At 40.0% G+C, this 245,893-nt stretch overlaps 13 protein-coding genes and 1 long non-coding RNA gene across 22 annotated transcripts in view; 5 read left to right on the top strand and 9 right to left on the bottom strand.

Moving 5' to 3' along the window:
- Positions 1–18,678: 18,678 nt before the first annotated feature.
- Positions 18,679–26,281, top strand: oxtra (oxytocin receptor a). The gene is made up of 2 exons (XM_086292342.1): positions 18,679–20,117; positions 25,052–26,281. The coding sequence occupies exons 1-2, from the start codon at positions 19,190–19,192 to the stop codon at positions 25,300–25,302; spliced, it is 1,179 nt and encodes a 392-aa protein (XP_086148468.1). The 5' UTR covers positions 18,679–19,189; the 3' UTR covers positions 25,303–26,281.
- Positions 26,282–28,434: 2,153 nt separating this feature from the next.
- On the bottom strand, positions 28,435–31,055 carry cav3 (caveolin 3). Its single transcript, XM_086292343.1, has 2 exons — positions 30,791–31,055; positions 28,435–29,457 (listed from the first exon to the last, which is right to left on the bottom strand). The coding sequence occupies exons 1-2, from the start codon at positions 30,905–30,907 to the stop codon at positions 29,116–29,118; spliced, it is 459 nt and encodes a 152-aa protein (XP_086148469.1). The 5' UTR covers positions 30,908–31,055; the 3' UTR covers positions 28,435–29,115.
- Positions 31,056–32,562: 1,507 nt separating this feature from the next.
- On the bottom strand, positions 32,563–34,972 carry LOC147330631 (caveolin-2-like). The gene is made up of 3 exons (XM_086294219.1): positions 34,723–34,972; positions 33,959–34,146; positions 32,563–33,752 (listed from the first exon to the last, which is right to left on the bottom strand). Exons 1-3 carry the CDS (start codon positions 34,873–34,875, stop codon positions 33,596–33,598), a joined length of 498 nt encoding a protein of 165 aa, XP_086150345.1. The 5' UTR covers positions 34,876–34,972; the 3' UTR covers positions 32,563–33,595.
- Positions 34,973–38,328: 3,356 nt separating this feature from the next.
- On the bottom strand, positions 38,329–41,660 carry gpr61l (G protein-coupled receptor 61-like). Its single transcript, XM_086294218.1, has 2 exons — positions 41,413–41,660; positions 38,329–40,523 (listed from the first exon to the last, which is right to left on the bottom strand). Exon 2 carries the CDS (start codon positions 40,469–40,471, stop codon positions 39,167–39,169), a length of 1,305 nt encoding a protein of 434 aa, XP_086150344.1. The 5' UTR covers positions 40,472–40,523; positions 41,413–41,660; the 3' UTR covers positions 38,329–39,166.
- A 779-nt stretch (positions 41,661–42,439) lies between these two features.
- On the bottom strand, positions 42,440–48,028 carry parp3 (poly (ADP-ribose) polymerase family, member 3). 2 transcript variants are annotated; one of them, XM_086292340.1, is made up of 11 exons: positions 47,597–48,028; positions 47,143–47,309; positions 46,902–47,027; positions 46,447–46,629; positions 46,097–46,235; positions 45,056–45,279; positions 44,805–44,960; positions 44,592–44,678; positions 44,333–44,510; positions 44,104–44,247; positions 42,440–43,613 (listed from the first exon to the last, which is right to left on the bottom strand). In XM_086292340.1, exons 2-11 carry the CDS (start codon positions 47,290–47,292, stop codon positions 43,438–43,440), a joined length of 1,563 nt encoding a protein of 520 aa, XP_086148466.1. In that variant the 5' UTR covers positions 47,293–47,309; positions 47,597–48,028; the 3' UTR covers positions 42,440–43,437. The 2 variants fall into 2 exon arrangements, with proteins under 2 accessions (XP_086148466.1, XP_086148465.1); XM_086292339.1 differs by having other exon boundaries at positions 47,107–47,309; positions 47,597–48,026.
- Positions 47,266–98,814, top strand: LOC147330627 (uncharacterized). Of its 4 annotated transcripts, none has more exons than XR_015129097.1 (3): positions 47,266–47,665; positions 50,685–50,913; positions 98,643–98,814. It is a non-coding gene; the product is annotated as an uncharacterized LOC147330627 (long non-coding RNA). The 4 variants fall into 4 exon arrangements; XR_015129096.1 differs by having other exon boundaries at positions 47,266–47,669; positions 50,808–50,913; XR_015129095.1 differs by having other exon boundaries at positions 47,266–47,669.
- grm2a (glutamate receptor, metabotropic 2a) lies at positions 49,661–84,083 on the bottom strand. Its single transcript, XM_086292338.1, has 6 exons — positions 83,323–84,083; positions 70,380–71,116; positions 56,872–57,709; positions 54,264–55,327; positions 50,717–50,894; positions 49,661–50,112 (listed from the first exon to the last, which is right to left on the bottom strand). Exons 2-6 carry the CDS (start codon positions 70,905–70,907, stop codon positions 50,039–50,041), a joined length of 2,682 nt encoding a protein of 893 aa, XP_086148464.1. The 5' UTR covers positions 70,908–71,116; positions 83,323–84,083; the 3' UTR covers positions 49,661–50,038.
- On the bottom strand, positions 87,050–166,012 carry tex264a (testis expressed 264, ER-phagy receptor a). The gene is made up of 4 exons (XM_086292341.1): positions 165,529–166,012; positions 153,136–153,357; positions 97,295–97,466; positions 87,050–88,417 (listed from the first exon to the last, which is right to left on the bottom strand). The coding sequence occupies exons 1-4, from the start codon at positions 165,784–165,786 to the stop codon at positions 88,053–88,055; spliced, it is 1,017 nt and encodes a 338-aa protein (XP_086148467.1). The 5' UTR covers positions 165,787–166,012; the 3' UTR covers positions 87,050–88,052.
- Positions 166,013–167,789: 1,777 nt separating this feature from the next.
- On the bottom strand, positions 167,790–182,319 carry fancd2 (FA complementation group D2). The gene is made up of 44 exons (XM_086292337.1): positions 182,231–182,319; positions 181,956–182,016; positions 181,654–181,788; positions 181,499–181,566; positions 181,301–181,407; positions 181,116–181,176; positions 180,934–180,986; positions 180,747–180,825; positions 180,505–180,629; positions 180,334–180,421; positions 180,149–180,253; positions 179,958–180,058; positions 179,730–179,841; positions 179,572–179,607; positions 178,862–179,008; positions 178,628–178,762; positions 178,410–178,541; positions 178,163–178,267; positions 177,926–178,035; positions 177,764–177,818; positions 177,367–177,486; positions 176,567–176,640; positions 176,326–176,469; positions 176,123–176,223; positions 175,911–176,026; positions 175,656–175,764; positions 175,461–175,559; positions 175,262–175,356; positions 175,025–175,180; positions 174,810–174,926; positions 174,428–174,556; positions 174,226–174,344; positions 173,992–174,102; positions 173,553–173,683; positions 173,363–173,462; positions 172,161–172,283; positions 171,949–172,042; positions 171,777–171,848; positions 170,509–170,547; positions 170,346–170,420; positions 169,884–169,958; positions 169,633–169,779; positions 169,440–169,550; positions 167,790–168,136 (listed from the first exon to the last, which is right to left on the bottom strand). The coding sequence occupies exons 2-44, from the start codon at positions 182,014–182,016 to the stop codon at positions 168,050–168,052; spliced, it is 4,359 nt and encodes a 1,452-aa protein (XP_086148463.1). The 5' UTR covers positions 182,231–182,319; the 3' UTR covers positions 167,790–168,049.
- Positions 182,320–183,207: 888 nt separating this feature from the next.
- On the top strand, positions 183,208–184,813 carry gpx1b (glutathione peroxidase 1b). The gene is made up of 2 exons (XM_086292336.1): positions 183,208–183,515; positions 184,135–184,813. Exons 1-2 carry the CDS (start codon positions 183,300–183,302, stop codon positions 184,483–184,485), a joined length of 567 nt encoding a protein of 188 aa, XP_086148462.1. The 5' UTR covers positions 183,208–183,299; the 3' UTR covers positions 184,486–184,813.
- Positions 184,814–185,257: 444 nt separating this feature from the next.
- usp4 (ubiquitin specific peptidase 4) lies at positions 185,258–196,742 on the bottom strand. Of its 2 annotated transcripts, XM_086292331.1 has the most exons (22): positions 196,437–196,740; positions 195,047–195,174; positions 194,753–194,883; positions 194,542–194,668; positions 194,302–194,447; positions 193,873–193,934; positions 193,617–193,751; positions 192,621–192,735; positions 192,334–192,507; positions 192,065–192,223; positions 191,572–191,796; positions 191,302–191,385; positions 191,084–191,178; positions 190,795–190,977; positions 190,390–190,616; positions 190,083–190,280; positions 189,915–189,985; positions 189,720–189,835; positions 189,492–189,641; positions 188,013–188,116; positions 187,571–187,659; positions 185,266–187,410 (listed from the first exon to the last, which is right to left on the bottom strand). In XM_086292331.1, exons 1-22 carry the CDS (start codon positions 196,586–196,588, stop codon positions 187,288–187,290), a joined length of 2,994 nt encoding a protein of 997 aa, XP_086148457.1. In that variant the 5' UTR covers positions 196,589–196,740; the 3' UTR covers positions 185,266–187,287. The 2 variants fall into 2 exon arrangements, 1 of the variants encoding a protein (XP_086148457.1); XR_015129093.1 differs by lacking the exon at positions 188,013–188,116 and having other exon boundaries at positions 185,258–187,410; positions 196,437–196,742.
- Positions 196,743–198,755: 2,013 nt separating this feature from the next.
- emc3 (ER membrane protein complex subunit 3) lies at positions 198,756–206,765 on the bottom strand. The gene is made up of 9 exons (XM_086292330.1): positions 206,537–206,765; positions 205,978–206,145; positions 205,829–205,886; positions 205,632–205,725; positions 200,590–200,694; positions 200,404–200,485; positions 200,209–200,288; positions 199,998–200,080; positions 198,756–199,898 (listed from the first exon to the last, which is right to left on the bottom strand). Exons 2-9 carry the CDS (start codon positions 206,130–206,132, stop codon positions 199,770–199,772), a joined length of 786 nt encoding a protein of 261 aa, XP_086148456.1. The 5' UTR covers positions 206,133–206,145; positions 206,537–206,765; the 3' UTR covers positions 198,756–199,769.
- Positions 206,766–207,857: 1,092 nt separating this feature from the next.
- Positions 207,858–216,845, top strand: LOC147330621 (RNA-binding protein 5-like). 3 transcript variants are annotated; one of them, XM_086292335.1, is made up of 24 exons: positions 207,858–207,986; positions 209,006–209,055; positions 209,137–209,305; positions 209,419–209,562; positions 210,619–210,688; positions 210,991–211,064; positions 211,754–211,837; positions 211,929–211,989; positions 212,088–212,153; positions 212,744–212,904; positions 213,007–213,104; positions 213,282–213,369; positions 213,668–213,785; positions 213,868–213,971; positions 214,090–214,210; positions 214,343–214,434; positions 214,543–214,737; positions 214,823–214,972; positions 215,192–215,260; positions 215,348–215,527; positions 215,714–215,788; positions 215,896–215,996; positions 216,122–216,251; positions 216,432–216,845. In XM_086292335.1, exons 2-24 carry the CDS (start codon positions 209,039–209,041, stop codon positions 216,555–216,557), a joined length of 2,493 nt encoding a protein of 830 aa, XP_086148461.1. In that variant the 5' UTR covers positions 207,858–207,986; positions 209,006–209,038; the 3' UTR covers positions 216,558–216,845. The 3 variants fall into 3 exon arrangements, with proteins under 3 accessions (XP_086148461.1, XP_086148458.1, XP_086148459.1); XM_086292332.1 differs by having other exon boundaries at positions 215,189–215,260; XM_086292333.1 differs by lacking the exon at positions 207,858–207,986 and adding an exon at positions 208,305–208,324 and having other exon boundaries at positions 215,189–215,260.
- Positions 216,846–229,970: 13,125 nt separating this feature from the next.
- LOC147330620 (sodium-coupled neutral amino acid transporter 3-like) overlaps positions 229,971–245,893 on the top strand; it is a 34,660-nt gene continuing 18,737 nt past the window's right edge. The window contains exons 1-3 of one of the 2 annotated variants that reach the window (XM_086292328.1): positions 229,971–230,440; positions 244,431–244,660; positions 245,761–245,793. In XM_086292328.1, the coding sequence (XP_086148454.1) occupies positions 244,524–244,660; positions 245,761–245,793 (170 nt within the window). In that variant the 5' untranslated portion in view covers positions 229,971–230,440; positions 244,431–244,523. The remainder of the gene's footprint in view (positions 230,441–244,430; positions 244,661–245,760; positions 245,794–245,893) is intronic. The other variant, XM_086292329.1, reaches the window with a different exon arrangement.

Here is a 245,893-nt window from a genome sequence, read left to right as displayed (position 1 = left end):
TGTTACTGCTGCCAGTCGACGGGGGTGCGAGAGTGATCCATTTCCAAGCTGCAGTATGAGGATGCCGCAAGACTTAGAAAACAGCAAACTCGCACAGAATGTTAACGTTACCTGATTTCGAAGGAGTTCAACAATAACGTGGAGTTTTCTTTACTCGGGTCAGTTTTGTGCTTTGAATGAGCAAATCTGATGTTAATAATGTAAGAAGTTGTCCAACAGGTGTAGAGAAGGCAGACAAAGAAAAGACTGAAGGGAAAAGAGTCAAACTAAATCACAGCTTCTTGCTTTTCTGGGCAGCTGACATTTTGACTAAGTTGATTTTATTAACTCGTTCCAAAAACCTCCAGTTGTCAGCCACCCACCCCCACCCGATGTGTCACTGAATGATCTATGTTGGAGCATGAAATGGATAGAGAATGAAATGTGTTTATTAGAGCCGCATCACACTTTCAGTTGTCAAGGGGATTGTAAACAGGATAATGCAATTGAAGGCAAGGAAAAACATCAGCTCTGCTTTAATATGTGCAGAAAATTGTGCGTGTAATCATTTCAATGGCTTGTAAATTAAATGGTTCCTTGGAGACAGCACACAGTGTTCATGTTGTCAAATCTATTATCAGCAAGAGGGTTGTCACAGGGGGGCAACTACATAATCCTGTGTGCTATGAGATTACAGCTGTCCACAGTTACCCCGCGTGTTATTGACTGTACTCTCTGTTCTGTCGACCTGCTTCATCATGCAGTAAGACCAAGGGAGATCCACACAAACATGATGCATTCAGTGCTGCCTGGACAGACAGATGCTTTGCAGGCACTGATGCCATTTAAACCCATAGGCTCCCACATATGACACTCTTGAAGCTGATGCATTAAAGTGAATGTGCTATTCTTCATGTGATGGTCTGTGTAGATTTAGTCACAGATTTATTACAGCTAACAAGGTATTCATTTAAGTCCTGTTGCCCTTCCTCTTGTCTGCTATATGCATCCCAGCTTGACTGTTGCAGGTCATCCATAGTGCAGCTAACGCAATATAAAATTTACAGTCGCATCGCCTTCCACTGCCCAGCAGACATCATTGAGTCTTTTTGAAAGATATCATTATTAATCTGAGGAATTTCTGGGACTGTGGAGATATTCTTATCCCTTCACTTTTCATATTTATTTAGAGCCTCATTTAGTTTTTGTTTATACAGGACTCTGACTGTTAAATGTGGTTTAGCTCATTTTGTGCTGTCCTGTCTAGAAATGAGAAAGTGCTTATAGCAAAGTAAAGTAATTTACTCTCTCATTTGGTGTCTCTTAGCATTAAATCCTTTTTTTTCAAATTAACTTCATTTGTCTTCAATAGAGTTTCTCTGTAATTCCCACAAAGAGCTAACGCAGCTGCCTCTGAGTATAAGATGATAGTAACATTTTAATTGTAGAGTAGTGAATGAGCTTACTGTGTGTTTTCTGGAATGACAATAAAGGCTATTTAATGTCTGACTTCTGTTCTGTAATATACCTTTGCCCCTAAGCTGAGACCTAAGGAGAGACGCCTGCAAGTAGAGATATTTTTTCTATTCTCAGTGCATTTCACTCTGTAAACTCTGCACATACTTCTCCATCGACCATCTACAAGCCGAGAAGGGTCACTTTTTATTCACATCCATTAAAGTTCAATTTATCTATTTAATGTGAGTTAAAATTTTCCGAAAGAACAGAGCAGAGTCCTCGAGGAGTATGTGACAGATGTTGTCAGTTGCCTTTATCTCGTCTGGTTAGTGTTATACTGTAGACAGCAGTTGTTCCTGAATATTGAATATATGTTTTAAGTAGTTCTGGGGAATAAATATGAATTAAGAATGTAAAAAGGCAAATTATTAATGCTAAAAATAGGCGTTTGCATTCAGAGCTGGACACACTTATGAAATCATGCCATCAGCTCTCCAAACTGTGTTGCATCTTAACCTCTGTGGAACTAATTAGGACCTCACATTACACTTGCCTGAAAGTATTTCCATTCCCAGGTGGGAACCCAATTCTGCAAGCCAGATTTATAAACAAAACAGCCAATACAGTCAGTCAGTCTGATTGCACCACTGACCACAATGAGACTCTGTAAAAGTGACACCGAGAGTTAATTGCTGCTGACATACGGGGCACATTTTAGTGCTGCAGTTGGCTTGATTTCCTATCTTCGAAACTATCATGAAAACACTTCAATCTTCCAATACATGTCGAAGTAATTATATTTTAAGGTAAGAAGATGTGCTTTTCCATCCAGGATTGTGTACAGAGACGTATATGCTGGAGTTATTAGTATGCGGACTTCCACCTAAGCACAGTCCAACAGGCTCAGCACTACTGAGTGTAATGGAATAGCTGAGCCCTCCACATCCATCTTAGCAAGATCGAGTGGAATGTCTCAGCCCTGCTATCCTCACAAAATGAATGACCAGTTATGGCCCTTGTCATACATATGAGGAAGCAATCTGTGTGCGTGTGTGTTTATTTAATTCTGGTCATGCCCTAAATATAGCAGTCACTCAGCTTCTATCTTTTCAATATTTATTTGGTTAACGATGAGTTGATAAGGAACTCACAAAGCACATCAGAATTTCTCACATTCGGTTTAATGTTGAGGTGAATAACAATGATGTGTCTAAGTTCTTTTACACAGTGTTGGTATTTCAGACTGATTGTGATGTTTTGATGAGTTGTGCAACATTAAATTAAAAATGTGGGCTAATTGTGTAATAACTATGTTAATTTAAATTAAATTAAACAGTTTAGCAACATGATTCAGTGTCCCACTTTGACTAATAACTCTAAATCTCTCAGTGGTCTAATTCCCCAATTATGCTGCTGTTTTTCTGTGTCAAAATCTTTTTGACCCTGCTTAGCCTGATAATCCATATCATGCATGCAGCTCAAAAAAATTAAAGAAACACTTTTTAATCAGAGTAAAGCGTTAAGTCAGAAAACGGGAAAAAACAGGAACGGTTTTACAGCTGGAGGTCATTTTTCTGTCCTCGTGTTTTCTGGGTCTTTTTTTTCCCACTGGTTTTGCATTTGGCTAGGGTCAGTGTCACTGCTGTTAACGAGAGGCGATGCGGTGACCCTACAGAGGTGACACGGGATGTCAAACTGCTCCAAGGTGGCACATCAATACATCCCATTGTCTAAAGGTTTGCTCTGTCTCTCAGCACAGTCTCAAGTGCATGGACGAGATTCCCAGAGACAGACTGTTCCTCTAGGAGAGCTGCCGTAGAAGGTCCTTAACCCAGCAGCATGACAAGTATTTGTTCCTTTGTGCACAGAGGAAAAGGATGGCCACTGCCAAAGCTACAATATGAACTCTGAACCTGAGGGCCCAGTGTCCTCTACAGGGCCCTCAGGGTCACTGCCCAGGAGTCTGATAAGCCTGAGTGACAGATGTGAAATGGTCTGCAGAAGCTGTGGAGAACATTGTGCTGCCTGTAATATGGTTCAGCTTGACTGGTTTGGTGGAGGGTTGGTTCTGAGGAGGCATATCCATGGAGGGACACACAGACCTCTACAGGGTCCTGGGTTTCTCTTGGTGCATGGCAATGCCTGGTCCCCTGGGTGAGAGTATGCAGGCAGTTCCCAGAGGATGAAGGAATTGATGAGTTAATGATTCCAATGCTGCCAGGTTGCATTTCAGAGCTTAGCAGATCCAGGAGCTCATTGATGCCCTGGTCCAGATCTGTATATCAGAGACATTCATTGTCACACAATAATAATAATATTAATGTGTAATCTTATTCAAGGCATAGTATGCTGCTTTACTGTGACTAATTTTAGCTTATTAGCCCCTAAATCAGATTCAAGATAAAGATGTTTTATGAAATCATTAGGAAGAAATCTATTTTCTACTTTCCCACAGGACATCCTCCATGATATAATTAGTTGAAAATATGAGGAAAGTTATCATAATAGAAGTGACACCTATGCATGAAACTGGGCCCCAAGTGCATCCAGGTTAAAATGGGAAAACACTGATCTAATGAAACACTGTCCCAAACACTGAGATGAATGCAGTAAGCTATTATAAATGAAATTGATTTAAAGCTCTGTCTCTTCCTCATTGCCATCTATAATTTCCTTATTTGAGCTTGTCTTGTTTCTAAATTAGTTGTATGTGTCTTATTGGCAATTATTTCAGTTGAAGCTCCATCATGCTAAGCATAGTTTGTAAATAGGTTTGGATAAGACAGGAAGTCAGCTAACAAATTAAATTGGATCCAGTTACTCTCTGTGTTCCATGCAAGCTGGAAGAATCGGTAAAGAAAAACAAGTATATCCATCGGGAGCTCATCAACAGGGGTAAGCATGTGGTGTAGCCTGCTTATACAGTCATGGTAAAAAGAGACACCACCATTTGTAAATTCGAAAGTGTTATGTATGAGGACATAATGAAACATAATCTGGTCCTTAGTGGGTTCTAAATTTCAGTAAATGCAATCTCACATAAACAAAAAATATGAAATATTACACTGTGTTGTTATTTAATTTATTTAGCTAGAAAAATAATGAGCCAAAAAGTAAAAGCAGCGTGTGAACGTCTAAGTGCACCGTTATGAAGAGGGCAAGGTTCAGCCAGGCGCTGCTAATCAAATGCACCTGATTAACTGACAATCATGTGTTAACATCATGCCAATGAGGAAAGAAAAGTTTCTAAACAGTCTGTGGTCATCATTCTATTCTGTGAACAATTTTTTATGAGTGGAAAACATTAACGGCAGCTGCCGATCTTCCCAGGACTGGACAGCCCAGTAAATCCATCCCAAGGACAGACTGTACAAAAACCTGCAAAAAAGTTCCTGAGTTATTGAACCATTGGGTGTACTTGGTTTTCCCACACACTGCTACTGTATTTTGGCTCAGTGTTTGTTAAATAAATAATGGCAAAGTGTAATAAGTCATGTGTTGTTTATCTGAGGTTTTATTTACCAGATTTTGAGACCTGATAAGAACTTCATTTTTTATCATGACCTGATCAAACCTTAGAATTAACAGTATTTCCTTTTTTACATTATTGGATGTGGGGTCATAGCACCAAAAGAGTAAAAAAAGATAATAAATTAATCTGTCAGTAGTATTTCCTTTTTGGTGTGGCTGTATCAGGGCCAAATTGTAACACTTGGTTATGCTGAAGTGCTTGGTACCCATAAAGAGGGTAAGCAGGTTTTTTGTTTGTTTTTTAATTGTTCATAATGTCATACCACTTAATGTTTACTCTAATAAGCAACTGTAATGTGTCAGAATTAGTCATTCATCTGTAAGTCACAAAATAGCTCAATAACTTTCACAATAACATTCCTGGTTAATTGTATGTACAGCTTTGAGGCAAGTCTTGAGAAGTCTAAAGCAGCTGTTCCCAACCCCCAGGCCTCGGACCGGTACCGGTCCGTGAGTCGTTTGGTAGCGGGCCGTGAGAGTTGAGGCTCAGGTGTGAAATGTATGGTTTTCAGGGTTTTTATCGGTTTTCAGCGTTATTTTGTTATCGTTTTTATCGTTAACTCGGTTTTCCTGGGTCTTTTCACATGTGTTATGAATAAATCTTTTTTTTTTTTGGTACCGGTACTAGTTTTATTTTGTTGTATTTATCCGCGACACCTTAAAGGCCAGTCCGTGAAAATATTGTCGGGCATAAACCAGTCCGTGGTGCAAAAAAGGTTGGGGACCGCTGGTCTAAAGTATCCACTCCCTATTCCCTAGTAGTCTCCTTTGTGCTCCTGATTATAAAGAACTGGAACAAATTAGTAAAGACATGTCCCTGTGTGGGCACAATAAGAGGGCATAATGGATTTAGAAATAAAAATGGTGGACTTCCTTGTTTGGTCTGAATTAATGCATAGTACCCAGTTCTGTCCTTCAACAAGAAGCACCTTAATTGCTAAAATGAAATGTCCAAAGTGGATGCATAGAACTGGAAAGCTCCACAGAGGAACGTGTTGTGTTTTTAGATGAAGCTCAAGGTAAAGCAAGCAGTGCTTGCTACTACACAGAAGGCTCTCAGAGTGGCTTGGAGCTTGCCAGTGTCAGCACTAAGATGGGCCCCAGGGGTCCAGGCCTGTCCATAAAGGTTGCTGTGTCCCCTCAGCTGAATTTTACTAACATACTTTTACAACCAAGTAAAACTAAATCCTAAAATTTGATAATGAAAAACTTGAACACCCAGTCCTATTCGAGTCATACTTTGGGAATTAATCCCCATATGTGTCTTTGGAACCAAAAAAGTCATTCTTCAGCTTGTGCAGCTAGTTTAAAAGCATGATCTTATTCAAAAAATGGCAGAACAAATGGAAATGTGTTGAGTTTATCTGCTCTTAGAGTCAGTTACCGCAACTGTCCTGGTGAGTGATGAATTCATTGATCTACTTCTGCATGTCGAGAAAATGTTTCTCCTGTTTTGCATACAATGTCATCCGTTACAGATAGCTTTGTAACTGTGGCTACATTCCTCTATGAGCATATTATGTGTGCGTGATTGTATGCACACACACATTGTATTGTATTACATCGTATTGTTACACATATCAGTTCATTATGCGATTTAAAATATGTTGTTTATGCTTAAATTAGTTGATTTGATTTGTGAATTTAGTGAACCAAATGCTTGTCAGGTTGGCTGCCTGTGCAATCCATGTGCTCGGGTGCTGTTCATAGAGCTAGCTAAGCTAGAATGAGAATAAAAAGCAATGATTGTCGGGTCATGCCATGGGGTTGTAACCACAAACTGTACCATGATGTCCTTTTCTTTCATTTAGCATCTGGCATTTGTCATCTGGCTAATTAGCTTATCACCTTCAACAGTGACTAAAAATGTCCTTCTGGGGCTAGGTACCACATGCTAATGATATTTTGTGGGGCTACACATTAAAGAAAAGCATCCAGAATGAAAACATTAAACCTGCCTCATCTATTAGCTGCTTAAGCCCTGTGCAAGAGCAGGAAGCTTGATAAACAACATTAATCTAGTAATTTAATGGGATAGGGGTTTGTTTTTGGCTAAAGGTCAATAGCCGCTGTGTGAAAAATACTGACAGTTAATTGAAAACATGATGAATTGCTATGTAAAGGGACAATAAGGACATCAACTTGCTAAGAGGCAGGTGTCCTACTGAGGCAGATGAACCAGGTATCATGTAAAGTATGGGACCCTGACATGCATCTATTTATAAAGCAATCAAAGATCCAAGTTGTCCTTGCTTTCTCGCCACCAAAAACAATTTCCAAACCACTTTGTTAAGACTGAGAAAAGCTATGAATTGTAATTCTTTACATTTTAGAGAAAAACACCAATCGCAGGTTTTTGTTACAAGGATACTCACTCTTGGTTCTTTAAAGTTAGGGAGTCTAATTGCATCTGAGGGTACACATTAAACAATGCAGACATATCAGTGTTTTAAAGCCTTATGAGTTAATTCCAGCAGTGCTGTTGATGTTTGAGTTGGCTTTTGCTCGACTCCATTCTGCTCTGGATTTTCTCTTTTCGAATAGAAGATAATGAAGGGAAAATGATCTGAAAATTATGGGCATAATAGACCCTCGGCTGCTCAAACTGAAGACAAAATCTGACACTAATGCAGGCTAAGCATGATCCTCAGTCTTGCTCTTAATGGGGTGATAGAGTACTTACTGATAAGCTAATAATAGCTTTCATTTGGTAAGAGGATTATGTTTTGTTTCAATTAAATGGGATTATTAACCTCTGATTCTATTCTCTTTGGTGTTGGGCAGGATGATGAGAAAAAGTTCACTTTCATGATTGCTTCCCACTGTCTAACAATAACTTTGTTACGCTCATATGACTGCTGAACCATGAAGCTTGGCTGGGTAGAGGGTGCACTAAGAAACTTGTGGCTCTTTGAGAAAGTTATATAACTCTCAGTGTAAATGTAATATCAGTAAAATTAACTTAGCTGTCTCTTCTTGGGAATATTTAAACACTTTGCTGTCAGATATTTATTTTGAAGTCTCGGGATGAGCATTGACACCATTGCCCTCTTGTTTCGGTGGCGCTTTCTGTCAAACTGCTCATTCGCTAATGACTGCTCATTAGTCAACCGCTTGTGGTTTCATAAAACCAATAAAGCTCCATTTTGGAATATAGTATGAGCAAGATTTCCAAAACAGACTTAATTTTCTTATTCAGTATGAGCCAAACTGAGTGACTGACACACACTTTGGTGGCTTTCAAAGAATGCAGGTTTAAGAAACTTGTGCATTGACTAAGTTTTTCAAACCAGGAAGCTTTGTCCCTGCTCTATACAATTTCAAGAGGTCAGTAAAACTTCTGTAACTACATTAACTCCCTTGTGCACACATTAACATTAGCCATTGGTGAGCTCAGACCCTTTTTGGGGGGGTGCTCAAGCACACCTAAATTTCATCTGAACCCCTCCTAAAAATAACATTGTCTTCTAATGGTTTTTTCCCCAGTTTCTATGCTGTAGATTCTGTTTCACCGTTGCATTTACCTTTTGGTGACTGTACAAGGACGATACAGAGGGTGAGAAGGTGAGAGCTGGGTGACCATAGCAAAAGGAGAGAAATAAGCATGAGTGGAAATGTAGTCTGAGGTAAATTAAAAATAGCAATAATACAATATTTAAACATTTGGCCTCTATACATAAAGGCCAAGATTCAAAAATATATATAAAAAACAAAAGCAGTCCTGATTGGGCTGCTGCAAATGTAAAACCACAACACACTTTAAATAAGCAAAACTGGATGCTCACTTAATGACTATGGAAAAAGAATTTTTAGACAACATATGTAACCTTCAAAAGATAATAAAAGCAAGCCTGTATGATTTATATCTCCTTTAAATTCTCAGAAGCTTCCTATTTTTTAGTTGCAAGCATATAAAGTCAAAAGAGACGACGCAACAATTTTTAAAAGTTTCTCAACCCGATCAGAAGATTCTGTGAAGTTCTTAGAACGTTGATAGTATCCCTCGAAGCTTTGCGGTTTATTATATCCACCTCAGTGTTTATTTTGATTGCATTAGATTATGGATTTGTTTACATTGTTGCTGTGTACATTTCGTGTTCGCTTAGTATTGCATTTCTGTATTGATATTGCTGTTCCCCATGACCCTAAATCAGATAAGCAGTTAAGAAAACGGCTCAGTGAATAGATTTTGTTGTTTGAACTATAATAAACTTGTTTTTCCCGACAGGTTGGTGTAATTTGTCGTTTAAGAAACCAATGAACTTGAACCTTCCGCTTTGCACTTAAAAGCGGAAGCAGCACAAACACCTAAAAGTTTAAAAATGCACAGACACGTTCACGAGACACGAGCACGTCAGCTCTACTGATGATTGCTGGCTGGTAGAAGGAGTAATCTTTCATTTATACTACATTTACATTAGAAATGAGAAGCTATTAGGTATTAAATCCAATGATGTAGTTTTTGTTTTCTATTTTTAGGGTATTTTTTTTGTCCCATGAAGCCATATTATAGACTCCAAAACCTCCAAGATACACCAATACACAAACACACAGAGGATAACAAACAGTCCAAAGGCCACCGGCCAACTGGTGTATTTGGAGGTAATGGTCCGAGAAAGGGGACTTACCAGTTGTTCAAAGAGCTGTAATTATCCTCCCTCACGTACGTCTCAGTGCCAGTAGTCTCAGCACAGTTTTCTTGCACAAGTCTGTGTCCGAGGTATTTTGAATAATTTAAAAGAAACACCGGCTTTACCCAATGCCACCAAATCCTGGTGTTTCATTTCTGAGGCTGTTTGAGGCAACGAACATAAAATATCAACCCAGTTATATCAAACAAAGAGGAAAAAGAAAAGAAGTAAATATTTTTTCAGTCCCATTTTCAGTCACGTTGCAAATATCAGTGGGAAGGATTTGTTTTTGGCTGCACATTATTAGAAGAGCACTACCTAAATATGGGCAAAGAAAGAATTACTGATCATTTATTCTGATGGCGCGGCAGGTGCATGTGTGGTGGTTAGTCTGTGATTGCCATAAACCCGACTCTGCCGTTCGCTCCATTCACTAATAACAGACTCTAAACACTCTGATGTATTGTCAGTGTGTCTAACACTCAAACAGTGACGCCCTTGGCTGCGTCTCAGTATTGCTGCTCCCGTCACAGCCTTGTTTTTCCTTTGCTTTGAGGTCACGGTGTAAATGGAATAATGTTATCTGTCGTGCCTTTCACAATTTTTCCTTGTTTCAATGCTTGTGAGTCAAATATTTGCATGTCTGAGGAACAGCTGCATGAAGTTAATATAAAAGTTTGTTAGAATATCTGAGGTTATCAGAATATGTGCCATACTTCAGCAAACCAGGCAAAATAACTGAACAAAAACAGTAGTTGTAGATTTCTGTCCTGTAATGTTATATACCATATTGCACCACTAGAGGGTGGTGTCATAAAAAAGTGGGAAAAAAGTAGCGTCGAAAAAATTAAGCTAGTTAAGATGGCGAACTGATAAACTTGTATGTAACACCATGCTGTTGGTCATTAATCAAAATGTCTGACAAATTAAAATCTTGACCCCATAAAAGGTGTTAATTTGACTAGTTTTAGATGTAAACGTTACAATGTACTTTTTTTATTAGAGGTGCAGTAATTAGCAGTGCTGGATTCATACACTACAAAGGTGGGTTGTAATGGTTGACACATCATCGTTCATCGTGGCCATGCCTTTGATTCATCTCACCAATAAAAGCAAGAGGAAAGAAAATACAGTTGACTGGTCATAAAGATAATAAGGCGAACGCCTCTGCTTTTATATACTAAGGCACTGCGCATGTGGAAAAAACAATTAAGTTTATCTGACATCATCCATCCATTCTTCACCCTTTCGTGACAAGAGCCATCTGTAGAGATTCCATAATCACAGTTTTCTTGGCAAACAGGCCAGATGTTATTTGTGGATTTTGTCGGTAGCCTGAATCGAACAATGTGTGTTTCGTCCAACAAACGCGAAGCTGGAATTGGGAAGAGTTATTGTTTAGTTGTTTGCTTTTTTTTTTTTAAATTCAAGATCCTGTAAATTCCCTTCAGAGCGGGCAAACCCACATGTAAGTAAGTTTTCCAGACGCACTACATGAGGTCTTATTGTTTTATTGTTCCATAAGAAGATGTCTTTTAAAATAGCCTGAACTCAGGAAGCTCCTGTAATGAAGTAGGGCATTTCCGCAAAGCTGAGGCCCACATCAAGAACTCTGCATGCAATATCGTACAACAAGTCTGTTATCCAACAAGTTCCAGCTATCGCAGCTCCATGTTTGAGTGAGAGATGCCTCGAGCTCGTGTGATGCATGACTTAGTTTGCTTGTTTAGACAATCTATGAAGCCACCAACACCCATGGCTGTAATCTCAGAAATCACTAACGTCCTCTGTGAAGGTAACGTTTCTCATGGTTTAAGTGACATTAGCATGCAGAATATATCTTACTCCCACTGAGCCAGGAGTGGCAGAATCCCGCAACACTTTAGAGTGCATTGTTATGCTTTTACATGCATCGAATGACACAAGATCACCCAGAGGAAAATGACTGAGAACATCATGATCTGAGTTATTACAAAAGTATTAGCGAGCAGATTCCTTGCATCCTACTTCAATAGAAGTTTGAGCCTGAACCTTGTCTCTAATTAGATCTGTCAACTGAAAGCCCAAGATGTGTGGGAACAGCACAGAGAAGTGCTGAGCAAGTGGAATCAGTCATGAGGATGGGATACATATGCTGAATAGGTTTTAGTGGGCAGAAAACGTGGAGACCAAACTTACTTGTTTTAATGAGGCTCGATGTGATCACAGCAAATTTATCAGCGCTTCGGAAAAAAAGCGTTGCCTGCGTTTACTATAGCTCCAATGTCCACAACTATCTGTAAACTTATACTGTTTTTACAACAGTTGTCTCAGTGCCAGATCAGCTGTATGTCTGTACAAACAGAAAACATCTGTCAGCTCACTCCGCCACATCTTTCTACTGTGACATGGGAAATTCACACCACAGTGGAACGAAGACAGGCTGAAAGGTAAGAAAACAAATGCATTACTATCCGAATAAAATCAATCAAAAAAGTAATATAATGTTTAAGGCACACACAAAAAATCTTAAACATGTATCCACCTTTGTAAAAGTTGGATATATTAATTATATTAAACACTTAGCACTATATGAGTGATTTTGTGCAAACATTTCTGCAAAAAGAGATCAGTACTTTAAGTTTTAAAGCCATGATTTGTGTGTAAACTTAAGATCCTGTAAATGTATAGTTCTAGTTATGTATAGTATAATACAATATACAGTACCGTGCAGTCTAGAGCTAACCCTCATGTCTTTATATTTTGCTTCCAAAGAGTGGCCATGAGCAGTAGTTTTCTCTTTAGGCAGCGGGTGCAGTCTTTACACCTGACCATTTTCAGAGGAATGTTTTTTTTGTTTATTAAGACACTAAAAATTGGCATATAAATTATCTAAGCATAAAAAAAGGCATCTGACTCAAGGAATGAACCGGTTTTAAAAATTACACAATTTGACATGAAAATAGAATTTTTGCACCAATAAGATGACTTGCACAGAATTATTAGCCAAAATCTTGGTATATCTCAGCATTGTGTGCAGTGTCTACTTAAAAAAAAAAAAAACATTGAGGAAGTTGGACAAGTGGAGGAGAAAAGAATAAGTGGCAAACCTAAAAAAAATCTAAGTAATCTAATCTAATCTAAATCATGTAAGAGGGAAATATCCAGCAAAGACCTGAGCTAGGACCTGAGACATGCATCTGGACCTGAAGCTGAAACATCTACTGTTCTCAGTGGTAGGGTGTTGACAACAGCTCTGATCAAATGATTAATGCAATTTTTTTTTAATTGAAATTGTCATAAATATGTACAGGAGGAGGTCAAAAGAGAGGTCCAGGAGCCAGAATTGGCCCACTGGATGTCTTTAGAGTCACACATACAACCTTTCATACTACACAAGAGTAATCAAGTAACAGATAATCAATTAAATGGGAGAAAAGTTCCTTTTCTGTTTGTTTGTTTTGATTTTACGATCTACTATAAAAATCTGACTTTTTTTACAATATGTACAAACATACAAACGTTCTGCTTTATAATAACAGGACAGTCTGGGTAATGAGCTGCCAGAACTTTTTCTGTAATTTACAATTTGCGATTTTTTAAAGTCCAAAGAGTTATGCCAACAGATCTCTGTCATTAACTAAGTAGCATTTCTTTGTCTTGTATAAAAACTGAGACATGCCGCTAAAAGCGCACTTCTTTTTTTCTTCTGTTGCTTTTCTCCATTCTGGCCCATTTGAAAACAAAGTGAGCTGTATGTGGCCCACGATGTAAAATGAGTTTGACATCCCTGGTCTACAGCCATCTGTAAACATGGTGGAGACTCGTGGTCATGGTTGAGAACTGCGTTTCAGCCAGTGGTGTTGGAGAGCTTGCCAAAACTGATGGAATTAGGAAACATCTGATTAGCAGTGGCTTAATTTTTTACCATGACAATGATCTCAAACAAACTGCCAGTGCAGTACAAGCATACCTGGGTAGAAAAACACACAGTGGAGTACTATCAGTCATGAATTGGCCTCCACAGAGTCCCAATTTCAACATTATTGAAGCAGTGTGGGATCATCTTGAAAGAGAACAGAACAAAAGGCAGCCAGCATCCAAAAAAAGAGCGTTGGATGCCGTTCAAGAAGCCTGCTGAACTATTCCTGAAGACTACTTAAAGAAATAACAAGAGAGTTCAGGTTCAAAGGTGTTAAAGAAAAAAAAAGTGGTCATAGCAAATATTGAGACTTTTGTAAAGCGCTGTACATTATTAGGAAAACCTGAGCAATATATTCAATACAATAGCACATTCACAAATGTTGTCTTAACACGGTTTATAATGTTCAGATTTTTAAACAATAGTGTGTATTAGTGAGGTCATAAATGGGGTGCTGTAGTGGGGAACATTATTTTATTTTACTCCTGCTTGTGATGCAATAAATGTCTGCAAATGAAATCACTGCAGTTAGACTATGTGAAGACCTTTTATTATACGGTATTCTCTGTAGACCAGTCAGCTGTAATTTGCCTCTGAGCTGAGTCTTTTTGAATTATAACATTGTACATATGCAGACTTAATTTGCCATCCTGTTCTCCTTCATCACCCAGACACGGGTAAGTCCTTATGCAAATCCCCTCCAATAGTTTCCAATGAATTTTCTCCTTTAACGTTGCTAATATCAGGAAATTCTAGACCATCATATTTTCCATCTGTAATCTTTCTTACTTTCCTAATGTTTCCATGACGGTCTGTCCTTACCACAAGGAACCTGGACTCTGAGCCTTGTCAATTTTTCTCTCTTCATGGGAGGAAAGATCCGTCTAACACTCTGCTCTCTGCTTTGTCACACAAGCCTCTAACTGTTGCAGCCTTCTTTCCTTTTCAAACAATCAATCAAGCACCAACTTCGAACCAGATTTCCTGCTGCTTAGCACTCGAAATGCATTCACAATTATCCACACCTAGTTCAACCCATAAGCACCACTTTGATGATTTGTTGCTTGAATTTTTTTCTATTTTTGACCAAAACTACACAAATTAAACGCTAAAACACAATCAACGAATAAACCGCACACAATACCAGTGTCACATTTCAGTGGCCTCGCCTTTAATAGATGCACAACATGAAGCTGTGTTCTTCAGGCAGCCTGCAGCTCAGACTGAATCTGTGCTTCTTCCTCACATCAAAAGGCTTCATGTCACCTGAGCATATAACAGAATTAACAGCATATTAGGCTGCCCTCGTGAAGCCAACTGTTTCCAAGTTTAGCACCAGGGGGTTTACCCGAATTGAAAACAAAGAGAAAATACCATTGAAACATTTTTTTTTTTGTATTTTAAGTTTAAGTTACAAGCATTACGGAGCTACAGACATTGACGCATAATAAGAAAATAATTTGTTATAACAGTTATTCTGCAAACACAAAGGTGTACAGTAAGGTTGGCTCGCTTTACGATTTGCAGGGTTTTATTATTTCATGCTACACCACAGTTGCTTCAATAGACACTAGCCAGAACATGTTTTTGTTAATATGTCCCGATGAGGACCAATCTGTTCTCAGAATGAGCACCTCTACCTGCAGACAGAAACATAACAGAAATGTATTTTATCTTATTTATTTTGCCCCAGTTTGTTGAAAATTGAGTGTTTATTGAATCTTCTGGTGTGTGTTTTTTAATAAATTAAATATCATTTTGTATATATGAGTTTTAATTTGCATATATTTCCTTTTTTGTGCCTTTTTTCCAATTTATTGGTTTCAAATGATATATTTTGCTAATTATTTAGGTTTTAAAGGTCCACACTGGTCATGTAGAAGACTCAAATACTCATGTATGAAATATGATACACTAGTTGTTAAGGGGTTAAAATCTGCATTTGTCATTGTTACTATGGCAATGGCTTTTAAATGGAATAACTTTTTGGGTGTACTGGATTTATTTAACACATCCCTGAAGCTAAGATTACTCCTCTACATACGTCTGTTTGCACAAATATCTTTTACATCGTCTGCCTTTTCCGCAACTCGCTTATAAGGCCCAGACTTGGCAGTGTGGCTTCAGCCTTTCTCTGTTGTCAGATAGCATCGAGACACAACCTCTGACAAACCATCCCCTTAAAGCTTCGCAGCCCTGATGGACTAGGGATGTGCTTTTCATTTTCAGAACCATTTTGCAAACATTTCTCACTTTATTCCACATCTTCTTCCATGAAACGTTTTAGCACTCATCAAACTTTCTGCAGAGCTGCAGATCGTGACGTACTGGATGTACTAAACTTTTCCATTTTCACTTCTGCTATATTGGGACAATTTCTCTTGCTATTCTGTTATTTTCAGACCTCCCCTCTTTCATTACTTGCTGACTCACTCTATGCGTCTCACCAGAGATCTAGTTAACAACCACATTAAATATTTTCACTGCAGATTGCACAGTAGATTCAATTCATCGTTACCCTTCTTTTCTTCTTTATCTTCTTAATTTACAGTCGCTGCTAAGCCATCTTCTTTTTTTTTTTACATAACTGCTTTCAAACTCCGGGGTGCCTCTGCCTTTTTCCAAACCAAAAACCACAAAAGTGGGAAGGACCCTGTGGCATAGATATATTTTCCCACAAGGCTTTCAAGGCTGTGTTGTTGGAAATGTAAACAGCGTGCAGTAGCAGACAAATCCTATTTTTCAATAAACTCTATCAAATAAATCACATAAGAGCATTTTCATATGTTTTTTTTTAATGTGGTCATGAAAAAAGCAAACCTCAGGACTCATTAAGTGTAATCATCTACACTCTGTCGGTTTCACATGGTTAATGGTGTATATTATTTCTCTATCACAGAGAGTGGCACACATTATTTAGTATTTCACATGATGTTTAGCACAAATCCTTCTGTGTTTTTTCTTTTTTTGTCCTTTCATTTCTGCACTAACTCTCCAAATTAATCTATAACAGTTTTCATGTTGATGTAGGACTTGCGCAACACCCTTCACGCTTAAGTAGTATTAATCACCATTGTCATTTGAATCCCTAAATCCCAGTGCAGTGCTGCTCTTGGCAGCACATGTAGGAAGAAAAAAAGAAGTACATGTACAGAGGAATCAGGCCAATGTAACACATGGATATGAACATTTTAAAGGCAAATGTCTTCTTGTGATGGCATCAGCCACACAGGGGTAAATCAGTCCATTTTTTCACCTTATTAGTTTGCTTTGCAGTTTTCTTCATTAATATAATTCATTAATCATTTGGTTAAACCTAACACTGATATTATGAGGCGCGCACATAGTAGCATTGTGTGGTTTTTCTAAAATGTTTTGTTATATTAATTATGTTTCTCTTTCTTTGAGTTACCTGGGTTTGGGCGGTGGCTGTTTCCTGTCTGGGCAAAAGGTGTGGCTGAGGACTCTGGGAACAAAATGCCTGCTCAGCAGGACCAACCATGGGCTTACCAGGAGCAGGGGTGTTTTAGGTTTAGTTAGGTTATTCTGTGCTTAGTTAATATTAGTGTGTGTTTTTGCTTTCCCCCCTATTGTGTGTAAATGGTTTGGCCAAATCATTATAAAAGCTACTCTCACGTGTCTTTGTAATTAGGTCAGTTTGTGAGTTAAGTTGTGTCTCACTTTGTTTTGTTTAAGTTTCTGGAAATTACTTTTTGTGGAGGTATATTTAGTTGACCTCTTTTATGGGCCTGCTAAGTATGTTTTTGAATGTTGTTAATTCTGGACTTTTTGATGGTTAAAATAAAGAAAACCCTTTTTGAAGATACTTTTTTTGCCTCTGTCCTCTTTGCTTTGGCTGCTTGGTCCCTCACACTTATCCCCATGTGTGCGGGGTCATCATTCTGTCTTCCTTTATTATATATACACACATACATATATATATACATGTATGATTATAGAAAGAAGAATAAAAGAAGAAGAATGCTGGTCACATAAGCAAAACCAGTGTTATTCTTGTCCTACTGGACAGTTTAAAGTGACCCTTAGAAAATCAGGAAGACATTTCCAAAACTTAAAGCAGCCGAGTCATGCATCTGGTCTAAGATGCCTTTTGATTCAGGCCAATAAAAAGCATATGCTGAGAGCACCAAGGTGCCTTTAAGAATAGCTCTTTGTCAGGTCTCAGTGCCTCTCCTAAACAGCTTGTGCTTCAGACATTTCATATGCCAGCCAGCATTTCCTCCCATTCATAGCCAGATCAGCTTCAAAGGGCGAAGATGATGTCACAAGACTGAAACTATTACCATTTATGGCGTGCCTTATAAAAATGAATTGCTTTCTTTTTCTTTTTTAAATGTCATTTCATACGTACAATCAACACGTTTCTGATTTTAAGTTATACAAATGTGTTTTATGGTACAATTTTTTTTAAAGTTATTCACCCGTATGTGCCTGCACTCACATTTAGCCTGTGAATGAGCTTGTGTTTATTAAACACATGTTTACTTTTCTAGCTGTTCCAAAATTTGACTCTGGGTGTCTTGACGTCAGGATCCCTTCAGGTCTCCAGCAGAATAAAAACATATTTCACTCTGACTTCCCAGGCGGTTTCAAAATATGAAAACAGCTTAATATATCTTCTATATCAGACTTCAGTTTGGAGCTAGTGTTTTCTTCATAGCTTTCTTGATATTAAATCTGACAACAAACAATCTTCATCAATGAGAAAATCACGTCTTAAAACCCACTTTTATTCCTTGGCTTTTAACCTCAGTGAGACTTAGTTTCTTTTTTAATGCAGTAGTTATTTAATTAATGATTTCACTCTTCTTTTATTTGTTTTTTATTTATATCTCATGTAATTTTATTTTACAGTTCCAATGTACAGCACTTTGTGTCAGCTGTGGTTGTTTTAAAGTGCTTTATAAATAAAGTTGATGATGATGATGATGAATGAGGCTGGTTGGTTATAAAATGAGCTCCGTGATTTATTGCAGATCTGGAGGAGAGTTGGTCCTCCGAGCTGCAAACACCATCGACGTTACTACTGAATAGTGCATATAGCCACCTAGTGGTAGTGTTGGTGATGAGTAAGGCTGTTGTCTGTTTTTACTGAACTGGGAATCTTATAATAGGGGCTTATGCTGTAGTGCCGGTCATTCGGATTCTTACCACAGATCATGGTGGAGCTTTCCATTTCTATAGCTTTTCGCCCCTCTCTGTAACATTTTAATTTGCAAGCCTTAATCTTAATTTTGAAAACAGATGAATGTATATTTTCAAGACCACAGCCTCTTAATTGAGAAAGAATGATTTTTGTTTTGGGATGTTACTTTGACCAGTGAGATCCTTATATTTTAGATCCTGTTGTTGGTCGCTACTATTCCCTTCTTCAGCTGACGTTTCTTTTTCAATGGACTTTTTGTGAACTGTTCTATATGATTTAGATAAGTGGAAACATTTGCTTCCCTCTCACACTCATATCCTGCTTTCAGAGGGGGAAATGTATGGGTGATTGAGATTCAAAGAACGAGTTCCTTTCTTTATTATTAAGGAAACATTTTTGAGCAGGGTTATGTCTTGCCACTGGTGAGGACTCACGGAAGACTTAAAGACCCTCCAGGTGACTCTTTCAGCTATTGCATGACTGCACAACCCTGACGCATCTGCGGAGGACGAGACTGCAGCAATGGAAAGTATTTCAAATGAAAGTGACATTTGGCAATTCAATGAATCTTGGAGGAACTCGAGTCTCATTAACGGAACCGGTGGTTTGAATCAGACAAACCCCTTGAAGCGGAATGAAGAAGTGGCGAGGGTGGAGGTGACTGTGCTCGCCTTGGTCCTCTTTCTGGCGCTCGCGGGTAACCTGTGCGTCCTGTTGGCTATCCACACAACCAAACACAGCCAGTCTCGTATGTATTATTTTATGAAACACCTGAGCATCGCCGATCTGGTTGTGGCGATATTTCAAGTTCTCCCTCAACTTATCTGGGACATTACATTTCGGTTCTATGGACCAGACATCTTGTGCCGGTTGGTGAAATACCTGCAGGTCGTTGGGATGTTCGCCTCCACTTATATGTTAGTTTTGATGTCTATAGACAGGTGTTTGGCAATTTGTCAGCCCCTCCGTTCTTTGCACAGGAGAAAAGACCGTTTATATGTCATATTTTCCTGGATCCTGAGTCTGCTCTTCAGTATCCCCCAGATGTTCATCTTTTCCCTGAGGGAGGTTGGCTCGGCCGGGTCAGGGGTGTATGACTGCTGGGGCGACTTCGTGAAACCTTGGGGAGCCAAAGCTTACATCACATGGATCAGCCTTACCATATACATAATTCCAGTGGCCATACTGAGCATTTGTTATGGGTTAATAAGCTTTAAAATATGGCAAAACTTTAAACTGAAAACCAGACGGGAGCAGTGCATAAACCTGACGCCTAAAACCACCAAAAGCAACACACTGGCCCGTGTAAGCAGCGTAAAGCTCATCTCCAAGGCGAAGATCACGACAGTGAAGATGACTTTTGTGATCGTGGTGGCTTACATCGTCTGCTGGACCCCCTTTTTCTCAGTTCAGATGTGGTCTGCGTGGGATCCAGCAGCCCCCCGTGAGGGTAGGATCAATGTTTAAGTTTAATAATATGCCAAGTGCGCGGCAGTGCGCAAAGGATATCGTGCTCCACGCGTCCTTACGCACTTACATTAATTTAAAACATGCTATTCCCATCACTCCTTTACGCACCATCCACACAGTATTTACAAATGACAATAAAATTTATTTATTTATTTATTTATTTTTAATCTGTTCCTCGTTAATTTGTGCACCAGAGCTCGAGTTAGTTGAAACAGACTGAGAAAGAAAACACAATTTAAGCCGTGCGTGCTCGGGTGCTTCGTGCCTTACGTTTTATAATGACTCAAAGAAAACCTGGTTCTGTTTTTACTAGAACGGCAAACTGTACAGGGTGGGGTAAAGACTGGGTAGAGGTCTTACGGTGAAACAAACGCAAAGAAAACAAAACGAGGAAAGATGTCTGTGAAGGTTCTCAGTCATCCAGGTCATCGTAGTCAAAAACGAGGAAAGAGTTTCACATAAACGTTTGGAAGCGCAAAGCCAATGTGAGATATTCACGTGATTTTAACAAAATTACCATTAATATCATTACCACTGATGCACCTGGGAGTACGTAATTAAAAGGTTTACATGTGTATTGCCATCCTGTGACTGGCACATTCTAGGCAGGAAACCAGTGAATTCATTCTACTGTTTTCAGTAATGTTTTCTCATCTCATAATACACGTTTTTGCGGTTAGAAACATCAGGGCAAAGCAGAGTTTTTCAAGTTTCTTTTGAGCCTCCCTGCACTGCAGAGACTGAGTGATTGCTAATCATTAACCAAATTAGTGTGCACCACCACGCGCTCAGCAGCTTTCATTTGCGCCGGTGGGGTACACTGACATTTAGCCACAATGGCCACTAAACAGCCATCTACTGTATTTGGTCTCAGTGTGTATGGATCTGCGGGACTGTGTCCACACCCACTCAACATCATAAGCTTTAACGAGTCACAATACATTTGCACATCTGAGCGACATTCTTTAAGCAGAAAAGATTAAAAGCACATATCTATCACCTTGGTGATTAAGGAAATTAAATTTCAGCCATTAACCCGAGAGAGTTGCAAAATAATGTGCTTGCATCTCATTGTGAGTAAAAATAAACAGCCAAAGGGCATTGCAAAATCTGTTTGTTTGTTTTTTGTCACTAAATCATGTGTTCTTTAGTGACCATGAAAAATGTGTCCTTTTCCACACAGCACAATAAGATAAAAGAAACTGTCATGATGCCCCCCTTAGTAAATGGGACACATTCTCTGGTGTTACGGTTCTTTCTGTTCTTCTGCTTCTGTGGGTTTGCATTAAAGGGTTCGGCTGACCGGAACTTCCTTAAGCTTCATTGTTCACACCAGATGTTTATACTTACACTTAAGTTTTAAAATAAGAGGCTTATTGCTCGATAGTTTGCTGAAAAGGCTCATTGGTGTAAGGGCACCGTAGTCAGCGTCAGAGAAGCGAGAAAAGAGTGCTTGATCCTGTGAATGGAAAATGAAGTGATTCATTTATTTTCTTTTGCAGAAGGCTCCATCAGTACAGGTTGATGATTGAAAGTGAACAGCACTCAGAAAGGGCAGAACTGGCAGTGACACACGCCAGTGTTCATGCACAAAAGGCAGACAGGAATGCCATCCATGTGTGCGTGTGCAGATACACTTTTCCTTTAAGTCATAATAAAAAATTTTTACGTTAACCCAGACCAGACTGCTTAAGAAACAACAGGAAGAGTCAGTTCATTTAATATATGTTTTAAAAAGAATCAGCAAATGGTTGTCAGTTTTCAAATGGTTTAATCATTAATTTCTTTAATCTAATATTTGGTTGGGATACAAGGAGATGACAGATTGTGCTTTGTATTACACTGGACGATTAGTAAGGATCATACAATGGATTAGACTTCCCTAAGTTTCTTGTAGATGTTTCACGTCTCATTTGAGAAGCTTCTTCAGTTCTAAGACCAAATTATGGAGAGTCCCAGGTATTTAAGCCCTAGTGGGAGTGTCCCTTAAGAGGGTCGTTGAATCATTTGCCTCATCACATGAGCCAACAACATTGTCATGCCTTATGAAGCAGGTTTATCAAGAGAAACTCAGGAGAATCTTCTCCAAACACAACATCCCAGTGCACTTCCGATCCAGCCACACACTCAGACAAAACTGGCTCATCCCAAGGACAAAACTCCCAAACAAGCTAAACAATGTAGTGGATTCTGTGCAGTGCAGCGTGGAGTGCTCAGACCTCTACATTAGAGAAACCAAACAGCCTCTCCATAAATGCATGGCACGACATAGAAGAGCCACCTCAACAGGACAAGACTCAGCTGTACATCTGTATCTAAAGGACAAAGGTCACTCTTTCAAGGATGCTATTTTTCACATTTTGGACAGAGATGGTTTGAAAGAGGAGTAAAAGAAGCCATTTATGTCCACTGTGAACGACTATCTTTGAACAGAGGGGATGTCTTATTAAGGAACAACTCCGACTAGGGCTTAAAATTTGGGACTCTCCACCATTTGGTCTTGTAACTGAAGAAGCTTCTCAGATGAGAGGTGAAACGTGTTCAAGAAACTTGACGAAATCCAGTCGCTTTTCTTTCCAAGCTCCTTAGACTACGTTCAGCAAAGCAGCTCCAGTGCAGACAGCACAGTGATATCCATCTTCTCTCGCTTAGCTTGCAAAGAAACCAAAGTATTCCCTTGCTGTTATTTGAACAAAGCATTTGTATGCTGTATATGGTTGTGCAGTATACACACATTTAGTGTATGAATATGTCCTCAAAGCTAGTCGGTCTTTTTCCAAATTCCTCCCAAACTACTGAGATGTCAGCGTTATTATTCATGTTAAGGAGACAGGACCTTTCACAGATGAGAATTTGACCATTTTTAGCACCTGGTTAGGCTTATCAAGGCTATTTCTGGAAATGTCATAGGATACTAAAATGTCCCATTCCTCTCAGGTTTGCTAGAAGGACATCAGCAGCATCTGTGATTTCACATTTAACAGCCAGACAGATTTCATTATGTAGAGGACAAAAACAGAAGAAGGTTAAAGCCTGAGTCAGACACTCACAGAATCACCCCACCCCCCCCAAAAAAACCAGAAAGAAAATTTAACACAAACATCTCCCCACTGAGCCTGCTGCCCTCAGACACCGGCTCACACTCTATATACTATTGATTAAGAGCTTGAGGAACACAAAGCCCCATTGTTCAATCTCCAAGTGTTACACTTTTTAAAGGACAAGATGTGAAGAGAAAAATGCAATTTACTCATAAATATCACATATTGTAATAATCAAAATGAGATTACTGCTGATGTTTGTTTGCCCACAGGAAAAAAGACTCAGCATTAGGTCATCTCAGTAATGAATTGCTGAGAAGGCTATTATCAGTTGTGGCAGCCAGACAGATGTACCACCCAGGAGATGATGCTTCTTATTCTTTTCATTTGCTGAGTGATTTATTATTTCCTTGTGAAAGACACCAGGAGCTAATTTATTAAAGCCTTTTTGGGAGTAGTTCCTGATATTATTCAGCATCAGTGCAGGCCGTGCTCTCACTGCTCTGATAATAAATGTCTGAAAACTGCTCCAGCTGATATTATGCTCTGGCTGTTTCACACACTATTGCTCAAATCGTAACATCCATGACCCTCTAAAAGGAGTTCTTTGAGTCATAAATCCAACCCTTAATGGCTACCTTTAATCATGCATGTGATTTTCACACCCTTCCAAAGAGCATTTACATTGATTTTTTTCTTTCTTTCAAGCTTAGAAATTGTCATTAAAGACAACATGAAAATGGGAGGAGCATAAACACACTGAAGAAAAGATCAGCAATCAGTGAGATGAGGTTAAATACAGGGTGTAAAGTAATTATATATATTCCATACATTTGTTAAATGTCATGTGAAAGGTGTAAACTTCATTTTGCACGCTTCTGCAGATTACTTAGTGTAAGGTATCATAATGACACTGCAGGGGAGCCATTTTCACTTCTCTTATTCTAACTGTTCCTCTTTGCAGGAATTCCCTTTGTTTCAGAAAGTCATCACTTTTCTTCTTTAAATAATTCACCATTTCAATTCTTTGTGTTGTATATTCCCCCTTCTCACTCTGCCAGCATCCTGAAACAGGAGCTGTTTTCAGCAGGAATGCATCTCCAGGAATATGTTAAATGTGTCGGCACAAGCAATTTTATTTTTATTTTTTAAAGGAAGCCAAGCAAAAATTACAGATGACTGCAGGTTGGTTTAGTCTGTGGCTGTCATCATATCAAATTTTTTACCCCATCATTAACTTTATTATAAAAAAAAAGTATCTTTCAGTTTGTAAGTTTGTTTGTTTGTTTTAGCAAATGAATTAAACTCATAATATGATGATATGAAGGAAAATGCACAAAAGATTTCAAGAAGAAAAACTGCAGATATTTCAATATTATCAACACATCCTCACCTCCAGCTGACTGTCCCCCCTGAGTCTTGTTCTGTTGATTTCTTCTTGTTGAAAGGGAGTTTTTCCTTCCCACTGTCGCCACGTACTTGCTCATAGTGTCTGATTGTTGTGCTTTTTTCTCTATTATTGCAGGGGCTTTACCTTACGATATAAAGTGCCTTGAAGTGATTGTTTTTGTGATTTGTCACACTATAAAAAGAATAGAATAGAATTGAACATGATATCAATATTTATTTTAAATATCACACAGTTATGGTCAATATCAGTGTAACACGGTACCTCATAGGCTTTTGTGAGACATGAAAATATCCACTGTGAAAAAACTCTACTGGGATAAAGACAGCTGTACCGCACTGTCAGCCAGTCAACAGCATCTTATTTGCTAGAATACAAAATTTCACAGAGTAAACAAGCTGCCTTTCAGTCCAGACTTGGCATAAATCTTTCATCTTTGTAACTTTTCTCTCTCCCCACACGCAGCCATGCCCTTCATTATCTCCATGCTGCTGGCCAGCCTCAACAGCTGCTGCAACCCCTGGATCTATATGTGCTTTGCCGGGCATCTGTTCCAGGATCTTAGGCAGAATCTTTGCTGTTCCACCCGCTACCTCAAGTCATCCCAGTGCCACTGTGAGCGTGACTTTAACTCCAGTCACAAGAGCAACTCTTCAACCTTTGCCATTAAGAGCACTAGCAGTCAGAGGAGCATCACACAGACTTCTACCACATAAGCCCCGGGCCCTCCATTCCCCTCCTTGCGCTGTGCCCTCAGCCTTTCACTACGTGCTGTCGACCATAAAATATCCAGCAGTTTGATTTCTTTAATGCCTCCTCACTGATGCTTGATGTTTAGAAGTGGGAAGACAACAAAAGTCTTAATTTTTTTTCTGTTTTATATCAGAGTGAAGTGGGAAAAGAATTGTGATAAAAGGAAATCTTCAGCTGAGTATTCCTAGGGGGTAAAGCGTTGCTCTTTAAAACTCACAGAGAGATAATCACAGACTAAGCTGTATCTTCAGCTGATTTTTTGTTGTATTTTCTTCTTACACTTTTCATTTTAGATGTACAGTATATGTTTGCAATGCAGAAAAAGTACAGTCTTTACAAAGCTTCTAAGCGCCGTCAGCCACAGCATGGGTTCAGTTAGTGTCACCAGCAGAGCTTCTGGATCCTACTTGTCATGTTGTGTTATGATGAAATTGTTCTTCTGTTGTAAATACTGCGCACCACATTGTTCATTTTGTCACATTTTCAGTGGACTGCATACCTGTAAAACATGTAAAATGTTGCTTGAGTTCTTGTTAGATGTGAGATGCCTGTCACTGGTAAATATTTTCAAAAAACATATTAAAAAAATAAAGAATGAAAGCAACCAAAAATACACTTATGATAAAATTATTTAAACACAGCTGGTTAGTTTTCCTTTCGCCTCCTGAAAGGAGTCTAAAAAGATTCTTGGCATAACATTCAAGTTGGGAACATCCTGTTTCAGCCCCAAAATTCAGTATAGGGTTGAGACCTGACCTGGTTGAGACTTTATACACTAATGAGTGACTCATGTTTCTGTCAGATACCTGAAGGCAACAGTTGCTGCATGACATGAAAATAAAACAAGCTGTGACTAAATAACTCTGACGTGTTGACAGTCTGGATTTGTTAATTGCAGCACAATGGTTATCAATACTGGTAGTCAGAAGGGACTTGAATGAAAAGCCAAAACTGTATGATACAATGAATATTATAATTAAATATGAATAAATAATACTGAAAGTACAGCAACATCCCTCAGATGTGTAAAAGGCGAGCTTCATTATTATTCAGCTGCCTTATACTGATCGAGCCAAGCTTTAGATTTAATCTTGAAGAGTCAAAATGATGGATTTGAGTAGGCTAATATTTACCTTGAACACTAATTGGCCACTTTTTCAGGTACAACTGTTCAAATGCTCATTAATGCAAATATTGAATCAATTAATCACATGGCAGCAATTCAATGTATTTAGGCATGTGGATTTGATCAAGACAACCTGCTGGAGTTGGAACCGAGCATCAGGATGAAGAAGAAGATCATACTACTGTAGATGCCACTCCTGTCATCCAAGAACAGGAAATCGAGGCTACAGTTTACACCGACCCACCAAAATTGCACAATGGAAGATTGGAAAAAACATTGTTTGCTCTGATGATTGTGACGGATTCAGATTCCAATCATTTTATTTATCCCCAACTTATTGGGAAATTAAGAGTGCCACGAGTGGCATATAGTGAAACAGAATAAGTGGCTGGTGGTCATTTTGTTGACACTCTCTCCCCCCCAAAAGTTACCCGAGTATTGCTGCCAACCGTATCACTTTATGACCACAGTTATCCATCTGCTGATGACTGCTTCCAGCAGGATAATGCACCATGGCACAAGTTCAACTCATCTCAAACTGGTTTCTTGACCATGACAATGAGTTCACTGTACTCAAATGGCCTCCACAGTCACCAAATCGCAGTGCAGTAGAGCACCTTAGAGATATGATAGAATGAGAGATTTTCATCATGAATGCGCAGCCAGCAAATCTGCAGCAGCTGTGTGATGCTATCATGTCAATGTGGAGCAAAATCTCCAAGGAATGATTCAGCACCTTGCTGAAACTGTGCCACAAACCATTACTGCAGTTCTGAAGGCAAAAAGCAATCTAACATGTACTAGCAAGGTGTACCTAATGCAAAGGCCAATCTTTCTATTAAACAGGTATACATATGTATGGATTCAGTCATTCGTAGCCTTGTTACTGTGCTAATGTTTAAAGCCACTAATGGAACCATTATTATTAAATGACTCATAAATGAGCGGTTATTGACCACATCAATAACTGCTCATTCACAAGTACTTTATGGGTACATTAATTAAAAATAAATATGGAGGCCAATCAGTGTGTGTGATTCTGCTTTTTTAATTTATGTTTCGCAAAAGGCAGAAAAAATATGTAAATGAAAAACTTAGAAAATGAGTATTTATATTTTATACTTTACTTGCTAACTGCCCTTTTTTCCAGTGATTCAGCAGCATTAATTTTGTGCTCATGAAACTGAAAATTTGTTTTTGAAAATAAAGCCCTGCATTTCCTTTTAATCTGCTTTCCAGTGGATTCAACCTGACAATTCAGTGTGAGAATTGTAAAAATCTGTGAAAAGGTTTAATCTTGCAGTAAACATATGTTTACTAAAGTCTGTGAGTTTAAAATGTGTGTCTTGGTTATTAAAATGTGTGATGAGAGCTTAACCTAATTAAGTCTTACAAATTAAGAGCATCATTCTAGTAAAATGAAAGTGATTAAAGCCTTTTTGTTTTAATAAAATGTGGTTGCATAACTACATAAGGCATTAAACAGTGTGATAATGTCTTGAAGAGTCTGCTATTTCTCAGTATTATAGTATGTGGACTATACAAAAGTGGTTTATAGCTAAGAAGAAATGAGTGTGGTGACAATGAATTATTGATCGTGGATCTCAGACACAAAAGAAAAGCACATGAAAGATACACAACAGCAACCTCTGGTGGGTCACAGGTCACAGGTCACCTCTTCCAGAAGGACAGTATCAGTGAAACAGATGTTAGGCTCAGATATTTTCTGACGCCTCTCAGAAGGTTTTGAAAAATGCACACAATACACTCAAACTCTGGTGCAACATAGTCAGCAAAACGATTTTCTGTCCAGTTTAAGGTATTTTTGTAATGTTTTTGCTTCTCAGACTGCAGGTCTAAAAAAAAAGAAAAGAAAAAACCAGAAAAGAAAAACACTGTGAAAAATTAACACAGATCTCACAAAGAAATTTTACTTCACTCCAACATATATGTTTAGAATTGACTAAAATACGCAAATAAGCATTTTTATTATTCACCTCATCACACTTTGAATAGAGGAAGTGTCTGTTCGACACATGTATGCATTTGTAAGTCTTCAAAACGACTACTATGTTTTGTACACTAATCAGAAATTAGGGGGAAATTACATCAGAATACACAAAGAAACCGGATCAGACAAAGATAAATTCTTTCACTCACGTTAAAGTATTAACAATAAGATACATTCATTTAATTCAAGTGAAACAATTCCAGATGCAGGATCATACAGCATCAATTTTAAGATGGCCAAATGCGATTCAATAAAGCAGCAGCATCCTCAGGTTACAGCAGTGTCGTGAAGTTCGTTTCATGTGCAGTGAACCAGTAGACATTGTCCGAGCATTTTGTGTAACAAATAATACATGAGGGCGATCGAATCTAGATAGGGCCTTTCTCCAGAAGTGCCAGAGCTGTCGGAGAACCACACTGCCTGCTTCAGCTGTCACAGAACTTCTGCTGGCACAACCCACAGTGGGCATGTCAGGATTCAGATCGATGAGTCAGACACTGGGAGGGTGGGGAACAACATGTCATGTCAAGGTGGAGGAAGAGTATTAGGCAGCAAGCAAGATGCCAAGTCTGGTCTTCTGGTGTATAAAAAGATACTACGCTTCATCCGATCACGCTACAAACACTACTGCAGGAGTTCTTAGACTTCTTTGCGCAGTGCCACGCGAACACTGCTGAAGATCTTGCCCAAGGCTTCAAAGAAGGGATCGCAGAAGGTCTGGATGCAAAGGGAGTAGATGCGGCTCACGCACTGCGACTCAATCAGGCAGCTCTTGATGCAGGGCACCACAGCCCAGATGTGGCAGAAGGAGATGCAGGCAAACAGGAAGCCCCAGAGCAGGGCCACGGGGATACCAAAGACAGCAGACAAAACGCGGTAGCACCAGTATTTGGAAACAGTGAAAGTGGTGTAGCTGAGCTTCCACACCCCATCCAGGCTGTGTGTACCATCAGGCTCTGCAATGACATCCTCAAACTCCACCTAATAAGACATTTTAAAAAGCCATTCATTAATACCGATACACAAGAGAACAACGCTTTCAGAGCAAGCGTCACGCACATGGCGATGACCTGCTTAATAATTAGTAATCATATGCCTCAGAAAGCTGCAGTGTTGGCGCATGCAGAGAAAATAACTGTTTGTAGCACTTTGTGCCTTTCAAACAGAGAAAAACTGAGGAGTGTGTTTAATGCAGCATCGTAATAATTCTAAAAGCTTTATTGCAGCACAAACCGAAGATAAACTCGTGTAAAATTCATGAGAGCTATTTTACATTGGTCTGATTTGGTTTTTAGTTTTCTAAAGTGCAGTCTTGGTAGGCTGCTTTTTCAGCTCAGGCTCAGTGATGAAATGTTATTCAAGCTAGAAAGTGATCGTGTCCACATCTAAAGCATTTTCTTTGCTTCCAGAACATTGGTTATGATCAATTTGGGAGTAAAAAGGCTGTTTCCCGCAGAGATAGCGGGGTGAGATTATACTTTGAATGAACAAATGAATGAATGAATGCACTGCTGTTCTATATTTTTCTGCATGGTCTGGGCCATTTCAGGCATTAGAGTACTATTAGAGGCATATGTAAAGCAAAAAGCAGTGTAATTTTAGAAAAACCTAACACGCACGTGGTTCATACATAAGCTGTCAAATCCTCTGAAGGATTCTGTGACTAATTGAAGGATAGCGTTTTCATGGATCATAAATCATTTTGGTTTAATGAAAAAGCAAAGAATATGAAGTGTTAGCAAAGAATTGGATTACATTATAAGTGCTAATTCATCAATAAAAGTACTATCTATGCAGGAGTAAATGGATCAGAGATAGCCCTTACAGTTTGATAAATATTTCAGTTATTATGAGTTACTGTTGTATAATTTTCTGAAAACTGACAAAAGCAAGCCTGTAAATCAGTCATGAGCTTACACACTACACACAATCACAATCCTCATTGTTTAAATGTTTACCTTAAGTCAAACAATATATAATCTAAAGTATGGTGGGTTCTGTCCTTACATAAAGGATTTTGTGGTGAACACATGGCAACAATCACAGTATAAACAGTAACTTAAATAACACATCGTGGCACAGTGTATCAGTTTCAGGCTGTCCTGCCCCTTTCCTAAAATAAACTTTGCGTTCTGCACAAGCAACAGGAATAGCTCTTGGTCTATTTTTTTTTTTGCCGTTACACTCATATGTTATCACTTCTTTTTTTTCCAGCAACCACTTAAAAAAAAATCCACATTTCCATACATGCAAAAGCAGGTGACAGATTCTTAAAGCTGTTAATGGCAGGGTGTCGTGTCCATGCTGCACAAACCTTCACCACGTCCTCGTTGATCTGCTTGGGATCTCTGTTAATTAGATCTATCTCTTTGGTGTGGCTGTCCTTCACAAACTTCTCCTCATTAGTGTTGTACTGGTACTGATCCGCCATGGTCGGGCTGCAGGTCCTGGATGAAGAAAGTGAAGATAAACCTTTAATCAACCTGCGCGCAGCAGCCTCAGTTCGCTTCTGACCTGGTATCACTACTGTGCCGCTCCCGCTGACATGCCAGGGGACAGCTGCTGCAGACGCCCTCGTAAAAATGGAGGCCTGACCCCCCCACCCCGCACGCACAGAGAAGGTTTACACTCACACACTTGCACACAATGTAATGCACACAGACATAAAAGGAATGTCTTAAAGGAGAACCCAGGGTTGTGTCACATTTCACACAGGGTTGTTGGGCTGACTGGGCCGGGTTTGCACAGAGGCCCCAACTTCCACTCGAAAGTGAGGCAGAAAGTCTCATCCTGTGGCTTTAGTTACTACACACAGTCTTAAGACTGGAGTTAAGTTTAGAGGATTGACTTTAACATGTTTGCACGTCAACAATCAATGATAACAGCACTCTGTTCCATTAATGTAATGGTAATGTAATTAATTAATGTTCACCTTAACACTCAGACTCATCCTCCATGTCCTATTTTTCTCAGCTTAGAATTTGTATTATAAATTATTTGAGGCACTGTATATTCTTTTAGAGGGCTTGTCGGGAAGGTTTTGACACACAACAGAGTGCTCAAATACTAAGGAAAATACTGCTCCATCATTGGAGGCTAAGGCAGAAAATAGATAACAAAAACAATTTAGCTTTTATATTCTAATCAATATGTTTACTTTCATAATGGTAATCATAACAACAATGTGACTCAGTCATTACTTTCCATACGCTGTGGTACAGAGCATGACGAGCCCACACAAATGCATGTCCTTAGCCTTCTCGTATACTTCTGATTTAGTCACAGCGAATACATAAAATTCAATAGTCCCCAAAATAAAACAGGCTTCAGTCTTAAGCTCTGCAGTTGTTGCTATCAGTCATAGCTTTCTATATCAGTATATTCCCTAAACAAACTCATACACTATTGCTGCAACAAAAAAAGGAGGTGGGGAATAGGAGGCAGCGCAGAGATTGCTGTGATGAAAATTGTTTCAAAGGCTCTTAGCACCACCAGCAGCACCGGCAGCTCTGTGTTGCTATGTATCTCAAACAGTTGCGTGTAAGAGAAGTACAGGAAGCTCGACTGTGGATGAAGGACTGGCATTCCTTGTCCCAGTTTCCTGTTGGTAGAGACGGAGATGAAGAGGGAGAGGTGGAATGAGATCAGAGTGCATGTGATTGGGTGCCAAGCCAATTAGGGGTGTATTCTTGGCACTGAGGCAGACGGACAGAAATAGCTCTGCAGAGAGTCACGGTGGGCATACCTCTGCCTCCATGGGTGTCGGCGCAGTTAGCTGAGACTGCACTGGCTCTTGTCTTCCACTTAATGTACACAGACACAAGCGGGTCTCATGCCTATATTTAGACTCATATAGAATGTAGTGGGTAGAGTAGGTATCACTAGCTCAGGTTATATTACGCACACAGGTGGTGCTCCCTTTGCAATGAGCACTGCTGGGTGTGTAACTTGAGACAAATACAAAATATGATTTATAATGAAATGAATTTCCAATAACAATAAATTCTTACACTTGTTTAATCAAATATTAGGTTTGATCCTACAAGCTGTACAAATGAGGTGAATCACAACATTTACAGATTTGTTTTAATTTCTCAAACACAAGGGGAAGCACGCTGGTTCAATAGTTAGTTTTGCATGTTCTGCATGTCTGCATGGGTAATTGGGCTTTCTTCTACAGTCCAAAAATTTGCTTGTCAGGTTAATTGGTGTATCTAAATTGGAATATGCAGATGTGATTGGGTGCCTAGGCAATCAGAGGTCTCTATTTGAATATGCAGATGATGGTCTGTATTTGACTATCATCCACAGATAATGGCAGACAGGTTCCAAGGTTGCACACCTTCTGGCTCTTAAACTTCCACTCCTTTCGATTTACACTACATTTAACACAGGAGGCTTTCTGTTATAAACGTGTTACTTCCAATCAAGCTAAAAGAAGATTCAGAGGAACCTTTTTCCATAGAAAAATAAATCAGAGTGAAATTAGTTGTTGGTCTCCACCTTCAGCTATCATCTTGTTTAGTAGAAACTACTGCATATAGCTGGATTCAAAACCTTAAACCAAAAGTTGTTAGCAGGTGTTGAAACTTTTTTTTTTTTACATATTGCATTCATATTGTCTTCATTAACCTCACATACACATCAGTCCATCCAGAGGACTGTCCAGTGCTCTGCTAGAGCTCTTAACCTCCTAATCTGTTTTTATAATCAGTTCAAATTTTATGGGTGGATTAAATTGGAAATTAATTGCAATATTTGTCATTCACTTTGCTTTCAGTGGATTATTCTTTTACATGTGTATTAAGGAGGTTTAAATATAATTTATTATTGAATTATTATTTATTAATTCCCCTCAGTGTATGCTTTTTGTGTTGCCCTTATCTAGACAGCCAAAAGGTTTTATGCATAATGCACTATAATATTTAGAAAACAGAAGACTAATTATATATTTCAGCATGACAAATTACACGATAAGTGAATAAAAACAGAATAATCACAGATGGTTAAAATACAGATGATCATTTCCCTCCCAGCAGAATTAGTATGCAGTCTGTCGCCGCTGTTCATGTGCCATAATTGCTGTTTTAACCAATCGTTTCCACACAGTGTGCTTCCATCAGTTTTCATCTTTTGCCAGAAGGATGGTGACTTGACCACAGCACTTTCCAATACTGGTAAAGAATGGACTGATAAAAATGTTCAGTATGCTGGCCCACACAGTCTGAACCCAGCGCATATTGATGAGAAGGAGCTGCACACATGGCACGATCAACCTGAAGGACACAAAGAAGAGGACAAAATATGAGCTCATTTAATAAAAAGGAAGTGAAAATCATTTTGGACTCCTGGATAGAGTCCCCTGAATGTATCAGAGAAAACGTGACAACCATTTCTGCCTAAAGATTCTTACTTAGCAGAAAACTAGTGCAGCTATTCAGTCTTGTCTGTAAGTCTGCTTGTCACAGTGTAAGCGTCCTACCAGATATGCAGGCAGCTGAGCACAGCAAAGAGGAGCCCTGCTGCCAGTGAGACTGGCACAGCCAGCAGGAGAGAGATGAATCGGTAGCACCATAGTCTGGATACCTCAAACAGGGCGTGACTCCATAGCCACACTTTATCAAAGCTCCGCACAGAGGGGGGTTCTGCAATCACATCCTCAAACATGACCTCCAGACACAAACAGGGAGACTGTAAGTGATTCCTATGCTGGCATGAATGCCGTTTGCATGTTACAAATATCAGAAAATGATCATGAGAGATGAGGTAAATGAATGTGTTACTGTATCAGAGAAACAAAACAATACTTTATAACAGTGGTCCAAAACTATTTCTGCCATGCTCTCCCTCAGATTCCAGTAAAATTTCAATACACTCACTCCACAATTTTTATTAATGACTAACAATAAAAAATCATTTACATGTCACTAATAGCACTATTAGAGTGTGTGCATATGTCCACTTGAGGTCAGTATTGGGAAACACATTATTATTATTAAACTGGTAATTCCTCTTTCATTGAGTGGAAATTAAGCATAAGGAAAGTTTTCAACAAGGACTGAATTTATCCAAACTGGATAACAATTTACTCTTACAAACTTTTTAATTGGATGAGTCACGTGTACAACAACAGCTTAATAACTAAATCTGAAACACAGATTTAGTTACTAAGATTTAGTGCTCCCTGTCTCGTGTCCTGTACTGTGTATTCTCTGCTCATGTTTCTGCTGGTTGCACATTGGTTACCTTAAGACTGCTGTTGACTTTTTTGGGATCCCTGTCATAAATCACAGGCCTCGTGTCACTGTGGATGAAGTCCAGAGCTTCAGAGTGAACATCCACCTTTACTTCCAGCAGTTCCCCCAATGGTCTCTTGTCTTTCAATCTTTCGTCCTCCATGTTCAATAAGCTGCGCTGTGTGTCTGAATGGTATCATCGAAAACAGGGAGGATGAGCAGGAGGACGGCTGGCTTGTTGCTAGCACCCAGGTGGAACATAGTATTCTGCTGACTGAACTGACTGCTGTTGAGGAATGCCTTTATTGGCTTTTACAGCCGTGCTTTGACATTTTGTGACACACTACATTATAAGTCTCATTTGTGCCTGCATGAGAAATATCCATCACTTGTGGAATCAAATCAGTCCTGACTTCCTGCTTAAATATTGCCAGGGTGATGATCAGGGGGAGTACTCTGGCACTCACATTACAGAGTTACTTCATCACAGCGACAGTGTTTGGCAGTGTTGGTCAATTAAATATAGACTCCTCACCAAATCACCAGCTCCTTGCTAGCAGTCCCTATCCCTCACAGCATAAAGTAAGCTGTCCCATTGATTTTTTTTGTATTCGTTTGTCTATTGTAAAACCGTGCCTGTGTAGTCACTTTTTTTTAACTTCAGCATGGCTCCTTGTATCAAGAAAAAAAAACCTCAAACCTTAGAGTCTTTAAATTGTCCTCACAAAATGAATCCTCATTCATTTCAAAGCATCAAATTACAGTGTGAGCTTTATGTATTGATTTCATATCATATTAAGTGTATTTCTATATTTTATTGTGACTTTTTCTCCCCTGACCTTTAAAAATGTATTGCTGAAGGTTTCTTTCACTTAAGTGTGTGGCGTAGGCGTGTTTTTAACATGTTCTTTGGTACTGCCCTCTGAATTAATCAAATGGATCTTTCAATTCAATATTCTGGGCACAACTGTGCTGTAAAGAGTGTCAGATTTGATCATAGACAGCTCTGTCGCATCTGTAAGACTTAATATTCTGTGAAAAAGAAGACAGCCGTCTATCCGGTTATGTGTTGAAAATTATTTCAAGTCTTGGTCTTGTTAGAGATGTCAAAATAAAAGGATGTGAGGAGGATTGACTGGTATGTAGCACACTCTGTTGGTCATGGTTCTTCATTGCATTTTTTTTAATACATCCCTGTTACATAAAGCAGCTATTCCACTCACACATGCTTAAATTGCTCTTTTTCCCCACATGCTTGGGATGCAGTACTGTGGTAGTGTTGGCAGGATCTGATTAGCTGATGATTAATAGTGTTTGGCAACCACTGTGATGAAAAGCTCCTGGAAGACTGTGTTATATGATTGTGTTCACAGTCAGTAGATTCACTTATTATTAAAAGTTGCTTACATAGTTTAATCTAGCTTATAAAATTATCATTTTAATCAAAGTCATATCATCAGTAAAAATTAAGAGGAAAATCACAGTAAAGCAGTGTATACTTACAGTTTGAAAAGATAGCATAAGCACTGCACAAGTACTTGGTTGGGTATACTGCTAAAACACCCAACCAGAATTAAAATATCAAGTGTACTTTACCCAGATTAGGTTCTGTGTGCATATGGAAAACAATAAATGAAAACATAATATTAAATAAAACTAATAGCAAAGCCCAGGCCATAGTGGTATGACTTATAGTATTGTGTGTTTCTATTATTATTTTCTGAAAATGTATTAAAACTGTACAAAATAAAACCTGAAAACAACAGTCTAGGTCATGATTTGTGTTGAGCTAGAATTCTTCACAGCATTCATCATAGCTGTATTTCACTATGTCCTCTGTCTGTAGCTCACAGGCCCAGATGAATTGCCTGAAGATCTGTTAAGGAGGCAGGCACACTGTGATTTGAAATACCTCAAATCTTCATGACTGGATTTTTTATTTTCACGCCAGCTGCAAAATAAAAACATCAAAGAGTGCATACGTCTGTGTTGTCTGTGATCAGTTTGTTCCAGATCAGGCCTTTGAAATGTGTGTGTCAAAGTGAGTGTTCTTTCCTTTGCCACTATTCAGCCGGATGAGATAACACTCAACAAATATCTTAAAACGAGCTTTTCTTCCCCCACCCCATCCTTCAATTTCCTCTATCTGCGCAGATATAAACTATTGACAGGTCTTGAACCTCTAGAATTACATTTTCAGATTCAAAGGGTGGTAGATCCACACATAATATGAACATCAGCAAACAGGCACAAAAGCACCCAACACCAATAACCCGCTGCTGTTTTATACTCCCCACAGCTCTGTCAGATTTGAAGAGAGAGGTCAGACTTCTGTCTGACCTTTTTTCCTGTTACTGTAAAAGAAATACTCGTACATTTCAAAGCTGTTTCCACACCAGCTGTGTGTGTATGTGTGTGTGTGGTCGTGAGAAATGATATGATGGTGATCCAGACTGTGCACGGTAAGAAAATTCCCCATTAAAGTATAAGACTGTATTATAGGATTGCTAGTATTAAGATCTTCAGAGTGTACATCCACGTTTACTTCCAGCAGCATTCTCGTTAATTTATGGTATGTTTACTGTAATTTACAAGTAAAATTTGTTACTGTAAAATTTATAACACAGTGCTGTGATGCTGTGATGTGATGAAGCTTTGCCTTTTTAAATTGGTGCTACTGTATTCTCAAAAGAGTTTATTAAGCTATGTAAACTATAAATGCACCTTCTATTCTTTTTTCTTTATTTATGAAAAAAAAATCCAATGCTTTCATTATGAAAAACTGGTGTAATCAAAATTTTACCAGCTGTCCTCAAGGCAAACACACACAAACACTGGAAACATTACAACAACAAAGGCTGAAAACAGCCTAACTGGGAAAAAAAAAGCAGAATAACAACAACTTATTAATTAATGATTCGAGCGTAAAGATTTTGTGCTTGTCATGAGAAAATACTGAGGTCACAGTAAAAATGTACAGTAATCGGTGGTTTACATTATCCCCAAAGACATCAGCATTTACACAATTTATTTTTGCATCAATGTTTTACTGTGTCCTACTATTAATCTCTTGATTGATGTGTGTGAGTCCTAAATTGTGCGTATTATTATTATAATCTCAAAACTGTACATTTGAATAATAGAGTCCTTTATGCTCCCTTGTGTGCTTCTGCATCATTAAAAATAAAATAAAAAAAGCTACCACGGCATTTACCCAGGGATTAAATATACAGCTACAGTAAGGTAAGAGTGGTGCATCGTGTATAGTACAGCAAGTGAAATGGTGTTAGCCGTTATTTGCTGTAACCACACTATTCTGTCTTTTTCCCTGTTTGTGAAAGACTAACACAAACAGCAGGGGTCATAAAATAGCACTTTGTCACCACTCTCAGAGCATAATCATTGCCCAGTAATGATTTCCATTGTAAATTCACTATCGTTTCCTCACCATACCTATGTCACTATTATAGTAGCCCTTATTTGCAGGGACTTCTGTGACCTACCTTCAGTCTTTCTTTGCATGTTAATGATCCGTATCTGAACTTCCAGACCTTTTAAATGTGAATTAGCAAACTCCAATCAGGATCTGATTCTTAAGTATACATCCAGCTGAAAGGTCGCTGGTGCTGTGCGAGTCACCTCCAGTCACTCAATTTCCACGACGACAGAGCCAGCTGATGCCCATGATCCATCAGCATATCTGTTGCACAGAAGAACTCAAAGGTATTAGCCCTCAGGTTCATTTGACCTCTGAACACAGAGAGCATTGGCACTTCTACGGGATTATTTGGTCATATATGATAACCACAAGCTCCTGAATATTAAATAGAAAGGCCCACAGCTTGGAAACATGTAGCACTTTAAAAATATCAACACAAAAATAGCATTTAAATATACATTATTATTGAGATATATAATATACTTGTTATTGAGAGGAAACCGGGAACCAACTCTCAAGACCTTATTATTGCAGTATTCCAGATTTACATTCATTCCAGATTTACATTTATAAACATATAGAAAATTACCACAAACACTGTTAAAATCTGAGAAATCAGAGAAAGGTTAAATTACGTTGGAGAATAGATCATCATTTCAATATTTCCGGTTACAGTACAACCACAGTCCCTTGACCTAAATAGGGAAACTTATCATAATTAAAAGATAAAATACCCTAAACATTATATTTGTACTTGAACAGATTTTTTCCAATACTATCTTAAAACAATACTGTCAATGTCCATATGTATGTTAAAAGCATTATTGTAACTGTTCCTTCTGTTTATAGAGGCCACTGGATTTTGTCCACCATCACTTATTCCTTCAAAAGTGGCCTGCTTTTCCCCAGCATGGACAGAAACATATTGATTAAGATCAAATGTCTTGCAAAAACAAAGAACAGCTACAGTGACTACATATTAGCTCTGCAGTACACAACTTCTGCTCATCATTGTTTAAGCATGCTCCTCTGGTATTTGTCCAGGTATCTTATTTACTTGATCCACAGTATGGGTAGTGGATGGTTGGGGACTGGAGTTGGCACAGTTGGATCGAGTTTCAGTTGTACTAGTGGTTCTTTGAATGAACTGCAGGAAGTTTTCCTGAAACGAACCCTCTTGGCTTGATGCCCCAAACTCCAAAGGCTGTGTAAGGCAGCAACGTCTAAACTTTACCAGCTCCTCTCTGATCTGTCTGTTCAACAGGCCGTAGAAGAATGGGTTGACAGCAAATGAGGAGTAGGCCAGCCAGGTGACAGCTTCCTCCAAGTCCCCAGGGCTCTGCATGGAACCAGTCAGAGACATCTGCAGGTGGAAGATGAAGTAGGGCAACCAACAAACCAGGAACTGGCCTACGATGAATACCAAAGTCAGTGCAGCTTTGCCTCCACTGAATGCCCTCTCTGGAGAAAGTCTTTGTGGCAGAGTACGGGTGGTAGTGATCATGGTAGTCTGGCTGTTGATGGAGTCAGAGCGATCCTTGGCAGGGCTTGCATTTGCCCATGTTGTTACTGCAGGGGCTTGCTGCAGGGCTGCAGAACGAGCCACCTTGTACACAGCACAGTAAACAGCAAAGATAACCACTGCTGGAGCCATGAAACAAACCACACTAAATAGCACTGCAAATACTCCTCTTAGGCGACTGTGGCTCGCGTGAAGAGAGCAGTGAGCCGCTGCAATCGAGCTCTGAGGTCCGTAAGCTGGCCATCCAAACAGTGTGACAATAGCCAAGAGGACTGACTTAACCCAGATCAGTAACATGACACCAATAGCAAGATTGATGGTCATCTTGACTTCATAACGCATTGGGTGTACAATATAGAAGTAACGTTCTACACTGATGGCTGTGATGGTGAGAATGGACAGACAAATGAGGAAAACATTAAGAAAGATGTAAACCTGACACTCCAGAACAGTGAACACAACAGTTCCAAAGAACGGCGAGCTGGATATGATCCCCAGAGGCATCAGGAGGATGGCACACAACAAGTCAACTGCACACAGGTGGCACACAAAGGCAAACCTCTTAAGGTGAGGCGCACGAGCAATCGCCACCATCACACCAGTGTTGGCCAACAAAGCAATGAGGTTGAGGGTAACCATGCAGAACAAACCGAAAAGATCTTTGATCTGTGACTGAGAGCTTGTGACAACACCCACATCAGCAGGAACGGTAGGATTGGGTTCCCACAGGGCAGTTGTAAGATTCAGAACAGAATGATTTGCCACAGAGGCTAACATGGACCTGGTCTTGTCAGCCATTATTAAATCGCAGCTTCCTCCATTTTTATCTCAGATTTCTTGATATGTGGATCTGTGTTGAAAGGAAATGGAAAAACTCTCATAAAACATCTATAAACATTTTAAAGTAGTTTAAAAGCAGACTTTACAAGCGTATTTATGTATCTATTAAAAAGGTATGCTTTTTATCTCTGTGTATGTGATCGCCTCTGTCCATAGAATGTCTTGCAATTTTATTTAATATGAATTAATTGAGAAATATATTGCAATTAAATTACCACAGTCATTTAATTCCTCACTGTGACTTGTTAAAAGGTCATAAGAATAATAGCAGCTGGTGTAAACATATTGATGGGTAAACTTTGAAACGTTTAGAGTAAAAACAATGGTTATACAACGTTCAGTCAGCTTACTAAACTGCTGTTAAATTAAAGAGTTGTGAGGAGAGTTGTTTCTCTTTAAAAAGTCTAATCCATTAACAGCCAGTACTCTAAGTGGTTTTACAGACTGATTTAGATCTAACTGCAATCTGATAAACCTTTGTTCACACGGCATTTTGTTTTCATCAGGAAGGAATTATTGACTCCTTTTGTTGTATTTGCAATGTCAGGATCAATTACGAGGAGATGATGTGATGTAGAAGTTATTATAATCACAACTGTGACTGAACAAATTTTGGTAGATTTTGGTAGACACACTAATAAAAGTAACTGAAATTATAAACCCATTGTTATGGTAAAATGTAGACAAGTACAAGTTATTACTTTAGACCTGCTGTAGGAACACACTAGTACCACTACTAGATACTGAAATAGATTGCAATGGTAAACTTTCAAAAATTTCTGTGCCTTCATACATTATTGTGGGGAAAATATATTTATTGACTCCCTTTTGTATTTTTGTTTGCTTAATAAAGAAACAAATAGAGCACTGAAAAATGAGATCAAACTGAAATAACTTACCCATGAACCACTCTGTTTCTACACCATAGTTAAATCTGAATAGGTTAACCAAGTGTCAGTGCTGACACCACTATAGCTTAAATCCCACATATTGTTTATGCAGTCCCAGCTTTTTTGTTGTTCTTGTTAATACCACATGAAAAGTTTAAGAGGAGAGTTTCAGAGCTGCTAGACAGGTATATTCCCAATTCCATGACGGCTTTCCATTTTTAAATGATGCTTCTTCTCTTCCTTCTCCCTTCCTCTAGTAACACCCCAATTGCTGTTTGATGCTGTGTATGGCGGTGACTGTCACACATTGTATTGTGTGATTGTGTGAGTGATGTGTTTTTTGTTTTTTCAAGCGGACACACACTCCTCTGTCTTCCTCCAGAGCCCAGTCTCTCCTGGGTCCTAACAGCCACCAGTTCAAAGATTTATTTCTGTTTTTAATGTAGCTTACGTTGGCACTGCAACGGTTTTCTTTTTACATCTATTTGACTTTAAATATTTTCAATTTACTGGATCTTAGGTCATCTACATCTTAAATTATATGTTTCATTGAGCTGGATTATAGTATACCTGTAGAGAACACCACTCACATAATACGAACTTTCCTAAACATTAATAAATAAATGATAAGCAGTGTTTGCAGCAAGCACAATGTGAGCTAGTATCTTGCAAAATGAGTCCTTTAAACCCTTTGCAATACAGTGCTTAAAAAAATCATTAAACCACCTGTTATTAACAAAAGAAACCACAAATACACACAAGAGAAAACATCTTAATTTTCACCAATATTCTATACTACATTTTCCACTTTTCTGTAAGATGATACATTTTTGGATAAATTCACAGATAATAACAATAACTTTACTTTAGCATTAAAAATATTACTCCGATTAAAGAGTCTGCACATGCTGGTGGATTAATCATTACATTGGGTGGTGGACTAATAAATGTGTTAAGCACTCTACATAACACATAAACACAGCATTATATGAGAAACATTATGAATTCGAAAGAGAAGATATCCAAACAACCAGTAAACATTTTAGATGATTTATTCTTTATTTATGGATTACTTGTTTACAATCACAGTCAGTGCATTACCATTATGGCATCATTTTAACTAATTGCCTTCATAATAAGAGATGTTGCAGGGGCACTTCAGTATATTCTATATTCACGTAATGTCATAGTGCATTACTACAAACATTTTTTTAATCTAAAATGGAGTTTCTCATTAATGACACCATGTGGTTGTATTTGGAATAAACCAATAAGGCATAGTGGGACTGGCTTCCAAAGCAGAAAACTCCTTGAAGCCTTCTTACATTTGTAACAGTTCTTCAATGTTACCTAAGAATTTGCATTTTACATTTTCATAAATATGTCTTTGTATAGGTACCATTTATGCCTCTTTCCCACACCAGTTTAACTTAATTTATCACTACTCAAAATGCATATATAAGTGCACATTCAAGACCCTTTCTTTCTGATGCACAGAACTGTGTCCTTCGTTGTCACTTAGACAAAATGATGCGTATGCAAATATGTAAACCCTATAGAAACAGAACTGAGACGCCAAACAGAAGGTGAGGTTCAATATGTAATTCAATGGTTCTCAAAATGGCAGGCTCCACCTCATTAGCTGTAAGAAGTCATCCACTGCTTCTCAATAACTAAAAACTTGAACATTACTGTTTTTTCTTAAAAAAGAAAAAACAAAATCACATGAATTGAAATCAGTTTTCACTTTACATTTTTCACATCGTAGTCCAGCCCTCCAGTTTGAAAACCACTAATTCAATTCAAAAACAAAAATGTGCAAAGACCACCATGCATTGTATATTAGCTTTACATTTTTTAAAGTATGTATAAAAACTTGCAAACTACACAAACATAAGCGTAAGGCACAGAAAAGTGCATCTAAAATGAACAGATCCACATTCACTGCATTAGACCATAGCCTTATCAGAAGGACTGTAGGAAGTCCATCACCAAGAAACAAACAAAAGGACCTTCATTTTTCTTTGGTTAGAATTAGCCATACATATTTAGCTCCAGCAGGTAGCGAAGGCGGCACTGACTCTCTTTGTAGATGAGATATTCACTGTTGCTGAAGTGACTATCAGAAAACTGGGGTTGCTTTATTGGCTTACCCTGAGGCACAGCAACCTTCTTACCCTCCTGGGTGATGAAGATATCCTTGGACGGATCTGAAATCAAAGAATCACAAAGTGATATAACAAAATTGACAGGAGGTGGCATTCATATTGCACTTTTCCGGACTAATTTATCATTCAAAGTGCACTACGGGCCACAAGGTGCTTACATGAACACCTGCAGCCTATTTAGGGTCACCATTTCACCTAACATGCATGTCTTTGGGCCGGAGGTAAGGCAGCGAGCACAGAGAGATCATGTAAGCTGCACACAGAAAAGCTACTGCCACTCTGATTTTCAAATGTTTATATTTTTATTCATTTGGGGGAAACTGACACAATCTGATAACATGAATAGCAAGTTTCTTTTAATGAATTTGTCATGAATTACCAGTGGAAATTAAACTTCATCCAAACTGCCAAACAATTTCAAGGACAAAAGGCACGCAGATCTCTCAATATGCTGATAGTTTACTTTGTGACATTGTATATTTCTTTATAAAAAGGTATTATTTTACCGTACAAAATGTAAAAAGTACTGCACCTGGTTCGACCATGCCTCGTGCCACCACACTATCATACCCGGCCGGAGGCGTCCTCAAGGAACAATTGTCTCTGGTAATGGTATGCTCTTTGCCAAGGGCGACCTCGCTGAGAAACATCACTCCTGTATTTTTGGAAGGGCGCACTGAAAATGGACAGAAAGTGAAAAGTACAATGTTATGACTCCAATAAAGACCCAAAATTGTCTTGTTTCTTGCTTCTAGCCTTACCGTAACATGCAGACTTGCTGTTTTCAGAGGCAAAATAGATACCACAACCGACACGGCCTCCCGAATGGGGCATTATCCTCAGACCACTCTTCAGGATAGCTGCAACCACTGCTATGTTTGTACCATGCCACAGCAGACGCCGATTCTCCAGATTATCGTTCTCATTAAAGCGCTGCCCCTGCAATGCGGAACATGTGCTTTCGGTCAGAGGACGCCCGTTTTCTGTGTTTGACTTAATAAAACTGGCTGTAGTGCCTACCTCTGTCTCTCGATCGACTTCCCAAACATTGAGAATTTTTGGTTTGTAATAGTCACCTGAAGTCGCTTTCAGGTAATTTTCTATGATCTTCAAATGTGAAAACACAAAGAGGGAAATAACACAACTGCTACTATTGTATAAAACAACATGAATAGCAGATCTGAGATAAGCAGCAGTCCAAAACCTTTGACTTAGTCACGTAAGAGACAGTACCTTGAACATTTCTGTGTTCTTTTCCATCTGAGTCAGCTTGCATTTGAGAGAATTGTAGTCTTGGTCTATAGGGTGAGGAACCGTCTGTATCATCTCTTCTTGAGCCTTCTCAGTCTCTGACTTCAGAGTCTGGGCAAGCTCAATGTCAGCCAACACCTGTAAAAAACACACAACAGGGAACAGACTTTAGGAATGAGAACACAGCACAGCGAGACAAAGCTTCTCCTAATTTATGAACCAGAAAATCTTACCAAGAGCATCTCTTTTTTCTTCTCCACAATCTCTTTGTCATTAATAGTAGGCGGTCTGTTCCTGCCAAAGTTATGTGGGATTGTGGTGTAGAATTTTGAGGAAAGCTCTTCTAGACGTCCTTTTCCACTTTTTTGATTCATAGCAGCTTCAATCTCCTCCAAAACCTCAAAGCCTTTTGCAATCTGGACCTTGCTGAGCTTGCCCAAAGGCATCTTTTTGATGTCTGCGTAATAACCACATACAAAAAACACAATTCTCAAGCAGATCATTGCATGTTTTCATAATTTTTGTGCCCAGGATTGCACTAAAAACACTTGTCAAAAAGTGTTTTTAGTGCAATTTAAAAGGTTTCCAAATTAGAAACAAAAATGTAAGGTTAGGTTGTTTTCAGATGATTAGTGTGCTCATAGAGGAAGCTACACAATTGATCCTTCTTTTGACTTCTTTTGATTTCAGGGTTTAGAAAAGCATAGTCAAAACAGGACACTCTCGTAAACCACGCAACCTTTCAGACCAAATCAGATAGTTACTATTAAGTCTTCACAGGAAACAAGTTATGGAGGTGCAGTGGGTTAAGCATAATAATGTGTGAAGCCAGCACTCACTTACTTTTAGAGCTATGAAACATGTACGGATGCACAAAGGGGACAAAGGTGCAGAGAGAAGCCTATCGAGTTTTAAGCCTGGGATTGCTTTTACTGTTTTATCTCTTCATTTTTGCCTTTTCTAGCTTTCTGCCTACTGCAGCTAGCAAAGCCCAGAACATTAATCATATATGTCCAAAATGCTGAGATGAGGGAAGATATGCAGATGTAGACTTTACCCTTTGTTTGTAACAATGTTTAATCATTTACATCGCATTCTTTATTGTTTCCTACAGTTCTTAGAAATACAAGTTAGGCTTAATATACAGGAGTATTTTTAAAGTCTGCACCCATTTCAGCTTCACAGGTACATTACACAACTGGTATTTTAAATACAAAGAGTGTTTGCAGACTGGATCTGTCGTGTGAAGACATTTACAAGTGAGACACACCCACCTAGGTTCATACATTCCATCGCCTCCTTGAACATGTCATTGCTGAAAATGAGCTTAATGAGGCTCTGTGTAGCTTCATCGAGGGTACAAGGTAGGGCGTTCTTTGCAACCTGGGCTGGCTTGCCATCAACACAGTCTACCTGCAATGTCCAAGAGAAGGCACAGGGAGATTCTGCTAAAGCTCATACAGAGTGTCAAAAGTCTAAAATATTAGAGACGCAGTTGAAGAATTTGTATTATTATTATTATTATTTTTTAGAGACTTTGCTTTTCATACTGTGATTTTAACAATTTGAGGTTTCATAACCACACTCAATGCTCCTTGACCTAATCATCAGGTATTTAAATTACCTTGATTTCAGCATCTTGCTCTCCATCCACCTCTATCAAGGTGTACTTCCCAGGGTGAGAGACAAAATTCATTCGGTCGCTCCAGTTGTTCTTTGTCTTGTCCTTAAACTTCTTCTCAAAGTCCTTGACAGCATTTTCAGCCTTATCAAAGGGCGAACTAAGTTTACTCTGTCCGACTTCCCCCTGAAACCAGGTTAGAAATGAAGCACTAACAGTGATGCTAATATGTCAACACACAGCAATAAGGGGTTAAAAATCAATAATGTCTGCTTTTCCCCCCTAAGCCCTTTAGAAAAAGAATCTATCTATCTATCTATCTATCTATCTATCTCACGCTCTCTCTATACACATATATACATAAATATATATGTATAAATATATATACACATAGTGTGGGTGGGTACATGAATTAACAGAACAAAATGCATTTAAAAAAAACAGTGGAACAAACTCACCACTCTGCCCCATCTGTTCCATGAATAGTACTTCTTGTTTGCTTTAACAACTTGGATGACATAAAACTTATTGTTGTTATGTCCGATATTTGTCTGATTGAGCATGCAGTCGTAATCCTCATACACCTGGTGAAGACATTAGAGAACATTTATCAAAATCAGCTTTCTGCTCCTGCACTAACAAGCCCTACTTCACGTGTCCTACCTCTCCACAGGATGACAATGAACAGTGTTCATCTACCTTCTTGTTGCTTTTTACTTGTGGCCCTGCAGCCAGCAGGGCTTCCTTTGCAGAGGTAAAGGCATCTTTGGCTTTTGGTGTTTCAGGCTCTTGTTTGACCTTCTTTCCACCAGCCTTGGCAGCAGAAGCAGCTCGTCTCTTTGGTGCCATGGTCCTAACTGAAAGGCCTGTACACAAACTTATCACTTTGGTCTCTGGACATCATGACTGGACAAGTTCACCGGCATGCCTGCACTGCTCATACAACCATCTCTGACTGTTCATCAGAACAAGCCGAAGTACTCCCCACACATCCGTTACCGATAATTACAGACTATCTGCCATTAGTAAAAACAACACCCGACACTGCAACAGTAGTTTTGATATGTTTTGAAGCAGCGCAGACACTGGACCAGTTCCGCCCCTTGTTATTTATCATAAAAACAACAAGAATTTCCCTGTGTACGGGACTCACCTTGTAACGATAAATGATGCTAACAGCAGACTCAAAGATGTTCCTCGTCACCAATGCAGAACACCGGCTGTAAGTGAGTGTCTATAATTTTCTGTAAGTTTACAATCACTTTACAAAACACGGAAGTGCTGGAGCTGAGTTGTGCCCTCCTCTTCTGCTGCTGGAGTCAACGGAGCGGACAAACGGCTATACCGCCACCTAGCTAGCTGAGTCCGGCGTGAGGCTCGTTTGTGCCTTTCACAGGTGGATTAAGCGAGGACCAAGGCCAAAATGAACTGGTCTTTTAAGTTCTGTGACTATCTGTGCCCTACCTATAGCTATATAATATAACAGAGGTACTTTCTCAAAGGATTAATCACCTTGCTTTCCCTTCATCCGGTCCACGATTAACAACAGTAGGAGCTTCACAACTGTGCGTTTCTTTTTCGGATTTTCATGGAAAATATATTTTATATATTAGCTTAAATATTTTTATATTCATAGAATTTTATGTAGTAGCAAATTGCTATATAATATCATTTTCACAGCTCCCTTAACTTAAAAAAAAACTCTAGCAAACAGTCTTGCTAAGCAAAAATATTAATTACCTGATGTTTCCAGTTCAGTATATTTTGACATTAAATGTGTGAGATTGAACATGTTAGACTTACTGCAACTTGATAAAAAAAAATTATTGCAGTCATTTTTTTTAAACTTATATGCATATTTTATGCTAAAATTGTGGAGTGAATAGGTTGCAGAGAAAAAAAATTGGTGGTGGTGGTGTGTGACAATTTATTAATGTACAGTTTAAACTCATCAGCCACTTTTCAACTGCTCTAATAAGTTAATCGCATGCATAATATAAGATACTATGAGATGCTACGTATACATGTTTATTTCTAGCAACCTAATAAAGGGATTGTTCAGACAGCAGGGTACCATGTGACCTTTGTGTTTGTCCAAGGGTTAGACAAACATATTGGACAATCTTTGTCTCTTAAGCAGTTTAGTTGTAACTTAACTTAATAAAAATCCAGAAAGACTGTTTAAAAGCTGCCTAACATGATGAACTAAAATGAATGAGCTACATTTACAGTGGTGGTTTTCCTCATGAGGGTGAGACTATCAGTTCAAGAGTTTAACAGGATTGCTGCAATCAACTGTATTGCACAATCAGGCAATGCCGAAAATTAATTACCCCCACAAAATTGTGTCTGTGTCTTGATAATATGCTTGATATATTGCGAGCCTGTCTGTCACAGTAAGGAACAGCATGTTTGGCCTGTCCCACGTAAAAACAGCAATTTGATGATGTCCAGTGAGCAGATCTACTGAAGCAGAACTGCAATTATTCATTGACTTCCTTCATATGGAAATGTTCTATATTTGGATAAACCCCAAAGCTGCGTGCATGTTGGTCAAATTAAGACAAATGAAAAAAAAATGTGGACACAAGATGGCAGTGTTAAATCGTTGATACTGTATGGGCCGGGTCCAAGACAGCTTTGGTGAATTTTATCCCATGTCAACAGATGATATTTGTGCAGGTAATTCTCATTTCAGTGGCTGTTTGGTCTAGGCAGATGGTGTAGATTTAAGCTGTTAAAATTTGGGCAGCATAGATTTCAGATCCCAGCTGATGGAGGTTTGATTTGCACACTATTATTTTAAAGAGTCGTGAAAGTTGACTTTTGTATTCATTACTGGGTTGCTTCTTTTGTCCAAGTGTGAAGATAAATAAGACACTGAGTCCCAAAATGTTCTTCTGGTCACATCAGTGCTTTGCATAGGCCTGTGAATAAATTACTGGAGTTAGGGGAAATGAGAGGCACAGTGCAAAAACACTGCATATGTGTACTCTGTTTTGCATTTAGATAAATCCTGCACTTGCCAAGGGTGAAAATTTCATGTTATAACATAACATGACAGCAGATTTACAGTATATTTTACTGATTTGGCTACTGAAAATTGAAGGTTTATTTCACATTTTTAGATTATTGGCAATGTATTTTTGCATATGTTACCCTCTACAATATGAATCTCAATATGATGTGTAAAGGAACAGACTTTGAATCATTTCAGTTTTAATAAAAAACACATTTTATTTACATAAATTACAAGAAAGCACAAACTGGTTCACCAGAATCTACATTAAAAACGTCTTGTATATATTACATTTAACAGATTTACTATAATTTACTCCATTGTTGCAAGTAAAATCCTCAAAAACAAGGGCTATATGCGACTTTATTGGCATCTCATTTAAAATATGCTACGAGTAAAAGAACAAAAGAAAATAATCGGGACATTGTACTCACAGCACTTTGAGGACAACAAAGCCAGGACGATCATCTGTGTGACCTCTTCGATATCTGAGACACCTGACTCAGGACTAGTGATTATATAACTTTGTTTACAATGCTTGGCGAAAAATAAAATAAAATATAACTCAGCTGATCTTCACAAAGAGGATGTTGTGGAGTCCACCACCTCTCGTCCATTACACACTGTTGGAACAACATTGGAGGCCGTTGCTGCAAAACATAAAAAATAGGATATTTTGTGTAATGTCAGCAGTGTAGTGTAACTACTGTAACTACTAGTTACAGTTTGTGATATAAGCCAAAATTACTGTAACCCAAAGGGGCACCTGGGTCCCAGATGCCCCTGTGAAGCATGATAATTAACTCATGGATGATGTGGAATGCAATGCAGCTTGGTTTTTTTCTACTTATGATATGTATATTGAAGCACTGTATTTTCACTTAATTATCATAATAACACACAACACACAACAATTCTGTTCAAATCTTATAGAAATGTTCTAAATAAACAGACTTGGATTTTTTATTTACTTATTAAACTTATTAATTTATTTTTGGCTACACCAGGTCTGCACCATCAGGGATTGTATGGGGCCATTTTTGGTATTTTAAAAGGTTTTGTTTGGGTTTTTTTTTATTATGTATGACTTAAAAAAGACAAAAGAAAAAGGTTATGTATAACTCCCACTGTCAGACAGACAAGTGAGACACAGTGATAAAGCATGTAGCAATATTTTCATAATAATATCAATTGTATTATTATTATTTAATATTTGTTTCAGTTTCACGAGTTTTGCTGTATCTTGGGTGGTACCTTGAGAAAAACTGGAGCCGGGGCCAGTGTTTACACTGAAGCGGGTGGTGTTCACCCTGAGTGTACTGACATTCTTCTGTGGCTGGAACAGGATGATGTGGATCTTGGGAGCAAAGAGGCAACCCAGTACCACCGACCCACTGAGACTGACCGAGATACACATGGTAGTGGTCTGTACCTGGAGGAGGAAACAAAAGGTAAAACTCCAAACTGTTGTATTTCAGAGGTACAAAAATATGTACAGTAAGAGAAACGTAAAGTCACATTTCTAGATTGCCAAGCATTGAGGGAATTCCCGTATACCTCATAAGTGCTACTCTTAATTTCACACCTGTGGTTGAAAATGCCTGAAAGTTGCTAACTCTGTATATGGAGGACCGTTTTTGCAGCTCAAGAGTATTCATTCTGAACAAAAAAAAAACCCTGAAGTCAGAAAAGAAATGATAAGTACGTCTTTCATAATTCAGAATCAAAGCCAGGTGCTACAGAGGAGGAAGGGGATTGTTTATCAGCTGGGATTTCTAACTAGAGGTGTTAAGCGATCTGTTTATTTGCTTGTCAATCAACTGCGTAACCCTCGCTCCTTTTCGGCTCACCCTGCCCACATCTTGCTATGCATCCTCAGTCTGCTTCTTGCTTTCCAACGCTTTCACAGTCGTCTTTTTAGTTTTTTTCAGTGAGAAGATATAAAACAGCAACATGGCAGGTGCATTTCTTTTTCGCAAGACGCAGCAGGTGTCTGTCATCAACCTGAATGCTAATGTCGGTATTAAAATATTGTGGGTACCAAGTGTGATTCTGTGCACTGACAGCTCCACAGAAAAAGCTATGCAAGTTGAGACAGAGATGTAACTGGCACAGCGTCAGTTTACCTGGTTTATTTTGAATATTGTTTAATTACTGCATCGGTTTCTTACTCTCTCTGTAAATTCATGACTTGAATATAGATTTTATGACTAATCAAGAAAAATATCTACAGGACATTATTGATATGTATACTGTATTTCACACTTTGGAAACATAGTGGTTATCACTATGTGTGGTCATGTACCATGTAGTGTAATACAGCTATATCACTAAACTGACCTTTAGTTGCATCGAGTTTTCTAAGTTGCCATCTGCAGTGAATTCAACATTAAGATTCTCCTCACACCATCTTTGAAATACAGTGCACACTGACAGGCTCAGGTGCTGTGTTGTAATGTAAATTCACAAAGCCTCAGATTCCCATTTTTTCACTATATTTCTAAGCTGTAGTTTTGAAAGCATGGAATGTAATGTACGGATGCATGGCGGCTGTTTAAAAATAATAATCTCACCAATCCCAACGCGGACAAAGGCTAAATACTTTTGGTTTTGAATAACACCATGGACAATACTGCATAGAAATAACCTGTTAAGTGGTTTTAATAATTCACAATATGTTGGAGTGAAAGAGCACAAGGAAGAAGAGGACAAGGAATCTGCTTTTCCCCTTATATTTCCCCAGATGTGTTATATTCTGGAGTGTGGATATAGAGCATGGCTGCTACAGTCTCTCTTCAACCTTGTTTTTCGCTGTATTGACCTTTGATGGTGCTGTTTTTGTTGCACAAATACAGCATTGTCTCTGTGTCTGTGTTCAGCTAACTTAATCCCTACAGAGACCCTCTGAGATGAGAGATGAAATTCTTCCTTTTTATTGCAGGTTTTACTGTGCGTTTATTGAAAAGCTTTACTGGAGTCTTCCAAGTCTGGCATGGATGCCGAATTTGCTAAAATCACAAGTAATTTAAAGATCAGTTTAAGATTTATTCGATATTTAGATGTCGAGAGAGGGGTTTTTTGTTTGTTTTTCAAACTGCTGAACTTTAAACTTTGGACAGTGAACAGTTACTTGCTATGCATTTGGTTTTCAAGGAATTTGTGGTTCACCTCTTGCTTAGTCTGATTGTGTCTACCTATATATCTATATGGTTACTATATATTTAGTGGTGCTACACTAATTTTAGCTGAAGGCAGGTGTACCCTGCCTCTCGCCCTAAGACAGCTGGGATAGGCTGCAGCGCCCCCTGTGACCCTGAAAGGGATAAGTGGAAGCGAACTGATGGAGTTTGAAGCTGAAGGAAATCAAATTTAGGAAATATCTGTCTAAACACACTTCTTGATAGACTTCACAAGCAGTAGTAGTTTCTGTAGCCTTCGGTGATTTCATAGAAGCACTTTGAATTTTAACAGTCGTAGCTATTTAATTAGCTTGCATTTGCTGCTGAGATGACCAGCACTGGCATAAGAGAGGAGCCCTCTTCCCCCAGCGGTGTGGAGAGCGTCTTAAATATTTCATTTGGTAATCAAACGTGTTATTCACGGCTCAGTAGATTGTATTTAGCTTAGTTTAACATTTCATGACTGCCTAGTACAGATCTGTATTTGTTATTCAGCTGGAGGTTTGCATCAGGCTGTGACAACAATTTGAGAAGAAGTGTAAAGCAAGGAGAACGCTGGTAATGTGTCCCTGCCTGTGAAAAACTAGAGACACTGTGCCAACTCAGTTGCTTCAGTAATTATTCATCGGTCAAAGGGGAGATTTGCGTCTATCTGATGAGTCTGTTCAGGCTGCGAATTGCGTTGCCTACAGGGCCTGGAGGAAGGGTTCCTCTGAGCCTCACTACAGTCCCAAGACAGAAAGCACAGCTGGGACTCAGCAGCCCAGTCTTTCACACTCCATTCCACACAGCTACGCACAGGGAGTCACAGGGACTTTCAGTTCCCTAGCAGCCCTCATGGTCTAGCCTGTCTTCACCATGTTTCTGTAGAGGCAGCTGTGTCAGGAGGTTCCGCTGTCTTTCTCCCTTCTGCCTCTGTCTCATTGCACGTTGTTCAGATCCCAGTGGGATGAACCCACACAACTCAGACCACCTTTTCTCTGAAATTCTATCAGTTCAGTGTATGATCCTATTCAGCAGATGTCTGGCTGGCTGTCTGCCTGCCAGTTATTTCATTTAGTCATAAGTAGTGTATAAAAAGAGAGTGAAAACAATGTAACCAAAACCATAGCGCACAGCACATTTTCCCCAGAGAGGGAAAAGACTTCTATCTTTGAAGTTCTGTTAAAGTTTTACATGAGGTGCATAGTCTCATTAATGGGTTGCTCTCACTCCCCACATTATTATTTAAACATTAGAGGTAAAATAAGGTAGTGAAAGTGTGCTGATAATCATAAAAAATTGAAGCAACTGTAATAAAGAATACATATTGTTGGGAGCCACAGGCGATGCAGATATTGCTGACAACTGAATCAATATTAACTGGCATTGCATATAAAATTCAAATTCAAGCCCAGAAAAAATTATCATTATCTACAAGGATGTATTCTGGTCAGACTATAGAAATCTAAAGCCATCTGAATAAATAATTTATTGCAAATGATTATCATCCCGTGTGTGTGTGATTTAGAGAAGAATTAATTAACAGTCAGTGATAGTAAGAAGTCTGTGCATTCCCCAACTTCCATTAAAAGAGCTGTGTGTGCCTGCTTGAGGAGCAGGTATAAGCTCAGTTAACTCACCCTGTAGTCACTGGCAGTAACATAGAAAATGGGCTGGAAAGCCAGCCAGATGATGCAGGTGGTGTACATGGTAAAGCCGATGAACTTGGCCTCATTGAAGTTCTCGGGGCATTTGCGGGTTTTGAAGGCGTAGACTGTGCAGAGGATAATGAGGATGCAGTTATAAGTGAGAGACATGAGCATGCTGGAGTCCTTGCTGTTACACTTCAGGGTGACCACATCTCTCCTCTCTGGGTTCACTTCCTTCCTCACCCCTGGGGTCTCCACCAGCAGCCAGACCACCACCACTACCAGCTGGCAAGAGATCAGAGCACCACAGATGGCAACCTGGGAAGCTGGGCTGATAAAACGAGGCCTCTGGGCTCCATCCTTCACTCCACTGAAGATCCGAGCAATGCGATTGGTCTTGGTTAAGAGGGCTGAGTAGCAAACGGCAAAAGAGGTGCCTAAGCCTAGCCGGCGTAGCGTGCACACAGCTGTGGAAGGTTTGGCGATGTAGATGAATGTCATGCAATAGCACATCAGCACTCCAAGCAGAAGAATATAGGAGAGCTCACGTCCACTAGCCTTCACTACTGGTGTCTCATTGTGTTTAAGGAAGAGGCCAATAACAAAGAGTGTACACATGATCCCAAGACATGCAATGGTGACAGGGCCAATGGCCCAAGCATCTTCCCAGCGGATGTACTCCTCAGGCAGATCATAACAGCCTGTCAAGTTGGCCAGGGGCCACTGTCCAAAACTGCAGTCAGCACAGGTAAACTCATCATGCAAGTACTGGTAGGGCTGACAAGGGATACAGATCCAGCAGCACACATCTCCCGGCTGCATACTCTTCACCTCATTCTTCCTGCAGGGGTCACTACACTGGGAGGTGGGCACAACATCACCAGGCCAGGGAATCAGGCTGTGGTTCAGGCTCAGGCTTTGAGCCCAGTAGCCGACTTTACGGTAGACATAGCGTTCCCCGTCTTTGTGATAGTGAAAAATGTTGTAACGACCCAGGCTGTCTCCAAAAGTATCAAAGCGGACTATATTGTCTCTGTCTGGAGGACGAAAGGGGGCTGAAAGGAATAGAGAAAAATATTGTGTATTAGTAACAGATGTAAGAGACTCATCATAAAGAGTTTGGGACTACGGTATAAAATGTAAGGTATAAATATCTAAATTGGTCAACTTTGTAACATTTTAACTATTCAATTGTTTTGGAGCAACAACAGTGTGGACTGTGAACTCATATGTTATGCAACTCATTCTGTTTGTTCTGAAAGGAGAGTCTTATCTTTTAATATGTGCCCCTCAATATAGACTCCATGACTGTGAAAGGACACAGGTGCAAACTGGCAATTTACATGATGGAAGTCACAGTCTGAGTCTGTTCCTGGATGGAACAATAGGATGAAGATTCAGAACACACAGGACCTTACATGGCAAAATGTAAATTCATGGAAATCAAAGCAGAAATGAGCTATCATCTAAAAAATTGAAAGGTTACCTGCATATGAAAATTAGTGCTTGGGCCAGCTGATAGTGATAATTTTCAGTACTGGTTAATCTACCTGCTATTTTCTCATTTATTTAAATAAAATGTTAAAAGGCTGTAAATGATGCCTTTTATTGTTAACCAGAGTATGAGGTCAATTTTTAATCACCGTTACTCTTTTAATCTTATTATTTAAAGTTATAATACTAATATATTACTCAACTTATTATTTCTTAAAATTACAGTTAATAAAATTGCAATCAAGTAACTGCTTCAGTCTGATTACTGTGCTAAACAGCCATTCTTTTACATACACTGTAGGGTTCCTCATTCAGTATTTTCATTTACAGCCTACGTATCTATCACACGTAATGATTTCAAAATATGTATGAGTTTAGTGGTCCACCTGTTTTTGTATGTTTTCTCCTTAGAGTGTTGCAGTGTCTCATGGGATAGACTAATTTAAGGCCTTTCATCCAATTTTAATTCTCTGGATAGTAAAAATCCTTTGGGTATTTTATTATTTATTTATTTATGTTTTTTTTAATTTAGAAATCGTGAAATGCAGCACAGCTGGATACAAACACGGCTGTCCGCATTCATCTCATATCAATGAAAATGTCAGTATTTCCATAAATCAAAGCTAATTTGCACAAGTAGGAGCATTTATATTGGAAAGCCAATCACTTACGATGTGTGTGAACTGATGCTGTTACAGTAGTTGGCACTTGTTTTGTGCTGCAGCTTTGTGTAGACAAGCAGGAAACAAGTTATATTTTTTAAGCTGTGTCTGATTTGTTTTAAACTAAATAATCCATTGTTCTTTTCACACTTGCATGCATGACAAAAGCAGCCTCCGAGCACGAGGGTGAGGAAATTGTTTCATCTCTGCTAATTGAATCATTATAGAAATGTTCTCTGGGTGCAGTGAATAAACATGCAGACTTAGTCTTAAATTCAACATTTTATGGAACTCTAAATTGATTTAACTCAATCTGGCACCATCTAGTACATGCATTGGTACCTGGAGTTATATTTAGTTTTATATACAGATGTTCAAATAATGACAAACATATTTCTTTAAAGCTTTGCTTAAGTAATGTTAGTTCATTAAGATTCACTCACCATCAATTTTGACCTTGAGAATATAGTCTCTGTAAAATTTTCGTCCATTGCCAGGCTTAAGAGCATCGCACACCTTGGTGGAGTTTGGGCACAAGGCTTGTCTCATGTTATGTAAGGCAGTAGCCATTGCATAGACAGCATTCACTACAAACATGATCTTGGATTCTGGTTGAAATGGAACCTCCCGGAGCGAGTGTTTCCCACAGCCTAGATCATGGAGGCTGCACTGGAACTGGTTTTCCCAAAACTCTCTGAACCAGGGATTTCTGGTATTGTTGTATGGATGTAAGGAGGTGAAGTAATCATTAAACTTGGGAATTTGATAGGAGGAAAGTTCAATGGTGAACGCCCCATCTGCCACAGCTTCACTTCCCCTCACCACGCTCTCCTGGGCTCCCCAGCCATCACTTGCCACCCAGGTAAAGGTCACATTCATGCGGTTGGCTGCTACCAGCAGCTCACGGGCATCTTCGCTGCGGGTAAACAGAATGACCACCTTGGCGGTGGACTTCTGCTGCAGGGAGCGGATCACGTTTTCATAACTCCACCGGCTCATGGAGCGGCTCACCTTGGCCGAGGTGGCAATGCAGATTTGGCGGGCACGAGCTTCCTGTTGGAAGGCATCAATGCCAGTCTCACCGTAGTCACCTTCTGATGCCACTGTCGATACATATGTCCAGTTAAAGTAACGTAGGATCTCTGCCATGGCCTTAGCCTGGTAGAAATCGGGGGGCACTGTGCGGGCAAAGTAGTCATAGCGGGACTTGTCGCTTAGCTTGGCACTGGTTGAAGCATAGCTGATCTGAGGGATCTGGAAAAGTCGCAGCAGGTTGGCAACCTGGAGGAAGGGAAAGACAACAAATAAGCCTTTATGAAGTATTGATAATATGAACATGCAGTTCCAATTTTCTATATTTCTACATAAATATAACCAGAAAAGATGTTCATGCAATAAAAGTAGATAAGGTTAAACAAATAAAGCAAATACTATTTATTTATTTGTGTATTAATTGAGGAATAGATGTTTCACTATAAATCTGTGAGTGTGAAAAGTAGGAAAGCTCTGGGATCAGAATCCACTTCTATTTAATGAACAGGGATATAAGGCAGTTAGATTTTCACAACACATGTATCAGGATGGAAAGGGTTATAGAGCCTAAAAGGTTTAGACCGCGCCAATTTACTGTTAAACAGACTGTGTACAAATAAGAAATACAAATGAAGCTTATAATAGCCCGGGAGGTCATCACAAACCCAGGGCACCTCCTCTGCAACGACAACCCTCTGTCACTGGCTACAACAAAAACAATAGTCTTCAATCCAGGGCTGCTAAAGGTCAAGTGATCGAGCCAGAAAGCTGTTTGACAGATGATTTATGAAAGAAAGAGATCAAAATAGAAGTTTCTGGTTAGGGTTAGGCAAGGTAGTGGTAGTATCAAGGTTTGGGCTTATTTTCCTGCATCTGGGCCAGGTGAGCTTTCTCCATCATGGATGAAATAATGAATTGTGAATTAAACCGCTAAATACTAGAGGCAAACATGAGGCAAACACCTGTATATGAAGTGAGTTTAAAATGTCAAGCAACAACGCAACGACCCCCAGCACATGAATTATTCTATCAAATAATGGTCAAAGAAGCAAACAAAGAAAACAAATCTGACGAAGCAAAGAGTTCACGTAAGAAAACCCACCAACATCCCGGTTTGAACCTGCTCAGCACTGAAACCTGGGATTAGCATTGAGGAACTAAAATCCCTCAAAACTAATGAGCAGGTCTGATCCGCAGTCACCTGAAACAAACATTCCCATGCTTTTGCCTCTGAGAGATACATAATATTAGATCACTGTCTTCAGTAAATAAATCACAATGTGTAACACAATTGGATTGTATTTATGAATGCAATGATATGCAGCCGCATTTATGCAGAAAATCTCTAAGGATTCACAATATTTTTGTCACAACTACATTTTTTTTCTTTCAGACTGAAGCGATTAAGTTGTTAAAGCTACACAGAAAACATACACGGACCATCTGTGGGATTTGTTATAATTGCCTATTATTAAATATATTAACGAAATTAACTACACTACGTCTTTTCCCCCTGCAGATGCAATTAGTCTCCCTTCATCCAGGCTCCTATTTCTTAAACGGACCCCTGCTAGTCTCTTTAAAACTTAACACTCCTGTTGAATCAGTGGTGAGATCCTTTTATGTCTTTAATAATTGCAGCGACTGCCTGTCTACCTCAATATTTTTGATCTGTAATGCTTTCAACAAAAAATAAACAATAAACGTGGCTGAGTGGCTACAGGTGGTACACAAAGTAAACAGAATAAGAAGGAACACATTTTCAGAAAAGTTTCTGATGAGAGAAGAAAGAAGCATGACGAGACAGGAGTAGAGTGAAACCGAGGGTAGGGATGAGAGTGAAATGACGTCAAAGTGTCAAAGAATCTCAAAACTTTGTATTTTCTGTGTAATAAGCTTTGTCAGTGTTGTGACACTGCATGCTGTGTGTGCAGAAGCCGCTACTGACTAACTTTTGCTTCAGGCACTTCTGTGGGAGCCTAAGGGGAGTCAGTCTGATCAGTCAAAAGAATGCCAACCTAATTATGGCTGACTTTAATGCCGACTCTCACACCAGCACACTCATGGTGCTGCATCCTGAATGTCAATGAGTCATTCTTATAAAAGTCAGAAAGGAAATTCACATTCCAGCTCATCCAGTGTGATTTCATTTATCATTACTATATATTATCTGCATGTAGCTGTAGTGAGAGCAACCTGGTTTACGCTGCAAGCAGTTTATAATAGTGGTAGTATTATAGTTATATATATATATTATATAGTAGTATTATTTTGACATCTATTTGAAAATAATGGCACTAATTTAAGTGCTTTGATGTATCAAAATCATGAAATGGAGACAAAGTAAAAGCATGGCTATATGTGAGGCTAGAATAGTATTCCTATAGGTAGTAGCCAATATGCAAATTGCAAGTTATTGGTAACAAATCGCTTGATTTGGATGGAAAACAGTGAGTAGCAAGGAAAAAGCAAGTCACATCAAATAACATAGGCAGACACTTCTTAGATGAGAATTTATCTTTATAGAAACACAGAGCAATGCACTGAAATGTCCCCTTAGATCTGCTGTGATGTGCTTGGATTTAAATCATCAGAGCTTTATAATTCTGTTGGATCGTAGTGAGATGAATGTTAAATGAGCCAATCACAGTGATTTCCAGGCTGCTAATTTTATTGAAATGAATGACAGGATGTTTCACACAAAAAATGATATGCACAATCAAGTGCCACTGGTCTTGTTTTTTTACCACCACTCAAACCGGCACAATATCAAACACTTTTACTAGCGGATGATTTAGAGCTTTTATTTTGCTTCTTCTGTAGTGTAGCAAATGAAACACTATGAAAATCCAGGTTGTTGAAACACTTTACTGATTTTTTTTTCAAAGGTTCGTATTCAGTGAGAGTTTGAGGTCATCTGGAGGAACTCTGATTATGCAGAAAGGCCTATACGTAATCACATTTCTACATAAAATCATCTCTCTCCATAAACCGTCATGACAGCCATTCTCAACATGTGGTAAAACAGCTGGCAGTACTGTGCTTGCTTGCTTTAGGAAGAAATCAGCGCATAACTTAAAGTGCAAGTGACATGTTAACACAGATTAATCATTTTTAAATTTACCAGTTCATCCTATGATAGCTAATCAGTGTACTCCATAATTCTTTCATATTTTCAGTGGGAAATGTTTCCTAACAATTCATTGGGGACATTCACAATTTTTTGTGTTAAATTGAGTTTCTCCTGTATTTTTTTCCCAGTTTAATATTTACATAATGATATCAGCATGTTGGTGATATGACTACAAAAAGGGACAGTAATGTTTCCAAAAAATCAAGGTTTGCTGATATCATTAATACATTACTAGCTGTGCTGTGCAATGTATTTCTGTCATGGACTGCAACTCCTGACTTAAGCACCTTGATTATCACCATCTTGATTTTTTCAATTTAGACATCACAGGTGTGACATCTCACCCTCTATGCTTCCTGCTTCTCCCAGTCTTTCAGTCTATCCCCCTCTCTGTGACTTCATCTCTTAATGTGTTAGTGTCATGAAAATGGCTCTCCTTTAACCTGGCTAAATCACCATGGTAACTAATGCTAACCTGATCAGGAAAAGTTTTTTTCCTGAATTTTTGATTTAAAAATTGGCTTGAAGTGCCACATTTTCACTGATAGTTTTATTTACTACATGCTTTAATTGTAATATGAATTTTCAGCTGGTGGAATACATTTTTTGTGCAAGTTTTTAAGATTGAAGCCCAGCTGTAAAGTTACAGCAGCACAAACAGTGTGTTGCATAATTAATTTGGTGATGCAGAAAATCTTTGCTTGTTTTTATACTTGATTCTAGTGTTTCATACACTGTTTGAACTGCAGCTACTAGAACACAGAGCACACACCAAGAACACCTGTCCAGTCAATAAATGTAATTTTACTCTAAGTTATCTAGAAACTGAAATGATTTCCACGTCTTTATTTATCTGTTATTAGGCTGTAATGTTTCCAGTTTGAGACCTCTAAAGTACTGCCGTCATGTTCAAAATCCCAAGATTGATTCTTTTCTGCAGCATTATATTCATGTCTTTTTTTAGACTTAAATGTTCTATACAGACTTTTATTTTTACTTTTTATCATCATCATTTTATCATCATCATCTAATAGAATCACTGATTGGAATATGCATCACTTCCCTATGAGTCATACGAGACATGAAATGCATGTGAGCATGCACAAAATCTGAAGCTGAAAACCAAGTTTAACAGAGAAAGCTGATAACCACCATCACCACCTCCCCCCAACCCCACCAGTAAAAAAGCAAAAAACAAAAAACTGGATGTGTTTAACATCTTCATAGTGTTCGCTGTTATATAAGGAACAAAGGCTAAAAATTCTTTTGGTTGTACTGATGGTTTAAACCGTGTGTTACATGCTCAAGGATGATTAACTGGTGAGATATAAAATGAACTTGAAAAGTAGAAAATTCGAATTAGAAATTGCTGTGAAAGACGTTTTTCTTTCAGTTTAAAGTTTGTATTCACATCCTGACTTTAGCATTAACAGAAAAGCAGCCAGAAAGTCTAAGAGGGCTCCTGTAGGCAAGAAACAGACTGTCATCGAGGCCTGTGAGTCCCGTGACTGTTAAGCTGAGGGTATTAACCATCTCTGAGCTGTTCTAGACAAAGAAACAGACGTGTGCTATCGATGCTAGGAAGACCAAATTGGTCATCTGAGAATACTCACTGGAAAATTCATTAAGTATACCTTGCTGGTACTGGGTTGGACCCTGTTTTGACTTAACCCTTGTGTGGTGTTCGTATTTTTGTTACTCAGCCAGTGTTCATGGGTCTGGTGGACCCGCTAGAGTTTTGGCTTTCCAAATTAACACTATCAAACAATTTTATGTTAAATTACTCAACAGATGTTTACTTCATCCCAATTACAAGACATATGAACAGCAAACATGGTTAATTTTTTCCCTTTACCTTTGTTAGATCACATTTATGAATTAATGTGCTTCTCGTTTTTCTTTTATATAAAATGTTATAAATAAATCAGTTATAATCAAGTGGAGTGAGTGGAAAGACACAACACATTTACACGTGAAAAAATAATTAATTGTTTAATTTTTCTTTTGAAAAAAACTGAACACGGGTCTCACAGACCCGAACACCATACAAGGGTTAATTTTTCATGGCATACATTTAACAAAGTTCTGGAAACATTCCTCAGAGATTTTTGTCTATATTGACTTGATAGGATTACACAGTTGCTGCAGATTTGTCTGCTGCAAATCCACGATGCTAATCCCCCAAAGATGCTCTCTTGGATTGAGATCTGGTGACTGTGGATGCCGTTTGAATGCAGGGAACTCATTGTCATGTTCAAGAAACCAGTTTGAGATGATTTGACCTTTGTGACGTGGTGCATTATCCTGCTGCAAGCTCCCATAAGAAGATGGGTACACTGTGGTTATAAAAATATGGACATGGTTAGCGACAATATTCAGCCAGGTCATGGTGTCTGCACAATGTTCAGTTGGTACTAAGGGGCTCAAAGTGTGCCAAGAAAATATCTCCCACGCCATTATACCTACCACCCACCTGAACCATCGATACAAGGCAGGATGGAGCCATGCTTTCATGTTGTTTGTGTCAAAGAAACAGAAACCGAGACTCATTAGGACCTGACAACATCTTCTATTGTCCAGTTTTGATGATCCTGAATGAACTGTAGCCTCAGTCCATCTGCTTCAAGGTTCAGCGTGTTGTGCATTCAGCTTTCTTCTGCACACCTTGGTAGTAATGAATGATCGAGTCACGTCAGCTCCAAGTATACTGCCCATTCTCCTCAGACTTCTGACATCAATGAGGCATTTTCAGCCAGAGAGCTACTGCTCATTGGATATTTTCTCTTTTCCAGACCATCCTCTGTAAACCCTCGAGATGGTTGTACAGGTAAACCAGCCTGTCTGATACCACTGAAAGTCACTTAAATCACTTTTCTTCCCCATTCCGATGCTCAATTTCAACTTCAGCACATCATGTCTATATGCCTAAATGTAATGAGTTGCTTCCATGTGATTGGCTGGTTAGATATTTGTGTTAATGAGGAGTTGAACAGGTGTACCTAACAAAATGACCGGTGAGTGTATTTCGTTGTGTTAATGTTCATACGTGAGTTCACCAGCTGCCTTTTGTTCTCTGGTTCCCTTAGGTTTACACCACCTGCAGCTTGATGCAGGTGGTTGTTACAGCTTGCCTCCTTTGTGTCTGCATTTTGGCCCCTTTGATCTGAACTCTATTACTCGGTAATTATATTTATAACTTAGCACGCTGCTTATAAGGAGGTTGTCACTATCGGTTGTAACAAACTTTCCTAATCTTTGCCTGATTTCTGTCGTCACTACAATACAGTATGATAGTATGATATAATGATGACATTTATATAAATATCTGTCTAGGGTACCTAATATTCCACCTGTAGTATCAGTACATTTCACGGCATAGTTTTGTTGCCATGATTTTCTGTGCACGGTTAGAAAAATAAAAACATTTATCTGTGCTGCAGAAATTCTTCAATGCTCACAGTGATAGTTCTCTGTGGGGTGTTGAATGGAGCTGTAATCCACTTACACGTAGCTTATGGAATCTTGTATCACACAGCAGCAGGCATGACACTGATACAACAGGCTTAATGGAAATCATTATATAGATGTTTATATGGCATGTATTAAAAAATGACGATTTAGGGTCGAGGCCACTGGTAAAATAGGATAGTGTGCGCACAACTTCAACAATCACCATTTTTCTTTTTTCTGCTTATCCATTTATTACTCTTGTCATCTTGATTATTTTTTAACATCATTACGTTACTTTAACCTGGGAGGTTTTTGCCAGCTGGCTTCTGCGGCACAAGGATTCTCAGTCGAGAATGAACTCCCGACAGGTTCAAAGGAATACAAAATATGACAGTAGAGGGCAAGAAGTTGAGGAATGAATCCTGTCACTGGAAAATCTGTGGCAAAAGAGGGAACGATGTGAAACACATTAAGTCAGTGTCTACCGGAGAAAAGTTTTCATCCTGCAGTCTTTTCTGTTTAACAATTTGCACTCGGAGGGTTTCTTTCTGCCTGCACCTCCAGGTTTTAAGAAGGTCCTGAGAACGGCTCTATAAATGGCTATATATAGACAGACCTGCATGTGCCTCTTCTGGTGTTGTACATTAATGTAATGTCAATATTAATACTTTTGCACTGGAAATTAAAGAGGGAATCTTAATCTTTAGTAAATTTGGTTAATTTAGTGGTCGATATTGCATGTCTTATGACTAAAATTTATTGATATAGCACTTATCGAAATAAAAGCTGAAACCTTAATTACATAACTTACGGTTTGGTGTCGGATCACCACTAACACTGCTACTACTACTTACTTTTTGCAGGCAACGATTGGCATTTTGTCTATTGTTTTTGTTTTGACAAAAAAGACAGCAGGTGGTGTACAAATACGAAATCTTAAAGATTCATGCAAAGGTAAATGGTAAATGGACTGATTCTTATATAGCGCTTTTCTACTCTCCCGGAGTACTCAAAGCGCTCTATAAAGCGCAAAGGCGAAACTGAACACTCATTAAATTAATTTACTTGAATGGATCAAAATACTAAACTATACATAACTGCCTTTGGTTTTAGCTGTAGTGTGTGGCTTCCAGTCTCTTACATTCAGCTATAAGGGATCATGCTGCCTCAGACAGCACCTTATTTAATTAATACAATTAAGAACTGGCCTAGTGTGGATTTACAGCTCAGGGTCTGGTTCTGAGCAGATTACTGTGAAAGTGGTTTCCTACCAAGCAGTGAGGGCATGCCTGATCTGGTAGCAGCACTTGGGCCGATCTCTCAGCTGTCATATACTGCTAGTTGGCAGGAGAACAATGAAAAGATTTCAGATTGCATGACAGAAAAGTAAAAATATATATGTGCAAATTTCAAATGTAAAAATATGCTTTGATCTTTTGGAGATATGGAACATATGTTGCACTGATTTTTTATTATTATTAATTCTCCAATTTTATATCATCTCCCTCTACACCGAATCAAGTTTTCTCTGATTGGTTGACCCACATAAACAAAAGGTTTCAACAGCAGGTTGGTGGGACTATAATTATATATATATATAACTATATTAATGATATTATTGAGCTAATTGCCATACAGAGCTCATAGTTTTAAAAAAATGTTTATAAGAAAGTGTTAATAGCATTCTGATTTTTGTACATCCGTTGACCTTGATATAATATTTTGGCCATGTTCATTATAAGCATCCACCAATGTATATACGGCAGTAATGAACTGAAAGAATTTAATATACTAGTGAGTGGGTGAGATGTGCTCAAAAGAAAACATTTAAAAGCGAGAGATATACAAGAACACAGAAATAAGAAACTGAAACAGTGTCCTCGTCCAGAAAATATCAGGCCTCCTTTGTAGAGATGTCGTGATTTTTTTTTGATTTTTTTTTTTACATGAAAAGCCCATCTGCTCTTCCCAGAAGACTGTTTCTGTGTGCTTCTACAGCTATAACACTGTATTCCCAAAGCAGCAGTCCTTAGCTTCACTCAGTATCACACACACACACGGCCCACTGCAGCACTGTGGAACACTCAGGCAAACACGCACACGGGGAGTGGACATGCATGCACGCACAGCACACGCACGGTGTTATCATTAGCAGTGGATCGTTATCAGTTTATTTCTTATCATTTAGTTGCTTGGCAACAGCTTTAACAGAATAGAAATATGAGCTGTCACATACTTGGAGTAAGGTTGTTTTTGATCAGGTCCTGCCCTCTAATGCTGCTGGATAATACGAGTCTCCTTTATGCTGCAATAGTCTTTCAAAGCCCCCAGAGCCATGCGGCCATTCAGATTACACTAAATGAGAGGCTACGGCTGCACTTCCATTCATTTTAATGTCAGTCACTCAGCTTGGACATGTACTGCTTTTACTCATTTTCATTCTTTTTAGTCATTATTTCAATTTCATCTTTTTAGACTTAAATCATATCTGCCAGACATGGTCAGTACAATCCAGCTGGACACTGGTGTTAAAAAGCCTCAGACACAGAACAACAAAACTGGGGTTCAGCTGACTTTAAGTCAAGTTATCATTCATATCTATCATATAAGATAGATATAGATGTTTGTGTGTTTGTGTGTGTGTATGTGTGCGGTGAACATGATATTTATTTCAACCGCACAAATAGTGGATTTGGTCAGGTGGCTGAATAATCCAATCATACGTGAATTATTTACAATTTCAGGGCACATTCTTCACTTTTACCCATGAATAATGTATTTTGCACAGCATAGCTTTACCGATACGTTTCATCATTATTATTCTCCGGGGCTTGCGTTCTGTCATGTGTGTATCCATGTTTAAATCCTTCATATGACTCATGTATGCTCTGGAGATTGGCACAGTCTACCTGCAGATGAAGACAATGCTAAAAATAGTCTTCTTTGCGGGTGATAAAAATGAAATTCTCGAGCTGGCTGAAAGCTCATATATATATAAATATATCCTATTTTTTTGCTCACACAGTTTAGTCTTCAAATGTCAACCAGACTGCTCAAATCAAGATCAACATTTTTTTTAATTCCAGCACGCTTCCTTGTGAATCCAGAAGAAATTCCAATTATCCACAAAGTTGCCGTTATTCAGAAAGCGCTTTTATCCAAATACCCTGGAACAAGCCACGTTTCTGCCTCCAGACAGCGATTTTTGTATGCTGCTCTGAAACATCACAGTGTGTTATTTTCCATTGTTTGCAGATTGGTTCCAGAGTTTTTTGATTTTTTTCTTTTTAAATCTATCCGTGTTTTATGCCTGAGCATTGTTCTTTTGTGAGCACTTGAGTATTTGACATTCCAGAGGTGTTGTTCTTCTAATGCGCCCCGGTGATTATGTTTTGCCTGGGGATGCTCTCATACCGGTGAGTCATATTCAGCACCGAAGACTGCTGTCAGGGTAACAAAAAGTGGTGTCCCGTCCGTGTATTAATCAGAATCCGACCCTGAGGCTAGATGTTCCTGGACTGCAATTGTAGAATTTAATGCACCCTTTCTTTAACCCACCCATTTAGGACACTGCAGAGTAATAAAGCTAATGTCCCCGGTTATATAAAAGGTATCCCAACAAAAATTAACGTGACACCGGATGTGGACTGGCAAAGCGCTTCAGTGTCTTTGCTTCAAGTATAGAATGATATGTCCAGAGGGTAAACGTGTAACTTGTTGGTGCTTCACACATGAATAAAGATGCTGAATGTAAGCGAGCATGTCATCACAAGGTCATTACTCACCTTGCACTGATGACCCACTGTTTGGATACTCCACAGGGAAAATGGTCGAGGCTAAAAATTTGAATCACCCAACGATTTCTACATGTACATTTAGTCAAAGCATCCAGATGGCATCACAGACTTCCCCCAGACTGTTTAAGATACAGACTTGGGGTTGTGAAGTGCTTTGACGCCACATGACGCCATGTGACTCGCTCCATCGCCTTCACTCTGTGATCAGATTTGCACGTTGGCGTCTCCGCGTTTCTGAGAAACATGAGCTTTCATTCCATCCCCCCGTTTTTTTCCGTCCTCTGTGTGCATGCACACCTCTGCCAATCTACCAGAAAGCCCGGCTGCAACCACAGATGGGGAAGACAGGACCTACCCTGCAAGAGCGTCATCAAACTTCGCCTCCACACTTAACTCAATCTGGGCCCGTGTAGCTGCAGCATGGCTAGGCTGGCAGCCAGATCCGCCCCCATATCTGCGATTGTCACACCACAACACCAGCAGCACAGCACAACACACTTCTTCATTGTGACAGATTTAGACAGCACTCAGCGTTCTCACCACCTGTCAGTTCGACATGTTCCGCCACGTCGCCGGACCGAAAAGCGCCTTTAAACTAATAAATGCTGCTTGTCCTGTAACTGCCTTGCCTTTGGGGTGAAATACACACATGTGTATTAACTCTGTGCCATTCGCACAGATGGGCAGACATTATAAAGTTTCACTCACTCAGGCTGGTTCACCGAAAGGTCTGACAGGCTATAGATTATATACAAATGAGGCAGTTACAAAGAACGGACACATTATGTGGAGATGATTTCCAGCAGCAGCACAAAAATATCACATATTTCTCATTCTCTGTCCCAGAAAATAGCAGTAAATCTTTAGAACATTAGGAAGATTAAATATAACTATGTGGTTAAAGTTCATTTTAAAATGCTAGCAAGTGTGTAAGAGGAGGGCAGATTTATTTGCATAATCACACACTCACCAACCAGGCGTGAGAAAGAGACGGCGAGCACACCTCATGACTGAACTTCATTACAAGTTATTTGTGGTATTGAAAAAAAAGACATCTGTATCCTATGGTGTACTTCTACTATGAGAAATATTCAGCGAGAAGCTAGGGCAGACCTGAGACCTCAGGCTTGTAATAGCATACCCATAAATTACCACAAGACAAGGGCACTCTCTGAGGAGCCCCAGATGCAGAGTTTTGCTAAAATTACAGCTCGTTTATCAACTCCTTTATTTTCAAACTTTCCTTTTGAACAGGAATCCCTCTATAGGTGCTATAGGCACGACTTCCCTTAAGCCTTTTCCCTATAGCTCTCCAGGAGCTCTCCACCTGCAAAGTGTATCATTTCTTTACATATTTGGTATTATTTTTTTGTCAAGACTACAGTAAATGAAGATGTTTGCATTTACATAGCACCTTCCCAAACTTACTAACCATCATTTACTCATTTAAAAACTTTTGGAGTTATCGTATCAATTTTTTGCAGAATAGAGACAGATTTTTCATGTGCCCGCTATAGCTAGTGAAGCAGCTGTTCACAGGGAATTAATTATTTTTGGCTTAGCATTGTGGGCATGTCTATATTGTAGACAAAGTGTGTATAGACGCTTCCCCCAGCCTATTGTCCTGCCATACGCAGTGGGGAAAGGCTGCAAACAGCGCACTGCCACTGACAGGGGTTCCTGCAGAGTCTGTTGTTTATCTGCGACCTGATTCCAATCATTGTTTTTGGATGAGCAGAAGTGTGTTTCTTTTCTTCCAAGAAGCAGATATCTGGAGCATGAAGCTGCATATCTCAAGTGGGGTGAACCGTGCTCTTCAGATGAGACGGCGTACTGGGTCGTCTGGCTGGCTGAGCCGGGATGATGAGTTTGGATTAATGCTTTAAGGCATGTATATTTGTGGATGTTTACAAATCTCAGTTCTGCAGGACGCACAGTATCTCTTTTCACAATGACTTGAAATTGCATTTATGTGGCAGCCATATTACAGCAGAAGATTGGGAGGCCCAATTAGCAGAGCTTTCATCGCATCAGCTTGAGTGAGCCGAAAGGAGCACTGCTGCTGAGAGTAATCATGCCATCACTAGTCATCCTGTCAGCCCGTCCTGAGTGCAACATCTGTAGCATGTCTGCCTCTGACAGGACCACAGCTGAAGTGTGAATTACTGGGAAAGAGAAAGAGAGCTTCCAAATTAGATCAGCCAAGCACATGGGCGTACAGGTAAACAGATCCTTCTTGCGGAACTGATACTCATTAAGTCCCTGTGTTAACATCTCGCAAGGGGTAATTGCACGTGGTACTTAAGTCTAAATGGACAGTTATATGACAATCCATCACAATCACTCTTGGGTTTGTAATCCCTCCCCTCTCTGGCGCTCTCTCTCGTGCCTACAGTAACAGCTAAAAGTGAAGTTCATCTTTTGAAAATGGTCTCTTTGACAAATTTAATGCAGAATTTTGATCAGTTTATTTATTGGCATAAAGCATTTTTAAAATAAATGAAAAAAAATAAACATTTCTGTTTTCACTAGTCCTTACCTGAATGGAGACATCGCTGTAGGACCCTCCTATGACCCCAGAGATAGCCAGAGGGACATCATCATGGATGGCGTAGGAGCCATCAGGGCACGTGTACTCACTGTCATCCACTTTGGTGAGGGAGGCCCTGACAAACTCTAGGGATTGCTCCAGAGCATAGGTGTCCTTAGAGCATGTGTCCAGTATGTGAGCTCCCAGTCTGAGCCCATGAAGGATGTGTTCATCCTTGTTGATTTCGTCTAATGCCAGGAGCATGGCTTCCAGTCTCTGGATCCCTCTCTGTGCATTGATCTTTCCACAGTCCTCTGCACCCTCGCCCTTCTGGTGCACAGGGAACAGGCCACCGATCATCAAATCTCCCTCCAGTGTGATCTCTTTCTTGGTGTCAGTGTTGTAACCCACCACAGGCAAACCCTGGGGAGCCTGGGCAAAGAGAGACACACATAAGCACAGCAGGCTGAGGTTGGACAGCCAGAGGGGTCGGGGTTGAGGGCGCACCCCCAACACAGGGGCTTTCCCCAATGACATATCCCTGGGCAAAACAAAGTCACCGTCCCGCCTGCGATTTCTGGTCAGCGTCCGGTCGGCTTTTGAATACGGCAGCACTGAGGAAAAGAAGGTGCAGCAGCAGCCCCGCCAGATCTCAAAGCTCCACTGTTTTTATTCTGACGGAGGCCATTTACAGCATCATTGCCATCCTCTGCGTCCTCTTCTTCAGAGTGTTTGTAGATTACAGCCTACAGATCAAACAGAGAAATTCAGTCACAGCTTTTGAGCTGAAGTACAATGATCCCTTTGTCTCACAGACTGTGCGTCTGCCAGGGACAGACTCAGCCCATGGAAATATTTGACATCTACACATTAGTAAATATTTGTGTCCTTTGATTCTTATTGATGATAGCTGTGACAGGCAAGACAGTGAAAACAAAAACTCTCCATTTGTTAACTGTCACCACACGCGCTGCCACACAGCTGGAGTGAGTTCGCTACCTTAGACAAATTTTTTTCCAGTTTGTTTTACAGTTTTCATGAAGACCAATGTTTCTCTTATCCAGAGTTATATGACATGTCTAGCTTTGAAATAGCCAGCTTATAAAGCAGCTTAAGGACAGGGTTCACCATTAGATCAGAGTTCACTGAGAATAACAAAAACATCCCCGTAATGGCTTTCGCATGTTTTCGGGCAGCATACAGTTAATCTCTCATTGTCAAGGGCCTCATTTAGTGAGCGTGTACGCTACACTTTTGATTCTGCTTTTCTATTCTCCCTCCATTTCATCCCCTCTATCTTTGTGACCTCACATTGCTTTTCTTCCAAGGCAGATGATTGTACAACTCTTTTATAATCACATGTGCACATGCTCCTGTACACCGAAAGTCGAGAGAGATAACAAATCGTGTCCCGAAGGAACATTTTGTCAAATCACATTAAATGCTCACGGAGTCTTACAAAGACAATATTTATGCACAACAAAAGAAAAATACGCGCAAAAATAAAACGAGATGGATTTGAGGACTCTGTTTTGAGCAAGCAAATTGATTTTGTTGCCAACAAATTGAATTAGTGGGATTTTATCTAGAGATACATGAATATACTTCAGTCTTCACTCACTGTTTTGGAACATGATTTATTTTCATGGGTTTGATGAAACGCAAAATTAATGTGGGAAATTCTTAGAAAATGAAAAGACATTTTTGTAAGGCCAATGTGAACACGACAAACAGTGCACTGGGTGCAGATGTTCAGCAAAAGTGCACCAAAGCTGCCATTTGGGTGTTAAATCACAGCCAGTTACACTGTGTTTATTTAAAGCACTTGTTCTCTAACGATGGGTCAGACACCCTTTTGTTTTTAGGGCACACAGTGTGTTATGTTTAAATTTTAAATATAAAAAATAAAAAGAATTCTCATTTGTGTAATCATTACAAACATATAACACAGTATATAAAATGTTATGGTATGATGCTGTTGTCATTGGAAAATAACAGTTCTCAGCTTCATGCACATTACTATATATAGTCATAACTAATCATTATTATGTGTATTAAAACCAAGTATAATTCCATTGTTAATACATATATGCCTTCTAAAAACCTGTTTTTAACTATAAATTTAACATTCGTTAACTGGTATAATTGGACAGCCTTACTGAGGAAGGTGTGCTAAAGGTCACTCCTCACTCACAAAGCACACTGAGTCTTCTGCAGTCAGTCTTGTGTGATATGATGTGATATCCATCTATCCATCCATTCTCTTCTGCTTATCCAATTCAGGGTCGCGAGGGGGCTGGAGCCTATCCCACCTGCCGTAAGGCAAGAGGCGGAGTATACCCTGGACAGTTTGCCAGTCTGTCACACGGCTAAATGATGTGATATCATGGACATTAAATATAAGATTGAGTATAAGTTCAGAAACTTATTCTTACATAATAATATGATTGTTTAGTGTTCTCCTGATGGTGGTTTTTACAAACGTGAGCATTAGTCAATGTGAGCGTGGCATAGTTGCTGGTTCTGGTTCCTTTGTGACTTTTGAAATGATCAAAGTATACACTCACCAGACATTTTATTAGGTACATCTTTCTAGTACTAGATTGGACCATGTTTTGCCTTCTGAACTGGCTAAATTCTTCATACAGATTCAGACATCATCAGCAACAACACTCTGGTGTTTAAATGATGCTCACTTGGTAATATGGGGCCTGAAGTGTACCAAGAAATAACCGTTGATGCAAGGCACGATGGAGCTATGCTTGCATGTTGTTTACACCAAATATCTGAGCCTACCGTCTGATTGTCGCACCAGAAATCAAGATTTATCAAACCACTGTTCTATTATCCAGTTTTGGTGAGCTTCAGTTTCCTGTTCATAGCTGAGAAGAGTGACACCCAGCTCTTCTGCTGCTGTAGCCTATCTACTTCCTATCTTCTGCGTACCTTGGTTGTAAGCAGAGATGATTGTGTGGGAAAATCCTAGCAGATCATTCCTAGCATATTTGGCACCAATAACCACACCACATTAAAATCACCTTCCTTCCCCATTCTGATGCTCGGTTTGAACTTCAGCAGGGCATCTTGACAATGTCTACATGCCTAAGTACAATGAGTTGCTGCCATGTGATTAGCTGATTAGATATTTGCATTAAATTGGAGTTGAACAGGTGTACCTAATAAAGTGTCTGGTGAGCATAGTGTCACTGACTAAGCGAATTCTTTTCTTTTTCTTGACATTTGAGCGATTAGTTATCTCTAAATGTTATCCTCAGCTCTGTAGAACTTTGTCTGTTTCTCTTTGAAAGCTATAAATTCATTAATGACACACTATGGATGGATCCAATAAAGGTCCACAGCAATAACAATTATGCATAATGACATCTGTTCTGCCGCTGATGGAAAACCTTACCAGCGCAACTAATGTCCAGTGACTGTGCATGTATCAGTGTTCGATGTGTGGTGAACTGCAGGAGAGCAAATGGGGCTTATAAATGTGCGCCCAGCTCCACAGTGACAGCAAAACAGAGCCAGGCGTACTTGTGGCTATATAAATCTGCTGAAAAGATTGTGCATGCATATTTCTGCTCTCTGTGCATACACAGCCTTTTAGTTGTTAATCTACGTAGAGTTTTATGCGCCTGTTCCCTGGTGTCAGTTCCCACAAATCCCAGAGGCTTAATTAAGCAGCGTGTTGAGTGTGGGACAAGTTTATCGGAGTAAATTATTGAGCTAGAATGATCTGCCTCAAATCCATTGTCTCACCAAGTCAAGTAGGCTGACAAGCAGTAATTATCTGTATTGATGAGAGATTATGAAAACAGAGCAGGGGGATATTAATGCGCATATGTCTTCAAATCCATTTAAAAATACTGACTTACCTATTAAAACAACATAAAGCTCTCAATGGGATCAGGCTGCAGACCACGTTCTTTGGGGTTTTTCTCTGTTTCTCTGTCTACACTCTCTCTTTTTTTCTGTCTTTTTCTCTGTTGTTTCCATGGAAACTTGCCAGTAGATGGAGAGGGTGAAGGGAAAGTGGAAGACAGACCAGGACAAGTGGGCCAGTCTGATCATGCGTGGTGCCTGGTCTTATGGGAGAACTGGGAAGCCTGCACTGTTCACTGACCAAACTTATCAAATTCCTGCCAGAGCGTTTCATGTTTTGCCTTCTAAACAGCAGCCCACCCTCAACCGCGACTGAAATAAAACAGCAGAAAGACGCAGCTAACACCGCTATTGTTTTAATATGTTATCTTTGACAGATTCTTAGTTGTTTAAAAATGGTTTGATGAAGAATTATCGCCTAGGAGATGCTTCTGGTGTATGCGCGACATACTTTACTGGGAAACAAGATGTGACATGTAGCGTTACACTTCAGGAACCATCAGTGAAACCTAAAAGGTCCTTTTTCTTCCGCACAAAATAATTGTGTAGGTGTCAGACTTTCCATTTGCTCCCTCAGCAGCTTGTCAACAAGTGAAACTCCAGTGCAATCGCCTGCGCTACTTGCCGCACGTACAAAGGCAACCACAACAAGCGAAGGAATATGACTCTGTACAATAAGAACATTCTAATGTTTGAAGAGTGTATTCCGGATTAAGTGTAGCTCTCTGCCACATTAAAACACCGATGCACAAGTTTTCATCGAATTTCTGAGATGTAAGCTGACTAAATGTATTTACTGGAGATTCTGCAGGGGGAAAAATTGTCTGCCATGGCTCTGGCAAAGCACTTAAGTGCATAGTCTCAAGGGAGAAGGGTGACAAAAGGATTTCTGACAGACACATTGTCAGTCTCTTTTCTGAGCCTGCATTCCCACTGGGAGCTTGCGTGTTACCAGTGGACTCCAATTCTCTGTTCAGAACACTCCGGTGTGCAACCTATCATGGTAGCAGACAGACAGACTCCTGTTGGAAAACCAATCTTTTAAAAATTCCAGTATGTCCATGTGGAATACAAGTTGGGATTCCCGATCCCATCAAAATGCTGTTATTTTAGGGCGAAATAAATTAGGCAAATTCTATGTGAAATTGACAGTCAAAGGAAAGGTTTGACATTATACAGCAAATATGAAGTTCGTTATCTGTTCATATACTTTTAGTTTCCTCAAATTAATAAGATTTTCACAGTTAAGCTTTGCAGTTTGTTGTATTGTAGATCAGTGTGGTGCCATTCCAAACTGCTGTGTGTATACTTAAATGACAGACGCTAAGAGCGATATTTACACTTTAGATGTAATACCCCACCCAGGATTCTGTCTACATGTTAACTTCAAAGACAAACTGTTCCTCTCATTTTTTCCTCTCCCCTCCTATCCAGCCATCTACGTTTCTGTCTCCACCAGATGGCCTTTTTAATTCTGAAGTGTAAAGCCTGCCAGCCTCTTACACACTTCAAACCAGACTGTGCGAAGGAATTGGTTAGGGGTGTGTGTGTGTGTGTGTGTGTGTGTGTGTGGGGGGGGGGGGGGTAGCCAATGGGGGCTGCAGAAAATACAACAAAAGATAGCAGATGTGAGAGGCAGGGAAAAAAAGCGGAGGGAAATAAAGAGGGGGGGCTAGGTTTGAGGAAGACGGTATCCAGAGTGATTTTTTTTTTTATGACACTCATTTGCCCCAGGAGTGCAGCATTAATATGGTAATATCCCCCGCAGGCAACAGAAAGTGTTGAAGACTGGAGGTCATTTTCTGTACATGCTGCCATGAGTCTGGATGAGCAGGTTGGAGATCCCCAGTGGAATGACTTGGAGTCTTGCTAAGAGGAAGCACAGGAAATGGAAGTCAGGCTTCCCTAAAATCACATTTCCTGCTGACAAAGAGAGTGGTCCTGGGCTGGGGGTGGGACGGGCCGAGCTGGAGGTGGTCTGTAAATGGGAAAGAGGGCTCAAGAGTGCAAAACATATACATGCACATATTGCCAATCATAGATGGAAGATCAGGCTGGAAGAACCTGAAATTCTATATCAGCTTCTTAATATTCTATTGCTTATTGTCAAGGAAACTCTTATGGCCCAAACCCAATCTGACATTACTTAACTCTTTAGCTTCACGGTGTTCCAGGATGTCTGGAGGGGCGTTAATCTCGAGTGCATCATTTTGCTGCCAGATGAATGGATGAATATTATTCTGTCATTTCAAATTTCCCTCTGAAATTGCACCACTGACACCACACAGTGCCCAGGTTGCCTTTAGGCATCACTGACGCGTCCTGTAGTGTAACACTAAATGTCGTATCTTATTTCCCAGTACAATGTGTTGCTTTTGCAACCAGAAGCTTTTCTAAGGCAATCATTCTTCACCAAACAATTTTTTGATGAATTATTTTAAGTATAAAAGCTGGAAAAATGCAGGCACATCCATTCCAAAACAGGGATGGAACTGGTGGGCTGAAATAAATCAGGCAACAGAAACAAAAGGGAAAAAAGCTAACCGCTTGGATACTGTGGGCCTCCACTTTTACCTGCAGATTGATTCCTTCAGTTTTTCTCAGTCTGCAAATGGAAAACCTCTGTGTATGCTTCCTGTTTTGTTTTCAGCAGCTTGCTTTGTCTTTCGCACTTGACTTCGCCTCCTCTTCATCCTCTTTCTACCTGCAAAGGGGGAATCCCTCGCATGTGTTGAATGGTTCTTTGACTCCCAGCAGCCTCGTCCTGCTTCCATCATCAAACATTCATCCACTCCCTTGTCTCTCAGAGATCATTACTGCCAGGTTTATGGCTGGTCCGAGCACGGTGATAGATGTGCGGCGCTTGGTGTTGTTTCAGAGATTTGCGTTTTTTACAAACACAACAGATCGATGTCTGTTTTCCAGCAACTGGACTGGAGACTGGTGCTACTGGGGGAATTTTAAGTTTTAATCATTATTTTACATGAAATATGACAAAATGAGAAGTCACATTTAGCAATTTTGGGATCTTATGTAACTACAAATCCAGATCCCACAGCAGGATTGCTTTTAAAAACCTGCTCCAATTTTTCTCAGTTAGCTTTTTCTTCAACTATATGAAAGTGTTATTGTATTCAGGCTAGGTTGCAAGATTAAGCACTGATTTATTTCAGAGGGTTATTATGTTTCCTTCTTGGTTCCTTGTTTTACTAATAAATCCTGAACGTGAACCTCAACATTTTATTTGGCTTGATTTAGCAACTCTTTCAAGCTTAAACTGAAATGGTAATCCAAGTTTTTTTTTTTTTTTTTAATGATTAGGACTAAATAATTACTCAATTATTCAGCATTCAGAGTTTCCTGTTTCTCAGTGTAGTATCATGCAATGAAATTGTCAGTAGCCTGGTAACAAAACAGAAAATTAACAACTTTCATCACACTTTGATTCAAATACAGCTTCGTGATTGGTGCTTCGTACATGTCATCTTATTTTAGTCAACTAAGCACCACCCAATTCAAGCTGGCAAGAAGAATGCAAAGGCAACAGTCACAAATCAACCCCTAAATCATTTTGGTACAATGATTTGGGGGTTTGTTCATCAAGTCCCATTTTTAAAAGCCTTGACTTGAGCATTTTGGTCATCACTATCTTGGTTTTTGAAAAGGAAGGAGTGTATTTGAAATCAAGGATACTGAACAAAACTGCTCTATTAGCTGTCCACACTTTACATAATGAACACAAAGTTTAGTATTAAAAAGGCATCAAACTAGTGATTGAAACCATGAACTTATTGTGAGACTTTTTTCAGAGGTCATAAATCAAGTGGCAAACTAGTGAACAGCTGTTTTCGCATACACTTTTATACAATCAGTCATTTTGGACATTACATGCACATCTAAGGTACTTCTGCCTTGACTTTAGACTCCGAAGCTTAATCCATATTTTATGTACACTCTGTGACAGGAATGATGAAATCCTTTATGTGAAACAACCAACACAGGCCCAAGGACTCAGGCGCACTAGACTAAAAGTAGGATGGCAACTTTTTTGCAACTCATAAAAACTTTTAGTTACCGGGTGATCACACTGAATTCTTTTGCATTCAGCGGCTGATTGCAAGTAGTTGCATTGACCAGCTCGTCACTAAGAGATCAACTGTTCAACATCCTCAACTTCTGGGAATCTATTGTCGTGAAAAGGTGATTGTGCAGGTCATCAGTTATTAACAGCAGTCTGTCTTCTGGTGTGGTTCCTGCAAATTTCAAACATGCAGTACTGCAGCTACTGTTTAATAAACCTGGCCTTGATCACACAGTTTTAGCGAACTATAGGCCTGTTTCCAAGCTGCCTTTACTTTCCAAGGTTTTAGAGAAAATTGTTTTTAGTCAACTGAAAGATTTTCTAGATGATAATGGCATCTCTGAGGTTTCTCAGTCAGGTTTTAAAACCCTTCATAGCACAGATCTGCATTATTAAGGGTTTTTAATGACATCCTTCTGGCATTTGATTCTGGTAACCATGTTGTCCTTGTCCTGCTTGACCTAACTGCTGCTTTTGACACCGTAGACCACAATATTCTAATTTCTCGATTAAGTAATGTAGTAGATATTGGAGGCACTGCACTTAATTGGTTGAAGTCTTATTTGTCAGATCGAACTTTCTCTGTCAGCCTTCTCGGTTCCGAATCATCTTCTGCTCCTCTGTCATGCGGCGTCCCACAGGTCTCAATTTTAGGGCCACTACTGTTTTTACTGTATTTACTGCCTCTGGGTTCTATCCTTAGAAGGCATGGGGTCGCATTTCAAATTTAGTTGCCACTGAAGCAGAAGGATGGCATCTCCATAAAACCTCTCCTGCCTAGATGACATTAAAGCTTGGTTGGCTCTGAACTTTTTAAATTTTAATGAAAAGAAAACAGAGTTGTTGGTGTTTGGACCCAGTGGTCCCTGTGAGTCCTCCTCTGTAGATTTGGGACCCATGAAAGTTTATTTTAAACCTGTTGTTACTGATCTTGGTTTTAAGTTGGACAGTGATTTTAGATTGGACAACCAAATCAGAGCAGTGGTGAAGTCCAGTTTTTATCATTTAAGGCGACTGGCAAGAGTAAAATCTTTTCTTTCGAGGCAGCACCTTGAAGTAGTGATCCATGCTTTTATTTCTTCCCGCCTGGACTACTGTAATGCACTTTATGTGGGGGTCAGTCAGTCATTGCTCTCACGTCTGCAGCTGATTCAAAATGCTGCTGCACGACTCCTAACAGGAACTCGTAAAAGAGAGCATATAACCCCTGTCCTGGCCTCACTGCACTGGCTGCCTGTGTCTTTTAGAGTTCATTTTAAAATTCTTGTGTTTGTTTTTAAATGCTTTCACAGTCTTGCCCTCTCTGAGTTTCTTCATCTCCACACACCCTGTCGGTCTCTCAGGTCAGCTGACCAGCTGCTCCTGGAGGTACCGAGATCCAGGTGGGGACAGGGCCTTCTCTATCATGGCTCCAAAATTATGGAATAATTTGCCCTTGCACGTTAGAGAGGCCCCTTCACTGTCCACTTTTAAATCACGTCTTAAAACCTACTTTTATTCTTTGGCTTTTAACCTCAGTGAGACTTAGTTTTCCGTTGACATGAAATTAGTTATTTAATTAATTATTTTATTTTTTCTTTCTTTTATTTGGCTTTTATTTATATCTTATGTAATTTTATTTTATGGTTCCAATGTACAGCACTTTGTGTCCGCTGTGGTTGTTTTAAAGTGCTTTATAAATAAAGGTGATTGATTGATTGATTGATTGATTGATTGGTTGGTTGGTTGGTTGGTTGGTTGGTTGGTTGGTTGGTTGATCTGGTGGGAGACTGTCGCCAGACAATCACAGTGCAACTTGGACCGACTGTCAGACTGGTTGCCAAAATCTACAAATAGCTGTCATCTAATTTATTAACATAGATTACCAACATTTTACAATCAGTCTGAGAACAACTGGTCCCGCGGAGCTGCTGCTTTACATTAAGTTACTAAAAGCAAATGAAGGTTGGCTGTTTTAATTAACATTAACACTGGGTCTGCAAACACTAATCAGCCATAATGTTAGGACATGCTTTCATCAGCAGAAACCAGGTGTCACCACTTGACGCTTTAAGACACTTTCTTTTTATAGTAAATGTGCAGTATTAGAAGCAGAGCAAGGTCATTGGGCTGACCCCTTTCCACACTGACGTTTTTCCCACAGACACATACAGAGGTCTCTCTTAGACCACAGCAGAAACCAGACTCCTATTGCTTAATCCTCAAATACAAAGTATAATCCTGTTCAAGCAGAAGTCAGAATTTATTTTAGCACGAGTTGGAAGTAAAAGGACTGAACAGCTGTTCATTATGACTCACAATGGAAATTATTGGTGCAGCTGACCTAGGACTCACCTAGGAACCTCTCACATATGCCCAGCATCACTCCAGCAGTCACTTTTAATCTGAGTCACGCGCATCATTAATTACCTGGAAGCTCCTGTATGCTTTCACTGGAATCCATGTTTAAATATTTCTACTTCATCAGAAATCAGCTGATGGAACAATGCTTTGTTTTTTTGTTTTTTACTTAATGCTCTTTGTCCTTGTCATAAGTGAGAGTTCAGGGTTTCGTGTATTTTGCATTATCATATAGTGACTTGAGCTTCATTTTAATTTATGTCACACAGAAATGAAACTGTAGGTTTCCCCATTTATTGTAAAAATTGGAGCCAAGACCGCATTTCCGTCATTTCCTATCTTTCACGCTTACTCTGTCTTCACTGTGTGCAACGCAACTGCACCTTATTAAAACTGGTGCAGACGTACCATCTGATTACCAAATCTAAATCAGCAGATGAACTCCTATGTTAACACTGGTGCAGTGAGAAATTAAATATTTAACTAAACAGATGTATTGTAGAGACATAACATGATCAGTCTGTGGATCCCACCTGCATGTATGTGCGTATTTGCGTGATCAGATGGAAGGGTGAGCTATTAAGCTGTCCTTTCAATAGCACAGGCGTGTCGTCATGCTTGAATTTAATCACTTGTGGCTGGTAGCAAATGCAACTCGTGTGTATTGTAAAAGGTTTGAATGATGATGAAGTAACAAGACCGATGTCTCTTAACATGAAACTGAAATCTAGAAAGCAGGAGGGGTAAAGTTTAGTCACGCACCATTATTAATAACTTGGTAGTCAACCACACATTGGTGCTAATGTTTACATAAGAGTAAGCTGGTTCGTGCACAGAGTTTTGGGTTCTCTGTGCATTTGAGTCTTTTTTGTATCGTCTTTGTTCACGCTGCTATCTGCACTGCTCTGAGAAATGAAGGTAATTAGGGATCCCTATCCCTGTGCCGCACTGGCAGTGAGTCCCCGTTGTCATCAAGTGAAGAGTAACAGGTGAACCTGGCCGCACACAGGAGTGAGCTGTGTGGAGGGATCACTAGGTTAGACAGCCTTGCCCCTTTCTGCCACTTTTTGTTTCTGGATTCAGATGATGGCAGCAGAGCGTGTTCCTCTCCAGTCAGCCATGACCTGAATAATTTACAGTAATCAACATCTTCAGCCATGAGAGCATGAGCTCACATATTATTCCAGTTTTTTAGTCTTAGAGGAGCGTGCCTGCTGTAATTCTGTTATGTAAGAAATTCAGATACATGCATCTGAGGGCGGAGGGCGCTCTCTGCACCGGGGCTGTTATTGACCGTGGCTGCTGGGTCTCTGGGGTCCTCTCAGCCTGGCTGGGGGGCTCCTTTGCCTCCCTCCTGCTGTGTGCCCAGCCTGGAGGCTGCGGTCTGTGACCGGCTCCCTGTTATAGTGTTTCCTCACTTGGCTCATGCGAGCCCAGCCCAATTTTTACTCTTTAAGTGTGCGCGCGTGTGTATGTGTGTGTGTGTGTGTGTATGTGTGTGCGCGCGTGTGTATGTGTGTGTGGGTGGGGGGATATATGTGTATTGAGAGTGTGGGGAGTGAGTTGGAGGGTGGGGTGGGCTGCTTTTAACTATGTAAAGCACTTTGTGCTACATTTTCTCTGTATGAAAAGTGCTTTATAAATAAAAATTGATTGATTGATTGATTGATATATTAACAGTTGATCAAGCAGCCTAATAAGTATACCTTTTGGTTTAATCTAAATCTGGGGTTTGACTAAACTGAGGCATTAAAAATGAGCCATTTTTTTTCTTTCTTTCTTGTGTTTTATCTGCTGAACGTGCAGCCACACAGATGCCCCCTGGGAATAATCCACAGTGCATTTTGCCTCCTTTAATACCTTTCTCCAGTATTAAGGATGCAGCCTCAAACTGTTTGCACGGCTTTTGCATTTCTTCATATTCCCCATGAGTTTTGAAAATGCTTTTTAGACGCTTGTGGAACAAATAATTACACAGACACCCCATTTCTAGACACACACAGGGCATCACAAGTCTCGGCTGCTGAAGAATTAATATGAAAATGCCCAATTTAGTTCCAAAGTGAAACATTTGAGATAGCAATCCATTTTCCCGTGGAAGAGAGCCAGAGTCAAGTAAAAGCCTTTGCCTGGAAACAAAAGAAACAGCTCCTTTGTGCAGATCATATTCTTCTTACATGTAACTAATGTCAATCAAGTTTTTGTCTCACTTTGAAGTCACACGGGAGATCAACCCAGTGAGGGAGATGGTGGATGTTGCCGTGTAGTAGTTACTGCATCGCCTGTTTAGTAATTTTTTCAGCAGCCTCGCTCATTTATCATTCTTTTACTGCTTATGGTTATGCCCGGAGCCAGAGATGCAAACAAAAATCAGGTCAAAATGATGATAAGCATCGAGATAATATCTCCAGAAATGAATGCCTATCCACACGTGTAGCCTGCTGCATTAAAGGGTGTAAAACCACAGTCTTGTCAGCATCATAAGAATAATTTTGTCAACCATACAAAGTCAAAACGCGACTTAAGCGCCTTCCTTACAAAACAACTCGTTTAACTTCAGAAAAATGCACTTTGGAGGCTTTCAACGCACAAAAAAAATCCCAGAAAATAAGAAAGGGGGGAAAAAGAAACACATTTTCTTACCTGCCAACGGTTCCTCAGTTTCCAGCGCTACCGTGCAGTGGGTCCTCGGTGCAGACTAAACGCATATCCTTCGCGCCACTGTTGGAGTTTTTCTTTTTAAAGCCTAAAGCAAGTGTGTTTGCGAACTACAGAGGAGCTGGGGAGCAGGGTGGATGAAGGAGGTGAGCGTAGCTACCTGAAGTTTGAGCCGCGTGCCAGGCAGCTGTCCGTGGTGCTGAAAATAATAATAATAACGCCACACACACAGCACAAAGAGTCGCCGGATTCCTGGAGGAGCGATTCCTGCAAACAGCGGTTCAAAAGTCACAGCTCCTAAACGCGCTTGAAATAAATGCAAGTGAAGCCCACATCACTGCGTTGAGCGAGAGAGGGTTCTCTCTCTGTTTGAGCGTCAAGTGTGAGAGAGATTAATAAGACGGCGTGCATTAAAGGTGTTGTTTATCCTGGTGGGATGCCAGTTTATCGACTTGGCGCCCTGAGAACCGACACAAAGTTTAAATTCTACCTGTTACTCGACTGGCAAAATCCCCCATAGCTGGCAACGAGACACATATGTGTATATATATATATATGTTGTTGTTTTCGTTGTTTTTTACATCAGCTGATGAACGCGCTCGCTGCACCACAGCAACCTGGGAGAACTCTCAGAAGGTTTTTCGCACTTGAACAAAGACGCAGTTGCTCCACGCAGGAGCAGTCTTGGATATAGCAGTCTGCCTCGTCGCAACTCTGTGCCAAATTATGTCATTTAGAGCCCAATGAACCGACTGCGTGGCTTCCTGCAGACGCGAACTGACGGACTGTGGATGTCAGTGGAGAGAAGCTTTAAAGAATCGCCCGCTGTTTAGTTCAAATGTGCGGGGGGGGGGGGGTGATTATCTCCAGATGTGATCATTTTAATTTGGGATCGGCAAACAAGTTGTGACACGGCGCGAGATGAGTGTGAGGTCAGTCCCAGATGGCAGGCCGATGCGTTTCAAGGGACGTGCGCTTGGAGAGGGGATGTGCTGGGACCCCCCCTCCTTCCTGTCAAAAGCAGCTTCGCACACGCAGTCGTGGGCTTCTAAATTTGTATGTTGAGACTTCACATCGTCTCTCTCTTTCTCTCTTTCAGTGTAATGAGATTAATAATTAACTTCATGGACAGGCAATAATCTCCGCGCCCTCGAACGCTGTGTGACACCCATGTGGGTTTCACAATTAATTAAATCAGTTGTTGACCCTGTGTGTCATCGCACTCTTTTCCTCACCGATTTTTATTTTTGCCTTTGGACCACGGCTGGGGTGCCAGAGTTGATCCTGAAAGTGCAACACACATGTGGTGAGGGCATCTGTCCCCGCAGACTGGTCACGCACAAGACACCGATCTCATTTTTTTTTTTCTCGTCAGAAAAAGATAATATTACTAAAGGCTGGCGTGGTTTGTGCGTTTTCTGGTCAATAGATAAGGTTATATTTCTGCTTGAGACTTGCAAGGCAATCGAGGACAAAGTGAAGGAAAAAACACGGTTATAATGAACCCTCCAACAAAAGTGGCCCTTGGTTAGATTGCGTGCTTGATTTGTGGGAATCACTGTATCAGACCAAAAGATCAGCGCTGTGTTGATGGTGGTTGTTCAGTAACACTCAGGTGTCACATCTTCATCTTCTGCCATCATCTACTGTTCATTTATTAGGATTTCCTGAGAGTTTAAGGAGCCAGACCAATATTACATTTTGGGGATAACATTTGTAATAGAATAACTTTAATAGATTAGCTGTTGCGCATTCTTAGAGTCACTTTTTATTATTTAAAGATCTGTTAAAAATGAACACAGTACATTTCTGCAACAACAGGGTTTAGAAATAACACTGATGTCATAATAAAGTTAACACTTGTGAGATTTTTGCAGAGTATCAGTATAGATGTTAAGGGTCCAATAAACATGGAAGGCAGCTTAAATAAAAGATTTCATTTCTGCCTAACACCATTGTGGAGCTCCATATCTCTAAAAAGCCAAAGCGCATCTGAACATTAGATATGCCAAATGTGAAGCAGAGTTTTTAGAAGAACTGGCTATTTTGGTACATCAGGGTACCCATGTGTACCCATTTGAAATTTCTCAAGTCTCTTTCTGTCTGCTATGGTGACGTCAAAGCATGTGGAATATTTTTGAAACTGCAAATATGCTACTGAAGTATTGCTGCTAGCACATACTCTGCTGTGTTACTGTGGTAATCATGTGACTGACGTGCAGACTGAGTTGTAATTCATTGGGTTTAACAAAAGTATTATTTAGGATTTGCAGCCATTTTTATAAATAATCCTCTATTTTCAGAGGCTCAGAAGTCATTTAAAGATTGAATGACAGTTTCATTGCCAGGTTAGTGTACCAGAAGGGTTAACAGTTTAAGATCAACACATGGAAGCAACTCTAGATCTTTTATCTGCTTAATTTGTTGTGAAATACTGTGGAAACAGACCTCGCCTGGCCATGAAAATGCTTGTCAGACAACTGTACAGTTACTTTTGAACATGCGAATATAGAGGTTATGTACAAAAATGGCTGTAATTCCTAAATAATACTTTGTAAAACTCTTTGAAGTGAAGCTGAAGGACTGTATTGCAGTCAGTCTGGATTGTTTTATATCCAACCCACTGTCGGTGGTGGTGTATGGGGGCTTCTTCTTCTTTGGCCGTTCCCTTTAGGGGTCGACACGGCAGATCATCTGCATCCTCCTCTGTGGCACCAACCCCATGCACGTCCTCCTTCACTTCTCTTCCTCCTGCTGGCAAACCATCTCACCTTGCTTCTACTGGCTTTTATTCTTCTCTCCAGAGCATACCTCCACCTTTCCATAGCCTCTTCCACCTGCTCCCAAAATACGTATCACTGTCCAAATACTCCAACTGCAAGTCAAATGCAAAGAAGAGTGTAGCTGTGAAATCCTTCTTCAGTGGACTTTGGTGTCTACACATCTAATTTGGCTTGCATTCCTAACAAGCCCTAAATACATTTTTCTTTATTCAATTAAGTCAATATCCTCAACACTAACAGCACGACCAGGCACATGAAAGGCTTTTCTCTCTCTCTCTCTGGTTAATGGCGTATTACTCAGTAAAATTACCATGGTTACAATGGCGCTGGATTGGAAACAAAACATTAACACTTATAGGTCATGATGCTCATTAAGAACCGCAGGCTAAAGAACAAGTATGTCCATCAAACTTCAGTAGTCAGCTGGAGCCTATTCTTCCTGTTGTTTTGTGCACACAGCTGATTAAATAAATTGTAGAACAAATGCCAAACCACTCAGTCAAATGTTGACCCGATCGATGCAGCGCCGGCATTTGGATAAACAACATTTTGTGAGACTAATCTTAAGTGTTTATGCTTTCCAAATGTATCTACATTTGTATTATTTTATGCATTCTGATTAAACAGTTTCCCAGTTTCCCAGTTCTAAGGGTGCTGGGGAAATTGCTCACTTAAAAAAAACAACCCTTAAAGCAGTGCATTGTTTAACTCACCCAGCACTGAAAAACTGATGTTATGGGCTATTTTGTACCATTTCTCTTTTATGCTTCTTATGAATTCACATGTAATCCCCACAAAGCAATCGTTACATCATAAAGTCGTGAAACTTCAGAGAAAGCTTTGACTGCCACACACACTTTGTTACCTTCCTGCATCCCTGTTGGGAAACGCACAAAAAAATATAGATAAAAGCAGCAGAGCGGAGACCATTTTTGCTGTTCTTCTCAAACTAACATTTCTTTGAAAATTTTATTACACACAGGAAGACATACAATGCATCATACATCATATCCGACGTCAACCTACAAACATGTTACATCTAGTTTCAGATAATAGGTGAATTTTGTCTACAACAACATAAATGTAAATGAAATGTGGCAGAACAAACTGCCCACAGAAAATGAACAATACGTTAAAATAATTCAATTAACCTTTTTTTGCAGAGTGACAATAAAATATTCTGTACACCTTTCAGGGGGAAAGCTTACAAATATGTTTGAACTTTAATCTAAATCTTAGTCCTGGTGACCCGGAGGCATTGATGATGTTACTTTAATAATCTTTTTCTCCACCTCAGCTTTTAGAATTTCCCCTCGTATAAAATAACACAATGAAACAGCACCATGAACATCTCTACAGCAGCGGCAACGCCTGCACTTTTTCACCCAGTCGTTACATCACAACACCAAAGTCGGGTAATGCGCACAAACGCGTGACACAAATTTCCTCAGGACTTGACCTTGAGAGTGGGGTTGCAATATCACCTGTCACATATGGGCAAAACAACATATACTTTCTGATGATCCATGATAGTTGGTAACTCTGTTTCCCCCTTGCTTTTAATCCTTAATCTTAAACTGAAAGGTTACTTCTAATCTGAAAGGGAATTAAAGTGATCCAAACAGGATTACAATTAAAATGAAATATCTAATTAAATCTCCCATTTGTTGTGTGTATGTTTGTATAGGCAGAGATACAGGATCGGGATTTTTTTTTCTTTTTTCTTTTGAACTGAGATTAGAGCATAACAGAAAGTACAGGCTTCAAAAAGAGATTTAGAAGGCGCGGAAATACGGCATGTTGGTCATTACATTAACGGCTTTAGATCCATCAACAAGATTACATGACAGATAACCAGCAACAGCACAGCTGAGAAGCTCTCCAGCATGCCAGTGTTACGTGGCTACACGCCTTATCTCCTCAGCATCCTCCCTACTCCTCTCCTTCCCCTAAGCGCTCCTTCTTCTCAGCCGCAAGTTCAGCTCCTTCTCTAGCTCCGCCTTCACCTTCAGGAGTGTCCTCCTCTTCCCCATATTCCTTCTTCACCCTCTCTTCACCTTCCCCCAGCTCCTCCTGATCCATGTCAAGCTCTTCAAAGGAGGAGCCACTGCCCACTGAGTCATTAGAGCCTCTGTCGCTATGGTCCCTGTATTTAAGGTCTTCGCTGGCATCTAAAACGTCTCTCAGGGGCAGTGAGGAAGCCATGGAAGCGGCTGTGGAAACAGCCAGGGACGTCTCTCTGCTGTCCCAGGGCACGCCACCGCTTACTGAGCTCACATCACTGTGGGAATCTGCACCTGCATCAATGCAAAAAAACAAAACAAAACAAAAAAAACCAGAAGAAATTGATCAAATTGGCTGTGAGAAAATGGGTCATGCACAACTAATTAACAAAATAAAATCATTGGAGGAAAGGCAGGAAAGCTCACGTAGACTAAAACTGAAAGATTGATTTTACAGGTGAACAGAGGAAGTCTGTACTAAATATTTTGCTAATTCAGCAAGGTGGTGTTCTGATACTCTGTAGCGATGTGAAAACTTCAGTGGCTGAACAAAGTCATTAGGATTCATCCTCCGGGACATTGCTGCAGATATTCAAATAATGGTGGCAAGGCAGAGACTATTACTTACACAAAGCACGCAAGAAAGAAACAATGGGAACAGCTACGGAAAATAGTAGTTACTGCATGTATATATCTGTAGCCAACTTCACAATCGGTTGTCATATCTCGTGACTTTATGATCCATGGCAACACTGCGAATATGGTTAAAAAGCATCATCTTCTCAATGTTGGTTGGGTAATTAACATTAACAATATGCTTAGTATTGAAGCTCATCAAAAATGATGCAAGGATGTGAAGATATGGGTATATGCACTTACATACTCCTCCATCCTTTGATCACAGATTAGAAATGTAACGTTGGCTTCATGAAACCTAAAAGTGCTCACCGCTTAAAATTCAGCAGATGTAGCTCAGTCAACTTTAACTAATCAGATGAGCTCAGAGGGACCAAAATATTATTGAGAGACATTATTTATACAAAAGTCACAGACCAGCCATTTACATGTTGGCATTACTTGCATGAAATTGTGTAATGGACTATAATTTGCAGAGAGGGATATTCTTGCTGTGCATATTGCATATCTGTAATCACAAAGAATGTCCATTAACCTGATTGATGGAGATTTTCTCACCCACATGATCAGCTTACTAATGCTCTCTGTCTAAACCTGATTCTAATTGCCCTTTGATCTATGATTCACTGTGACCCAATAACCACTTATTGTCCCTGATGAATGTTATTCATAGGAGTTTTTGTGCGAGCGATTTGGAAGGTTATTGCTGTACTGTGTAGGTGGACCAAAAAAAATCTGCATTATTTAGGAGAAATTTAAAAACTAAAACTTACAGGAAGGTTTAAATACAACATGTTCAAGGTTCACGGAAAGAAAAATACTCTGCATGGGCCAAAGATGTAAGCAGAGACACATGAAAGATATAAAGCTTTTTCTGCTTAGCCTCCCTAAAATTACAAATGAAAACTGGCATTAGGGCAAGAAATGTGAGAAGAACATCACACCTCCCACCTACAGAAGAAATATTACTCAGTGATCTTTCCGCAGTTGGTCTTCTCGAAGATACTTCAAAGAAGTGGAGGAAAAGCCCATGTGACGATAACTTTTAAAAAGGCTCCCTGTATAAAGCTGTGATCACATGCTGAATTAATGTGTTGAAGTTTGATTTTATACATATATGCATTACTGCGCAAAAGTCTTGAGCCACTCCTCATTTCTTTATATTTTCCTTCTAAGGAGCCAGACTTCATTTTAATTATTTTAAAGTGGTGTTGAGAAAAGGTTCTCCAGGCTTTCTGAAGGTCTTTGAAAGTTTTTCTTTGGACGTTGGATGCTTGTTCGCTTGTTTTCAGTTCAGTCCTTGTACCTGACCAGTATCAAAGAGGATGCTTTTTTGTTTGTTAACCCACTTGATCTATGAATCATTAACCATAAAAGTGCCAAACTAAAGGGATGAACCACTGTTGTGTCTACACATAACAGACATCTTGGCAAAGAAAAGAAAAAAAATACATTGTTAGGCAACTAACAGCTTGTCACAAAAACAGTTCATTTGATTTCATTTCTTTGGTTGAATCAACAAAATTTCCAAAGATAAATCCGTTTGATAGGTATAAAATTAGACTTTTGCACCAACAAGGTAATTCACAAATAATTTTTAACTAAAAAACTTGGCATATTTCAGCACGGTGTGCAGTGTGTCTTTTAAAACGTTGAGAAAAGTAAACAGTTGGAGGGCAAAAGAAAAAAGAGCAGGTTTAAAACCTACAGCAGATGAATAACACCTGAAAGTAATGTCCTTACGAAACAGGAAGAAATCCTGCAAAGACCTGACAGAAGAGATTCAGCTGATCCATCTGCTACTCGCTGAAGCTCCTCTCAAATTCTGATGAGGATTCTTAAGGAAGGGATACGGGGAGAAAAGGTTGAGGTATGACAAATTATACAAGAATTCGACTGAAAATCAGTGGCACGAGGTTTTATGGAGTGATGTATCCAAATCTAATTGTTTTGGTTCAGATAAGTGGAGAGGTAAAACAGTGTGTTTCTACAGCCATCTGTAGAACACAGTGGAGACTCTGTCATGGCTTAAGCTGCATTTCAGTCAGTGGTGTTGGGGATCTAGTTAAAACTGGTGGACTTACAAACATATTGTGATACTATCTTAAAAGGTTTCATTTTTCAGCATTTAATTGATTCCAAACACACTATCAGTACAGTAAAATCAGACCTGGGTAGAAAAGCAAAGAGTGGTACACTAGCAGTCATGGATTGGCCTCCCCAGAGCTCAGACCGCAACATTATTGAAGCAGTGTGGGATCATCTTGACAGAGAACGGAATAAAATGCAGGCAACATCCAAAGAAAAGCTTTGAATGTCCTCCTGGAGCCTGGTGAGCTATTCCTGAAGACTACTTAAAGAAATGATAAGAAATCTTGCCTAAAGGTGTTCAGACTGTCTTAAAGAATATAGGTGGTCACACCAAGTTTGACTCTCAAGCTTGTCTATTTTTGCGTCTGGACTTCTTTAAGTTGCTTGAAGACGTCTCATCTGAGAAGCTTCTCAGTTCTGAACTGAAGAAGCTTCTCAGATGAGAGATGAAACGTCTTCAAGCAACTTAAAGATGTCCAAATGCTTTTCTTTCCAAGCTCCTTAGACTACAATGACCTGGATGACTGCCTTCACAGACTTAAATTGTTTCTGCAAAGTAGAAGGACAGCCTTAAAATGAAATGTGTTTGACAAATAAAACCGAATCTGACTTGACTATCCCATTAGACACTAAAACACTTTTATCCACATCATTGTCTTTCTGCCTTCACACTCCAAATGAATCTCATCCACACATCTAAGTGTGTCTGCACTAAATCTATCATCAGGGACCCAAACACAATAAACAGGGAGTCTCCAAGCTGCTCTGTGAGGTTCACCATTTCTTTTTATTTGAATCCCAACAATCTAATTATCACATCCAGCAGATCTGATCTTGTCTGGAGTGTAAAATATTACATATGGAAGTCCATTTAGGTCATTATAATAACTATTTATGAGCCTGTTGATTAGCTAGCATGTCCAAACACACCCGATGGGAACAGTCTTGGGTGGCACAGAAAGTGGTTATTTGACACGGTGGTGCTGCTTCAAAATGCATATAAACGGGTTAATGTAGTGATCCATAGTCTATTTCATTTGTGTGTTGCAGTGAAAAGATTGTTCCAAAGATTCATTTTACAATATAAGGTTTTACAGGAAATAATGGGTCTATTTAGGGTAATTGGGTGGACAGCCCCCCAAGGAAAAACCTCAACATACTGGACAACTTTCACCCTTCACTACAACTGCAAGCAAGTCCTGAAATTGCTAGTGTGGTTGAAGCCTGTGAAAGTCTTTTAGGTAACATTTGCCTAAATTAGTTGTTAAATTGGGCCCATTGGGATTATTAGCAGAGAATCAAGGTCTTGTTCTTCAAACTGTTTGAAAAAGAGAAGAGGATTTTTAAGGAGGTAATTAGACACAGACAGGGCTTCCTTAGTGCTTGGATAAGCAGAGTGGATTGCGAGAAGAGTGCGAAAAGGAATGCATAAACATACATTAAGAAGTGATACACTTAATGGATCATCATATTTACAGATGAGAGCCAAAGAGAACAAGCGTTTTAAGGAAGCTCATCATAAAAAACACACTTACACTGTGTTTAATGAAACTTCTTAATTTGGATTGTTTGGTTGTATTTGTTGTTTGCTTCAGTGTGCAGTAATATCATAGTAAAATGTCTTTTCATTCTTAAAGTAAACAGTGTACAGCCCTGATGTACAGTTAATGTTGTCAAATATATTAATGAGCAGAGCTGGGCCGCATATATAATATATATTACAGATGGTCAATCGCCATTAAATTGGTATCGGCTTACATATAGTGTGTCTGCTCTAATTGCCACTCAAGACACACTCCCCAGCCACTTCATGAGTTGCACTGGTTTGAACCCTTTTTTGGCATGAGACAAATCCCCTGTTTAACCACATCCCAAAGGTGCTCTACTAGACTGAGATGTGGTGACTGTTGAGGTCATCTAACTACAGTTAGATGAGCTTTGGCGTGTTATCCTGCTGGAAGCAACCATCAGAAGGTGGGTACACTGTGGTCATAAAGCAATGGACATGCTCTGCAACAATACTCAGGTAGGCTGTGGTGTTTAAATGATTCTCAGTTGGTACTGCAGGGTTCAAAGTGTGAAAAGAAAATACTCCCCATAGCACTGCATCACCAGGAGCATGCTGAACTACAGATACAAAATTCTGACCCTGCCACCTTAACTACAACCCTGCCAATAGAAAAAGGACTTCTTTAATCAAAGGCAAATACTCACTCATTCAGAATATTTGGGGGACTTTTCATTTATCTGTTATCTAAAGAAAACTGATTTGACCTCAGTGTTGGATATTCCTCATGATCTACCTATAAATAGCCTTTTGTGATATCCAAATGATGCTCTAAAATGTTTTAAGCACTGGGCACGTCTTGGCATTCTGAGTAATGGACATTTAATAAAGATAGATTCTGTTTTTCACAGTGACGATTTATGGACGCTAATTCAAAACCACAGATCACAGCCAAGAAGGAAAACTGCCAAGAAGTGGGTAAAAAAACATTTCTCTGACGGAAGAAACGGTATTCAAAGGCATTCAACAAATATTTCCACAGAAACTGATTTCCAAGCCAATTTTCACAAGTATGAAAAAGCAGAACACACAACTCTCTGATAAAAGAAACTCTTCAAAATAAAATAAATAAATAAAAAATCCACCTCTCTGCAAACTCCACTTATCGTTTCGTTTCTACTACACACAGTAGCTAAGCATTGTTAGCAGTGTCAGCATTGTTCTGAATGATTAAAAAGGCTCTGCGTGTTAAATGTGGAGCATAAAAAGAAATATCACATCTTTCCAAAAAAAAGTGTTTAAAGTGAATGTGACAAATGTTTATACACAATCTTCTGTTGTACCACTTAGTAAGACCAATGTTTATCGAACTGTCTTTGAATAGTTTGTGAACAGTATAAACTGATGTGATAAATCATCGTTAGACTGGTACCACAGCAGTTGAAATACTACAACAAAAGAATAGTTTGAAACTAGGGCTGGGCCATATTATACCGTTCACGGTAATACCGGTATAATGTTAGGCAACGATAGGAAAATGAAATATCGCGATAGAATATGAGTAAAACGCGCATGCGCAGTGCCTTTGTTTTCATACGCACATGGCCGATTGTTGAGTGAAACAGATGAACCAGAATTGGTTTGTAAAAATGGTGCAACTTCAGTGATGTGGAACTGGTTTGGTGTTTGTCCGTCAGATACACAACAAAGCACATTTTTTTGCAGAACATGCAAGCGGCCGTCGTTATTGTCGTATTTGTCGGACTAAGATGCTCTTAAATCTGGGAGTAATCTGGGTCCTAAACTCAGTACACTTCAGGTCAAACAAACACTGCAGCATCACTGAGAGTTAACTGTCTAAATTCTTTCATCTTTAATAAAACGATCAGCATTGCTGCTTTACCAGGTGTAACAATTCAGTTTAACTTCCAGGCATCCATGAAAACAAAATTTATTACATTTAACGGAGTTAGAAGTTAGCAGGAAGCTAGCGGAAGTTAGCTCGCTAGTTTCGCTAGTTACCTAAGCATGATATAGCATGTTCTGACTGAGAGATTTCTGAAAAAAATCAAACGTACAGCTCTGCTATCACTTCCAACATAAATGAAGGCAGGAAACTAAACAGCAGTGACGTTTGTAGGGTTACTGAAGTTGGGCTAGCTGGTATATAATGATGTGCTACGTGATCGCTAGCGACACAGCTATGTTAGCATAACATAAACAGTGAAGCTGGAGGATGAACACTAAGGTTCCTCATGGTTAGAGACAAATGCAATCGCATGGCAGGATGCTGTAAACGGACCAAACGTCAGTCAGGAGAACAACTGAGATAATCCATCCACAATACAAGGCTAGTCATTAATATACTGCAACAACATGGGAATAGAGCAGCTGCCAGAGAATTCAACATCAATGAATCAATGGTACAGAAGTGGAGGAAGCAAGAAGAATGAGTTTAATAAAGTTTGATTTATCTAACTGCTTTGTTTAGCTCAATGTGCCTTATGGTCCAAAAAATACGTACTGCACACTACAGTTTAATGTTGCAAAGCACCTCTTTTTAACTTCAGTGGATATTATATATGGTTATGCTCAGGATATGTCAGCCCATTTCTACTGGAAATGCCTTTTGGTTAAACTTTCAGCAAGGAATTTGCATTTGCACTGTTACATTTTTATAAAGCTTTAATGTACATAAAAACCAGCTTCTTGTTTAAGTGAAAATTAATGGAAGGTTGTCTTTTTGCGCTAGTAATGTTGTGGAGTATTTTGTCTCGCATCAATTATATCGTCAGTTATATCGTTATCGCAAATTTTCAAATGTATATCGTGATAAATATTTTTGGCCATATCGCCCTGCTCTATTTGAAACTTCGACAAACGCTTTTGTTTTCAATAATGTAATGTCTGCAGGCAGCCAGAGGAGAATCCAGTAAGTCACTGTATAAGGAAACGGTTAGAGGCAATAATTCTCCCTAAAATCTACCCTTTTGTGTTTATTCACCCAAAAACAGCCATTGCACTGACCACCTTGCTGTTGGCTAGCTTTGAGCTTTGCACAATGGACACACCACTCGTCTGTGTGGAGTGAGTCTGTTTGTCTTCTGATCTTAGAGCCTAACAGAGACTCATAATATCTTTTATTTTGCTCCAGCCTCTCTCTTTGATTTTTTTAAGCTTAAGCTAAAATATTTTTATACAGACACATCTTTAAGTAAATTCACATGTAGATGTGTCCTTTCATTGACATTGTATTATAGCTGTGTCATCTCTACTTAAAAAAAGGAAACTTTTACATTTCTATTTGGAGACATGTTCATTAGTAATATTAGTTATGATGGGGACATCTTTGGAAAGAGCAAGGCTAGCTGTCTATTCCCTACTTCTAGTCTTCATGGTAAGCCAAACTAATTAACTCTTGGCTACAGCTCCAGACCGAGCACACAGCCACAATGGTCTGCTGGATTAACACAGACACGGCGGCACGACGAATTAACAAAAGATTTGGAGACCACTGAGTGAATGCATAAAAAGTAAGAGTGTGCAACGTTGCAAAATCACTTTCTCCTCATGTGATTAAGACACGTGGCAGATCGAATTAATTTGATCTGAATTAACGCTGGCACTTTAGTTCTTTCTTATTTACTTTCTCATTTGTTAGGGAAGCAATAATCAAAACTTTGTCTCGGTCTGGTGATGCTGACAAACTCATTTAAAGTTGTGAATAGCTCCGACTCTCAGTTTGCTCTTGCCCCTCAGAATGTGAGAGCGGATAAAGCTGCTGTGTATGGAGAGTGGTCTTCACCTCTGTCATGTAATGACGCTTTATTTTAAAGGTGGCTGCCAACTAACCATGGTCAGAACATGTTAGGCCTTCTTCCATATACGTCTCTGAAATTTAAACTGTGCTTACAAGGGATGTCACATGATCTATTCTTAAGGCACCTGATTTAAATCAACCCATCCCCACTCACTCTGTCCCCACAGAGCAACACCATTTTTGTTCTCCGGAGATTTGTACGCTGATTAAGTCAATACGGCTCTGAGACCAGCCCACAGGTCAGCTGTGATTCAAAGAGTAATGGCAGCATGGAAGACATCGCGCTTGAAGGCACATACTTGTAATGACAGAGCAATTACAGAGTCTCAGATATCACCCGTCCTCTGTGATCCAGGGCGAGAGAGGAGTCAGCGCAGTGGCAGACAAAATAAAAGTTGTTACACATTTTCTCTTTGTTTGTTTTTAACTGACACAAGCTGTAGGATCAACAGAGTAGAAATGAATGCTTGGTAAGACTGAAATTGGACGACAGCAGTATAACCACATGATGGCTCCTTTTTCACGTGGCATTTGGTTGTCCCTGATTTTTTTTAAAGCTGCTTTCACACATCATTGACTCATCAGGCTAACCACCTCATTGTGGCTAAAACCACTGGCCACATGGTGAGGTTTGCTCTATTGTCACATAATCCGAGAATAGCAGAATATAGCTGCACATCAGCGCAGTCCGGTGATACTTTAAACCACAGGAATCGGTTAAGTTATGTTTAGTTACCTTACTACTCTCTTACGCTCTCCTACAAACTCCTTATAAAATGTACGCATCAAACGAATTAAGAAAGCACCTGAGTCACATATCAGATCTCAATGAATGACACATTAAAAGTTGAAAATCTTTACTGATATACATTTTGTAATTGAGAACAGCAGGTGAAAACCGAAAGCATCAATTCTTTGACGGCTAGATTTTAAAAAAGATAAATAAATAAATCACACAAAAAATCTAAACTAAAGTTGTTCCGCTCTGAAAACTGTCCCTTAATTTTGAATCAGACAAATTGACAGCTCTTTCTTCTTGTTTGAGAAATCTTTTTGATGCTGTCACTAATTGCCTCCGGGGAGGCTGACAGTATCCGAGGATGTGTAAAATCTTTACCTGTAATGTCGGTTCCTCTATCGTCGTCCGAGTCCTCTTCTTTCACATCTGTTCTGACCTCCTCTTTCATTTCTGGTACAAAGAAGTCCGTCTGACGAGACAGCGGAACCATATAGTTGATGACATCCGAACTGTAGATCTCAATAGTTGGGAATGCACAAAGCTTCCTCTCCTATTAAAATGGAAAAAGAAAAAAGACACAAAACAGGAAGTGAGATTTACCTTATAATATCCTATTACCCTTGCAAAGATAGGCGCGTTCGTTCTGTAAAAACCACAAAGACACTGTCGAATGTCACCTTAATATTTGTGTAAACTTGTGCTTGTGTCTCTAATTGAGAAAGTGATAACCTTTCATAATTACACTGAGCTGGAAGAGGAAAAAGAAGGAAAACAAGCACACAGACAGCATGAAGTCTGACTAGCTTTGAGTTATGAGAAAGATCAGATCAACAGAGAGCAGACTATCTGCTTAAACGACTCACACAAGATAACAGAATTCTACATAATCATCTTCACAATGATCAAGTTCAAGTGATGCACAATCTCTTTAAACAAATAACATGCCCTTTTCTTCACAGTGCCAGTGGCACCGGGGTCACTGGTTCTCAAAATGTGATCCCCACTGGTGGGGAATAGAGCCACTGCAGCTGTGGCGTACACGGCCAGGGGAAAACTACAGATTTCTGATGGAGTCGAGCTAACTAACTAAAAAAACAGAACTGTGATTCTGTTTTTTATCTTTGGTGGTAGGATATGAACTTTTCTGCCTTATGTTGTCAGACATGCCTGAAAAAGTGTTTAGGAAGCAGTGATGCAAAGGCCCTCGTGTTTCATTTGCATGAAAAAGGTCTGAGCAGACTCAATTAACTTCAACACTGAGAGTAAAGGACATCTTCAGTTCTCACTGTACCCATCATGTTTTTCCAAGTTATTATTTTGCACTACAAAAGCTAAACACAAATTTAAAACACCCAAAGGCCTCATAAAACTGCTGGTTAAATCCTTTCTTTCAATGCTTCTCACATAAAACACGACAAAGAGCGTAGGGACCGAGGACCCGTGCTGAAGGAGTGTGATGAACACCTCAAACAAGCAGAAAACATTTCAAATATGCAGTTCAAAAGTGCCTTTGCTGATATAACACTATGTCTTTCACACATTAATATGTATATACTGTATCCCCTTCCATGTGAGTTCATTAAAGTTGCATTACCATCTACATCAGTGCGTCTACACTCTCCGCAAGAAGTATATGCAGTGAGTGGAGAGTTTATAAATATTATACTATATTTTCCTCTAAAGTGGACATTAGCCTTTCATAATTTTTCTTTATGCTTTCATATAGTTCTCAAGGGACTGCAGAGGAATGAGCTGTGTGATGAGCCATCAGAGCACGGCAGAAGCAGAGGTGAGCTGCACAGGCTGGTCTCAGCTGTGATCGGCTGCAAAGTGACATATGAATGCTGGAATGCACAGACATGAACACAAGTCAATAAAAATCCCACACAGTGTTTTTGCCCTTGATTTTATTTTTTTATTCCTTATGATTCATAAAAAAAGTTGCCTAGTTGTTCACTTATAATAGAGATCCGGCTAAGGGTAACACTCTGTAGCTACTAAAGAGAAGAGAGCTCAGTATGATGGGTTGTTTTACATAATTCTTTCTCGTTCCTCATATTAAAGGCAAATTTATGACTGTATACAGCTGCTGGCTGTGAGCACAGCTGCAGCTGCTCTGTCTGGCTCTTATAGGTGAAGCTGTGGCTGGATACAGTTATCACTCAGCCTTCAGACAGCTGCATTCGAAGGTTGACTCTGTGGTGCTGTGAATATGTACGGCTGTACTATTTGCTTCTGTGACAAATGTGTTAAACCGCCAACCCCATTACAGCACATTCATCACTTCACACACACATGTGCAGTCAGTGTTCTTCTCATTAACAGATGTGTCACAGTCAGAACTGCAACAGCCCAACTACAGCCATGGGTACAGTGACCGCTTTGTCATACCAAGGCTGCCCTCACAATCACAGCAATTACAGCCTCTGCCTCAATCAGCTTTGGCAGTGGTCACTGAGAACTGACCCCCCTCTTCCAGTTTTCTTTCACTGCGCAGCCACACTGAGGCTGCACCGGCCTGCCTTTACATTGCACAGATTAATGCATACCTATGAGATTTTCTCTATTGGTGAAAATGATTAAAAGGTGGTGCAAAAGTTTTGCAAGGAGTCCAGGAAAACCCGACCTTTTTGGGTCTAACTATATTGTTGTTTTTGTATATTTTTGGGAGCCACATTCCTGACATTTTAGGACATAAGCATTATGTGGACAACTGATATCAGCAAATGGCTCCAAAACACTCAAAAGATTTCATAGTTTTGAGCTGTGCTTTGGGGCATTAAATCGCTACAAATATGCCCTTTACCAACACCAAAGCAACCTTTAACCATAACATTTCTCCACCATGCTTGAAAGATGGCTTCAAGCACTCCTTCAGCATCTTTCCATTTGCTCCACATCTAAGAGCTCAAACACACATGTGTCTATACACGACACTTCTTTCCCCCAAAACGGTCTCTGTCCAGTGTCTTTGAGGGGTTTTTTTTAACCACTCTTAATCATCTCCTTTTTACTGGCCAGCCTCATATTTGGCTTTTTTTTGTTGCAACTATGCCTAGAAGGCCAGCTTCCAAGAGTCGCCTCTTGACTGTGTGTTGATAATGGTGTTTGGTGGGTGCCATTTAATGAAGCTGCCAGTTGAAGACCTGTGAGGCGACAAATACATCAAACTACTTGTCTTCTTGCTCAGTTGCGCTCCAGGGCCTCACACATCTCTTTCTATTCTTGTTAGAGCAAGACCGCACTGTTCTGTGGAGGGAGAACTTGCCAGCACTGCATGCGATCTTCAGTGTTTGTCAGTTTCCCACAGCTTTCATTTCTTAGAACAAGAGCAAGAATAGGAATGTTTACAGCTTTATGGGGGGCCCCTTTTAAGACTTGAATAAAACCTGCAAAGAATTCAACATTAACTGAATAAAGAAGTGTTTCAGATTTCAGCCGTGATGACAGGAAAAGGAGTTTTTAATGATCAGTTAGGATTTCGCTTGCATTAGAGAGCAAAACGTGCCATTGACACACAGGAGTGCGCTTTGCTATGAGCGTCTGTATAAGACAACATTCCATTATCATCATTAATGGCATTCACAAACAATTTCATTAATGTAATTTATTTTTTATGTACATGTCTTTAAACTTAATAACAACATATTTAAGTGATAACTTATTTTTAGCTAAAATTACAAAAAATCAATAGAATGAAAAAGTAAAAAAATATGCAATGCTAACTGCAAGTAAAACTATAAAAGCATTAGAACAAAATGCCCTTGAAGTATTAAAAGCACACAAAACAGAAAAATTGCCTCATGATTGTTATGTTATAACTGATGTCTCGGTATCTCCTGCTGAAACTGAGCAAGCCGGTGCTAATTTGAGCTACTGAACCTTGTAAACATAGCTTTTATCACCAAGTTTATATATATCTTTTTAAATTATTGCCACACAAAGTAGAAAGTAACTGTAAAGTAGAAGTTGTGAAATAGCTTTGAAGATACTTGATATTTTTCTATTAAAAACAGGAGACTTCGAATAGAAGGAAACATGCAGGGAAAGCTCCAGGGAAGTATAACTCTAAAAATGTGACTTTGCACCATTATATAGATTTAAATATTCTTATTCTATTCACTTTTTTTCTTCGACTAGCAAATAAGCGAGAATGACATTTATAAGAAGTGCTTTTGGTTCAGCTCGTTAGTTAAACCTCTCAGAACTGAAGTGACCACTTCGATTTTTAAAAAAAAAGCAGTTTCTCCCCAAAAAACAAAAAAGCCCTTAAACCTGGTGCACTTTTCAAAACTTCTTTTTGCTCTTTGAAAATGTTGCGAGGTTTATTTCTTTAAATCTGCTGCTGGATAAATGTGTTGTTATGTTAAACCGCACTGCTGATTTCTCCTTAGCGCACATATTCGTTCCCACGTGGAAACCTTCGCGCACTCGCTCTCTTTATATTACACAGTATAACTCCACTGTTTGAATTTTTATGCTCGCGCTGCTCTTCATCTCACCACGCAAATGTTCATAAAGGTCTCGTCTATAAATTTAAGTGAATGTATAGACTTGCTGTGTTGTCATGGTTATGTTACAAAACAAGCTATTCTGAGCTCTGAGGGGGAAATAATGAAAGAAACAAGTTGGATGGCCTAACTGCGGTAACCTGGCTCCATTTCCTATGGGTCAGGGTGATCTAGGTTGACTGATGGGTTTTAATCTAATCCTTGCAAAATAAGACTGTAGGAGCTGGTATGAATCACCTGGCTGCTACACACAGAGGCTCCAGCCTTGGGGCTCCTTATGCAAATGAGTGCCCATCTCCTTGAACCTACTCCGATAATGAGCAGGGAATTTGAGACAAAGACAGTTCACTATACTGTAGGCATACATGTATCTCCAAGGGATACGGTAACAGATAAAAGAAAGAAAAGCACATATAAGAAAGGTGTAAACCAATATATCTGCATTACAGACAGTAAGAGTTACTTTAAAACAGTAATTTGTTAATAATTTTCCATTTCTTTCCATAAAAGATTCTTCCAGCAGTGACTGCAAGATGTTATTTAAACACTTGGCTGAATCTGATGAATTAATGGTTACCACAACATCAGGGAGACAGGATAGAACTTCTATTATCTTTGGTACAAATAAAAAATTTTGCCTTTAACACAGGAAATGCAAAGTACTTTCTTTTGCAAAAGTCTCATACCTGAATAAAAAAATAAATGAACAAATAAAGCAACACAACAGCATGTGAAGCTACAAGAGGCACAAGATGATGCACATTTTCAATAATCCACTTTGCAGGATGCCAGTGTGTTATAAAGACAGCTTATTAGACAGCACGGGATTCTGGACCTTTTAATTTTGTAAATCATGTCATGCATATTACCAATTAATTACCAATTAATACTATATAGTGATTTACTGACACATATATTAGCCCATCTCAGTCCTGAGGAGGAATGTTTCTATAACATCTTATCTCATCCAAAACATTAGGGCACGGTCCGCTGGGTCATGTGGGTGGAGCTTCTGTGTTCTTTGGGCTGGCGGTGTGGTTGCTTAAAATGCAGCAGTGTTAAAGTACGTAGATGCCAAAGTGACATCAATATAAATGTACACAGTTTTCCAGCAGGGCATTCAGTTGTTGTGGCAAATCATTGGGCACTTACTTAATTCACAAACACACCACTCTAGAGCTGTTCTTCAAAATAAATGTAATTTGCTTTAACAGAAACAGTGAATATCATTACTGCACTCCTGCTAACGCATTAACAGTGTTACGTTGTTGAATATATTTATTTTGAAAATCATCCTAAAAATTACAAGTGGTGTGTTTTTCACTTTCATTAACATATTTTGCAATAGGTTTGTTTATTCAATCATCTTCCCTGCTGCAGGCATTTCACTACACTTAATCTGTGGTTATAAGATTCATTTCTATTGTATCTTCTGTTGCTCTTTAAGGTATTTCAAAGACCTCAGTGACAGTTTTTTTAATTACTCCTTTTGCTGTCGACACAAACAACTACTTCTAATTACACAGTAATTGATTCTTCACTTTAACTGTACTTGCCTTTATGAACAGTGCACAATCAAAAGGCAATCTCTAAACTGAAGTACCCAAAGTAACATTAACATAATTAGCTTTTTTCTGTCTTTGATGATATTTAATGAAAACTAAACAGAGACAAAAAATACTAAAATATATACGGAAGCAGAGTTTTCAAACATAAGCCTACCTGTTATAGCTGGTAGGCCTATGTTATAGCTGCTCAAGTCTTCTGGCAGCATTAATCTTTACACCTGACAGTGACTTCTGTGATAGATTTTTATGAAGTTAACACCTGTTCCTCACACCTAGGTATTCACCACTCATCCAACGTGTGAAACCTGCTGTGAGGACAATTAAAGTGTGGCCAGAGGGGACAGACGCAGTGCTCCAGGACAGATTTAAAAACACAGACTGGAATATGTTCACCCACACAGACCTGGACCAGTACGCCTCATCTGTACTGGATTATATCTCCAAAACCACAGACAGTGTCACCACCCAGAAACGGATCACCATGTACCCCAACCAGAAGCCTTGGATGAACCGGGATGTTCGTCTCCTCCTGAAGGCCCGCAACACTGCCTTTAGGTCAGGAGATGCACACGCCTACAGTACAGCCAGGGCTAATCTAAAGAAGGGCATCAAAAAAGCCAAACACCATTACAAAAAGAAGGTAGAAGAACACTTCTCCAACTCCAACCCCCGACGCATGTGGCAAGGACTCCAGACCATCACAGACTACAGGACCACCAAACCCTCCCCCGCATCCTCTGATGTCTCCTTCCTCAACGAGCTCAACAACTTTTATGCTCGTTTTGAGCGAGGGAACCCCACAACCACAACCAAAGCAGACATGACGCCAGACCACCAACCTATGACTCTCTCCCCCACCGATGTAGGAGCGGTGCTGAGCAGGATCAATGTCCACAAGGCTGCAGGCCCTGATGGCATCCCCGGGCGTGTTCTCAGAGCGTGTTCTGGGGAGCTTGCAGGAGTGCTCACAGACATATTCAATCTGTCCTTGGCCCACGCTGTGGTACCGGCCTGCTTCAAATCCACCTCCATCGTCCCGATACCCAAAAACTCCAACCCATCTTGCCTCAATGATTACCGCCCAGTAGCACTCACCCCCATCATCACTAAGTGCTTAGAGCGACTGGTCCTAGCACACTTCAAATCCTGTCTCCCCCCCACCCTGGACCCCCACCAATTCGCATACCGCCGGAACAGGAGCACAGAGGATGCAGTCTCCATCGCAATGCACTCTGTCCTCTCACACCTGGACAACAACAACACCTACGCCAGAATGCTGTTTATAGACTTCAGTTCAGCATTCAATACAATCCACCCCTCACAACTCATCAGGAAACTGACAGACCTGGGCATCAGTTCCCTCATCTGCAAATGGTTACTGGACTTCCTGACCAACCGCCCCCAACATGTCCGGCTGGATAACCGCTGCTCATCTACCATCACAATGAACACCGGTGTACCACAAGGCTGTGTGATGAGCCCTTTCCTCTACTCCCTCTTCACCCACGACTGCAGACCTGCTGATGGTTCCAACACCATCATTAAGTTTGCAGATGACACCACGGTGATTGGCCTCATCAGTGACAACGATGAGGCCGCCTACAGGGAGGAGGTGGATCGTCTGGCTGAGTGGTGCGACAGAAACAACCTGCTGCTTAACACCGAGAAGACCAAGGAGCTCATCGTGGACTACAGGAGGAATGCTGACCCACATCCACCCATCCACATTAAGGGGACGGCTGTGGAGCGTGTGAGCAGCTTCAAGTTCCTGGGAGTCCACATCTCCGAGGATCTCACCTGGACGACCAACTGCTCCAAGCTGGTCAAGAAGGCTCACCAGCGCCTCTTCTTCTTGAGGACTCTGAGGAAGAACCACCTGTCCTCAGACATCCTGGTGAACTTCTATCGCTGCACCATCGAGAGCATCCTGACCAACTGTATAACAGTCTGGTACGGGAACTGCTCTGCCTCGGACCGGAAGGCGTTGCAGAGGGTCGTGAAAACTGCCCAGCGCATCGCCGGAGCACCACTTCCTGCCATAAAAGACATCTACAGGAAGCGGTGTCTGAAAAGGGCTGGGAAAATCATCAAAGACCCCAGTCACCCATCACATGGACTCTTCACCCTCCTGCCCTCTGGGAGGCGCCACAGGAGCCTCCGGACTAAGACCACCAGGTACCGGAACAGCTTCTTCCCCACAGCTGTCAGACTCCTGAACTCTGCCTCCTGACATCTGACCCACGTTAAACTCATGGACTGAACATACACACACCCACAATGGACAACTGTACCCTCAAACACAATAATAACATGGACTGAACCACCACTCACAACCACTAGCACTTTATATAGCCTCTGTAGAAACTATCTACACCCTCACTTATCTTAACTGCACTACTGTATAGCTCTGTGTAAATAATCATTCTGTACATTCGATAATCTTTAATCCTACAACTGTTTACAACTTGCATAGTTCCCATTTCTGTATAGCTGTATATCCCAGATTCTGTAAAGTTATTTATTTCATATTCTGTATAGTTTTTCATATTTATATCCTGTTCATATCCTGTACATAGCTTGTACTCACTACAGCCTGTACATACTTATAGTTATAGAATATTCACAACATACTTCATACCGTGTACATTATAACATACCATAATAGACCCATTTCTGTAATATACTCACATATCTATATTATTGCTAATATATATTGTAATATATCTATATCACTAAAGCACTTCTGGATGGATGCAAACTGCATTTCGTTGCCCTGTACCTGTGCATGTGCAATGACAATAAAGTTGAATTCTATTCTATTCTATTCTACCTGTATTTTAGGGGGATTGCACTTCTTTTTCAGGAGGCCTGATGGAACCTTTTGGAGAACAATGACCCATGTTGTGTTTGGTGCTGTTTGTTTTGGCTCTAGGATAGGCCTCAAGGACAGACTAGTTGCTTTTTGATAGTGCAGAGGCACAATTTGTTTCCTTATCTGGAGAGCAGACATAGAAGGGGGTATATGAAACTCTGTGTGAGATTAGAACATCAGAACAGGGATGATGATACCTGCTGTAATGTGTTTTCATTTCTCCTCTCCTTGATATTCAGTCATTTTCATAATAAATATATTCATATTTTATACTATTCTTCTGGGTCCCTTGATTATTTCTGCATGAAGAAAATCTCTCATCATAACTTCTTACTAACCTGCTTTTGTTTACTCCAACATTGTTGGGTCCCCCCCCCCACGCACACACACACCACCACCACCTTTTTTTAATCAAAGTATTTTTTCTTGTGGTAAATCCTCCTCAGCTAATATAAAAAGCAGGAGGTCTAACATACATTAGTTTATTTCACAAGGCATTATTACTGGTACTGATTGGAGCATAATTCACTATCATATGTTACGAGATCGCGGATACAAGCGGCAGAAATGAGCTTCCTCCGAAGGGTGGCTGGCCTCTCCCTTAGAGATAGGGTGAGAAGTTCGGCCATCCGGGAGGGGCTCAGAGTAGAGCAGCTGCTGCTCCACATCGAAAGGAGCCAGCTGAGGTGGTTCGGGCATCTGACAAGGATGCCCCCTGGGCGCCTCCTGGGTGAGGTGTTCCAGGCATGTCCCACCGGGAGGAGGCCCCGGGGCAGACCCAGGACACGCTGGAGAGATTATATCTCTCGGCTGGCCTGGGAACGCCTTGGTATTCCCCCGGATAAGCTGGAGGAGGTGGCTGGGGAGAGGGAGGTCTGGGCCTCTTTGCTTAGGCTGCTGCCCCCGCGACCCGGCCCCGGATAAAGCGGATGAAGATGGATGGATGGATGTTACATAAGTTTCACTGAAATAGGCTTGTTCCATATTACATGTTATACACAGTGTGTTTCATTTGTCTTACCTGTTTAAATGATTACAGCCATTTCATCTGACAGCCAGCAAAAGGAAAAAAACAGCAACAACTAACATCTATTATTAAACAACGATATGTACAGCAAAGGGGTCTGATCTGTGGGGGGTATGTTTCACTGACCAGTAATCTATACTTACTGTCACGGAGGAAATAAATAAAGAAATAGCAGACAGATTAACTGTCATAATCAAAACTCGCTCCCGGCTTGAACATCTTAATTATACGACAAGCAAGATGTTCTCTTTCCACCCAGTGGCCTTTTGTGGTTTCTGCCTGTCTGCTCTCTGATTGGGTGCCATCTATTTCCCGAAAGCTTATCATGGAGTCAACAAGCTTCCACTTAACCTGTGTCTTGAAGCTGCTGGGAATGAAATGTGCTCTGCTGCAGGATACAGAGGCAGATGGCTGAACCATCGAAAAACAGGTCACTGCTTCCTTGCCCGTCGCCTCCTAGCAGACTCAATGGTTATCATCGTCATGGCCACACTTTCCAAAATTCCTCATCACATTAGGAAATCTTACCTCTTAATGATTACTGATGACTAAAGACTAAATTGACTACATTTAAATTGACAGCGGATACAATTTAATGATTAATATTTACTATACAAAATAGCCTTTTCTTAATTTTTCATTAATAATACATCTGAAGGAAAAGCTCTTGTGCTTGCAAATAAACAGAAGATAATCCCCAAGTTGGTGATGTAAACAAATCAGAATATAGTGGAGGTGTGAAATCCATTTATAATTATGTGCAGTCAAGTGCTAAAGGCACAGAAGTTTGAATTTCAATAAAAATACACCTGCTAAAGTCACTACTGTATTTGGTTACATTTTGTCTATGAAAAAAACACATTTTAATTAGAGAAATCAGACAATCTGGAGTTTGATTTGCCTGATAGCTCAAAACTCTGGGGCCTGCTGTTTGCTGACAACAGTAGAAAAAACATATATGTAGGCGTTGCGGCAAAGTGTAAGACACAGAAGTGGGTGATATCCATCATATATCCACCAGCCACCCCTCATTTTTTAATGTTTTGCTTCAGAGGAGCCAAATATAATGCATTACTGTATTAGTTACCATGTTTTCAGTTGAATCTATGAAAACTGGCAAATATCGCAGTTTTAGGCATATCTTAGTATGAGGAGTGAGTCCTAAAAATTTAGGAAACTGGACAAGTGGACGACAAACGAACAAGTGACAAACTTATAAACTATCAACAACAGATGAACAGTATCTGAAAGTCATCCTTAAGAAATCCACCAAAAGCCTGACACAGGGTCTAAAACATGCATCTGGCCCTTCAGTTGATCCATCTACTGTTCACGGACGCCTCACTGGAAATGGTCCCAGTAGAAGTTGGCTGTCAAGAAGCCATTCTTAAGGAAGGGAAGGTTGAGGTATGTCAGATTAAACAAGAACTGGACGAAAAATGTGCGGCAACAGGTGTGGTTCAAATCGTCAAATATGTATGCAGGAAGCCAGGAGAGAGGTACAACGGGTATCTACAGCCAGAGCCTGCGCCTGTAAAACACAGTGGAGGCTCTGCCATGGTTTGGGGCTGAATTTCAGCCAGTGATGTTGGGGATCTTGTCAAAATTGACAGAATTGTGAGCGCAGAAAAGTACTATCCGATTTTGATCCACCACACAGTGTGGGATCATCTTGACTTAGAACAAAACAACAGTCGACCAAAATCCAAAGAAGAGCTTTGAATGTCCCACAAGAAGCCTGGAGAACTATTCCTGAAAACTACTTACAAGAAATGACAAGAAAAGTGCCAAAGAGAGTTCAGGCTGTGTTGAAAAGTAAAGACAGTCCGACCAAACATAGACTTTCAAGAGATTTTGCCTTATAAGCTGTATTTCCATGTAATGTTTGCATATAGTTCAATACATTGCTGCACCTATTTCCCACATTCCCTGCAAAATATAAAGAAATCATGGGTACTGTAGTACTCTACCTTCAAAATACACATCACAATCTCTGGCACATGGCAGAAGTTCAAAAGCAAAGAAAACATAAAATGTTAGAAAAATATGTTATTTGCTGCATGTATTGTTACTACAATACAGCATTTCATGCCTACACAGGATATTTTATCTTGTGTGTAACCATGTCGGGATTTCCTCTGTAAAGAAAAGTATTAATTAATATCAGCTGCTTGGCCGATGTAGTGTACAGGATTTTTAACCAGAAAAGAATAGTATCATCTTGGCTTAGGAATGCTTCTTGTATCACATACCTCATTAGGTAATGAGTAATTAATCAGGCTCTATCCTTAGAACAAGACAAGTACTGTGATATTTACAGGATCTCACAAAATGTCCGTGGAAGAAGAGGTGTGAAGTGAACAAACATAGAACAAGTCAGTTTGAAGGAGAACAAGATGATTAAACAGAACAAAGGACACAGGTTGAAGCATCAGTTCTGTGGATGTGCCCTTGAACACAGTCTTATCCCCAGGATAGTACTCTGACTGACCTTTTATTAATACTCACTTCAAGATATAGGCAGTAATTCCCCCACTGAATCAATAGAAATGCCCCCACTTTTAATTACTGCTCATAAAGCAGCCTTCCAGGAGGAATATAATTGCTACTGCAACAATCAAGATCGGTATATCAGTCAGATGGGTCTCATAAAAAGTCTTCTCAGGTGAGATTGAAATACATACTTTTTCACATTAATTTAAAAGCAACTGGTTTTCTGTCACTTATAAGAAAATATGAGAAATGATAGCAGCTGCTCAAATGATTGAACGGAGACAACAGTCAATTTTCTATTATTACCCAAGTCTGACAGGATTTCTAGACCACAAAAGCGAATGACTTGAACCCTAATAATTTCCAAAAAGTTACAATGTTTTGAAACTGGAGATTTAATTGAACCTTCTGACAGATTGAAAAAGAAATGGCATATTAAAATTAAATAATAAATTAAATATTATTTTGCACATATGCATTGTTGTGCAATTTATTCATGTTTTTCAGGAAAAAGAAATCGTACTGAGGATGAGGAGGTTTCAAAAACTCACAAAAACCCATGCATCGAATATGGAACAAGTGGCATTACAGTGCCAAGTTAGTAGTTTATGGTGATTTAACTACACATGTGGGTTACTCAGGACTGACTGGGACAAAAAGTGTGTGTGTGTGTGTGTGTGTGTGTGTGTGTGTGTGTGTGTGTGTGTGTGTGTGTGTGTGTGTGTGTGTGTGTGTAGGGAGAACTACAAGACAAAGATAAAGATATAGGGGAGAGTCTCCTGGGGTTTTATAGTCTTTGACCTCTCTGGCAGCAGCTCAGTGAACACACAGTATCCCCTCCTTCAACAGAAACAGCAATAACAGGAAGGTGAACATGGATAATAACACCCCTAGAGCTTAATTTACTGCCTTGCTTAACTAACTCTGAACTAACCCCCCCCCCCAGAGTAACGAGGCCATAAATACAGCAGAAGTATTTTAGCCTTTCACATATTAAATGTATTCTATCCTCTTAGGTCTGATGAATAACGCTAACACAAACAATCATTCACTTGCAGACTTGCAGACGTGTCTTGAAAGATGTGATATCAAAAAAAGGAGATTTTCAAAGATCTGAGCATTAGGTTGGTTCTTCCTTTCATGTCTCAGCTCTCATCTCCGGGTTTGTGTTCAGCTCAGGAGCTGTTCTGGCTGTTGGCCAGAAAAAGAAGAGACAGAAGACACAGGAGAATCTCACTTTGAAAACGCAGAAGACTCACAAAGTCGAGGAACAACCCACAGCAAATATCAGGAGGTCTGACTCTAGATTGACCGAGACACGGGGGTCATCCTCACCTCACTGTGTTCTTTATATTTTCAGGGATGCAGTGTGTTGTTTGTCAGGTCCCATGGATAAAATTTAAACTGTGAGCAGTGGATAATTTACCCAGCATCCTTTTCCGAGACCAATACTACATGGTGAATTTTGTTTTAGGAGCAATAAGATGTGTGACTTTACGCCTTACCGCAACTACAGTTTGATTTATTTGGGGACTATTCCTGTGATCTAGCTTAATAATCCCTAATAACGAGAGCTGTTCACCTCAAGCTGTATTTTGTTGTTTTAGCTTGTTTTCTATTCTTTTTTTTAACACACTACATAGTTTACACAATTATCAACAATCACACAAAGAAATAGATCAATTTGTCAAAAAACCTGTGCTCAGATTTGATTAACTCTTAAAGAAATGGCAATTCTCACTTTTCAAACTCCTGCTAGAATCATTACTCCCAGCTCAAACACCATGTCTCAGCTTGACGTTCGTTGTCGTGCAGAGTTGCAGATGTTAGAAACTTGCCGCCTTAAATATAGGTAGACAAGGCAGACTAATATGGCCAAACAAATAAAAAGCAAATTATCGCCCTTCATTACAGCTCCTTTTACTCCGTGTAAATCACTAAGATGTTATTTAGGACTTTAAAATGTGCCGATCCTATCGGTGAGTTAAGTGTATATTCCATACGTGAGTAGCCACCAGGGAAGCCTATAATTGACTGTCCCACATGAATGAACGCAATTTGTGACAGGTAGCCCATGAAGGCAGATTACAGTGCAGTAGGTAAAAATCCACCCTCACACTTACTCACTGTTAAAGAACACCATCACACCTGATATAGTTATGTTACCTTGTGGGTTATTTTTGGACTTTTTTAATTGTATATTTGTTGAAAACATGCTAGCTGTGTGGCTTTAAAGTTTTTTTTCCCACTACCTTGGTCCACACTCAAAAAGTTTCTATAAGTGTTACAACTGTGTACTGTCCCTGAAGGATTTAGCACACTGACCTCGATAATTCCCAGACTTCTGAAATATTAACATGTTAAGATTCACTGTACCTCAATTATGGTACTTTGGTAAGTATAATTGCTCATTCTATAAACAATGGTCTCTCTAAACTGTTTAAAGTAATTTCTAATATAGGACATGTCTGAATAACCCATACTGCAATATTTCAGTTTAATTTCTGGTGTTAACTTAGCAGAGTAAATCACCTAATCTGCCCAGCTAATAGTAGATCTCTTCTTTAAACACAGCTAACTATCGTTAAATAAACTAGCGATCCTAAAAGGCTGAAGCTATAGTGTTGTCAGGAGTAAGACACACTGACAGCCTACCTCCGTGTCGCAGGAAACATGTGAGCTGTGTAGCAGCAGTGAATAATGAAAGGAAGACAATGTTCATTCAGCCATGTAGTAAACTGCTAGCCCAGTGCAAGCTGGTAAAAGAAGCTTGCCTCTAGCTATGGGTGTAGGTCACTTCATCATAATAGGGTATGTAAAGAAAACAAACCCATTCATACACACATGAACATATGGACACACTTGGGCACATTTATTTATAGATGGATGATTTCTCACCCCGGCCCAGAGGCACACAAAAATGAAAATTAATACAAAAGGTAGGTGACTTCTGGTGATAATTGGTGACAGTCTCCCGAGTTCCCTCTATCCCCTGGTCTATTTACTCCCACTGCACTATTACAGCCACAATCCACCCTCCTCACACCCTTCATAACCTCCTCACCCCTTCCTATCTGTGGAAAGAGACAAAAACTCTACTTCACACCTCTGCAGAGGTGTCCAATTCAGATTGTCCCTTATGGTCACACACTTCTCCGGAACAGAGCATTTTCATTCTGCCTCCAATAAGGCTATTTTCTGCATCCCTCTCAGCAAGCCCAGGCCTTCTCCATCACCTCTATCACCTCCATGCTTCCATGCCCCAGTGGAAGTGTGCAGACATGGCTGGCTGGAGGTGGCAGAGATCTGACGACTGAAAATTGCATTGCTGCAGAAGGCAGGGCGATGGGTTTGTGGCAACCTCTCTGTGCACCTGTGCAATCAATAAGTACACAGCCTTCATGAGCTACAAGTATAGCGACTCAGTCAGCAGCTGCTGTGGCCTCCAGAGGTCTCCCAATTGATCTGATGAGCTGGCAAGAGGTAAAAAACAGTGAGAGTGGCTAATTCCCAAAATGTTCATTATAAACCACATCTTACTTGCTTGCTGTAGGACATACAACATGAAATCAAAGTAAAAGAACAGGCTAGTTAATATGAAACTAGGAAAAGGTACCACTGATGATCTGTTCCACCATATTATAATGTATGCAGTGTCTAGATCACTGCTGACGAATGAAACATTCAACATTAGCTTAGACTTTTTATGTCTTTTAGATTTATTCCCATTTCTTTCTTTAGTGCTATCTGAGCAGTTGAAGCACTACTATGGTCCACGCTGAAATATTTAAGCAATATTTGCAGGAATTCTTACTTCCAACAGGTTTAACTGACATTTTTGATTTCTGAGGGTATGTCTTGAAAATATCAAATGGAGTGCAGTGCAACCTGGTACAGACATCCACAAACCAAAAATAAATAAATAAAGTCAGTTCACTTTGTTAATGCCACAAGCAAGTTCGAGTTTCACATACAATATGCAGCAAAGCCCTGGATAAATTGCAACAAATATAATAACCACCACAAATAACTACCATGCTAAACAGTTCTGCACATATGCAATGCAGCCCTGAACATTTCTAGATGTTTCCACCAAGGGGGGGCATATGAGAATGCAAATATCTGATGAAATTGAATCTGACATTAAACAGGCTTTAGCCTGACACCACAAAATAATTGTAGTGTCCAGAAGTACACATGTGAGAATACCAGAGGCAGTACTGTGTCATGTGTGTCCTGCCTCATGTTCACTCTATTTAGGCTGCTTGCTCACACAAACCACGGTACCTCCATTAAGGAAAACTTATCTATCTTTTCTCTGCCCCACATACATGTCTGTTCCTGATCCTGCAGACATCTTCTGAGATCCATGTGTGAACTTGTAACCTTTCCCCTAATTCCACTATAAGACTGACAGTTGCGGTTTTAAGTGAAATGTCTCCACAACCATAAGATGGCTTTCCAGATAAAATGTTTGGATTTCCAAATAAAATATATCAGCTAAACATCAGGATGTTGAAATAGTCCGGGCCTTGAGGTTTCACTTCAAGGCAGAGAATGCCTCACACAATACGCAATGACACAGACAGGCTGAATGAACAAAAGGTTCTTCTGACAACGTTTACTACAGGTAAACAAATGAAGACAGAAAACAAAATTTAACAGAAAGCATCAACAGAGCACAGGAAGGCTGAGTACAAACAGGATCCAACAAAAGACGATCTAAAAGAGTAACCGAAAACAAGACCGCAACGGCTCAAAGGAAAACACAGGAGCACACAGGAATGGACAATCAGAGTATGATGCATTGACAACAGGAAGCAGATGAGTGTCTTGGGTATTAAGACACAGGTGAACCCAATGAGGGTAGGAAAATCGGTCAAAAAGAACAAACTAGAGACAAACTAGGTAACTTCAAAATGTGACTGGAAGTAAATGAAAAAAGAAAATATGCACACAGAGACTGAAACCACTGACAGGGAAGCAGGAGGGGAAGTGCGAAACAATAAAAACACAAGTAAGGATTTCTATGATATCAACAGTTAGTACAGCTACATGCTGAGGTTTATATTGGGCTTAAGACCCCATCCCATATACATAAAGTCAGAAAGCCTACAGCATGCTAAAACATCCATCCATCCATCCATTCGCTTCCACTTATCCTTTTCAGGGTCGCGGGGGGCGCTGGAGCCTATCCCAGCTGTCATAGGGCGAAAGGCGGGGTACACCCTGGACAGGTCGCCAGTCTGTCGCAGGGCTAACACATAGGGACAGACAACCATTCACACTCACATTATTCACACCTAGTGGCAATTTGGATTATCCAATTAACCTATCCCCACAAGCTGCATGTCTTTGGATGGTGGGAGGAAGCCGGAGTACCCGGAGAGAACCCACACAAACACGGGGAGAACATGCAAACTCCACACAGAAAGACCCCGGCCTGATGGTGGAATTGAACTCAGGACCTTCTTGCTGTGCGGCAACAGTGCTAACCACCGTGCCACCGTGCTGCCATTTATGTGAAAATATCTTATTTTAAATTAGCTATTGCAGTTTTTTTTTAATCCAGCATAAGCATTCACTTACACTATCATGATTTATATGCCTGAAGGTTTTGCACTGAATTATTCACATTTAAAGATCAGCCTGGTTACCAGCAAAGTATTTATATGTTTTAAAAAAGGGGGCAGTGTTAAAAGGGTCTCTCCTAAACTCTTACCAAGCCTGTAAACAAGCTAAGTGAACTGCAGAGTTCAGCTCTAAACACATCCTCTAAGAAGGATACTTAATATGCCTTTAAGACCTAAAGTAAACAGTAGCTTTTATTGTGGCAGCGAGATTTCCCTCTGAAAACAGATTTAAGAGTAAGCACGAGGCCATTAAGAAAACCATCGGAGAGGTTTGCAGTCAATTAGTCCTGAACATTAAAGCTTCAGGAATCAGTGAAGCACTACATGGAAAGCAGGAAACAGAAATGCATGAATATAAATCGTGACTCGTTTTAAATAGGCAGAAAGATTCCCTCCTTTATTTGGGATATTAATCTGAGAATCTAATGTTTGAGATATCCACATATCTGTTCTAATGAGATACAATTAGGATAAGGGGATGAGGACAGTGACTGTGACACGGAGAAAGAATCTATCCATTTTTTGCTTCTGCCAGGATCTCATCTGCAGAGCACCTTAAATATTTGCCACAATGAAAGTCTCTACAAAGTGCTGCAGCTTCTTTGCACAAGCAAACCCGGAGGCATTTAGAGGGCCCAAGAAATTATTAGCAAATAATTTTTGACCTGTCAAGTGAAGAGGGCTCAATTCTACGGAAATGGCATTTTGCTAAGTTTCAGCAGTATAATGAAGCTCTACAAAACCTAGGGCAAAAAACTTGAATTGTGTCTACGTCTCAGTGGCATTCTTATAGAGAGCCACACACAGCCAATCAACTTATATACACAAATCCTGCCCAGACATAATTTAAAAGTTCTGAAAGGCAGCAGCAGAAGAAAAGTATTGTCCAAAGATAGAAAAAGGTGTGATTAATGTAGCAGCGATGTGTTTAATGTGGCGGTAATGAGTTCTGCCAAGTATTTTGTGAGATTTGGCCAAAGAATGAAATGACAGACAGGGCACATTATAACAAAGAGCTGTGAGTTAAAGACCTGCACAGGATAAAAAGGAAGTAAGGGGTGATGAAAATTATTCCTTCCACACCTAAAATTTCATAATCAGCAGAGAGACACAGAATTCTGTTGGCCAGGATTTACTTAGTGCAGTGTCTCCTATTAAGTCCACAACAACCTGGCCTTGTAGCTTTAGAAATCAGCCATAAGGCATTCAACATCGTCTCTTTGAATAAACCGTGGCTACCCATCCTTGGCATTAACAAATGAAGAGAGTGCACACATCAATCTTAATAAATCACAAATCACAAACAGGACTTACAACATTTTTACAATTCTCATGTTTGCCTTGAAGTTAAAAACACCCACACTTACTGTATATTCTCTACAGTTCTGTGGCTAGAGATGCTGCTTTCCTTTCACAAACAAAGTTTCTTAAGTTTCGTTGACTACACCCCTCATCCCCTGGCATTCAAAGTTCACAGCAAACAAACAATTACAGCTGATGGAACTGAAGACATTATAAAAGAAACAGTCTAAGCAAGATTATGAGAGAAACGTGGCACTCAAATAATCTAGAATCTAAATCCATATATGAATCCTTTCTTTAAGGATGGGCTCAGCACTCTGTAGAGAAAAAGGTATATGTATCTGCAAGCTCTTTCTTTCGATTACTACCCAGAACTAATTACCATAGGTTTGGCTTTAGCACAGACTGATTGGTAAATTGACAGTTTTGCCTTCCAGCTCAGCTCTCACGTCACCACTACAGGCAGGCACAATGCCCATGTAACTGCAGATGTCCCCTGACGAACCTGAAGCTCTATTTCCGAAGATACCGGCAGTCTCTCCCTGACTCTCATCCCAGCCACTGTACAATCAGCTGCACATCATGCTTGAGGCCATATTATAATCAAGTTACCACAACCACATTGTCTGAAAAAGCAGGGATTTCCAAAACAGAAGTTCTCCTATCCCCAGCTATGCTTTAAGGTCCTGTCCATGAACAGAGATGAGGGGCAACTTATGCCAAGAAACACTGCTTGACTTTGTACCAGGCATGTAACTATGGCCCTAGACCCTGTACTTCCACAGTACCCCTTCTCAGCTAAACCCTGGGGAACCCAGTTGCTTCCCGAAAGGACATGTAGACGTCTGTCATTTAAGCGCTCCTTCGGCTGCACGAGAATAAACCCAGCTAGGATCAGCATTTCTCTGCCCCGACCAAAGCTCCCTGGAACCAAGCCCTGATTTCCTTTCCTGAGTTGAGGCCAAGCCAAAGTTCTTCTCCGTTGCCTCCCCAACCGCCTGCCACACTCCAACCTTTCTTATTCTACGACTACCAACTGGAGCCTTCCCACATTGTTTTTTACATTTTCCAGTTGTACACAGTGCTATCAAGTTTAAATGAGCCAACACAAAGGCGACATACTAACACCCTCAGCATTATTATGCCAGTACATACAAAATCTGTTGCAGCACGTAGTGGCTAATAGGACTTTAATTAACTCCAATAAACTACACATAGAGCCAACAAAATTATAATAAAGAAGGAAAACAAACTTCAGTTTCACAGCCACAATCAGTGTGAGTGGAGGAGAGAGAACAAAACAGGAAACTCAAACTAATCTTTTGACTAAAGACATGTTTTAAGTGGTACCAAGGATAACAATTTGTTTTCGCATCACGCCTCCATCCTTAAAGATAACAAAAATCACAGGGAGGGATGGTCTTATGTCAGACACAAGACAGGAACTGTTGGGTCTGGGTTAAAGTCGCCATTGCCCTACCGCTGTCCACAGGGCAAGAACCATGTTTAAGCCACAGGCCACCCTTTATTAAGGCTCTGTCAGCATGGCACAACGGCAGCCTAATGGTTACAATTAACAATCCCTACTGCTGACAGAGCCCCTATCAGAATGCCCCCTGTGTGATACTTGCAGCCTGATCCTGTTCTAATGATTGTGTTTTATGGGTGCAGTGAAAAAGAAACCTGAGCTAAAAGATGGAGCCAGAAGATGAAGAATAGAGAAAGAGGTTTAGAAATAAAGAACAGCGCTAAAATGGGACAGAAGTTTCAGATAAATCTAATCATGAATGGAGCTTTGAGAAAATAACACAGAATGTGGCTCTTGGGTTTAGACAAGGAATAGTATGCAGTGCTGAGATATACTGTAGTTATTGGTTGGAGAAAAGCACTATCATATAACAGTATAATAAAAAAATGAAAGAAAAACATTTTTTCTTATAGGTTTGGTTTTATTGGGTTGCTGCAATGATAAACACAAACGCCAATATAAACCATCTTCATACTGGAGACACAATTTTCAGTTACAATTTTAAGAAGCACATATGTGTTCTATTGCTACATTTTCCATGTCTATTACATTGAAACAACATACAGGGCAGGGAGAGGACAAAGATAGTTTTACACTGATCTGTAAAATTATGTTGGCTGTTGTTTGCTGGAGTCAACCCTGAGATTGGGGAAGAGCTGAGAAGTCCTATAAATAAAAGCTTCAACGTGGTGGTTTCATTTGTCTAACCATCTGTTTTATCCCAATTCTATTTCCTTCAATCGTAGCATATTCTGTGGATGAACAAAGCCGTTTTTTTCCATCACGTTTTGAAAGCAAATTTATTGCTTTATTAATGTCAGTTCGTTTTTAGCTGTTTTAATGTTGCCATCTAAATAAAGAGCAAACTGCTCATTTTAAAATACCACTTCTTTAGTTATTTAGTTATTCAGAATAAAGTTCAGATGGTTATTGGCAGTCACAAGAAAACAGGCCATCTGGAAGTGTGAGAGTTTTCCTCGTGGAGCGGTGGAGCAGTGAGCTGGTCATGAGTCTAACAACACCAAATATGAAATGAGATTGGAAAATTCTCATGTTGTTTGATCCTCCTGACCAATTGACTCCATACAGATGTTAGTCTGGCAGTGTTTAAATTAGCATTTGACAGTTTTTTCCCCTCCTGCCAAGTTTACTATGGAGTTGCAGTGTCCTTAATTTATATTCAAGTTATTATGTTGAAATTGAAGTAAAAAATGTTCATGAGCCAGAAGAGCTTCAATCCATTGGGTTTCTGGAACTCTGTACATGATTCTTTCAAAAGACATCCTCTCATTTGGTTTGATTATGGTAGCAGAGAGTGCTAACGCACCAAATATAAAGGGTTTTGCTGAACAACCATTCTGATGTACCTGTTCAGGGTGATACGCTTGTTGTACGCTTGATGACAAGTGGCTGCCAGCAAACATTTTAGGCTCTGTTGCCTAGGTGATGCTCTAATGTATGTACCACCATGTGATTGAATGAGAGTGTCCATGAGTTTGGTATCCTTCATTCTCACTTGTAGTCACTTCAATCACTTGCCTAAAAATTACTAACTGGTTAACTAAGGAACCACCAGTTTCACCACTGATCGCTCAGTGAATATAAGTGATTTTCTCTGGTCAATGTGTCACTGCTAGTTCCTTCCTGTTTGGACGGTATTTACGACCTCAGTTACACAAGCCTAGAGCATAGGTGTCAAACTCTGGCCCTGCGAAGCCATACCAAATTACTATTAGAGCTGGCCTACTGGTATTATACAGCTAATATATATATTGTTTAGTATTAAGCTTTGCTTGTTCCATATTCAGTTTTTCAGCAAAACGTGTTTGAGTCCATAAGAAAAGATTCATTCTTATATCTGGAGGAATAAATATATTTCAATATATATTAATGTTAGCCCGCGACTTTGTTCCAGTTTTGAATTTTGGCTCACTGTGTATTTGAGTTTGGCACCCCTGGCCTAGAGCCTGGCGTGTGACCACCTGGCAACAATCACTTGCAAAGCAAAATTTTGTATTAACCTGCGGCAACCATTCACCAAACGGTCGATGAACATACATATTTCCCTTGTGACCAGGGAGTCGCCTACTGGCCTCTAGGTCTCCAAACTGACGCCTTAGTTAATCACTTGCCGACAATTCAGGCTCTGGTTGCATAGGTAACCTTGTTATATCTGTAGTTTTTAGCACTGTTAACTTCAATCACTAATCCATTCATATTGTTTAATATGATACATGCCCACTTCATGTCTAACAGTTATTTCACTTTTCATTGCTACAAGCTACTGAATCCTTTCATTCTTTCTTTTCACAGCATTACTGCTACACCATGCCATATGCTTTACATATTTCCCAGGACCAATTACAAAATCTCTGCAGAAGTCATTTTAAGTTAAATATGTAACATGTTACATCACTAATATAAACTCAATTACACGCATGAGTATAGTTTAAATTAATACATGTTTAAAACACAAGCCAATTTGTGTTTTTTCCTTAACAACATGGATATTTGTTAGCCTGGAAAATCTTCACCCATACAGAAAACAATTACAGTGTTCAATTTGTCCTGTTCCAATATATTTGCAAAGTGAGAGAAGCTGCGATTTCCAACTGCACAACCTCCCTACACTAATACAATTTCAAAACAATCACTGGGGCTTGGTAAGCAAACTGTACCCAATGAGTTTAAGCACCCATCTATATAATTGATGGACTTGGACACACTTCAAAAACAATCTCAGCGTTCCTCTCAGAGCTGTGTCCTTAAGCCCACAACAGTTTACACTGATAACCATCAATTGTAGTGTCAAGGACTGAATTGCGGACAAGACAACAGTAGTCGGCCCACTTTTTGGCGTCAAGGAACCAGCTTATAGGGAGGAGGTCAAACAACTTGTGAGCCGGAGAAAGACTAGCAATCTATCCTCGAATGACAACAAAATGAAAGAGATCACTGCTAACTTTGGCACCATATTGGAATCCTTGGGATGCACATCACAGACAAACTGGTCCAAAAAGCATGTCATCCCTAACTACAACAGCCTGACACCATCTGGGCTTCTTGCAACAGATAAGGACAGCAAACCTCCCCCCTCCACTTTTGCTGCTTACTACAGGTATGTCTGGCTAGCTGCTTCTTTACAGCTATGCCTCCAGATACTATAATACCTTCTTTCCTTAAGAATTCTGAATAATTAACTGGCAAAAAGGGCTTCAAAATAAATTTGTTACATTTAGTATCATTATTAATCTGTGTTGGATCTTTTTAACATTAATAACAAAAACAATAAAGCCAATGAAAATGTTGCCGACCCAAAAGTTCATTTTCAAGCTACTTGTACACTGTATCTTTCTTGTTATAATTCATCCAAATTATAATCCAGAAAGACTTGAAAACGTTCTTGCCTTATCACATTACTTTACTCAGACTTTCTCTCACTTTTCCCTAAAAAAATACCACTTTGCTTTAGAGGGCACTTAACTCTGACCCATCCTCCCCCCTTAAGCTCATTCAATTTGGCCACACCTCACTGAATCTAAATTACTATATAAAAAGCTAAGAAAATCCTCATCAGAAAAGCCTTGTGTTAGAGCAAAAACCTTCCATTAGCATGTCTGTTTCAATGCTTTCCATCACTATTTTTGTCCATCAGTCTAACTTGTGTCACTCCACCTCTGATAGGTTTTTATTATGTGCCGTCCCCGAAGGACGTGAACGTGAACTTCCAATATTGTTCCACTGTCTGTCTCTCTTGAAATTCACTGAGCCTTATACTTTTAAATACCTGCTGGCTTTATGAGAGTAAAACTACTCTTCAAAGACACTTTACTCCTTTGTGTGTGTGTGTGGGGGGGGGGGTTCCTTCTTAAAAGTTTTTGAAAAGTTTTACACACACACACACACACACACACACACACACACACACACACATATACATTCTTTCTTGAGGAAATATATTTGAAAAGGGCAAAGTTTATTTGCAGTATTGTATTTTCTTTGTCCTACATTGTTGATGCTGCATAAAATAATATCGCTGACATTTCATTTTGGACTTTGACTTTTTTTCTTTCCTACCTTAGGTTTGCATTCCCAACTTGTCAACAAATTACTAATTGGATTGTACGGTCCCTCTGGAAACTAGACTATGACGGCAGAAGAGCTGCTTACAGTCAAACTCAAACTTCAACAGCCCTGAGGCTTCGGTATGTCTGTTCATGTCAAAACCACAGGTAACTGTCAGGCCACATCAATAAGATATACATTATTTAGTATTCCTGATTTTGGATGCTGCTCTAAACAAAAGTAAATCAATACATTTTCTCTGTCTGACATAGTACATTCAGCTGTATTGCACAATGGTGTCGGACTCTGAAAGCAAAGCCCTTCAAACTTAATATATTGGAACATTTGTTCATTATACTGTAGCACATCTAAACTCTTTCAGAAGAGGCTTCAAATAACCTGTAGTTTCAAAGCAATAGCTGGAGTTTGTCAGGTAGAGATTTTCTGATTTTCTACTGGAGCTGACAGCAACATAGAAGATGGAAAATGTCAACACTGACTGCTTCTCAAAATGAAACATGACACTCACTTCAGTCTGGCAGTCTTTCTTAAAAGACACTTTTGCACAGGAATGTGGAGGAAATGGAAACGCTCAGCAGCAGCAGCTCTGCCTAACAATCACCGACACAATATGATTTGAATGACAGCAGCAGGGAAGTGCATGTTCTAAAAATCCAACCAAGTACACGTGCAAGACAAGGCAACCCACTACTGAAGTCTGCTTGACTGCTAGTGTCAAAAGTGCGGGTGAATTTATCAGCACTCTTAATTCTTCCAGTGAGCAAGTCATTATCATAGCGCTACAGTACGCACATTTTTTTCCAGTGAGAAACTTTTGGAAAGCTGAATAATTCTTTAAGAATAAATATATAATTTTATAATTGTTTAAGAAGCAGCTCTGAGACATCTCATAAGGCAGTGCAAACATCTAGCAGTGCTATTGTGTCCTCTAAACAAACTGTTTTTCCCCACACTGTCTTCACCCCCATTGTCTTACTCAGACGGGACAGGTTGTCAGCTGCCCACTTTCAGGTATGTGGTTTAGTCATTTGTGTTTTACCGCCGCTCTGGGCAGCTGACTTGACTGAGTTTGTTGCTAGGGGCAACCACCTCTCCCAAAGGTTTCCCTTTGTGTTTTCCATGGAGACTGGATACTTTGATAATGTGAGGGATTACAAAAGACGTGGGGGAAGTGCCGAGTGGCTGGCAAACGTCTTGTGAAGAATGTGAGTTTTCTCAAAAGAGCAAAATGAGAAAAGAAGTAGAAATGCCAACAGAAATACTGTGTTCTTGAGATGTTCGCTTCTATCACTCAATCTTTGTAAGCCATGAACAGTTTTTGCCTTATAATTTCAGTAGCACTTTACATTACACCTTTATTACTGTATAATAGTAGCCATTGGGTAACAAAGACGTTTTTCCCGTTTACCTTCCATCACCCACAACTAGTCATTGCCGATAGCTGGCCCTACCTGAGCCTGTTTTTTTCAGAGGCTTTTTCCTGTTAAAAGGATGTTTTTCTCTCCCACTGTCACCAAGTGCTTGCTCAAAGGGGTCATCTGATTGTTGGGATTTGCTCTGTATTATTTTAGAGTTTTTAACTCACAAATATAAAACTATAAAGGCAATTACTATTGCTGTGATTTGGTGCTATATACATAAAATTGAATTGAGTTAATAAGTCATAACATTTAATTAAGTTTATGTGGTAATTTCACTCACTTGGACACTAGAAGGGGGGAATTATGTTAAAATGCTCTTCATAGACTACAGCTCTGCATTTAACACCATAATTCCCTCCACACTCACCACCAAGCTGGAGCATCTGGGACTCAGCTCATCTATGTGTCTGTGGATCTCCAACTTCCTAACTGGCAGACCACAGGCAGTAAGGATGGGCGGACATGTCTCAGCCTCCACCACTCTCAGCACTGGAGCCCCCCAGGGGTGTGTTCTGAGCCCCCTGCTGTACTCTTTGTACACATATGACTGTGTGGCCACTACCAGCTCCACCACCATCAAGTTTGCTGATGACACCGTCGTGGTGGGCCTGATCTCTGATAACAACGAGGCGGCCTACCTGAAGGAGATTAGGAATCTGGAGAACTGGTGCCAGAGGAACAACCTCCTTCTAAACATCAGTAAGACAAAGGAGCTGATAGTGGACTTCAGCACTAAGCAGGAGAGGAACTACCAGACCCCCGTCATCAACGAGTGCCCAGTGGAGAGAGTGGACAGCTTCAAATACCTCGGAGTTCACATCACGCAGGACCTGTCATGGTCCTGTCACATCAACACCGTGGTGAAAAAGGCCCGTCAGCGTCTCTACCACCTCAGACGCTTGAGAGACTTCCAACTGCCCTCCAAGGTGCTCAGGAACTTTTACTCCTGCACCATAGAGAGCATCCTGACGGGAAACATCTTAACCTGGTTCGGGAACAGCACCATGCAGGACAGACAAGCTCTACAGAGGGTTGTGCGGTCAGCTGAGCGCACCATTCGCTCCGAGCTCCCTGACCTGCACTCAATCTACAGCAGGCGGTGCTGGACCAAGGCCAGGAAGATCGTGAAGGACCTCAGCCATCCCAACAACGGACTGTTCTCTCTGTTGAGGTCAGGAAAGCGATTCCGCTCCCTGAAGACCAACACAGAGAGACTGAGGAGGAGCTTCTTCCCGCAGGCGATACGGTCTCTCAATCACACCACCACACAGTACTGACCCACACATACAGTTCTTACACACACTGGACATTCTGGACATTGTTTCACTTCATTACTTAAATCACGCTGCTGTTATTGTGTATATATTTATTTATATTTCTTCATACATTCTTATATAGTTCTATATTGTGTATTTTGTTGTACAGTTATTTTATTTTCAACTTTAATTTATATATTTTATCTTATTCTCCCAGTTAAATTTACCCTTCATTCTAATTTGTGTTGTACAGTTATTTCATTTTTAACCTTAATTTATATTTTATTCCTTCCTAGTTAAATTTACCCTTTTTAATTTTTCATATTTATTTCCTATCTTATTCATAGCCTTTTCCTTTTTTGTTTTCTTTAGGTCACGAGCAGTTGTCCAAGCATTTCACTCAGGCCCGGCCCTAACCAATCTGGCGCCCTAGGCAAGATTTTAGGTGGCGCCCCCCTACATCGGCAGTGTAGTGTATGTACTCACAAGAAACCGAATAGCTTTGTCTTTGACCTTTTTTTTTTACTTAAAGAAAGCAAATTCACAATCAGAATAATTAACAAGATAAAAAAATATATGAATAAATAAATGAATACAAAAAATAAAAAAATGAATATATGAAATACAATAACACTGCTTGATGCTGCTGCAAAACTGGTGGGTTGTGCTGCTGAGGTGGAGGCAACAGGAAGACCGCTTGATGCTGCTGCATCATGGCTGGGTTGTGCTGCTGAAGTGGAGGCAGCAGCGGTAGATGTGGTAGATGGCCCAGGGGTGGGATTTAGAAACTTCAACAGTGCATCTGAAGAGAGGAGTATGTGACACCACTGAGTATTAAAGTCTAATAATAAAAACATATGATTCCAGGAATAAAATGAAATTATATAATATAAATGAAAAACCAAAGAGATATATGTATGATGTTAACTGATATGCAAATTAGATTAGATTCAATTTATTGTCATCATTACAGTGAAATGCTGAATAGCAGAATGCAAAGTAACAGTATAATATCATATGAGAATGTTATGTTATGATTATCTTTGACCGAATCACAGCAGTGCTCATATTAAAAAACAGCATTCCCTCTCATGTGATATTGCTTAATTAACATTAATGATGTGCACTTTAACAACTAGGCTTACAACTATAATATATACAGGGGTGGAAAAGTGACTATTACCTGCAGGGTAAACGTTAGCTAACCAGAAGGCAATAACAATGTAAACAAAAAACACCTGCTTAAAAGATGAATACAAATGAGGAATGGTGGGAAAGGTGGGAGTACTGTAATTACCTAACGTTACATTATTATTTTCCATAACAATTTAGCCCCCTCCACAATATTAACTGACGTTAAAACAGTTAACTAGCTATTTATTGATTAGCAATTAGCGAATCATGTAACATTAGCTTAATGCTAAAAATTTAGGTTACTATCACATTCAGACAAATAATTCCATGTAGGCTAACGTTACCTACCTCTGTCTTTTTCTCGTTTCTCCTCCTCTTCTTTTCTCTTTTTTCTTCCCTGGGCACCTGACAGTTTTGGCCGTTTTGACATCTTGTGTTGACTTTTTGATGTGGTGACGTCCAAAAGGAACCATGATACGGGAAGGGAGGGGGCGCACCGTGCGGGGAGGGGGGGGCGGGGGGGGGGGGGGGGGGCGTAATGTTGTAACAAATAATATTTCTATTAAATAAGCTTTACTTTGCATTTTAATTAACGTGGGATTATTTTTTGTATTTAGAAATAATAGTACCAACTTTTTTTTTTTTTTTCAACATTTGTGGCACTGGCGTGGCGCCCCCTGATGGACGGCGCCCTTAGCATTTGCCTATACGGCCTATGCCACGGGCCGGCCCTGATTTCACTACATATCGTACTGTGTATGACTGTGTACGTGACAAATAAAATTTGAATTTGAATTTGAATTTGAATTTAATTTAGGATGAAATGCATTCAGCATGGTCATAAATGGCTTGGAACAATTAATTCATGAAGAGGAAACATATTTAAAGATATCAGTAATATTAGTCAGTTATATTTTTGTAGTAATATAGTAACAAGCTAACAATAAAAAGGTATTATGGTGAGTATCGTCCAAATGATCCGGTCTTTAAGTGATGATGTGATGAATCCTGCTTCCGGGCCCAAACTACTCTGCGCTTAATAAGGCTGTTGTGTATTTAACATGGTCAAAGGAGCTTGCAAAGAAATGTGTCTGGACTTCTTTAAGTTGCTTGAAGACGTTTCACCTCTCATCCGAGAAGCTTCTTCAGTTCTAAGGTCAAATGGTGGGGAGTCCCAGATTTAAACCTAGTGGGAGTATCCCCCCACAGAGGGACAAAAGGACCCCCTGATGATCCTCTAATCGTCTGAGCCAAGGTGTGAAACTGGGTGTGGGTCCCAATCAGCCAGGGTTTCGGGTGAGCTCATTGTGAAGGCCATCTGACCTCAGGAATTCGCATGATAAGATGATCTCTCGGTTTTTATTACCACTGTTCATTTTAAAGCTCAGTTTTTAAAACCTTACGATGTAACTACAGCCCAGCCCATGCAGCAGTGCATTAATGACTAACCTCGTATTGTGGATGGATTATCTCAGTTGTTCTCCTGACTTAAGTTTGGTCTGTTTACAGCATCCTGCCATGCGATTGCATTTGTCCCTAACCTTCAGGAACCCTCACGTTAACTTTTATCGAGTGGAAAAAGGTAAGGGTTCATCCTCCAGCTTCACTATTTATATTATGCTAACATAGCTGAGTCGCTAGCAATCACATAGCACATCATTATATACCAGCTAGCCAAACTTCAGTAACCCTACAAATGTCACTGCTGTTTAGTTTCCTGTCTTCACTTATGTTGGAAGTGATAGCAGAGCTGTACATCTTAATTTCTTTTGGAAATCTCTCAGTCAAAACATGGTATATTATATTTAGATGGAAACTAGCGAGCTAACTCCCTGCTAACTTTTAACTCCGTTAAGTTTCATATATTTGTTTTTCATGGATGCCTGGATATTAAACTTAATTGTTACACCCGGTAGAGCAGCAACACTGATAATTTTATTACAGATGAAAGGATTTAGACAGTTTTTAACTCTCAGTGATGCCACAGTGATCGTGTGACTTAGGGACCTGCAGCGGAGTTTGGGCCCAGGCACGGCTAATGACGTCAGACTTAAAGACTGCATTACACCACCACCAGCCTGAACTGTTGATACAAGGCAGGATGGATCCATGCTTTCATGCTGTTTACACTAAATTCTGAACTACGGCAATTTTTAGTGATCCCATGCGAACTGTAGCCTCAGTTTCCTGTTCTTAGCTGACTGGAGTGAAAGCCCCTTGTGGTCTTTTGCTGCTGTAGCCTATCAGCTTCAAGGCTTGACATGTTGTGTATTCAGAGATGTTCCTCTGCCGACTTTGGTTGTAATAAGTGGTTATTTAAGTTACTGTTGATTTATCATTGGCACAAAGCAGTTTGACCATTCTCCTCTGGCCTCAGGCATCACTAAACATTTTCGACAAGAGAACTGCTGCTTATTGGATATTTTCTCTTTTACAGACCATTCACTGTACACCCTCGAGGTTATTGTCTGAGAAAATCCCAGGAAATCAGCAGTTCCTAGAACACTTGGATGTCCCTGTCTGGCAACAACCACTCCATGATCAAAGTCACTTAAATCACCTTTCTTCCCCATTCTGATGCTGATGCTGTATGCCGAAATTCATTAAGATGCTACCATGTCATTCACTGATTAGATTTGCAATTTGAATAGGTGTATATGTAACATGTAGCAGGTAAGTGTATTTCTGTGAAGTAAAAATTGGTAACAGCATAATTGTTGTGCTTAAAGTGCACTCCTTTTTGAGTCAGTGTAACTAAATTTATATATTTAATGCACTGCCGTGTTACCTGGAAACACTAATACACAGAAGCTGAGAGATTCTGCGTATTAACCACACAAACTTCAACAATTTCTTTTTAACTCTGTTATAATATTTGAACATTTATATACATTTAATAAAATAAGCAAGAGTTGAACAACATAGCTATGTCTACCACACTGTCAAGAGGGACTGTGAGAAGCTGTCTGTAGCCCATATCAAGATCAACTTTTAAATACCTTAAGCTTTGTAGTCATTATAACACCATCTTTAGTACAATGGCTTTCAGAGGCTCAGAGGACCTTCTTTCTGAATTTTCCAGTCTCATTGTTCCTTTACCAAAGAGCAGATCTCTACACTGGTGTTTCTTTCAAAAGAGAAACAGTTTAGTTTCAGGCCATCTATTAAAATAACTTACAAGAACACTATTCTTCTAGCTAGTCATTTTCATCCTCAATCTCTCAAAAAAGGTTTGCCCCCAAGACAGCTTCATCATGTTAATTGGATTTGTGATAGTGATGAAAATTATGTTAAATATGCTGGTGAAATGATGAAACATTTTAGAGATGATTCACAAGCCTTGTATACTGCTGCCAAAATCAAAATCAAATAAGGATCAAAAACACAGAAAACCCCATGAAAAATGAATTTCTAGTGATTTTCCTTGTTTCAAAAAATTTCAATCAATGTGCAGCACATTTTATACTGCCAGTACCGTTACAGTAGACAGAAATTCTGGTGAAATCGCTAAGTATGAGATATAAGAGCAAATGCTAAATCATCAGGTGACATTGCATACTCCAGTGCAAGGTATAAGCAAAAGTTCTCATTTGAATCATTACACCATTACACTGCACCACTAGAAGAGCAAACGATGAAACATATATTCCTGTTGCCCATGGGCAGAGACACACAGAAAATGAGCATATATGCAAATGAGCGAGGGGAAAAGGAAAATGTAAATCTGGTTTGTCCTCTCCATACAAAACTGAGAAACAATTTATCTTCATTTTCAGAGAAATATATAAAAAATCCCCAGACATAACGATATGAAAAACAATAAGCTGCCTTCAAGTCTCAAGGGACAGCAGATCCATACGAAAGCATTTCTCATACTGTGCTAGTGACAGCATTAAGACGAATGAAGGCACCGCAAATTTTCAACGGTGGCAGAGTGATGCCATTATGTCACATTATTATTGTACAGAAAACAGACATCATCGTGGATTGCTGATCAGCAGCTGATTGAAACCCACAAGCAGTTACAAGGAATAAAAACATACACGTGCATACCTGCACACACAGACACACTTGCAGTGCGAGAAACACGTCTGCAACAAATCTGACTTCCCACTCAACGTGTAAAGTGTTCCAGGAAAATTCTATTTATGGTGCATCCACTCCAATTAGCAGACTTGTGCAAAAGCAAAGCAGTACGCCCACACCCAGCATAAATTCAAGATCTTTCTGCTGCTGATACTATCAGTTCATAAGTTTCTGGTAAAACTCGATAAAACTGAAAAAACAAAGACATTACATAATACAGTGTCCATAATTAAATATATGTCTGCTGAACTTTATTTCCAGACTTGAACCGTTTTAGAAGCTTCTGCTGGCATAAATTTTAAAAATGGCAAATGGTTTTCAAAAAATACTGACATTTCTTAGCGTGAACACTTGATGTAAGTGTGTACTTGTTTAGTTAAATACAGGGTTTAAATAGTGCTAATTGTTACATTTTGTATTCATATTTTGTATGGTATTCCAACTTTTTGTACATCAAGCCTACAGTGGCTACATTAATTAACATTTAGGTCTAAACTAATGAATAAAGGTTTAAGGAAGTTTTTATGAGTGTATTCAGTTCTTATATACTGTCTTTATGGCACATATGTTAAAATAGTTACTGGCCACTGGAGTCCTTTGTCCACTGTTTACACAAAGCAATATTCTACCTTCCTATGGGCCTTTTGACTCATTGGCAACCCCTTGGCAACCGCCATTCACTAAGGAGAAATGTCATTGTGGTAGAAATTCCCCAACCAGTTGGCAAGCGGTTACTGGAGGCTAACTTGCTGTTGATACTTGAAAACTAAAGGGTCACTGACCGGTGTGAGCAGCCTGCATGACTGGGTCTTTAGCAACCAACTTCACAAGGACAGCCAGCAACCTCCAACAACCACTCCACCACTGGTTTCTTCCTAACGACCGGTGGTTGCTGACAGTCTCTAGGCCTCTGTGACTGAGTTCTAGTATGACTAAAGTATATGAACTGGAAAGATATTCTGGACTTTAATGGAAACTAATATAATGTTACTGATATCATATGTTAAAAATGTAACTTTTTAATAGAAATAATTACCTCCACACAGGTAAAAACACTTTATTTTTAAATTAAAAGTAAAGCCAAATACATTGACACTGGACTTCAAGCAGATATAAATATAACAACATTCACCAGAAAATAAACATTAACTGTCAGCTGAGATAGAAGAAGTAGCTGCCAAGTGTCATAGTGATTTAAAATGATGTCACAGCTATCACAGGCAACACGTCCTTGACCTGTGACATTAAACCTACTATAGTAGTCTATAATCCCCATGTCAGAATGGAGTTAAGATCGACTGGTTGTGTAAATGTGACTGCCTGTGGATCAGATGTCATTAATTAATAATTAATAATCAGGTATAAATATGGCCTGGAATGAAGGAATTTAGTTTAGAAGAGAAATCTTATCAGCCTTATGAGCAGGAAAACAAATGCAGCAATCAATTAAAGAGCACATAGTCATGTGTATATTGTTTTCACCTGAGAAAACACAAACCTGCCTCTCAGTCAGCAGAATATCATTCACCAGCCTGACCTCTGACATATTTTGAAGCTCGTCTGTATGTCATCCACTTCATTTCAGATCTGCCTTGCTGTCATCCTCTGTGATCTGCAGCACAGCTGACTGGTGTCCTGCTGTTAAGCGTGTCTACTCCTCCAAGCTTGAAGTCAGTAGGCGAGGTGCATGCCATGAGCCATACATATAAGAAGCCATAGATTTACACATAGGAGACCAGAGGGGAGGAGGTTTCAAGCAGCCTAGTGGTCTTCAGAGTAATATGTAATCTTCACTCCTTTGCTCGTGCAGTACTCATCACAGCACTCGGGCGCATCCCATCACCTTCTGCCATCCTGCTCAGTAAACCGCTCAGTGCCATGAAGATGTTTATGGTATTTCACACCCTGCCCTGCGCCGCCTCATTCCTCTGAGCGACAGCTTCCTGAATGGCATTAATAAATTGAGCTGCACTGTTAGGCGTCTCCACTTCGGTTCACAGGGGAACAAGCACTCATTTGGCAGTTATAAGAGATCCAGGTCAAAAGGCTAGGTTTGTCTGTACCATTTTATCAAATAAAAAAAGTAAAATGTCCACTGTGTGGCACAAACTTGTACACTACATTAATTTCTCATTACCCTGCTGTAGTAACAGTTCACAGAACTGTGCTTTTAAGATACCGCCAGGATATAATCACCTGTTTGTGTACAGCAATGTTCAATAAATGTATTCACTCACACATACTTTGATACTTTTTGATCGTCCATGTCCCTAAAATCTAACTACAGGTAAACATCTTTAAACCCACCTTTGTTACTATCATAGGTACGCCTGTCTGTGAAATATAATTTTTAATCATTTGTTTCTCAGTGGACTCACAGGCCTGTTTGACTCAACCTCACACTTTGACATGATTTCTGTGTAATATTAACCTTTCCTTGTGCTGCTACTGTTTGCAGCCTCTGTGGGAAAACAGCAAAATTAGAGTGGTAAGACTGGCTGATACAGAGACAGACACGGTGGTTTTAGAGGTGAGTTGTGCAAAGGGATGTGCCTTAGAATACTGATCCATAGCCTGCAGCTTGTTGAATCTGCCCCTGAGATAAAAATCCCTTCCGTCCCTTCCCACAGCAAAATGATTTAACATCTGCGCCAGGGAAGGGTGCTACTTTAAGCAATATAGATAAGTGTTTATCTTCAATTTGGCACATAATATTAATATATTAATTGGATGTTATCCCTGGGCTAATTTCTGTTGCATGGCTCACTTGATTTATTTTGAGTCATCACTTTAGTCATATTAGTTATTTATCCAAACGAATCGTACCTCTGTGAACAGTCAATAAACAGGGAAAGGGCAAAAAATACACAAACCACTTAAGTAAGTGTAATTTAGCTCATTTTGCACACACTTCAGAAACAATACCTGATGGTGATTTTGAATGAGAAAATCAAAATGAACAAAAAATATAACAAGATGGGGAAAAATGCAAGCTTTCTTATAATTTTCTTTTAGTAGTCTTTAAGAATATTTCTCCAGGTGTCTTGAAAGATATTCAAAGCTCTTCTTTGGATGTTCTCTCTCAATATGAGTTCACACAGCTTCACTAATGCTGAGGTCCGGGCTCTGGGAGGCCAATCCATGACTGATATTGTTCCACTGAGTGTATTTTTATCCAAGTATTGCATTGGCAGTGTGTTTGGGAGCATTGTCATGCTGAGCCATTGCCAATCAGATGTTTTCTATGACACTGCATTGTGGATCAAAATCTGCATTAAAAATTCCAAAGACTTTGACGAGATCTCCAACGCCACTGACTGAAATGCAGCGCCAAACCATGACAGTCTCCACCGTGTGTCACAGATGGCTGTAGGCACTCACTGTCGTACCTGATCTCCTTTGTACATACTGACGATGAATTTGTATTCATCACTCCATCAGACCTGTTGCCAGTGATTTCCGCCCCAGTTCTTGTGTAATTTGCTATACCTCAGCCTTTTCTCCCTCTTTCCCCTCTTAAGAATTGCTTCTTAACAGCCACATTTCCAGGCCATTGTTGGAACTACTGACGAGATGGATGCATTTCTCAGGTCAAGCCTTTGTTGGATTTTTTCCTATTTGTTAAGGACACAACTTTTAGATACTGCTCATTTGCTGTAGATAGTTTTTTCAGCTTCTTCTTTTTTCCCTAAATTGTCCAGTTTCCTTGAAAATTTCAAAGCACACACTTCACAGTTTTGGCTCTCTGGGAGTCACCTTGTTGCTGCAAAAGTACAATTTTAGGCATGTCAATCTGTGTTATCGTTGGCATTTATTTAGATCAAACTAAAAAAAACCTTTATTATGTGTTTTCCTGACAAGCTACTAGTAAAAAAGTGCCTAAAGATACAATTTAAAATTGGCTTTTTGTTAAGTTGTCTGTTAACAACATGGGGCAAGATACTAACCCCATGTTTGCCTACTGGTGGTGGTCAGAGGGCCCGGTGGCGCCAGTGTCCGGCAGCCTCGCCTCTGTCAGTGCGCCCCAGGGCAGCTGTGGCTACAACGTAGCTTACCATTGCCAGTGTGTGAATGTGTGTGTGAATGGGTGAATGACTGAATGTAGTGTAAAGCGCTTTGGGGTCCTTAGGGACTGAGTAAAGCGCTAAACAAATGCAGGCCATTTATGTGTGTCTAGGCTAGGAAAAAAAGTGGAAAATTAATGAAAACACAGTCAATGTCAGCCAATTACAGGGAAACCCAGGTTCTTGTAAGTAAATCATGAATAAATGAGGGGCGCAATAAGAAAGAAAAAAAATACTTGTTTACATGTTTGTGTAACAGAATACAGAAGTAGTTTATGTAACACTTAATACTAGTTACTGTACCACTCACTATGTGTCACATTTAACAGACATCTGAAAATTACCTTTAATATGTTTTTAAGACAAAAGAAAAGTGGTGCATAGGTAACTGCCTGAATCACTAACCATTTAATGCATGACAAGGTAAAAATGGCTCAAAATAGAATATTTAGCAAATGCGGGAAAATTGGTTTTGTAAAAAAAAAGGTTAACAAGCTACGAGCACTTGAATGTGTCAGCAAAAAACAGAAATAATAACCCTGAATTGCTTAAATTGGTATTTACTTTTGTGCTGCTGTGCTCTGGAAGAGGATGCTAATGTTGGTTTATTTAGCCCTGATTTATTTGACTGTCACTCAGAGTCAATGTCAGTCTATAATTCTTTAGCTGTTCAAAATAAAAACTATTTCATCAAGCGAGTGCTGTCAAAATATGTGTAAAACAACAGCATAAAAGCCATTTATCCTTAAGTGTTGTTAAATATTCCTGCTGAGCACATTTAATAGAATTCTCTCCCATTTGCTGAAAGAAACCACGGCAGGCACTGCACGCACTAATGAGAGACTGGATTAATTACACTTGTAATATTATTTGTTAATAAAACAAAACTGAATTTGATTCTGTACATGGGGGAATTAGACATCTTCCAAATCTGATTCATTTATCAAGGGTGGTCAGCTTTTTTTTCTGGTAGGAAAGGTCAACTGCTGATTTAAAATGACCACCTGAGACTATATATTAACTTACAGAGGGATGTGTCACTATTAAAGCTGTATTGCTAAAGCTGTATGAATAAAAATGTATCACAAAAAATACCACATTGTTTGATACACCCTCTGAAGCCCTTGTGCCCGAGACCTGTTCTCCAGCTGGACTATACTGCTGACCACAACATGCCTGGGCTTTGATAGTGGAGCTGTTGCAGTGAAAGGTGACAGATGAACCACAGCTTTCATTGTCCACTCAGGAACAAAGGCCTTCTTTGCCAGTTCTAACATATTTTTAAAAGGCACTGTGCATCAATATGGACACTTTATATAGCACTAAATAGCATAACTATCTCTCATTTCTTGTTGATAATAAGCAAAAACAATATATAGTCCTCCCCATCCTATATTAATACTTTCAAATACTGCTGATAATAAGCTCTGTCTTAATGTTTGATTTTACATTTGTTCTGCAGTTATTCATCGTGTTTGTTTGAGCTGAAAGAGCTAAACAGAACCAAGTATATCACTTTTCGATCAATTTTACACCCCACACATTTTTTTTTACTATATCCCATTTGCTGCCTGTGTGGATGCTCTTAAAGATCCACGAAGGCTAAGGAAATACATAAACCATGATGGAAGCTGCTGCTTTGTCTGAATAGGGGATCTATAGGCAAAGCCGTTTTGAGAGCTGTCTGTGTGATGCCTGTGGGCCTGGGTCTCAGGCATGCTAATGTGGCATTTGGGTTCATGAGTGAATGTGACAGGAGATGATGGGAGTGGGCAGAGGACAGGCAGAACCCCTATTATCACTATGATAAGCAGCTCTTCCTTTCTCTTAATTTCATAGGAGGTCAATCCGAATGCAGACTATTAGTCCGCTCATGCCTAACTTATTTAGTGTAAGTAGTCCCTGATGTAGAATGGATACATGGAAGCAGAAGATTCAAAGTATGCAAATTTTTAAGGCATCCTGTTTTGTTTTTAAAGAACATTTCAATTTCTTCAAGTGCAAAAAACAAAAAAAACAAAAGCACAGGTGTGATATGAGACTTACTGAGAAATGTGCTGCATACTAATGTAATAATGTGCTATACAGACGTAGTAATACACCAAAAACTACGCCCCACGAACACTAACATACAGTTTATGGTCATGAGTAAAATGTTAGTGGCATGCTAGAAATGTCTGTGCCTGTTTGTCTAGCTTCAATCACTCTGATATTAAGACACTGACACGCGATGCTTTATGCAAATGCTGTTCCAACATGTTGAGTTACAATATGCAAATAAGTTCTCAAGCTACACAGATGGGCATTCAACGATACATTGAGATCCAAACTACTTTTTTTTTAATGGGACACAAGACATGCCGTTTAGAGAAGATAATTATCTATCAAAAATGTACTTTTGCAAACCATTATACTAATATTCTGGTTTAATAATGGTCAAATGTTGAGCTTATAACTAGAGGATGTTGCTTTCATTGCTGTTCAGTCAACTGAGTTCAAATTAATGAAAACTGCTCCCACTGCTCTACTGGAATTAAGCTCTCTAATGTTTCCTGAGAGTGTATAGACTGGGAAGGCTAAATGGAGAATGTCTGAACCTGTGTCATTCTCTAACTTCTATTGATCACAAGCCAGTGTGTGATCCCCAGCCTTCTAACTTTCCTCCAACACCCAATTCCTGCTTAGCCTATTGGCACATTAATCCTAATCTGCAATAGCTGCCGTAATGCCGATTGCATTAGCTACTGAGCGATCAAATTAGGCGCCAGCGCACTCGACCGCCTCCTCTATCATTGGCACTTTCCGATGGAGACAACTACACGCTTACATTCAATTTGCTGCCCTAATCTAATCGAGCAGCTCGCACGCAGCACTCCGGCCTGCTTCATTTCTTGCACAATTGGTGACACGGAAAACATGATTTCTACAGCTGGACAATGACACACGCAAGCATCCACAGGCACGCATTCGCCCACATACACTGACATAAATTCATGCGAGCATATGTATAACCCGTTTCCCAACATTCGAATCCAGATATCCTCGTGGATGCTTCACTGCATCTACAAACAAATTTGATGCAAGCCCTTCCCAGGAGCTTGCTGCCTCCTTGTTAGAGGTCGGTGGAGATGTAGCGCTGTGAGTTGGTGTTCACACTTTCTCTTAATCATCGCAAATAATCTCCAAAGCATGCTTTAAGCAGCCTCACAGGTAGGTGACAAGAGGAGCGCCACAGTCAGACACGTCACTGTCACAAGAAAGTGAAAACAGTACTGCTGACTTTATTTAAATAAGCTCCGCTTCACATTTTAGACACAGCAGCGTTATTTCAGTTGGAAAGCATAAAAGGTATCTGGTGAATGCAAAGGCTTTAAAATGCATATGAATGTATGTTAGTGTATATATTATTATTTAGCAATTAATCCGCATGCTTTATGCTGCTGTTTTGTTTTTTACCAGTTTCACAGAAAATATCCTAAAAACATAAAATATCCTTAATAAAATTCCAAGATCAGATTAAGACAAGCTTTTGTTTTCACACATCAAAAAGTTTCCTTTCTAGTGCAATTAAAAAGACAAAGCCCACTGTAGTAAACTAACAGGCATTTAAAGCATAAATGAGATTTCCTGCTTAATTTCTTGATATTAAAAGTTTGTGAAACACTTTGTATCTCAACAGTTTGGTCCATACATTCACCCAGATATTCAGTGCTTTCTAATTACGTTCTAATGTTTAAGATTAACACAGATAAGTCTGTGAAAGACAATAAGCTCCGTGACTGCTAGTGACATGTCAGTGCAAAATCTTAATGACTTCAGACTTTGATCATTAAATAAAGAAAGAATTCAACCCCACGGATCTACAACATTCTTCCCACGGGGAGAGAATAAATAAAATCAATATTTGCACCCGTGAAGCATTTCTCCAGGCTCCACACTACAAACCACTGATGTCTCATCTCTTTTAATGAGGGATTGCTCACCAGGCCTCTTTAACACACTGACTGTTCCCACTGCAGCTTCAGGCTGCTGCTAGTTAGAATGTGACGTACAATGCTGTAAGTGTGCCCACCATGAAGCTATGCAAGAAGGGGTTGGCAGCATTACTCTTCAGAACAGTGGTGCTACCAGCCACTTTATTAGGTACAATTTGCTAGCATCACCCCCTTATGCCTTAATTTTTCACAGCACAGATTCAACAAGGTGATTTTCATCCTTGCTGACATGGCAGCATCATGACACAGTTGCCACAGATTAATAAGCTGCACATCATAGATGTTGATCTATAATTTTGTTATTTGGAAGCAGCCATCAGAAGATGGGTGCACTGTGGTCACAAAGGGATGGACGTGGTAAGCAACAATATTCAGGTAGGCTGCAGTGTTTAAAAAAATGCTGAGTTGGTCCTAAGGAGCCCAAAGTGTGCCAAGAAAATATCCCCCACACCATTACACCACCAGCAGCCTGAACTGATGACACAAGGCAGGATGGATCCATGCTCTCATGATATTTTTTGCCAAATTATGATCCTACCATCTGAATTTTGCAGCAGAAACCAAGACTGTTTATACACATGGAGTTAGTACACATGTACTAAAGAAGCAAGAAAGAGTCTGGATTTGAACTAGATTATTTTCAAAGGTGTATATTTGAAAGTAATCTCTTTCAATTGGAAGAATGTTTGGTTTCAGTTACTCTTTTGGCAAGCTACAAATGAAATATGTATTTTAGCCCAAGGCATGCTTTAAAAAAAACACATAAGCAAATAGAGTTTTGACCTGAGAGTAGACATAGTAAAGTGTAAAGGCACTGGTCCCCTGTTACATTTGCACTTTAGTCTCACAGGTCTAGCCTAGCTCTTCTGTTCTTTTATTTTTTTATGCACTACCTTCAGACTATATGGTCAAGATTTTTCTATCTATAAAAAGCTAAATTTGCGCCCAGGAAAATTAATGCAGGGAGACAAAATTTCGTCAACACTTTACAGACTGTTGTGTGATCACACATCCAGTATCAGCTAGTATTTTTATCCTGGATATTAAAAAATGGCAACTACAGATTCATTGTCTCTTGGTTTGCATCATTTAATTTAATCAGCATCGGGATATAAAGATAAGATAATAAAACATTTATTGAAAGCAGAGTTTTAGCTGCACATCCAATGGTGGTAAAATGACATGGTTACGCTTTTACATATCCAGGCTGCTGATGGGCAATTTTTCCTGCAACTTTTAACCACAAACAAGCTTTGCATGCTAGCAAACATAGAAATTGGGCAAATGTGGTCAGCATCAGCCCGTGTTTGCATTGCTGCATAAGACGAAATAAGTTTCAGCATCTGTACAAATCTCTTAAAGATTAAAACCAGTAATAACGGGATAACCGTGACCGCTCTGGCTGGGGCCTCTCAGTGTGAAATTTGTAGGTTCGCCTTGAGTCCTCACAGGTTTCCCCTGAGTGCTCGAGTTTCCTCTGAAACTTGCACAAACACATTAAAGTTGGGTGAACTGGAAACTTGTCTGTAGGCGTGAATGCAAGTGTAAATGTGTTTGTTTACATCTGTGGTAACTGCGACAATGACTAGTGACCTGGACAGGATGCATCGAGCCTCTCACCTAAGCCGGAGCTTCAGCTTCATTTTTCACAACAGCAATCCCCTGTGCTTATCTTGTCACTTTTACATATCGCCACTTCTTCCCTATGGGAATAAGCCACAAACAGGAAGTGGTGTGTGCAAGTTCACAGAAACACAGACAAAAACACACAGTTTATACACAGAGTACAAGACAGAATGAGAGTCCTAAGTAAATCCTTGCCTAATTAAAAGATGCTGTATTGGACAAACTGGTAACAGATGGTTTCTAAAGAAGGCTCCCGGTGAATTCATTAAGGGCTGAAATTACAAATACACATTGGGATGCCTATCCTCAAGTCATCATAGAAGAATCAAAAGTACTTAGGCCAGTGCTTTTTTTAAAGTCAGGTGTTGTTGCAGCAGGGCAGCTGCTTTGGAAAATAATTTGTGTGAGATGAAACAACAGTTCAAAGACACACACTGTGTTCACAAAGATCAACACACACCATAAGGAGGCAAAACAGAAACCGAACAAAAATATGTGTCCTTCTACCACAACATCAACTAACTGTCTGTGTGTAAGATTAATCCAGTGCTTAATCTTTATAGATTAGCTTTGAAGTGACTTCTGTTTTTGTAATTGATTTTCTTTCCTTATCACTATCCTTTGCTGTTTTTTATTTCCTCGAGGACTTCTGCGAATCACATTTTTTATAAAAACAGTGACATTTCGTTTTTCATAAAGGCTACATAATTGATCAAAGGTTCAAAAGTAAAATGGACTGTAAGGCCACCTGGGACCAAGAGAAGAAGGACGCAGCAGCAGAAAAGGTGTCTGACAATTACTCTCGCATGAGATAACACAGCATCTCTCCATCTCACGGCTTCCTCCTGATAGAGGACAGAATATTTATCCTCCGCTTGCTCGATTTTGATTTCACACTTTCCTGAATTCAAATATAACTTTCTAAGAGCACCTCTTTAAATATGCATAATTATAATACTAGATTAAAACACTAAATGTAAAAAAAAAGGCCAACTTGGGGGAATTTTAAACTTTTGCAGTCTCACTGTGCATAGTGTGGTCTCTGTCTGACTTGCACCACTGTATATGTTCCAGCTCTGTTTATTAGTGTTGGAGATTTAGCTTCAGAGAGCAATGGAGCCAATATTTTACATATAAAGTGAGAGTTATTTAATATACATATCCACCTCTGATATATTTTTGCTGTAGCCTCAGATAAAGCAGTCCTAAATGTGCCTACAGCAAGACATGTTTGTATCCCCAGGCAATAGCTATGTTTTTTGTAAAGTATGTGCAAGTGTGCCCAGGAGTTCTAAAGATAAAAAGCTTATATGTTAACATTATGCTGATATTTAGCATAATATGCTATGTAACAAGGACATTACTCTAAGGCTAATGAAATTAACCAAGGTTAACTGGAAGCAGCGTTGTCAAACTAGGGGTCTGATTCAAAACACTGAGTGTCTATGCACAGTGAGGGAAATGTGCATCTCATTTCTAGCTGTGGTAATGCAGGGTCCTCTTATAGATTTGAATCATCGCCTACATTTTAGGCATCTGCAAAGATCTCATTTACAATCCTGTCTTTAGTCATAAATGCATGTAGACACTCCACTGACACTTCATTATTTGCACATGAAAGTGCTGTTTGCACCACAAGCTGAAACCAAGATACTCCTAAAATAAAGGTTTTATGTTATGATCTCAGCTGTGGAAATTTAGAAAAAGGAAGAAAAAAAGGGAAAAGGGGAGGGGGGGACAATGTAAGTTATTCTCCGACAGTAATTATAGCAAAGCATTTGTCTTCTTTTGCGAGTACTGTGCTTTACAAAAAGAAAACATGGAGACAAAACAAAGGAGACAGAACCACACTATCAGTGTTGCATTTACACAGCGTCTAGCATAGCGTAACCAGAATATTACCACTTTTTCAGCATAAACAGAGCATGTCCCGTCTCCCCTCATAATATTATTTCTTTCCCCTGCTGTTGGTACGGAAATGCCCAAAGGCCATCGCATGTCTGTGCAGCTTCTTTACATAATTCTAGTATCTTATTGCGCATCCAGTAGAAAACAAACGCACAAACACAGAAAGAAATAATTCTGCAGCATAGCAGCAGCTACAAAAATCAAGTGACAGGGGGAAAAAAAGAACTCAAAATATATTTTAGGAAATGTCAACAGCTGATCTCTTTTGACACTTCTGCTCCTGCTCCTCTCCTGTGTCACAACAGCCAGAGGGTTGTGGATTAACAGCCGTATGTGCCAACCATAGGGGTCTTTCTAAGTTATCTGGGATCTGTTTAATATTTGCTCACCCCCAGTGGTAAGGCAGTGTGGCCTTTTCACTGAGGGACAGTCACCACTAATATAGCAGATTGCATTCATGTGGTCCACTGAAGGTCAGAGCTACATATGACATGAAGATTAAGATTTGAAAATCAGTTCTTGGCAAAAATAGAGACCTTTGCTTTGGTTTCAGTGAGTGAGGCCTAATTAAAATACAGTGAGGCATATTTCATTCTCTACTTAATAACAAAACTACATAGGCTGAGTACATTATTCAGAGATGGCATTGGAGTATTTACAAAACGCTGCTCTGTTAACCAGGCACGAGTGATAAAGCAGGGATAAAACAACACACACACACACACACACACACACACACACAAACACAGATACTGTCATCACTCAAACAAGTGTTTGTGTTTTGTTTTGTTTTTTGAATAAAGTGGCTTCTTATGAAAACAAATGAGTATCTGCTCACTTTAACAGCAAACAGAGATTACTGTATTATGTTACAGCCTGAATTTGCAGGAACAAGATGTCTTCTTAAAATATATCAACCAACTGACCGCCCACATTGTTGACACTGACTAGATTTGCATGCTCTATTCAAAATTTGGCTAAAAGAAATGGCATGCTCTTAATTGTACAAAGTGCACTGGACTTAATTAAGTGAACAAACTTGCATGAATATTGGTGTAAATATGAGTACAAGACAAGAAAAGTGGTCCAACTCAGGCTCAGATGCAGAGGTGTAAAGTGCACCTCTTCGGCCCACATTCAACCGAGCAAAAATAAAGTCTTACTGCTAAACTGAAGAAATTAGCGGGTCACTGCTGAAGTATAAGAAAACTGCAAACATACTAGCTGCTTTGTGAATGAAAGCTATATAAACTGTTTAGCAGCCCAAACCAAGCAAACCAAGTAAAAATCTTCAAGTTATTATTAACAAGTATTTCTGACTGAAATCAAATTAACAGTGCAAACACAAAAAATACACAGAAATCATGTGTCTGTGTATTTTTCAAACATCCTGGTATGAAAATGTGTGTCAGTGTTTAAATGTTCTTTACAAAATGACAGATTCTGAGTGAGCCAAAAGTTCCAGCAGAGAATTGTTTCCTAAAGGCCATGAACTTCTGTTTAAAGGCCAAGGTGTCCTCGCCGACTTGGCGAGATGTAATAAGCTGAAACCGAGTCAATAAACCTCACTGGGCTATCTGACGAACAAGTTACTTGACACACACTAATAAGATTTTGTGTGCGAATGTGAATGTGAGGAAGGAAACAGTGCTTCCAAACAGGGATCGTGGCTCATTGTGGGAAATGACCGGACACTGTGTGGCTGCACAAACCTTCTATCTAAAGTAAACTCTCCCGCTGCCTCAGTCTCACATCCAGGCTGCCATTCTCAAAGCAGATGAAAGAGGGCAGGCTCACACATTCAAAGAGACCTTTATTAAAAGGCTAATGAGAGAACAAGCCGTCGTCCCAGACTGAAAATGACTAAATCTGAAGTTTTTGTATAAAGGAAAAAAAACCCTGTCATTACTTAGTGACAACAATAATGCATATATCGACTCAGGTGAAATGTAGTAGGTTAAAAAAAAAAAAAAAAAAAAGTGTGGCCAACTTACCTCTCACCCAAACAGCAAACCTGTGATTAGTGGAGAAGACAGATAAATGTACAAACTACCCGAGTACACTTACAAGGAAAAAGCCTAATTGGCAGCATGGTGCGTGATGTCCTGCAGGTGCTGCAGAACGAAGAGTATCCAAGAGCCGAGGGGAAGAAGGAATCGATAAGTGCACCACAAACACTTCTGCCTCTTATCACCTTTACTTACTGCATCACTGGGCTGTCGCTAAGAATAGGTTCCTCACGTACCAGGATGATTAAACCCTGGAAATGCTTAAATGTTTACAACGTTTTCTCAAAATGTGCAGACAGATAACAGACGTAAAGGAAATGATTTTACTGAGATCGAGTAGATGGAGACATAGCGTTTTAAAGCATGAGGTTATAGCCAGCATACCAATGTCATATTGTCTTTTAATTGCAATACCTGTAATTTTGTGTAGTTCTGAGCTTCTTCGCCCCTCCTCACCTTGTCAGTCTCTTCTGGAAGCACCGAGATCCAGGAGGAAGTTCAGAGGGGACAGAGCCTTCTCTATTGTTGCTCTTAAATAATGGAATAACTTTGTGCCCTTGCACGTTAGAGAGGCCCCTTCACTGTCCACTTTTAAAACACGTCTTAAAACCCATTTATTCTTTGGCTTTCAACCAAAGAGACTTAATTTTCCTTTTAGTTTTTCTTTTAGTTATTTGACTTTTTAATTGGTTTTATTTATGTCTTATGTATTTTTATTATTTAGTTACAATAAATACCATTTTGTGTCAGCTATGAAGTGCTTTATAAATAAAGTATAGTACGGTATTGTATGTTATGTTATTTATACATGTCTGTGTCCTGAAACATGAAGACCTTTTCTGTCGTTCCTCAATTTTTTTTGTGTGTGTGTGTGTGTGTGTGTGTGTGTGTGTGTGTGTGTGTGTGTGTGTGTGTGTGTGTGTGTGTAATTTTTTCTCCCCTTCCAAGTGAGCGGTAACAAGGATGAGTTACATTTTTAAAGCCTTCTGATACAAATGAGCAAATATGACCTACACGGCAAATTAGTACAAAAAAGTACATTCCCATTCCCAATCACACTTTGATAATCAGATGCCTAGAAGTTGACATTCAGCCTAGTGAGGCTTAATTGCACAAACCTTAGAAAAATGCAACAAATTTGCTTAGGCGTAAATAGGTTAAGCATTAGCTGTGATTTACCGTAGATGTAAACAAGTGCACGGCTCTGTGTGAAAAACAGAAAATAAGTGAATTACAGAAGTGCTGTTATTCTCTGAAAGCTCGGCAGAGCAAACAAGAAAGCAGGCATTATATGAAATTTTAGGCAGAGCCCAGTGTGTACACTGGGCTTCAGAGCATCATGCCCAGACTTTGTAGGAAAGAAGGGGGGGGGGGGGGGGGGGGGGGGGGGCTGATGAAACTGCCATCGGCGTCATTGGAGTCTAAATATAGCTTTGTGCATCTACAGCCAAGTGTTCCCTCTGCAGACTGTCAAATGGCGGACTGAAGGAATAACAGCCATATTAATTGTAAACATATAATATGTAGCCTTGCAGGTCAGGCCTCCACCTCTTGGCTCGATGCTTTCTGTTCTTCCAAGGTTATTATTTCTGAGAGCCCTCAAGAATCGAGAACCTGGTGTTAGCCAATAAAATGTAATGCAGAGAACTGCTGAGGAATGAAAGCCTTAATAATGAAGGAGCTTTATCTTGCTCTCACCACGACCTGCATCTTAAAGCACACAGACACATTCACAGGAAAAGCAGACAGGCATATTCCTCCGCCAACAAGATTTTCACCAAGCTCCCCAGCAATCAGTCACTTAGACAAATGCGTGCTCGCAAACTCACACATTACTTATTGACTCTCACTCTTGCTTTCTGCACTTTGATGGCATCGCTGCCACAACCCCTGTTTTTCTGCACCATCCCACGCAGAAATCGTTGGACAGAGAGCAGTTAAGGGAGTCTACGCCTTGAGCCTCCGAGGCATTAAAGATGTAAAGGGGCTGAAGAGGATCAAAGTAGGGGCGATGCTGCCATGCCTTCTCCCCGCCTCTATTTCCCTTTGGGCTGGTGCAAAGTTCTCAGTGCCAAACAAAAAGAGCAAAGAGAGGTTCACTTTAAAACTGTGTTAAGGCTTGTGATGTCTGGTGATAGTGCAGAAACAAAATATTGCTAATCGATTGCAACAACTGCATTTGTGTGTTTTTAAAAAATATAAAGCCACTATGCCACCATGCACCATGGGCTTTCAGTGTGGAGTTTGCATGTTCTCCCCATGTTTGTGTGGGTTCACTCCGGGTACTCCAGCTTCCTCCCACCGTCCAAAGACATGCAGTTAGTGGGGTTAGGTTAACTGGAAACACTAAATTGCCCATAGGTGTGAGTGTGAATGGTTGTTTCTGTGTATGTATTAGCTCTGCGACAGACTGGGACCTGTCCAGGGTCTACCCTGCCTCTCGCCCTAAGAAAGCTGGGAAAGGCTCCAGCGCCTTTCCCAGCGAATGGATGGATGGATAATTATAAATAAAAGTATAAATCTGTCATAGGGAGTGACTCTAGATGGTCATGCCCCACCAATACTGCCACACCCATTTTCCTAACTCAAACTAACACATATATCTTTAATTAGGTAAATCATCTTTACACAGAGACACATATTAGCGCTATTTAAAATAATTAAACTAATCAACCTGATTTGTAAACAATACAGACTCCTGAGTTAATAATCACTGTAGGAATAAGCCCAAAGAAAAAAAATACAATGTGGGATATTTAAAGGACAAATTCCAGTGAAAGGTTTAATGTCAAACTGTGGTTGTAGGTCCCACTTACACCTTACACCCTTGTACACTGTAATATAAGAGGGAAAAAAAACTATAGTCTTTCTAATAAGGGTTTCTCTCAGTGGATCAAACTCTGGTATGTTTTTGGTTGTTTTGTTTTGTTTTTATTTCCTGGCCTGCAGTTTTAAATCACCATATGCTGAAGAGCTGTTTTTTGATCCCAGATAAATTCATAAAGTGGGTAAAGGTACTTACTTTCATAAGACATCTGTACATTTACCTCACTTGGGTATGTAGGAAAAGTAATTTCAAATTGCCAAACTCCTAATATAGTATTTCTCTGCTCGCTTAATTTTCATGCAGTATGCGCAGTTCCTTTCTTTTCTTATGGCAAATACTCTGTATATAGATACAGACAGACAGACAGACAGATCGATCACACACAAACCAAGGAAAGCATATTAGTATATTGCACTCACTGCATATCACATACTTTACACAGTGACACAAATGGGGAGTGTTGGGCAAAGCAAAAAAAAAAAAAACAGCACTAATCAGATATCCTTATATGCAAACAACCAAAGCACCTTTGAAAAGCTATAGTGCCTACATTCCCAGGGGGTCTGGGCTGTATACAATATACTGTAGAACAAAGCAAAAACGAGTAGGTATCTGCATAACAATTCAGCCCTTAAACATGTACCTGAACACAGCTTTCTCATCCAAGTACCGGGAGAAAAAAAGGCTCTACTACAAAGCTTGATATTCAGACAAGCTGGGATGGGGGCAGTAAGTGGGAGGATTCCTCTACCTGACTTTGTAGAAAATAACTCACACACAACAACAACAACATGAGGCAAAACAGTAATGTAGAAGCAACAGCCACTCATTCTCTAACTGTGTTCAATTCCCATTCACCATCATGCTGCCTGACAGACAGCATGTAGTTTTTCAGCTGCACGCGAGGGGTACATGGCTGGTACAAGGCACAAACACTGACTACAGACAAACAGACAAGAAAGATATGTTAAGAACAGATATCTCTGAGTTTTCTAGAAGCCAAAACAATTCTGACTTTGATGACAGAAAAACCTCAAAGCAAAAGCATACTTCTAAAGCATAAAGTGGTTGCAAAAACAATGGCTGGCTGTGACTGAACAGACACATTTATATTCAACCACAGAACCATCTAACCAGAGCGAAGGGCACTTCAGTTGTTTACTCTGTGGATACACCTGAAATCAGCACAGTTCCTCTGGATAACCTCTAATCAAGCCATTGCATGAAATATAGATGTTGTGGACAACCAAAACAAAATTTCTATATTTAATTCAGCAAATAATAAGATCAAAGAGGATGAGGAAGAGTGGCTGGTGAATAAACCATGAGCAGAATGAAGGTGAGGAATCAACACTGTGCGGTGGCGGAGCATGAAGGGTGTCACTAACTTAAAAAGGTGAAAACAGTGAGGATTTTACCAGCGATTAACAGCAACACTTCGGCATCAGTGCAGTGGAAGACACAGTCTGGGCTGCAACTCATTTCATTATTCATAGATCAAGTATTCATACTTAAGAAGACAACACTGCAGAACCTTGGGTGACATTATCAGATGTTTTGTGAACAACAATCTGAGTATCATGATATAGAGAAGCAGCTCATCTCCTTTGAGAAGATTTACATATTGCCTGTAGTTTACATGTTATTTTTAAGGAAGAAAAGATTTTTTAAAAAAGGGATAAATACTTTACATTGCAAATATTTTTATTTTACTTTTACAATTTTAAACTAATGACATCAGTGATGGACTTGGTGTACTTTAAAATTGATCAGGGCGGGAATATTCAGTATTTTTTTTTTTTACTTTCATGACAAATAATGAAGGATGAGGATTTCTCCTAATATACGTTTAATTTAGGTTTCTTAAATTTAGGTTAATTAGTTCATTTAGGTTTTCAAAGGAGCTTGCAAAGAAAAGCGTCTGGACTTCTTTAAGTTGCTTGAAGACGTTTCACCTCGCATCCGAGAAGCTTCTTCAGTTCTAAGGTCAAATGGTGGTGAGTCCCAGATTTAAACCTAGTGGGAGTGACCCCCCACTAGGAAAGAGGAGTGAAAGAAGCCATATATGTCCACTGTGAGCGACCATCTTTGAACAGAGGCGGTGGTTTACGACACCAACTCTCTGCCATCTATAATCCAGTTTTGAGTTCCCTCCCCAGACGCCTTAACGCCCACTCACATCCTGGGCCATCTGATCTCAGGAATTCGCATGATAAGGTGGGGCCAGGTTTCACATTGAACTCACCCGAAACCCTGGCTGATTGGGACCCACACCCAGTTTCACACCTTGACTCAGGCGATTAGAGGATCATCAGGGGGTCCTTTTGTCCCTCTGTGGGGGGATACTCCCACTAGGTTTTAAATCTGGGACTCTCCACCATTTGACCTCAGAACTGAAGAAGCTTCTCGGATGAGAGGTGAAACGTCTTCAAGCAACTTAAAGAAGTCCAGACGCTTTTCTTTGCAAGCTCCTTTGACTACGATGACCTGGATGACTGAGAACCTTCACAGACATTTTAAAAGGTTTTAAAATGTGTTTGCATTCATAAACAATAACTGGGATGTGGAACAGGAAGTCCTGAATCAAATATCCGCTACTGACCACTGTCCAGTTAGAAGTTTGCAGACTGCAGTTTTCTGATCCATCAAGCTACAAAGCGTTTATCTTTTTTTAAGATCATATTAGATTGTCTGAACTTGCAATCGGCTTCTTCTTTTAAACATTCCTGGTCAGTTCTGCATTGTGTGGACTTCCACCGTCCACTGCAGAGTGAGTATCTGAAGTCATACAGAAAATGAAGAAATGGGAGCAGGCTTCATATTAGATCGCACTTAGCACGTCTTCACAGCTGCTTCTGGACAGCTCGTGCCCCCGTGACACACAAAGCTGGCCACTCAAGTTATTAGCTTCAACTGTTGCCGACCTGTCATCGCAACAGACCCATACTCCTCAAACTGTGGGCTGTGGGCTTTGATGCACAATTCTAATTCAGGCTGAGCTCAAAACAATATTCCAGTTATTTATCTTTGTGACAGTGCTAAATTGCTTAGACTTTCCTTCCAGGCACTACTGTGAAAACCAAGGAAATTGAGCTTTAATGCTGATAAAGATTTAAGCTTTCCCAGTTCCGCTTACAGTATTTTTGTGGGCAATGATTTGTTAGTCTGCACTGTTTACGATTTCCCCTCTTCTCTATATAAAACATATCTTATCTTTAAATATGATCTAAGTAACCTATGAAGCAAAATTAACCCATAAAAGCCCAGACACACTTTCACTGTCAAGAAAACTATATAATTGCTGAAACAGAAACTTTCTTCAATCTGTAAAAGGACGGCGACACCCATAAAAACGTGGGTTCTTATGGGTTACGATAGACTGCATTCGTATACAGTCACAAACCTCGGATGATACAAATGCAGGATATTTCAGGAGGTTTATAAATATAATTCTTTTAATTGTTGAGGCACCTGCAGGGCATACAACATCATCCTATGACACAGTATAGAGGGAAATGAGGGGAAAGATGCTTTTATGATGTTTAAGCTTGATTCAGATAAATGGATTGGTAAATGGACGGGGGCTATCAGCATCTCATCTTGCTTCTGCTCACGGGGACTATTACCGTTTTTTTTCTGGGGCGAACACCAAAATAACAGCACACTGATTGTTTGCTTTGATTCTGTAGGTCCTGGGCTTGCTCAGTCCTTTAATGTAGCGTGACAGCTACTCCTTTGTCCTCTAATTTTTCCTTTTCTTTCAACACTGGCATTTTTACAACTCAGAGAAGATACCAGTCCTGCTGTCTTACCTGTTCAATCATTGCTTTCATTTGAAGTGATATTAAACATAAATGGCCAAGACCTCAGGCATTAATCTAATATGACAAATTCACTGACATTTTAATTTGCTTTTAATAGTCAAACCAACACATGCTGAAGATATTATAGTTTAAATACTGTTATGCTTTGTGGATAAAAGACAAGTGGCTGACTCGCAGTCAGGAGCACCAGGGAAATTTCACGGTGGCCTAAGGGTTGTTTTATCCTGCTGTGAATGTGAGCAGCAATATTACAAAAGCAGGAATGATCTGCCTGACCTCTCAGAGTCCACACATCAGCTGTAGCTCTCTCGTGTTTTCCTATAGGCTGTATGTTCTCGCTCTTTTCTTCTGCAGCAATAGCACAATAGATGGTCAAGTTAAGAGTGGAGGTGAGAGAAAGAGAAGGAGAATGAATAATCCTCCCAATTGTCTCATTGCCCAGTTCTTGTACAGCTTTTGTATTATTATGGTTACACGCCTTATTTTGAGAGTGAGACAAAGCACATCAACAGCACTGTTCTTTTTAATAATCTACACTACACATCCACTAACACGATTAAAGTGAATTCTTTTAACCAGATAGAGCCAATCTGTTGTGGTGACAGCCCTAAATAACACACAGCCTAAGTGGAATGGAGCCAAATTCCCAGCCTGAGTTATTGTTTCAGTCTGCCCCATGGCTGGACACACAAAGAAAGTGCTGAGGTCCAAAAGGGCAGTTAGGCACTTAACCTGCTCACAGATAGCAGAAGCATTACAAGAAGCCAGTAGGTTTACTAAAATCCCTGAGAAAACACTCTCACGCTCTCCAAACACTCTCAGAAACTGATTGTACGTCACCCGTCTCTGCTCCACAATCCCAACAGTGTCGCTGCTTTGAGTAATTTAAGAAAAAGAGTATATAATTATTATTATACACATGTGAGGATTTCATGGCCCACTTTCTGTTTAGCCATTCTCTCCAGGCTTGTGTTTAGATGCAGTTGGAGAAAAGTTCTTTTAATCATTTATACACAGACTAGCACAAAAATTTAGTAGAAAGAATATGTACGGTTTGTGCAAAACTGTCACACAAGTCTTACGCTCCTTTCAAACTCCCTCAAACTACACATCTACTCCATTAATCATACATGTATGTATACATTTCTAATACATTCACATACCTTCCCCTTAGACCAAGCCACACTAAACCATATTCCATTATTCATGAGCCGTGCTGCAGCTAGTATGCATAGTGCTCTTGTCAGTGGGTGTTATTAGCCCACAGAGGAAGCTCCTAAACCCTGAGTGCAACAACCTGTCGCAGCACTCAGGTCAACTGACGGACTAAGCATTTCTGTCTCGCACACACACACACACACACACACAAGTGTGTGAGTGAAAACGGATCCCAGCATAAAAGACACAGCTGCAAGCTCACAAGAAACGCACACTGACACTAGCTATGATTATATAACTACTACTAGATCTTAACATTTAGGGATGCAGTGGCTTTGACTTTAGACCATTTATTCTGTGTCAGTGCACATATTACAGTTTGTCCTGCCTCTAAAAATCGGGTGTTACAGCTCATAGAGCGCCACATACTTCAAAGATCATAAGGTTAGACTGTGTATTAGTATAATGGCTAAAGTTGGTCCTAGTTATCCCAACCAGAGGCAGCTTCAAACTACATACTTGGAAAATATGACATATTAAAATATATATTTTGTGTCATTTTTAACTCCCCCCCCTCATTTTTCTGTCATTACTCTTGCAACCCCTAACACTTAGTTCAGCTGTGCTGTGACAGAGCAGGTAAAAAGAAAGAGCAGGAGACTATACTGCATGCATCAGAGGAGTTAAATGGCAAGACAAAACTACAAATTGATGTAGACATTGTATACAGGCAAATTTTCACATTCCACCTGATATAGTGGACAGCCAAGAAAAAAGAAATCCAATTATTTCAGTACCAATAATTGAAGCATTAAAGAGAAGGCCAGGATGACAGAGAACAATATAAAAAGTGAGAAAAAGCTGTGCCTACACGACAGCTTTGATGTGGTGGCTGAGCTGATATAGCCAGTGGACAGTCCTTGCACCCATTTTCCTGAACACAATAACAGATGAAGGACTAAATGCAGTAAGGCACTACTGTGATGGCATAATGGTACCATTTACTTCTACATGCTGATCATTTAATGGCTTTGTGTTGTCAATTGAAAAACTGCAGTTTACAGATAAAGCATAAAAGGTTCACAGAATTAGAGCCAAACCACTGAATTTCTGCACTCAAATGTGAGGCCTCTTACACTAAATCAGCTTTTTTGTGAACTAGTTTTCTGTCACACATTGTCACGAATTTGAGAAAGGTGGTTTGTTCCATTCTGAAACACTAAATGTCACAAAGATCGAGCTTTTTTTTTTTTTTTCAAATATAATAATGCATTTTCTGTCTAAAAAATAATGGGGTGTTTTCAACTCCTGTGAAAAGACAGATATTAAATAAACAGATGATCAGACACGGAAGCAGGCACATGCATGCGAGTCCCCCTACACACAAAATTACACGAGGAGCATTATTCATGCAACGGGACGCACCTAAATGAAACCATGTGTGTAAATGTCATAAGCAAATGTCAATAGCTTTTTGAGGCCTGTCCTGAGGAAATGGAGCCAAGCATACGGGCTTGGAGGACTCATATGCATCTTCATTTTCTACTATTTCATCTAGTCTAAATATGATTTGAAGACCTCATCTGCTCATGTGATGAATTAAACGACACATAGGCTGGGAACTTTTTACAAGCAGCAAGCAGAAAAGAATGAGAGACAAAACCACAAGAGAAAAATGGAAGAAAACTCCTGCTTCTCTTGTTCATATGATGATATACACTATATGTGGAAGAGTGCATGAATGAATATAAACGACCTGTAAACATATTCACACTGTTTAGATCCAATGAGAAAACAAGGCTCACTAAGAATGCTAGCTAAATATAGTAGCTAAATATAGTAGCGAGCTCGACCCAATACTACTGTTTAAAAAGTTTAAAAGAGTATGTACCTCAATGTAGGAAGCAATTCTGGGGTACACTCTGTAAGGCCCGAGCACGTGGGACAGAGGGGTGGTGCAAGGAAAGCTGGTGGTCACAGCATGGCTCACATCTGGCATAGAAAACACCTTGAAGCCAAACTTCTCATACAGCTTCTGCAGATCTTCATCTGGCTTCTCTTCACCCTCACACAGGATGCTGCCCACCACGTAGCGGCACTTCTCTGGTGGCCTCTGAGCGCGCAGAGAGAGAGAAAAAGTGAATATACAGCATATGATGCATGTTCAACCCCATTTCAAGCCCTTTAATGTAGAAGGAGTAAGAAGTCGTGAGGTTTCAGCTGGACGAAAGACAAAAAAATAACTGATCACAGGGTTGTTATTAATCAGCCACGCTCACATAGACAACTTTTTCTTTGCAGAGTAAAAAACAAAAGGTCAATATTTTATGATATATTACGATTATTACAAGCAGTGCTTTAAAGCATATGAAGAGGCTCAGTACAGTGAAAGGGAGCGAGTTGGAGGATGCAATCTGTATGTTGGGATTAATGCTGCATCAACACAAAACTACACACGTGTGCAAGTAAAAATAGAAGCCATTTGACTGAAACATGTTGAGACGTTGCACCTTCATATAGCCCGAAGTGTCTCTGGACAGAGGGCTGCCAGCTCTGGTGAACATCTTACCCCAGATATCCAAAAGCCAGATCACATACACGGTAGTCCAAATTGTATATGTGCTAAAAACGATGCCCGTACCGTGGGCAAAATATCTTATTTTTATGCAAAAATGATTTGAAACATTTCAAGTGATAACTAAATAGGATGTTTTGTCTTACATGAAAAGCATTTATTAATAACAGGGCTCTCCACACAGTTAATTTACTTCCTCTGAATTCTGGAGGTATTATACAATCAATTTGATGAGTAATATTGTAATATTTCTAGGTTCAGCTACAGAACATCACCCCTAGAACTGGCAGAGACTGTCTGTCTTGTCTTATGACATTTGAGGAGAGCAGACACAAACTGACAGGATGGTATGATCTCCCTCACTTAAAGGCCTTTCTGCCAACATTATGTCTCTTAATGTGCCCACATGTCTGCATGCAGATGTGAGATAAGCACAGGAACAAACACTGAGTGAGCTGTCAGTCAGAAAAGGATCTGACAACGGATCTCCCACTCACATCCGCTTGTTTGCAGTCTGTCTGCTGCAGAAGGAGAGTGGGAGCTGTGGTTAAAGGGCCATACCAGTTTGGGTTTTTGTCCCCAGTACATTTTATATTAACTGCCCTTTCTTGATGAGCGTTGTCACTGTATTTTAGATGCCCGAGTCTAAGTTTTCAGCCGTGTGTAAAATAAGTTGTAGCTTAGATTAAAATTCCTAGACATGAAACTGCCAATAATGATGATGCTGCCTTACTGCAGGAAATTTTATGCAGAACAACAAACAGGCTCTTTAGAATGAGTGCAATTCTAATGGTTCCCATTAATTCCTGTACAGTATAAAAAGAACTTGCAGAGACACATAAATAATGTTATGTCAAAACAACTGGATACAAAATAGAATATTCACTGTGGGAAATTACCCGATTCAAGGGCATTTTAAATTGCTGCCATGAGATTTTCATAACACAGTGAAATCCAGAAAGCTGATGAGAAAAGCAGGATTTGCAAGTAAGTTCAAGTTTCACAAGTAAGTTTAAGTGACTCCTGTCAAATGGGTTAAAACATGCAAAAAACAGTGTAGTGTTTAAGACCTGCTGCTGGTTTCTGCTCTGTGACAGTGGATGTCTGTGGAGGGCTGGCACCGAGGGGGCACAGATGGAAGACGCTCATCTTCATGTCCCTGGCATCCTTGCATAATTATCACGACTCAACACCACAACATCCTCTTCTTTTCCATTTCACTTCTCACATTCGGAGCTATTTTTTGACCACACTGCTACTACACTGTGCCATCGCTGCTGTCTTACTTTGTTCATGCAGCAGCTTTTGTGTTGTATTTCAGCATTTGTGGTTGGGTGAGATAAATATATTTCAACACACAGACCACTCAACCATGGGTGCCGCTCGCATGCATGTACCATGTGGGTAATAATAATGACTGACAGTGTCTGTTTGGGATGAGCAGATAATCTTAACTGTCACATGACACCATGTTCAGTGGTGATTCAGAGAACATAGATCACCTGCTTTTGACAGGGAATTATTCATACATGGCAGCGTGAGATACACTAGATCTATTTACAACGAAGCAATGAGTCACTGCAAACACAGGGAGTCACAATGGCTGCGTTAGCAGTGTCACAGTGAATTGTCGCAACAATGTAACCATGTACACATCTCTATTTAAAAGCCTAGTAACATATAAAGGAATGTAATTACTAGTTACTAACTATTACTGGTACTAAAGCAAAAACACTGACGCTAGGAACCATGCTCTCCCTTTAGTAACTGCAGACAGCAGGTGGAATTCTTAGCGTATCTATCAAGTGTGACCATGTGAATTTCTCTTCGTGGCTTTTAGTAAAAATCCTTTTAACTGTTGTCAGTTTGTCTTGAAATATAAGGTGATTCTAACCGTTGGGTGATTTTCCAAGAACCTTATCTTCACTTAGTTTTTAAAATCATTCAGTAAATCTTTGCACCATAAACACGATACAAAAAAACTGCTTTTCATAGGCACATGGAAGTGCACATAAGATTGTCCGTGTGCAGAAGTACTCTTGTCCACCGCCACAAACGATTTATGAAGATGCCAAATGTAAGCAAAAAAGAAACAGACATGCACATAAACTACAAAAATAACACCAACAAGGTGAGATAATGAAAAGTGCAAACAACCTTTTTTTTCCAATTTTATGTGGTGCAGTAAATTAAACTCTTCAGATAAGTAAAACATTAATGATAGCTTAAAAAATATATTAAATTTAAATTTAGATGAATAAAACAGCATTAGTAACATGATTTCTTCTTTAGCCTCTCCCCTCTATCCAAATGGATTTATGTGCAGGGATTGGCCTGCATCGCCCTCTGTCCTACATGGATGCATCAAATGTATGGGCTGTCAGCATGGCTTCTGTACAAAGCTACTCCCTGTCAACACTGGTGGTTTATGATAAGACAAAACAATAGCCATTCAAACACAGAAGGGATAACAACACCCCTCCCACGTACGGCCTTTCTTCAGCGTCTTATATCTCGCCATCTCTCATGCTCTCTGCACTGATAGACTAGAGTGGTAGCCAAACCAGTAGTTCACTAATGATATCATTCAGGGCTCTAGCTATCATTCACATCCCACACAGAAACAGGAACAAACAGCAGCTCTGACTGCATCTCATCTCTGCTTCCCTTCAGATAACACACCCCAGAAACTACAGGCAATTAGGAGAGGGAGAGTAACAACACTCCATGTACTTGACTTGTACTGGCTTCTCCGCCACAGTTGTTCAAATGTCCGAAAGGCAGAAATTCTTCACCTCTGTCCACACTGCCAAAGCTGTGATTTTGAAAAACCATTTCTCACAGGTAGCAGAGGAAACGCCGACTGTGGCTTTTTGATTGGCGGGAGTAAAAAGCAAAGCGATAGATAATGGTAAGACTGTGGTGCTTTTACCTTGGAAACTGAACACAGATATATTATATTTCGGTACCGAGCTGTAGAAACCCAATTTCCTTAAAAGTGGCTTGTAAATGTGTGTGTTTTATGTGTGTGCAGCTATAGATACAGGCTTATAGATAGATATAGATCTTTCAGCATAACATTAGCATTATCAGCCATAACTACTTTTTATTGATTTTCACTGATTTTCTTGCTAAGGGGATGAGTGTGGCTAAACTCTCCCAATGAGAAAATGTCCTCTAAGGGGTAAAAGAGCTATTGGATCACTTCGAGGTAGAGGTCAAGTTTCAGGTTTTTCCTTTAATTTGCCAGTTGTTTTGTACACATAAGCCAGCTCTCTAAGGACCAGTTGAGAGACAAAGTAATTTCAAAAGCAATTCTTTGCTTGAGGCTACAAGGGTTCTTTTTTGATGGATGAGTGCTCTCCAACAATACAAAAGCGCAGCTGAGAGAGGTAATTTTTTATTAGCAGACACGTAATGAGGATTTACTTTCTTCATCTTGCTTGCTCTTAGCCCCGTATCTCTAGCCTCCTGGCCTTCAGTGCTTTGTATGCACTGTTTCCAGTGTGGGGCGCTTTGTAATTGGTCATTTCTGAAGTGTCAGCAGGTTAGGGAGGACTGGGGACAAACACACCAAGGAGACAACTCTCTACCTTGCCGCAGCATAAAACAAAGGATCACAATAAGCATGCCATGCTCTGCTTAATCCAGGATTATCACCACAGTCAAGACAAAACTGGAAAACTTCCACTCACCAAAAAGTAAATCTAAAATGTAAACTAGGAGGGAAGGAGTGACTAATATTGCTCGGTTTTTAAATAAACCATGTAAACCCTGTAAAGGCAACATAGCAGCACAGCTATGAGCTGTGAAACAATGATTTAAATAAATAAATACATCATTCTTATTTCATGTCAAGTTTGCCACAGCACAAAACTAAGTAGTGTCACTGAAATTAGTGCTGAAAAATGATAAGACTTAGAGCCAAATGCGACATGTTTGCCCTTCATGCTCTTGTTGGCAAACTGGGCTTTGCCATCGTGACAGACTGGAGTTAAAGAGGCTGTGATAGTACAAGGTCCTTTCATTGCACTGCAGCCAACAAATCTGCAAATTTAGACCCTCTTTAAAGCACTATGCCATCTTCAGATCAGTGTCCCCAGTGAAGTATGACAAGGAGGAAATGCAGCATTCATAAAGAAAACCCCAAGTCTGTGTAAAGCGGATAACAACCACAATCATATTTCATCTACGGTTCAACTGGATCGGATAAATGTATGGCGGGTTTTGCTGGGGAGCTCTCTCTTTCCGCTCAGTGGTTCACGGGATCATTTTCTTCCCATATATCTGGAACACTGAGCCAGATGGTTGTTTAGGGCACTTCAAAGACCAAGCAAAGAACTTGACACATGGGGAGAAACAAGAACAGGAGACTACAGGATAAGCAATTTCTCAACAAGAGCTGTCTTTCACCTCAGTGTGGCAGAGCAATAACCTGTCTCAGCTGAGTGGAAGCCATTCGCCCCCCACAGGCAGATGAGACGGCAAAGACAAAGTCACCAGGAAGGAAATTGAAACTTGCAAGGCTGCACAGCACCGGGACCGCAGGTATGCTGTGATGGGCTGTTTGCAGCTTAATTATCGCAAAAGTAAAGGAAGCACATGTATCCAACTAAAAAAAAAACAAAGAACTGTGCCATTCATTTTACAATTTAGGCACAAAGCAAAAATCAACCATCATTGAGAAAACTGAGTGATTTAGCATTAGACTTTAATATTGGATCAAAATCACTTTTTGAACTGAAAGCTCAAAATATAAAAATGTCCTCAAATTTAAGTGAGCCCTAAAGCATCCAAATCAGATTATACATCCAGTGATGTGATGTTGTGTGGGCCCCAGTGGCCCTTTAAGTCAGGAGCCAAAGGAAATCCATTTTTTTGTCTCTCTTGCTTTCACCGAGTGCAGCTCTGTCCCTTTAGGCTGTGCTCAGACTTGGTTTGTAATTACACATGGCATCCTGGGAGCACTGGCATGTATAATTACTGGTGAGGATAAGCACCCTGCTGGAGGCAGGACACAGTTTTCCCTCACACAGTTGTGGAGCTGGTTTACCACTCCAAGGCCAGCTGGACACTGCGTGGCACTCATCAAGCGAGATGTAACAGAGTTAATCTTCCCTAATAGGAAATATGAATGAATCCACCCCCTCATCCCCAAACATGCTTAGCTCTTTCTCTAAAAAATGTTCAACTGTATTCCTCCACCATCTCCAGACATTCTCCATGTCTTGTCTAATAAATATTCAGCTCTGTAATCCAATATCCTGTGTATCCCGGCCTAAAAAAAGCAGATGCGTGAAACGACGAGATGGATGGTGCAGAAGATTCAAAGACATTTTTCACCCTCTTGTTTCACTGACTAATCTGAACATGTCAGTTTATAGAGTAAAAAAAAGAGTAAAGCAGATTGTGAAGACAGCCGAATTGGGGGGGGGGGCACAAGCGGTTCTCCATTAAACCGATTCCATCTGGATTGCTCCCGTTCTCGATTTTCAGTGTCTTTCTCAGTCCATAAAAATTAATGGGGTGTTTTACTACAGGGAGAGTTGGCATGTCCATATCCTTGCATAATATTGGCTTGAAGACCTGTGGGACCAGACTCCAGGGTATGAGTGTATTTATTTCTCGTTTCATACCCACCTTTAAAAGCGGCAACCCCTTGCCAGAAGCCCCTCTTTCATGTTGTTGCTGTTGACAGACAGACAAGCAGCACTAAAATGCTAATAAATCTGACTGGGAGTGAAGCGATGCTCGGCGCTCTGATCTGAAATTCCGATTGATGAATTGGAGCAATGCAATGCTCTCAAGGTGAGTCAGACTACCAATTTATACCCCTCTTCCAAGGCACTTCCACACCTCTCACTGCCACTCCCATATATGTCTACACATGACATTTCATTTTCTCCTCCTTGTCATGGGGAGCCATGAGTTGGTTTGCTTCGGAGAGCTAAAACAAAGTGGGAATTCAACAGATCAGAGGATGAACCAAATAGCAGCTCTACTTGAGATTCAATGCTTACACAACATGCTATGAGTGTCACAGACAGTTGCATTTGCTATGTAGCTCCTTTACATATAGTCAGATGCCATTATATTTAAAGTGAGACGTAAATTTGTACTGTACACTAATTTGACTGAAGGAGTGAAATTGCACGCAGTTGTCCCTCAGTAAACTACTTCTGGTAACTGTAAGTACCTCCGGTAGTTTACTGCTTTATCCTTCATGACACGTTGGCCTCGGAGCACTCACTGCTGCCCACTCGTTAATGAATTCTGCTCTGGAGATTTCTTGCAGACAGGCAGCCTGCTTGTAGATTCTTTACTCGCTTTCATGCTACAACACAAGAAAGGGCTACAACTACAAAATCCAGTGATTTAGTCTGTACTTATCCAATCTGGGATCGCGTCATGGAGCTTATGTCAAAGCTCAATTACAGGAGATCCCGAGGGAGCTCTCTGCCTTCGATTGTCAAGCCGTGTAGGGTCACTGTGCAGCTGACTGACACCTGAGAGCCAAACGATTATTTTGAAATTTGAGGTTCAATCCTTCAGGTTTGTTGCAATAATAAGTTAAGGTAATTATAAGACCAAGCAAACAACTGTATAGACATAAATAAGCAACAGAGATGTCTTTAATATACAGTCAAAGAGCCTTCTGACTTGCCACATATACAACTGAATATATTCCACTGCTATAACAGAAGCCCTCTATTTTACGTAGTCAGTTTTGAATCCACATTTTCAGGGCACAGACCCCTTCTAGCTTTCATCATCGTCATTAAACAGCCACCGTATTTCAATCTGAATGCAAGGTGAATGCAGAAGAATCATCGAAAAACCAGCCATGCCCTGGAATAGAGAGCCAGGAGTGAAAACCACTGGAGTAATGTGTCATGGTGACCAGCCACTCAAGCAGGTATGAAATCCAATTTTATTTTAATTTGATGAAACTCATTTTGACTGAATGAATACTAAGAGGCTGGGCTGAGTCACACTACTTATGCCATTATAATAAATTGAGTATAAAGATCAATTGTGGTTTTGAGGAAGCACCTTCCTCCCACACAAACTCAATTTCAAGGCTAATAGTGCCATCTAGAGTCCGTCAGTGTGCAGCTTAGCACGTTCAGTACATAGTAGATAGGAGATAACAATCAAAGTAAATACTGCATAGTTTAAAATACCTTCTTACTGATTTAACTAAGGAGTGTCAGGTAACTGCATAACATTATAAGATTCTGCATCTCAGCTGTGCTCCAGACTATCCTCTTTATTATCATATTCCAGATGTGGTCTTCTCCTGTTTTTTACATGTAAACATACATTTATTGCACAATTTAAATGTATATTAAACAGCTTTGCTGAATAAAGAAATTCAGGTATTCATTTTTCCTTAAAATAATGACTTGCCTTTTACTTGTTCTGCAGTATGCAATTTTGACTTATGCCATTGTCAAAGGTAGTCCAACACTTTGGACTACCTCTACTGTAAAACCCCAAAATGACTTAATATTAATTAGTGCATTGAGCTTTATGTATTGTTCTTTTTGATGGTGGCGGATGGGGGAAGTGAAGTTTACTTACCAGCACTTTAATCATTTAACAAGTTATATTAAATGTGATTTTAATTAACTCAAGCATGATAGACATTTTTTAATCTAATGGCCTGATATAACACGAAACTATGAAACAGCATATTTTGAATAAGGTAACAGATTCACTGCCTTCTCTGAATGCGGGCCAGTTATGCTTAACGCCCAAAGATCCATTCTGAGTCAGGAAAACCCCTTAGAGCCTTGACAGTTTCACACAGATAAGTACATAGTTTCATTCTTGCGAATGCGTGCGGTGGCTTTTAAGGTCTGTGTGTCTTAAGCTCGTGGTGGCTTGCTGTTAGCAAAAGCTAAACCCAAGACATTAGCCACTGATGACTTCCAGCCTGTTTTCACGCTCAACATTACTATTGAAATATTCATTAAAGCACTGTTATGGCAGCTATGCAGTACACGACACACAAATTACAACAAAAAAATAATTTCAAGCTAGTTAAACAAATAATAATCTGTATTAAATATAAAAATAAGTAAACTTAACATACTGTTCCTTTTGCACAGTATGTTTTTTGACTTTATATTACTAGTAATTTAGGTATAGCATACTCATAATGAGAATGTGTTCAAGCACATTTGTTTTAAAGCCAACTTATTATAACTTATAATGTAAGGCCATGCTATCAACAGGAAAATAAGAGTTGTAGTCAAGTGAAAGAGAAAGTTTGCACAGGAAGTGCAGCCCTGTCAAAAAATAAGTCCTGTAGCTTGTAGAACCACTTTTAGCAGCAATAATTTAAAGTAATCGTTTTCTGTATGACTTTACCAGTCACTCACATTGTTGTGGAGGAATTTTAGCTCAATATTCGTTAAAGCTAATCAAGTTAATTCTTCTTTAGTTAATTGAGGTTTGTGAGTCTTAAATCTGGAGCATCTGGACTTTGATCTGGTCATTGCAGGACCTTGATTCTTTTATTTTCAGTATTCTGCTGTGCTCAGGATCATTGTCCTGCTACACGACTCAGTTTTGGCCAAGCTGCTGGACCAGTGTTCTCACATTTGACACTTTTAAGAATACTTTGGTAAAGCATTCTTAAAAGTTTATTTGAGCTTATATGCTATTTTTGGTTTTCCCCAAACATGGCCAAACATCTCCACTCTGGTCTTTCCAAAGGACATTAAGAAGTCGTGTGATTTGTTCTGAACTTAAACTGCGCTGACATGCTCTTTTTAAAGAGAAGAGTCTTTTCCCCCTCCCGAACAGGCCATACTTGTTCAGTCTTTTTCTAATTGTGTTGTCATGATCTTTAATATTTAACATGCTCACTGAAGCCTGTAGCTCTTGGATTTGTTTTTAGAATTTCTGTGAGCATTGCATGGTCTGACACTGGTGTCAACTCCTGTGAAGAGTTGAATGTTCTCCACTAGTGAATAATATTTCTCAATGTAAAATGATGGACTTCAAATTATTTGGAAATAGCCTTTTAATTGTTTCCAGGTTGATGGACAGCAACAACTGCTTCTCTAAGGTCATTGCTCATGTTTTTCCTCTTTGGCACGGTGCTAACACACACCTGAAGACTCCACAGCGGCAAACTGTCAAAAGTCCTGCTTTTTTTGGAGGTGCTCGCACTTCCTGATGATCAGTTAATCCATTGCTTTTAATGAGCATCACTTGGCTGCTAATTTACCATCTTAATTCCTTAGGAAGAATTAAGGGTGACTGCAGAGTCCTGTGAACATTTTCTTTTCACATGACTGCAGGCGTAAATAGTTTCCTTAAGTAAAGTCTAAACAGCTAGCTGTAACAGCTAATAAAACTCATGCAATAAAAAAGCAGTAAAACAAATCTGATCACATAAAAACTGTATCTCTTCACGCAGATTTACTGCATTACAATTTAGAGTCCTGTTTGAAAAACTTTTTTTTAACATTAGTGTTAAGTAAAATTTTCAGCAAAAGTTAAGCCATGTGGCACTTTTGCAATTTATGTTTACTCCTGCGGATGGTGGGGAGTAATCAGAATGTCATGTCACTTTGAAAACAGTGAAGAGCCGTGGGTTGACAAAGAGTCAGGTCAAAAAGGGATTGAAAATTTGCACTAAGAACCTCAAACCTGTCAGTTAAGTTCAAATACTTGCCTACTTACTTTACCCCAGTAAAGCCTAATTCCTCATCACACTGCTTTTTTCCAGTTGCAAGAGTCATGCGATCTATATAGTAATCTGTGTGTTCTGTAGACACCCTATGAGCCAGACTCTCCACAAACTCCAGCACCAGCAAAAAAGTTTTAAAAGCTCTTCAATTAGTCTTTACCCAGAACTTTCCACTGGCATGACTCACAGTCAGAGCTTCTACTAAAAGACTTCAGTTAAAAAAAGACAGAGAAAACAGTGGGTGTAAGCAGAAATACAGACAGTTATGCTGTTGTGTCACATTCTTTATTCTATAAAGGGAACCGAATTGTGATCTGGCCATATAGAAATTCTGAAACTCTTACACACATGACACTGCTCCTTGACCACCACATAGACTGAAGTTGTGTCAAATGCCTCTATTTTGCCACACTGTTTGTCAGCTAGGTCAGCTCGTCCAACAATGTACACTCACCTTCCTTACCCTGTGTCAGAAGGACTGATGCAATATAAGCAAACAGAGCCTAAGTGTTAGGTTTTTTTTTAAGTCAACGACTAAGCTATATATAGAAAATAACTTGCAACTGTGAAATTTCATCAAACTGCACAGTGTTTGTGCTGCTCCCATACCAGCTGGGAACTCAATGAACACTCCCATCAGCTATTGAACAGACTCTTTTTGTTGACTAAAAACACAACTCGTGATGCCCAGCAGTATGTAGAATGTAAGCAGGAAATAACCGCAGTTCTCAGCTGAGGAATGACCCGGTTATGCAAAATTTGGATCTGGATCCATCTGACAAAAGGATATTCATTGCTTCTTTTATCTGGATTGTGACTGTAATATAATTCATTTAGGCTACAGCAGAACCCGCTACATTTTCAGACATCGGTCAGCTTTTCCTAGACACATGTGAAGAGGCTGTGTTTGCCCTTATAGTCAGGAGTCTGGTTACCATTTCTGAGTCAGAAACAGGCAAATGCCAAAGTGCCTTGGAGCCACAGATGAGTGGGGAAACAATATCAACAGTGCAACGTGGCAATGAATAGCCGACTGGTTTCATCATTCAAGCTCAGTTACTTTAAAAGACAGCTTGTATATAAAAGCCACTGAGCTACACACAGTAAATGACACTGAAATAAATCTGCTCACGCAGTTCAGTGCCATGAAAAAATATGAATAAACAGTATTTAGAGCAAAAAGATTTTTTTATTATCCAAAAGGGATCAGTGGCCACTTAACAACTTAGCCGATGTTTCGTAGCTTTAGTAAAATACATGTATTTATATTTAAATACAAATGCATTTACATTTAAAGCAAAAAATGCCAACCTAAGCACTTTCCAATGACAGGATACTGCATGGAGAAATGAATTCAATGAAAGATGTAACTGTAGCTGCTGGGAAATTGTGAGGTGATTTTAGAGACAATACAATAATGCTACACATACTGACAATACTTTTAAATATAAAGGCAATCTTTATCAAATGCTGACATGTATATTTGTTCATTAAAGGAAGGAGTTTTTTGTGTGATAAAATTAAACTTAGAAGACTTTCTTACTGGAAAGTTTTGTAACACAGGTTTTAGTCAGCCTTAGAGGAGTCTCTTATACTGCATGGATGCTATATATCTGATCTGTGCTGCTTTGTTTTGCGTGCGAAATGTTTTACTTACTAACACATTATAAAAAGACAATTTATCAAGAAAATAACCAGCACTTATTGAAGCCATGGTCATATTTTACTTTTTTTTTTTTCAGGGGTATTGTTAAGTCCACTACACAGACAATCACAGCTCAATGTTAAATGATGCAACAGTCTAAGTTTTCAATATACATTGTGAGCCTTTGAGTGACCTTTAGGACACTCTGCAGGTCAGTATATCTTACTGGCTGCAATATCTTATCTGCTAACAGAGTACATTGGATTTCGATGTTATGTCACGGGGTCAAATGTAAATACACCTTCAGTGCTGTGTAGTTAAACATTACGGTAACAGGTGCTACGTCTCACGGTCTCACCTGCTTGGGGTCATCGTAGAAGACACCGATGGCGTTCAGCTTTGGCCCAATGCTGCAGCTCTCAGTGTAGGCTGCACCGCAGTCCTTGTATGGTCCCTCTTTAAACTTATAAGCAATGGTGACATTTCTAATTGGCGGCGGTCCAGTCTTAATGACAATGTCTGACAGGACCCCCGCGTACAGCAGTAAGCTCCCCACCGTCACAACCAAACACAGCAGAAGGACAATTATCAGCAGCAGCAGAAACAAATCGGACATGGTCTCTCAAGGCGGTACAATAGCTGCAGACACTGCAAAATCTGGTGCTAAACGTCCTCCTTCGGGTCACTCTCGCACCGACGCTGTCGTCCTAATGGCTCAAATAACACGGCACAAGAATCGGGACTATTCAAAAGTCAGTGCTGAATTGTTGTTGTTTTTTAAGCCGAAATAGCTACACAAAGTCCAAGCACAGCGGAAAGCTAGTTATTTCCCCAAACAAAGGTACACGCTTCCCGGTCAGACCAAGCTTATTCACCTCGGGGGGAGGCGTTTATGTTTTATTTAAAGGACTTGTTGGTTTTTTGTAAATTACGTCGGTAAAATAGCAAATAACCGTATAACACGTAATACTAAATGAATATTACTCCTACTGAGCTTCGAAAATCCGGCTTGGACGCAAAGAAATACTCATTATTTTCAATAGCACCCCCTTTCCATTAATATGAACAAGTCTAAAAATAAATAAATAAATTGATAAATAAAAAACTGAAATCAAACATTACTGCTTTATAGTGTGACAACGTTCAGGTAACGGTGTAAATTCAAAAATACTCATATAAAAAATACATGTAAGCAGAATTTGGTGGATATTATCATTACAGTATGCGCAGGCATACCAGAACAAGTCTGGAGTACTATTTGGGACAGGAGCGGCGTGGCAGAAAACAAAAACAAAAAAAAAACAGATGCACTATTTTCCTGCTTTTCACAGAAAACTACCAGAAACAACACAAGATGATGTGTACACTCACCATCAGATTAGAGGTCCTCAATGCTTAGTTCCTGGGACCAGAGACACAAACCATGTTTAATCTCCTCAGTGCTATCAGCTCTAAACCACTTAGATCATGAGTATGAAGTGTGACAAGTTATCATTGTTTGGCAGATCAATGTGCTGCAGCCAGTTTTGGTGTATTGTTCCATTTCAGTCAGCTGCATTTTGGAAAGCATCTAATTTATCACGTACTGTTCACATCACATCCTGTTTGCTAACTCTTTTTGTTCCTAATTTTATTAATTTACTAGATTCATGATTATAAGCAGAGAAATGCTGATTATATTTCAGCAAACATATTTTGTGTACCTGTCTCATGCTGTTTTCAAGTGCTGCTGATGGAAATTTTGTGATATAGTGCATTACGATATATGATCAACATTGCTGAAATAAAGGCTGCTACATAGAAATGTGTGCTACTATCTACTGAAATAAAAATGTTAGTTTTAAACTACACGGAATAGACACAATAAAACTAGCACAAAGGCACTATTTCAATTTCCTTGGTGATGTGTTAAATAATAAATTGTGCATTGGACCTGTAGAGGATTTCTCTCCTCCTCAGGTATTTTAACAGCATTCAAGCCATAATGTATTATCAATAAAAACTCTATAATAACCCTGCAAAAAAGAAAATCCAATACTTTAAGTTTCAGGAGCAGAAAACTCTTATACATTCATTCAAAGCAGCATCTGTTCTTTGTGAGGTGAAACTTTCCCCAAAGCTGTCACGTCATATTTCTTTAATTATCATGTAATACAACTTTAATGTGAAATCCTGTGCTTTTATATCAGCAAAAGCAAAAACTATGATTCACTGTTCATAGCTAGAGATCCATAGTACATAAGGAATGGCACTATTTAAGAGTTGTTGTTTTTTACTCTAATGTAGAATTTTAACCATCAAGCGCTGTTATTAAATGCTCATAAATGAGTCTCCAGGACCTTAAAGTATCAAATATATATTGTTTCCTTTCCTTTAGAGCTTACACTAATCAGTGCTGTCCCTCATTACAGGATTTGTTGAGCCTGAGCACTGTGATGTGATTTTCCCAGGCTTACAATACAAAGAAAAAAACGCAAGTTCTCTAACATTGCCTCAAATGACAGAGCGTGTCAAAACACTACATTATTATGGTGATATTAAACTAATGACAGGACATACCATTTTATACAAGATCTGGAAAAGAGAGGTCTTGAAAATTAAATGAAACAATCAAAATCATTTTTATTTTTTTTTACAGTTTCAAAGGTGATAAACAAGGTATTTTATCGGAATCGTTAAATTGGTAAGCATTTTAAAATATAACATATGAATGACATATTCATCCACCACTTTCAAATGTAACACTTTTTTTAACACTGTGCCCTAGTGTGATAACTTATTTAATAGGATTAACAGTAATGAGATGTGTTCACCTGTAAATAGAAACAAAATGAAAATAGGAAGATTCAAACATTTATTATTATGTCAGTAAAGACGTATTACTCAGAGTCATCTGAAGTATCCTCCTGGTCCACATTCTCCACCCTGTTAACCTTTTTAATTCCCTCAGAGTCACTCTCCTGGGCCTGCACACAATAACAGCACACACATGGTAAACATGACTATTTGTGAACACGCATGCATGAAACAGCATTAATGGTAGAGAATAAATACAGTGACTATATGTAAGAAAGAGTTACATAGTTATACAGTACACCGCTTCCCTGTTAACTGTCTCAGCCACTGTCTGTGAAGGTTCTCAGTCATCCAGGTCATCGTAGTCAAAGGAGCTTGCAAAGAAAAGCGTCTGGACTTCTTTAAGTTGCTTGAAGACGTTTCACCTCTCATCCGAGAAGCTTCTTCAGTTCTAACCATTTGACCACCATTTGACCTTAGAACTGAAGAAGCTTCTCGGATGAGAGGTGAAACGTCTTCAAGCAACTTAAAGAAGTCCAGACGCTTTTCTTTGCAAGCTCCTTTGACTGTCTCAGCCACTAATTTTTAGCCTGCTAGAGAATGACAGTTATCTTATCGGCCCCACTGCTCTACAGCTTCAACTGTCTGTTGAAGCTGTTGAACCGACCAGTTAATACTTCTAAAAGTAAGTATAGTGCATTGGAGGGGGGAGGGGCTTATTTTGTATTTTATTTTAACCAGTTTTCAGATGCCAAAAACTTTTTTTTTTGTTTAATAACTATTCAAAAACAAACAACAAATTGTAATATATATACACCACTGCCCACTTTATTAGGTACACCTTACTAATACATTGAACTCAAGGTGCTGCACATTTCTCAGAGATTGTGGTCCATATTGGCATGACAGCATCACACAGCTGCTGCAGATTTGTTGGCTGCACATCCATGATACAAAAATCTATTTCTCTTTTAAAGGTGCTCTATTGAACTGAGATTTGGTGTCTGTGGAGACTATTTGGGTGCAGTGACTTCATTATTATGGTTCAGGAAATCAGTTTTGTGATTTGGCACATTATCCTGCTCGAGTATTGCTGTTGACCATGTCCATCTCTTTATGATGATGGTCAGCAGTAATAGTCAAGCAGGCTGTGATTTTTAAACAACGTTCAGTTGGTACTAAGATGCTTAAAACACCACGAGCAGCCTGAACTGCTAATATAAGGCAAAATGGATCCATACTTTTCATTTTGTCGACACCAAAGAGAGACCCTACCATCTAAATGTTGCATTTGAAATCAAGACTCATCAGCAATGTTTTTCCAATCTTCCATTGTTCAATTTAACTGAGCCCGTGAAACTGGTGTACCTAACAAAGGGTGTGAGTGTATAGGCAACAAACGTCTAAACTGCAAAAAGCCTTTGGAGTGTCGGCCCAATTCATGTTTTATCTTTTACAAGAAATTACAATTACCTCATCTTCTGACTGCTCCTGTGGAGGTGGTGAACGCTCTGGCTGCTGCTCCTCCTCCTCCTCATCATCATCATCTTCTTCTTGTGACCTCTGAGAAAGAATCTCTTCCCCCTGCAGGGTAAATCATATTCTTTTAAGTTAATGATTTAAAATGTATTAGGAATTAAAACAATAATGTTAAATAATATTTTACCTTCAGGTTGCGATTCTTCAGATTACCCATCCAAAAGGCCTCCTGACAGTTGTTGAGCGTCAGCATGGCCTTCACTCTGTATACAAACAGCTCGAGGCTCTTCTTCAAGGCTGGCACGTGGTTGGTCAAGCTGGTATCCTGATGCATCTGAGCACCAATGTATTATAATCAGTTAAAGAAATCCCGAGGATAAAGGTGAACACTACACAGACTCGGTTCTTTCTTGAATTTAACAGAAATAATCAAATTACCTTAGAATGTCCACACATGTGATGAAGCTGCCGAGTGCTGAGCTGGAAGGTCTTCAGCAAACTCTGGACGTCCTCCTTGAAAGATACAAGCATCGCCATGTCTATTACAGGTTCATGGACAAATATTTTCCAATATGTGCTGATATATAAACTTTTCTTTGCAGAAAATAACATAGGGAAAGATCCTTGGCTTAAAATGGTCTTATCATATAGCTAGCCAGCAGAGCCGCTCAGGTTCATTGTATGCAATCCTCAAGCTGACGGTGGGGTAAAGTTAATTAGATTACTACGCTGATGGTGTTTTTATTATTTTGCCAGTATATAAAATCATGGTTAGGGTATACTCTCCTACAGAACCATTGAGAGTTTTAGTAAACATGACACTGTGTAGTGTGCATGTGACGGGGGTGGGAGATCTGACATAAAAGTACACCGACAGCTGTGAAGTGGCTTCATAACTACCTTGTGCCTTTTGAAACTGTAGTCCAATAGCGGCATTCCCAACTTCAGGAAAGACTCCAGGAAAAGGCGGCCATACTATCAAATACAAGATTCAAACCAGTTAAGGAAAACGTTGAACAGTTAGTGAAGGTGAGATCATAGTCAGCATGCAGAACTCACTCACCTTTAAGCACACGTTGAGAACGGGCCGAGAATCAAAAACCTGCAAGGACAAAAACACACACGTGACATGGAATGGATATTAACTCCCTTTTTAAATATCATTCATTCTAATCACTTTTCCAACAGTACCGTGACTAGGGCTGGGTATCGTCACTGATTTCTAGAATCGATTCAATTCCGATTCACAAGGTCCCAAATCGATTCGATCCACGATTCGATTTAATTCGATTCGATTCGATTTAAATCTGGGAAATTTTGACAGTCAGAAGTATAATTCAGATCAGAACATTTACATATTTTTGTATCTATAAAAAGGAAGCTGACACTCGCAAGACTTTATCCAAGGTGTGAGCATCACAGCAGATGCCTTTGTGTCAAAGTAGCTGAAGATAAAACACAGAAAAACATGAAGGTGATTTTCCTGGCCTGGGATTTTATAAAAATATTCTGCAGTACATCAAAAACGAAAGAAAACCATTAATTAATGAACATTACCTCTGACGTTACAGCGGTTTTATTAGACACACGGCTAAGCATTTTGCATTTTGAATAATATTAAAAAGTTTAAATTTGTTCAGTATTGAACAGCAGAAATGAGGCTTTCTTTTCGGAAGAATGTAAAAGGGAAAAAAACAGCGGCCGACAGCCTGTAAACAGCGGTAGACTTGTGTAACAAGCAAGCGAATAATGAAGAAAGCGAAACTGTTCGAGAGAGAGAGAGGGGGGGGAGGGAGAGAGGGAGAGAGAGAGAGCTGCGCATCGCAATGGAAGCAAAACAGTAAAAGAGTGAATTCATGACGATGTTTATGTGAAGCGTTTGGATCTTCTTTTGCTGCTGGTTCGGTCAATATTGTTTGGAGAGAGATCAAACTAACAGCTTTAGAATCAGCGCATAAAGGGCGTGAACACAAAGCGCGGACCCGGATCAGCGAGCTGTCGGCTTTCAGCCCCGACTGTGAGAAAGGCGACATCTAACTGATTCTGATCCGCGGGTCGCGCTGTGTGTTTAAGTCTATGTGCAGAATCCCTGTACCTGCTCTCATTTACTGTTTGGTGGTTCTTGAAATTTTGTGAGATGTCACCAGAGATTCTGGCATTTCGGACAAAATAAATTTATATTAAAAAATCGATTCAGGATTTTAATGAATCGATTTTACGTTATCCAAGCCAGAATCGATTTTAATCGATGAATCGATTATAAAAACCCACCCCTAACCGTGACCATATACTTAGCTAAAGGTCAGCAGTCAGTCAGTTTATATGTTATACCTTAACCAGGTTGACCAGGATGTGAAAGTCCCTGACAGCCAGATTCCATGTCAGCAGTTTCTCACTCTGAGCCTAGAAGAAAGGCATACATGACTTTCTGAGTTTATGGGTCTGACTACTGTGATTTACATAAAGGAGAACATGCTGGACAGTGTGACACCTAGTGGCTGACCTCAGTGTTGTCACTCATTTTGCTAGCAGGAATCTTGCGAACAGCTTTCTCAAGCTCTGCCATCAAGACTTTGTAGAACACCAGGAATGTCTGCCTGATGAAAGAGAGAAAACCAAAGACTCAGATCTTAATCTAACAGCTTAACCAACAGTACAATCACCAGAGTTGACTCCAGTATGACTGAGAATCAAGAGCTCATGGTAGAGACCTACCTGCTGAGAGTGGGCCAGGAAGCAGAGCTCTCATCTTTTGATGCATTGATGAGCTCTGGGATTCCTTGAGCAGCTATTTCCTCCACTGCCTTTAGAATATCATCAACATGTTCCAGATAGATGCTACAGAGGCAGCCGAAGAAAAAGATATTGCAAGATAAAAAGATCGTGATTCTGATTTCTGAATTACCTTAGACTAAATTTGACACTGATGTGTGATGTACTTAATTTTTTATCGCCTACTGGTGATATATTTATATGCACTCACCGGCTGCTTTGTTAGGTACACCGGCTCAACTGCTGGTTAGTGCAAATATCCAATCAGCCCAAAGCATGGCAACTAAACGCGTTTAGGCTTGCAGACATGGTCGAAACAACTTTCTAGATGTCACCAGTCAACAGAGAACAGCAAGCTCTCTATGAGTTTGAAGGAAGTCAACAATAAATCAAATAACCACTTGTTACAATCAAGGTATGAGGCAGATCAGCAATTTGCACAGGATCAGCAAAATTAGGAAACAGAAGATTGGAAGAATGTTCCCTCATCTGATGTTTCAAGATTTTTACTGCAACATTTGGATAGCAGAGTCAGAATCTGGTGTAAACAACATGAACGCATGGATCCATCCTGTTTTGCGTCAATGTTTCAGGGTTATGGTTGTGTTGTTATGGAGTGGGAGACATTTTTGGGGGGTCCCTTAGTACCAAATGAGCATCTTTAAACACCACAGTCTATCCGAGCCCTTCCCATACTGTAAGCAATCAAAGCTGGAACAACATGAATGTGGTTTCTTTTCTTAAAATATATTTTTGGGGTTTTACAGTGGAGAGAAAACAAGAAAGCTGGAAGAAAGATCAGGGGGAAGACATGAAGTAAATGACCAGTCAAAGTGGTTTCTTTAACATGACCTGGCTTCCACAATCACCAGATCCCATCCAAAAGTGCATCTCTGGGATGTGATGGAACAGGAGATTGTAGCCAACAAATCTGCAGGAGCTGTGTGATATATTGTGTCAATATAGACCAAAATCTCTGAGGAATGTTTCCAGTAACCTTGGTGAATCTGTGCTTGAATGACGTCTAACCCAGTACTAGCACGGTGTACCTAATAAAGTGACCAGTCAGTGTATACTCAAGACTTTTAGCTGCTTTCATTTGAGTTTACATTTGCACTAGAGGGCCACAAAAAATGCAGACGTACCTCAGGAGAGTGTGAAGTGCTTCATTGAATTTGGTGCCTCGCTCCTTCTCGCCACTGGCCGTCACCCAGTCCTGGTTCAAGAAACGCCGTGCAAGGGACGCTAAACCAAGAAAAATAAATAAATCAGGTCCTCACACACTCTTTGAAAATAATTCAAGTGAATTAAAATGAGGCATCGTATTAGCCCAACCAGTCTGCTCTCTGTAAGCGGCAGGATTTCCTCCTTTCTCTGACACAGTGGAGAGAAGCTGAGAGAGACACAGAGCTATGCTGAGATTTGGCACTGTGCTGCGGAAGTTGAGCAGATATTCAAAACTGTGTCTAAAAAACAAAACAGAGAAAACAAATGCATTTATTATGTTATGAAACACAAATATCAGAAATGTCTAAAATAAAAACAGAGGAAGAAGAAGAGAGAGAAAGAGTTTTGTGGGGAGCATTCTGTCAACAATAGCTTGGTCCCTGGATATCAAATCTTTTTTTTTTTTTACATGTAAGCGTGTAACATGTAAGCATGTGCATGTAACAATCTACCGCAGAAATAAGACTTCTTAGTGAGAGATGAAAAAAACAAATCAAACTATTTAGAGAAGTGTCCTCTAGCAGAGTCTTAAAACTTAACCACTCACTTCACAAGCTGCTCCAGAGTCAGCTCAGCACCTCCCTCTTTGAGTCGTCCAGCAAAAAATCCCAGAGCCTTCTTCAGTAAGCTCTTCTGTGCTGGTTGACTAAACCCAGACCTGAGAGATGCACATATATATCACATAAAACCCAACACCAGTCAGACTGAGGCAAACACTTCTCAAGGCACACTGCTCTAGATGTCTTCTGAGGTAAACATCAGTGCTGCTGTTTCTCCTTACCAGCTGAAGGTAGTGTTCAGGACCTGCAGGAGCAGCTGATAGGCTGAAGACATTAACTGGTATTCCTCCACATCTGTTGCAGGTCCATCAACAACGCCGTTGTTTTCAGATAGCATAATCTGTGAAAGAGCGAAAGCATGTGTGAGAATTTCTTAAAAACGTGATTTCCCATCTGAAGTCAAGACATTTAATGATTCGATACCTGGAAGTGGTTGTGGCAGTTCTCCAGGTGTGAGCAGAGAGCAGGCATAAGTTGGACACAACAAGAGGCAATATCCTTAGAGCTCCTTTGCTGGAGGTGGGAGAAGCCCACACTCTTATCAGTTCTTCCCTACACAGGAACATAGTTCAATAATTACAGTTAAATTATTAAATTTATACTGTATGAAACTATTGAGTTTCGAGGACAAACAGGCTTAAATTAATTTGGTCTAAATAAATTGCTCCATCTGTGACTAGAATTCCTGCTACAATATATGAAATGTTAACCTAAAATGAGCAGTGTTTATTGTGACAGAGTATTTGTTTTCTCTAACATTGCTCCATAATGCTCGTTACTACTGTTGCTATGCTTTTTTCCACACCTTGAGGAATGGAGCTCTTTTGGCCGGGGCAGCTGTTAGACTAAACTCTAATTTGCGAAGCATATCCTCCAGGAGGAAGACGAGCTCAGCAGGGCCCAGCAGAACCTCCTCTCGCACCTTAGCAATGCAAAAACATTAGCTTGATTCAAATGGTGCATACGGTATAGTTGTAAAATACATTTAAGCAGCACACGTTTCCAAAAACGCTTATTTACCTTTGTGTGGAGCTCAGAGTCCAGCAGCGAGCGTGACAGCAGCCCACACTGCAGAACGCTAAGCACCTCCATGTCGAGCTCCCTAAAAAACGGTCTGTAGGACGCCAGGCTGACACCTGGCCGGATCTCCTTTACCTTCTCCTTTTCTGGCTGCTCCTTGATCACAAGCAAGTTCATGTTTTAGTTTGTTTTGCTTTAAACAAACACATGAGAGGGTCGACTTTGTGAGATGTTTACCTGCTGAGTTTCATCTGCTTCTGTCGCCTCTTCAGCCTGTGAGCTGCTTTCTGAAGAATTCTTACCAGAGGCCTTCCTTTTCTTTCCTGTGCCATCTAAATAGCATAACGAGGTCAATGTTATTATGTATAACTAACATACACATAACAGAAGCATATAAACAACGTAGGCTAAAATATCCTGTTACAGGTGGACTCACCTTTCTTTATCTTATTCACAGGAACAGTGGAATTAGGTACAATCCCATCTGTACTGTCTCCATCAAAATTAGCAATAGGTGGCACATAGCCAGGTGTTCCTGAAAGTCAAAATAAAGTAAATTGTTAGTAAAACTGACACTGCAGGGCAGAAAAGAGGGGTTCTAAGTCCTTTTATTGTTGGATCAAAAACACACCTGCCAGAGCTCTCTCCAACAGTGTCTGAAAATAAGTGATGTTCTGCAGGCGAGTCAGTACTCTCATCTTCATATCTGTGTCTTTTTGTGTACAGAATGCATTTACCACCTGTGGAAAAACACACACAGCTTTAGGCGACAGTCACGCAGGCCTAGAGACCAGCCACTAGGGGAAAAGTGTTGCTGTGTGGCTGGGGCTTCAGTCACACATCTTGTCTTTTCCAAATAAGTAAACTGACATTAACATGCAGTTACCTCTCTGAACCAATTGATGGTGTGAAAGAGCAAAGTACAGAGGAACTCCCTCTCAGCTTTTGACAAGCTCTCAACTTTCTCTACTACGTCCATGTCTGTTAGGATCAGAGGGCACCCTGTAATGAAGCACATAAACACATAAGCATAAACTGCTTTATAGCCACAGTACCACACCGGTTTCCAAAAAGTATTCGTCACTCCTTCTTCCTCACCCAGAAGGCCGTCAATTTCCTCCAAGTCTCCCTGATGCCGCTTCTCCACACACAACCTCAGGAGACGGAAAAATGGGGACAAACACAGAGAAGACACTCGCCTGCTCCCACAAATACAACAAACAGGAAATATCAAATACAGTAAATACAATGAGCAAAACAGATTATTGATTTAGCATTCTCTTATCATGGGGACGACTCACTTATGTGCCTTATTGACTTGATTTTGCAAATCTCCTTTGTTTTGGATGTCTTTGGCCAGTAGAGGCATCAGGTTGATAGCAATGCCTCCCTGCTCCTCATCTTCATACAATTTGTACATTGCACGGGCCGGAAAGGGAAAGGACCTGAAAAAAGACAAAAAACAGGGCGGCTCAGTGATACCAATTATATAAAAATATAACTCAGTATGCTGAAAACAGTTACTACGTCATCATCACTGACCCTGATATTTCCGGGCCCAGGTCCACTACAAAGTCATCCTCAAAGTCTTGAAGGACACTTTTTCCAATCATGTCCTAGAAGAATAAAGAAAATAACAGGAAGGTTTCATCTTACAAAGTACAGTACAATCAGTTTTTACTTTAAAGTTTAATGCGTACAGTTATTAATGTATAAAAACAGTTTTAAAAAGAAATAGAAACTACCACAAAGAAAGAAAATAATTAAAAGTTATGTCTGAGCAAAGACATCTTTGTAATCATATCCACTAACGCAGCGGTCCCCAACCCCCGGGCCTCGGACCGGTACCGGTCCGTGAGTCGTTTGGTACCGGGCCACGAGAGTTGAGGCTCAGGTGTGAAATGTATAGTTTTCAGGGTTTTTAATCGGTTTTCAGCGTTATTTTGTTATCGTTTTTATCGTTTACTCGGTTTTCCTTGGTCTTTTCACGTGTGTTATGAATAAATCTTCTTTTTTTCGGTACCGGTACTAGTTTTATTTTGTTGTATTTATCCGCGACACCTTAAAGGCCGGTCCATGAAAATATTGTCGGGCATAAACCGGTCCGTGGCGCAAAAAAGGTTGGGGACCGCTGCACTAACGCTAGAATGTTGACCAGCTAACACCTATAGCTTCACATAATGCTACTTTGGACCTCATGATGAGACAGTAAATGTAGCCTCCAGTTTGCCTTCAGTACAACATGACAAACTGCATTTGAGAAAGCCTCTTAAGCAGCAAGAGCGAGATATTCTACATATTGCAGAATAAGAGAGACGTTTTTGTGAGTTTCTAAAACATACCTGGACCTGTGGGTCCAGAGTAGAGCTCAAAATCAGGTTGGCCAGTTCATCATAATAAAGAGCTGCAGCCTCAGGTGAGCTTTCACTGCTCGACTTCACCAGCTCCAACAGAGCCGTCACCTGCAGCGGGAAAAACAAACATAACTGGAGATCTGTGACAGACTTCAAAGGAAAAAAAAAAATACTGGTTCAACCAAAATGAAAGGGTCCAAAGTTTGAAAGGTTCTGAAGTTTTTACAATGTAGATACACCATATATTTAAATACTAGCTGATCAAACACTGTTATCTTAAATAAAACAGGCAAAGATGTGGCAAAGATAAAAGAATAATGAGATTTTAAAGAGTAATCAATAAAAAAAATCATTAGCACCACTTGTTTTAATGGCTAATACGTACCTGTCTGATTGTCTCCTGGGACAGCGACCTGCTCTGCGATTCCTTCGCTTTGGACCTGGAACAGACAAAAGAGGTTAGGGACAGAGTCTGCTGATGACACCGAAAAATTAAATCACAGAGTAAACAAGATGCTTATCTAATGTTTGCCAAACAAGTTTTTACCTGAAAGCCCCCATGCTGCCTACAATCATCACAGCACCAATGATGCCAATGCGCTTGTACTTGGGCACAGTGCTGGAGAGCTGTTTGCGGATCACTATGTGCATATCATCCTGTTTGGAATAAAACAGAAGAACACAGGTCAGTAGATGAGGGACAGTAAAAAATAAAAAAAAGCAGAAAAAGTGTCCAAGGCTGGGCTGTCCAATATCTGGATCCCCCGAATGCGTGATTTTGCACCTGAATGTGAGATCCTTGCTTCTGTCCAAAGGCCAGTTTGCTCAGAAGGTGGAAAAGTCTTCGAATCTGCTGCGGAGTGAGGTTGTCCATGTAGTCCAAGATTCCCTATGTCAAATATCATGACTGGTTACAATCAGAACCAAAAACATTTTAAAAACACCGCTGCTGGGTAAGAAAAGCCATCATCCGCACGCTGCTTGCTTTGTATATTTGATTTGCAGCTACAATGTTTCGATCGCCTCGTCACCTTGACAAAAACAGCATACATGGCCATTTCCGAGGGTTTCTCGTTAACCAGACCACAGAGCAGCTCCAGAGCCACGTCCACCTCTCCACCCACACCACTGCACACGTGGGTCACGAGAGAGCCCACCACCTCCTATTAAAATACCACGGGGTTGAATTACTCAGAAGAATCTGTATTTAGAAACATTTACGCATGATTCAAATTATTCTCAAACTCACCTGATGGCAGTAAGAGTCAAACGCAGTGAAGGCATGTAGGTACATGTTTCCTCCGAAAGGCACCACGCAGGGGTCGGGTGAGCGTACCAAACTCTGAGCTAAAGCAAGGGTGGAGGGGAAGTACCCTCGCATGACCTAAAAGAAGAACAATAATAAATACAATGAAGTATTAAAAATTTAAAAAAAACTGCACTGTTCTTATATTTAAGCTTCTATTTCTACAGGCTGACCCACCTGAGCGTAGTCCCTGAAGGTTCTCTGTAACAGAGCCTCTTGGATCAGTCCGTTTCTCACTTTGACCTTCAGCACTCTTTCTGCCCCCCGTCGGCTCTGGTTGGCATTGGTGGAGTGAAGAATGAGCAGCACCAGGAGATCCATGACCTAACATGGCAAAGCAGAAATATTACAAAGAGATGCCTAAAAACCTTAATGTGGTGTATAAACAGGCTTCCTAAATGTCCTCCTTCAAAATGTTTCCCATAATCCAACTGTGACAGTTGACATCAGTAAAGATGAGTAACAACATGGTCTAGTAGGTGCATGTACACATGGTGGTGGACTCAAACAAGTCACTATGATAAGCAAGAGAAATTAATTTCTGTAAAATTATCCAGATGTTATGAAGAAATGTGCTTGAAATGTTAAAAGTAACTATCCAATAGCTTTCTAATAGTGGAGACTTTTGGATGCCCGTGGTTCTCAAACTCTGATGATACAGAAGCTAAAATCACACTCGTCACCCCAGAATGTTTTAAATCTGTCACTAAATACAAAATCAGCAGCTTAACTGCATAAATTACATTAATTCAACTTCTTCTTATGTATACAGCCATGAATTTTTCACCTGGTGACCCATGGCCCCCTTCTGTTTGAGAACCAGTGTATAGACCTAAGAATGGGACCAAGCCGTCAGTTAGCATTCTTTGGGAATATGCTGAACTTACCTTATGCCCCTCCACCTCATCCACAGACTCTATGGCCTATTAAAAAAAAACAGAGAGAAAGAGAGAGAGAGGGGGGAAAGTACATTTAAGTCACTGACACAAGCAATTGACTCAGTCAGTTAAGTGAGGGGCCATAAGAACATTAGTTCATTTCATACCTTGATCCAAGCCTCAGAAATGGTTTTCTGGAATCGCACTGCAGACTTGATGCAGTCCAGTAGCAACGAGATGCTGTCCTGGCTGCTGCCAGCTGCTGCCGCGGAGGCAGACCTGCATCAAAAACATCAAAAACTGGATCACATCACCAACAAACCACATTTATTACTTCAAAACTTCAGGTGTGTCACATGTTTTGATACTGGGCTATAAATTAATTGTTATCTTACCCGCCTGGTGCTTTGCTATTCATACGACTCTGAGAGACTTGCAGCACAGGCGGAAGGACGCATTGCTCAAGCTCCAGCTTTTTTCGAAGATTACAGACAACCTAAAAACAAGGAACCACTTCTCATATCCATTCATTTAGTAAAATTATGGTGTGTATGGGGATTTTTTTGTATTGCTTGACCACTCTGACCTCGTATGCATCAGAGGCCGACACAGAGTGCAGGATGAACTTGACCACTACGGGGAGGTCCTCTAGCTGCACAGCAGCCAGCGTGGCCATAACAGCTCCACGGACCTGAAAAGCCAGAGAAGCGACAAGTAAGAACGCATTTCTACCAGTGCACATGTGTGTTTATATGTGCATGTCCACACTACCTCTGTCAGCAATGAAGATGCGAGGTTAAGACTAGAAAGGGCATCCAGGATGGGAACGGTCAACTGAGTCTTCTCCTGGAGTAAAGAGCTGCAGAGAGGAGGGGTATTAGCAGCAACCTTAAAACACAGATTGACCACAGCACATGTGTGTTAGAGATTTAGTGTACATACTTGAGCTCCCTGGCTATATCATTGTGCTGGGAGTCTTCCAGTATCTCTGGCAAACTGGTGATGATGTCACACTGAACCTCCGCCGGAGCTACTGACACCAACTCCATGAGCTTCGACGCCAAATCCTGCAGGAAGATAAATAAGCACAAAAGAAGAAACATGTGATTATAGGACAAACTCAACAGGCCAGACACACCTTCAATTACAAAAGCAACAAAACCTGTCATCAAACAAATGATTACCTTAGTGTCCACAACTCTGTCTAGCCATTTGAGTTGGTTAATAATAATGCGTGGGATACTAACTCCTCCATTGCTGGTACTATGGAGTAGAGAAGACAGTTAGATTTTTTTTAAAGACATATTAAAAGTATTCCAAATTTTAAACCAAAAAATTGTGTAGTACATCAAAATGTCAGGAAATACTGACCTATCTAACATATACTCAGGGAGCTTCTCAAGCAAGGTGTTAATGATGGAAGTCTATTAAAAAAAAGGACAGGTGATTGGGGATTTGTGGTAGTGTATTTGTACTAATACATACTGCTTTTCATTTTGACTGTGCTTGTGAAAATGCAGTTTTCATTTAGAGGTGATCACAGAAAATCTCACCTGTAACATTTCAATCCCCAACAACATCCGCAGCAGGCTTTCCTGGAATGAACTGACAGAACTGCAGCACACATGAAAACATATCAGTTTTATTAGCTTAGTCCAACTTCTAGCTGTGTCCTCCATAATTTATGGAGCTGTCAAAAGTAGCCTTATAATTCATTGGTTGTTTATGGGATGTTTACCTGGAGTCTCGATTAGACGACTGTGGGATGCATGGAAGAAGGCAGTTCCTAAACCTGTCAGTGTTCTCCATATATGACTCCAGTGCTGTGATGAATTCTTGAATGATCTAAGAGATGAAAAGTAGGAACTTAGGGCAAAACGTGTTTTTTGTTGTATTTTTGTGTTTACTGTAGGGTTGTTGTACGGTTTATACTCACACCAGGATACCTGGGGCTCTTCTGAATTTGCTGCTGTATTCGTCTCTGAAACACTACTTGGTCAACACCTGGAGAGGGATAAGACCAGATGTAGGTGAGCATCTCATTTCATTTACAGCCCTGCTTTGTTTCAAAACTGAATTGAGTGCGTTTACCTATCTCGTTAGGCATGCCGCCCTGTCTCAATGTGACACCGGCCACTCTGACAAAGTCAACAAACACACACTGACTGGTCTCCTCTGGGGCAGCTTCCTTAGACTGGCGACCAGCGCTGCGACTCTTCTTCACTTCTGAAAGCAGATATAAACCTTAAAAAACAATATCACAGAAAACAGCTATACAGCTTCTCTCGCGGGAAACTGTGTCAACATAGGTGCTACTTAGCTCCCAAGACTGATGAATTTTTTGGGAATACATGGAGAAACATGCCTTATACACATACACGTTTTAAACTTACTAGGTGCTGCAGGAGCTCCCTCTCCTTTATCCACGGAGGAGCGTCGCTTTTTGCGCATCATCTGATGAAATATGAAGGACAGAAGGCTGTTAATAGCTATATTAGGCTAGACACACACAGGGGAGTTAAAAAAATAAGAGGGGACGGTAACCACTGTCGCTATAATAAACGACACATTTCAATAACTTTAACACAAACGTGCTTTAACATCATGTCGATATGAAATGTTCTGGTAAGGTTGACAGAAATGTTTTTATGAAAAATGGTAGACATACTTTTACTGAGCAGACGAAGCCACGGACGACCAGACACCGAAGTTACAAAACAAACTTCCGCGCCAAACAGCTCCGCGTCATCAGTGTCGTCACACTCGCGCATCCTATTGGCTGCTAGAAAAGCTCAGCCATAACTGCACCGTTATAGGTCACTCTGTTTACTGATCTGTGTGCTGTATTTTACTGCAGTCCGTCAGTAATGTGCAATATTTTCATTTTCAAACACTCAGCCGGTGTGTATGAGGTGATCATACTTAAGCGTTTGGGACTGGATACATAATAACTGAACCGGCTTTACGGGACGAGCAACTCCATCAAAGAGTACACTGGATCAAGCTATTGCAGTGCCCCTTGCTTTCTTCTTCGTCTCTCTTAGTTTGCCGACAACATTGTCCCGCTAATATTTAAATTTATTAAGTTAATACATTACTTATTTACATAAAAATATATTAATAAATATCGTTTTTATAAGTAAATTTTTATTAAAAATAAATAATCATATTTATACATGAGCCTGTATGGAACCCCACAATATTTTCATGACAATACATTAGTGTGTATTTTGACAGTCCGCCTACAAAGTATTTGCATGTATATTCAGCTTTAACTGTACTTATTGTATACTTTCTTTATTTTTTACTTTTTTGCTCTCAACTGATGACATGCAGATGCAGCTCAAATAGCTGATTTTGTTTCCACAGAAAATTTAGAAAATGTGGGCTAGTTCTGAAGAAGCACCAAGGTAGGCCTGGCTTTGCACCTGCAGCCAAATTGGGGCAGTGGAAAAGAGGCAGGACACAAATGTGCAATCAATACAGACAGTGTACATGTGCATATCAATTCACATGTACACATATCAATTCACAGGTTCTCAGGGGTGTTTGGAGCAGGTTATCGCCCTGCGTGGTATACCAGCCCACTAATTTCAGGGAGTGAACTATCTTGGCAGGCAATACAAGCTCTTTGACCATATAAAGCTGGTCCAAAGAAACAGAAGAGCGCACTGTGTTGGTAGTGAAGAAGGCATCTGCTCTACCTGAAGAAAGGAGGAAGAAAAGAAAAGAAAACAATGGCTACAAGTTTTTACGACCTCACGGCCAAACTGTTGACCGGGGAGACGTTTAATTTCTCGTCCCTAAAGGGCAAAGTCGTCCTCATTGAGAATGTCGCTTCTCTCTGAGGTACGACCGTCAGGGATTACACCCAGATGAACGAGCTCCACGAGCGGTACGCCAGCAAGGGGCTTGTGATCTTGGGAGTACCCTGCAACCAGTTCGGCCATCAGGTGAGAAATTTATCCCGTCTATCTGCGCTTTGAAGCACATGGCTAAGGCCTTTCTATCCCGTCAGTCTAGAAATAATCATTCTGTAAGTATCGTTACTCTAAATTTCCTGCTTTCACCGTTAATTTATCCTATTTTCCCGGAAATGGCTGACTTATTTGTATTTAATCAAATTAGAGGAAGTTATTTCCACCCCTTATTTAAAGGTTTAATCTTGTATAGTTCCCAAGTTTACTGGCAAGTTTTAGATCGGGCTTTAGTATAATATTAGTCAGCTTGTAAGTACAAGAGACACGTCTAAATCCATAGGTTATTAGTGCTGTTATTATATTAGCTGAATGCGCAAAGCATTGGTGACTTTTAGCAAGGAGGAAGTTGTGGCTGTGTGTGAGATTTTCGTCTTACAACAAAGAGTTTTTACGCAATATGAAATATACTTTAAAATGGTTAATATTTTATAAGGCGCTGAAGGACTACACAGGTTATTGTTACTAGTTACTTATTGATACATAGTTATTGGTGGGATTCAAATAATATTGAATACTTGCTGTAGGGAACAGGGAAGTTTGTATTTTCTGGTTCTTCCCGATAAGAATGAGCCAAGAGTGTAACTGTGTGCAGGAGAACTGCAAGAATGAAGAGATCCTCCTGTCGCTGAAGTATGTCCGTCCTGGAAATGGCTTCGAGCCCAAGTTTCAGCTCTTTGAGAAGATGGACGTGAACGGGAAGGACGCCCACCTCCTGTTTGCGTTCCTGAAGGACAAGCTTCCAACACCCAGCGACGACGCAACGTCTCTGATGACCGACCCCAAGCTGATCATCTGGAGCCCGGTGTGCAGGAACGACGTGTCCTGGAACTTCGAGAAGTTCCTCATCGGGCCGGACGGTGTGCCGTTCAAGCGTTACAGCCGGAGGTTCCTCACCATCGACATCGAGGGAGACATCAAGAAGCTCCTCAGCCAGACGAATTAAAACCTCGTCCTAAATGCTGAAGCAGCCTGCAGCTTAGCACTATGTGTGTGTGTAGCCTTCATAACGAGAGAAACACCACTGCGCTTACAGCTTCAATAGATGCCACCTAAACTCACCACCTGTGCTCTCCTGTACGCAGTAGCTGTCTCCTGCTTTCTTTTTTTTTTACTAAATGAAGAAATCCTCTGAAACCAAACTGTGAGGAGGATATCTGATGAAATGTAAAAGGCAGGACTGTTTTATCTCTTCAAAGCTGCGCTGGGTGCATGTAAAGCACAGCTGTGGTGTCAAGTTTAAAGGGGATCAATAAATATATTTTTTGCAAACATTTCTCTGACTCCTAATTATATATATTTATATATATTTTCTTGTTTAAAGGTCATATTTGAGGGACTATTTTGTCAGCTTAATCTTATTAGCATATCTAAAAATACTCAGACATTTTCTGTAAAGGAGGGCTGGGGAAAGGTTATGAGTGGTAGATTATTCATCCACAGGCAAGTGTTGGCTTTGTATATAGCTACAGTACACCTGATTACAGGTGTGTTTCCTGTGCTTACATGTAATTGTACATCAGAGTTCCTTTTGCAAACAGTCAGCATTACTGGCAGGCAATTTAGGTTGCATCACCTGCAACCAGAGGTAATTATCTTAACACAGACAGCAGTACTTACAGCTTCAGCGTGAGGGTTATATTGCATGCAATTATTCTAAACAAAGCACCTCATTGAGGACTTGAGCTTTATTACGCTTTGTATCAAAGTACATTTAAGTATCGCATCACCTGAAACCAGAGGCAATCTGTGTTATATTGCAGTGCATGTCCAAACAAGTGAGCTTGTTGAGGCTTCCAGTCTTTATTGTAATTTGAATTCAAATATTTTTCAGTTAAAAACAAAACTGCAGATATCGGCAACAAGATAAATATGAGAACAATCATTTTTACACCTATTTAAAATAGTGTTGATTATGTACAGATCGAGTTTGAACTGCTGACATAATTTTGGGTGGATAAGAAGACAAGATTTTCTGCTGCTGAACTGTGTTTTCAGTTACATATCTAGATTACAGATATAAAGCTTTTCTAGTTTTAGGCATGAATGATTGTTTAGGTAGTTTGAACAACATGATGATGCCAGGACCAACCAGCAGGGAGGACACCCAAAGGCCCTGTATGTTAGCGTGCCATTATAAAACCAGGTGCAGATTTATGCCCCAGAACAAGCCTTGTGGGATTACATTATATTAAGTGTTAACTGTCACAAGTAAATGTATTCTAGTTTTTACTTGATCACATTCAAAACATCCAGTCACCACTTACAAATGTGCTCCAGGGGATTGTTGTGTATGTCTGGCCTTCAATAATATAAAATAAAAGAATCACTTTCAACTTTACTTAAGAGCCAACTGCTGTATTAGTATCACTGGAAGGAAAACTGGCTCAAAGTGCCTGCATTCAGTGAGAATGCTGTTAAATGACTGCTTTCCTCCACCCCCATCTGACATCTAACACATTTTTCCTTGTGATAAGGAGCAAAGTTCAAGTTTCATGAATAAAGCACCACTTTTATTCTAGTTTATTTCGCTTCACTCAGTGTGCTTAGAAGATATCAAATATCATAGCCATTTCAATACAGAGCTGCATTATTGTACAAGACTAATTAGGACAAGCTATCGCAAGTGAACTAAGGGTCCGGTCAGGCAGCTTAAAAGACACATTAAAATTATGTGGACGCATATGACAGACCAAACCCTTTAATGCTAAAGGCCTAACCATACACTTCCATGATTTCTAGATACACCAGAAGCAGGTAGATTTTCACGGAGAATTCAAAGTGCCTCCTTTTTAAACAGGTTGCAGGAATTGAAAGGCCGCTTTTTTCATTATGATTACAAAAAAGAAAAAAAAGAAAATACAAATTGTGAGCAGGGTAAGACTCCTCTCATGAGTTTAGGGCCCCGAGAGCAGAGCCCGTGCTGTGCATCAAAACATATTCGGGGGAGAAAAAAAAACAAAACAAAAAAAACAACTCATGGCTGAACTAGAGCAAGGCCAAAACAAAAAAAAACAAACCCCCCAAAACAGCTTCTGCCACAACTCATGTCAAGATCTAGATGTTAGGGACCTTGAAATGAGACACCCTCTCTGTGGTCTAGATGCGGCACAGATCCACTGCTACCGGTAGTCTGAAGCCGAAGGATCCCCTCAGAAATAGTTTCACTTTAAACAGGTGGCATAAGGTAACAGGATTCTTTCAACAAAGAAGGTGCCATGTACTGTCATGTGTGCACATCACACTGCTAAAATTTACCTTAGCACAGCAAGAATATGTGAGATAAATCTAGGCACAAAGCCAGCATCCTGGAAACACATCAGTTTGTTCATTTTATCATAAATACCTTGGATCGCTTTGGTTGAAACAAATGCATTTGGCTTTTTGTTTTAAATATTTCTGACTGGTCTTGTGGGCAACAGAAACATTTGTTTATCTATATATTTGAGGGCACTTCTAACCTTAAGTTTCTATATTCACTTATATTCCTCTTCAATCCAGACTAGCAAACTACTTTAAGAAATCAGCAGACCACCCGCTGCAGGGAGGAAAGTCTCACAGTTCACTCTTATGTCAAGGCTGATGGCTGTAACTGACAACATATGAGACAAATCAAAATACAGGGAAGGTAGGATTAATAATTTTATGTCTGTGGAATCCTCTGCCACTAAAGTAGCTTTGTGTGTGCGTCCGAGTGTCTCTATTTGCCATATGCACTTCAGTGTGTGTCCCTTTTCATCTGGGCTTCCTAATTTGTGTCCATGTGGTCATCGGCTGGCTCCGGGGCTCCTCCCAATGACGCCGAAGGTTGAGGTTTAGAGGGGCTTTCTTCGTCTATGCGCTGATAGAACAGCACGTAGGCGGCTTTAGTCTGTAATGGCACAACACGGGTAAGATTACATTACTAGAAGAGGAATACTTGACACCAAAGTCAACACACCAGCAAGTGTCAGTACTCATCATTCTTTCACTTGAAAGACTAAAGAAAACAAACACCCAGTGATCACCAGTACACAACACTGAAAACTCACCACTATCTGATCCTCTGTGGCAGATGAGACGCTGCTGTCATCAAAGTAATACCACTTTCCATCCACTTTATTCTTGCCATAACCCGTGTCTGTTACACAGAGACGGTGTAAGGTTAACGCATGACTTTTCAGGAATTTTGTTCAGGAAGACATAAAAGTCTGATTACACTGCTTCACTATGACAAAAGATGGCATATCAAAGAAAAATAAACTGAGTGTGAGTGCACAATGAAAACAATGATGTACGAGGCTCTACGCCTTATTACATTTTAACCAAATGCAGCGTCCTTGGAGACAGAGTGACTTTCTGAGCACCCCATCTGCTGACACATACTGTCATATACTGTGTTCATGTTTAAAGGCTAAAAAAAACTGCGACCAGCAGTTGGCATCAAAGACTACATAGGGGAAATTTCATTGTATAAATTAAATGCTGACTTACAGTGACCCCCTCCCATTCCTCCATAGTGGTTTGACACAGCAATAAGGTCGTAGACGTAGGGGCCGGCCTTAGGGTCACACACAAACTCAGACATGTTGAGATCCCTGGCAGAGAAAATACCATCAGATGGTGAAACCCTACATGTACTGCACTGTTTAAGCCATCCTTACTAAGTGTGAGTCAGACTTTTGTTTTAAAATAAGGATTTCAGCAACACAATCTGCTCTGTGGTTTCCGTTGGATCAAGTTCCTCAACGGTGTTCTAAGATTGAAATGTAGCTGTTAGCTTAACTGTGAGGCAACTTCCCTTTTATAACACAATAGAACATTTGTGTCTCTCTAATGAGGGAGTGGGGAAAAAGTTAACAAATTAACCAGCGTTGGGAAATCTTATGCATTTGTCACCTAACATCTTAGTCATGTAACAAACTCCATTGTTCCTCAGTCACACACCCACAGCAGCAGGTTTCTGGAGCAACCTTGGGTGTCTAGCCCAAAGTTGCCATGTGGAGGAAAAAACAAAACTGCAAAGCCCTCGATTAATGAACAACCTGGGCAAACAAATTACAAAAATCCACACAACCGTAAAAGATAAGAGCAGAAAGTAGGTCTAAATGTTCTATTTGGGGTCATGCCAGTTTATAAGATAATAATCCACTTCTTGTAAGTTGAATAAGTGTTTCCTCATTCAGAGCTCTGGTTGGTTATTCTGTGAATTTCAAACTACAGCTCCCTCTAGAGTCAAAGCTATACCAATACTACAGTGTTTTCCAGTTCCTTATTTTTACATTTTCACTATTTTACATGAAACTGCATTAATGGTTGTAATCATTTTTCATACACTTCCTTTAACTTTAACTTAAGACAAATCTTTTTAAAACACACAGTTTTTCCATTTATATTACAAGAGGCCTCTCAATCAACGCTGTAACATCAGTCATGGTTTAATGATGTTAAGAGTTGTCATCTTGATTGACAATGCAAATTGAAATTTAGCTGACATGACTAAGGAAGGAACCATCTTTACAAAGAAGGTTCTGTAAAGAAGTATTATTTTCTACCTTCACTACATGGGTAGCTGCTATGTGGAAAACTAAATCATTGTTTAGCCCATTGCTCTCTTATCTATAAACAAATCACACTAAAAATAAACTGAGAATCATGTCCTTATTTAGTTTTTCAAGAAGTTCTATTTGTAAGTACTGAAGTCAAAAATGTGTGATACTGATCTTGACAACAGTATGCTGACAAAGAGAATTTTAGTTTTTTTATTTCTCCTACCAAAAGGTACAATATTAAAAAGTTAATTTGTAAAAAGCATGTGACTGAGTATATAAAAGGCAGGAGGATTTTTTTGCATCTGTATTTGCTAATGCTACTGGACACAGCCAATAAAAGGAAAGAGGGAAAACTGAGTAAAATATCAAAGTCCCAAATGGTGAAAAGACCAACTGAGGATTCTGCCACAACAGTACATACCTGATGGGAAAGTCCACCACTGTGTCCAGCTTGTCCCTCCAGCATCGGTTGTATGAGAAACGCTTTAGATGAACCACCAGAATCCGAGGAAGTGACCATAAGTCAAACTTCTTTGTGGCCTGTTGGTGTTTCTTGCATGTTGGACAATACCTACAAGAACATATTCAGTTTAGATAAAATATAATGTGTGTAAACATTTAAGAGTAAGTTATGCTGAAGGGTCCTCACCATGGGTCATGCTCTCCCAGTGTTTCCATTGTTGTAAAGAGCTCGATGCATTCCCTTAGAGCCACAGTGGTTTTCTTTTTTTGGGGCTGCAGCATGCTCTCATGCTTCTCATAAGCCTAAGCACAATATTTACACAAATATAAACAAAGTGTATGAGCGCTGTGTCACAGAACTGTGTGACGAATATCAACTGACCTCTGCTTCTGGTTCATCATAGTAGAGTTTCTTCGACTCTGTGTCCCAGTCGATGGCCACTGTGGAATGTGCTGCAGAGGAGAGAACGTGGAAGAAGCTGTGTTATCGTAAAGTGGCCTGAAAAAAGGAAACTTTCCATGCAATTGAAGTTTAAAGATGTACACTGACGATTAAGTTTGAGGACATTTCCATCACAAGGCAGCGGGCTAATGTTGGCCGTTCCGTAAGAGTTGACTATGCTGAATGTAAAGAGCTTGGTCGTGTCTCCTTTGGACCCATTTTGTAAGTCAGAGGCCTCCTCCTCCTCTTCAGATTGGCCATTTTCTGGCTCTGGACTCACTTGGTGGTCCATGGCCTCCTCTTCACCTAAACAGTGACATAAACCACATCTAATTATTCTTGTTGCAATGCTTTTTGAGTGCTCCTTGATGACGACTCCTCAGCTGGATATGAGTAGTTGATGTCAGCTTCGTACCATCATACAACCCATTCGTTTCATTGCAGGTCCCTGAGTGGTTGCTGCCATTGCTGGAGCTGGCGCTGCAGGAGGCCCCATCTGATAAGGGACTGCCACAGCCACCCAGGCTGGCATTGAGACTAGAAGATGTAGAACATTCAGGGGCCTGACTGCAGCTGGATATGGTGGCTGAGGCTGACGCCCTGCTTTCAGTAGAAGGGCTCTGGGAGCGTTTTACATAGCGTCTGCAACACACAACAAGGAATACGAGTTAACATGGTTAACCAATTCTGGAAAGAATTCAGGGTGTGCATGTTCTGCTCCCTTTCCATTAAACTTCTTCATGCCAGATGTACTGTATGCACACTGCTACTACACCATAATATAGCTGAATTTCTTTTTACCAATACAGTAGGTTCTTACCCAATCCTCTCTAGGATCTTATCATAAAGAACGTCTGCTATGAGGTTATGTCTGGGCACGGTGATAAGTAAAGGCTGGCCAAACAGCATGGTGCTTGTGGAGCTTCCAGCATGCTTTGAGTGGCGCTCCCTGAAATAAACAGGCAGGCTCATCCTTTCACTGTTCTCCTCCTGTACCTCATACCTGCAGAGAGCGTTGACACAAAAAAGGAAACACGTCTTACACTCACATTGTACAACCACAGTGAGTGAGTTCTCAGATCATCACCAGGTCAATAACACAAACTTACACAAAGATGTCATCCTTTTCCATGATTTGGTTGAGACCATCATCCCGTCTATAAAGTTTATGGAATCTGTGATTGTAAACATCTGCCACCACCATCTACAAAGATAAAGGAGGCAAATTTAGAACAAACTATAAACTGTTTCCCAAGAGTAAGAAAAACAAACATGTGAGCATCATAAATTAGACAAAACTCGTGATGTAAAAGAATAAGATTCTAACATTTTCTGGAGAGATTCCACAGAGTTTGGACAAGGCGCTGCACAGGTCTGTTATAGTACCCAGTTTGGGGACCACCACCCGATACTGCAAGACAAAGAAAACAACATATGATGTTCTCAGTGACTATGCTGCTATTTTAAAGAGATATAGAAATATATCTTAGACATATCAACTATCAAATTTTTTTTTAAATCTCCAAATCGTAGATACTTATCAGTTTGACTGTGGATTTAGGTCTGGAGCAGCGAGTGAAGGTTAATACCAACTCACCTGTGTGGGTCTTGACTGAGGGTCTGATCGCACCAGGAAAACTTCCATGGTACGGTCCTTCTTCAAGGGCAGAGGCAATGTGAGGTAGCAAAATGGGTCAAAGGTAACAGATACCTTGGAGCACTCTGGGCATACCAAGGTGGATTTGAAGAGGCCATGGAAAATATCAACTATAATAGAGTCATTGCGCAAACGGTGGTTTGTCCAGGCTTCCTTGGCAACAATCTGTAGTTCACCAAGCAGTGGAGAAAAGGAAGAAGACCTCCATTAGATGGCATTTTAAAACCATCAATTCAACGATGATATTGCTTTCTTGTTACTATACAGAAAAACTATTTCATGTCTAGCTGTCAGTATAAAGCAGACTGGCAGTCATTCTGTTTCAAATTTAAAGGTTCTGTAAAGGTTGATATTTCGGCACCACCATGAGAGAATCAGACAGACTTTTACTCTTTAGAGACAAAACAACACGATATCTACATCTGTACTATACCTCATCTGGACGGCCCTCTGCATCCCTTAGGGCCAAGTAAGGCTTCTTCTTGACCCTATTCAGATCTTCATGGAGCCCGTCAAGAAGGAAGGCCAACAGCTCCTGAGAGTCCTGCTGCTGATAGCCTGAAAACTGGGGGGCAAAGCGTCCGACCTGGGTCTGACAATCAAAGGATGATTATTATTACCTTCATAGGCCTCGATGAGTTTGCCTGAATGTATTCAGTCGGTATACACCGACTTCAGTTCAAGCTATTTGACACAACTTACTTTGAAGGTACGTGGGGCCACATAACTGCTGCGGCTGAGCCACATTTGTTTTACTAGATCTGCATAGGCCTCAGCTATCTCCCCCCTCATTCCCAGAGGATTCTCTCTGTTTATCTCTGCCTCATACTGGTCAGTGAGGAAGTACTCTGTGAGTGGAGATGCATTGCTCAGGCACTGAGGGAACAGGAACCAAAAAAAGAAAAGACACGAAAAAGGATTATGTGCACAGAAATATTAAAGCTCACTTCCACTAAGCGGAAGCTGCAAATGCTTGTTGTTTTTTTTACCTGAAGGGCAGAGTTCATGAAGCACGTATTTCCCAAATTACTGAGCCCACATAAGCCAGGCTGCGATTGTGACTCCCTGTAATTGTAGGAGCTGTATGAATTGTAGCCCCCATATCTGTTGGCAGAAAGGATGTGATAGTTTGTCTGTAGTATTGTATTCAGGATACAGCTGTTAACACATGGTAATCAAGTAAGCTAGGTGCATATAAAATCCCAGTTGTCCTACAAATAAGCCTATAAACTACGTGCTCTTTATTATTCAGCATACTAGTACACTAAAGCATGCATGCAATCTACATTTTTTTTAAAACTTAAATATGGTCAGACAATAGACAACGGGCATCTTTAGATCTTTAATCACTCTCTCAATGTAACAAAAACTAATATTTTCTCATTTACTGTCTACATATTTCTGCAAATTTCATTAAAGCAGCAGACTACATAAAGAGCAAATGCATGCAGCTGATTATACCGACACAACATATGCAGTTGCAAACTACTGAAATTTGGTGTGAATATATTTTGTGCTTTATTCTGGGTGACATCAAGGAGCTAAAACAAATAAATACAAATTTAATTAAAAAACTGAGATGTTAAAAGGATAAGATAAAGACTAATGGCATTACAGACAAAGTAAAACATCACACTCCTAGTTTTGCAGCCTGTCAAGAATTTTTGTTTGTCTTACAAACTACAGAGTGGTCTGTGGGAACACAATGTGATATAATGATTTGTAAGAATTTTAACAAGTTGGAAGATGTCGTCACATTTCCTTGAAATATCTTTGAAAACTCCACTTGTTGAAAACTTAGATTGGATATTGGAAAGTTGTTTTTCCCCTCTTTTTAAAATTAAGTGACAAGCTGTGTGTAAACAGTGAAAAGAAATATCACTCCTATGCCTTACAAGCTTTGCCAGTATTTATCCATGAGAGGTAAAGTTTCAATAAACAACAAAAGAGAGGGGAGAAAAAGTAGATCGGAAAAGGTGCCTTGCCTGTTGCTGGATGAGGTGCTGCTGTTCAGCGTGTATCCAGGGCTGCAGTTGCTGTCTCCATTGGTTACTGTTGGGGATGCGTTTGAGGAGAGTTTTGGAGAGGTAGTGAAATTCCTGGATGGGGTTGTACTTGATCTAGTAAGAAAGAATGAAATCGTGTTTCAGAAAAGCACATTCTTAAATATGTAAACAAACATGCCTGCGTGACTGGAGAGGAGAAGAAGAAGAAGAAGTAAAAAAAAAAAAAAAAGCTTACTTGGGATGTGAAGCTTGTCTGGGCCACGTACCATCCTCATTTTTGCGCTCAATCACAAGCACCTGGGAAAATATTCGACATGAAAGCTAGGTTGGCACACCTGAATTTCATGCATGACTTTACACATCTCAGGCTTGAGTTTAATGCTACACATATGCCATATGCCACCAAAACTACATTAGCCATAGTTAGGTTTATGACCTGCACTTTTGTGACTAACTAATGTTTCTTTATTCTAATACATTGTATTTTTCTTCTAACTTGAAAGCTGCTATGACTGATCTGGAATTCAGTGGCCGCTGTTATAAAAAAAAAAAAGAATTGAATTAATGCCTTCATCTTCTCTAACCTTGATTGTGAATATAACACACAAGTTTATTATTGAGCTGTAGTCAAACAATAATCTCAGTCTTATTTGAATAGCACTACCTGTCCCTGGAAAAGACCAGCATCCTGTACGGTGCTGTCTGGCTTGTTCAGCTGCTCGTACGTATTGCTCATGTATTTGTTCCAGAGCCTGGTCTCTTCCTCTGATGGGATATTGAACAGTGTTCTCATCTCCTTCTCTATAGTGTCTAAAAATGAGAAAAGTTTGATAAATAAGCATGAAGAGTCAAATAGTTTTATTCAGCAAACACCAACGTATAAATTACACATGTGGATGCTCACCTATAGTATCAGCTTTACTGAAATGACGTGTAACAACATTGTCCATATTGTCATTCTCACACAAGTTCAGCTCCAGCAAATAGACCTCCACTTTACAGTGCTTGACAAACATGCCATGTTCAACGACCTAGAGAAGAAAAGAGACATTTGGAAGCCCAGTCCACGCACTCTGGTACAGGGCTAAAATTAAGAATATCTTTAACAGCCTTACCTTCCTGACGATAGGTCTCTGGCCCTCAAGGCAGCCGTACCAGCTCACTAGCTTATTCCATGCCTCAGTAGGTACTAGGACATAATCAAGCTCATCTATAAGGTGCTCTTTCAGGGCTTGAGTCTCATGGTCTTTAAGGAGAAAAAGGGGAAAAAAAAACAAAAAAAACAACACACATAAGTATAAGCTAAAGAACTAAATGTTTTGTTTTTTTATTTCTGTGTGGAACTTATATTGTTCAAGCAAAATCAACAGCAGTCCATTAGGGGATTCTTTTTAAAATGACAATTTTACCTGAGAACAGGCCAGAGTTATCAATTGGTCCTGGATAGAGGCTTCGTTCTCCAACATTGTACATATCCCAGCTGTCAAACCCCACATACTTCTTCCACTGTTTGAACCACCGACTGTCTATTAGATACCTAAAACAAATTGATCAGTCACAGTTAAAGAAAAACATATCACTCGTTGGAAGATCCTCTTTTCCCCTTAAAAGCTTTAACATTTATATCTCGTAATGGATTTCTTCCCCCAGCATAAAAAAGGGTCAAGAGATTCTAAAAGGTATGGTATAAAAGGGCACACAGCCCTACACTTTCCCAGAAGATTATGCAATACCAAACTGCCTTGGCATTTATAGTAACTGCAAGCTAGTTTGACTTAATCTCATCTAAAGAATCTCCTTTGGTTAATAAACTTGTATCCACACTGCAACACGCATTCAAATGCTAATTCAAAAAGCTGGACTATGGCTCTTTCGTGTCAACACTGTAAAATTAACGGGCTTCAAAGTGTCAAACAAACAGTTGCATGATCTTATCCCGAGATTAGTTTTGCCAAGCTATGCCTGACAGTGTTTAAGGCTCCTGGAAATGAATACCAAAGGACAGTAGTTCAATTTTAACAATACCATAAATGGAAGGGCCAAGTCATTTAAATAACTCCAGAAAAACAGGTTAGCTTTGCAGCTAGTGGCTGCAAGAATGAACGTGACCTGGTCGTTTGGCACCCACTTCTATTAACAAATGAGATTAACGGGCACGCTTGCCCATCTCACATGTCTGTGGTGTTGTGTTTACTGGCTGAGGTGAAGCCTCTTTAGTACACCGGCTGCAGTATGCCCAGGCCTGAGCAGTGTTAATGGTCTGAAACTATGTTAGCTAACACAGTTGGCTTGCCGGTAAGGGGAACGTCACACGGTTTAACCGGTATGTCATGACAAGCAGGTAACTACTTCTCACATTAATTCTGTCAGCGGGCCCATTTCCTCATCATCATTCCGCAACTGACAACGAGACTGTTTCACTGGAAAAAGAAACTACAATCTGAATCCAGGGCCTTAGCTATTCTGACAGTCCACTAGCTACCACGACTGCTAACGCCGCTCAACTCATCACAAAACAGGCACTAATTAACGTGCAAATGAGTCACTTGGCAGCTGGGTTGCTTGTGTGCGTCAAGGATAATATCTGTTAATACAGGCATTAGTACTAATAGAGGAATTCAAATGTCGGGCTGACTAGCAGCAAGCGTGCTAGCCTGCCAAACTATCATTAGCACAGCAGCTATCGAGTTCAAGCTTACAAGCATTGCTGTCATTAGCTTGCTAGCTTAGCATGCTAACACTTCCTGTTTATCGGCTAATGATAGCTAAAGACCCAAGTATTGGTGGCCGCTAGCTTACCATTCGTCACCCTTTCTCAGAGACGTTTTCAAAAGAGACCCAATAGTCTGTTTTTGACTTTCGGTTGAAGGAGTCGGTATTTGTGCAGCTACCGGCTCCGAGTCGGAGTCCGCTGCGTTACCCGACTCGGGTCCGCCTCCCTCGGCCATCATGCAGCCTGTGTGCCGGTAACGTGAACGCGCTGAAACACACGCACTGGGACGGGCTTCATTTGCCTCATTCTTCCTCTACGGGTGGTGCATAGCCGCGGAGAGCTGCTATTGCACTCCAGCGTTCAGTCACTAACACTACTAAACCGGTAAGTTACGGGACATTCAAATGCCAACTGACTGACAGCGAGTTTCCCATAAAAATGATCTTACAATTCTGTGCTTCAACTCTGTGTTCGCTAACCTGATGATAACTTTCACTTACATGATAGGTTTTTAGAGCTCGTTATCCTCCAGGCAGTTAGATAAAGCGAAGACTGTAAATTTTAACGGGGACCGAATGCAAATGTTTTGTGTAACAATGAGCTATTATTACTGACGAGGACAAAATTATTATCCTCGCTATGATTTAAAAGTTTTTGTCAACATTTGTCCAAGTGTTTTTTTTAATATAGCAAGGGGTTTACAACATAGCATTTGCAAACATAATATTGCTCTTTAGAAAGCATAAATAATTTCAGAAAAAAGGATGATTACCAGGGTCAGTATTATTACCCCCCCCCCCCCCCCCCGAAAAACTGGTCTTTTCATTGACCCACAGCACAAACCGTTGTTGTGCAATGACGGGTTTTAACTTTGTAATGCTCAAAGCTTGCAAAATCAGGTCAAAACTGAGGACTGTCTTTCAGTTTACACATAGTATTAAAACCCTTAGCAAAGATTTGAGCTGTCACCAGAGAAAGCATTATACCAAAAGCAAAATTAATCAATTTAGATTTCTGTCAAGAAATTCAAAGAGTGCCACACAGTACAGAACAAGCCTGGCATATGAAGGTATGTATCTTGCGAAATGTGAGAGCTTGTACTGGCAGAGAGAGGAAGCAAAAGATTTCAGACACTGTGGAAAGAAATCAAGTGAGAGATGTGTCTAAAGAACAACTGCCAAGACATTACTCAATGACTGAGCCAAGTCAGAAATGATAGTCTCAAAGAAGACAATCACTAGAACCCTGCACAGGAATGGACTGCGAGGTTGCAGACCAAGAAAAACTCCACTTATGCAGGAATGACACCTTTAGGCTAGACTGAAGTATGCTAAAGAAAACTTGGAGAAAGACTCTGTATACTGGAAGTGTATCCTTTAGTCAGATGAGACAAAGCTAGAGCTCTGTGCTCATGGCTCATAGAAATGCTGCTTGTGTTTGAAGAAGTAAGAGGCGTACAACCCAAAGAACACCATCTCCACCATGTAACACAGTGGTAGGAGTATTGTGCTGTGGGGATCAGTTCATCTGAAATGTGGAATCTTCTCAAGGTGTAAGGAATTGTGAAAAAAGAAGGATTTGTGAAGACAATGACACAATTATAAGTCTCTGCTTGTGAAGAACAAAGCATTTTAGGTCCTCACATAGGGGAGAAAAGCGCTATATAAGAACTAGTCCATTTATTGTGTAGTATTTGAGATATTCATGTTCAAACATTGCTTTAGATTTCAAATTGTGGAAAAAAAACATTGGAAGAGGGTCAATGGATGATTTTCTTTTTTGAGAAAAGTACATCTTGAAATGTATTTTATATATGAAGTTAATATTTCATAGCCACCATTATATACCCAGTCTTTGTACCATGCAATCAAAAATGGTCAAGCAGAAGGCTCATGGTGATGAGATCAAATGACTCCATTCATAGACACTGCACTTTTTTCCCTAAGGGACATGGTCATGAATGTAGCCTTTTCACAGCTCTAATCGCTTGTCTTTTCTATAGATCGAAATCCAGATTTCACTTTGGTCACAGTTCTTACTGCGACACTGCCCAGTTGAGCAGGCTTTGTGACTGAAGCCTCTTTCAAGTCACTTTTTCTTCTTTTGTGCCATTTTGACTACATCAATCCTGCCTTATATCAACAGTTCAGGCTGGTGTTGATGGTGTAGGGAATATTTCCTTGGCACACTTCGGACCCCTTTGTTTTCCACAGAGCATAATTGGATGCTTACGTTACATTTTACACCTGTGTTCAAGCATGATCATCCTTCATGTTCCTCAATTCATTTGTTCACTTGCCTGCATTTCTTTATGCAATGTAAACATGACTGACAGGCTGTTAAAACAAGATTGCAGTATAATTAAAAGACAACAACTTACTTTTGAGTGACATTTTGTCCATTTAAAAAAAAATTCAACTTACTACTAATCATCCTAACCCAGGTAAATGAAGCAGACACTGTATTGTGGAAAACTGACAACAAAAGAGTAACGTTAATGTCCACGGTATCTATTCAAATCCTTTACTGAGGATGAATGTGCCATGTGTATTATTTGAATATTCAGCTGTAGTGCTTTTTCTTCCCTTACACTGAACACTATTATTCAAAGAAACAAAAAAGAAAAAACCCAGCACAAAACAAAAACATCTATTTCTTCATATTTGAAAAGTGTTAGTGTACATGGAAAACAAATACAACTATTTTGAATCAAAACAGACTTTATACTGTACAAAACACAAGGGAGTTAATTACAAAATAAACAGTCTACATACTTCAAAAACAATATCTCGATGACAAAACTCAACATTTCCCCTGCCACAAAACAAACAAACCTAACCTGTTCTGGACCTGCTTCTATCTGCAATCTAAAATATGAGCAATGATGGATGGTTAAAGCATTATTAAATATAGATCATTTTGACCTGTAAAACTGTTTTATGTACTATTTTGTTTTTAAATGACACATACAAAATGAAGACAGCTAATCTAGCTGTGCACGACATTAGGAAAAAGAAGCACTAGGCAGTTCAGATTCTATTACTTAATGGCATTATGATTGCATTCAGTTTCAAGCCAACAAGAACACATTAAAAAAAAAACAAAAAAAAACCCATCATGTAATTTCTCTAGAACAGCCCTTTCTTTGAAATAACAAAGCAGGGCTCCCTATTATGCATGAGGCAGCAGTAGAACCAGTGTATTTGTGTTCATTTCAGTTCATTTAAGGACAGGAATGGAAGGTAGATACAAGTGAAAAGACCACTACAACAAATTACACGATGTAAACTTTGCATATGAAGGGATTTGTCCCAGTTTTGTGGTTTCAGATAAAAAAAACAAAAAACAAAACCCCAAAACAAATCCCTGAAATAATCAAATTTCAAATTGGATTCTCCAACAAGGAAGTGATTAGGCCTTCAGAAGATTCCGCTTGGCAGCTCCTTGCTGAACATGCCATCAAAGTCCAACTCCCGGCTCATCAGATCATCCTCTACATTCTCAAGCGCCCACTGATGGTCAGTCAGTTCCAGTGCCTCCCACTCAGCCTAAAAATCAAAAACAAACAGCACATGAAATTCCCAAAGCCCCATGCCACCAACCCCAACCCCTCTGTAGTTAATTCAACTAATTATAGACATAAATACTTTGAAAGCTTTATTTGTATCTGCAGGCATGGCCATGGCAGCACCGCTCATCTGCTCCTGCATGATCCTCGACTGGTCTGCGCCTGTGGGCATTCAGTCACAAAGCAAACACAATCAGTATGTGGGCATTTTCACTAAAGTCACATGATGTAATCTAATTATCCGTTTTAACATTTAAACCAATTTCAACTTTGTGAAAGACTCCACTTACCGTTATCTTGGCCTAGGATTAAAGAGTACATGCTTCGAAGTCCAAACACATTCAGGAAATACCAGGATGCTGAGCTCACCCTGCATAATACACACGCGCAAACAAATCACAATGTCATCACACACTAGCTTAAGCATTTTCATATCAATAAATAATCAGTGGTGCAGTATGAGTCCAAGTATCTTGCTTTATTACCAAGAAGCATCCAATGAGAGCAACTCTATTCCTTGTTGCAGCATGGGCTTAAAGCGCAGCGTGAGAGGGAAGGGAACCTTAGCTGTGCGAAGGAAGCACAAGCAGAACATCGGCATGTAATTTCTATTTAAATGATATCTTGACAAAGGCAAACTTGCTTTTGTGTGGGTCAGGGAGATAAATTACTTGTTACAAATCCTGAAAAAGTCCAGTTGATCCAGCCACCGATGAGGATCATGGGAAGCACGTTGGTTACGTTGCCCTTCATCATATCTGTCAGCATGCTCGGATCTGTGAACATTTTATGGGTAAAGAAAAAACTTTAAACGCCAGAAAACTGAAAAGATATTAATAAATACTTTTTGCACATTGGTAGGAGATCCAGCTTCACTCTTGATGTAGAGACAGGTGTCAAGGTGTTAAGTTGCTGGTTGGCCAACCTGCAGTATGTATGCTGGTACCATGTACTCTAGAACTAAGGCTGATGTAGACTTCTGTGGGGAACCTTTGTAGAGTCTATGACGTCACCTACGTAAGTTGCAGACATTTATCCTTGTGTGTGGTTATGTGTTAACTACAGTGTGGTCGTATCCTGGTGTTTTACATGCAGTCCCAAGTAGGGATGGGTACCGGTATCTGGCGCCTTGATGGCACCGGTTCTGACATAAACGGTAGTAACCAGACCGAAAAGCAGCGCACATTTCGGTGCTTTTTTTTTCCTGAGCTGTGATACATTTTAGATTCTAGCCAATCATTTTACGTTTCCGAGGATAGTAGGCGGGGCCAGGTACGTACATTCTTTTAGAGCAGAGCTACAGATTAAAAATGACCAAGGCAAAGCGGTCAAAAGTCTGGCTGTACTTCACAGCAAAATATGAAAACTCAGCAGCCTGCAACAAGTGCTTTAAGCTGATACTGTGAGACTGTCAAAGGAGGTAACACCTCAAATCCGATGAAACACCTGGCGACGCATAGCGGGTTTTTTTAAAAGCCAAGAAATGCGCTGTATTTGATAGCTTGCTGCGAGACCTCACACCGGGCACATCTACTGCGGGTGGGTTGCCTGTTATCGGACCCGGAGTTAGCAACATCCCCCAAAAACCCGAAGAGGAGAGTCCTGGCCCCTAGCCCTGCCAGTGTAGCAGAAATGATGAGGATGATGATGCAGCAGCAGCCGTTCTTCTCTGCGTGAGTAGCTTAATGTTGTTCGTGTGTAATTTATGTTGAGTAGGCTAACCACGTTATTACATTAATGCACGTAAGGTGAACTAGCAAACATCATCATAGCTACATGCGGCTGTCTTCTTGTTTGATGGCAGATACTCCCTTCACCCTGGCCAAAAAGGCTAAAATGACCAAAGAAAAAGTGGAAAACAGTTAAACATGAGAGGTTTTTGGACAAAGTTTGTGTTTTTTCCATTGATTAAGCACTGCTTCCAGCCAAGAGTGATGCCATATATGCCCTATAGCTGCAGAAAAGGCTAACATTGTTATCTTTTTACAAAAAAAACAGCTAAACATAAGGAGGTTTTTGGACCAGTTTTGTGTTCTCCATTCTTTAAGCACCGGTTTAAGCACCGGCACCGTTTCAAAAGTACCGGTTTGGCACCGGTATCGGATAAAACCTAAACGATACCCATCCCTAGTCCCAAGTCAACAGAAAAAAAGAAAATGCTTTCTGGTAACCAGGTTTTAGTTTTTCCCTGAGCCAAACCTATTTGTCCCTCTAGTCTTTCCACTTCTTTGTACATTTCCCCCATATCAATCCTGATAGTTTCAGCACTCTCCCCCTCCAGGAATTTGCTGACATGTGGGAGTCCTTATACTGATGCTATTATACTGGTAACTTCTCTTTATAATTAGATGATGATTGTTATTGCCTCACTGTTAAATTCAAAAAAATATGCAGTGGAAAAAGTTAATGTACAGGAGGAATCGACGGTGCAGAACGAGCCAAGCATAATAGTTGTGGGCTGTGTGGATGTGTTGTGTAGTTACAGTTCCAGGGAAGTGCATTTTAAGTTGTGCTGTAGGGTTTCAGAGGGGTTTGCATGAATCCCCAGTCAGTCTGCTGAAGAGTCCTGCTCTAGGCTGTGCTTTGTTTTTCATGCAGATTGGTTTAACACTATGAGACAACACTTTGCATGGTCACATTTCAGCCATCTGAAAAAAGACTTTTTGGGGGTTTACATTTTACATTTATCTCAATAACAATAACATTTTATTTGACTTTTTAACTATGCACCTGAGCCGAGAATCTTCTGAGACCTCTCCACTTGGCCGAGAAAAAATGTTAGTACTGTCTCCCAGTTTAATAGTGACTTAGTAAAACTCTCACAGGGCCTGATTAAAAAGGGTCTAAAAAATGTTATTTCAGTGAGGACATTCAGTTGACCCTCTTGCTATTTGTGTGATCATCCCGCTGATGAAGGCTGCATAGAATTGAGTCATCACCACTGCATTGTTGCATTTTCCATATCTTTGTATTGATCACAGCTAAAAACGATGGCATTATTGAACTAGATTAGAGATTTGAGCTACTTCTAAAGAGATCAACCACAAATGTGCAGGATCTAACCCGCAGCGTTTCATTAGGTCAACATTTTCATTCATACTTCTCCTTCCTCTTTGTTGTGTTCTTTCAGTACTGGATGACACACAAAAACACACCAATGAGCTCTGCGGTTATGTAATCACTGATAATATGTTACCATAACTGCATTACATTACAAGACAAGTAGTAATGCTCTTTGCAGCCACATCATCTGATGTTATGAATCAATCAACACACTTTAAATATTGGTATGACAGCTTTGTACATTCAGTATGCTTTTACTGCCCCCCCCCCCGATGTCATGTTTGAACCTTGAAAGCAGGGATGGACAATTAAGCTAAACTGCCCATCTCTGATGCTAATACTAATAATAAAAATAATAAAAATAAATAAATAAATAAATAATAATAACAACAATAGAGTCCCGATCAAAAAATTTAACCCTTGTATGGTGTTCGGGTCTGTGAGACCCGTTTTCAGTTTTTTTCAAAAGAAAAATTAAACAATGAATTATTTTTTTCAACCTGAAATTCATTGGCTTTGGCTTATTTTCTGTGAAGAACATAAATCCGAACTAATTTTCAATGACCTCATACTGTACCTCCCGCCACACATTTACATTACATACAAGGTGATCGGGTCCACTGGACCCAGGTCTAATAAAAGTGTTGAAAGTGTAGGTCCTATGTTCCCATACTCTGTCTTCCTCCTTTCTGGTGCTGCTGATAGTGTTTTCTTCCCCTCCTGCTCACGCACAAAGTTGCAACATTGTTGAAAATTCAACTATCAACACCGTTTGCTCTTACATTCCCGCACATTTTACCCTCTTTCTTGAGGGATCCAAATTTTATTTTCTCATACCCTGTCCCTCCTGCAAATTAGGGGCATAATACTATAAATAAGACTTTGCCAGTGTGGTTCTTTATCACAACTGATCAAGATGGCAAAAGATTATCTGCTGCGAGGGCCATCCAACTGATTTTGGAAGAGAGAGGGGCTTCGGATGATGATGTTGACAAAGAGGTTTCAGAATATTACACATTTCTGAAAATTCAGAGTCTGACAGTGACTTTGAAGAAGAGGATGAGGTTGAGCACCATTTAGTAACAAAACGAAGATGAGTGCCCCATCTGCAGCCAGCTCCAGGACCAGAACAAGCCCACCAGACAGCAAGTGAAGAAATATGGATGTCAATAACTGGTGAAATTGAATGGTCTTCTTGCCCAAGAAATGAGCCACCCTGCAGAGCTGTTACTGTGATAAGCCAGGGCCAACACGGCTGACAGTTACTCATGTGCAGGACATCAAGTCTTCATTTGAGCTTTTCATCCCAGATTCCATCCAGAAAATTATTCTGGATTGCAGTAATCTAGAAGGATGGTGTGTTTTTGGAGAGAGGTGGAAGGAGATAGACCAAATTCATCTAAGAACCCCAAAGGCCTACTTTGGGGTTCTCATCCTTGCAGGAGTTTTCAGGTCCAAAGGGGAATCCACAGAATCCCTGTGGGATGCAGAAACTGGCAAGAACCTTTCCGTGCATCAATGTCTCTAAAAAACTTCCACAAAATTTCCAGGATTATCCATTTTGATAACCGAGACGACAGACCAGCTCGACGGCAGAGAGACAAGCTAGCTGCCATCAGGACAGTGTGGGATAAGTGTGTGCACCACCTCCCCCTGTTTTTTACCCTGGGCCTAATGTCACCATTGATGAGCAGCTGATCCCATTTAGTTGTGAAACATATTGCTTCACGTGTAAATGTGTTGTGTCTTTCCACTCACTCCACTTGATTATAACTGATTTATTTTTTTATAACATTTTATAAAAAAAAACCAAAAAACGAGAAGCACATTAATTCATAAATGTGATCTAACAAAGGTAAAGGGAAAAAATTAACCATGTTTGCTGTTCATATGGCTTGTAATTGGGATGAAGTAAACATCTGTTGAGTAATTTAACATAAAATTGTTTGATAGTGTTAATTTGGAAAGCCAAAACTCTAGCGGGTCCACCAGACCCATGAACATTGGCTGAGTAACAAAAATATGAACACCACACAAGGGTTAAGACCATGTGTAAGGCAAAAAAAACAAAAACAAAAAAAACATTTTGTATGGTTGGATCTTAGCAAGGTTCCAAGTAGAGCTTCAACATGCAAGAAATGGGAGTGAGACTAAACATTTTTTTGAGCATGCAAAACTGAAAACAATGCTTAACTGAAACAGGCTGCTATCAAGTGGTCTTAAACTTTTGATTGGGACTGTAGTAATAATAATAATAATAATAATAATAATAATAATAATAATAATAATAGGCAAGAGAAAAATTTGTATTGTGCTGTTCTGGTTTGCTCCAGCACTTTCTCCTCCTCTGCCTCAGAAACTCTTAACCTTCTTCCTAACTCACTTTCCACCTAAGGAGTTGTGTAATCAGCCAAGATTCTTTATGAATTATTTTACCAGGACTCAGCCGTAGCTTTAAGTGGAAATTCTGAGAATCTGTTATTAAAAAGATTTGTGAAAACACTGCTCGTGTCCCATGTCTTTCAGCCACATACTAAACAACCACTTTTTCTTTTAGAAATTAGAAGTTGTTACAATTTCACAGCTTGCTCTTTATTTAAAAAAAAAAGAAAAAAAAAGAAAAGAAAGAAAGAAAAGAAAAAAGTCTCACCTGTCATTGGAGAGGGTGGGACAACCTTTCTCTTGGTCTTCTTGAAGAATCCGTCTTCTTGGTTATTGAAGTAGAACTTCCTCATCAAAAAGGACTAAAACACACAGAAATAATCACTGATATAGTCAAAGCACATACAAGTAAACAAATACATTGGAGTTCTCACTCAACTTTGCAACTCACTTTAGGCAGCCTACCTGTTTGGGAATGTATTTTCCATTTTCTCTGAGAATTCTGCTCCGAATAAGTACCTGGCTGGATTTGAAGAAAAAGTCACACATATGAGCTCAGCATTGATTTTCCTCCTTGTGATTCGGTTTATAATTAGATATGATGTATGACGCACCTGTCAGAAACTTGTTCTAATGTCAGCTTTTTGTCACTTTGAAGGAGAATAGATACATAATGCCGTATAACCCCAACCAGAAAAGTGATGAAGACAATGGGCAACACCACCCAAAGTCTAATATTGGAGTCCAGCAGAAGCTCCGGCTCAGCCATTCTGTCTGGTTACCTGACAGGAAAAATAAATAATTAAATAAATAATAACAACAACAACAACAAAGCAAAAATAAGAACGGCAAACAGAAAACAAGTCTAGCTGCTTAACCGAAGACACCAGCATGCTTTTTTTTGTAATAAATAAAAGAGAAGCTGAAGTCGGGCTGAGACTGACGCTAGAGGGATGGGCTGTCAGGTCCTCCGGTTAGCTAGCCAGCGCCCGTGACATTAGCGACTGACACTGAGCTAAGAAAATCCAGTTAAACGACACCATTTGAGTTCATCTTCGCTGTGTGGTAACTATATGTTGAAAGCGTCAACATCTTTATTTAATAAAACTGCTATGTGGATTAAGAAAGCTGACGCTAGCGGAGTGCTAATGTTAACATTAGCCGGGTGGCTACCTGCTTCTGGATGTATGGGTCACTGTAGATGAGAGCTGGCCAGTGGTCTCAGCACAGCAACCGCCGCTCCTAGTGTGTTCCCCAGCGGCGACAGACACACCCCATGCACCGTGTGAGGTAGTTAAATAACTTATATAATTTCTAACGGTTCGCATCCACTACTGTGACCACTGCTCTGCGTTGGCTCTGGGAATGAGGAAGATTTTCTGCTTCTGCAGCTCATCCGCGTCGCAATCACTGGGACTGCAGCGCCACCTCGCGGGGATGTACGCATTGCATTTTGCTTTTTCTTCTTTGTCACACCAACCCTCTGCATGTCATCCTTCACCACATCCGAAAGGTTATGGTTAACCTTTTTATTTACTATATTACATTATTACATTATTTAAGGCTTAACATATGTCTTTCGGATTTTCCTGTTTCATGTTTTTCGTGTCTTCAATGACAACTTGCAATAGTGCAAATACTGTTTCACAGCACTGTACAATCCCTCAATTCATCTTTTTCTTTCCTTTTTTTCATATTTGTCACATTGAAATGTGTCAGATCATCAAAGAAATGTTAATAGTAGACAAAAATAAAACCAGAGTAATTACAAAATTCAGTCTTTAAACTAGGGTTTTGTTAATTTAAGCAAAGGGGTTACCCAAGTCTACCTGGCCTAATGATAAATAGTAAGTTCAGTGTAAAGTTAGTGTTCATAATTAAACAATAATAGAGGGACTGCATAAAAACGACATCCACAGGAGAGTTCCAAGAAGAAAACCACTGCTGACCAAAATGAACACAAAGGCTCACCTCACATTTTCCAAATCCATTTTGATGATTCCCCAGACTTCTAGGGAAATATTTTGTAGACTGATGAGACAAAAGAAGGTTTAAGTCATGTTACATCCTATCATAGAGCATTTTATAAAAAGGACATCGGACATCGTACCAGCAGTCAAACTTTGTGGTGGTAGTTTGTTGGTCAGGGGCTGCTTTGCTGCTTCAGGCCAACTTGGTGTAATTTATGAAGCCATGAATTCTACCAGAAAATCCGGAAGGAGAATGTCTGTTTTTTTCTGCATTGTCATTAAATGAAATCATCAATTAAAAACTGTATTTTGTATTTACTCTGGTTTGTCAGATTCTTTTTTTGTTTGTTTGTTTTTTGCTGATCTGAAACATGTAAGTATGCAAAATATGCAAAAAACAAAAAACCCAAACAAACAAAAAAAGAAACCGATTTTACTGTTTTAATGCACCGCATTAGGGGACACCTTGTTGTAAAGGATCATAACCAGTAGGTGGCGGTAATGCTCACTTAAATGCTTTTTAATGCTCTTAAAAGGTGAAGTCAAAACGAAGAAGACTCTTGTCGCTACAGACCGGAACAAGTGGAAAAGCTTCTAGAAAGGTTTTGAGTATCAAGCTGTCATCGTGTGTAGGGGGGTGATTTATTAAAACGGTATGTAAAACTGACAAAAACTGCATTTTATATCTGCTTCCGGTTATTTATTTATATAAAGCTTACGTTTTGCTACAGCATCCATGAGACGTATCAATCAAGCATACAGCGAGCCCTAAAGTGACCTTGCTGTGTTAGCGCCTGTAAGCAAAGTACAAAATCAGCCTGTTTTATATAATTACACAATTAATGTCCTCAGTTAATCTCCATATTATGTGCTTTGTGTTTCTGCAGTTATGAGTAAGATCAGGCCTGTGACATCTCTGGCTGCCTTTCATCTTTAGCGTAGCTCAACTCATGTTACGTAACGCCAGTTACTTAATCCTCTTATGTTGCTGGTCAGTTGACCCATTTTACAGTGGAATAATTACTAATATATTTTTTAAGTATGAAACTACTTCTGCTTAGCTGTAATACGTGTAATGAACATATTACACGTTTGTTTTATTATGTTACAAGTGAACGTTAAAGTGGTTAGACGTATCAAATACTATGTGTTTCTTTGCAATTGTGAGACATATTTTATGTCAAACAGACACACACAAACTATCTAGCCTATTGACCGCATATGTAAAGTGCGAGAATGAGGGTTGTGTTATATCTTTTGACGGCAAACGTTTCTGTTCCCGTGAGCAAACTCCATCCACAGTCTGTGTAACGCAGTGACATATATTTGGTCCACAGTGTCTCTGGAGACTTCATATTTTCACCAGAATGTGATTTGATAAATGAGAGAGACAAGCTGACAACTGTTATTACACTCTATGGGATAAAAATCAAAATGTATAATTAATTGGAAAAGAAAATCATAGTCATGAAAAACGATATTATTTTTATGTAGGTTATATGTACATTACAAAAAGTTTTAATATTCCTTTTTTAAATGGAAAAACTAGTAATATATCCTCACTGAACCATGATCTGTTAGAGGTAAAGAACACCATTGCACGAAACATTGATTGAAATGGTTAGTAACAGTTAGTACTAATAATTTTTTTCCCCCCCAAATCTTTCCACAGAATTGTCCACAAACGCTTGTGCTGTACTAAACCATGGGAACTGATAGAAGGTGAAGTCCGCATAATCCTTGTGATGGTCAGGAACACGTTGAACATGTGCTCATATATTTAAGTCTCTGGTGCCTTTGCAGGATTAGTCGTAGTGAACGTACTGGAAGATATGGTTCTGATATGCGCAAACACGATCCAGAGTGCTATGGAAAACGAAGCAGAGATGTGGAAAAGGATTATGATCGACGCTGGGTCCACGATAGGTACAAAGACTACTGTGATGAACGCAGGGACCAAGACAGCCCAGAGGTAAGTGGAGAAGAATTCCTTTGCGGCTTGAAGTACGTCTTGATCAGAGTGATACTGAATTTGTTGTCTTTGAAGTTAAACATCACATTATTATATATTTTTTTCTCTTACAGAGGAGCCGAAAACGACGCAGCAGCAGCAGATCTGATGATGAATATGATGGTGAATATCCAGAGCAGGACTACAGAATGGAGCAGGAGGAGGAGAGCAAAACGATTATGCTGAGGGGGCTCCCTGTCCACGTCACAGAAGATGATGTAAGCTCACAGTTCACCATTCAGTGGCATTCATGCTTTTTAAAGGAAAAAACACACCAAACTGTATATCATATAACTTTTTCACGAGTTGTAAGGAATCTCTTGCAAGAAGTTCAAAGCTGTAAACTGTCACAGGATGGGTGTAAAACTTTGGCACAGAAATCAGCAACACTTCACGACCTTTGTGTGTGTGTGTGTGTGTGTACAACTGTGCACCTTGCCATCTTTCCCTTCCCTATATGGAATTATCCAGGTGTTAATCTGAGCATTTTGGAGAGGGGGATTGACATCTGTCATAATTAATATACACTGGGAAAAGGAAAAAAAAATAGTGTCTTGTTGGTAAGTACAACAATGTGTCAAATATGTCAACAATGTGTCAAATAATAGATTAAAAACTGCCCTAAACTTTACCAGGCATCACTTGACACAGGCGAAAGTGAGAACACACATTCCCAACGCAGACATTAGTAAGTCTGTAAACTACCTGCTCATTAGTAAAAAGTCTGTATGATGTTGGATTGTGATAGGATATGCTGGGCTGAGCCGATAACATTCAGGGTGGAATGATTGTAAAGCACACATTTTGAATAACTTTATACACGACTTTGGTGCACAAGTTTGAATTTCTTTTAGATTTTCACTAGATGTCACTTCCACCAGACACTTCTGAAAGCCATCAACAAGCTTCTGTTATAATTCCAACTGAATTTTTGACCGATTTTCTTGGCAGAATTGCTAAAATTTATTTAAATTATATTGGTTGGGACCCTGGAAAAAGGAGAGTCCAAAAAATATTTAAAAGCCCAAAATTACCATGATATTCATTTTCATGATGAGTCTGCGTGGGTTCTTTATGGGTACTTCAGGTACTTTTTACTCCCACAGTCCAAAGACATACAGTTATTGGGCTTAGGTTAACTGGTTATTCTAAATTGGGAACATGTACCTCATGGTTCACAACCAGTTTCCAGAAAGATGGTTTTAAGTAAGGAAACAGTAAGTAGGAAGAAGATCTGTGTTCTGATGAGTCTCACGTCTGCTTCTGTTTTGCAGATGCGTACAGCTCTGGAGCAGCTACAGGGACCACAGCCTGTGGACATACGTTTGATGAAGAAAAGGACAGGTGAGCGATACTCTTCAGAGGAACGTTCCTCGTTCCTTTCCGCGCTTGATCTTTAAACCCATCTTTCCTATTTTATTACAACCCCTGGAAAAAGAAAATTAAATATTGTCGTAGGGTTCTTTGTGTCATATAGAAATTCTGATTTGATGACATGGACAGGTAAGAAGTTAAGGGTATGTAAATTCTACCATCATGATGTTGTAAACATCCCCGCCGCCGTGCAAGCCCATTGTAACTTTGAATTTTGCACCAAAGCATTTTGACTAACACGCCTCCCGTCTATATTTGAATGCTGTCTCTAGGTATAAGCCGAGGTTTCGCCTTCGTGGAGTTTTATCACTTGCAAGATTCTACCCGATGGATGGAGACCAATCAGGTTGCTTCAACAATCACCAAGTCTAGAAATATTCTTGGAGATTAGAACCCAAATTAACCAGTACAGTAATGATGGCACTTTACAAAAAGCCCAATTTGTTTGTATTTAGCCAAAAAATCTTGATCATAGATCTGTGATATCTGAGATGTAGTATTTCAGATATCACACATCTGGTGATGCTTCATAGCAGCATTATTGAATTTTTGTTTTCTGTGAACACCACTGTAAAAATGCACATTTGTTTGGTTTATTCTCTTACAAATTTTAAGTTTATTCTCTTAAAGCTTACAAAAGAGGGAGAGTTTGCTTCCTGTTAGCAAGTGGACTTGTTTAGTACCGACTGCCCCGGGGTTTTTTGCACATTCTGCTCCAGCTCTGTCACTTTGATAGTTTCTCATCTCCATTTATTATCCGAAGACTGGAGTGAGATGTGGACGGGCTGGCAGCACTCCGGTCCCAAACACTCAATCCCTCATTCTCTGAACTTCTCTTCCCGTCTCTGCTCCTTTTTTTTGTCCTTGAGACACCCCCATCTAAGCAACAAGTTAAAACCTAGCCACTCTTTCCTGTTCCCTCTGCTCTCACTCATTGGGTGGGGTAGCACTGGGATCTCAGCACTTGCCTCTTTGGCTCAGACGTGTCGTATTTTGGTGTAACTGTTGTTTGTTTGTCTTTATTTTATTTCACAGAACAAGTTGGTGATCCAGGGGAAAACCATCGCAGTGCATTACAGCAACAGGAAACAGAAGTTTGAAAACTGGCTTTGCAATGCTGTGAGTGTTATCTTTGAACTTATCCCACAATATTACTCTTTTTTTCTTTTTGCTTATTGTAACAAAAATACACAATCGACGGTTGTTGCAGTGTGGTCTGTACAATTTTCGGAAGAGGCTGAAGTGTTTCAGGTGTGGCGCGTCAAAAGTTGGTGAGTTTTCCCCCTTAAGATGAGTTTTTTGTCTCTCTGTGAGAACGAGCAGTTCATTATATATCCTGCCTGATGTTTTTTGGCATTGCTCTTTGTAGGTGACTCTACTGGTGTAAATGGTTTAAATGTCGAGTGCCAACAGCCAGGAGAATACAGTGGAGACAGTAAGTGTTTGTTTTTCATCGATGACAGAAAGAGTGCAAAACAAAAAATGTATTTGGTATAAATGTAATCATCTTTATGTTATTAGATTTTATTTAATAATCATGTTTTATGTATTCTCTGTATTTCTTTTTAAATTAATAGTAATTAAGTTCCACTTTTTTGGGGCAACTTCTGCTTTTTCATGTGAATGAGTGTGATGTCATGAGGTCAGCTTTTTGCTGATCAGTGTCAGGAGCAAACGCCTGCTTTTAGTTGGGAGATTACTGAAAAACTGAAGCGCTTAGCTGACCTTTCTGAAAGTAATACTATCAAGTAATAAATATGTAGTAATATAATTAGATATTAAAGAATGGGGAAGACATTAAAATAACTAAATTAATACTGTGGCAAATAAATACAGAAGCAATAAGGCAGTAAACAAAGTTATGTCACATTTCATAAATGAAATAATGTCTGCGTGTAGTTTTTATATGAATTTTGATGCCTTTTAAGAGCATTTTTAATATATATATTCTTGATTTTCCTTTTGGTCTACTGAAAAATTGCACGTTCCCATAGAGACATTGATGACTTTTCTTTTTGTTCACAGCGATCATTTTGAGGAACATTGCCTCTCTCTCTACTGTTGATGGAATTTTGAACTTACTGGCACCGCACGCCAACCTGTCCACCAACAACGTCCGCCTCATCAAAGACAAGCAAACGGGACAGAACCGAGGCTTCGCCTTTGTCCAGCTCTCATCCCCGCTGGTGCGTAGCTTTATTTTTCAGCAGTCAGTATGACTTTATAGTGTACGTTGGTGTGTTTCTAGCGGAGGTGTCGAGACAGTGTGGCTCTATGTCTTTCTACAGGAGGCTTCTCAGCTGCTCACCATTCTCCAGAGCCTTCAGCCACCTCTGAAACTGGATGGGAAAACTGTCGGCGTGGATTTTGCCAAAAGTGCTAGAAAGTGTGTAATTCCGCACATACATAACATATATTTAGACAGCCTGTTTTATATTCGTCATATATTCATCATATACTGTACATACCTTTTGAGATCCTAGAATATAATAAAATACAAATCGGGGTCTTATTTTCATTCTGCATTAGCTTATATTTAATTTACACATAATTCTTTTCCCAGAGACTCAGTGCCGCCTGAGGGGATCAGAGCCAGCGCTCTCTCTGTTGCCAGCACAGCCATTGCTGCTGCTCAGTGGTCATCCAGTCAGGTACCATAGACTGTACCATGTCTAAGTAGAAAATGTGAGCTTCTATGGCTTGAGGGATTTAAAGAAATGGACCAAAAAGCTACAGTGCTATTGTCGATATTAAGAACTGATTAAAATTACATGGACTCTTATATCTTATTGTCAATTAAAACAATACTTGATTAGTGGAGCCTAACATCAAAATCCAGGAAAGGATTTATTGACTTAACTAATTTATTTGCGTTATGCTGATACAGTTGCTCTACTTTGGGTTGCTTTATTTTGTTTCTGACGTCACATATCTGTTTTGTCTTTTCAGTTGCAGCAAAGCTCAGGTGCAACTTCAGATCAGATCGCTTTTCCAGAGAGTTATGCAAACATGTGGCCACAGCAGCCTGAAGGACTGGTTCCTGTCGTTGGAGATGGATTGCTTGGAGGTAAACAAGGAATCACTCGCAAAAATTTGGGGTGGTTTTATTCCGAGGTTGAGATTCTTGACTTCATCATCACTCTCCCCAGCGGCTCCAGGAATGGCGTCTGTGATCCCCGCATCTACAGCTGTGGTCCTATCCCAGGCAGCTCAGGTCTACCACCCCATCATAATCAGTCAGCCTGCTGTTCAGGTAGGAAGTGTATTAATGTGGCGTCTTTGGGGTGAAAAAATGCTACTCAAATGTGATTTCTGTCTGTGTTGAATCCAAATGTTCATCAGGGTTTTTTTCCCCCTCTCCTACCTCTCAGACACATCCACTAGCTGTTGCAGCCCAACAGGCTGCTAGTGTTTGCACCACATCACTCACAACACCAGCATCTTCCACTGTTGCAGCAACGATCTGTGCCGGATCGACTGCTAACACAACAGGTGAGAGGAGTTGGCTGCAGAAATACTCCTCTGTGTGTGAGTGATAGAGATGATGATGATAAAACTGAAGATAGAAAAAAGGTTTTGCTTCATATCTGCCTCTATTTCAATGTTTTTGTTTTGTTTTTGTAGCTGTTCCTGACACCTCCATGTACCAATACGATGAGTCTTCAGGTTACTATTACGATCCACAGACTGGCCTGTACTATGATCCTGGCAGCCAAGTATGTGCACTTGATCTTATTGCATGTGCAGAACCCATGCCATGCAGCATATGTATTTATTTTAAATACACTGTTCACATTTTTTTGTCTTCTGCTTGTCATCAATAGTACTACTACAACTCAGAGACTCAGCAGTACCTTTACTGGGACAACGAGAAGCAAGCGTACATCCCTGCACTGAGTGAATCCGGCACAAACACAGAACAAGCGTCCACAGCGAGCTCTGCAGCCACCTCTTTAAGCACAGGCGGTAAAGAGGCCAAAGAGAAGAAAGAAAAGCCCAAAAACAAGTCCGCACAACAGGTAAGTGCTGCTCTCAAGATGTTGATCCTGTTAATAGCTGTTAGGTCGTCTTTGAAATAATGTTTTTGGCATTATTAAATTGCAGATTGCAAAGGACATGGAGCGTTGGGCAAAAAGCTTAAATAAGCAAAAAGAAAGCATTAAGAGTACTGCCCAAGGGTTAGGATCTTTTAAGGATGAAGACAGAAAAGAGTCTGCTGCTGCAGATGCAGGTTTCTTCCTCTTCGAGAAGAAGGTAGTGTAACAGTAACTATTAAGAATAAATATGATGTGCTTTGGATCAGTGCAGTGGTGTACGGGTAGGTTCTAACTGGAGAAGCACACTGATTTGGAATATTATATTTAGAAAGTACATTTTCCTTCTATCGTCACGAGTCACTGAATATCTTTTAATCATGAGATTATATATGTTGTGGGTCTTTACTCGTGGGCTTCATTTGGTTCCTTTCAGCAGATCGGAAGCTTTGAGATGCCGTCCCTCATGACTGAACAAATCAAGCTTGAGGATGAGATTTCGTCTAAGGTTTGTTGTAACTTTGCAGCTATTTCTCCTGTTTATTAGTAAAAATAAATCCTTTAACACTTTTCCTTTTGTCTGTTTTCATGTTAGAGTGATTTGGTCGCTGCCTACAATGGGGATAGCGACCCAGATGACAACGGCTCAGACCGAGCAGCCGATGAGGAGGGGAAAATGACCGACTGGAAGAGGATGGTGTGTCTGCTGTGTCGGCGGCAGTTCCCCACCAAAGACGCTCTGCTGCGTCACCAGCAGCTCTCTGACCTACACAAGGTGAGGATGGCAAACAGCGGGTGTTTAATGTGCAAGCAGCTATGAATATTCTGGGCTGCGCCATCTGTTCAAAGCAAAATGGAGCTCACATGCTGTACCTCACAGGAAATGGAGGTTGCATTTATTCGTGCCAGTGATTATTTTGTTCTCGCGTTTCGCCCATGAAATTACTTTTAATTCTTTTAGAAAAACTTGGAAATTGAAAGAAGAGCTAAGCTTTCAGAAATGGAGCTGGAAGAGCTGGAGAGGAAGGAGGCTGAGGTATTTTGCATTACAATGTCATCTTTCTGTCTCTGTTATTTAAAAAAAAAAAAAAAAAAAGAAAGAAATTTGAATGAGAACATAAGTTTTCTTGTGATTTTTAACAGCTGAAATACAGAGATAGAGCTGCAGAAAGAAGGGAGAAGTATGGTATTCCTGAACCTCCTGCACCTAAAAAGAAATTTTACAAAGCACCAAGCCCAACAGTGTAAGTGGGAGGAGTTTAATCTCACAGCAAACAGTCTATGAAAACTTTTAGTAATATCTTCTCCTTTTTCTCATTATTTTTATGTGAATTGGACCTTTTTAACACCTGTAATTCACCATCATCAGAAACTTTGAGCAGCCCACTAAAGACGGTTTAACAAGTGATAATATCGGGAGCAAGATGTTGCAAGCGATGGGCTGGCAGGAAGGCAAAGGTCTGGGACGTCACCAACAAGGCATCACCGTTCCCATCTCGGTGAGCAGACTTTTTTTTGTCTTCCAAACTACCCCTTGTCTGCTGGCCAGATCCTCTTAACAGATGGAATCTGCGCGCCAACGTGCTAATTTCTGCCCACATAGCAATTAGCACTGCTGCCTGAGGGGCACCTGTGTCTAATATGTCATCTCTTATAATCGTCTTTGCTTTTCCTAACAGGCTTCATTGAGGACCAAAGGCACCGGTCTGGGCATTAAAGGAAGCTCATATGAACTCTCACCATCTGACACCTACAAGGATGCTGTGCGTAAAGCCATGTTTGCACGCTTCACAGAGATGGAGTGAACTGTGGAGGAAGGTGATTGTGCTGTGCTCTGAAATCTTTATCATGTGGACAAAGGATTTGAACACATAACATACAGGAGATTTTTCCACCTGTACAAACTTTTAACTGGAGTTTGTCTTGTTCATTTAGGAAAAATTTAGCTTTTTAAAGCTAGATTTGTTTGTTTTCAGTGCACTTTACATGTACATTTTGTATATTGTTTGTACATAAAAATGATGTAGAACCTCTGAAGCTTTGTTTTGTGAGAACCTCTAAGAGTCAGTGTGATTAAATAAACCTGCACAAGCTCTTGTGTGATTTTTCTTTTTTCTCCTGATCAATGAGGGTTATTCTTGTCATGTTTGCATCTGCAGTGGTGTAGTCAGCTCCTCTCACCTATTAGTCCCACATTGATTTGACAATTACTATGCTCAGGTCTAAATGCTAGACACAGACTCTTAGTCGATTTGGAGTTAATTTTACCACTTTAACATCAGCTACTGCACTTTTATTTTTAACTGTGTGTTGTAAATCCCTGCATGCTCAAGAATTTATGTAGGAGTTGGATGCATTGGGGCTTTATTGAGCTGTCAAAGTATATACAAGACAAATGGTGATCTTCCTGTTGTGCAAAGTTCATCTTTTATTTCTACAATCCTCTCTGTGATTCACAGGGTAACACCGTCCTAAAAAAAACCCTCAACATTTCTATAAAGAACCATCAATCTGCGTTCCTATAAACATATGAGAAGAGACCATAAGCGTGTCAGCTTGGAGAAAGAAATGAGCATACATGTATTAAACAGATCCCTGGCTCTGGTGAATTTCTCTGAACCACCACTGGACAGTTTGCCAATTATTTCTGCCAGACTCTCTTTGGCTTCCTTAATATCCTCTTTCCTGGAGGGGCTTATGGCTGGCAGGTTTCACCTGCTCTTGCGCTTCTTGCCAGTCTTTTTAAAATACTTCACAGGATGCTTTGCTACGTGCGTTTGGCTCAGTAAATGTCTAATATTTACAGGAAGAAATTTTTTTTTCCTAAAGACAGGCTGCTCTTCCACCACAACGGATGTGTGCTACTTTGTGTTTCTTCTGTAATGATAAAAAGTGTTTCATGTCTTGAATTCCTACGCTGGGATTTTCTCTGGGTATCATCAAGCAGTGGCTTATCAGCTTTTGTCCACAGCCAAAGTGCTTCAGAATTAGATTAAGTAGTAGAGACTTTATGAGATGCTAAAATTTAAAAAGGTTGTGTCTCGTTTTCATGATACCGGCAAATCTGTTCTAAGATCAAAAGTCAATGAGTCAAAAGTGGAAGTGTTCATTCAGAAACTGTTCCTCAATTTGTAAATGTCATTTCCAGACTGACTTAACGTCTGTCCATCTTTAATTCTTGATTTGACCTTTATAGCAGCAGGAAAGCTGTAACGTAAAGTAAAGCATGCTCTTTAGGGCACAAACATGACCATAAAACGTTGGGAAAAAAACGAGCTTCCATATTATTATTAATTGATTAAAACTCTACTACTAAAATAATATACCTAGATGTGATATCAAAAATCATGGAAACAGTAACTAATCATCTATGTGTATTTGGAGTTGGGAGTTCGCCTTGTGATCGGAAGGTTGCCGGTTCGAGCCCCGGCTCGGACAGTCTCGGTCGTTGTGTCCTTGGGCAAGACACTTCACCTACCGCCTACTGGTGTTGGCCAGAAGGGCCGATGGCGCAATATGGCAGCCTCGCTTCTGTCAGTCTGCCCCAGGGCAGCTGTGGCTACAACTGTAGCTGCCTCCACCAGTGTGTGAATGTGTGTGTGAATGGGTGGATGACTGGGTGTGTAAAGCACTTTGGGGTCCCTAGGCGGGACTAGTAAAAGCGCTATACAAATACAGGCCATTTACCATTTGAATTCACCACATCAAAATCCACAGGAAGACCATACTGCTGTTTTACATGTGCTGTGCAGATGGCTCTGTTGCACAAAGCTTCCCTTTCATTCCCATCACTAGGGGTCAGCATCAGTTTTAGAGCCAACTCCTTCATTCATTCATAAATTAAACAACCAGAAAAAGAAAACTTGAAATTGGTGTGAAATGCAGTAATTGTAGTTATATATCTGTTTATAGCAACGTCTGCCTCAGCAGTAACATGGAGGTTGTCCTCAGCATACTGCTGTTCACGGGGTGGGATGGGAGAGGAGGATTAAGATGGTGTTGGTTCGTAATGCAGCGGTCACAATGGTGCAGCTAGAGGCAAAATTTAAATCCTCTTCCACGATCCCTACAATGATGATTCCATGTGTCATACCATGTGGCACAAAAAGGAAAGATGCCAAATCTTCCCAGGTTTCCTCTTGACTGACAGCCAAAAAGTGCAGATTAAGTGACCCTGTAGTAGCAGAATGACAGCACTGATCTCCCTGCTGATTAATACTGCAGCGCAGAGCAAACCGTGCTCACCGTCTCACAGGGACACTTGTGAATGCCTACTCAGTTTTCAGCATGTCTTTGGCTCAGCTTACCAGAATCTGTGTCAGTTGACTAAGCTGTTTTGCATAACACAGTCAGTCGCCACATTTGTGCTCAATAAAATTGTGAGGATAAGGCTGGCATATCTCATCTCCCAAGCGACATAAATAATTTTAAGCTCGTGCAGGGGCGCCTCCTGAATATTTTTCAAAGTGACACAATACGGATGACAAAAATTGTGTATGCAGGAATAAATTACAAGTTAATGTTTCAACTCATTGAGGGATGTCTTCTTCTCTTTTGTGCTCGTGTTTATTAAAATTATGTTTATTAATTATTACTATGACTGTATCAGGCCCTATCTCAGGCTTACATCGTTGTGGAAGAATCTGGGGTTCGGCCCTCTTTCCTTGAAATGTACGATTTGTGGGCATTTGCTCATGCACAGCTCTCTTAAGATCCTGTACCAACATTTCAGTCGGCTTGAGGTTTGAACTTTGACTATTTTTTGACTATTCCATTACAACACCTTGATTCTTTCCTTTTTCAGTCAATCTGCTGTAGAGTTTCGTCTGTACTTGGGCTCATTGTTCTGTTGAATGACCCACTTTCAGCCAAGCTTTAGCTGTCAGACAGATTGCCTCACATCTGACCCTAAAATACAGAGAGGTTTGTATTGACTTAGGGACAGAGACATGCCCATGTCCAGTGGCTACAAAAAAAGCCCAAATCACCCCCCGCCTCCATCACCGTGCTGACAGTTGCTATGAGGTGTTTGTGCTTGATTTTGATCAAATATGGAACTGTGCATTAATTATGTCCAGATCTGTCCAGAGGACTTTGTTCTAGAAATCTTCTGGTAATCTTGTAAACCTAAACTGTGCTGCAATATTCTTTATAGTAAAATAAAAAATAGTTCTAACCTTAGCTGTAACCGAAGCCCCAGAGCCTTCCTTTAAACCTAGATTTAACATTTAATAGTAAAATATAAAGATTTACATTTGAGGTTTTAGGTCCCATGATGAAGAAGTCACGTCCTCATAATGTGACTCTATAATCTGATTTGGGTTTAACTGGACCACGAACACAAGTTATGTGTTAATACACACACACACGAACAATGGTTAGCCAGCCTAGGTACTCATGCCCCCCTACGGCCTAGTATATTGTTATGAAGTTTGAAGGCGGCCCATAAAAAATTGTGAGTAACAGAAGTTTTTACTGACTTTGACATTCTGTGTGACCTTGACTGTGACCCGATGTTCACCACAGTGAAATCAGCTCAAGCTCTTATTGTTATCTACTATCACACAAAATTTGAACATGATATCTTAAAAACTGTGGCTGTTAGACTGCAAACAAACAGATATAGCCTAAACTTTGGAGCTCTCGCGTGAGATATTTTTTAAAATTATTTTGCAGAACGAAGCTTGTTTATTTTGCCTAAATTGTCATATTATAATTTGTTGTAAGCGGGGAATGCTTTCAGAATGCTTTGAGGCAGTTTGTTTGTTGTCAGCAAACAAGAATTGAACCGATTGTGTTCCAAGTCCCCACAGATGCTATCGTCGTTTTAGTGGTTTACAGTGTTTGCTCTAGCTGACAGATGCTCCAGTGTTGACTGCATGTTGCACCACGAGCAAAAGTTATGTGCATGTGTAGTAAGGGTGTCAATATTTGTTCAATTGCTGAGTGTAGCAGTCGTCCCCTGAGGCTGTAGTGTCTGGAGCACAGGGGCTTGCATTGAGAAGTGATTGAGATCTTATCACAGTGAAACCTCAGCTTGCAAAAAATACTACACTGAATCAACAACTTGTCCATTCACAAACACCCCAAGAGACGTATTAATGCAGGCTAAACATTTCTGGCAACCAGTCTAAGCTTACGAGTGCAGCCTGAGCAAAGACCTTCTCTAGGAGTGACCTGATGTTGTGTAAAGCTTTACTGGTGGATAAAAAAAATGCCAGAAAAGTAAAATTAATAGAGTTAATCATTGAATTTAATCTCTATTAAGACAAATATCGCCTTATTAGGAAAACTATTTGTATTAATGAGCTTCTCTGTTGAATAAATTGGAAACCATCCTTCAATCAGCTATACATATTTATTCTTATATAATTCAGCTATTCATTCATATTTATGAGGGGAAATAAATCTAATTTCACTAATTAAACCAGCATGAATGTCCATGAATGAACTTTGCAAGCCTTCAAGGAATAAAAAGTAAATAAATAAAATAAATGAAGATCACAACTGCAGCTTTCTCTGAAGTTTCCAAACCATGCACATTGGATAGGTGTCAAACATAGAGAAGAGGCGCCTCTTCTCTATGTTTGACACCCCTGATATAATCTATAACTTTATTAACTCACAGTTTTTCAGCATTAGGAAAACATTTCTCCAACCTCTGTGTTTCTGCCATTTTCTCCCATTTCTGCCAGTTTCAAGCCACCTAGAAGTCATCCTCCAAATTATTAATAGTTATTCACTTTATGTACCTGTGGGATTTAGTCTGTAAGTGGAAATTAAACATTTCTTAGAGTTTTCTGCATCAGTAAGGTCAAATCTTTGTATTAGTAAGCTTTATTATGAATATGCCCAGTTCTTTGAAGTTTGTCTGATATGTTATTAATCCAAGGGTGGCATACTGGTTAGCACTGTCACCTCACAGGAAGAAGGCCCTGGGCTGGGTGGGGTCCAGTCTTGGGCCTTTCTGTGTGGGGTTTGTTCTCCCTGTGTCTCTGTGGGGTTTCTCTGGGTTCTTCGGCTTCCTCCCAATGTCTAAAGAAATGCACGGGGTTAGATTAGTTTGAGACTCCGAATTGATCATGGGGATGAATAGTTGCCTCCTTGTTTTTGCCCTTCAGCAGATTGGTCCAGGGTGTACTCCACTTTCTGCACATTGACAGATGGGTCAGGCTTCACCCCCTGGCTAGAAAATGGATGTTTTTATTTAGTTTACAAAAATGACAGTCCATAATTCAAGCCTAGGTCTCTGTTTGTTGCAGTGTGGAAGAACTGAATGCTTATGACCTGCTTTTGGAAGTAGCAAAAATCATTTATAATATTAAATATTAATAATAAATATGTTTACCATTTGTTGACTGAGTTGCAAAAAACTATTGAGAACTGCAAACAGAGCTATAGTGAACTGGTCAGTCAGTGGGATTTGGCGAGAGAACAAAGCATGGCACTCATTTTGACCATTTAATTCGGTGCATTAGACTTTGCTGTTTATATGTGTGCGTGTGTGTGTAATAAACAATGCTGTGAAAAAACAGAGTTGTCAGTTTAAACAGGAAAGCTTTGTGTGCCATGTTGTCAGGTGGGTTGTTGGGAAAGCCACACAGGTCCCCAGGACATGCTGTACATTGTCATGTTTGTCTACGGCAGAAGTGTTTTTGTTCCTTTCCTCAGGGATCTAAAAGGAAAGACATCTAAGACTACACTCAGAACAAATGACTTTCAAACAGAAGAACCCACACTGCTAACACGCTCGTCTCATGCAGGCAAGTTGTTCAAGTGTCCAGTCCAGCTGTCCAAACAAAGCACAACTGAATTCAATATCTGAGGAATCCACTAATCCACACAATAGCTTAGAATAAGATAATACATTTATTTGGCAGCATTCATAAAATGTGTTATTTCATATTATTTGTTTCCTTGGGAATGTTTTGGATTTTTCCCCCAAAATGGATTTGATAACCTCTCTTTAGATATTGTCACGAACCGGGCCATACGGTCATGACAAAGAAAACCCCAGACATGGTTAGGAATGTGTTCCAAGCTGCTTTATTATTTTAAAACAAATAAAACAGAAAAGAAACCCTACTGTCAAAATCAAACAGTGGTGTGTGAAGGAATGGATGAGTGGAAGATGATGCGTGTAATAGTGTCAAAAGCAAAAAACCAAACCTAACGCAGCCAGAGTCCAACCTGGTGTCTCAGAGCCAACCTAAACTATGCCCTAAAGGCTTTTTATATAGAGTCCTGACACGCTGGCCCAGGTGCTGCCAGTGTCACTGATTGTAGACGGGAACCCCGCCTCTCCAATGCCTGCAAACAAGACACACACGAGCCAAAAGGAAGGCAGGGTGCAGTGGGTCGTCACAATATATTGAGTCTGAGTGTTATTAACTAAGAAAAAGTAACTTCTTCTTCTTTTAGCTTTTATCTGTTATATTCATTTTGTACAAATATTATGACTGCATTGTGTTGATGATTGCTAATGGATGAATATGTTGTGCAGATACAATCGATTGAGGAGTTTAACAAGTTAATGAAATGAGGTATTCAATCACACAAAGATCATCCCAGCAGAAGATTTTCTGGGACTCACCCCAACAAACATCCTTCTGAGCCTATCATTTTCACTGGCTGTGCCACAGGCTTTTGGTCATTAAAATGATTCTCTCAAACATGCAGCTGGATTGTGTGTAATAAGTTAAGAAATTACTTGACCATATGAACGGTTTGGAGCAAAGTCTGTGTGACATCAGAATTTCTAACTGCATCTCTTTTTAAATCATAATATTAAAAGAAAAAATATTTGGAAAGAGCAAAAAATATTTGTTAAATTTTATTGGTATCATGTATTGGTAATTTGAAAGGCACATTTTTGATCCCCCCCTCTGCTAATGTTTGCTGCCGTCAGTCTTGCACACGGACCCTGTTCCCTGTTTGGGCCTCAGTGTTTCAGCTCCCTCCTGGAAAAAAAACAGACTGTCCTTCAGGGAATTCCTCCTGCAGAGAGGAATAATGCAATGGACATTTCTCTGTCGTGCAGAGCACTGTCTGCAATGCAGGGTCTTTGAAGGATGGGCAGGTGGCCCAAGTATGTGTTTGCATGTGTAGAAGAGGGGACACTCTACAAACTTGTTTTGTAAAAACTTTCTCAGATGATTGAAGTCTTGAGAGAACAACAAACAGCGGTCCTCTGGTATGACAGATGTCTCCTCTTGATAAATGCTTCTGAAATTCTTTGATTATTTTAGCTTCCTGGGCCATTATGTAACATTTACAGCTGGTTTTGAACTGATTACAGCTCTATGATAATATGTATCTATAGATCTGTATCTATGCATGTATGGATGCCTTTCCAAATTGTGATATCAGTTCATATGCAAGTGATGTGTTTGATGATGATGATGATGATGATGATGATGTTTTTACAATGAGGGTAGTATAAGGCCAGATAAAGTGTGCTGTGCTGTTGAGAAACTGGCAACTAGCAAAGCATGTGCACCTGAAGGAATATCTCAAGTTTGCCAGCAGAACAATCTCAGTTTTACTTCCTTTGGTGGATTTTTAGTGCACATCCTCCTACCTTACTCCATGTTAACTATTCTACATGTGCCTATAGTCAAATACAAAACTGGTAAAATAGAAAAGCATATGCCAATTTCTCTGGATTCAGTACTGTCAAAGATTTTAGCCCAAATTTGTTCAGATGGGCTTCAAGAATATAAATCAACCACAGACAGTCAGCTGGGTTCTAAAAATAAACACGACAGCGATTTGTGCATATACAATCTGAAGGGGGTTGTTTAAAAAATATAACAGACAAAAACTAAACTATATTTATGTGCTTCTTCTCTGCTACCTCCAGCTCCATCTCCTGGGTTCTTGCCATTGCCACCTTCACTACCTCTGCTCCTTACATCTTCACCTTTTCTACCTGTCTCTCTCTCATTCACACTCGTATTCTGTCTTGCTTCTGCTGACCTTCATTTCTCTTATCTTGCAAATTCATACCTCCACCTCCCCAGGCTCTCATCCACCTGCTCTCTACTCTCACTACATATCACAATGTCATCAGTAAAAATCATAGTCCACGGAGACTCCTGCCTGACCTCATCTGCCAACCTGTCCATCACCGCTGCAAACAAGAAGGGGCTCAGAATAGATCCCTGATGTATGTCCAACCCCACCTCGAACTCATCTGTCACACCTACCACACACCTCACGCAGTACCACGGTTCCTCTCTTAGATATCCGTGTCGCATCATCAGTAACGATCTCTTTCTGTAGATGATGACGACGTGCAGCGACACTGCATGCACAAACATGTGAAGCTGGCATCCACAATAGCTCCTTTTAGAGCCCGATGTGCTCCACTACATACAGCACATGCACTTACAGTAAAAAGCTTCAGGTGGCATATAATGATGCATTCAGGATCTTGCTCAAGCTTCCAAGACAAATAAGTGCAAACCAAATGTTTGTGATGACCTTTCATGCCATGCTTAGAAATTTTATGCAAAAATTTAGGTGCTGATTAATTAATTCTGAAAATGTGGTCATAATATTCTTAACTGTACCTACTTTAGGTAACACAAGATATTCCTCCTACTTCTGGAAACATTGGAACATTTGCTTAATCATCACTGATGATTGTCTTTTTGTTGTTGTTGTTGTTGTGTTTTCCTGTTTTTCTTTTTCTTTTACATTAAAAATGGACTATGATGTCTGAAACAACGTTTTAGTACAGCAAGTTTTGGCACAACAGTCAGTTCTACCCACAACATCTGCTCTGTTCATCAGCATTTGTTCATCTTTTACTGGGAATGTAAATAATGCAAGATTTAAGCTTCACTGAGCACTTCAAAATGAGCAACTCTGCATTAAAATGTGTCAGCGAGCTTTTTCTTATTACATAAATTGATCCTTAAGGGAAATCGCTGCTTTTAAATTGCAGTAAAAATAGTTATCTAGTTGAATGACTGCTGCCATATTTGATGTGGATCATATTTTCTCTTCCTTCTTATTTACTTTCTTCATGTAAATCAACTTGAGCTGGCATGTAATCCGCTTTAACACCTACACACTGACTCATGCCTGTAGCCCCCAAAGCCCGATGTGAAGTGTTGCCAGTGTTAGCTGATGTTCACACAGCAGAAATATGAATCATCGTCACACTCGATTCACTTGATCTACTAGACGGCCTATAGTCCCACATACAGAATCATCTCACCGAAACTGACTCTCAGGTAATTGCATAACCGCATCATTTCCACAGCAATGGCCGGTTATTGCTCATCCACGAGTTGGCCATGTTTCAGGGATAATCATACAGTGACTGGCAACTCTCTCCCAAAGGATAAATGCATCAGTAGACTGATCTTAATTGTCTTTGATTGCAACATCTTTCAATCCTGCAAAGTTAACTGAATGGGTTTACTGGTCTGTGATGAGATGTTTTCTCCCTGTTTCTCCTAATTATGAAGATGGTGGGGCCCGTGGTGCTGTGGAGGATTGACAGGAGGCAAAAAATGAAAAAATGAAAAATCTTGCTCCAGACTTGTGAGGAAAGCTCCTTGTAAAATACTCGATGTCTCAGTCTCAATGTGCCTTATTTTTTTCTGTTCTGTGACTTTAAAGTCTAAATCTGTTACTCCAGTTACCAAAGTCATGAGCTGATATACGTCAAACATGTTTCTCCTGACCTCTCAGTACTCCCAGACGCCCATTGTTTTCATAAATCCCCTCAAAGCTGTTCACAAGGCTGCACTGCTTTGTTTCTCTGTTGCAAAATGTACAAAGATGTGTGTGTGTTTTTCCTCTTTTTTCTTTCTTTTCTTTTTTTTTCTTTTTGACAAAATGATTAGGAATTTAAAACAAACAAACAAAAAATTCTGAAAACACCCTTTAACCTTTTAAACATATGCTTCTGCCCAGCAATTCACCTTCAACATCACTTGTCCAATACAGGCATTTTCCCTCCCCTATGACGTCTTATAATTTAAAATAAATCCACCTAGCAGACACATTCATGCTAATATTTCCAAAGAACATGCATTAAAAGCAGAAATTAAATGGTTGACTATAGAATTAGTGCATGGCTTCTTGGTCAGAGCTGTTTCTTCTGACCTGTATTAGTCTCATGATCCCCCAGTCCTCCCAGGTCCTGACTCACCTTCTGTATGTCTCCCCCCTATATGCTCTACTCTGTTTGTGTCTGTGTGGGCTTGTGTGTGGGCTAATGGTGCTTACCTCCTCACAGCTATGGGTATGGTTGCCCTAGTTTCTCCTGGCACACCCGATTTCCACTTCTACTTGCCTACAGTATATGACCTTGGTCCTCCTCTTCTTGCTGGGTTGTTGACACTAAGATCTCCTGGTGATTGAAGCTTGTTTTCTCGTTGCTCAGTAATTCTATTCATTTCCCATATTGACTCTCCTCTGCTGCAGATTTTGAATTGGTTGTGCCAGTCTGCCTTACCTGTGTAAGATTGTTACAATCCTGGGTCTTTTGACCCAGCGTTTTGAGTTTTAGTCTATTTTGATGTTTATGGTTTATGTTTAAGTTCATTAGGTTATCTAAGTTCATTTGTTTATTAGATTCCCCTCGTGATTTCTACCCCTGTGGTAAGTCTCCCTTGTCCTTTATGTGTTTCATGTCTGCGTGTCTTTTGTTGTCAAGTTCATGTAGTCATGTTTTATTTTGGAGAGGTCCTGGTTTGTTTATGGTTATTGTGGTTATAGTTCTTAGGTTTTGTTATATGGCTTCCTGTATTGCATGTTGTGCTTGCGTGGTGTCTTTCTGTCCCATGTTTCAGGTCCCTATGTTCTGTCTCCCCAGTCTGTTAAGTTTACATGTCTAGAGTTCAGTCAGTGTTTTTCCTGTTTTACTTTGAAGGTCCATGTCTCATGTCAGTGTTTCTAGTTTTGCTTCCCTTGTCTTGTCCAGCCTGATTACTCCCAGCTGTGCTCTCCTTCAGTGTCTCATTTTCCTCGTTGTTCCTCAGTGTATTTAAGCCCTGTGTTTCTCTTTGTCAGTGTTGTAGTCTCCCTCATAGCTGTGATGTACCCTGGCTTTGATTTTCCCTGTCTCTCCTTGTGCTGTAGTTTTCCCAGTTTAGACTTGTGTCCCACCACGCCAGCAATAAAGCTGTGTTTTTTTAGTTTACTTTTCATCTCTGCAAGTTTGCGTTTGGGTCCTTCTCTTACCTGCACACAGCCGTTTTGTGACAGAAACCTCCCTGACCACATGAAGAAAGAGTCATCTGGATTCAAACATGTGAAATCTGAGTAGTAGTATTCAGTCCTGTGAGCAAACTGTGACAGCTCCATAGTTTAAAAGCAGAATCTGATTAAGCTCCTTCTATTGTACTGTAATCTCGCTAATTGGAAAATACACTTTATTTGATTATTATTGTTATTGTGAAAAAACTACCATGTTAGTCTGTGTGATGTTTGTTGGTGTCTGAGCCAGAACAACAATTTGTTGATCCAAGTTCACCTGTGAACTTTGGCCAGAGAGACAAAAGAATGCAGGCAGCCAGAAGATATTCTTATTTGCTTTTTGATGGGAGCTTTTCTGCCAACAAAACAAGTTATCTTCAAGCCAAATGCAAATAACTGCAACCTATCAATTCATATGCATCTCAAGTATTTAAGCTGAAAGATTTTAGACTGCAAATGACATCTGAGCATAGCTGGTAGTAACCACATGCTTAGTCAGTGCTGATTGAAAGGATGCCCGTGGAATACTGTCTCCAAAACTTGTTTAAAGCTCTGGATGTAGCTGTGGAGGTTGAGCAGCAGCGAATTGGAAGGTTGGTGGTTCGATCCCTGGCTGCTCCAATTTCCAGGTGGCATGCCTAAGTATTCTTGGGTGAGACACTGAACCCCAACTTGCTCTTCGACGTGTTCATTGGAGTGTGAATGTTAAATAGAAAGCAGTTAGTTGTAGAAAATGCTTGTGTGAATGAGACATGTTGTAAAAGTGCTTTCAGTGCTCAAGCTAAAAAGTGTCAAGTAAGAACCAGTCCATTTCCTGCTCTGCTGTGTTTGTTACCAATTTCAGTGCAGCTATTTAATGACTTACCTTATAATTAACCATGTAGTTGCTCTCTCTGTTCGGATTGGCTGAGCTGAATTAATTACTGTCATACTTTTGGATTAATTTCATTAGTACCTCTTCTCAGTGCTCATCTAACATGTGAAACAAACCTTTGGCACAAGCAGTTTCTATGGTTACACCTCGCTCTCGGAGCACTGCGTGCACTTCATCTTGTTAGCAGACAGATAAGGTGAGGCAAGGTGAGACCACATCCTTAAAAGAAGGAAGAACAGAGGGAGCTAAATGAATTGCTGTCCCTCTGGAATCATTGGCTGCATCTCCTTTGCATCCACTGCCTCCTCATTAGTTAATATACTAGCCCCTCATTTATGGGAAAGGGAACCAATAAAAGACAGTTCTCTGGAGTTCAACCACACATTAAAGCATATACATTGATGCACACACTCATGGGGTTCCCTCTTTGATGTACCATAGCATACATCTGTTGCGCTCCTCTGCTGACCTTCTGGGATCCACAAGCCACTTTCTCAGCATCTCTGGCCCTTGCCTCTATGGGTAGCTGTTCCCCACTGGGTTATCCCCAGAGGAGATGCACCGTGGGGTTAAACGTCCTGTCTTTTCCACAAGGTCAGGGCTCAGTGCTGTACAGCTTCAAAGAAAGTGGAGGCTTGCATGGCGTTTATTATGGAGAGACTTTGAAATACATTTAAAGTTTCTAGAAAATTAATATAAATTGCCCATAAATTAGTCATTTTTTCCCAGTAAATCACCAACACACATACAGTCAGAGAAATCCGAGGGAAGAGGCACCTCGTCTAATTTTACCTCAGGTGTGTGTGTGACCTATCCTGTGAACGTGAGCTGGAAGAGGGAGAAAGGAGACGATCCCCGGAGCCGTGTGACATCAAAACGCGCTACTGCCGGTGACCTAGAAATAGCGCTTGCGTCGACCGTGTGCGTAAGCAGCGCTGGTGGCAAATAGTCGAGGATGCTGTTTTACGTTGCTGATGGCGTTTCAAACGGGAGACGCTGCAATTGGTTAAAATTTCATTATATTTTCTTTTGGAGGCAATTAAAGGAGACGCAATTAAATTGAGTAAACAAATCTATGTGTCGGCTCCCTCAGTTCATTCACGATCTCTTTGTCTCACCGCGCGCACGCAGGCACGGTGATGAGAAATGCACGAACATGAAACATAAACCACAACCAACACCGTGTATCCACAACATCTGAATGCCAGCGGGTGTGCCGTTTTAACCCATCTCGTGCTGGTCATCATTTCCGCGCGATTAAAGGTGCGTGCCAAACAGAGCCCAGGAGGAGCACGAGGAGGAGGAGGACGAGCGGGGTGTCTCGCGACCCGGCGCGCTCTCGCAGCATACACAACAAGAATTTGATTTGTGTCGCTGTGCATGCAGTAGGCGGAACCCGAACACTCTTCACATCCCACTTTTGAGAAGATTACGAGAAGAATTAATCGGGAAACACATGACAGAAAGGCAGCCGGGAGGCAAGGCGGTCGGACGTAGCGGGACAGAGGCTGTCAACGCGCAGGCAGGCAGAGGCGAGCGGAGGCAGGATTCGTGTGGAGATATTTGGAGTTGGAGGAGGGCATTGGTACTTCTCTGGTAAGGCAATGGAAATCTGCCGTAACCTTGATTTGTAGCCCTCTCGGTGTGTTAAACTTAGCAACAAGCGTGTTTTCTCACGTTGTAGAGATGAAAATGTTAGACTTGGCTCAGGTAAAAGAAAAACGATGCTCTCTGTGCATGCACATACAGAACATGAATATGCTGCTCGATGACGCTGTTGGGTTCTTTCATTCAAGTAACATGCAACAGACAGATGACATTACTATTGAGATCCTGTGCCACCCTTTGGACTACACAGACTCCCCAAGAAGGCTACTTTCTTCCTCAGGGCTTATCCTCGTAGAACTACAGACATATTCCTCAGGAGACAGATTTTTTTTCCAGCAGCAAAAAATGGGAGAATTTTTATTTTTATTTTTATTTTTAAAGGAGGGTATTCACTTTAAATTCCCTGACTCTATTTTTTAATGGCCACTGCAAACTTAAAGCCCAACTAAACTCTACACTGATTATTTTTCTATTTTTATTGCATATATATGGCGCTCAGGATTAGGAATTGCGTTTTAATGCCTTCGATTTTAGTGACTAGGTTGGATTTGACTGGTTCTGGCTGTTTAATCTGGATGTGTGTTATATATTTCAGTCAAACTTGCAAGGCATCCACAGCTGGCTCACACTGTCACAGTGTGGCTACAGGTGCCATCTGGTCCTGGTGTTTGGTGATCTTTGCCAGCCTGAGTGGCATAATTAACACTTCTGAGGAGGAAGTGGGGAAACAGAGAATGCTGCACATCATGTGCATATATGCAGTAATAACTCTGTATCTGATGTTTTTGGGCTGTGCTACACATGTGCATGACCTCTGTTTGTTTAACATGATATGGATACTTTCTATCATGCGTGCACAGAATGATATTAAGGATATGCATTAATCCATACTATAAGCGTTTGTGTAAAAAATTCTAATAACTCAATAGCAGCGGCAGGTTTTCTGGGGTGACCTGCAGGAAAAGTCTTCAGTCATTCTCTCCTCCATGATGAGTCACTTCAGGGGCTTGAGGGCAGCAGGTGAAACTGTGACTGCTGGACTCGGCAGGCTGGAGCGGGCTGTCAAGAGCTCATGTGTAGCCTACTTGGCCACTGATGTTACAATTGACTGACTCCTCTTTCTGGTCCATGTGAGGGCAGTCTCCCACCCCATCCCAGAATTAAATCACACTGTTGACAGATTGATCCAGCCCCTGGTGACATTGTGTGTGCTGAGCTTTTGAGCTGCTGTGTGATTAAAAACCTCCATTTGACTTGGTCAGATTGTATTTGTGTGCGTGTAAGCACATGCACGTGTGCACATACATGCATACAGCACTGATGATTGAAATGGAGGTTAAAAAGACTCTGTGATGTAAATGTCACTGCCCCTCAGATTGACTATAAAATACATCGATTGAGAAGACAAATGTGAAAGAATGAGGAGCGCCGCGTAAATGTGTTCGTGGCCTCCGTTCACACCTCTAAATGGTCCTCTACTGTAAAGTGATTCAAGTGTCCATCAATATTTGTGTTTCTTGTCTTTCAAACTCCAGTTATTGAATCAGAGATGTTGACGACTCCTTCACCGCCCTCTTTTTCTCTCCATTATTAGATCAGATGCAGACACAGGACTTTACGAAGTTCTTGTTTAATATGATCAAAGCTCTGCGTCTGTGAGAAGTATATTCAGATCCTGGAGAAGTATTGGTTTACGTGTGCAAGAATGAAAAGAAAACATGGAGGGATTTCTCAGTCTTAGAAGGCAATGTAGTTCACCGTGAGAAGAAAGCAGCACCCTGCGGTGACTTTGTCAATAGTATTAAACTATGAAAGGACCTGAGCCACTGTCTGGTCTTGAGAGATTTGATTTTGGTCTTAAAGAAAGGGATAAACTAAAGAATTTGCTTAACCCTTTCCCCTCCACAGTCACAAATAGATATTCATTTTGCCTTTTAATGATCAGTTCTGTATTTTGTGAGTTTCATGGGTTTATTCTTGGTAAAATGATGGGATATAACAGCTTTGTTGTGTTTTGAGTGCACATGCTTTACACTGGAACTTCTCACCTTACTGACTACAAATGTACATCAGATATACCATTTGTCTATAGTTAATATTAGTTCTCATTATAGTATGTAGACTTGCATTCATAGACAAGGAGGTCCTGTGGTTAAGGTGTCATCAGTCACGGCATTACTGCATTTTCAAAGTGCAGACAGGTTTATTGAAAACTACCTGCACATGTCCTGAAGGGTATTTTAGATGATTTACAGCTTGCATAAGGTCAGACCACTTGGGATAAATGCCAGCCCAATAGATGAGCTCTAAGAAGGGAAAAATAATTATACCAAACTAAGTAATTAAGAGTGGATTGAGAAGAGTCTAAACCAATGCCTCATACGAGACACTGCCAGTTTAATTGAAATTTTATATTTGCTTAAATTCATGTCTGGTTTTGGAAAGGTGCAGCTGTGTGTATAATAATATATTGATTGGTTTGTATTGTGGATTCTTTTTCATTATTTTTTGTTTGTGAGCCCTTTGGGTGAATACCTGATTTCTGACTTGGAAGCTGTTCAGAAAAGAGTAAAAAAACAACCATTAGTTTTTTTTTTTTAAAAGGACCACACAAAGATGGAAATAATTTTGTTCTGTGGGATTTCCCCCCCCCAAATTCCCAGTATCAAGTTTGAGAACCACTGCCAGTGAGTTCTGTTAGTGGACTTTAGGTGATCACAGGGTTTTTATTAAATTGGCAAGGACATTTCAGTAGGACACACAGAGGAAAATCTTACCAGTTGTCCAACTTAGAAGCCCCTAAATTCTGAGTATGTTACTCGTAGAACTGCATTTTTGCTCATTTTCCATCACTGGCCACTGTGCTCTGTGAATTTCTATAAGAGATTTAATTCTTAAGCCTTACATTGATCTGATTACATTGTATGCCCACTGTGCCCTGGAGTTCTCCATCATTTGGGATTTGGACTTTCATGGTGCTGTGGCATGTGACATGGTCAGCAGTACAATATCCACCCTGGTGGTCACACACTGCGTGAGTTGTACTTCCAGCTGAATGAATGCACTCTTTCCCCCCACACTTGCATCACCATGTGATGAGAAGGAAACAGGAGAGAGACGGGTAGCAGATGCCAGGAGAGGATGGTTCTTTGTTTTGGGACAAATGATAAAGAGAAGACTGAGCTGGCATTGAAAAGTATGGCGATGAGGGATGTCTGCATGGAAGGCATTATATAGATGATGTCCTCTGCTGTGTACGTGCTGTCCTCTTTGCTTAGTCCCTTGCCAATCTGCTGTTTGAGATACTGAGCAACAAAAGTTTGTGAAGAGACAAAAAGTCATATGTTGTATGTATGGTTTTCTATCATTTATATACTGTATATTTGTCTTTTAACCTATGTTGGCAACCAAACCAGTTTGCACATGTATTTAATAAACAGGTACATAAGAAAGGAACAGACATTCTTGGTATCACAAGCAGACTCAGACACACTATTTGCAACATTTGCATTAAACCATCATCAGGCAAGTGGTTGACAAAGAGAAGTCATTTCATATCAATCATAGTATATCTCGTGGCTGTAGTCTTAACGCTTCTGTACATCCCTTGTGTTCTTTACAAAGTACAAAAAATCCAAAACAGTTTTTAATTAATAAATAAAGTCTAAACTACAGACCCTGATGTTTTCATGGATAAACATAAATTTTTTTAAACCGCATTCTCATAACTTACCAAAAAAAGTGACTTGTTCCCTACCCGTTTCGCTTAAAATTACAGTGTGTAAAATACCACCACTAGGTGTCAGTAGATTGCAGATTGCAGTCAACTGAATTTTGTTTTCCAGTGTCTTATCCTAACTAAGATGGTTGCTGTTTACCTCAGCTGTCAATGTGTCCACATTTTTTTACTCTGGAGGAAGCTGTAAATCTTTGTGAAAGGAGTTTGATACCAGTCGATGATTCGTGAAGGTCACTTCTGTCTGATGACAGCGATACTAAGATGACTTGTTGAGGATATCCTGAACCTTTTGTTTATAAAATGTTTATTAAGCATGTTTATTTATTCCCAGTATTGTCGCAATTACTTATTATCAGCAGAGTAGCTTTGCGACCCTCCCGTCTCTGTACCCTACGGTGGCCCTGAGAGGCCAAATGGACTGTAACTTAAGAAAACACCAGAAAAACGCTGCAAAAGCACACAAAACACAACGGAAATAGGAAAAAAGAAAACAGAAATAGAAACAACAAAAACGGAAATAGGAAAAAACAGATTTCTGAAAGAAGAAGGAAGTGTTTCTGGGGAGACAATAACCCCAGAAACACTTCCCCGTTTTTCCTATTTCCGTTGTGTTTTGTGTGCTTTTGCAGTATTTTTCTTATTGCTGGTGTTTTCTTAAGTTACAGTCTGTTTGGCCTCTCAGGGCCACTGTACTGCACTGACAACACGCTGGCTAAACAACAACCAAAGCTGCATGTAAGTTCACATTGTGCTAGCTAAATGCTACATCCAGATGAACAGAATCAACCTTTTGGGATTTACTTACCTGGATGACTGAGCATGCATCTTTGGGTGTCCTCAAAATACACTTGCCATCTGATAAATAGTTTGATTATATCCTCACATCGTATGAAAGTTTATTCGCTTAGGGCATAAGCCCAATAAAGTTGGACAACAATTGTATTCTTTATAAAAATTGTGCTTATTAACCATTTATTTGCAGTTTTTTTTATCAAACCATCTCACTTTTGTGCTCCTATGCTCTGTACAGACGATGTAATAGCATCTTGTGAGCCACAAAGCCACAGGGATTGGATCACATTCAGATCAGAAGACACTACAGATGCTTATTAATCTGTCAAGTATTTAAAGCTGCTTAGCACCTCAAGAGAAATATGGTCCTCATAGGTGGTAATGTTAGAGAATGAGCTTTTTGTGCTTTCTATTTGGATGCACCTATCTTGTATCCAAACACAATACCCATGTTAAGTCAACAAAAGTCAGCAAAAGTAATTTATTATGCCAAGCACCAAACCACTAAGTGTCAAACATGCATCACAGCCTTGAGCCAAAATATAATTATCTGCTGAGCCAAATGCACGTGTTTGATAGAGGACTGGGAAAACAAGAGAAGGAAGAGAAGGAAATCTGCTTCATCAGAGATTTGGCAGATTACAGGTACAATAACCTTTAATATGTAAATAGGTTTTTTTTTTGCACCTTTTAAAGGAAATGCACAGGCATATGATACTACAGGAACATTGTACTAGGAACTGGAATCTTTTCAATATTACATAAGCAGTAATTATAGAAATGCATCAACAAAGTAGGGCTGAGGAGATTTAGTTCCTTTCTGCACTATAGTGATCTTTGTATTTGCAGTGCGAATTTATTTCTCAAGTAGTTACTTGAAATTCTGAGGAGTTATTAGCCCTGTGGATGGCTACTACCAGTCTGAACAAATCCTCATCATCTGTTTCACCCTTTTCTGATGGAGTACAATTTTGTGCTTCAGTATTCTTGCATCTTGCACTGGTGATGTCACGCGCATTTATGATGAAAGCTGGAGAAGTGGTACCAAGTCCCAACTCGTGGCACACCCGCAATACCAAGCTAAGAGCGTAAATATTATGGGTTTATTTCTGTGAAGTGGCAGGAAATGACATCTTTATATACAGTATGCCTTAAACCCATCCCTGTAGCCATTATTTCTTTATCTAGAGTCCTGCTTGCATTGGTCTGAAGCTCACAGTGCTCTCTTCTCTGTGTGGTTGTTGTTTGACTGTCGCTTCCAGTATTAGGGTGTTCAGTGTTAAAGTTGAGGCAAAGTGACAGAAAGTGTTGGGTGAGTCTATAAATAAATTTCATTTCCACTGAGTCACCACACTGATGCCCCCATGCTGGCGTATCACAAGGTACTAAATGGTGTAATAGGATTTCCATTTTAGGTTTCAACCGAAGGTTTGGTTATTTTGAAATAGTTTTAATTGTTCCTGTTGTACCGCTGTCATGTATTACAGGTTTTCTCAGTTGAAAAAGGTAAAGAGGCAGCCCACATAGCAGAGAGGTCTGGCCCGGATCTGGTGTCAAGCCGGCACTGCTGGCTGACTTCTGGCATGGTAAGTGGTATGTCATCCAGATCTGGGCCAGGCCTGGCATAGATGACACTGTTTATGTGATGGCATGCCATATCTGGCCCGATTATGGTTTGGTTTATGTGGCCCAGGCCTATAGAAAACAGGTCTGGCCCGGATCCGGCATCAAGCTGGCGCTTCTGACTGACTGGTTTCATGGCAGGGTGTATGCCAACCAGATAGAATAGAATAGAATTCAACTTTATTGTCATTGCACATGCACAGGTACAGGGCAACGAAATGCAGATGTGGGCCAGGTCTGGCAATGATGGCACTATTTATGTTCCTATTTTCCTATTTTAGTTAGAAGACCCAAGTGCCATGTTGCAATGCTATACTGCTATTGTAGCCAACGTTTCAAATGCAGGCTTGACAGGTCTGTGAGTGTACACTTTATCCAAAACCTGGTGAGGTTATACTGCTGTTGACCACTGGGTGACTGTAGCTCAGGAGGTAGAGCAGGTCACCAACTGATCAGAAGGTTAGTAGTTCGATCCCTGGCTCCTCCAGTCTGCTTGTCAAGAGTGTGAATGTGTATGAATGTAGTTAGGAAGCACTCAGTGTAGAGAAAGTCTGTGTGAATGTGGCATGTTGTGTAGAGCGCTTTGAGTAATCTGGGAGAGCAGAAAAGCGCTATATAAGAATCAGTCGTTTCTCTGTCTGAACAGAGTTTTGTCATGTTACTTTTGCACTATTATGTTGCGGCACATGTTGTTATTACATGGCTTGATTAAGGTACTCATTAAGCTGACATCTGGGGCCAGAGCTGAAACTGTTCTGGGCCAGCACAGGGCCAGCAGTGTGTCTACAACTGGCCCGTGGCTGCACACAACTTACACATGGCCCACATACCGCAAAGAATGACGGCCCTTTGGTGGCCGAGATCAGGTTTGCCAGAGGTTGTCCACACATGGGCCAGCACAGGACCACCAGTGTGTCTGCAACTGGCCTTGTGCTGGCCCACGTGTGGGCCACCTCTGGCAAACCTGATCTGGGCCACCAAAGGGTCGTCATTCCTTGTGGTATGTGGAACATGTGTAAGCACATTGTGTGGACCAGATCTGGGCCATACCAATTTTGCTATGTGGGAGGGTGTAGCTAGTGCTTTTCCTTTGCCTGACTAATAGTTTTTAGCAGACGAAGTAAAATGATACAGATTGATTTCAGGTCTCAAAATGTGGTAGTTTATCAGTTCATTCAGTCAGGCACTCTCAACCTTGATCAGTGTCTATTTCTTTAATACAGGGGAGACCCATACATCAAGCCAAGGCGTGGGTCCAAGATTTTAAAAGTTGCTGACCAAAGCCAGTGTTATTCTAGCTCGTATGGAGCAATAGAGCCAGCTTTACTAAGATAAAACCTGACAACCTCTGAGCAACTGTCACCATGCTTAGATAGCCTAATACATACTCAGGATAGTTACCGGTATTATTAAATTCAAAAACTCTGTACAGATGTTTCCTAAGATTTTTCACAAATTGTACATGATTCTCCGTACTAATGCTACTACTACTACTGAGGAATGTTTTGATGTGAAGCAGAGTATTTTACTGACAGAAGTTCATCTTTCAGACTTTATTAGCACACATCATCATATGTCGGCCAAACATCGGTAACAGTTGGTTAAAATAGTGAGTGTTATTAAATTAGTGCATTCCTACTCATCATCCACTCTTCTGTTTCAAATGTGGTTTGAAGGAGAAATTTTTGCTTTAAACAGTCACAATGATCATGATTAGAGATTCCCTCTGAAACATTTGCTGTGATATAATGCCTTCTACCTCAGTGTATATTAAAGTGCACTGCTAATCTAGGACCACATCCGGTGTGGTATTATAGTCTCTGACGTGTGTGTCTCACAGCAGCTTATAGGAACGCTGGATATGAGGAGCATCTCAGAAGCTCACATACAAATCTGTCAGTCAGAAGTTAATATCCTATTCGCCCTGCTGGCTAATCACAGTAGTGCTTCATGGCCTGCTGCAGAGAGAGAGAGGTCAGGAAAACAACCTGTAAGGAAACAGAAGCAGAGGATGCCAGTATTCATGGGGGCAGTGGTAATGAGAGGCCTGAAGACAGTTAACACAAGATTTTCAACCCTTGTGCATGTTGTGTTGGGAATATTTAATTCTTTTTGAGCGTTAATTGAATAGCAGCAAAACTACTCCAGTCATAGAAACGCCAGCCAACTCATCTGCGATGTGCCGAAGACAATGCTTACTCTGCTTACAGTGAAGTACTATAGAAACTCTGCTGCCATACAAAGGCAGAGTGCAGAAACTACAGAAGCAGTCAAACTGACAAAAAGGTTTTTACTTTATTTTAATTTTTATCAGTTAGGGCATCAAAATGTACAACAAATAGTCCATAATGCTTTATTATGGGATCTTTTAAGGTTTATCAGACATTGCCACACAAGCGAAAAGCATCTGAAAAGGGGAGCTAGTGCTCTACCTTTGGAGAGCAGAAAATGTTCTCTCTGTTTGTATCTGGCCAGTGCAGTGGTTTCCACTCTTGCCTCACAGCAAGAAGGGAGTGGGCTTAATTCCAGCCTGGGGGCTTTGTATGTTCTCTCTGTCCAAAGACATGATGTTAGGTTGATGGGTAATCCTAAATTGCCTGTGGGTGCAAGTGGTTGTTTCTGCATTAGGTCTGCGACAGATTGGGGATCAGCCTTTGGCAGCTGGGATGGATGGAACTGGATAAGTGGAAGAAAACAGATGTCTTTTAAAACTCATTAGATATTAATAATGAAATACTAGTAAATAGGACTGAGTAGCTTTCATATTTGAACTACCGAGGATTTCGTATGACCATCGATATTGGACTTTAAAAAGCCATGTTTAGTGCAAGGTAAATTCTACACTGGCCTCTTATGCTTTTCTATCATAAATAGCTTTATTTTCTCCCTGTAGCTGTTTGGAGGGTTTCCTTCATTCAATAACAGCATGAGATTTTTCCATTATTAAGCTCCATATGCTTTGTGGTTGTGTATCTGTGTAAATTTTACCTTTATGTGAACACCAGAACACCAACAGATGGTTGTTGGATGCTTTAGTTAAGCATTTTCTGCTGATTTGAGGCAGCTGCTGTGTGCAGTGGCACATTCAGAGGACTTAAACACAGCTTTATGTGTGACATGATGTGAGGTTACAGTCAGGCTATTCCCTCGTCAGCAGCTATTTTTATACAGGAGTGACCTGAGCCGTTTGATCCTCATTTCCTGCTTTAAAGAGATGGACCCTAATCTGATCATTTTTATCATCCTGACTTTCAGAGGTGCCAAGTCTGAACTCATTGTTTTAAAGTAAACTGTTAGCTGATAGACTTATTAGCAGCTCATCAGTTAAGTTATGGGCATGTGTAATCTCTTAAGCTCCAGGAAATCTTTTTACATTCATGGACAGAACAGGATGAGATATTTGCTGCCTGTCATTTTTCCTGGACACAAAATATTACAAAATAGTCAAGAGCATTTAATGAGTAATCAAGCACACTTTAATTTTCCTTTTGTTTAACATTTTTAGTGATACATTAAAGTCAGCAAATAGGAAAATTTGTCATAGTTTGGGGATGCATTTCAGCCAGTGGTGTTTGAGATTGTGTCAAGGAATAAAACTCAGAAAATTATCATCAGATTTTGATCCACCATACAACATCATCTGGAAAGTGTCTGATTGGCAATTTTCAGCATGCAGGATGAGCATACCATAGAGAAACACACAGTGGAGCACTATCAGTCGTAGACTGGGCTCCCCAGAACACAGACCTCAACATTATTGAAGCAGAGTGGGATCATATTGACAGAGAAAAGAACAAAACGCTGCCAACATCCAAAGGAAAGCTTTGAATGTCCTTCAGGGAGCATGGAGAGCTGTTTCTGAAGAAAGTAATTCCACGAAAGCTTTCCTAAGAGAGTTCAGAATGTGTTGAAAAACAAAGATGGTCTTACCAAATATTGTCTTTACAGTTTGTTAGAATTTTACAAACTCTGTTTTGCCTCAAACCCCATATGTGCTTGTAGATCTTTTAACAAATCTCTGTAACTATTTCCCATTTTCCCAACAAAATACAAAGAAATGATGATTGACTCAGACTTGCACAACACAGTCACTTTGTCAGCTTTTATATGAGCAAAATAGATATGATAATTCACATCCTGCTTTCTTATAGTATTTAAAACATCTTAGGTCTGCTTTACTGGACCTGGGTGTAAAAAACAGTCATTGAATGTCAGACACATTTCAACAGATTAAGAGCCTCGAAAATTACACTGGGGACTCAATTAAGAAGGCTCATATGGCCCCCGGGCCTGTTAGAATGTCATCAAGCAGTGGCAGCAGCAGCAGTATTACAGTTTGAGATTACTCATTACATAAACACCCCCACCACCCACCAAGACGCATAGAGAACCACACATTTAATTACAGTATACACTAAATTGACTGCAAACACAAATTCACACAAGCACAGCGATACTTTAGGGTGAATCAGTGTTATTTGATTCAGGTATCACTCGGGAATAACAATCAACAGAAACTGTCTGGCTCTGCTTCCCTCCTCCTGGGATGACGTCTCGCTGCAAAATTGCTTACGTCAGAGCCAGCGAATGGAGGCAGACACACTCACTGTGTGTTGGCAAACGGAGGTGATGCTTTAGATGAGGGCTTGAATCAACATAGCCTCTGCAGTTGCTGTGGAAAGACTCATTTACTCCCACCAAGAGCATCACAATGTGGCATTAAGTCTTGCATAGGATTAAGGATTTTTGGAAAGCAATGTGGAAATTCTAGTCTTCCTACATGGGCCTTCTGTTGTTTAGTTAAATAAAAAAAATTTCTGTCTACAATTTTTTGCTTAATTTAAAGTTTTGTAAAGATATCCCTGGTTTTCTATGGTGGTATAGGATTTGAACCCAGAGCCCAGTTCTGGGTGTGACAAACAAAGGAGACCACAGACAGTCTTTGAGTGATGCTGAAGATTTTTATTAAGTAAATCAGATAAGCCGTGTATCAGCCATATATATTAGTCAGTACATTTAAATCACCTGAGTTTGTGAATGGAAAACAGCTTTAAATGCTTTAAAGCCTCCTGAGCCCAGCCTGCTCAGGTTTGTTCGATCTCTAACCAGTTCAGCTCCACCCTCAGTTGCCTAAAAGTAAACACAGCCAGCATGGAAAGAACAACACAAGGTCAGCTATAAAACCATCACACAGCCCACAGGTGGCCTAAAATAACAGCAGCAGACACCTTGTGTGACAAACTGCACAGAAACATGTTGAGTGTTTTCTGATGTTTGTTGAGTTGTTTGAAATGTTGCATTTGAAGTTACCTGGCATTTAAAAGATGTGACTCCTTGTAGTCTAGTATAATATGGTGCAAATGGTGCAGTTGTTTTGCAACTTTTGTTTCCACATCATTTACATCAGTCATATGTGATAAGCATCGATCATGGACATACTAATAGTATTATTTCCCCAATTTAGGTGGAAACTTGGGCAGTAGCACAAAGTAATCAATAAGTCTCAAGCGTGTTAAACCTAAAGTAATGAGCCTGTTACAAAGATGTAAGTAGTGCAAAGTACAGATAATTGTGTGAAAATGTAGGGAGTAAAATTTAAGCATGCAACAAAAATAAATATTCAAGTAATGGACAGATATCCAAAAATTCTACTTAAGTACTGTAGTACTTTAGTACTGTAGTATTTTAGCTGCCACCTTTGGCATTTAACCCCAAATAAACAACCTTGAAAATTCTTCAAACCCTTGGATCTGAAATCAGCCTAAACAGATATTACATGCTAGCATGACATAGTGTCTAGAGACTACAGAAAATCCCAGTTTGTAAACACAAGCCTGCCACTGTTTAATATCACAATGGTTCTGTGGCTACTGGGTTTCAAGCTGTTGGGCTGCAACTCCATCGTTTCTTGTCTATAGTCATTTGCGCTTGTGTGGTCATAAACCTAAGAACAATACATGCATACATGCATGTTAGTAATGGAAAAAAATGATATAGGCCACCTGAGTCATGTGCAAGGATTTTTCTTTTACTGCTTGATGTCTGTACTATGTTCAGACTCAGAGATAATAAAGCAGTCGCTTGCTACTGAAAGGCTAGGTAGGCTTTTTCACATCCTATTTTCAAATCCTATCAACATCCATGCTCACTAATGACCATGTAAGGGATACACATCGTATGCTGTCCATGACAGTTTATTGCTTCTCACTCAATTGCCTTCAAGAATGTCTTGTGTTTCCTTTGCTGAACATAATGATTGCCGAAGATACAACTCATGCCAATCAGGACTACTGTTTCAAGCTCTGCTGCACAAGGTCATTTAGGAGAAACCCTTGTAGCTGGACAGCCCATCGCGTATTGTCTTTGAATGGCTTCCCTGAACTGTTTCGTGATTTGTAGACTGTTTGAGTGGCACTGTGGTTCTGTGCGGTGATTTGTCCCATGAGAGTGGCCCTGCCTCTGCCATTGCTGCCGTCAGCATCTCTGCTACAACTGTGCATGGATACAGGATATTGGCATTTACTGAATTCAAGGTGGCATCTTTTCAATTAGAGGCCAGTAAAATACCTTTTCAGCCTCTCGAGTGGCCTGGCGAACTACAGCCAAGGGGGCCCCGGGAGTATAATGATGCCTGGCACAATAGTGCCACTGTTCTCCAAGCCGTTCCCAGGAAACCACACAACATGTGCCATTGTGCACTGTGCTTTGCTGCCCAACCACGTTGCCTGGCTTTAGCCAGAGATACCAAGAGGCCTGGCTGTGCAGTGGAGCTCACAGCAATGTGGTTGGTAGGACAGGTTCAGAGGACTGCTAGGTGAGGAGTTTATTCAACGCACACTGTATTTGATGCGGTGAAACATTTGTGAAAAAAAGAGCTGGTACATTTAAAAGAGCGGGCTGTGAAACGGAAGAAGCCTGAGAGAAGAAGGAGAGCTGAGTGGTTGCCAGGAATGGTAGTACAGAAAACCCTGAGCATTGTGGCAATGCTGAACCCTCTTCAATAAAAGGGGAAACCAAGAGAAAAGTGACAAGCAGAAAAATGAAGGCACAAAGACGGGTAGAACTGGTTTGTAGCTGGTCTTGGCTGGTTCTGCTCTTTTTATCCCAGTGCTGGGGATTTAAACATTTGTGTGTTCCTCCTTTGTGGCCCCCCAGTGTCATAGCTTCCACCGCTGTTTATGCAGCAGACCAAAGGAGAACATTCAGGGCAAGCCAGATAGGGGGCTTTAGACAACAGCGACCAGGAGATACATGTCACTGGGGCTTTTCTGGGCCTCTCATGTCAGCTGGTCAGCTAAGACAACAAAACACTACAGGATACCCAGGAAATAGAGTCCTGATGCAAAGCCCAGTGTGTCACAGCTAACTCAAAGATGTGTATGCTCAGTGTAGACCTGTCAGCTGATGTGTTAATTATTCATGGCACTTGCCAAAACATCTATTTTAGTGGGAGCTTATTTTTGCTTTTGATTACAGGAGGAAATGTTGGCTAGTTTTACAGTCATGTTGATCTTGATTCACTTCCATTTCCAGTGTGTGGTTTAATAAAAAGTTCATTTAAAAAAAAGAAAATTTTAATTGAATTCACTGAAATTTTTCGCATTATTTTTCTGAATCGTCTGAGTTGTCTTTGCCATCCTCTTCTTAGCAGTGGATAAAATCATGAGTGTGGTGTTTGAAGATACAGACACCTTTGAATGACCTCAGTGATTCTGTGATTCTTTTCATTGTCTTGTTGTTATTACATGCCAGAGAACTGCCATAATATGGATGATGTTTCATTGCAAAATGGTCATCTTAAACTCCTATTTTTTTCTCTTACAGATCCACCGAGGAAAATAAGAGCTTCACTTTCTCGCAAGAAGTAAAAAAGGTCACATAATTTCAAGGGACAAATTATTAGCTACTGTAGCAGATATGAGTGAGGATAAACCAGCAGAGACTGTGGAGAACACTCCAGCTGAGGCGAGTGCCATTCCTAATGGGAAAGGCCACGAGCCTGGGGAGGAAATCTCAGCATCAGCCAAAACACCACTTGCAGAGGACGGTGAAAAGTGAGTATACTATAGATTATTACAGTGTATACTTGTGTCAGTAATGCACAACGATATACAACAATGCTTAACCAGTTTTTTCCACTTAATTATGTTGTTGATATGCACTTTTCTTTTTTTTTTGCAAAGGTAAAATGTCATGTGTTTTTACATTTAACAAGCAAATTCTAAATAATATCAGTGTTTGAGGTAATCTGGAAGCTACTATCACTGAAGTAGTCATTTAAAAACAAAAGGTAAAACAATGTTTGGAGTAAATTTGGATTTCTTTTATTTTGCTCATGTTGCCTTTGGAAAATACAGGTCCATAAATATGATCTATTACTTACTTTTTAGTAGTCAAAGGTTGGTGTTGTTTCAATAAATCACTAAAACAATTTAAAGGTTTTAAAAAAAATTATTCAGTCTTGGGTCTCAAAAGTGCCTCTAATAAAACAGAACAAATTCTCATAGCAAGATAATGCCAGAGGTCAAGGAAAATGCCAAACTGGATTCTTTACCTTAAATGAAGTAAGTTGATTTCTTCAGTGGCTGCTCTGACTTGAAGTCTTTACCTGTGGCAGTCCAAAGACAAAATACTGTATATGGGTGGAATTTTGTATTTCAATCACTATACTCACAACACATTGAAGACAGATACAGTGCAGTAGATAAGTTTGTTCTTTCCAGTTAGACCGATTATTCTAACCTGCTGCCTGTGGCTTAGCTGTGGCCTAGTCATTAGAGTGACTCTCATAACTGAAGGCACAACCCATGTAACAGCAAATAATGCATGCATATTACATGTCTTTTGAAGTGCCTTTAAGTAAAATATTCTCATATCGCCTTCTCAGTTACTGTACCGGAATTTGTGCTGGATAATGGAGTGAGCTCAGTGCCTAATTATCATGTCACTGGCTGTCTAGCAATACTTGTTGTATCCTGTGCCCATGTAATAGATGGGATAATTAAAGCGTCTCTCTCCAGGACACAGGCGATCATTTATAGACAATCCTTTCACTGTAGTGTTATTGCTCTTATTAAATTATGACTCTGGGTGTTGTTTTTCCACTTTGTGCTCTCGTTGGGTGATGGATGACCGCTCCCTACGCTGCTTGTAGGGAAACTGTAGCCAATAGTGCCCAGAATGCTAGGTACGTATGATGCAATAAAGGAGCAAAAAATGTTTCACAGTAAGTGTGTGGCATCTGTCTCACCTGTTTTCTCTTTGTGAAAATTAAGGCAGAAACACAG

This window comes from Aulonocara sp. 'chitande type north' Nkhata Bay, linkage group LG5 (genome assembly GCF_057382095.1).
Source record: "Aulonocara sp. 'chitande type north' Nkhata Bay isolate Kocher_YH1m ecotype deep benthic linkage group LG5, A_spYH_male_GT1.1, whole genome shotgun sequence".
NCBI lineage: Eukaryota > Metazoa > Chordata > Actinopteri > Cichliformes > Cichlidae > Aulonocara > Aulonocara sp. 'chitande type north' Nkhata Bay.
The sequence above is the reverse complement of the archived record's forward strand: the minus strand, read 5'-3'. Positions and strand labels throughout refer to the sequence as shown.

Bases quoted from the DNA above. Each gene is read 5' to 3' on its own strand.
- gpr61l (XM_086294218.1), bottom strand. From the start codon at position 40,471: ATGGCTGACAAGACCAGGTCCATGTTAGCCTCTGTGGCAAATCATTCT.
- cav3 (XM_086292343.1), bottom strand. From the start codon at position 30,907: ATGGCGGATCAGTACCAGTACAACACTAATGAGGAGAAGTTTGTGAAG. The intron at 29,458-30,790 runs GTTTGTGCAGCA...ATGTCTTATTAG, and splicing joins TCAACGAGGACGTGGTGAAG to GTGGAGTTTGAGGATGTCAT.
- oxtra (XM_086292342.1), top strand. From the start codon at position 19,190: ATGGAAAGTATTTCAAATGAAAGTGACATTTGGCAATTCAATGAATCT. The intron at 20,118-25,051 runs GTAGGATCAATG...CCCCACACGCAG, and splicing joins TCCAGCAGCCCCCCGTGAGG to CCATGCCCTTCATTATCTCC.
- fancd2 (XM_086292337.1), bottom strand. From the start codon at position 182,016: ATGATGCGCAAAAAGCGACGCTCCTCCGTGGATAAAGGAGAGGGAGCT. The intron at 181,408-181,498 runs GTGAGTATAAAC...TTCATCTCTTAG, and splicing joins AGAGCCCCAGGTATCCTGGT to ATCATTCAAGAATTCATCAC. The intron at 175,181-175,261 runs GTAAACATCTCA...CTTGTGATCAAG, and splicing joins AAGCAGATGAAACTCAGCAG to GAGCAGCCAGAAAAGGAGAA.
- usp4 (XM_086292331.1), bottom strand. From the start codon at position 196,588: ATGATGGCCGAGGGAGGCGGACCCGAGTCGGGTAACGCAGCGGACTCC. The intron at 189,986-190,082 runs GTCAGTGTACAT...TCTCCTCTGCAG, and splicing joins AAATGTCCTCAAACTTAATC to CACATTCCACAGTGGCCATC. The intron at 189,836-189,914 runs GTCAGTTGATAT...TATTGTGCTTAG, and splicing joins ATGATGAACCAGAAGCAGAG to GCTTATGAGAAGCATGAGAG.
- emc3 (XM_086292330.1), bottom strand. From the start codon at position 206,132: ATGGCTGAGCCGGAGCTTCTGCTGGACTCCAATATTAGACTTTGGGTG. The intron at 205,726-205,828 runs GTAGGCTGCCTA...TGTGTGTTTTAG, and splicing joins GAAAATACATTCCCAAACAG to TCCTTTTTGATGAGGAAGTT. The intron at 200,695-205,631 runs GTGAGACTTTTT...AAATGTTCACAG, and splicing joins CCCACCCTCTCCAATGACAG to ATCCGAGCATGCTGACAGAT.
- parp3 (XM_086292339.1), bottom strand. From the start codon at position 47,292: ATGGCACCAAAGAGACGAGCTGCTTCTGCTGCCAAGGCTGGTGGAAAG. The intron at 47,028-47,106 runs GTAGGACACGTG...TGTCTTCACCAG, and splicing joins CATTGTCATCCTGTGGAGAG to GTGTATGAGGATTACGACTG. The intron at 46,630-46,901 runs GTGAGTTTGTTC...ACCTGGTTTCAG, and splicing joins GGAACAGATGGGGCAGAGTG to GGGGAAGTCGGACAGAGTAA.
- LOC147330631 (XM_086294219.1), bottom strand. From the start codon at position 34,875: ATGGAGGACGAAAGATTGAAAGACAAGAGACCATTGGGGGAACTGCTG. The intron at 34,147-34,722 runs GTAACCAATGTG...TTGTGTCTGGAG, and splicing joins AAGTCAACAGCAGTCTTAAG to GTCATGTTTGAGGATGTGAT. The intron at 33,753-33,958 runs GTAGGACGCTTA...TGTGTCCTTCAG, and splicing joins CTCAGCTGCCTGCATATCTG to GTTGATCGTGCCATGTGTGC.
- grm2a (XM_086292338.1), bottom strand. From the start codon at position 70,907: ATGTCATTGGGGAAAGCCCCTGTGTTGGGGGTGCGCCCTCAACCCCGA. The intron at 50,895-54,263 runs GTGAGTTAACTG...TTCCTCCTCCAG, and splicing joins TTACTGCCAGTGACTACAGG to GTACAGACCACTACCATGTG. The intron at 50,113-50,716 runs GTACCACCCAAG...TATGTTTTGCAG, and splicing joins CGGCTCCAGTTTTTCTCAAG to CAACGGCCTCCAATGTTGTT.
- LOC147330621 (XM_086292332.1), top strand. The intron at 214,211-214,342 runs GTGAGAGGAGTT...TTGTTTTTGTAG, and splicing joins ATCGACTGCTAACACAACAG to CTGTTCCTGACACCTCCATG. The intron at 215,261-215,347 runs GTTTGTTGTAAC...TTTTCATGTTAG, and splicing joins AGGATGAGATTTCGTCTAAG to AGTGATTTGGTCGCTGCCTA.
- tex264a (XM_086292341.1), bottom strand. From the start codon at position 165,786: ATGTCCGATTTGTTTCTGCTGCTGCTGATAATTGTCCTTCTGCTGTGT. The intron at 153,358-165,528 runs GTGAGACCGTGA...CTGCGCGCTCAG, and splicing joins TCTACGATGACCCCAAGCAG to AGGCCACCAGAGAAGTGCCG. The intron at 88,418-97,294 runs GTAAAGATTTTA...GCATTGATGCAG, and splicing joins TAGAGGAACCGACATTACAG to GTGCAGATTCCCACAGTGAT.